This window comes from Ornithorhynchus anatinus, chromosome 15 (assembly GCF_004115215.2).
Source record: "Ornithorhynchus anatinus isolate Pmale09 chromosome 15, mOrnAna1.pri.v4, whole genome shotgun sequence".
NCBI lineage: Eukaryota > Metazoa > Chordata > Mammalia > Monotremata > Ornithorhynchidae > Ornithorhynchus > Ornithorhynchus anatinus.
This window is the reverse complement of record NC_041742.1, coordinates 11,837-289,806: the sequence shown is the minus strand read 5'-3', so window position 1 is coordinate 289,806 and position 277,970 is coordinate 11,837. Positions and strand designations below refer to the sequence as shown.

The 277,970-nt window shown below is 57.7% G+C and overlaps 6 protein-coding genes across 11 annotated transcripts in view; 5 read left to right on the top strand and 1 right to left on the bottom strand.

Annotated features, from left to right (window-relative positions):
* The window catches only part of PIGU (phosphatidylinositol glycan anchor biosynthesis class U), a 21,776-nt gene extending 7,292 nt beyond the window's left edge, over positions 1-14,484 (top strand). The window contains exons 5-12 of one of the 2 annotated variants that reach the window (XM_029080098.2): positions 1,758-1,867; positions 2,540-2,640; positions 4,338-4,435; positions 6,786-6,940; positions 8,638-8,781; positions 11,258-11,382; positions 13,145-13,287; positions 13,755-14,484. In XM_029080098.2, the coding sequence (XP_028935931.1) occupies positions 1,758-1,867; positions 2,540-2,640; positions 4,338-4,435; positions 6,786-6,940; positions 8,638-8,781; positions 11,258-11,382; positions 13,145-13,287; positions 13,755-13,868 (990 nt within the window). In that variant the 3' untranslated portion in view covers positions 13,869-14,484. The remainder of the gene's footprint in view (positions 1-1,757; positions 1,868-2,539; positions 2,641-4,337; positions 4,436-6,785; positions 6,941-8,637; positions 8,782-11,257; positions 11,383-13,144; positions 13,288-13,754) is intronic. The other variant, XM_029080099.2, reaches the window with a different exon arrangement.
* A 1,222-nt stretch (positions 14,485-15,706) lies between these two features.
* Positions 15,707-18,772, bottom strand: MAP1LC3A (microtubule associated protein 1 light chain 3 alpha). The gene is made up of 4 exons (XM_029079607.1): positions 18,642-18,772; positions 17,123-17,178; positions 16,928-17,034; positions 15,707-16,429 (listed from the first exon to the last, which is right to left on the bottom strand). Exons 1-4 carry the CDS (start codon positions 18,679-18,681, stop codon positions 16,267-16,269), a joined length of 366 nt encoding a protein of 121 aa, XP_028935440.1. The 5' UTR covers positions 18,682-18,772; the 3' UTR covers positions 15,707-16,266.
* Positions 18,773-18,942: 170 nt separating this feature from the next.
* On the top strand, positions 18,943-34,271 carry PROCR (protein C receptor). 5 transcript variants are annotated; one of them, XM_029079601.1, is made up of 6 exons: positions 18,943-19,011; positions 23,347-23,614; positions 31,823-32,074; positions 32,385-32,648; positions 33,474-33,557; positions 33,756-34,271. In XM_029079601.1, exons 2-6 carry the CDS (start codon positions 23,530-23,532, stop codon positions 33,872-33,874), a joined length of 804 nt encoding a protein of 267 aa, XP_028935434.1. In that variant the 5' UTR covers positions 18,943-19,011; positions 23,347-23,529; the 3' UTR covers positions 33,875-34,271. The 5 variants fall into 5 exon arrangements, with proteins under 5 accessions (XP_028935434.1, XP_028935433.1, XP_028935435.1 ...); XM_029079600.1 differs by lacking the exon at positions 18,943-19,011 and adding an exon at positions 20,038-20,400; XM_029079602.1 differs by lacking the exons at positions 18,943-19,011; positions 33,474-33,557 and adding an exon at positions 20,038-20,400.
* Positions 34,272-37,550: 3,279 nt separating this feature from the next.
* Positions 37,551-86,304, top strand: MMP24 (matrix metallopeptidase 24). Its single transcript, XM_029080151.1, is given in 11 exon segments — positions 37,551-37,702; positions 41,700-41,733; positions 65,817-65,965; positions 71,159-71,275; positions 71,915-72,219; positions 74,010-74,171; positions 75,100-75,200; positions 75,202-75,315; positions 77,724-77,862; positions 82,053-82,319; positions 82,821-86,304. Coding segments are annotated over 11 exon segments (1,878 nt in total). The 3' UTR covers positions 83,159-86,304.
* A 35,719-nt stretch (positions 86,305-122,023) lies between these two features.
* On the top strand, positions 122,024-179,160 carry SHISA6 (shisa family member 6). Its single transcript, XM_029080150.2, has 6 exons — positions 122,024-122,664; positions 131,278-131,438; positions 152,137-152,232; positions 169,810-169,872; positions 173,611-173,760; positions 175,341-179,160. The coding sequence occupies exons 1-6, from the start codon at positions 122,024-122,026 to the stop codon at positions 175,913-175,915; spliced, it is 1,686 nt and encodes a 561-aa protein (XP_028935983.1). The 3' UTR covers positions 175,916-179,160.
* Positions 179,161-187,587: 8,427 nt separating this feature from the next.
* On the top strand, positions 187,588-275,334 carry LOC100089249 (dynein heavy chain 9, axonemal-like). The gene is given in 68 exon segments (XM_029079882.1): positions 187,588-187,664; positions 188,016-188,146; positions 189,131-189,342; positions 190,530-190,763; positions 194,014-194,181; positions 194,924-195,040; positions 195,461-195,611; positions 196,926-197,040; positions 197,733-197,801; positions 198,496-198,622; positions 199,550-199,805; positions 200,900-201,141; positions 201,759-201,894; positions 202,201-202,397; positions 202,490-202,896; positions 204,006-204,228; positions 206,339-206,505; positions 207,759-208,629; positions 209,321-209,451; positions 212,229-212,355; positions 213,267-213,419; positions 214,127-214,252; positions 216,164-216,403; positions 216,616-216,776; positions 217,182-217,338; positions 218,462-218,566; positions 219,048-219,205; positions 219,661-219,799; positions 220,265-220,552; positions 220,684-220,894; positions 222,446-222,573; positions 223,560-223,668; positions 224,365-224,512; positions 226,578-226,653; positions 226,655-226,753; positions 228,091-228,264; positions 228,811-229,018; positions 231,473-231,638; positions 232,362-232,464; positions 233,392-233,631; positions 234,807-234,968; positions 235,640-235,836; positions 237,900-238,062; positions 238,364-238,487; positions 238,882-239,024; positions 241,590-241,751; positions 241,906-242,139; positions 242,526-242,786; positions 244,225-244,650; positions 245,774-245,893; positions 246,833-247,021; positions 247,312-247,547; positions 248,692-248,814; positions 249,164-249,368; positions 250,867-251,031; positions 251,653-251,793; positions 252,591-252,761; positions 254,169-254,291; positions 259,739-259,932; positions 260,767-260,915; positions 262,132-262,259; positions 263,340-263,567; positions 263,914-264,105; positions 266,169-266,360; positions 267,356-267,526; positions 268,696-268,878; positions 269,590-269,979; positions 274,709-275,334. Coding segments are annotated over 67 exon segments (12,615 nt in total). The 5' UTR covers positions 187,588-187,664; positions 188,016-188,070; the 3' UTR covers positions 274,937-275,334.
* The last annotated feature ends 2,636 nt before the right edge of the window (positions 275,335-277,970 follow it).

Genomic DNA, 277,970 nt, shown 5'->3' with positions numbered 1-277,970 from the left:
AGCCGTGGAGCCTCGGTAGCTGAGCGCTCAGGAAGCCCATCCACAGAGAAGCGACGGGGGTCCCCACCCTTGAGGCGTTTCCGCTCCGACCTGCCTCCCTTCTCTCACGGTTCCACATTCTCCACTCCCGGGAGTCCGACAGTAAGGTGGTGCCCGGGCATCCCGGCCGGTGTTGTGCCCCCTGGCCTTGGAGGTCAGGGACCGTGTCCTGGGACTTTCTAGCCCTCTCCCAGGTGCCTAGCGCGGTGCTCTGCACACAGGAGGTGCCCAGAAGACACCGACCGTTGATGGGTTCCCCGGGCAGTCACCCCCATCCTGCTGGGATGGGTTTTGAGTTAGAGATGGCGCCGCATCCAGCTAGAGCGGGCTGTGGCCCGTTGGGGGTGTCTCCGAGGACGCCCGGCCGCGAACGTGGCCGTGCCGGTTTCGCCCATATGCTGGTGCGGGGGAACGACTGTCGTTTGGCCTCCCCAGCCCGGAAGCGGTTTGCTCGTCCCCTTGCGGAGGTCGGTCCTTTGGAATGGCAGAAACAGAGTAGACTCAGCCGTAGGGAGGGTGGTCTGGGAGGGAGAGCAGGAGTCCTATGCCCATTTCACGAAGGAGGCAGTTGAGGACCAGAGAGGTTTGGTGATTTGCCCCGACTGACAGGGCGGCGGGCCGAAGGCAGGGCCGAGCCTAGAAACTGGGTCTCCCGACTCCCGGGTCCATTCGCTATCCACCGGCCCAGCTGCCTCCCCGAAGGAATGGGTGGATTTCTCGTTGGCCAGAGTGAACTGACCTGAAAGGCCGTTTGACCGGTCGTCGCTGATGACCCCAGTGCCGTGAAATCAGTCGATCGGCAGTCAGTGGTATTTCTTGAGTGCTTACTGCGTGCGGAGCACTGCGTTAAGTGCTTGGGCGAGTACAGTACAGCAGAGTTGGAAGACACGTTCCCTGCCCATAACTAGCTTACAGTCAGCTCAGTGGTGTGCTGTGGTGGTGGATCTTTTCCGTTAGCTCCCCGGTGGCCTGGGCCCGAGAAGTGATCTGCCGCACCTGGCAGGCAAGGAGGGGTGTCCGTCCGTCAGATGCCCTCGGGACCGGAGACTGTCCAGGTTGGCCCGTCGGGTCCTGGGGCATCTGGGGTCGGATTCTTTCCAAGCGTGGTCCCGGAGCCGGTTGGACGGTGGGGCCCCGTGAGCTCTGGGGTGCCCGGCGTTCCACAGGTAGGACTGAGGCTCGCTCCCATCCGCGGCTGCTGACGGACCTGAGCCCGGCGGGCCTTGGTGTGGAAACCCCAGATGGGCCATCTGGTGAAGGGAGGGGCCGCAGCCGTGTCCCTGCCTTTCCCCGTGGAACGATTCCCAGGATGGCATCGGCCCGGATGTTGGGACCACTCCTGGGAATTTGACGCGTGGGCGCCCTGGAACGGGTAGTCGCGGGGAGGTGGGGCGGGCGGCACTGGGGGTCGACCCGCCTGCCGTCACCCGGGGAGATGATCATCTTCTCGGCTGGAGGATTCCCAGCTCCCGACGTGCGGCTCGACTCTGAGCCGGCACCTTGCCCGGCTGCCCAGCGGTCCCGGGCGGGGCTGGGACACCTCCCCGGCCTTTGTCTCCTCCCCCCCGCTTGCTCTCCCCACCCCCCGACCGCCCACGTGAACCCGGGACCCTGCGTCCCCTGGCTGTGGATGGGCCTCGAACGGGAGGCCCAGGGCAGCTCGGCGGACCCCGCTCGCCCGTCCTGATGGTTCATGACCCGTTTGGTCCCTTGACCAGTTTAAGAAACAGAAGCTTCTCCTGGAGCTGGACCAGTTTGCCCCAGATGTGGCGGAGCTCATCCGGACCCCCTTGGAGATGCGCTACATCCCCCTCAAGGTGGCCCTGTTGTGAGTACCCCCGGGGGCATGGGGGTGCGGGGGCTGGAGAAGAGGGGCGCGGGGGTGGCCCCGGCTAGAGGGAGACTCGATCCTCGTGTCTCCGCCGGCCCACCTGGACAGGCCCCTTCTCCCGGTTAAATCCCGCTTCAACCGCGAAGCAGCGTGTCTTAGGGGAAAGAGCGTGGGCTTGGGAGAGGTCGTGGGTTCTAATCCCGGCTCCGCCACTCGTCTGCCGCGTGACCTTGGGCAAGCCACTTGCCTTCTCTGGACCTCAGTTACCTCATCTGTAAAATGGGGATTAAGACTGCTTATCTCGTATCTATCCAGCGCTTAGGACAGTGCCTGGCACGTAATAAGCACTTAAAAAATGCTATCATTATTATTAACGCTTCTCCCGGTCCTGCGCTTCAGTTGTATCGCCCAGTCCTGCTCCCCTTGTGGGAAAGGGCCAGTCGCAGGATCTTGTTTCTGCTACTAAGCCGGCGTCCGTGCACCGGAACGCGGTCAGTAGCCCCCTCTTTTCCTTGGTGTGAGCAGGAGAGCTGAGCGGGGTGAAGGTGGGTGAACCTCCGGGCCGGGCAGCGTCGGGGCTGGCTCCCTGGTCCCCCGGCCCCCCGACCCTTGGCTCCGGTGTTAAGAGTGGTGTGTGGAGTTCGTCTCTCCCTCTCTCTTCCCCTACAGCTATCTCTTCAACCCATACACCGTGCTGTCTTGTGTGGCCAAGTCCACGTGTGCCCTCAACAACACCCTGATCGCGTTCTTCATCTTAGCCACCGTGAAGGGTGAGCCCCCGGGGAGGGTCTGGTCCGGCTCCGCCAAGCTTCGTGCCCGACCGGATTCGAGCTGGATGCTTTCTGGCCAGTGCGCTTCTGGGTCACAGGGCGGCTTCGGTACACACGGTTGTCGGAGCTGCGCGGCACGTCCCGGAGTTTGGGTGGCCGGGAAGGCCACCGATGGCTTCGCTGGACGGGATCCTGCGGCAGAGGGAGATGGGCATTGGAAATCCAGTAGAAATTCAGCTGTGGTCATAATAGTAGCGCGTTAGGAATGCCCGCTACATTTATCGGGTCACTGAGGGAGAGTCACAGATGGAGAGAGAAGAGTCAGAAGTGTTGGATAGTTCCTTCATGCGCTCATTCAGGCGTATTTATTGAGTGCTCGCTGTGTGCAGAGTACTAAGTGCTTGGGAGAGTACAACAATAAACAGACGTATTCCCTGCCCGGAATAAGCCTACGATCTGGGACGGGGAGACGGACATCAAGACAAATAAATAAAATTACAGACGTGCACATAAGTGGTGTGGGGCTGGGAGGGGGAAGAACAAAGGGAGCAAGTGAGGGTAACACAGAAGGGAGTGGGAGACGAGGAAAGGTGTGGCTTAGTCTGGGAAGGCCTGTGGGAGACGCGCCTTCAATAGGCTCTGAAGGGGGCTAGAGGAATTGTCTGTCGGGTTTGAGGAGGAAGAGCTTTCAAGGCCAGAGGCAAGACGCGGGCTAGGGGTTGGTCGCGAGATAGGTGAGATCAAGGGCCAGCGAGAAGGATAGCACTAGAGGAGCGAAGTGTGTGGGCTGGGTCGTAGAAGGAGAGAAGCGAGGTGAGGTGGGAGGGGGCGAGGTGGTGGAGGGCTTTAAAGCCAATGGTGAGGAGTTTTTGTCGGATAGGGATGTGGATGGGCAACCACTGGAGTTCTTTGAGGAGCGGGGTGACACGTCCAGAACATTTTTGTAGAGAAACAAACCGGGCAGCAGCGTGAAGTCTGGACCGGAGTGGGGAGAGACGGGAAACTGGGATGTCAGCAAGGAGGCCGATGCCGTGATCCAGGAGGGACAGGATGAGTGATCGTATTAACGTGCTAGCGGTTTGGTTGGAGAGGAAAGGGTGGATCTTAGCGATGTTGTGAAGGTGGGACTGACAGGAGTTAATGATGGAATGAATATGTGGGTGGAGCGACAGAGAGGAGTCAAGGGTGACGCCAGGGTTACGGGTTTTACGAGACAGGAAGGATAGTGGTGCCGTCTACAGTGATGGGAAAGTTGGGCGGACAGGTTTTGGGTGGGAAGATAAGGGGCTCTGTTTTGGATGTGTTAAATTTGAGGTGGAGGGATGACCTCCAAGTAGAGAGGCCCGGAAGGCAGGAGGAGATGCGAGACTTCGGAGAAGGAGAGAGTGCCGGGACCTGGCAGGGCATAATCCGTGATGGAGAGGGAAGAGTCGGGGGTGTCGGGTAGTCCGTGCTGGGGCGTGAGGGGAGAATTGGGGGTTTGGGACGAGCCGTGCTGGATCACTCAGGGCGAGATGGGGATGTCGGTTGATCTGAAGAGGATCAGGCGGTTGATCGGAGAATCGCTGTCCCTGTGGGAGCCGGCCGGCTGGCCCGGAGGGAGCGTCGGCGCCGATGCTTCTGGACGGGTGTAGGGTGTCCACGCTCTCTGTCTCCGGGCCGGCCCGCTCAACGACGGTGTTGTTTCCGTTCCACAGGAAGCGCCTTTCTCAGTGCCGTCTTCCTGGCCCTGGCCACCTACCAGTCCTTGTACCCGCTGACGCTGTTCGCACCCGGACTACTCTACCTTCTCCAGGTAGCCTTCCCTGGCTAGCAGGCCATGGCGGGGCTGGGCGGGGGGCTGCGGGGAGGGGTGAAGGAGGACGGCGGACATCTGGGGGCCCAGCGGATGGGGGGAGAGGGACACTGTACGAGCTGCATCTGCAGGCAGTGGACTGCTTGAACCGTGGGGAAAGGGAGCGGAAGGGAACATCTGGCGAGCATCTAGCTGGTAGTGAAGGAAGGTTTCCCAGCCTCGCCTGAGGTCTCCCCCCCCCCCCCCCCCCGGGGAACAGGACCGGCCGGCCGCTGCGGACTGGGCCCGGGGGGAGCCCCTTTCCTTCCCCCCGGCTCTGTCTGTGGTTGTGGCGTCGGCCGGCGTGGGAGATGCTGAAGGGACCCCCGGCTGTGGGCTTCCGAGCCGGGGAGGGTGCGGGCGATGTCACGGACCGCTCTGGGAAGACCAGGAGGAGGAAGAGGAGCGGGTTTAGGGGAGGCAGTAAGAGGAACGGGATGGCCTAGTGGAATGACTCGAGTCCGGGAGTCAGAGGCCCCGGGTTCTAGACCCTGCTCCGTCACTCGTCTACCGTGTGATCTTGGGTAAGTCACTTAACCTCTCTGTGCCTCGGTTCCCTCATCTGCAAAAATGGGGATTAAGACCGTGGGGCAGAGATTGGGTCCAACCCGATTATCTTGTATCTGGTCCAGTGCTTAGTACAGTGCCCGGCACGTAGTAAGGGCTTAACAGAAACCATTAAAAAAAAAAATCAAATTGGCCCGGTCCCTATCTTGAGGGCGCCCAGGCTCGTGAAGGGAAGGGAACGGATAGACGTAAAGGGCCAAGTGCTGCGTGAGGGAAAGGAGCTCCAGCACGGCAGACCCGCGAGTACGTGAAGGCAGAAGGAGCCAACGTCTTGCTTATGGTCCACATCTCCTGGTTCCAGCAGAGGCTGCTCTCCCAGTTTGTGGATCCGCAGCTACTCGTGGACGATCGGGCTGGCAGCAAAACTGGGAAACACGGGGGGTCGGGGTGCCAGCGAGGCGGGGGCAGGGCTGGAGGTCCGGCCCTTTGTACCAGGCGGGCACCCGAGCCCGGGCAGCAGGCAGCCTCTAGGAAACGGAACTGAACCGGCCCCTCTTCCCGAAGGGAAGAGTCGGGCGAAGAGGGAGGTTGGGTAGTCTCCAGCCAGACGATCAGGAGCCGTTTGGTGGGTCCCGACGGGGTCCGTGACGGGTTCCAGTACGGTGGGCGGCCCTGTCCGTTGACCTCTTCTGGTCTGCTTGCGTCCCGGGCTGCCCTACTGGGCTGACCCTTGGCCCTTGCCCCTAAGTGTGGGCTCCCGCCCTTCCCTCCCTCGGAAGGCTCTTCGGAAAAATGCTGAGGGATGACCTCCCTCCCCTGTCGCTGGTTGGCAGAGTTTTCCAGGGCATTCCTGGGGTCCCTGATACCTGAAAGCTCAGGGTACCGCTGCTGGTTAATGCCAAAAGTAGGAAGTAGTTTCTGGAGTGTGCTGATTTGGGGCTAGGAGGATGGAAGTCTAGGGAGGTGCGGGGGAACCTACAGCCTGGAGATGGCACGATCATGGGAGTCAGAAGGTCGTGGTTTCTAATCCCGGCTCTGCTACTTGTCCCATGTGTGACTTTGGGCAAGTCACTTCACTTCTCCGTGCTCAAGTTACCCCCTCTGTCAAATGGGGATTGAGACTGGGACCCCCATGTGGGACAGGGACTGTGTCCAAAGCGATTTGCTTGTGGCCACCCCGGCGCTTAATTCAGTGTCTGGCACATAGTAAACACTTCATAGATACCGTAATGGTTATTATTATTATCAGTGAGCGTGTAACTGCTTTTGCACCACCCGGGGACCCAAGGGCACCATCATCAGCAACGATTGTATTTCTTGACACTGTACTGAGCACTTGGGAGAGTTGGTAGACGCACCAGGAGCTCAGCTTGCCCGGGTCAGCCCCCAAGCTGCGGTCTTGGGGTGAGATTCGTTTTCAAAGTAGAATCTCTGGCCCCGCTCCAGAAGCCCTTGGCCTCGGGCTGGCTGGATGGAGGAGAAGCAGGTCTCCCCGCTCAGCTCCGCGGAGAGGCAGGGGATAAGACGCCCTGCGCTGTCGGGGCAGCGGCTCGTTTTTATTTTTGTTGGGTTTGGATTTTTAATGAAATGAGTTAAGCACTTCCTACGTGCCATGTCTTCCCGGGGCACCCGGCGGGGCCGGAATTGTTCCGAGTCCTCGGAGTCAGCTTCCCCGGTGGGAAGACCATCCAACCCCTCCGCCTCCGCCGCCTGTGAGGGAGGGGGTCGGGGTGCCGCCCTGTCGCCGTTGTGGGGTGCCGTGGGGCCCCCCTCCCTCTCTGACCTGGTTTATGTTTTCCTCCAGCGACAGTACATCCCCGTGAAATTGCAAAGCAAAGCGTTGTGGCTCTTCACGGGCCAGTACGCGGTGATGTACGTGGGGAGTCTCCTGGTGATCATCTGCCTGTCCTTCTTCCTCCTCAACTCCTGGGATTTCATCCCAGCCGTGTACGGTTTTATGTGAGTAGTTCCGGCTCGCCGTGGCGATGGGCGGGACACCGGCCGGTCTGCCCCACCGTGTGCAGCGGAGCGCTGAATTGAGAGCTCCGGGGAGCGCAGTAGAACCGAAAGATCCACCCCCGTCCTCGGGAAGCCTAACGTGTGGCCAGACTAGCTTAGGAAAAATCGTTCGGGGATGGGGACGGCGTCTGATTGGCAGGAGGCCCTGAAAGACCCTCCGCTCTCTCTTCGCGCGGCGCTCGGGTACCAGTTGCTCGATTGAAGCGGAGGTGAAGGGGAGCTTCCCGGTTGCCAGCTAGCCGGCCTCTTTATGAAATCCCCCTGGGACCAGCCCTTTCGGCAGCCCCCGTCAGCCCTGAACCCCTGCTGAGACAGCATCAGCTAGGCCTGCTGCAACCATCAGAGCCAGAAACTGAAGGGGAGTGAAAGTCCCACCCCCCTGGGAGGAGGGATTTCCGTCGCCCCTCGCCTGTGGGCCCCGAGTCTGGAAAATCCCAGGCCTTTTAGGAGGAGTCGAGGCGGAGTCCGCACTTGTGCCCCCCAAATCTGGAGCCAAAACTGTTGGCCTCGCCTAAACTAAATCCAAAAGAGAGGAAGCTGCCTTTTGGCCTGGAAGCAGCATGGCTCTGCGGAAAGCGCGTGGGCCTGGGAGTCAGGACCTGGCTTCTAATCCTGGCTGTGCTAAAAGCTTGCTGGGCGACCTGGGGCAAGTCCCTTCTCCGTTCCTCAGTTTTCCCGTTCTCCCTCCTACTTAGACTGTGAGCCCCGTGCGGGGCAGGGACTGCGTCCAACCTAATGGACTTTTATCTACCCCAGTGCATAGAAGAGTGTTGACACCTGGTAAACGCTTATCAAATGCCATTTAAAAAAACCCAAAACGCATACATTAAAAAAACCCTCGGGGACGGCCCCTTTTGGTCGTCAGGAGCTCGGTGAAGGTGGCTGCGAGTTGGGTGGGTTTTGATTCTTCCCATTTCCTGGGAGAGGAGGGAGTGGGGCAGAGTGGGACTGAGCAAGACGGGGTTCCCTGCAGGGGGACTGCCATGCCTCCCTACCTCCCTCATCTTTTGTCCATCACTAATTGCCAGTGGGAGCCACTGGAATTCCTTAGCTATGACCAAAAACATCATTCCAGGTTGATGTGTGTTCTTTCTTTGATTTTTCCCCGAAATGACTTGGAGGAGAGGGATGAAAGGTTTCCCATCTGCCTGACCTCCTTTGACATCTCCCCCGGAGCATCGGGCTGCCCCGCCCCACCCACCCCTCCCCCGGCCTGGTTTCAAGACCCGGAGGCCCTCTCTCCAAGTAGCCAAGACCGGCGCGAAGCTCCTTGGCCCCGACCCTTCTTTGTTTCCAACCTTCCGATCTCTAGTCGGTCAGGAGTTGGGGGCTGGTGGCTTGCTGTCCGAAAGCTGAGCCTCCCCCAGAGAGCGCGTTCTGGGGCGGTCCTCGGCCCGGTTTCTGGGTCAGTAGACAGTCCTGGTGGAGGCGCCGCTCCTCTGACCCCCGGAGCCCGCGTCCTTCTCACCGGCCCGCGCTGCCCTCCGACCTCTGCGGGAGAGGGGCCGCGGGCCTCTCGTGGGACTCGGGCTCCTCTCCGGGGGCCACCGCGGCTCTGCCGGGGATGACCGGGCCCTGGCCGAGCAACCTCACCGGTGCCGACGACCTCTGACTCCCGCCTGTGCTTTCGGTTCCAGCCTCTCCGTCCCGGACCTGACCCCAAACGTCGGCCTCTTCTGGTACTTCTTCGCGGAGATGTTTGAGCACTTCAGCCTCTTCTTTGTGTGCGTGTTCCAGATCAACGTCTTTTTCTACACCATCCCCTTGGCGGTAAAACTCAAGTGAGTCAGTCGGCAGACCTGCTGCCCTGTTTTCGCAGAAACCCTCTGGGGTCGGGCGGTCAGGGGCCCCGGCAGCCGAGCCCTTCCAAACTCCTTCCCTTCTCCCTGCTTGAGCATTGGGCCTTAACGGCCGTGGGGAGAGAGGCCTTCAGGGGAGGCCAGGGGTCATCCCGAGTCGTACATCTGGTCCCTCACCCCAGGAATCAATTCTGTGTACTGAGCACTCAATGCGTGCTCAGTAAACACTGTACTAAGCGCTTTGGAGAGTACAGTATAACAGTGTCGGTAGGCACGTGCCTTGTACACTGCGAGCTGACAGTCTAGGAGGGAAGACGGACATTACGATAAACAATTTTAGGAAACGGTCTCCGGGGCCCAGCCGAGGCTGCTATTTTCATCTCTGTCTTCTCGTTCCCTCCAAGCGTTTCTGGTTTCGAAGCTCGGAGGCTGACGTAATTAACCCCATTTTCCAGAGGAGGAAACTGAGACCGGAAGCCACCGAGCGAGACAAAACACATGGCCGCTTACAGAACCGATAGAGGGAGAAACGGCCTGGCCTTATGGAAAATGCACAGGCTTGGGAGCGAGAGGACCAGGGTTCTAATCCTGGCTCTGTCCTTGCCTACCGTGTGACCTCGAGCAAGTCACTTCACTTCTCTGTGCCTCAGTTTTTTCATCTGTACAGTAGGGATTCAGGATCTGTTTTCCCTCTTAGGCGGTGAGCCCCATGTCGGGGTCTGGGTCTCATCCGATTATCTTGGATCTTCCCCAGCACCTAGTATAGGCCTTGACACACAGTGAGCACTTAACAGACCCCACAGTCGTCATTATTAATAAGCGGTCTCTCCTGTGGGGCTCAGGCCGGGCTACGCCGACCCCCGGTCCCCACCTCGGGAACCGTTTCCCGGGTCGTAGACGGGCACCACGGACCTCTCTTGCTGGGGCATCCACCCATTTCCCTACTCCGCTCTCGGGCCGCGGACCTCCGGGAGGGCCGAGGTCCGCGTCTGCCTTACCCGGAGGGATGGGGGCCGGTGCGTCTCCGGAGATTTGGAGATGAGCGGTCTCGGAGGCCTCCTTTCCCGGCCCCCGCTCTGGCCACCGACACCCCCTTCTCATCGTCCTCCTCCAGTTCCTCTCTCTCCTCTTGCAACCCGAGGAGGCAGAGCGCAGGGCGACACTTGTATGATTTCCCTTGAGCCCCAGCTCCAGGCAGTCATTCGGTCCTATTAACTGAGCGCCTGCTGTGTGCAGACCTCTGACAGAGCCCAGTAGATACGATCCCTACCCTCAAGGAGGTGACAGTCTTAAGTGGGGAGGCAGACCCAAGCAGGAGCGAGAAAGAGAGTGTAAAGATAGGGACGTAAGTGTTCCAGGTTGAGCGGCGAGGATTACGTGGCGGTGAGAGAGGTGGCACGGAAGTGCTGAGAAAGCAGTTGGGGATGTACAGGAGGATGAGAAATGAATCGGGGAAGGCAACCTGGGGGCGATTCGATTTCCCAACATTTCCCAGCGCTCTGCTCCAGGCCGAATGTGCCCAGGGCCTCCTTGCGCCACCCCACATCCCTCCGTCCCACCCCGTTCATCCTCTGGGTGGAAGAGGTAGCAAATAACCTGAAGGAGAGAGGGCAGGGGATGGAGGGGGCGGGAAAGGACCCGGGAGGAAGAAGAGGGGAAGGGGAAAGGGAGGGGCACATAGTTGCCCCGTGACTGGTCCTGCCATTTGAATTCCAGAGGACACTTAGGAGTCACCTGATCCCCTGACCTCACTGCTCCCTGGTTCTTGCCAGCCAGGCTGCCCAGCGGGGCCGGAGAGGCCAAAATGTCCTTCCAGCCTGCAGCACCGTGACTCCACAGACCCTCTCTTACTTCCCACCCTGCTCACCCGGCCCGCCAACCCCAGTGGGGCCCTTCTCGGGTGAGGGCCGGGGCCGGCTGCGTGCCTCCCTGCCTCTAGACCGTAAACTCGTTCTGGGCAGGGAATGTCACCGTTTATTGTTGTACTTCCCCAAGCACTCTACACACAGTAAGCGCTCAATAAATGCGATTGAATGAATGATTGAATGCTGCGCCCAGGGTGGGGAGAAGCTGGGGGTCCCGGTCCCCTTCGGGTCCACGCTCCTCAGCGGGGCCGTGAATCCGTTCTCCCCCTGCAAGGAAGAGATGTGGGAACCTAGGACGGTTCCAGCTGGTCCCGGCCCCGAGTGGGCCCAGTGGTTCAGAGGGTCGCAGGAGCCGCCGCCGGGGCGGAGGCGGGGGCTGGGCCTCCGCGGGGCGTGTTGTCCGTAGAGCCGGGTGACGGCTTCGTCTTCAGTGCCCAGGGGTTGGGGCACTGGGTGGGGTTTCCCATCCTTGAAGGAGTCGCCCCGGTGGTGGGGGCCCATGGAAGGGCCCGAGAAGTAGGGCCCTGGAGCCTCGGGGCTTCTCGGAGGCCAGCCGAGCTCGGTCCCTGACGCCTCTTTTCCCTCTGCCCCAGGGAGCATCCCCTCTTCTTCATGTTCATGCAGATTGCTGTCATCTCCATCTTCAAATCGTACCCGACCGTGGGGGACGCCGCCCTCTACCTGGCCTTTCTCCCCGTGTGGAGCCACCTGTGCAGATGTAAGTCCCACCCCCCCGGCCTGGGTCCCGCCAGGGTGGAGTTGGCCGCCGGCTGGGGGTGGGGGAGGGCAGGTGGAGACGAGGGGATGCCGCGGGCGCCGCGGGTCCCGCTGCCCGGAGCCTGTGGGCGCCCGCACCCCCCGGGACTCTCGGAGGCCGGGGATCCCGGTCAGCTTCACGGGGACCCCTCCCCGTTGGGCCCCCGCGTGTGAGGGGTGAGGCCGGCCTCCCCACCCTCCGATCAGGCGTCAGCCTCGTGGCTCCGAGCGTCCCACTTTGCCAAATGAAAACAAGCCACTCCCGGGGAGGAAGTGAGGCTTGTTGTTTGGGGCCCGGCGTGCTCGGGCTTGCCTTCAACCTGCAATGCAGGAAGTGAAACCGTCTCGACTCGGAGCCCGGCTAGACCGGTGATTCCCCCACCTGTGGAGGGCAGGGCAGGCGGGTGGGTGGGCGCGCCGGTCGGCAACCGGCGGGGGGAAAGGCGCCGCGCCCGCCGCCCCGTTTCCGACCGGCCCCCCGGAGCAGAATATCCAGGAGGAGCCGCCCTTTCCCCCAGCCGCCGTCCCCGAAGTGGGCATCGGCCACCTGACCCCCGGTCTGACCTCAGGGGGATGGTTCCTGCCCATCCAACTCGTGCCGCCCGGAGCCGCCCGGTACCCCGCGAGTGGGCGGGCCGGGGGCCCGGCCTAGGCCGGCCCGCCGGCGGAGGCTTGGGGACGGACGCCTTCGAGTGTCGGAAAAACAAAGTGATTAAGCCCCGGCTCTTCCCACCCGCTCCCTATCCCCACCCCACCCCTCGGCGATGAGCCAATGGGGCGGGGTTTACGGCCACCGGACTGACGGCCGTTCTGACCTCCTGAACCTTGTCGCCCCTGTCCAGCTGTCCCTGGGAGAGCCGGGTCACACGGTCCCGCACCCGGCGGGGAATCTGGGCGGGACGCACACGGGTCGGGAGTGTGTGCGCGTGTGCGTACACGCGCACGTGTGTACTCGTGCGCCCACGTGTCTGAGGGTGAGGTCACTCGTCCGAGCGCGCCGGGGGCCGCAGCTCAGAGCGGGCTCCGGCCCGGCAGGTGCGGTCGGAGGGGCGGTCGCCACCGGGACCGCCAGCACCCCGGCCGTTGTTCTCCTCCGCCCAGCCCGCCGGGGGCTGCTCGTCCCCTCTGACAGCCGGATCCCATTCCCAGAGCAGCACGGGCAGCCGCGGGGACATCGGGCGGGAGAGGGGGAGGAGGATCCCAAAGATCACCGTCGCGGGGGTGGGAAGCCGTCAACGCACCCAGGTGCCCGTTCCACTGGGGCTTCCCCTGGTCACCCCGAGGGCCGTGGCCCTGCCGCCCGCCTCTGCCTCCTGGATGCAGACCGAGGGGCTTGGGGCGATTCCCCCCCTCTCCCCAGACCTCTGTGGTGGAGACGTGGCTGCGTTTCATTCTTGGGAACTTTCTGTCGCAGAGGCGGAGCTGGGTCTCTCTGCTGGGGTCACAGCCGGGTCCCCTCCCGGCAGAGAGGCTGCTGGCCCAACTGGACGCCGGGGTCGCAGTCAGGTCCCCTCCTGGCCGGGGGGCCGGCCGGACCGGGCACCGGGGCGGCCGGCGGGTGCCCTCCTGGCGGGGAGGCCGACCGGACCCGGCACCGGGGCGGCGACCGGGGCCCTCCCGGTCAGGAGACCGGCCGCCGGGGCCAGAGTCACGTCCCTCCCCGCCAGGGAGCGTGGTGGGCAAGTGGAGGGGTGCTAAATCCTTGGGTTTTCTTCTCGGCCCAGTTTTGCGGAACGTCTTCGTCCTCTCCTGTGTCATCGTCGTGTGCTCCCTGCTCTTCCCTGTTCTGTGGCACCTCTGGATTTACGCGGGAAGCGCCAACTCTAACTTCTATTACGCCATCACGCTGACGTTCAACGTCGGGCAGGTGAGTGACCCGGGCGGGGGTCAGGCATCGGGGTGGCCGGGTCCCCCCCGGGCGGAAGCGGTTCTCTCACGGATCCCCCCCCCCCTCGCCTGCTGATCGCCGGAGGGACTGACCCGCACCGGTCCCGGGGCGGACACCGGGCTCGTGTCGGGGGCCGAGGGAGGTCACGGAGCCCGGGAGAATGCTGACGGAGCCGGTCGGGCTGGGCCGAGACCCCCTCTCTGGAGGATTGGTGCCCGCCCGGGGCCACTGGTCTGGGAATCCTCTTCCGGTTCCGGATGCCCCGAGTCAGGAGACCCATCCGGGCCCTCGAGTTCTCCCGGGGTGTCGTGGCGGTTCGTTGGCTCGGGGCCGGGCCGTCCCCGGAGATCACTCACGGGCAGGGAGCGCCGGGATGGGGAGAAACGGCCGTGGGCCGAGAGGGCGGGGGGGCGCGTCCCCTCGCCGACCGCCTGCTGTCCACACAGATCCTGCTCGTGTCGGATTACTTCTATGCCTTCCTGCGACGGGAGTACTACCTGACTCACGGCCTGAACCTGCCCCGCAAGGACGGCGCCGAGGCCATGCTGGTGCTCAAGTAGCTCCGCCCGCTCGCCCGCCCGCCGGGATTCCGGCCAGGACCCCGGCAGGGTCGGGAGAGGAGGAGGAGGAGGAGGAGGAGGAGGAGGGGTGCCAGGCCTAGCCCTGCCCACCCATCTGTCCGGACCCTGGCCTGGTCCCCGACAGGGCTGGGGCCGGAGGAGGGGAGCCTGGCCACACGGGGCCCCTTGGACACGGTGCGGGAGGAGCCGGAGGCGGCGTGGAGGGAGGGGGCGGCGAGGCCCTCCCGCCTTGGACTGGACTGGAGTTGCGGGGGCCGGGGCTCCGCCCCCCCCGCCCCCGAGAGCTCTCTGGACCAGGCGGCCCCGCTGGGTGGGAGCCGGGCCGCCCCGGGGCCCGGCTTGGAGGGGCAGGCGGTCGAGGTCCCACCTGCAGTCCGCTCACCGGGGGCCGGCGGCTCTACTGTCTTCCCCACGTTCCCCGGCTGGGGTCCCGGCGTCCCCGTCCCTCGCGCTCCCCCCCGACCGGCATCGCCACCGTTACCCTGCCTTGAATCCTGGCAGCTGGCCTGCCCACCCTGACCCCCTGTGGGGGCGTGGCGCCCGGCCCCCCCCCTCGTCGGGGGCTGAATAAACATCCTTTCCTACTTAACGGCAACTGCAGAGCCCTCAGCGAGGCCCAGCTGGGCTGTCCTCCCCCTCCCGCCCACCGCCCCCACCCCCATCCCTCCCTTTTCCTCCCAGCGCTTCCCCTGATCTCCCAGGCCTCTGGGTGTGGGCTCCCGTCTCCGTTTTCAGCCTCTTCAGGCCTGTCTGGCAGGGTTCTCGGTGAAGCGGCGGTGTGTGCGAGTTAGCGGGGGGCGGGCCTGCGGGCTGGGGCTTTTGGGCTTTTCCCTCGGGCGGAGCCGGCTCCGTAGCGGCCCCCGCAGCTGGCCGGGCCTCGGGGACCCTCCCCGAGCACGGACCGGCAACTCTTGCCTCCTCCCCGGCTTCCTCATCCAGGCTGCGAGCGTCCCCCCGGATCGGGGGCCCGTGAGTTAGCCCCCTGCAGTTTCCCCCGCTTCATCCCCGAGAGGAAAGTCAGGAGCTGGGCCCCGTCTCATTTGGTAGCCTCTGCGGGCCCGGACCAGCCGGCTCCGGTCTCCCATCCTTCCGGCCCCCACCTCCCTCGCAGATTTCCATGGACCTCTCGGGGTGTTCGTGGGCGAACGGGACACGGGCCGCCTCGGCAGCCAGCCTCTGGCGTGGGGGTCCTGCGGTGGCAGCCGACGGTACGTATCGAGGGCCTACTCCCCGCCCTGCCCCGTACTGAGCATTTACAAGGGGTGGTCGGGTGGGTAGGGCGCGGCCCCGGTGCCGGGAGCCCTAGTGATATAGTAAAGTTGGTATTTGTTAAGCGCTTACTATGTGCAGAGCACTGTTCTAAGCGCTGGGGGAGATACAGGGTCATCAGGTTCTCCCACGGGAAGCTCCCAGTCTTAAACCCCATTTTGCAGATGAGGTAACTGAGGCGCAGAGAGGTTAAGTGACTTGCCCACAGTCACCCAGCCGACTAGTGGCAGAGCCGGGATTCGAACCCATGGCCTCCGACTCCCACGCCCGGGCTCCTTCCACCGAGCCGCGCTGCTTCTCCGAGAGGCTGGCAATCAGCAGGTCCTCTTCCTCCAGGGCTCCCTCCGGGCCGCACCTCGCTCCGTCACGGGGCCGGGCGAGGGATGGGGTCTCCGCAGTCACAGGCCCGGTGGGGCGAGCGGGACCGGCCGCCTCTTGCCTGGCACGACCCCGCCACCCGCCTGCTGGCCTCGACGGGTCGGGGGGAGCCGCACAAAACCCCCCCTGGCCTCGGTTTTGCCTGCCCTGAGCCGCAACGGGAGTCTCTCTTGAATTCATGTAGTCGTCAGAGCTTTATCGACGGTTCACGTACACATGGTGGGTGGGTTCGGGAGGAGGGCGGGGGTGAGGGGGTGTGGAGAAGCAGGCACATGCCACCCGAGGCAGCTCCCACCTGTGGACAACGGAGGCCGGCCCCGCCCCCCCCCCCCCTCCGTCGAGCTGCCCGAAGCGGAGGGGCAGAGCTGAGGACGGAGAAAATACCAGCCGCCTCCTCCCCCGTCACCTCTCCCAGAGGGCCGGGGGCACGGGCTCCTCCGTCCACCGCCTAGCACCGAGAGTCGGAGCGCCCAAAGTGGATGGAGACACCCCGGGGACGGGCAGGTACGTCGCGGGGCCCTCCCGCCCCCGCCACAGACGGTCCGGCGTCGGGCCGGAACCGGGGGAGGGGCGGTGGCGGGGCAGAGCCCGACGTCCCGGGAGCGGGGCGGCCGGGCGGCCCGGGGGGAGGATGGCGTGAGGAGGAGAGGGGCCGGGCGGCAGCCCCCTAGGCTGAGCCGGGAGGGAGATGGGGCGCGCAGCCTGGCCCCCGGGCCCCCTCCCCCCCCGTTCAGTAGCCGAAGGTCTCTTGGCTAGCGTAGACCATGTAGAGAAAGCCATCTTCGTCCTTCTCCTGCTCGTAGATCTCGGAGATGGGGGTGGCCACGCTCACCATGCTGTGCTGGTTGACCAGCAGGAAGAAGGCCTGGGTGGGGTTCAGCTGGAGCCGGCGGCTGGGGAGAAGGGGGCACCGCGGCGGTGGGGACCGGGCTGGGGCCTGCCCGTCTCCCCGCGTCCCCCCCCAGCCGGGAGAGTGAGCCACAGGAGCTCGGCAGGGACCGCCCCGGCGAGGGCCGCGCACCCTAACGCTGGTCGCTGCCCTGTGTTTTGCGTTTGTTTATCTCATATGGCGTTTAAGTGTTTACCCTGAGGCGGTCGCCATATTAAAAGGCCGGGGTAGACGATCACCGGGTCGGACACGGTCCGCGTCCCGCACGGGGCTCGCGGTCAATCCCCGTTTTACAGACGGGGTAACTGAGGCCCCGAGCCGTGACGTGACCCGCCCAAGGTCACGCAGCGGGCAAGGGGCGGAGCCGGAATGGAAACCCACGTCCTTCCGACGCCCCGGCCCACGCTCCGCCCGGCGGGCCGTACCGCCGAGCCCCGCCCCGGCCGAAAGATAGGACCCCGGAGGACCCCCACAACTCCCACCCTGGGGAGGGGACACATACCGGATGATCTTCACCAGCTCGCTCATGTTGACGTGGTCGGGGACCAGGAACTTGGTCTTGTCCAGCACGGGCAGCTGCTTCTCCCCCTTGTAGCGCTCGATGATCACCTGTGGGCCGGTCAGGGACACCCCGGCCCCCTCAGTGGGGCAGCAGGGTGCGGGCCAGGGAGGGGAGAGGGGAGACGGGGCCACTCACCGGGATCTTGTTGGGGTGCTGCTCCCGGATCTGCCGCACTTCCTTACAGCGCTCAGCTGCGGGGCGAGAGAGACCGCGTGAGGTCCCCGCGCCCCACCGCCCTCGGTCGGGGCAGAGCGGAGCGAGACGCCGTGCCGGGCAGGCGGCGCCCGTGGCCACCAGAAACGGCGCAGGCACGGCGAGGCCTAGCGGAAAGAGCAGGGGCCGGAGAGGGGACCCGGGTTCCGAGCCCGGCCCTCCCCCCCACCCCGCCGGGTGACCCTGGGCAGGTTCGTCCACCTCCTCTGCGGCTCCGTGGGGTCATCTGTAAAACGGGGATTCAGTGGCCACCCTCCCTCCCTCGTAGACCCTGCGTGACCGGATGAAGGGTAGGGACCGGGCCCGACCTGTCTGTCTCAGCCGATCACCCGTGCACGAGCGGGCGCTTCGCGAACGCCGCCACCGTCGTCATTTTTTATGGCCACGCCGCGGGGCGACGCCGTCCGCTCGGCCGGGACCAGGCAGGCCGACCCAGAGGCCGTCTCTCCCCCCTTTCCGGGCATCCGGGAGCTGCTCTCCCGTGGCCCCCGGTCCGGGGCCCGCCCGCCTGGAGGTCCGGCCCAGGCCTCTCGCTGCTCTCCCGTCACCGAATGAAGCTCGGGGCGGCTGCCCGGGCGGGGAACGACGGGTCTCTTCCCACTGATGCCCGCCAGGGAGTTGGGATGGGGGAGGCGCCTTCTCCACGCGGGGCCACGTGCCACGGAGAGGGCGTCGACACCCCGGGACGCGTCCGCTCCATCGGGTGGCCCCTTCGCCCCGGTCCCGCCGCACAACTTGGGGTGGGGGCCGCCTGGACGTGTCCCGGGGACTGAGCCGGGGCGGGGGGTGCGATCAAAGGAGGGGATGACGAGGGTCCCGGAGGGCGGTGTGGGGAGCCGGGGGGGGGGGCACCTGGGTCCCGAATCCCCCCTTGATCCCGCCCTTCACCCTTCTCCTTCAGCCCGGGCCCGGGCCTCCCTGGGTGACGGGCCCGGCCGACGCGGGAGGTGAGGAGGGGGGATGCCCTGCCCACCCTCCCTCACCGGTCCCGCCTTCTCCGGACCCCCTGCCCCGTCCCCTCCGCTTCCCGCAAAGTCCGGCCTGACCCCGTCGGTGGGGCCGGGTGAAGGGAAATGGCGAAGCCGGGGGCGGGGGGCGAGGGATGCCAGGCCCCGGGGCCAGAGAGGCGGGCGGAGGGGCGGGTGGTCGCTGTCGGTGGTCCGGGCGAAGGGAACCGGTGAGGTTGGGGGGGGTCGGGGGGGGGGCCACAGAGGCGGGCGGTGGTGGAGGGGCGGGTGGTCCCTCTCGGTGGTCCGGGCGAAGGGAAAGGGTGAGGATGGGGGGCGCCGAGGGGTGCAGGGCCCCGGGGGCGGGGAGGTGGACGGTGGGGGCGACCGTCGGGGGTCCGGGCGAGGGGAACGGGTGAGGATGGGGGCGCCGAGGGGTGCGGGGCCGGAGGGGGGGACGGTGGGGACCCCTCCCGCGGACGGACGCCCCTTACCGAAGCTGCGGCGCTGCTTGAAGGGCCGGTCGGAGGGCATGGCGTCCGGCCGGCGGGGCTCCCCTGGGCTCGGGCCCGGCTGCGGCGGGGACGGAGGGGGGGAGAAGAAGAAGAAGAGGAGGAGGAGGAGGAGGAGGCCGCCCTGTCGTCCCCCCCCCCCCCCGCCCCGCCGATGTCACCCGCGGCCCGCCTTAAAGGGGAGGCCCCATCCCGCCCCCGCCCCGCCCTCCCTTTGGGCCGACGCAAAGCCCCCCCCACCACCGGGAGGGGATCCCCCTCCCCCCGACCCCTTCCTCCCCACCCCGTCCCGCCCTCAAACGGGCCTTGGGGAAGCGCTTACTACGTGCCCGCCACCGGCCTCGGCGCGGGGGTAGGTACGGGAAGGGAGGTGGAGAAACACCGGGCCTCAGCGGCAAGAGCCCGGCCTTGGGAGTCGGAGGTCGTGGGTTCGAATAATAATGCATCCGTTAAGCGCTCACTACGGCCAGGGCGCCTTTCTAAGCGCTGGGGGAGATCCAGGGTCATCAGATTGTCCGTCCCCCCCCCCCGTGAGGCCCACGGTCTTAATCCCCATCTGACAGTTGAGGGAACCGAGGCCCGGAGAAGTGAAGCGGCGTGGCTCAGTGGAAAGGGCAGGGGCTTTGGAGTCAGAGGTCGTGAGTTCGAATCCCAGCTCCGCCACTTGTCAGCTGGGTGACTGGGGGGGAGTCACTTCACTTCTCTGGGCCTCAGTTCCCTCATCTGTAAAACGGGGATGAAGACAGCGAGCCCCACGTGGGACAACCTGATTTCCCTGTGTCTACCCCAGCGCTTAGAAGAGTGCTTTGCACCTAGTAAGCGCTTAACAGATACCAACATTATTATTATTGAAGTGACTCGCCCACAGTCACACAGGTGACGAGTGGCAGGGTGGGGATTCGGACCCATGACCCCTGACTCCCGAGCCGTGCTCTTTCCACTGAGCCCCGCTGGAAAGACTGTAAGTTTGTTGTGGGTAGGGACTAGTTCGGGTATCGTTCTGCTGTCCTCTCCCAAGTGCTCGGGAAAGCGCTCTGCGCACGGTTGAGCGCTCGGTAAATACGACCGAACGGCACGGCCTGCGGGATGGTACCCGGCGGGCGTCCGGGGTGGGCTCGGCCGAGGGAGCCCGGTCCGCGGAGTCTCCTGTCGAGAACGACGGATGAGCCTCGGCCCGACACTCCAAGGTAGAGCGGCATGCTGTAGTGGATAGAGCCCGGCCCTGGGAGTCAGGAGGTCATGGGTTCCAATCCTGACTTTGCCACTTGTCTGCCCTGGGGCGAGCGACTTGACTTCTCTCTGCCTCAGTTAACCTTATCTGGAAAACGGGGATTGAGTCCGGGAGCCCCTTGTGGGACAGGGACCGTGTCCAACCCGATTCGCTCGCGTCTACCCCGGCGCTTAGTCCAGTGCTTGGTACACAGGAAGCGCTTAATAAGTACCATTCTTATTGTGATTTGAATTGAATCCAGGGTAGAACGCGGCACGGGTAGGTGGCAGGTGGGAATTGGGGCTGGGAGCTCTTCGTAGGCGGCGGCGGCGGCGGCGGCCTGGGCCTCTGCTGTGGTCTTCGCTGCCCTCCCCGGCCAGCTGATTTTCAGGCTCTCGAGCCGACGCTCTGCACCGGCGATGATGACGGAGAGGAGGAAGGGCACAGGGACGACCGAAGACAAGACGAAGGGAAGGAGGGTGCAGGAGCCTTACCTGGAGGAGCGCGTCGGGGTGCCGGACCGGGAGTTCAGTAAGCGCCCACGTGGTACCCTGGGTTGAAAGGCGAGGAAGCAGATGTGTTTCCTTTTTAATAATAATCACTATAAGTGTGGTATTTGTTAACCACTTATTGTGTGCCAGGCACTGTACTGAGCCCTGCGGTTGATCTGAGAGCTCCCCTCCTCCAAAAGGCCTTCCCAGACTGAGCCCCCCCCTTTCCCTCTGCTCCCCTTCCCCTTCCTTCCCCCCCACCCTCTGCTCCTCCCCCTCGGCACTATTATTATACTATTTATTACCCTATTTATTTTCTTAAGGAGGTGTACATCCTCTTGATTCCATCTATCTTGATGATGATGTCTTGTTTTTGTTTTGTTCTGTTTTGCGGTCCGTCTCCCCCGTTTCGACCGTGAGCTCGTCACTGGGCAGGGACGGCCTCTCTCTGTTTGCCCGAATGTCCGTTCCCGGCGCTTAGTCCAGCGCTCTGGACATAGTAAGCGCTCAATAAATACTACTGAACGAATGAATGCGAGCAAATCAGATGGTACACAGCCTATCCCGACGTGAGCCTCGCAGTCCCACCCCCCCTTTTACGGATGAGGTAAATGAGGCACAAAGAAATGGAGAGACTTGCCCCACGTCACACAGCAGGCAAGGGGCAGGGCCGGGATTAGAACCCGTGATCTTCTGACTCCCAGGCCGACGCTCTCTCCACCACGCCGTGCTGCTTCTCTTAGCTTCGGCCTGGAGCCCCTCTCCCGTCCCACACCCCACCCCACGACGCCAACGGGAGGGAGCTCTCCTCGGCTGGTAGCGGGAGTTTAGGATCGGGGCCTGCGGGCAGGGGGTCCCAAGGCAGAACGCGACCGGGCTGCCCTTTTTTTCTGGGATTTGTGGCCTTTTTCAGGTTCGCCACCACTAAACCCCCCTTTCCCCTTACTCCCACTCCCCTGTGCGTCACCCTGACTTCCTCCCTTTATTCGTCCCCCCCCCCCCCCCCCCCCCCCCCCCCCCGTGTACACATCTCTAATGGATACGTTACACCTTTATTCATTTATTTATATTCACCTCCGTCTCCCCCTTTAGACTGTGAGCTCCCTGTGGGCAGGGAATGTGTCTGTAAATTGTTGTTTTGCACTCTCCCAAGTGCCAAGCACAGTGCTTTGCACACAGTAAACACTCACTTAAATGCAAGTGAATGAATGAATGAAATGGGCCCAACCTGACAGCTTTGGGAAGAGGAAAATAAGGTTAGACAACACGGTCCTAAAGCCCAAGGCCCTGCTGAAGCCCCACCTCCTCCAAAAGGCCTTCCGTGACTCTTTTCCTTTTCTTCACCTCCCTTCTGTGGCACCCTGACTTGCTCCCTTTATTTATCCCCCCTCCCAGCCCCACATATGGACTCGGGTCCGTATCTGGAATTTATTTATTTATTTATTTATATTGGTGTCTGTCCCCTCCTCTAGACCGTAACCTCACTGTAGGCCAGGAAGGCGTCTGTTGTATTGGCAAGCAGCGTGACTCAGCGGAAAGAACATGGACCGGGAGAGTCCTAGGACCCGGGTTCTAATCCCGCCGTGCCACTTGGCAGTGTGATCTGGGGCAAATCACTGGGCCTCAGCTCCCTTACCTGTAAAATGGGGATGTAGACGGTGAGGCCTGTGTGGGACAGGGACTCTACCTGATAGTATCTGATGATTTGTATCTATCCCACTGCTTAGTACAGTGCCTGGCACATAGTAAGCGCCTATCAAACACCGTAATTATTGCTATTATTATTGTTGTTGGATTGTACTCTCCCAAGTGCTTAACGTAGTACTCCGCAAACGGTAAGTGCTCGATAAATATGACCGATCGATTGGTGGAACTTGTCTCTTCACGTGGCTCGGTGGAAAGAGCCCGGGCTTGGGAGTCAGAGGTCATGGGTTCAAATCCCGGCTCTGCCACTTGTCAGCTGGGTGACTGTGGGCAAGTCACTTCACTTCTCTGGGCCTCAGTTACCTCATCTGTAAAATGGGGATAAACTGTGAGCCTCACGTGGGACAACCTGATGACCCTGAATCTACCTCAGCGCTTAGAACGGTGCCCTGCACATAGTAAGCGCTTAACAAATACCAACGCTATTATTATTCACCCCGCCAGCCCCCTCCTCCCCAACCGCATCCTGTGCCTGGGTAACCTCATTTCCACGGAGTGCCGGTGGAGGAGTGGGTAAAAGTATGTCTTAAGCGCTCACTGTGTGCTAAGCACTGGGCAGTCACGGGACAGGGAAGGTGTGAGGATTCAGCCTCTGCGGTTTCCCCGAGGACTTCCCCTCCCCCGCCGCCTCCCCGCTACCCCGCTGGGGAAGCCGGTGGGGATGCGGGTGGCGGGACCCCCGAGCAGAAGTAGGAGAAGTGCCCGGGAGCGGATCGGTTCCTTTGCGGCCTCCCTGCTCCTTCGGCCCCGGAGGATGGAAGCCCCACCTCCACCCCCTCACCCCTCGGCACCCAGACCCAGGGAGACCCTTTGCAGGCGGGCCTGGGCCGCGGGAACGGACGAGGATGGCCGTAGAGGGGAGAGGGCCCTTCCCTCTGCTCGCTCACCCCCTAACCCGCAGGTGTGGAGTCTCACGGTCTGGGGAGAGGAGCGGGGAGCCCCCCCAACGGCCCCCGGGAGGCCCCAGGGCTGGCTCGGGTACCACCGGCGACGCCCCTCCCGCCCTCCTCCCGGGTGTGGACACGGGGGTCTCTCGGAGGCCATCCGGGAAGTCTGAGCCTGAGGGACGGTGGGGGCGGACACAGAGGCCTCCTCCAGGGCAGCCGGGGACTCTCAGCCTAGACAGGAACATTTGGTGGGAAGGAGAAAGGGGAGGCCCCGGGCGGGAGGACTGGTCACTGGGTGGGAAATGAGGTAAAGTCAGACTAACAGTCCCCACCCTCCCTCTGCCTTCTCCTCCCCTTTCTGGGATCTGTCCTCTCCTTCTTCCTCCCCTCCACAGTCCCGCTGCGGGACAACAAGCTGCTCTCCTCTCCGTCTCTGTCTCGGACGCTCTGCTTCCACCCGGGGACCCGAGCCCATCGTCACCGACAGATCCGGACCGTCGGCCACCGCCGTCCCCTCCCGGCCTGGCCCGGTGGTCGCTGACCCCCGGCCGTGACCCCTCCTCTCCGGCCCGCTGACCATGCTGTGCCTTCCTCTCCGTCTCCCCCCGATCCTCCTCGTCCTCCTCCTTGGCCGGGCCCTCTGCAGCCGGGAACCTAGAGCAGGTAAGTGGGGGTTCCCCTTAACCCCTGCGATCCCGGGTCCCTGTGTGGGGAAGTCCTCGGAGGAGGGGGGATTGCTTCGATCCGCTCTGCCCGACGGGCTTAATCTCCTCTCTGGGGGGCTCGGGACCCCGGCCTCAGCTCAGTCTGCCTTGAGGGTGGCTCTTGGGGTGCGGGGCAAGAGGGTGGAAGGGGAGACCCTGAGGAGTGAGGGGGCTGGGATGGGGAGTTCTGTGTGGCCAAAGGGATGGGATTGGGAAAGGTCCTTGGGGTCGGGGGGAAGGACTGATTTTAGGAGTCCTCTTCCTCGGCCCCTCCCTGGCCCACAGTGAGGAAAGACTGGCGTTTCTAAGCGGGGTGGCCCATCCCGGTCGACCGGGGAAGGGATCTCCTCCCCTGCCAGGCCAAAACGAGTGTGGGGCCAAGGATCCGAGGGAGGAACGAGGGGGCAGGCCCGGGTGGAGAGCGTCGGGGACGCCCGGCGCATGGCTGACCACTAGCGGGGTCGGGTTAATAGTAATAATGTTGGTATTTGTTAAGCGCTTACTATGTGCAGAGCACTGTTCTAAGCGCTGGGGTAAACACAGGGGAATCAGGTCGTCCCACGTGGGGCTCACAGTCTCAATCCCCATTTTACAGATGAGGGATCTGAGGCACAGAGAAGTGAAGTGACTCGCCCACAGTCACCCAGCCGACAAGTGGCAGAGCTGGGATTCGAACTCATGAGCCCTGACTCCAAAGCCCGTGCTCTTTCCACTGCGCCACGCTGGTTCCCTCAGACCTCCGGCCGGGCACTAGCATGCTGCCCGTTGGCACCTCCGCCCCACGCCCCGTCCTCACAGTCCTCAGCCACTGTAACCTCTGCCCCTCTGCTTCTCCGCTCCCTCCCTGCCCCTTCCCACCTTCCAGGAAAAACGGGAAGCTCTACGCTGACGCCTGTTCACTCACCCAGACCCAAAGCCTCAAACCAGACTGACACATACCGTCTCCGACACAACCCCCACACCGGTACGCGTTCACTGATCCAGACGCCCACCACGCACACTCACTGACCCACTCTGACACGCACACAGAGTCACTAAGCCCTCCTTTCCTCTCCCACTCCCTGACCCGCATCCCCCGTCCCAGCGTCCCAGCGCTTCGTCTACAGGTCCCTCATTTATTTCTGTTCATGTCTGTCTCCCCCTCTAGACCGTGAGCTCGTTGTGGGCAGGGAACGTACCCGTTTATTTTGTAGAGAAGCGGCGTGGCTCAGTGGAAAGAGCCCGGGCTTGGGAGTCAGAGGTCAGGAGTTCGAATCCCGGCTCTGGCACTTGTCAGCGGGGTGACCGTGGGCGAGTCACTTCACTTCTCTGGGCCTCAGTTCCCTCATCTGGAAAATGGGGATGAAGACTGGAAGCCTCGGGGGGGGGGGCAACCTGATGACCCTGTATCTCCCCCAGCGCTTAGAACAGTGCTCTGCACATAGTGCTCTCTGATCTCCCTTCCTCCTCTCTCACCCCGCTCCAGTCTATTCTTCACTCCGCTGCCCGGCTCATCTTCCCGCAGAAACGCTCTGGGCCTGTCACTCCCTTTCTTAAACACCTCCAGTGGTTGCCTATCGACCTCCGCTCCAAACAAAAACTCCTCACTCTAGGCTTCGAGGCTCTCCGTCACCTTGCCCCTTCCTACCTCTCCTCCCTTCTCTCTTACCACCGCCCACCCCGCACGCTCCGCTCCTCCGCCGCCCGCCTCCTCGCCGTCCCCCGGTCTCGCCCGTCCCGCCGTCGACCCCCGGGCCGCGTCCTCCCGCGGTCCCGGAACGCCCTCCCTCCTCACCTCCGCCAAACCCGTTCTCTTCCCCTCTTCAAAACCCTACTTAAAACTCACCTCCTCCGAGAGGCCTTCCCAGACTGAGCTCCCCTTCTCCCTCTGCTCCCTCGACCACCCCCCCTTTACCTCTCCGCAGCTAAACCCTCTTTTTCCCCTTTTCCCTCTGCTCCTCCACCTCTCCCTTCCCATCCCCACGGCACTGTACTCGTCCGCTCGACTGTATATATTTTCGTTACCCTATTTATTTTGTTAATGAAATGTACATCGCCTCGATTCTATCAAGTCGCCGTTGTTTTTACGAGATGTCCTTCCCCTCGACTCTATTTATCGCCATCGTTCTCATCCGTCCGTCTCCCCCGATCGGACCGTGAGCCCGTCAGACGGCAGGGACCGTCTCTATCTGTTGCCGACTTGTTCATTCCAAGCGCTTAGTACAGTGCTCTGCACATAGTAAGCGCTCCATAAATACTATTGGATGAATGAATGAATAGTAAGCGCTTAACAAATACCAACGTTATTATTATTATTAGGGATTGTTTCTCTCTCTCTCTCTCTGTTGCCAAATTGTATCTTCCGAGCGCTTAGTACGGTGCCCCGCTCGGAGTAAGCGTCCAATAAATCCGATTGAACGGATGAATGAGAGGCGCGCACAGGCACACACACTCTCTCAACTTCGTTCTTGAGAAGCAGCGTGACTCGGTGGAAAGAGCCCGGGCTTGGGAGTCAGAGGTCATGGGTTCGAATCCCGGATCTGCCACTCGTCAGCTGGGTGACTGTGGGCAGGTCGCTTCACTTCTCTGGGCCTCAGTGACCTCATCTGGAAAACGGGGATGAAGACCGTGAGCCTCACGTGGGACAACCTGATTACCCTGTGTCTACCCCAGCGCTTAGAACGGTGCTCTGCACATAGTAAGCGCTTAACAAATACCAACATTATTATTATTATTATTATTCTTCCCTTCACGGGGAGCAGAGGAGAGGAAACCCCCTCTTCCCTTCCTTCCTCTCTTTTCCCTGCAGATTCCTTCCGGCCGGGCGGGAGACACAGCCGGGCCGGCGGCCCGGCCCCATCCCTCCGGCCGCCGGGCGTTCATTCAGTCGTATTTATTGAGCGCTTCCTCTGTGCAGAGCACTGCACTAAGCGCTCGGAATGGACAACTGGGCAACGGAGAGAGACCGTCCCTGCCCGACGACGGGCTCACAGCAGGACCCGGCCACATCGCCACACGTGTTAATATGTCACATTATTACATAGTAAGCGCTTAAATACCAACATTATTATCAGGTCCCGGCCACATCGCCCGCCCCGCCCCCGCCAGCCCCCGCCCCCATCAGGCTGTGTGACTGTGGGTCGGTCACTTCACGTCTCTGGGCCTCGGTTCCCTCCTCTGGAAAATGGGGATGAAGAGTGGGAGCCCGACGTAGGGACCGCCTCATTACCTTGTATCCACCCCAGAGCTTAGAAAGTTGCTTTTGCACATAATAATAATAATGTTGGTATTTGTTAAGTGCTTACTCTTTGCAGAGCACTGTTCTAAGCTCTGGGGGAGATACAGGGTCATCAGGTTGTCCCACGTGAGGCTCACAGTCTTCATCCCCATTTGACAGATGAGGGAACTGAGGCACAGAGAAATTAAGTGACTTGCCCACAGACACCCAGCTGACAAGCGGCAGAACAGGGATTCGGACCCATGACCTCTGACTCCCAAGCCCGGGCTCTTTCCACTGAGCCACGCTGTTTCTCTGCACTTATCAAATACGATAATAATTAACGAGAAGCAGCGTGGCTCACTAGAAAGAGCCCGGGCTTGGGAGTCAGAGGGCATGGGTTCGAGTCCCAGCTCTGCCACTTGTCAGCTGTGTGCCTGTGGGCAAATCACTTCACTTCTCTGTGCCTCAGTTCCCTCATCTGTAAAATGGGGATGAAGACTGTGAGCCTCACGTGGGACAACCTGATGACCCTGTATCTCCCCCAGTGCTTAGGACAGTGCTCTGCACATAGTAAGTGCTTAACAAATACCAACATTATTAGTATTATTATTATTATTCCCTGGGCCTCAGTGACCTCATCTGGAAAATGGGGATGAAGACTGAGAGTCCCACGCGGGACAACCTGATGACCCTGGATCTCCCCCAGAGCTTAGAACAGCGCTCTGCACATAGTAAGCGCTTAGCAAATACCAACATTATTATGATTATTATTATTCTCTGGGCCTCAGTGACCTCATCTGAAAAATGGGGATGAAGACTGGGAGTCCCACGTGGGACCACCTGATGACCCTGGATCTCCCCCAGGGCTTAGAACAGCGCTCTGCACATAGTAAGCGCTTAGCAAATACCAATATTATTATGATTATTATTATTCTCTGGGCCTCAGTGACCTCATCTGGAAAATGGGGATGAAGACTGGGAGTCCCACGCGGGACAATCTGATGACCCTGGATCTCCCCCAGCGCTTAGAACAGTGCCCGGCACAGAGTAAGCGCTTAACAAATACCATCATCATCACCACCATCATCATCATCACCACCATCATCTTCATCGTCATCATCGTCATTATGATTATTATTATTACTGAGCAGCGTGGCTCAGTGGAAAGAGCACGGGCTTTGGAGTCAGAGGTCCTGGGTTCGAATCCCGGCTCGGCCACCTGACAGCTGCGTGACTGTGGGCAAGTCACTTCACTTCTCGGTGGTGCCTCAGTGACCTCATCTGTCAAATGGGGATGAAGACTGGGAGCCCCACGTGGGACAACCTGATCCCCCTCTGTCTCCCCCAGCGCTTAGAACAGTGCTCTGGGGAGGAGCAGGCCCAGAGGAGAGGCGTGGCTCAGTGGAAAGAGCCCGGGCTTTGGAGTCAGAGGTCATGAGTTCGAATCCCAGCTCTGCCACCTGTCGGCTGTGTGACTGGGGGCGAGTCACTTCACTTCTCTGGGCCTCAGTTCCCTCATCTGTAAAAGGGGGATGAAGACTGTGAGCCCCACGTGGGACATCCTGATTCCCCTGTGTCTCCCCCAGCGCTTAGAACAGTGCTCTGCACATAGTAAGCGCTTAACAAATACCAACATTAGTATTATTATTATTATTGCTCGGCACCTAGTAAGCGCTTAACAAATACCGACATTATGATGATTCTTAATAATGACGTAAGCGGGCCCCGCCCATCACGAGGCCCCGCCCACCGCCAGGCCCCGCCCACCCCGGGGTCTCTCTCGCGCGGCAGCGGGGCGACCCCTAGTGGCCGCCGCCGATAGAACCACGGAGGTGCCTGGCCCCGCCCCCTGACGTCATCACGTACGCGCGCCCGTACGTCCCCTCTTGCTTCGGCCTCCCCTCCCGAGCAGCGGCCTGGGCCCCTATGTATTGAGCGCTTCCTATGTGCAAAGCGCTGTTCTAAGCGCTGGGAACGGATAACAGGGACAATCCTTGCTCAGCAATGCGCTCGCAGCCTCAAAGGGGGAGACAGCAAAAGTGGGGGACGCCCGACGTCCCAAATTATAACGATAATGGTATTTGTTAAGCGCTTGCTATGTGCAAAGCACTGTTCTGAGCGCTGGGAACGGACAACAGAAAGGGACAGTCCTTGCCCAGCAATGGGCTCGCAGCCTAAAAGGGGGAGACAACAAAACAAAACAAATTTGGGACGCCCGACCTCCCAAATTATAATAATAATGGTATTTGTTAAACGCTTGCTATGTGCACAGCACTGGTCTGAGCGCTGGGAACGGACAACAGAAAGGGACAGTCCTTGCCCAGCAATGGGCTCGCAGCCTAAAAGGGGGAGACAACAAAACAAATTTGGGACGCCCGACGTCCCAAATTATAATAATAATGGTATTTGTTAAGCGCTTGCTATGTGCAAAGCACTCTTCTAAGCGCTGGGAATGGACAACAGATAGGGACAATCCTGGCCCAGCAATGGGCTCGCAGCCTCAAAGGGGGAGACGACAAAACAAATTTGGGACGCCCGATGTCCCAAATAATAATAATGGTATTTGTTAAGCGCTTGCTTTGTGCAAAGCACTGGTCTGAGCGCTGGGAACGGACAACAGGAAGGGACAGTCTTTGCCCAACAATGCGCTTGCAGCCTAAAAGGGGGAGACAACAAAAGTTGGGGACGCCCGACCCCCAATTTATAATGATAATGGTATTGGTTAAGCGCTTGCTATGTGCAAAGCACTGGTCTGAGCGCTGGGAATGGACAACAGATAGGGACAATCCTTGCCCAACAATGGGCTTTCAGCCTAAAAGGGGAAGACAACAAAACAAAACAAATTTGGGATGCCCCAAATTATAATAATAATGGTATTTGTTAAGCGCTTGCTATGTGCAAAGCACTGTTCTATATGCTGGGAATGGACATCAGATAGGGGCAAGCCCGGCCCAACAGAGGGCTCGCAGTCTAAAAGCGGGAGACAGCAAAACAAAACAATTTTGGGATGCCCGACGAACCAAATCATTCATTCATTCAATAGTATTTATTGAGTGCTTACTCTGTGCAGAGCACTGTACTAAGCGCTTGGAATGGACAAATCGGTAACAGAGACAGTCCCTGCCCTTTGACGGGCTTACAGTCTAATCGGGGGAGGAATAATAAGAAGAAAATAAGAAGAAGAAGAATGGCATTTATCAAGCGCTTACTAGGTGCCAAGCACTGTTCTAAGCGCTGGGCGGATACGAGGTAATCAGGTGGTCCCACGTGGGGCGCACAGTCTTCATCCCCATATACAGATGAGGTCACTGAGGCCCAGTGAAGTGATTTGCCCAAAGTCACACTGCTGTCAAGCGGCGGAGCCAGGATTAGAACCCGTGACCTCTGACACCCAAGCCAGGGCTCTTTCAACTGAGCCACGCTGTTTAATCAGTCAGTGGTGTTTATGAAGCACTTACTGTGGTTAGAGCAGTGTACCAAGTACTTAATAATAATGATGATGGCATCTGTTAAGTGCTTACTATGTGCCAAGCACTGTTCTTGAGCGCTGGGGTAGATACAGGGTCATCAGGTGGGGCTCACGGTCTTCATCCCCATTTACAGATGAGGGAACTGAGGCACAGAGAAATGAAGCGACTCGCCCAAAGTCACACAGCTGATACGTGGCGGAGCGGGGATCAGAACCCACGACCTCCGACTCCCAAGCCGGGCTCTGATACGGCAGCGGTGGCAGACTCGTCCCTCGCCCACGAGGAGCTGACGGTGGAGAGGGGGAGACGCAGATTAAAATGAATTATGGCTAGGGACACCAGTGCTGCGGGGCCGTGGCTTTGGTGGAGAGAGAGTGCAAATATAAAGGGGCACCAGGAGAGGACGGCGGCAGGGAACGCGAGGTTAGATAACGTTCCCGGGCGACGGGAAGGCTCCGGATCAGCTCCGACCGCCTCATTTTGGGTAAGAGGAGCCACCGTGGACCTTCCCCCGAGTCTCCTCAGCTCTTCCACGTGCCCTACAACTGACTGACCCCCGGGTGAGGGGTTGAAAGAGTATCCGTGTTTGTGTGCGTCTGTGTGGAGGGGGGCGAGGGGGTAGGGAATCTCCAGTACGGAGAGAAACTGGTTTGATCCAGAGCCCCCAGGCTCCGGTGAGGCCATCCCGAGCGGACCGGACCCAGCCACGAAGCCGGCCGCGCTCTCCCGAGCCCTTAGTACGGTGCTCCGCACAAAGTAAGCGCTCAGTAAGTACCATTGATAATAATGATGACGATGTTGGCATTTGTTAAGCACTTACTACGTGCAGAGCACTGTTCTAAGCGCTGGGGTAGATACAGGGGAATGAGGTGGTCCCACGTGAGGCTCACAGTCTTCATCTCCATTTTACAGACGGGGGAACTGAGGCCCAGGGAAGTGACTTGCCCACAGTCACACAGCTGACAAGGGGCAGAGTGGGGATTCGAACCCATGACCTCTGACTCCCAAGCCCGGGCTCTTTCCACTGAGCCACGCTGCCTCTCTGATGATGATAGTGATGGAGGTGGACAGACGGTTTGATTCCGTGGGGTTCCTTTCGCTTCCTGTGTCTGTCTCTCCCGCGCGGCTGTCCGTCCATCGGGGTCTACCCGCCTCCCCCGTTAGATTGTTGGCCGGTCGAGGCCGAGGACCGTCTTCTTCTTCCTCTGTAACCTTCTTCACGCCGTTCTACGGCTCTTGGGCCCTCGGGGCCGACTGGCGGGCGGGCCGAATCCAGTTCCCCTCTCCTGCTCTTGAAATTTTCCTCCATTTGTCCCCTGCCGTGGGACGGCGGACTCCTGGATCCGACCCCCGCCCCTTCCGGGCCCCATCTTCCCACGGATGAGCCCGGCGCCGGACGTCAAGCCCGACCCCCCACCTCCTCGGGTCTGGCCCCGGCTCTGGCTCCCGGCTTAACCCTCCCCTCTCGCATCTGACCTTTAATCTCCCCGCTCCCCAGGGCCTCATCGCTTTGCCATGTTCCACGTGTCCCATTTCCTCAATGCTTCCGTGGTGCGGTTCTGGGGCAACGCCACGCTCGGGGACACGGTCACTCACGAGATGGAGGAGGGCGGCCTCCCTCCCACCGTCCGGCAGCTGGAGTCCCCGGAGCCACCCGAGATCTGGGCTGAGACCCTGAAGGACCTGAAAGCCTACCTGGAGGACTTCAAGCATCTGGTAGAGCTCATCAGCCGAGAGAGGGGCCTGTCCTGTGAGTCCGTGGGTGGGGAGTCTGCCAGAGGGGCGAGGGGGTCGGGGTCACGGGATGGGGGGGCGAGGGGCAGTCGGGCCTGCAGGGGTGGGCTCGAGGTCGGTGGGGGAGGAGCAGGATGCCCGGGGAGGGAGCCCCCTGAGGCAGGAGCAGTTCGGAGACCCCCATGTCGGGGCTGCCAGCGGGCCGGGGCCGAAGGCGGCCGCACGAGGAGTCCCCCCGGGGACCCCGGGTGGGCCCGGGACCCCCTCCGCGCTGCCCGTCGGCCCCTGGCTGGGAGCGCCCTAACCACCGGCCCTCTCGCCCCCAGTCCCGTTGACGCTGACCACCTCCCTGGGCTGCGAGCTGCCGGGCAGGGGCTCTGCGGCCCACACCTACTACGAGGTGTCCCTGAACGCAAGCGCCTCGTTCCGCTTCCGCCCAACCCCGGCCCTCTGGGACAGCGAGTGGCGGGGCGACCTGGCCGCCTTCACCCTCAGACAGCTCAACGGCTACAACCGAACTCGGTACGAACTGCAGCACTTCCTCCGGGTCACCTGCGTCAACTACTTGAAGCGGAAAGCGCCCCATCTCGGTATGAGCGGGGCAAGGATCCCGCATCCGGGGGTGGGGTTGGAGCCCGGCGGGACCCGGCGGCCCGGGGTGGGGTCGGGCCAGAGGGGGGGAAGGCGGTTTTTCCCGATCCAGTCGGACCGGGCGGGAGGAGGGGGCCTGTCCTGGCTGGGTCACACTCAGGTCTGGCCGATTCTCATCCTGGCAGATGGGCTCGTCCCTCACCTGAGGATCTGAGCCCCGAGCCCGGGCGACCGATCAATTAATGGTGTTTATTGAGCGCCTGCTGTGTGCGGAGCACTGCACTAAGCGCTTTAGAGATTACAGTATAACAGAGTTGGTAGACACGTTCTCTGCCCACAAGAGGCTTGCAAGCCAGAGGGGGAGACCGGCGTCGATGTAAATAATTAAATTACGGGTGTGAACGTAAGTGTTGGGGGACTGAGGATGAGGTGAATAGGGCAGGCTGCCTACCTCACGTCTTCTCTCCCCTGGACCGACCCCCTGGCCCTTCTGCTCCAGCTGGACCCTTCTCTCCCTGCCTCCACCTCCAACCGGCTGACTCCCAGACCGCCGCCCTCAGCTTCGGCCTCTCCCCCCGACCCTGACCTCCGCACATCCGCCTCCCGCGCCGCCTCCCTCAGCTTCGGCCTCCCCGCTGCCCCCCCCCCCCCCCCCCACCGGCAACCATCTGACTCCCCAAAACTACCTCCCTCAGCTTCGGCTTCCCCTCTCGCCTACTTTGGTCTGACCCCCTAGACCGCCTCCTTCGGCGTCGGGTTCCCCCTCCGACCATCTGACCCCCCCAGACCGCTTCCCTCAGCTTTGTCTTCCCTCCCCGCCACAGCCTCTGAACATCAGACTTCCCCACCGCCTCGCTCAGCTTCGGACTCCACCTCCGACCGACCGACTCTCAGCCCGCATCCCTCAGGTTCGGCGTCCCCCGTCCCCACCTCCAACCGTCCGACCCCCAAATCTCCTCCCTCAGGTTTGGGCTCCCCAAGAGGGTCTCCTCTGGGCTGGCCCCGTCGCCCCGCCTTCCCCAGACTTACTTCTCTCTCTCTCTCTCTCTCTCTCTCTCTCTCTCTCTCCCCTGGACCCCCCCCACTCCTCCCGCCGTGCCGTATAGAGAGGGAGGGCGCACGTTCCTTTACGCCGCTGGTCATGGGCATCGTGGTGGGTATCTTCATTGTCTCCGGCGTGGCCGTGGGAATCTTCTTGTGCACCGGAGGAGGAAGGAGAAGTTAGTCCCCTCTGCCTCCGAGCTCACTCCTCACCCCTGCCCAGGCCAGGGCAGATCGGGTGAGCCAAGAGATCCCCTCCCTGCTCACGAAATCACCTTCTATGCGTTCAGAGGCCCAGGCGGGTTCGGGCCGGGGATCGGCCCTTCCAGCCAGGAGGCCCCCGCCGCCCCTCGGCCCCGGGCTCCGAACGGCAGCAGGAGCAGCAGCGGCAGCAGCGAAGAGGCGGCTCCGCCGAGCCCCCATCGTGACCGCTCCAGTCGCGGGCCCAGGCCTCACTGTCCAGCACCGGAATTCCCACCTCCTCCTAGGGTTGAAGGCGTCTCCTACCAATGCCGGGAAAGGCCTGGGCGGGAGGAGGAGGCGGAGGAGACGTTAAAATAAACGGAGAGACTTGCACTGTGCATCTGTCGCCGTGTCCGCGCCGGGAAAGGGAGGCGCGGTGGGCGGGGAGAGAGCACCTCCCCAACCTGCTCCTCTCTTCCACCCTCTCTGCTTCCTAAGAAGACCGGCGGTCCGACCTTGGGCGCGTTCGGGAGTCGGTGCGGCCCGGGATTCTGTCTCCGACAGTAGCGGCAGGATGCGTGCGGGTCAGGGTGCCGGCCGCCCTCCTCGTCAGCCCTCCTGCCGGGCGGGGAACCCCCGTGGGACGCGGCTCTACCTCACCCTCTAACCCGCGATGGCTCGCGAGTTCTTGAATGTATCCAGACCCTTTGGTAGTGACAGGGTTCCCGTCTCGTGATCTCCCGCGGTGCCGACTTGCATATGTTTGCCACCTGTTGTGTAAGAAATATTTCCTTTTGTTTGGAGTCTATCACCTTTACATTTTAATTGGGTGGGGGGGAGCAGCGGGGGAGAGGTGGGAGCCCCCAGCCCCAGGGGTACGGCAGCGGGGCCCGTCACTCGGCCCGTGGCCTAATCGCTATACCTGGACCGCTCTTGGTTGGCCCATGCATCTCTCCCGCTGCGCTTCACTGCCGCTCCTTCACCCCTACTTCTCACGTCTTGAGGGAAGCAGACACACCTCCCTAGATGACGCTTCCCAGAAAGGGGAAAATTCCGCGACTGGTCAGCGCCAGCAAGGGGGAGTCAGAGCTGCTCTGTCCCTTAGAGCACCCTCCCCCCAAATGGCATCCACTCACCTCTCCGCTCTTACCTCGGGTTGTATGTCCCCGGAGGGTTGGTGGGACCCTCCGTCCTCTGTCCTTGGAGGGGGTGGCGGGAGCCTCCATTCTCCGTCCGTGGAGGGGTGGTGGGAGCCTTTGTCCGTGGAGGCGTGGCCGGAGCCTTGGGGCTCCGTCTGTGGAGGCACGGTGGGAGCTTTCGTCCTTTGTCAGTGGGGGAGTGGTGGGAGCCTCTGTCTTGGGTCCGTGGAGGAGCGATGGAGCCTCCATTCTCTGTCCAGAGAGGTGTGCAGGGAGCCTTCGTCCTCTGTCCGTGGAGGAGCGGCGGGAGCCTCCGTCCTCTGTCCGTGGAGGAGCGGCGGGAGCCTCCGTCTTCCGTCCGTGACGGAGCGGTGGGAGCCTCCGCCCTCCGTCCAGGGAGGGGAGTTAGGTTCTTCTGTTCTTTGCTGATAAGTTTTTGTTCCTTTTCGCCAAAGCAGGGCTGTGCCAGGCTCCTAGACTTGAAGGGAAGCTTTCAAAATTCAGTGTAAGCCCCAGCCCCAGATTTCACTGATGAATGCCCGGGCTCTGGCCGACCGCAGCACTGGCTGCCAGCAGTCAGAAAGATCTGGAAGGAATCAGTCGATCGGTCGGTAGGATGGTCTAATGGAAAGAACATGGGCCCAGGAGTCAGACGGACCTGGGTTCCTATCCTGACTGTCACCTGTCTGCCGTGTGACCTTGGACAAGTCACTTCCCTCCTTTGTAAAATGGGGACTGAAGCCCCATTGTCCCAAGAACCGTGTCTGACCTGATTATCTCGCATCGACCATAGCGCTTACTACAGTGCTTGGCACGGAATACGTACGTCAGAAATACCCCTATTATTATTGATGTTGCAAGCGCTCCCCAGGGCCCACTCCATTTCCTGAAAAGGGGGCAGACCCCGGGGAGGCCAAGGGAGAGAGGGGCCAGTGTGGAGGTGTTGGTGAATACACAAGCATCTTTCCTTCTCCCGCAGTCTTTATCAGTCTCATCTCTCTCCATGTCTCGGGAAGCAGCTTGGCTCAGTGCAAAGAGCCCGGGCTTGGGAGTCAGAGGTCATGGGTTCGACTCCCGGCTCTGCCACTTGTCAGCTGTGTGACTGTGGGCGAGTCACTTCACTTCTCTGTGCCTCAGTGACCTCCTCTGTAAAATGGGGATTAACTGGGAGCCTCACGTGGGACAATCTGATTACCCTCTATCTACCCCGGCGCTTAGAACAGCGCTCTGCCCATAGTAAGCGCTTAACAAATACCAACATTATGTCTCTTTGTCAGTCTCTTTCTCTGATTCTCTTTTTCCGTCCCTGCCTCTCCTTTTTCGCCCTGCATCTCTGTCTCTCTGTATATCGGTGTCTGTCTCTCTCCTCTCTTTTCCGAGGTTGGGGGCTTATCCTCGTTTACATGATCACCATTGGCAGCTAAGCATTTTGCGCTGTATTTTTCATTTTCGCTTTCCTTGGCTTGTGCCAGATGGTGATAGCCCAGATCTTCCTGGATCTCTCTCCTCTTCAAGGCTACGTTTCCTTTTTGGTCTCAAACGAAGGCATCTCTCTTCGGCCCAGCTTTCTCAAATCTGTGTTTTTCTTTTATTGTCCTTATCGCAGTTGTTATGTCCTTACTAGGGGTCAGGCACCGTTCAAAGCTCAGGAGTAGATGCAAGTCGATCGGTTACAGTCCCAGTGCCACTGGGGCTCACGGCCCAAGTAGGGGGGGGCGACGGGTGTTTAATCTCCATTTCGCAGACGACGAAAAGGAGGCCCGGAGAAGTTCATCCCCATTTTGCAGACATCTGGGATCACAAAGTTCCCTTTTTCGGGCGTGGAAAATGTGCAGTTGCAGGAAGGGCTGGTGGCCCTGACTTGAAGCAGGAAGGCAGAGCGCTAGGAGCTATCCAGCAGTCGGAGCTGGGCTCGAATCCAGTGCCCCGCTCTAGAAACGGCAAGGACTGCGATCAATCAGTCCGTCAACTGTATTTCTTGAGTGCCTACCGTGTGCAGGGCACCGTCCTAAGCGTTTGGGAAAGTACAATATAACAGAATTGGTAGATGTTCCCTGGCCCCAACGAGCTCGTAAGCTAAAGGGGAAGATGGAAATCAATATCAGTAAGTAAGTTACGGCTCTTCACATAAAAGTTATGGGGCTGAGGGAGGGGGGAATAAAAGGAGCAAATCAGAGAGACGCAGAAGGGTGTGGGGGGAACAAAAGGAAATGGGGGCTTGGTCAGGGAGGGCCTCTTGGAGGAGATGTGCCTTCACTAAGGCTTTGAAGGTGGAGCGGGCAATTGCCGGATACGAAAGGGGGCGAGGAGGCCTTCTAGGCCAGAGGCAGAACGTGGGCGAGAGGTCAGCACTGCGATGGGCGAGTTTGAGGTACGGTGAGTAAATCAGCTTTAGAGGAGCAAAGTGCGCGAGCAAAGTGCAGTAGGACAAAGGAGGAGGTTGAGGGGGACAAGATGATTGAGTGCTTTAAAGCCACTTGCAGCCCTTCCCTCAACTGCGCATTTTCCACGCCTGAAAAGGGAACTTTGTGATCCGAGATGTCCGCAAAACGGGGACGAACCTCTGTGGGCCTCCGTTTCGTCGACTGTGAAAGACGCGGGACCAGGGCCCAGCCGATGGTGCAGGTCACTCGGCCCGAGGGAGCCGCCGTTGCCAACGAGCGGGCCCCGAGTTGCGTCGGGAACAACGGGTGGGTCTCGGGGGGACTTTTCCCTTTAGTTTTGTCTTTGTAGGGAAACCTCCTTCCCCCGAACTCAAAGCGCTTTCTCGTTTATTGTATCGTGTGTCCTCCCAGCACCTCTGGGAGCTGAGGAGGGACGGGAACCGGCCCTGTGTGACACAGGTAAACTGAGAGCTGGAGAGGTTATCATCATTTTACCGCTGAGAAATCAGAGGTGAGAGCAGCCAAGTCATTGGGCCCAAGGTTCCCCAGGAAGCCACCACTGGCAGAAGTGATGACGCGGGGACCCAGCGCCCCCGAGGCTCGGCCTGCCATCGGGCCGCTCGACGGTGATGCTTCGGAGGGGGACAGGGGCCCTATTTCTTGCCGAGTCGCCTGTTGCCCGAACCTAGCTCTCTCACGGCCCGGCCCGCATCTCCCTCTCCACCCAAGCGCCATTTATTTGGCACCGCTTACTTTGCTCCGCCCCCTTCCAGAAGGGTTTTTCCATGCAGGACGTAGTCCTCTCCCTCCCTAGGGACAGTCTTTCTGCCCGAGGACTGGAGGGAGAGACCATCTGCACAGGGGTGATGTGTGAAGGGGCCCGCTCTTCCTCCTCCTCCTCTCTCCCAGGCCGCAGCCAGAGCCGAACCACTGCGGGCGGAGACTCTCCCACTCGCAGGTCCATCGCGGTGGGGTGGGGGGTGGGGAGGGAGGTGCGGAGTGCTGGCCGGAGCCCCAAATCTCACCCCACATCCCTCAAACCTGCCCAAAATGATCGCCTTAGCCCCGCTCCCATTGTCAGCTGGGCAGGCCCTGTTCCGAGGGCGGAAGAAGGAAACTCTGCTGGTCCAGAACCGCCCCCCGTCCCTCCCTCTGCAGGTTAGGCCCGTTGAGGTCCCTAGAACAATAATACAATAATAATAATAATAATAATAATAATAATAATGCTGGTTGGTGTTAAGCGCTGACTGGGTGCCGAGCACCGTTCTAAGCGCTGGGGGAGATCCAGGGTCATCAGGTGGTCCCACGTGAGGCTCCCAGGCTTCATCCCCATTTGACAGATGAGGGAACTGAGGCACAGAGAAAGGGCCCGGGCTTGGGAGTCAGAGGTCCTGGGTTCTAATCTCCGCTCCGCCCCTTGCCAGCTGGGTGACCTTGGGCAAGTCACTTCACTTCTCGGTGCCTCCGGCACCTCACCTGTCGAATGGGGATGAAGACTGGGAGCCCCACGGGGGACCACCTGGTGACCTTGTAGCCCCCCAGCGCTTGGAACGGTGCTTGGCACAGAGTAAGCGCTTAACCAATGTCATAATTATTATTATTTTAGGACTGCCGACTTTCTCCGGTGACCTAGAAACCCACGTCCCCCTCACGGTCTCTGTTCTCCTTTTAAGCGTCCGTGCCCAGCGCTCGCTCCCTTTCTCTCATTTAACACCCTGCCTCAGTGACCTCATCTGTAAAATGGGGACTAGCTGTGAGCCTCACGGGGGACCCCCCGATGACCCTGTAAAATAAAAAATAAAATTATCGTGTCGGTGTTAGTTAAGCGCTTACTAGGTGCCGAGCACCGTTCTAAGCGCTGGGGGAGATCCAGGGTCATCAGGTGGTCCCCCGTGGGGCTCCCACGCTTTCAATCCCCATTTTCCAGAGGAGGGAACTGAGGCACAGAGAAGTGACTTGCCCAGTCACACAGCTGCCAGGTGGCGGAGCCGGGAGTCGAACTCGTGACCTCTGACTCCGAAGCCCGGGCTCTTTCCACTGAGCCACGCTGCTGTATCTCCCCCGGCGCTTAGAACAGCGCTCGGCGCATAGTAAGCGCTTAACGAACACCAACACGATTATCATTATCCCGGGGCCTCAGCCGGGGCCTGGACGCCCGGCGCTCAGCAGAGCGTCTTCCCTCAGTGCCAAGGAAAGCGCCATCCTTTCCCTTCACTCTCTGGACGTGGACTTTTTACCCGATTCCCATCCCTCGCCGGATGGGACAAGGACAAGGACCGGCCCCACGTTCGACAAGGACCGGCCCCACGTTCGAAGCGGGCCCGGAGGAAGATTTGCCGACTTGCGGGCTCTGGGGCGTGAAGGCGGGGACGGCGGGCCCCGAGGCCCGCTGCCTCCATCCCCGCCTGGACGAGGCGGGGAACCGCGGCCTCAGCCTTCGTTCATTCCCTCCTATTTACTGAGCGCTTCCGGGGCGGCCGGCACCAAGCCGAGCGCCGGGCTAGCGGGGCGTAGCAATCAACGGAGACGATCCCGGGCCGCCGGTGGCCTCTGCGCGCGTGCCGGGTCGGCGGGAAGGGGGCTCGCCCGGGATCTGACCCCCCCAAACTGGGTCCTGAGGGGTCCGGCCGGTCCTGGGCCTCGCCCCTCTTCCCCCTCGTGATGCCCCTCGTGATGCCCCGGGATTCCCAGGCCCCTCGGAATCCCGGCCCCGCCCTACAGCCTTTCCTCACCTCCACCGGCCCCCACCCACCCTGGCTCCTCAGACGCCTCCCCTTGAGGGGCTTCCCCGGGTGTCCCCTCAGCCAAACCCTCCCTGAGTGTCTCCCCAGCCAACCCCGGCTCCCCCCGAGTGTCTCCTCGACCGCCCCCGCTCCCCTTGAGTGTGTCCTCATCCGCCCCCTCTTCCCCCCGAGTGTCTCCTCAGCCAACCCCGCTCCCTCTGAGTGTCTCCTCATCCGCCCCCTCTTCTCCCCGAGTGTCCCCTCATCCACCCCCTCTTCTTCCCCGAGTGTCCCCTCAGCCAAACCCTCTTCCCCGTGAGTGTGTCCTCATCCGCCCCCTCTTCTCCCCGAGTGTCCCCTCATCCACCCCCTCTTCTTCCCCGAGTGTCCCCTCAGCCAAACCCTCTTCCCCGTGAGTGTCTCCTCATCCGCCCCCTCTTCTCCCCGAGTGTCCCCTCATCCGCCCCCTCTTCTCCCCTGTCTCCTCATCCGCCCCCTCTTCTTCCCCCCGAGTGTCTCCTCATGTGCCCCCTCTTCTCCCCGAGTGTCCCCTCATCCGCCCCCTCTTCTTCCCCGAGTGTCCCCTCAGCCAAACCCTCTTCCCCGTGAGTGTGTCCTCATCCGCCCCCTCTTCTTCCCCCCGAGTGTCTCCTCAGCCAACCCCGCTCCCTCTGAGTGTCCCCTCAGCCGCCCCCTCTTCTCCCCGAGTGTCCCCTCATCTGCCCCCTCTTCTTCCCCCCCGAGTGTCTCCTCAGCCAACCCCGCCCCCCCCGAGTGTCCCCTCATCCGCCCCCTCTTCTTCCCCCCCGAGTGTCTCCTCAGCCAACCCCGCCCCCTCTGAGTGTCCCCTCATCCGCCCCCTCTTCTTCCCCCCCGAGTGTCCCCTCAGCCAAACCCTCTTCCCCATGAATGTCCCCTCAGCCGCCTTTTCTTCCCCCCCGAGTGTCTCCTCAGCCAACCCCGCTCCCTCTGAGTGTCCCCTCATCCGCCCCCTCTTCTTCCCCCCTCGTGTCTCCTCATGTGCCCCCGTTTCCCCCCGAGTGTCCCCTCATCCATCCCTCCCGGGTCCCCCCGCGTGTCTCCTCAGGCGCCCCCGAGTGTGTCCCCTCCTCCTCCTCCTCCTCCTCCTCCTCCTCCTCCCCCTCCCTCCTCTCCCCGCCCCGCGCGCCCCCGCGCGCTCCCCTCCCCCCCGCCCCCCCCGCGCGCGCGAGGCCCTCGCGGGCCGAGGCGGGTCGGGCGCGGGGGGCGGGGGGTCGGGGGGGGGGAGGGGCGGCCGTGGCGCGGGGGCGCGCCGGCGTCGGGGGCGCGCGCGCGCGGGCGGAGCGCGCGTCCGCGGCGCCGTGACTTGGCGGGTCCGCAGCGGCTGCAGCGGGAGGAGCCGGAGTCGGAGCCGGAGGAGGAGGAGGAGGAGGAGGAGGAGGCAACGCTCCCCGGCCCGGCCCCGCCGCCGCCGCCGCCGCCATGCGGAGGGCCCGGGCTCGGGGCGGGGGCCGCCGGCTGCCGGCGCTCTGCCGGCTGCCGGCGCTCTGCTGCCTCCTCGGCGCCGTGCGGGCGGCGGCGGCGGCGGCGGAGGAGGAGAAGGACGGGGCGGGGGCGGCGGCCTTCGCCGGACAGGTGAGTCCCGCCCGGCCCAGGACGCGCGGGAGGAAGGCGGGGGGCGGGGGGCGGGGGGCGCCAGGGGCCGCGGGGGAGGGGGGGGCCCGCACGCGGGCGGGGCGGGGCCCGGCCGCCAGGGGGCGGAGTCAGAGGCACGCGGGCGGGGCCCGTGCGGAAGGGGCGTGGCCGGGGTCACGCGGGCGGGGTCTGAGTCGAAGGGGGCGGGGCAGAGTCACGTGGGCGGGCCCCGATTAAAAAAGGGGGCGGGGTCTGGGCGCGAGGGGCGGGGTCAGAGTCACGCGAGGGGGCGGGGTCTGAGCGGAAGGGGCGGGGCCCGGGTCGAAGGGGGCGGGGACTGGGCGCGAGGGGCGGGGCCCACTTGGGGTGGGGGAGTCTGATCAGAAGGGGCGGGGCCTGGACGCGAGGAGGCGGGACCAGGGTCACGTGGTATGGGCCCGATTAGGAAGGGGCGGGGCCGAGACCCAAAGGGGCGGGGTCTGATCCGGAAGGGTGGGGTCGGGGTCACGTGGGGGCAGGAGGCACGAGGCGGGGGTGGGGGGGGGGGGCCTGGGCAGGTGGGAGCAGGTGGGGGCGGGAGGCACGAGGCCGGGGACCGGGGCAGGTGAGGACGGGGCGGGAGACACGAGACCTGGTCCCCGGCGCAGGGCGGGGCACCCCCTCGAGGCCGGTGTCCGGCCACTGACCGTCGGGAAAGTGACCGGTGTTCGGAGCGGCCGGCGGGGACTCTTTCTGCGGGGTGTGAGTGGCGGCGCCGGGGCCTCTTGTGGAGAAGAGGAAATGAACCCCGCATTTGGCCTGGGGCCGGCGGTTTCGTCGGTGGGGGGGGGGGGGGCCGTGCCCCAGATTTTATTTCGGTCCCCACAGAGGGGGTTTCTCATTCCGTGAGGTCGGAGATGGGTGTCCGGCCTACCGTCCGCGCCCCCTCGGCGCCTTCCTCCCACCCCGGTTCCTCCCCCGGCCCTTCCATCTCCCTCCCCAGATCTTCCGGACACCTTAATCTCCCCCGCCCCCCTTTTCCTCGAATCTCCCCCGAGGTCCGTCGTCCCAGGGGAGGGGCTCCCAGATGAAGAGTCGGTCCAGGTCGACGTTCTCCCGGTCAGATAAATGAAAGCCGAGTTGCGGGCCTCTGAATCGTGCCGTCCGCCTTCCTGCCTCGCCCTGGCTTCTCTCGACCCGAACCGTTACGATTCTTCCCTCTCGAACGGTTTCCAGATTTTCCCTGCCTCCCAGACTGAGGGACCTAAACTGGGAAAACAGTCTTAGCCCGGGTTCGAGCCAAGCAGAAGAGGCGACGCTGATTTTCCGACGTTTCCGCCTCGCGTCTGCGCCGTCTCTCCCCTTTCTCTTCTCTTCTCCTCCGTCGCCCCATTCGCCGGGCCCTAGATCCCTGAAGGAAGCCGCACGGAGGTCCGGGGGAGTGGAGGCAACCCCTCTGGAGCGGAGGGGCGGAGAAGGGGGCTCTGAAGAAAGCAGACAGCCATCTGGGAGAAGCTGAGCAGATGGAAAACCGAAGGGGGGCAAACGGTCGGCTAGAGAGGAGAGAAACCGAAACCTTAAATTCCCTGCAGATTCCTTGTGTCTTTCAGCTAGTTCAGTTGGTAACGGGAAAAGAGAGCCTTTGGTTCAGACCCCGCTCCACAGAGTTGCTTGGTTTAGGTCCCGAGCGCCAGAAAGGATTCTTTTAGAGACCATCATTTTGGGTCTCCTCAGAACACGGGCAAGAACGGGAACCACAGACAGCCGAGGAGTCCGAACCTCGTTAAAGCTAGAGCCGGATTCCTACCCTGGAGGGAGTTCACTTAGCTCGAGGTTTAGAGGTGGACACGGAGATGCTTTCCAGAGATAGTAAGCAGGGGCAGACTTGGAGGCCGGTCATCTTTGCGGGATACAAAAGAAGATGTACTCCTTTCCCGCCTTATGCACACCCGTGTACACACAGTCCCAACCTTCTCCGACCCCCTCCCCCCCAAACTTCTGGAAACCTCTGGCTCAAACTCCCTGTGAGAATTGTGAGAATGGGGGTGGGGGCGGGGGGGGATGGGGACGGGCCAGCATGAGGCTGACCCGCCGCCTGCCCACCCACTCTACAGACTGCCTCGTAGCTGATCCTAGTTGAAGTCTCCGGTGCCCCCCGTCCCGTGCGGCCGCCATCTCCGTTCCGGCTCAACCCACGGGGAACTTCGAAGGCTGTCCGCTCCACCTCCTGTCTCTCCCCTCCACACGCAGTAGCCTTTACTCCCGGCAAAGGGCCGGAGGAGAACAGAGAGGGTCGGGGGAGGCGGGGGAGCCTCCTGCCCCAAACCTAAGGGTTGGCCGTCCCGCGCGGACCTCCTGCGTTGAACCGACCCACTGTCTCCGGCCATTCCCGTGGACCCCTCTCTCCAAGGGGCGCTGAGTCATTTTTCTGTCCGTTTCTTTTCTCCCACTGAGCCTGCGCCACTCCTCTCTTATCCCCCCCCCCCCCCCCCAGCAATGTTTTGAATTAGAAGTTGTGTTAGGTTCCGGGACGGATACGAGGCGGGAAATGCATTTCTGAAGTACCAGCTGATTTTCTCTCCGGAGGAGAGAGTGAAAAGCTTAAAGCTGCGGGCAGGGCCCCTCGGGGAGGAGCCAGAGGGCCTCGCTAGCTGGATCCCGGCAAGGCGGGCCTCTTTAGCTGGAACCTGCAGGGCGGGCCTTGCTGGCTTGAGCCCCGGCAGGACGGGCCTTGCTGGCTGGACCCCGGCAGGTCAGGCCTCGCTAGCTCGACCCTGGCAGGATGGCCTCTCTAGCCAAACTCCGGCAGGGCGGGCTTCTCTAGCTGGACCCCCGGCGGGGCAGGCCTAGCCCTCGATTCAACGGGCTAACAGTAAGAGTGCGAGTGCTTAGGAGGGAATAATAGAAGAGAACCGGCAGAACAGTTAAAAATACATCTCCTCCATGAGACCTTCCACAACGAAGCCCTCTTTTCCCCGGCCCCCCACCCCCCCACCCCGCCGCGTACCCTATGCCCTTGGATCCTCAGCACTTGGGGCAGCGCTCTGCACATCGTGAGCACTGAGTCGATACCGTTGATTAATTGATCGATTAATAGGCCTTTGAAGGAGGGGAGAGTGGCGGAATGTCAGATATGAAGGGGAAGGGAGTTCCAGGCCAGAGGGAGGACGTGGGCGAGGGCTTTGTGGTGAAGGAGACGAGATGGAGGTACAGAGAGTAGGTTGGCGTCAGAGGACCGAATTGGGCGGGCTACGCTGTAATAGGAAATCAGCGAGGTAAGGTAGGAGGGAGTGCACTGATTGAGTGCTTTAAACCCACGATAAGGAGTTTCTGTTTGGTACAGAGGTGGATGGGCAGCCACTGGAGGTCCTTGAGGAGTGGTGAGACGTGGACTGAAATTTCTTTAGAGAAATGATCTGGGCAGCAGAGTGAAGTAAGGCCGGAATTGGGGAGAGGCGGGAGGGACGGAGGTCAGCAAGGATGCTGATACGGTAGTCAAGGCAGGCGGTGACAGGGGCTTGGATCTGTGAGGTGGCGATTTGAATGGACCGCCATTCTCCTCACCTTCAAAGCCTCATCGAAATCACCTATCCTCCAAAGGGCCCTTCTTGACTAGACCCTCATTAACCTTATCCCCTCTCCCTTCTGCATCATCCTTGCACTAGGATTTGTACCCTTTATTCAACCCACCCTCGGCCCCACGGCACTAATGTCCTAAATTTATTTTAATCCCCGTCTCCCCCTCTAAACTAAAAGCCGCTCGGGGCCGGGGAATGTGTCTACCTCTTCTTTTAAACCGTGGCCTTCGAAACGCGGTGCCGTGTTCATTCAATACGAGTGATCGATCGAGTCATCGATGGAGTGGGGGAGGCGGATTTTAGCGGTTGGGAAGGTAGGTCCAGCGGGATCTGGTGACAGACCGAATACGTGGGTTGAGTGGGAGAGGTGAGTCGAGGGCACTGCCGAGGCCCTGGGCTCGTGAAACAGGGAGAAGAGTGGTGTGGTCTACAGTGATGGTAAAGAGCGGGGAGAAACATGATTTGGGTGGGAAGCTGAGTTCTGTTTTGGACATATTTAGTTTGAGGAGTGGGCGGGACATCCAAGTAGAGATATCCTGAAGGCAGAAGGAAATGTGAGGCTGCAGAGATGGTGAGAGGTCAGAGCTGGAGAGGGAGATTGGGGAATTATCTTCATAGGGATGGTAGTTGAAACCGTGGGAGCGGATGAATTCTCCGAGGGAGTGGGTGTAGGCGGAGAACAGAAGGGGACTCAGAATTGAACCTTGAGGGACGCCCACGGTTGTAGGGGGGTGGGAGGCAGAGGAGGAGCCTGCAAAAGAGATGGAGAAGGAGCAGTCAGAGAGATGGGAGGAGGTGGCCTAAAGGGGGGCTGGGGCGGGAGGGGGTTGAAGAGCGGCGCCGGGAAAGAAAGACGGGGGAGGGGGCCGGGCGACGGGTGGAGAGGAGTTCGACAGAGGGGGCTGCTGAGAGGGGCTGCTGGGCAGGAAGGACAAGGGTGGGCCGATGAGCGGGAGGCGATCGAGGTCAGAGCAGTTTAAGGGTTAGGAGAGGCCGTCAGCACCGCTAACCGCTTCATCCCGGCTTCCTCCGGTGATTCCGTCGGCCCACCCGCTGACCTGAATGTAGGTCCCCGCGGCCCCCGGGGCCACCAGCCGACGGTCCAGGGAGGTCCCGGACCAAGCAGGCGGCTAGGCCGATGTGAGGGCTGATGTGCCTAAAGATGGGCCTCGGTCAGCGGGGCATCGGACCCCCGCAACGCTCCGTGTTCCCGTCCACTGTGCTTCCAGGCCCGGACCCGCCGGCAGGGTGGGAGCGGGGAGCGGGAAGAGGAAGGAAGCGCCCCTTCTCGGATGCGGCAGTTCGAGGGTGGGTTCAGGGGAAGCAGCGGGGCCTAGTGGATAGAGCCCGGGACTGGGAGTCAGAAGGACCTGGTTCTGCTCCCGGTCTGCCACTTGCCTGCTGTGTGACCTGGGGCAAGTCACTTAACTTCTCTGTGCCTCAATTACCTCAGCTGCAAAATGAGGATTAAGACCGTGAGCCTCATTTGGGGCGGGGACTGTGTCTACCCTGATTTGCCTGCGTCTACCCCAGTGCTTAATACAGTGCCTGGAACACAGTAAGCGCTTAACAGAGGCCACCGATATTATCATCTGTGTCCTGGTGGGGATCAGCGGTGGTTCCGCTGTTAGGGGTGACTGATTTGGAAACAACCCATCCATCTCCCAGCTGGGTTATCTCTATCTGAGTCTTGGTACGCTGGGCGTGTTGGTGCTGTTGCTGTGTTTGTTCTGGTGTGGCTTTCCGTGTCTGCCCATCCTTCCTCGGCCTGGAGGTTATCGGGGCCCGCGCAACCCGGCGCAGCAATTACTTATGTGCCAGGGAAGGTCGCGGGGACCATCGAAAATCCCGTCCTGTGGCCCAGCCACGATACTGAATTCCTGCAGCTTCGTGGCTTCTGTCCTAAAACGCTCACAACGAGGGCCCGCAAACCCCTCCCGGTCCTTCCCACCCCTTCTGGAACCGATTTGTTTTCCAGCGTCTCCACCGTGGCTCAAGAAAGATGCCGAGGACCTGAAATGGGAACACCGTCATGTAGGATGCGTTTTTTTTTGGCGGGGGGGGGGGGCGGTTTCATACTAAATGGAACAGAAGGAAGAAGGAGGTCGAGGGAGATAGGCAGGAGAAGAGAGGGGGTAGATCTTCTGGGACGTGAGAATGGTCACGGCTGCTGCGGTGAGTTTGGTGACTGTCCTACCTGTCCGGCAGTGAACGGTGAGCACCCCCAGGCTGCACACGCCCCGGACGCGCTTTAGAGCGGCCGTTTGTCCAGTGCCGTCAGGCTACTTCTCTGTTGGGTCGCGACGAGCTAGTTGGGCACCCAGAAGGCCGTGGCCACTTGCGTTTGACACGGGGAAACGGGCTGGCACTGCCTTCCGTGCGGCCCCGTAGGAATAACCCTTGACTGGTACGTCTTTAGGTGGGCCCCTCTAGAGGCTCCTGTACAGCAGACCGAGATCCGTTCCGGAGGTGACGCACGTGACAGAGGCCGAATCGTCACGGCTGCTCGTTCTAGGAGCTGCAAGTGCCCGTGAAGATGCCAGCCCCAACCCCTTAGTGGAGGCCCGCTAACCTCGGGGAATCCCGAGCCTCTCTCCCCTCCCTCCCCTCCCGGCCCCCGCGGGGTCAGCTGCTCTCCGGGCGGGACACGCCACTTGGATGGACTTATTTCCTCCTCAGGAAGGAGGTGTTGCTATGGCGTCTGGTGTTTGTGGAACAGATGTGATTTCTAGCGTCAGTCCTGAAAGCTGTTGTGCCTGAAACTTGGAGCCGGCGCAGAACCCTGCCATGGTTTTGTTGTGTGGAACAAACCATTATGGAAACATGACCTTGGTTTCTTCGCCTTTCAGAAGTTGGCAGCTGAAATTTAGTATCCAACTCTGGGTTTGGGCCCCCAACGAAGGGGATTAGCGAGCTGGGGAGTCGGTCTTCTCTCCCAACCTGCATTCTCCCCTCTGGGCCGTGAGCTCGGGGGACCTCTCTGTTTCCCTGCGTCAGGGACAGGCGACCTGACATCGTTTCTGGAGCCTCCCTCTGTGGAATCCCCCTCCTCATTGAGATTCATTAGTTCTGAGCGGGACATGTCACTCCCCCCAAAAAGGGAGAACTTCTCTTTTTGCCAAGTTTTCCTCTTGGCATCTTCCCTGCAGGGGGAACTTTCCATTTCTCCCCTCTCATCGACTCGATTCGAAGAGAGCTTGCCGTCGAAAGAAATAACCCCCACTGACCCGAGGGCATGTTACCATTGGTCTGGAAGAATGCCCCTCCCCACCCCGTCCAACCCCTTCCTATCCCTGGTATGCCCAGTTTTCCACAGGGCTCTCAGGTCATGAGTGTTTTAAGGGCAGCATCATCTGGGGCATAGACGAAAGCCCAGCCGAACCCTCCCCGTGCCCAAGGATGCATTCGGCAGAAGAGAAACGGCGTGGCTTAGCGGAAAGAGCACGGGCTTGGGAGTCAGAGGACGTGGGTTTTAATCCCGGCTCCGCCACCTGTCAGCTTTGTGACTTTGGACATGTCACTTCTCCGTGCCTCAGTTACCTCATCTGTAAAATGGAGATGAAGACCGTGAGCCGCACGTGGACCACCTGGCTACCTTGTATCTACCCCAGCTCTTAGAACGGTGCTTGGCACGTAGTAAGTGCTTAATAAATAACCAAGCGTTTGGCATTTGGGTTGAAATCAAACTTGGATCTTGCCTTTAGCTGGAACCCTGATCTTTCCGTGTGTAGCTCTCTGGACTTTGCCCAGCAACAGGAGTCGGGGAGGGGTCTTCTGGGCCCTTTTCCCAACCCGACCTGACTTGGGGGGAGACCCAGTAGAAATGTGAGGTGGGAAGAGACTTGTCTCCCACCTGGCCTGCCTCAGCCTCCCCGGGGTAGGTCCTGCCCCCGCAGCCCCAGAAACCAATTCTCTTGTCCCGCCAGCCTCCCCCTGGGGGCTTGGCTAGGGGCTCCCCTGGTAAGAAGAGGGAAATGGATCTAGAGGAAAGGAGGAGATGGGGAGAGGGAGGCCTAGAGAAGGGGTGGGAAAGACAGATTTCTCCGCCCGGTGGGTCGCTGGCCGCCGCTGTCTGAGAGACTTTGGGTTTTAATCGTGTCATTTTCTTCTGCCTTAGTTTTTCCATCTGTAAACTGGAGACCGTCGGTCCCTCTGTGCTTCAGAGGATGGTCTCAGGGTCCCGGCCACGGGCTTTGCACCTGTCCTTGAGGTTGGAGGGCGCCGTTCTTGTGAGTCTCCACCTGTTCTGTCATTTCAAGAGGGCAAACTGTGAGATGACAGTGGCTGTTGGAATAGAGTCGTGGCACACCCCCGACGGGCACCCGGTGGGTGGCCTCGGAGATGCTGCGGTGGTTCCACAGTGCTTAAGAGAAGCAGCGTGGCTCAGTGGAAAGAGCACGGGCTTGGGAGTCAGGGGTCATGGGTTCTATTCCCGGCTCAGGCACTTGTCAGCGTGGCTCAGTGGAAATTGCACGGGTTTAGGAGTCAGAGGTCATGGGTTCTAATCCCGGCTCCACCACCTGTCAGCTGTGTGACTTTGGGCAAGTCACTTAACTTCTCGGTGCCTCAGTTACCTCATCTGGAAAATGGGGATTAAGACCGTGAGCCCCATGTGGGACAACCTGATCCCCTTGTATCCTCTCCAGCGCTTAAAACAGTGCTTCGCACAGAGTAAGTGCATAACAAATGCCATCATTATTATTATTGTGTGCATTTGGCTCGTGAACTCATTTACATGCTTTGCAGGTTTGCATAAACCCTGGGCTTGCCTGAGCAGTCTCTTGCAGGGCACCCGGTATGGGAGGGTGGCTTATTTTCTGGGGGTGTCTGTGCGGTTTGCTCCCAGAGGGTTCAATTCAGTTCAGTTCGGTTGTATTTACTGAACGCTTACTCTTTGCAAAGCACTGTGCCAAGTGCTGGGGAGAGCACAATGCGACTAGACATTCCCTGCCCATAGAGACCTTCCAGTCTAGAGGGGGAGATGGACAACATGACTAAATCTATCAATCAATAAATTTACAGCTGGGTACTCAAGTGCAGTGGGGTTGTTCCTACGCAACTGGTGACTCAGTCGGTCCTTGGATCTCCCCGGCGGTGTCGGTCTCGCCTTGAGGCGCAGACGCCCGGAGCTCGGAGTTTGTCCTCCGGCTCGAGTTCGGCGTTTCCCCTTCTTCCTCCGAACCTTGATTCCAGAGACGCTAAACTGACCCTGGCAAGTTTCCTTCCCACCCTGCCTCCCTGCTATCCTCTGGTGGAGAGCTCGATGACGACGACGGTGGCGTTTCTTAAGCACTTACTGTGTGCCGAGCACTGTTCCGAGGGCTGGGGTAGATCCGTGATATTCAGCTCGGACAGTCTCTGTCCCAAACGGGGCTCACAGTCCAAGCAGGAGGGAGAACAGCTATCAAGTCCCCGTGAGGAAACTGAGACCTAGAGAAGCCAAGTGACTCGCTCAAGGTCATACAGCGGACAGGTGGCAGATCGGGAATTAGAATCCAGGTCTTCTGACTCTCGGGGCCGTGCTTTTTCCACTAGGCCACTCCGCCTCCCACGCTGCTTGATGGTGGAAGTGAAGTGGCCAGAATCCAGGCAAAGAGAAGGGAAATGCGGAGATGGAGGGAGAGAGTCATCAGATCCTTCTGAGCAGTGTGAATCAACTGATGTGGTTTCCTGAGGCAAAAAGCAGAGATGCATCATGCCATAGTGGCTAGAGCCCTGGCCTGGGAATCAGAAGATCATGGGTTCTTATCCCGGCTCCGCCACGCTCTGCTGTGTGACCTTGAGCAAGTCATTTTACTTCTCTGTGCCTCGGTTACCTCGTTTGTAAAATGGGGATTGAGACTGTGAGCCCCACGTGGGACAGGAACTGTGTCCAACCCAATTTGCTTGTGTTTACCCCAGTGATTAGTACTGTGCCTGGCGCATAGAGCTTAACAAATGCCATTATTGATATTATTATGAGATGGGGTGCAGGAGAGTTGGTTTACCACTATGTGAGTGTGTGTGTTTTAGACAGGGGCGTGGGCAGTTCTTGTCCACTCTCCAGTGCCCCGGCCCGATCTTCCGCTCCTGTTCGCTGCTTCGGCTGGGGTCCTCGAGGTCCTCTTCGTCTCCTCTCTGCCGCACCCTCCCGCGGTTATCCCGTCTCTACATCCCTCCCGATCTTCCCGTCGAGGACTTCGCGGATCTGCCCCTTTCTCTCCAGCCTTACTACCACGGGCGCGATTTAGGCCCCCTTCACTTCCTGCCGTGATTTCTGCCGCGGTGGCCGGACTGGCGTGCCGGCCTCCCGCCTCTCCCTCTCAGGCTGTCGACACACAGCTGTGCAGATCATCTCTTCGGGCTCTGTTGCGAGCACATCTCTCCATTCCTCAACCTTCGGGGGCTTCCTGTTCTTCTTGCATCACCACTGCTCGCTTCAAAGATGTCTCTCAGCTGTCTCCTCTTACCTTGAGCTCTCCCCGCCCAGGGGCAGAAAGTAGGTCCCAGGCTTCTCTCTCCTCCATGCAGAGAGCGGCAGAAGCAGCAGATTGGGACCCTGGGGAAGCCCCCTTCCATCCGGAAGTCTCGGAGTAAACTGTGCTGACCTTGGGCGGGAGTGATTAATTCGCATCACCTTGCCCCCCTTCTCCCTCACCTTGCTTCTCTCTTACTACGACCCAGCCCTCACGCTTCGCTCCTCTAATGCCAGCCTACTCACTGCACCTCGATCTCATCTATCCCGCCACCGACCCCTCGCCCACGTCCTGCCTCTGGCCTGGATCGCCCTCTCTCTTCATGTCTGACAGACAATTATTCTTCCCACCTTCAAAGCCTTATTGAGGGCACAGCTCCTCCAGGAGGCCTTCCCTGAATAAGCCCTCGTTTCCTCTTTTTCCCCCTCCCTTCTGCCTCGCCCTGATCTGCTCCCTTTATTCATCCCTTCCTCAGCCCCACAGTACTTATGTACATATCCATAATTTCTCATATTATAGTCTCCTAAGTGCTGAGTACCGTGCTCTGCTCAGAATAAGCGCTCCATAAATTTGATTGATTGCTCGATTCATTGACATAGAAGAAAGTTGACCCCCCCCCCCCCGGGACCTAGCTGCTCCCAACCTGCTGCTACTTGTGGGGGTGGGAGTACTGGGGGCGGGAGAAGCAGGTTGGCCTAGTGGAAAGAGCACGGGCTTGGGAGTCAGAGGTCGTGGGTTCTAATCCCGGCTCCGCCACTCGTCGACTGCGTGACTTGGGGTAAGTCACTTAACTTCTCTGTGCCTCAGTTACCTCCTTTGTAAAATGGGGCCACCTGATTACCCTGTATCTACCCAAGCCCTTAGAACAGTGCTTGGCACATAGTAAGCGCTTAACAAATACCATCATCAGCATTATTATTATTATTATTACCGGGAGGGGCGTAGTGCCCCTCTGCTTTTTCTCCCCCCTGCCAAGTCCTGCCTGCCGTTGCCGCTGCTGACTAGGCAGAGAAGTCAGGGTTTGGCAAGTGGTGCGGGCGGAGAGAGGACCCAAATCACGAGAGGCTTGTGAGGGGTGTGTAAATCACTAGAGGCTTGTGAGGGGTGTGTGTGTGTGTGTGTGTGTGTTGTGGGTGGGGACATGTGCTTTTAGACTGGAAGCAGAGGCACAGGCCCCTTACCCTCTATCTGCACCTTCTCCATCTTCCCTTGAACACACACATGAGGACCCGCTTGACTTATTTCCTCACAGGCCGAGCCATGGACACGTGGCCCAGAAGCCGGGGACCCCACTGGCGCCTGAGCCATCTGGGCAGTCACCAGTGCCCGGCATGGAACCGGGCAGTCGTCGTGGGAGCAAGAACATGTCCATCCCATGAACTGATAGTCATCGTGGACCAAACCCCGAGGGGTGTGTGTGGGTCTGTGAGCCGTATGGGTCTTTCCAAGAACTGCAGCTCATTGAGGTGTGATTTCTCTGTTCGGAAACCTGATTCTCTCCTTCCCCGCGGGCTTCCTCCGACTAAATGCCATCCCAGACTGTACTTACTTGCCAGCCCTAGGAAAGAGGCTCTCTAGCCAGTCAGGGCCGGGGTCACTTCTGGAACCTCCCCTTGGGTTCAGCTGGGGCCCGGGCCGGTCCCGTGGCCCAGGTGCCGTTGGGAAGTGATGCCATCTCGCTTCCCCGCTGAGTTCCTTCAGAACATCTGGGCGGGTGCCAACTGGTCATCGCAGTGATTTATTCACATCTGGCTTCTTACTTGGGCCTCAGATACGGCCTGTGGGTTCACCACAGTTCGATCCACTCTCAGACCTGTCAGCCGCTACTTGGGTGTGGAACCTCCCCTCCCCCACCCTGTTCCCCTCCTTCCCCTCGTCTCCCTCCTTCTCCCCCTCTTTCCTTTTTCCTCCTTTCTCTTTCCTCCTGCAGACATTTGTAGCCACGATCATCTCGCAGACCCCCGCTGCTGGTCCCTTTACGGGATCCTGGTCACCGCCAGACCCCAGTTAGGCCCTCCCAGTGTCCCAGGTACACTGACCTGCCAGCAGCAGTGAGCCGTGGGTGGGAGCAGGGCAGTGTAGCGCTTCTTTGATTCAAGTGGAGAGATAGTGTTATCTTGGACGCCCCACCCGACGAAACCCCTGGCAATGGCGGTTCAGAGTAGAAAGATCCAGGACTTGAAGATCGGGCTCAGGAAGGCTGAGTCTCCCTCTGCTTTCTTCCTTCACGAGGACCACGGCTTCCTTTCAGCTTCCTAGATCCCCTTCCTGCCAGACCCCAGCCAGTGACCGCCACCTCCCCGGCCTCTCCTGGGGGCGGTAAACACTGCCTAGCTGGAGTTGCTGTTTCTTGGAACCGGAGAAGGACCGGGAGGAGGAGGAGTTAGAGAGCTCTTCTGACCCACGGGGGAGGGAGACTGAGCTCCTTGGACAATGAGGCCAGCAGAAACTGAGCCACCCCTCAGGATTTGACCTGGATAATAAGCCCGGGGAAGGGGCAGATGAGCTGCGAGGCCTTGGCGGAACCAGGGCTGGGCCCGGGCCTGCGCTCCCGGGCAGGTTGGAGCCAGTTCTCTAGGCCCCAGGGAGGCCCGTCTGTCACTTTCAGCTGGGGAACAGCAGAGCTGTGACGGTTTGGAAGGAGTGGGTGGGCTTTCCCCAGCACAGCCCCGTCTTCATGTGGGAAGAAAGGGGCTTTCTCCTCTCCTCTTCTTTTTCCTCACTGCTTTCTCATGGAGGTGGGCCATGAACAGGGCTCCTGCCACGCCCTTCCTCCCCAGCCCACCACAACAGCTAGCACAGAGCTGACCCAACCCGTCAGAGTGTGAGGACTGTGGCTGCCAGCCCCATCTTCTTGGGCCACTGCATGACCAAGATTTCTCTCCGGGGACAATCCATAAAGTCCCCGCACTTTTTTTTTTCCTGTTTTGATTTTTTTTTTTCATGTCCTTCACTTGGGGCAACCTTGTGGGATCTTTCTCTCAGGTTGAGACCCCTCAGGAAGAGAGACTGACACGGACCGGTCAAGTTCTTGCCTTTTGAGATTTCCAAGTGCTGGAGCCGGGGCCTCCCTGGTCGGCTCCTGCCCCGGTCAGAGAAGGAGCTACGATCTAGCCAGGTGATGTTTTCAGTGAGGCAGAAGGAAGAAGCTCGTAAGCCAGGGGACCAGGGTCCGCGGCTGGCACGGAGATCCGCTTCTCTCTTCCCTTCCATCCCCTGCGCCCGTAAGGCTGACGGTTGGAGCCGTGGCACCGGGGACTCCACCCGCCGCTCCCCTACCCCCCCCCGTTTCCACGGCACAGTAAAGTGGTGAGCCGGACCTGGGATTCGGAGGTGTCCTCCTACATCGAGGCAAAGCTCATGCCAGTGTCGCCAGTGCACCGATGGATAAACCAAAACGAAGCACACAGTCATGAAGTGGCCGATGCCCGGTCACCTGAACGGAAGCCGTAGCCGAGACCCCTGCTGTGACCGTCCACCTTTAAGATCTCTTCAGCGGTGCCACCCTGGTGGGCCCGTGGAAGGACAGAGGCAATGCCCTTTTGCACCAGACCGGTCCTCCCTGCCCACGGCTCTGTCTCTCACAACGGCACCAGAGGATGCTTGGAGGGAGAGAGCGAGGGATGCCTTCCTGGATCGATCGATCAGTCGTATTTATTGAGTGCTGACCGTGTGCCCTTTCCCTCGAACGATCGGCTACGGTTTCCCGTCGAAGACCCACCCGACCCCTTCTTGACCCCGTGGATGGTTTCCGACAGGACACTTTTCTGTGTGAGCCTATTCTGGGCTCTCCCCACCCACTGGATGGAACATTTCCTCAAGCTTGCTGCGAACCTCCAACCCGCACACTCTGGGGAGGGCTGCCGGTGAGCATAAAAAGGCTTGTCCCATCCACGTCTCGCTTCTTTTTTTGATTTTAATGGTATTTGTTAAGCGCCTACTTTGTGCCAGGTGCTGTCTAGGCGCTGGGGTAGATAGAAGCTAATCAGATTGGACCCAATCCATGTGAGCCCACATGGGGCTCACAGTCTTAATCCCCATTTTCAGATGAGGTAACTGAAGCACAGAGAAGTGAGGTGACTTGCACAAGATTATACAGCAGACAAGTGGCGGGACTGGGATTAGAACTCAGATCCTTCTGACTCCCAGGCCCAAGCTCTATTGATTAGACCACACTGCTTTTCTGAGCCTATTGTCACCTCCAGTTATTGTCACCGTGCCACACAGGCGTCCTGATTTTCTCGGGCTCCCTCTCCCCCGGGATGCTGCTCCACCCACCCATCGTCCCGGCGGGCTCTTCCCCTTCTTGGCCGTGTCCTTCCTTCTTTGTTGTCCTTCCTGAGATACGCTGCATAGAATGGCATGCTCTGGACCAAGAACTCCGCTTCTGGGTTTGGTTCGGACCTCGTTTCTTTGGAGTGAACCTCAACTGGTGCCCTGGTAGCGTAGATGGTGTGGAGATTATCTCTGCAGACTCAATGGGACGTTAGTCAACCCTAAATCATAATGAGGCAGCATCGGGGGAGGACATCCGTTGTGTGTCCTCGGTGCCTGTTGTGTGCACAGCGCCGTACCTCGGCTCTTGGGAGAGGACAGTAGAAATACTAGATGTGTTTTTTGCACTCAAGGAGTTTACCCTCTAGTTGGGAAAGCAGACGGAAAGACAAATCAGGATGGGAGAAAGGAATGGAAGGTGCCTAGGTGCTCTGGGGGCTATGGGGAAGGGGGTGGGTGCACAAACACTTAAATAATGCAGAAATGCTCAAGTGGCAGTTTGGGGAATAGATCTTGAGGTGATTGGCGATGAATCAGGGCAGGCTTTCTGAGGACGTGTGATGTCTTGAGGATTTGGAAGAGGGGAGCACCCTGGCCGGCCAGCTTTGAAGGGAGAGGGTGGGTAGAGGCCCGTGATAAAAATGAGGATGTTTGGCATTGTAATTCCGGAGGGGTTAGGGCACTATGCTGGTCTATCAAGAGGCCCAAATTGCTCACAAAGCTGTGCTGCGTGTCATAATTTCCATAAACTGGTGAATCCCATCGTGTCTTCTAATGAATACCTGTGGCTACAGGATCTCCTCACCTGCAGGGGCTCTGAGTCCCCACACTTATTGCTGACCTGCCATCTCGCCCTGGGCTCTCTGACTGCCCTGCTTCACTCTTTGGTGAGTCTCGCCCCACCCAGAGCCCCAGGAGCTGGTGGGCCCAGCTGGAACACGCTGTAACAGCGGCACCGTCGTGGTTGTCATTTTTTCTGAAACTGAGCGGCATAAGTTCAGCGGTTAAGAGTATATCAATCACTCTCTCCACCTCCAAAGCCTTATTGAAGGCACCTCTCCTTCAAGAGGCCTTCTCTGACTAAGCCCTCATTCCCTTCTCTCCCACTCCCTTCTGCATCGCCCTTACATTTGGGTTTTCTCCCTTTATCCACACCCCCCTCAGCCCCACAGCACTTTTGTACAGATCCGGAATTTATTTGTATCAATGTCAATCTCCCCCTAGACTGCAGGCTCCATGTGGGCAGGGAACGTGTTACCAGCTCTTAGAGTGTACTCTCCCAAGCACCTAGCATCGTGCTTCGCACAAAGTGCTCAGTAAATATGATTGATTGATTGATTGATTGAAGAGTTCAGGTCTTCCAAGGTAAGGCAGTAGTGGTTTCCTCGCCCGGCCCACTCCGTCAGGAACCCGTGGGTTGTTCCGCTACTGCCTTAGAAGGCTTATGCCAAAATCGTAGCTCCCCTGCCCCTCTTTACCAGCTGTGGATGTCTTTGGGCCCTGGGACCTCTGGGACGGGGGTGGGGGGTGGGGGGGGTGGGAAAGCTGTAGGTGAGGCTCTGTATTCATGGCCGGATTCAGTAAGTGACAGCCGTAATAACTGCCTTTTGTAGTCTGTGACACCGCGTCTTTCATCTTAAGGTCTGTGTTGATTTCAAAAGTACCTTGGTTACTTTAGATTGCTTTTGTAGGGTCAGTGGCCTGGTTCCACGGGAAAGACAAACAGGTGGGTCTGCGCGGTCAAGGTTAAAAAATGGGGGAGGTAGCACATGATCCTCTAATCTTTCATCCAGAAGAGAAGTAGGAAGTGAGGACCTCCATCTCTCCTGGAGGGAACTGGGGGCACAAGGGAAGCAGAACTATGAAGCGGCCACACCAGCCCCTGGCCCCCGTGCCTGCACGGGGGGTGGGGGCGGGCAGCAAGGCACTTGTCCTGACTCCCCCTTCCCCCTTCTCTCACTGCCCAGGACCCAGCCACAGCCTGGGAGAATATCCTGCCCCGTGGGGTTCTGCCCGCATCGCTCGTTGTCCCTCGGGCCGCCTTCTGGCCCCTGCCCCTTTCCTGTCTCCCCACCAGCCTTCTCCCGAACCCGACCTGCCCGGGAGCTGGGTCCTGGGGCATGAGCATCTGCATTGGCCAAGTCAGGGGTACAGTTCCTCCCTGGAAGGAGGCAGCATGGCCTAATGGATAGAACATGGGCCTGGGAGTTAGGACGACCTGGATTCTAATTCCCGCACTACCGCTTGTCTGCGGTCTGACCTTGGACAAGTCACTTCACTCCTCTCTGCCTCAGTTACCTCATTTATAAAATGGGGATTAAGACTGTGAGCCATATATGGGCTGGGTACAATCTAACTAGCTTGTATCTACCCCAGCGCTTAGAACAGTGCTGGACAGACAGCGAGCGTTTAACAAACGGCGTCATCGTCCCCGTCGTAAGCCCAACAGATGTCGAGCGGGTTAGGACCTTGACTTTGCCCGGAGTTTGCCTGCATCATTCAGTGCCCAACATTTCCAGGCTGTATGGCCAGGCTAAGTCTTCTGCGGGGCTTGTACTGACTCTCTTTTGGTTTTTCAAAATCTGGCCGATTCCCTGGAAGCCCTCTGCACGCAGGACCCTGTCCTAGCCCAATTTTGGCTGATTTGGGGCTTATGTGAAACGCCAGCCCCAAAACGCCAGGGTGAGAACTGGGGCCTTTAGGGGCGAGGCACCGGGAGAAGGGCCGGCTCCAGCCACGGTTGGGGTCAGCAAGGCCGGGGCGGTCGTATTTGCCTCCGGGGGCAGCCCAGACGGACCCCAAGATACACACCCCTCTACTAGGGAACCTGGTGTGGCACAAGCAAGGTCAGTGATAGAGAGATATAATAATAAGTCCTCATCCAAAAAGCCAAGAGGAAGCCAGAAAAGGCACGTGGGGTGAGTAGAGTGCTCTTGATTGAGAGGGAGCGTGTATGTGAGTGCCTCTGTGTGTGTGTTTGTGCGCGCGCACCTGCGCGGTTGTTGGCCTGGGGAATGAAGCCTGGCGAGGCCTGGTAGAGCGGGGTGAAGTGCCAGGCATTGGCCAGCCATCCGGGTTCTAGTCTCTTCCTGTAGCTTGGTGACCCTTCATCCCCACCCCCCACCCCCTCAACCCCCAGTGGGGCTGCGGGAAAATCCGAAGTGAGAAGAATGCAGATCTGTTGTGCTGGCTCGCTCAGGGTGCGGACGGACGCCTTTGAAGCCAACCGAAAAGCCCCCTGCCCTGCCTGAGGTGGGCAGAGCCGCCTCGGGGCCGAGCGGGGCCGGCCTCCCGGGTGCTCCGCGGCGCTGGGCCGGGGAAGGAGCCCGCTGGGCCCATCTGCCCCGAGTCAGGAGGCTGCCGGTCTTGGCTTCACGCCGGGGCTCCAGTCCCCCTGCCAACTCGTGACTCCTTGGGCACCAGAGGTTTATTTGAGGAAATTAGAACTCTGCTTCCTCTTTCACTGAGGTCTTCCAAGAGTCCTCCTGACTTCTGAATAACCCTTCTCTGCCTGATTAGTTTCTCTTGGTTTAATTTTCCACATTTGGAGTTCTCCAACTCGATGCCAGAATCCTCTCCATCCGTCTTTCCCTCCCTCAGTCCTCCCACCAGGGCAGGATCCCCTCCTCCCGCCCTTCCCCCACCTCCAGGTTTTGTCCCCGGATCCCCCCGGCCAGGTGAAGGGCCGACGGGACTTCTTGGATTTGGGCTTTGGGTTCCAGCGGCGATGGCCGGGAGTCCAGAGCAGTGCGGCGGCCGCGGAGGGGATAAGGGAAACGTAGCGGAGAGGTGCCCTCTCGTTGTCTGCCTGGCATTCCCACCGCCCACTGTGTGTACGGCACTGTACTAAGCGCTTGGGAAAGTACAATATAGCAGTAAGCAGGCACATTCCCTGCCCGCAACAAGCTTACAATCTAGAGGGGGAGACTAGACCTTAATATAAATAAATAAGTTACAAATATAGAACAGATGTATGTGCATATAAATATACAGATGCGTATTTGAGCTGTTGCTGCTAGATTCAGCCCTGCCCCATTTTTTCTTCTTGGCTAAAACTGGGTGGAACTCCTCTTCCATCTGTCCGTCAGTGGTATGTCCGAACTGCCTGACCTGTGTAGAGCACTGTATGAAGCGCTCTGCATTTAAACACAGTCCCTGCCCTCAAGTTGTTTACAGTCTAGCAGCCCAAGACGGTTGGTTTTGTGAATAAGTTTTCCAAGTAGGGCAGTCGGAAAATGAGGCCTTGGAATGCTCACCCCCTTCCCCTCCTCCAACCTTCCCCTCCCATCCCCCCCCTTTCCTGTATAGTGTTTAACCCCCAGTCTGCTCTTGTCCAGGTGGTTGGTATTTTGGTGGGGATATTTGGAAAATGGCTAACATTTCCATCTCTGAGAGCCTTTGTGGTGTAGATGATCTTGCTTGGGGCAGAGCAGTCTTGGCATTTAAATGATTCAATCAGTAGTACTTGCCGAGCACCGCTCCGCAGCACTGAGCGCTTGGGAGAATCCAATGAGCTAGTAAACTTGATCCCTGCCCCAAAGGAGCTGACAGTCTAGCTGGGGAGGCGGGATTGAAAACAAATGAGAGGAAGGGGAGGATGATGTCTGGGGGGGGGGCGGGGCAGGGCAGTCCTAGAGCCAGGCAGGTCTAGACATTTTGGGGCCTACAACATGGGCCTGAATGAGGTTTTCCTGGTTTTACTATCTCCAGGACACTTCCTGGAACCAGGACAGCAAATGTAGCCAGGGCGATGGGGAACTGTGTCGTGGCTAGCATTTCACACCGGTCTTCTACACACAAGCACACACGCACACCATCCTCTGAGATGGGGAAGAGCAGTGGGAAAGAGGAGAGAGTCCTTCTTATTTTGGTCCCCAGCCAAGAAGTGGGGCACCCATGACCCCTACCCGAGACCTGCTCGGTCGACACATTCTGGTAAACTGCTGAAAACGGGGAGCCGGCTGCTACTGACGGAGCGGCACAATGGCCGTGCCAGAGTGTCAAAGGAGAGGCTCTTTTTGAGCAAAATCTTTGCCATAATCCAGGGACATAAGAGGCAAAAGTGGATATGGCACGATGAACGTAGCAGCCTAGCCTTTCTTATAAGATCACCCAACTTCTCCATCCCGGTCATGGAACTTTGAAGTATTAGAATACTTTTTGGAACTTCTACCGGGCTGACCCATTCACGGATTTTCATGATGTTGGGGTAGTTTATGACTGGGGAATGGAGAATTGGTTGATCAAACGCAGCAGCCGCAGGACCGGGCACTCCCAAGTCCTCTTGCCCAAGCGAGGGCTGCCTGCCTGAAAAGTCAGTCGGCTGGGCGACCTGGTCCATTTTATTTTTTTTAAATGACATCTGTTTTGTGCCAGGTGCTGTTCTAAGCGCTGGGGTAATTACAAGGTAATCAGGTCGGTCCCCGTCCCACATGGGGCTCACAGTCATAATCTCCATTTTACAGATGAGACACAGAGAACCTAAGCGACTTGCCCCAAATCACGCATCAGACAAGCGGTGGAGCCAAAACTAGAACCCAGATCTTATTAACTCCCAGGTCCGTGCTCTGCATCTGCTGCACGGGTGGGGTCATGGGAAGCCCAGCAGCTCAGGCTTTTAGGCACAGAGTGGGTTGTCCCAGCTGAACCAGCCACAGGGGCTTGCAGAACAGTAGAGAAGTTTCCACGGCATTGGCAACTGAGGCCGCCCGAGTCGGAGGGTTGCGGCAGAGGGCAGGGGGTCGCGCAGGGCCCCGCCGGAGTCGGGGAAGGGCAGGGCTGGGACAGGCGAGCCGGTTGGCGGAGCATTGGCCGCAGCTCCTTCCCGGTAATTCCACGGGGCCCAACAGCCATGTGGTTTAACCTCTGGGACCACCCCGTCCTCCCAGGTCACCCCAATGCCCCTCCTCCACCGTTGGCCCCTTTGGTCTTTCCCGGTCCCTCAGTCCCAGTGGTGTGCCCCGGAGCTCTTCTGCCCCCGCCCCGAGGAGGCATCTACGCCTGGCTCACCCTCACTGTCCCGTCCCCCGACTCTCTGCAGCCCAGCGCTTCTGGTGTGAAGCCCAGCCGCACACCCATATCCCTCAACAAGGTCTATCCAGAAGTTTCCCCTTCCTCCTCTCTCTCCCTCTTCCCGTCCCCCCTTCCCCATTCCTCTCTTTCTCCTCCTCCCTTTTCCCCTTCCCATTCCCCTCCCCATTCCCCTCTTTCTCCTCCTCCCTCTCCCCGCTTCCATGCCCACCCTCTGGTCCACACCTGTGGCCCTACTCGGCTGCCAGGCCAGGCCTCGGGGCTCCTGCAGCTCAGAATGGGCTTTCATAACCCGGCGTTTCTTTGATAGTGCCGTCAGTCGATCGGTGGTATATAATGAGCGCCTCTTGCACACGGAATGTAGTATTGAGCTCTTGGGAGAGTCCAGTAAAAGTAAAAGATGTGTTTTCTGCCCTCAAAGAGTTTATCGTTTAATGATTGGTGGGGGCTGTGGGAGCAGGAAGGGAGGCAGGGAAGCATATATTGTTTTCAGACAGTGGGATACAGGGAAAGACCTAGATATTTTGACTTTTCTCTAACTTTTTCTTCTTTGCACCTCTGAAGCCCGTCTTTGATTCCTACAGTTCTTCCCCTCAAATGCATCCTGATAATCAAAGAACTTTTCTCCTTCTCATCCCATTTGGCCCTGCCCCTGCCTCCAGGGTTAGGGACAGTCCCCTCCTCCGAGCACTCACCCACCGGGCTTCTCACAGCTGCTCCTGTGGCAGGTCTTGCCCGGTGAGATCCCGGGACTCACCACCCTGCTGCCCGAGTCGGTGCTCCTGACCCCCACACCGGCACCCGCTGGTCGGGGGGCCCCTCTGGCAGCACCCACCCCCCCGTGTGGGCGTGTTCGATTCAGAACACCCTGGGTCTGCTAACGGCCCTTGGCATCCCCGTCGCTCCGCCCGGCGAGGGCGAGTGAGGCACCTCCTTCATTCAGTTTCTGAGTTCTTAAGGGGAAGCTCCGAGGGTCACGGGGGTTGGTCACCTGTCCTACGAGGAAGGGTCCGAGGATTGGCGTGGCGAGAGGGAGAGACCGGAGTCAGAAGGACTGAGCCGTGCAAGATTTATGCTGTGTGGCGAATTGAACTTCCCTTTTGGGAGGAATATACTTATTTTTAGTTATTCACATGCGACAGATTGAACTTCCCTCTCGGGAGGAATACACTTACCAGTTATTCGCACGTGGCGAAGCGCCTACCTCCTGACCACAGATGCTTCCCACTCAGGGGGACTTGGCTTATTCGTGACTCGCACGTGGCGAAGCACCTAGTTCCCATCCACGAACGCTTCCCACTCGGGAGGAATTCACTTATGCGTTACAAGGATGTGGCAGAGTGCCCCAGCTCCCAGGCCCAAGGGCGTTCATTGGGACACTGACCTGTCCCCAGGCTCCTCACTTGGTGCTGGCAGAGCGGGCATCCCACATCTGGGCAGAGGTGACGCACAGCCGGCTGCTGCGAGCCTCGATCCGCTGCACAGTACGTCAGAGGTGGCAGGTATTTATCACCCGTCCTTCTGGCCAGGTCGAGCTCCCGGTTTCCTTTTGTCCAATCTCCATTCCTGCCCCCACTCCATACCTTATTTGGTTGGCACGGGGGCGAGGGACACCTTCTGTATTCCTGGCCCGGGATGTCCAGCAGTTTCAGTTGTAGGAACCACCTGTGCTTCCATGTTCCGCTTTGCTAGCTGGCTAGCGTTTGGCCGCGAGATGGTGGGTGCCCCGGTTCGCCTTAAAACAGTTGTATCGTACTCTCCCAAGCACCTACTACAGTGCTCCGCACTCAGTAAGAGCTCAATAAATGCGATTGAACGAATGCCCAGCAATCGGTCAATCAGTGATATTTTTTGAGCACTGTGTGTGGAGTACTGTAGTAAGCACTTGGGAGAGTAAAATACAGTTGTATTGGTAGACCCAGACACCGAACAGGGCCGAAAGGACCATTTAAAAAATAATCACCAATCTCACAAGCCGAAACGGGAGGCCACGGACCGACGTCATTTGTCTACAGAAGGTAGGAAGGATGAAAGGGGGTTCGACCTGGTGATCCCCTGAGGAGCTGGAGAACTGGCGGAGTCAATCAGGAGGAAGTGGAGCTGGGGTTGTGATTTGAGACTCAGGAGGCTGCTAGAGCAAGGAGACCTTGAAACCCCAAGAACAGAAGATGCTCTTGTCTCCCTTCATTCGGGTGCACCTTTTCTTGGGACTCTGTATGTATCTATCATTCGATCAGCGGTATTTATTCATTGCTACGTGCAGAGCAGTCAGTCGGTCAGTAGTATCTATCGAGCGCTTACTGTTTTCGAAGTTCTGGTTTAAACCTGTTAAGTATGAGGTGACGGAAGGACGTTCAAGTAGAGGACTGTACCCAGAATTAGCAGACGTTCATTTATTCCACTGTATTTATTGAGCACTTACTGTGTGCAGAGCACGGTCCTGAGAGCTTGGGAGAATACAAGACCAAAGAGATGCATTCCCTGCCCAGAGGAGATATGTGTGTATATATGTGTGTGCCTGTCTCTGTCCTCTCATCTGTCCATCTCATGAATGGCTTCCCTTCCTGGCCCAGTGAGGTGAATTTTTTTTATTTATAATAGTATTCGTGAAGCACTTACTATATGCCAGGCACAGCAGTAATCGCTGAAGTAGATACAAGCTAATCGGGTTGGACACAGTTCCTGTCCCACATGGGGCTCCCAGTCTTAATCCCCATTTTACAGATGAGTTAACTGGGGTACAGAAAAGTTAAGTGATTTGCCCAAGGCCACACAGCAGACAAGCGGCAGAGCAGGGATTAGAACCCAGGTTCCTCTGACTCCCAGGCCCCTGCTCTATCCACTAGGCTTCTCAGTGGCAATGTCTACACATCACCTCCAATATCTGTGGGCAGAGGAAGAGAGCGAGAGGGAGAAAATGGGGAGCGACCGCCTTTGCGGTCTCAGCTCATCCCTGCTCCTCCAACAGGCTGAAGTGGACGCTTGCTGCTCAGCTCGAGTGGACTTGGGATTTCATGGCACTCAGCTCCCACAACATGAATTTCTCCATCCTGGAGTGATGCTCTAACGGTGCGACTGCCAAATTGCCTTCATGGATTGGTCCCTGGAGGCAGAAATGCTCGATTAGCCCTCAGCTTTCTTTCACCCTCACCTCCCCACCTGCGAATCCACCCGTGCAGGCATGAAACAAAGTGTAGCCACCACCGAGATGCCCTTCTCTGGACCCTGCTCTTCTCTCCCTCCTGTCGCTGAAGCGCTCTTGGATTTGGCCAGCTCACCAGGCACGTCGTGCTCCGTCTGACCCCTGTGGGTCTGGAGCCCCGGAGTTTTGCGGTGTTTACTGGGAAGCCCCTTGGCCTTGGCAAGCTTCCCGTTCCCTCTGCCCAGGTGGAGTTGGCACCGGCCTGCTAAGAGAGTTCTGCGGAGCCTCTGCCCCATCTCCGGATTCCTTGGCCCAATAGTTCAGTCCCTGATCTTCAACGCCTGCCTGTCCTGTAGTCGCCACCTTAGGTGCTGGGCCCCTGGCCGTGGCCTGCCTGGTTGTGCTCTGCGATGAGCCAGTTCATCTGGTGGGGGCCGATTTTTTTCCTTTCAGAAATAGGGCGGTGTGAGTGATGGAAAGCAGATCGAATTATGGGCGAGGGATAATCGAGAGTTTTGATTCAGGTCCGAGAGAGGATGCAAGCTTTGAAGGAAGAAGATACTCTTTCTGTATTTCCGACGATACCCCGCTGTACTGATACCTTCTCTTTCTCCTATTTTTCAGAATTGGCTAAAATCTTATGGCTATTTACTTCCCAATGACACCCGAATGTCTGCTCTGCACTCAGGAAAAGCTTTGCAGTCTGCAGTTGCCACTATGCAGCAGTTTTATGGGATCCCAGTAACAGGAGTATTGGATCAGACAACAATTGAGTAAGATTTGCAGAGGTTTTCCTACCTTTTGAACTTTCTAGACTTATTTTTCATCTAACTGCTCCGGCACAGGGCAGGGCTCCTCCGTGGGCTTGGAACCGTCTGAAGCGGGTGATGAGTCGAGTCTCCCGATAGGTCCCCGAGACTCGAGAAAGTTCCCGTCTTCCCGCTGGCATCGGTTCGACGGGCCGGAGGGATCGGGGCTGCTCAGAGAGCCACCGTAGTCGGCCGGCAGGGAGCCCAAGGGTGGTTTCTCCTCGGAAATGTTTGTCCCCGGGGTGACCCTGGCTTGTGCCGGGACAGTCGTCTCAAAGGGGAACCCCTGGGCTAAAGGCTCTGACCCGGGGAATGACAGAGGAACCCTGCGGGCAGCGATACCATCCGCCGTTCCACCAGAGGAAATGAACCCATTTGGCACGAGGCGGCCCTTAGTCCCATGGAGGGAGGGAGGGAGGGAGGAAGGAAGATGGGGAGGGAGGGAAGGAGTTGGGGAGGTACCCTGGGGGCCAAAAGCACTGTGCCCTCTGGGCGGGCACCAAGTCTGGGCTGTGAAGGCCAACGCTGCCCCTGCTCTGGGAATTTGGCATCTCAAAGTTTGAGGTCAGGTGGTTCTTGGAGTTTTAGCATTCCTGGGTTAGGACCCCCTCCAGCTGAGCCCCATCCCACACCCTCCCTCTCCTCCCACTCTTGACCTAGTTATGCCAACGGTTCACTGGGCTATCTTAGAGGCAAATACTGCTCTTCTCCATGGTTTTCCCAGCTCTAGATGGCTCTACTTAGATATTCCCAAGTCTGGGGGAATGGGGTGGGGGAGAGAGAGAGAGAGAGAGAGAGAGAGCGTGTGCGTGCATGTGTGCGTGCTCACGTGCATATGCAAGGTTGATCCTGTGGGTCTTTTCCCGAAGCATTTTTGGAGTTCATTCCAACCAACCCAGACTAAGACCAGAGAGGCTCTTCTTAAAGCACGAGTTGAGCAAAAGGCAGGGGGACTGTGCCTGGAGAGTGTTGGCTCAGGAAGGATTTATTTGAACAAACATTATCCCGGAAAGGGCAAGGTGCCTAGTTTGCTCTCTTTAGAGTTATTGCTGGATGAGGGAGAATTCTGATTTTTAGCACAGTTGGACCGACTCTCAGGTTGTTTTTCTCGTGCGTTGCGATTTAAAAGTAAGTTTGGCCCCTGGCGTCATCAACCCGGATATTTATGAAGCCCCTGCTCCGGGCAGAGGTTCCGCAGTCACAGGGCGTCTCCTGGGTCAGCACCCCCGGGTGGGGCTGTGGGGAGAGAACCGGTGCCAATGGAAAAGTGGATGAACCCAAGCTAATCAGGAGAATCCAGACGAAGGAAATGACGGCCGGGCAAGCGTTTTTCCTGAAGAGAACCGACAAGAACGTAGTGCCTCTGGCACCGGGCAGCCCAGAAATGACAACAGAAGATGCCGAAATAGGTTTCCTTGTCCTTCGTGTGTGAAGGGGACGGCTTGTGGTGAGTGTGTGTGCGTGTGTGTCTCCGTGTGCGCCTGTCGTGTATGCACACGTGCAGGAGTGGCTTAAAAGGCTGATGTGTGACCACCGGTCCCTTCCGCTCCGCCCGCAAACCCTCCCAGCCCTTCGTCTGCCGCCCGGCTGCTTCTGAGAGCCTGGGGCTGCTGGCGCCCATCTCTGCCCCAATCCCCTAGCCCAGCCCCCCTGCCCAGAAAGTGCCACCCATCTCTGACCATGGTGTGCCAGGTTGAGGTGCGAACCGTTCCTTCCCTGGAGTCCACGATGCCACTCCACTTGAAGCTGTGCCTTGGAGGGACCTTAAAGCCGTGTTTCTGCCCCGGGGGCGGGGCGCTCACTCGACTGCAGCTCCTCGCCCAGCGGCCGTTCTCGCCCGATGCCAGCGCTCCATCTAGCCGCTCTGGGCTCCGGTCACATGCCCCCGCTTAGGCAGTACATTCGCACCGGGCCACCCAACCGGTGCTGGAGGACCGAGGGTGGGCAGAGGGAAGAGGCTAAGGCAAACAGGTTGGGGCACCTCCACAGTCCTGTAGGTTTGTCCCAGCCAGAAGCCCCCATATCTCTCTCTCCCCCTCACCCCAACACCTCTACCCTCTATCCGCATACTCCTGCAGCCAGTCAGCTGGACAATTGCATTTTGAGGTCAAGGCGGTGATGGCAGAGGGCACCCCTATCGCCCACCGGCTTGGGTTGCTGGGGCCGGGCCCGCACCCCTCCTAGGCAGGGCGGCCGAAGCATTTCCCGCACGCTGGCCCGGCCCTGCAGAGTTGCGCTGAGACTGCATATCCCTTCAAGGCCGGGAGACTGGCCCGGTTCCAGTTCCTCATGATTGGATCCAGGTCCATCTTGTCATTTCACGGATTAGAGATGACCTTGATAGGCACAGCACCATTTTGCCTGCAAAGCTCCAGTTAGCAGTGGGCTCTGAGGCCACTGGGCTCCTCTGGCCTGCGTAGCTTTCCCCCAGAACACTTTGGCCCCCTCAGTGGAGTTTGACCTCTCTGTATCTTGATTTCCTGCTGTCTGGAAGCCAGCCCTCCTTCTACGTCAATGGGTTTTGGTTCACCCAGGCCTGCCTCAGGGCGTCCTACAGGGTAAAGACAAGGGCAGCTTCTCTGTCCATCCCAGCGGGCTCAGGGGACGGTGCGGCCTAGCTGGTGGACCCTTGGGACCGGAGCTCACGGCTCCATTCTGCTGAAGAGAGCGGCCGAGGTGGGAGAAGCTCCTTCCTGGCCTGAAGCGTTCTCGGCCAGGGTCCCCGCGTAGGCGAAATCACCCGTCCGTAACTCCGCACCGATTCTGCCACGAGCCTCGTAACCATCTGCTGTCTTTTTGCCCGGGCTCTTGAAGAACGCCGTCACCATCAAGCATACGGAGACCCCGGATGGGCAGACGGACCGACGGACCCCAGGCCTCCCAACGGCTGTCGTGGCCCGTCGACTTCGAAGAGCTCCCAGAGGCGAACTGCATTCTGTTGAGACCTTACGGTGTCCTCAAGTCCGGTGGACCGCGGCGACCGGTCCCACTCGGCGCCTCCGCCCACGGGCGATTGAGCCCCATCCGACACTTCCTCACCTGCCAGCATGCAATCAGGTCTCCTGGTGCTCAGGTGGCTGAGGCTCGTGTCCACCCCCTGCCTTGGCCTTGGGGGACCCAGGCCGTGCGATCAGGGGCAGGGCTGGAGTCGGAGGATGATGGCGGGTTGCAGAGCGCAAGGCCCTGGGCTAGTGCAGTGAGGTGGGTGGAAGGGACTCCAGTGTGGACGGATTTGTAACGGAGGTTGGTGGGCAGAGGTGACGGGAATAAATTAAAAATAACATTTTACAGTGATGTAGCCGTAAAGCAGGGCAGTGAGCTTTCCATGGTGCGGGCCGGTGGCCGCAACGATCGTTCCGGACGCCGTGGTCTCCCCGGTGGATTCACACCCATTGGAGAGAAGCTGGCTTCTCAAGGAGGAATCGGAGATTCTTGGTGTTTCCTCCGAGTGGCCCATATGGCTTCGGACCGGCCGGCGCCCGGGCCTACTTACGGAGTCCCCCGCCTCTGGGAGAAATGCCCCGACTTTCCACTGCCTTTCGTCGTTCTGTCCTAAGCAGCGATCCCCACAGGACATGAAAGAAGTCACTGTTTGGGATCAGGGAAGAGCTGGGCTCTTCCCCCGGGATCAGCGGGATCCCCCCTGTGACACAGAGACAGAACTTGCAGATGAAGAGGGGTGACGTGGTTTCCCCAGGCTCCCACAGAAGACTGTGTAAATCGACTGAAGAACTGTGAGCCTCTGCCTCGACGTGTCTCCTAACCAGTAATATTTTTATCCACTATACGAATGAGAAGAAAGTACAAGGAGATGGAAAAACAGATTCTCAGGCTGAGATTTTCAAGTGGAGGCCCCGGGGCTTGGCGGCAAACCTCAGAGAGCCACAGTCTGTGGCCTGGTCAAGACCTGAGATGCTCAGGGACCTCTCTCCCCTCAGGAACTGAGTTTAGGGGGAAAATGGGGAGTCTTGCCACTGTGCTCCGGCTCCAGCCCCCGGCCCCAGTCCCATGGCCTGCCTCCCCCGAGGCTTAAGGCAGGGTTTGGGCATGTCCTTAGCCACCAAAGTGCCAGTGAACCCATTTGGTTGGGCAAGCTGGCAGGTGAGGAAATGTCAGATGGGGCTCAATCACCTGTGGGTGGAGGCACAGAGAGAGACCCATCACCCCAGTTCACCGGACCCGAGGGCACTATAGGGCCCAGGTGACGCCAGCAGCACAAAACCTTTCTGGCTCTGGCTCACTGTACTGTGGGGTTTGATTAAGCGGAGAAAGAGAGAGCTCCCCAGCTTCTGGCTGGTTCTCAGGCTGGCAGGAGTGGATGGTGGAGAGCAGTGAGCGGAGAAGAGAGCAGCAAGCAGAGAGCAGCCTTTCCTCTGGGAGGGGCCTCAGAAAACCTCAGCTCCACATCAGGGGCGGTCGTAGCTGTCCACTTCTGGCAGAGCCGTGCCGAGGTCCCCGAGAGTGCCCCAGAGGCCTCTGGGAAGTGTCAATCGGCCAGCCCCCCGGCTTCACTGGGTCCTGTGGTTTCTCCCTTTCTTCCCCTGCCATCCCTTGCCAGACCTAGTTAGAGTGTTTGAAAGCACCCGGTGCCGACACAACAGCCCGACTCTGGTCTAGCTGTCGAAAATGTCTCGCAGTCAGGTTGGTCACGTCACTTCACTCTCCTCCGAACGACAGCCTGTACCTACTCAGTCTCCCAGCTTCCCCAGAATAGGAGACCCAAGGCGATAGCCACCGACTCCGTTGGCCAGGTCCGACGTTGACGGAGCGCTCTCTCTACTAGCCTCCCCTGAGCCTGGGAGAGGTTAGGTGGCTTGCCCGAGGTCAGATGGTGGCAGGAAGAGAGGGGACTGGGCTCGAGTATCTTGGCTCCCGGCCCCGTGCCCTCTCCACTAGTCCCCCCTACCTCCCTTGAAGCGGTCCCGTGAATGATTCACAGCGATCACAGAAATGACTCCTTTATGAGAGTCTGCCACTCCCTAAGGAAGAACCGGAGCACGCAAACGAGACCGTTCCGTAGCCGGCCTCCTTGGCCCAGGACGGTTTGTTTTTAGTCGCCGGGATTCTCAGCCACGGTCCGGGGTGTCTGTGGCCCCGGGGAAGGTCGGCCCCCTCCCGGCCGTCTCGCTCAGGGTGACGTGTGCTCTCTCTCCTCAGGTGGATGAAGAAGCCCCGGTGCGGCGTCCCGGACCACCCGCACCTGAGCCGCAGGCGGAGGAACAAGCGTTACGCCCTGACTGGTCAGAAGTGGCGGCAGAAGCATATCACATACAGGTGCCTGTTGTCCCGGGCCGGGTTCGTCCAGCTCCCCCGTCCCATCCGGTTTGGAAGGGTCTGGGCGTGTAGGGAGTCCAGGTGCATGGGGTGGAGTGGGCAGGTGTCCCGGGCTCTCGGGAAGAGCCAGGAGAGCCGCCTTTGCTATTGGGTAGCGAACGTGTGTATGTGTTTGTGCACAGCACTGGCCAACCGGCATGATCTTTTCTTCCCCAACGGCCCCACTGGTTAATCGCCATGGAGTTGAAGGGTGTCTCCCCCAGGCTAGCATGCAGCCCGAGAGATTGGCCCGGTCCCTGCCCTGTCCTGGAACTCGGGCTGGGCACTCCTGGACCTCGAGGCCAGTGTGCGCTCGCTCTCAAGAGCTCGCTTCAAGGAACTTGAAGGGCGGCAGCTACCGTTCCGGTTAAGCGGGACCGGGGCAGCGCAGAACCGCTGCCCTGCCCCCCGCTTCCCGTCCCTCCGCTGTCCTGATCCTCTGCCTCCCTATTCCTCGGTCCCTCGGCTCCCCTGGCACCCCAGCGCCCCTCCTCCACCCGTGTGGTTGCCGCCGGGTCCCGCAGCCCCCCAGCCGGCCCGTCTCGTCTCGCGGCCTGACCGTCCGGCCCTAACGCGCCCGCCCTCCCCGCCTCTCGGCAGCATACACAACTACACCCCAAAGGTGGGCGAGCTGGACACCCGGAAAGCCATCCGCCGGGCTTTTGACGTGTGGCAGAAAGTGACGCCGCTCACGTTCGAAGAAGTCCCTTACCATGAAATCAAAAGTGACCGGAAGGAGGCGGACATCATGATTTTCTTTGCCTCGGGCTTCCACGGCGACAGTTCCCCGTTTGACGGGGAAGGCGGGTTCCTGGCCCATGCCTACTTCCCCGGCCCTGGGATCGGCGGAGACACCCACTTTGACTCGGATGAACCGTGGACTCTGGGAAATGCGAATCATGACGGTGAGTCCTCCGCCCCCAGAGAGGGAGCGCCCTCGCCGTGTGGGCAAGAGCTGCTTACCGTGGGAGGAAAGAGGTTCGGCCGCCCGTCTCCTTGCCCCCCGACCCATCCCTTGCCGCGCAGGAAGGGAGGGTGAGTGCAAAAGTGGGCCGGGAGCCAAAGAGCTGCAGGACCCGCTAGGGATATTTACAGGTTGAGCACTTGTGCATTCATCACAAGCTCGTCCTGTGGTCTGCAGGTGGAGAGTCTCTTGCCCGAGGTCTCTTGGAGAGTCTCTTGGCTGGAACTGCAGTCACACGAGCTCAGGATCCAGGCCAGACTGGCCCACTGGCCCAAACATTTTCTCAGAGTGGAGATGGAGGAAGCAGCGTAGCCTAGTGGAAAGAGCCTGGGCCTGGGAGTCAGAGGACCTGAGTTCTAATCCCGGCTCTGCCACCCCTCAGCCGTGTGACCCTGGGCAAGTCACTTCACTTCTCTAAGCCTCAATCTCTTCATCCGTAAAATGGGGATTAAATCCTTTTCTCTCCGATTTAGACCCTGAGCCCCTTGTGGGACAGCCGGATTATCTTTTATCTACCGGCACATCTTCCCGCAGAAACGCTCTGGACGTGTCACTCCCCTTCTTAAACACCTCCAGTGGTTGCCTATCGACCTCCGCTCCGAACAAAAACTCCTCACTCTAGGCTTCGAGGCTCTCCGTCACCTGGCCCCTTCCTACCTCTTCTCCCTTCTCTCTTTCTACCGCCCACCCCGCACGCTCCGCTCCTCCGCCGCCCACCTCCTCGCCGTCCCTCGGTCTCACCCATGCCGCCATCGACCCCCGGGCCGCGTCCTCCCGCGGTCCCGGAACGCCCTCCCTCCTCACCTCCGCCAAACTCATTCTCTTCCCCTCTTCAAAACCCTACTTAAAGCTCACCTCCTCCAAGAGGCCTTCCCAGCCTGAGCTCCCCTTCTCCCTCTACTCCCTCTACCGCCCCCCCCCACCTCTCCGCAGCTTAACCCTCTTTTCCCCCCATCTCCCTCTGCTCCTCCCCGCTACCTTCCCATCCCCTCAACACCGTACTCGTCTGCTCGACTGTATATATTTTCATCACCCTATTTATTTTGTTAATGAAATGTACATCGCCTCGATTCTATTTAGTCGCCATTGTTTTTACGAGATGTCCTTCCCCTCGACTCTATTTATCGCCATCGTTCTCATCCGTCCGTCTCCCCCGATCGGACCGTCAGCCCGTCAGACGGCAGGGGCCGTCTCTATCTGTTGCCGACTTGTTCATTCCAAGCGCTTAGTGGAGTGCTCTGCACATAGTAAGCGCTCAATAAATACTATTGAATGAATAAATGAATACTCCCAGCGCTTAGTACAGTACCTGACGCACAGTAAATGCTTAACAAGTACCATACAACAATAGAAAGGACAAGAGTTCGGTGGAGAGCGGCAACCCTGGGCCGGGATGGGAAGGAGAGTGATAATGCCTGTGCAGTTGACCAGGTCCCTTTGCTAAAATGCTGAGGAAGGGAAGAAACCAGTACGTGAGGGCCAGGGGCGGCTGCTGGGTAGGTGTGGCTTGGATTGGTGAGAGGCAAGGTGGACCCCAGCAGGACCAAATCCAGCTAGGCGGGACTGAACCAGGATAAATGTTACTCTCTTGGGGCTGGGGCTGGAGGACAGGGTCTCCTTCTCCCCCTCCACCAGAGGAGAGGCTGAACAAGGCTTCTGGGGCTTCCCGGGGTTTAGGGGAACTCCCGGCAGGGCGCGGGTGCTCAACGCTGCGACGCCTCGTCCCCGCAGGGAACGACCTGTTCCTGGTGGCTGTGCACGAGCTGGGCCACGCGCTGGGGCTGGAGCACTCCAATGACCCCAGTGCTATCATGGCCCCCTTCTACCAGTACATGGACACGCACAACTTCAAACTGCCCCAGGATGACCTCCAAGGAATTCAGAAGATCTACGGTGAGTGGCGCGGCTCGGCTCCGCGCTCCGTCCAGCGGGGAAGCTCGGAGAATCTGTCGCGGGCCCCGGGCCAGCGGCCCCCACTCCACACCACCACAGTGACCACGGGGCTCCCAGGAGAAGCTTCCCGCTCGTGCTCGTTGCCTGTTGGTTTGCTCACGCGGGTGGCCGGCACCCCGCCTGAGGACAGGGGAGACAGGGGCGGCTCCCACCTCTCTGGATGAGACCCCCCCCCAACACACGCACTTGCACAAGTACACACACTCACACTTAATTCATTTCAGTAGTATTTATTGAGCACTTACTGTGTGCAAAACACTGTACCAAGCCCTTGGGAGAATCCAATATAATAATTAACAGACACATTCCCCGCCCACAGGGAGCACACAGACACTTTTAGTACCAAAATTACTAAAGGTAAGAATAACCCACCATCTAGGGGAGCGGTTACTTTGGCTGCTAGAGGATGGGCTGGATGCCCATCCACAGCCCGGAAAGCCCCCCCGGCTCTGAGCAGGGGACCCTGCCCAGAGAAGAGATGACCCCTCTTTTTTGTCGCTCTTGGTTTTTATAAGATTGGAGTCACCAGGTCCACCAGGGAGTTGCTGAGGCTGGCGGGGAGGGCGCTTCATGGAGCCGCATCACAGGATAAGGTGGACTGTGGAGCTTCTGCCTCCTGGCATTTCCCGGACTCCCAGTTGTGGTCCAGGGACTCTACCCTGGGAGAGCTTGTCTTAACATGTCCGGTTTCACCTCAGTAACCTTTTCACGAGTGCGTGACAACCATTTGGACACCTGCAGCTGACCAAGGAGGCGTGGGGGAGGAGGTGGGGGCGGGGACCTCACCCCCTGGGGCCCATCAGGCTTTCAGGGGCAGTAGGAGGAGGCCCCGGAACCTCCTCCTGAGTGGCAATCCCTCTTTTCCCAGGGCCACCGGCGGAGCCCCTGGAGCCCACGCGACCGTTACCCACCCTCCCGGCTCGCAGGATCCACTCCACTTCGGAGCGAAAACACGAGCGGCAGCCGAGGCCCCCCCCGGCCTCCCCTGGGAGACCGGCCGTCCACCCCGGGCTCCAAGCCCAACATCTGCGATGGCAACTTCAACACGGTCGCCCTTCTGCGTGGGGAGATGTTTGTATTCAAGGTACCGGGATTCTCTTCGATGCTGCTGCTTTCCCCCTCCCCCCTCCCCCCTCCCCCCTAGAAGAGGCACCTGGTATTAGAGGCTGAGGCTCCCCGCCTCTTCTCTGTCTTTTCCCTGCTCCTTTCCTAGTCCCTTCGTTAGCCCCATCGCTGCCCTGCCTCATCCCTGTCCCTTCCTTGGCCCTGTCCCTCCCCCATCCCTGAAATCCAGAGCTGAGGGGATGCAGAGGCTCAGTCCCTTGGCAGTAAAAAGGGGTCACTTTTTCCAACCCTCCTAAACGAATGAGTATTTCCCATCTCAGAGGAAACTTGGCAGCCGGGCAGTCAGCCACGATGGGTACTGTCAACTTTAAGATGTCCTTGGGGCAGGGAAGGTGAGCTCGACCACCCTCCGCCCCGTCCCCACCCAGCCAGTAGGGCTTCTTCCCCCCGCCCCTCACCCCACTTCTAGACTTGAGGCCGCTGTGGGGGTCGGGCACACCCTCGGTTCTTCCCCCAGGTACCGTGGGGCCCGGTTCTTCTGCCTGGCCTGATTCCGTGTGTCTGTCTCCCTCCACCCGTGCTCGAACCCCTCTGGGGGCTGGCTCGGATGCCAGTCCCCGACCTGAGCTCCATCTGCCTTGACTGGAGGCCAGACCCCTTTTCCCTCCTCTCAGTCTCTCCTCCTGCTCCTCACCCCCCCGATCTTCCAAAGTTCTGGGACAGGGCACCCCTTTTCAGGGCACAGTTGACGTCCCTTCATCGGTTGCTCTTTCTTCGGCCCCGAGTTGTGACTGTTCCTTGTTTTGTGCCTCTGCGGGTGGGCTTGGGCCCAGGTGTCTGCGGAGTGGGCGGTGGCCTTCCCGACTGGGAAGGCAGACTCTTCTCTGGCCCTCGCCTCACGGTTGGCCCCCTCCGGCCTGGACGGTGCGCAATTAGGCCAGGCGCTTGTGGGAAGCCTGTCCTTTTTTAAGGTTCTGAGGTAACCCAGTGTGGCTCCGGTTGCCCAGCCCTAGTGACCTCCCCACTCCCCGCAGCGTACTCTCCCTTCCTCCTCCTTGGCCCTACCTTCCTGCCCTCCCCTCTGTCCCCTGACCACTGCCCCCGCCAGCCTCGCCCCCGCCGCCCTGTCTCAACCCCATCCCCCTTCTTTCCCCAAGCTCCGGCACGGGCTTCCCGACTCCCACCATCCCTTTGCGCACACTGCCCCGGAGCCCATGGGGCTGGACTGACCCCGGCTTCAGCTCGACCCCATCGGGCCCGGGGCGAGCAGAGCCCCAGGCCCGGAGAGCCGGGGCTGGGCTGGCAATCAAGCAGGGAGGGACCTGAGTTCCTTCGGGGTGCTTCGGATGGGTGAGGTCTGGGCCCAGACTTCCCGCAGGGCCCAGGCAGCCGTACAGGCACGAGGACCACGTGCTCCTCCAGGGCTCAGCCAGCAATCCCCTTGAGAGCTTGGCTTCAAGCCAGCCCCTGCACAGCTGTCTCCCCACCTGCCTCTCCACCCCCAACCCCCGAGGGGAGGGCTGTGGGTGCCAGTGGGGCATCCAGAGCAGGCAACTGCCCACAGTCACCATCTCGCCCGTCCTCTCGGGCTCCCCACCTCTGTTTCCTCCCTCTCCTGTGTGCACCCGTCCTCCTCATCCGCCGCCACCTGGCCCGTGGCTTCCCCTGCCCGAGGTGCAGGCTGAGCCACCTGGTCTGCCCGTCGCTCAGGGCTGTGGGTCGACAGGCACAGCCGATTCGTCCAATGTCCCAGCCTGTCCTGGCCTGCCCCAGCCTCGGGGACCACCGGGCAGGTCAGATCCACAACCTGCCCTGCCTCCCTTCAGAGAGGACCATCAGGAAGAGGCAGAGGGGACCAGTCGCTCTGTGATGGGCTGATTGGGAAGAAGTTCTTAAATGGGTGAAACTCTCCCCAGCCAGAGCCTCTCCCTTCCGCCTGCCTCAGAGTCTCATCTAGCACACTCTGTCCCAGTCCTCCCTCCTCCAGTCCTCTTTCCCAGCGGCTGATAGGGCCTGGAACCCCGCTGGGGTCTCGATGAATGGCCGGGAAAGGGGGGAAACTCTCATCTTCCGGGGCCCCGCCCTGCAGGCTTTACAAGATCTGCTGCTCTTTCCAGGCGTCTAGGGAGCTCCCGGACACCAGGCGCAAGGCTTCGCCGCAAAGGTGTGCGGCTACCAGATTGTGCTGGGACAGAGCCCCCCGGTCCGTATCGGGAAGAGCTGTCGTGAGCCGTGATCCTGGCGTGTGGTCCCTTGGGTAATGGTTTCCTAGTGGGATAGTTTTGTCACTTGAGCAGGTCAGCGGTAACAGCTGCTGCCATCCTCCCTGCACCCCTGCCCTCTGGCCCCGCCTAGACATTCCACCGCCTTCCTGTCTTGCCCCCTCCTACCCCCAGCTATGCCCTCAGGCATTTCTCCTCTTCCTAGGAACGTTGGTTCTGGCGTCTGCGCAACAACCGGGTGCAAGAGGGCTACCCCATGCAGATCGAGCAGTTCTGGAAGGGCCTGTCCACACGCATCGACGCTGCTTACGAGAGGTCTGATGGGAAATTTGTCTTCTTTAAAGGTACAGAGCCCCGGGCTGCTCTCCCTTCTTCCCTCCTCTCCTGCCGGAGCAGTGACACCTGGGTGGTACAGTGCAGCGGGGAGGGGGGAGGCGGGAGGGCGCAATACAGCTGTGACCCAAAGGCTTCTTCTCAGTTGGAATCCTGTCCTCTGTCATGACAGTAATAATAATATAATTATGTATTATTGTATTTGTTCAGTGCTTAACGTGTTGCCAAGCACTGTACTGAGCACAGGCGTAGATGCATGATAATGAGGTCAGACCCAGTCAGTCTCTGTCTCACATGGGGCTCACAGTCTAAGCACCACCCACTCCTGAGGCTAGTAATGGTCATCTACCACCCCACAGACCCCACCTCCAAGTTTGAACCGTTTTGATCCCTTTTTCACCTGCCTTCTCTCTTTCTTCATCCCTACGTTGATCCTCGAGGACTTCGGTGTCCACGTGGATGTTCCTGACGATCCTTCTGCTGCCTGCTTTCTATCGCTCCTCCACTCCACTCACCTCCTGCTCCACCCCACCTCGCCCAGTCACCAATTATACACACACTCGATCTCATCATCTCTAGCCGCGGCATAATCTCTACCCTCATCAACTCTGAAATCTGCCTATCTGCCCTCAACCTCCTCACCCATCTTTATTGACACCCATGCCAGCTGTCCTCGCCAGCTTTTCCAGATGCTTAACTTCCTCCCCGCAAACTCTGTCCCCCTGCATCCCCCATCCCTTGCCCCCAATTGCTTTGCCACCTACTTTATTAAGAAAATTGACACTATCAGGTGTGATCTCCCTCAAATTCATTCATGCATTCAGTTGTATTTATTGAGCGCTTACTGTATGCAGAGCACTGTCTTAAGCATTTGGGAAGTACAATTCAGGAAAATCTCCCTTGCTTCTCCCCTGTCCTTCCTCATTCCTGTCCCTCTCTTCAATTTCTCCCATCTTTCCCAGGAGTATCTCTAGAGGAGATCTCCTGCCTTCACTCAAAATCCAACTCTTCCACCTCCACCTCCGACCCCATCCCTTCGCACCTTATGAAAATACTCTCCAGTGGCTTCTTCCCCACTGCGTTCAAACGTGCCCATGTCTCTTTTATCTTGTAGCACCCTCCCTGGACCCCGTGGCTCCCTCCAGTTATCTCCCCATCTCCCTCTTACCATTCCTTCCCAAACTCCTTGAGTGAGTTTTCTACACCCATTGTCTCAAGTTCTTCTTCAATTCTCTCCTTGATCCCCTCCAATCTGGCTTCCGTCCCTTTCACTCCACAGAAACTACCCTCTCAAAGGTCACCAGTGATCTCCTTCTTGCTAAATCCAGTGACCTCTACTCCATCCTAATTTTCCTCAGCCTCTCAGCTACCTTCGACACTGTCGACCGCCCTTCTCTTGGAAACATTTTCCAACCATGGCTTCGCTGACACTGTCTTCTCCTGGTTCTCCTCCTATCCCTCTGGCCGCTCATTCTCAATCTCTTTCATAGGCTCCTCCTCAGCCTCCCAACCCCTAACTGTGAGTGTCCCTCAAGGTTCACTTCTGGATCCCCTTCTATTCTCCATCTACACCCACTCCTTCGGAGAACTCATTTGCTCAAAGGGCTTCGACTACCACCTCTGTGCAGACGGTTCTCAAATCTCTATCTCCATCTCTGATCTCTCTCCCTCTCAGCAGTCTCACATTTCCTCCTGCCTTCAAGAGACTCTCTACTTGGATGTCCCACCATCATTTCAAACTTAACAAGTTTAAAACAGAACTCCTTATCTTCCCACCCAAACTCTGTCCTTCCCCTGACTTTCCCATCACAGTAAACAGCACCATTCATTCATTCCATCATATTTATTGAGCACTTACAGTGTGCAGAGCACTGTACTAAGTGCTTGGGAAAGTACAATACAACAATGAAGAGAGAAAATCGCTGCCCACAACAAGCTCACAGTCTTCGGGGTGGGGAGGGGGAGGTAGACATCCATACAAGAAAACAGACACCAGTAAAAAAAACCACAAAATGACAGATATATGATAATAATAATAATGATGGTATTTGTTAAGTGCTTACTATGTGCAAAGCACTGTTCTAAGCGCTGGGGGCGGATACAAGGCGATCAGGTTGTCCCACGTGGGGCTCACAGTTTTAATCTCCATTTTACAGATGAGGTAACTCAGGCACAGAAAAGTTAAGTGACTTGCCTGAAGTCACACAGCTGACAAGCGGCGGAGCTGGGATTCGAACCCATGATCTCTGACTCCCAAGCCCGGGCTCTCTCCACTGAGCCACGCTGCTTCAAGTGTTGTGGGGTAGGGAGATGGGGGAAGAGCAAAGAAAGCGAGTCAGGGTGACGCGGAAGGGAGTGGGAGATGAGGAAAAGTGGGGCTTAGTCTGGGAAGGCCTCTTGGAGGAGATGGTCCTTCAGTAAGGCTTTGAAGCTGGGGACAGTAATTGGCGGATTTGAGGAGGGAGGGCGTTCCAGGCCAGAGGTAGGACGTGGGCCAGGGGTTGGCGGCGAGACAGGTGAGATCGGGGCCCAGTGAGAAGGTTAGCACCAGAGGAGCAAAGTGCGTGCACTGGGTTGTAGGAGGAGAGAAACAAGGTGAGGTAGGAGGGGGCAAGGTGATGGAGAGCTTTAAAGCCAATGAGGAGCAGGTTTTGTTTGATATGGAGGTGGATAGGCCACCACTGGAGATTTTTGAAGAGCAGAGGTGACGTGCACTGAACATTTCTGTAGAAAGATAATCTGGACAACGGAGTGAAGTATGGACTAGAGTGGGGTCAGGCAGGAAGTTGGGAGGTCAGGAAAGAGGCCGATGCAGTAATCTAGGTGGGATAGGATGAGTGATCACTTCTCCACTTCAAAGCTCTACTGAAAAAGCTCACCTCCTCCAGAAGGACTTCCCAGATTGAGCCCCCTTTTCTTCTATTCCTCCTTCCATCCCCATCGCCCCAACTCCTTCCCTCTGCTCTACCCCCCACCCTGCAGCACTTATGTATATATATATTTATTATTCTATTTATTTTATTAATGATATGAATATATCTATATTTCAATTTATTTATATCGATGCTATTGATGTCTACTTGTTTTGTTTTGTTTTCTCTCCCCCCCACTTCTAAACTCCGAGCCCCTTGTTGGGTAGGGATTGTCTCTATCTGTTGCCGAATCATACCTTCCAAGCGCTTAGTGCAGTGCTCTGCACAGAGTAAACGCTCAATAAGTACGATTGAATGAACGTGAATTGGATAGAGTGGAAAGGGTGGATTTTAGCGATGTTATGAACGTGAGACTGACAGGGTTTGGTGACGGATTGAATACGTGGGTTGAATGAGAGAACGGAGTCAAGGATAACACCAGGGTTATGGGGTTGTGAGAAAGGAAGCTATCCTTCCTATCTCACAAGCCCCTAACCTTGACTCCTCTCTTTCATTCAAGGCACATAATCAGTCCATCATTAGATCCCATCAATTCAACCTTCACAACATGGCGAAAATCCCCCCTTTCCTCTCCATTCAAACTGCTATCACAGTAGTCCCAAGCGCTTATCCTATCCTGCCTTGATTATTCTATCAGCCTCCGGGCTAACCTCCCTGCTTCCTGTCTCTCCCTGCTCCAGGGCATACTTCCCACTGCTACCCGGATCATTTTTCTACAGAAATGTTCAGACCATGTTTCTCCTCTCCTCAAGCAACTCCAGTGGTTGCCCATCCACCTCATTAACTAGAAACTCCTTCCCGTTGGCTTGAAAGCACTCAATCCCTTTGCCTCCTCCTACCTCACTTGGCTACTCTCCTATTACACTCTGCCTGGCTGTCTGGATCTCTTCACGAATTACCCTCGAGTAGGGAGGACGTGCACTGGAGGTGTTTGCTCCGTGGTGGTGAAGGGTTGGGCTGCGTCATACCCACCCTCTTGCCCAGCCCCCTCGGGCCAAGGGCACACCGGATGGGGAAGTGGGCGCAGTCCGTAGGCGAGGGGCCCGTGGTGAATTTTTAATGGGAAGGGGTGTCGTGAGCTGGAGGCAAGGAGGAGGTGGGGAGGGCGGGGTCTTCACCCCCAAGATCCTCCGAGAGCCCCGTGGCCACATCGAAGCCAGAGTCCAGGCTCTGGGCGGCTCGGCGGCTGGCCGAGGAGGCTCCGCGAGGTGCCGAACGGCCAGCCGATTGGTCGGCCGGTTCGTGACCCCCCCCCCCCGTCTCTCCAGGGGACAAATACTGGGTCTTCAAGGAAGTGACGGCTGAGCCTGGGTACCCGCACAGCTTGGTGGAGCTGGGCAGCTGCCTGCCCCGCGAGGGCATCGACACGGCGCTGCGCTGGGAGCCGGTGGGCAAGACCTACTTCTTCAAAGGGGACCGGTACTGGCGCTACAATGAGGAGAAGCGGGCGACCGACCCTGGCTATCCCAAGCCCATCACCGTCTGGAAGGGAATCCCCCAGGCCCCCCAGGGAGCGTTCATCAGCAAGGAAGGCTGTACGTATGCTCGACTCGGGCTGACTTTCTGCGGCCCCGGCCCCCACCCCATCAGGCCCAGTGTCCTCGGGGCTTTGGGTCAGCCTCCCCTGGGATGGCCCTGTCATCCCGGGGCCAGGGACCCCCTTTCTGAATCACCCAGACCCTCTGTTCCTTCCGTTCACTTGGTCTCCCTTTGACCCGCTCCCCTCGGACTCTTGTACTGCTCTCTAGCACCTCCACCCTCTAGAGGGGTCATCAGGAGGGCTTCAGGGTGTGGGGCCGGGGGGCCAGAGGAAATGAAATGATGTGGAATTGGGCATCTGGCCTGGATGAGAGCAGCAGCAAAGTGAGCATTGACAGTGGGGCCAGCTGAATGCACAACATCCTCCTCCTCTCCCTTCCCCTCCCACCCCCGGTAGCATTCCCTGAGTACCTATGGGGTGCAGGGTCCTGTACTAACCCCTGGAAGAATCTGGTCCCCGCTCACCGCCTTGCCCCCCTTTGCCTTGTCTCCCCCAGACTACACGTATTTTTATAAGGGCCGAGAATACTGGAAGTTTGATAATCAGAAACTGAGCGTGGAGCCCGGCTACCCGCGGTCCATTCTCAGGGACTGGATGGGCTGCAACCAGAAGGAGGTGGAGCGGAGGAAAGAGAGGCGCCGGCCCCACGACGACGTTGACATCATGGTGACCATCAACGACGTGCCCGGGACGGTCAACGCTGTGGCCGTGGTGATCCCCTGCACCCTGTCCCTCTGCATCCTGGTGCTGGTCTACACCATCTTCCAGTTCAAAAACAAGGGGGAGCAGCAAACTGTGACCTACTACAAACGCCCGGTCCAGGAGTGGGTATGACAGGGCGGCAGGAAGCGCCCCCAGCCTCACCGCCCGGGACAGGGCTCGCGGCCAAGCGGGCCCCTGGTCTGCGCCGTGGGCTCGGGATCGAGGAAGTCGCTCGGGTGCCGGGAGTGAGGAGTACGGCGAGACCCCCCTGGGGAGAGACCCCGGGGGGAGAGGCCCCGGGCGAGAGGCCCCCGGGGACACACCCGGAAGGGACCTGGGAGAAGCCCTGAGAGAGAGAGAGAGAGAGACCCTGGGAGAGCTCTGGGGGAGGGATCAGGGAGAGATCCTGGGAGAGACGTGGGGGAGGGACACGGAAGGGACCCCGGAAAGCTGTGGGGAAGGGGAGCCTCCGGCCCTGCTGTCTCTGTTTCCCAGCTCTCCTCCCAGGGGCACTAAAAGTGCCAGGGCCACGGCCCCTCCCAGGGGAATCGTCGTCCATCTCCCCTAGGGCCCTTAGTGTCCTCCTCCTCCTCCTCCTCCTCCTCCTCTTCCTGATTCTCCTCCTCCTGTCAGAAACCAGCATCGCCAACCCTCCCTGACCCGTCTCGCACCCCGCTCCTCCTGTCCCCTTCCACCTCTCCCCGCCCCACCCCACTGCTCCGTCCAGGCTCTCTCGCTGGTTGTGTGCACCCGGAAAAAGAAGCGGCCGGAGCCGTCGAAGGGACAGCTGACGGTGGACTCTTCCCGTAGGACCTCAGCGTGTTCCCATCGTGGCGACCGGTCCGGCCGCTGGGGCCGAACACCTGCTGGTCAGATGTTTCGTTTGCCGCCGTCGGGGCGGTCGGGGAACTCAGCGCTGCCCGTGGGGAGACCTAGAAACACGTTCCACACCGTCAACCAAACCGACCTGGGTCGGGCCCCCGAGGTTACTAGTGATAGCCACTCTGCCCTCGCGAAGCCCCCGGGCCAGAATGCTGGCTGACCGCAGAGACTCCAGATCTAACTCCGCCTGTTTCAGGAGCCAGGTAACCTGTCATGAATATTTAAGTGTCCCATTACTACTATTTTAAGTCCTGTCCGTTGGAATTAATATAGGATTTTCAAAACCTTCTCACCCCTCAGAAGATCTGACTCAAATCTGTGTCGGTGTGAGGACCGAATAAGGACTGGATCCAGCTCGCACCTGTCCACAGCGCCCAGGATGTGAAGTTGTGTCTCAGAGCTTGTGGAGCCACATTGGTGCCGTTTAGCGAGGGCGTGTCACAGGGGGTGGGAAAACCTGGGAAAAAGCACCGAGGCCACCAGTTCTTAGCTCCGGAGGACCGGTGAGGTTCCGTATCACCTCCCTCCCTCCGGCCTGGCCAAGCCTCGTCCTGTCGGTCGGGCTTGGACGGGCCCCTCTTATTGCCCTTTGGCCCGTGGAGGGACTTGCCGGGTCAGAGTCAGGGCTGGCAGCTCCTGCGCGGCAGAGCGGGTCCACGGGAGGCGTGCCCGGCCAGCCGCCTCCGGGGGCCGATCCCACCCTGCGCTGGGCCATACTGGGCTCTTTGCTCCGGCTGCAGCGGTCCCTGCATGGGCAAGTGCAGCCAATCACCAGGGAGAAGCAGAGACAGCGGGGGTGAAACGGGGAGCGCGGAGGCGGGAGGTGGGCGGTGGCTGGGGGGGCCCTCCCAGAAAGCTTTTGGATGGGGGGGAATCCAGAAAATGGGTGAGCATCATTGATCCACCTCGGCCGGGTTTGGCTTTCTCCTTTCTCTCCCGTTGGGGCGGAGGTGCGAGCGGTCTCCGCTGCTCTTCACGGCCGGCACCCGGCCTCGTGCAGCCTCACGCCGGAGCATCTTGGAAGGTCGACGCTCCCCAGTCACCTGGCCTTAGCGGGGCTGCGAGGGAAGAATCTCGGAGTCAGCCCAGGCCCCTCCTGCAGATCACCGCAGCCAGGCCAGGTCAGGCCAGAACGGGCTCAGCCAATTCGGGTGGGGTGGGGTGGGTGTCCAGCCTGGCTGAGGGGCTTTGGTTTCGGGGCTGGAGCAGCAGGCGTCCACGGCCTCTGTTTTGATTTCTTCCTCTTCTCTTGTGACCCCTCACCCGCTTCCTCTGACCTCCCGGGGTCCCCTCTCAAGGTCTCCGAGGAGGGGCGCGAGCCGGCTGGTCGTTTGCCCCCGCTCTCCCCTCGCCCGGTGGTCAGCAACCCCGTTGCCCCCGCCCCGGGGGACAACATGGCCATTAGGTCTGGGCCTTCAGAAAACAATGACTACGTATCCAGGATGTTCCTCCCCGCAGCCCACTCCGGCCAGGGCTGGGGCCAGCCCAGGATAGGAACCGGTTGACGCCCCGGGGTCAAGCCTCGCTGGTCGGCCGGAGATGGTTGTTCAGAACCCGGGAGCTCCACTTCCACTTTCTAAGGTGGCCTCAGGCCTCCAGGCCTGGTCCGGAGTGAGGTTTCAGGGCATCCCCCACCGCTGGTTCGGCCCCCCACAACCCCGGCTCAGCCCCGCCCCCCAGCACGGTAGGTTGCATTTCCAAGAAGAGAACGAGGCCAAGATTCTCGAAAGCCGGACACATTTGCTGGTCCGGTCATTCCTTATGATCAGTTAGTGGTTCTTCCAGGCCCAGTGCAAGCGGTCAAAGCTCCTCCGCGGGTTCTTGGGGCCCGGGGTTCTCTTAGCCTGGGTTCTGGTGGCCAGAGTTCTCGTGGCTCACCCCGCCCCTTCCGCTCTGAGCTGTGCTGCCTGCTTGCTGAAGCTCACCTTGAAAGATCCTTGTCCTCTTGTTTTGGAGAAATTCAGAAATGGCAGCATCACTCCCTCAGTCCCTTTCCTCCTTTTCCTCCCCTCTTCCCTCCTTCTTCTCCTTTTCTTCTCTTCCCCTGGCCAAAGAGCCCAGAACAGGTGGCTCCCTCTTTCCTCCTTCCAGACAATCCAGGGCGTGGGCTCTGAAGGAGATCCCAAGCCGGGTTCCTACCCCCTTGGCCACAGTTCCTACGCCAACCATCGTAGCAGACTTAGTGCCTCGTAGTCCTCCCCGCCTCCAGCCTCTCCCCTCTCCAGTCCATACTTCACTCTGCCGCCCGGTTCGTTTCTCTACACCGTCGTTCTGCCCACGTCTCCCCACTCCTCAGAAACCTCTCCTCGTGGCCCATAGGAAGCAGAACCTGACCATCGGCTTCAGGACCTTCAATCGTCTCTCCCCGCTTCTTACTCTCGCTCCTGCCCGCTTCATTCTTGGTTCCTCTCAAGCTAACCCACTCACTGGGCCTCATTCTCATCTCTCCCGACGCCGACCCCTCCCTTCTCCCCTTCTCTCTGCCTGGCACTCCTTCCCCCTTCACAGCTGACAGACCATCACTCCTCTCCCCACTTTCCAAACTCTGAAACACTGAAATCACAGGTGCTCCAGGAAACCTTCCTTGATTCATCTGTCATCTCTACGGCATATTTCCGACGCTTCGGCGCTTCCTTGCCACCTAAGCACCCGAGTTACACGGCCCCCGAAGCCTTTACGTACGGATCTTTAGACTCTCTCGCTTCCTCCCGGCTGTAATTTATTCGGGGTCTGTCTCTTCCCTTAGATTGTCAGCTCCTCGAGGAGAGGGATCGTGTCGACTAGCTCTTCTGTTCTCTCCCAGGCAGTTAGTACGGGGCCGTGAACATAGTTTGGTGCTCAGTAAATACTCTCTGTTGATTAATCGTCATTTTCCTCCGGGAGCGCGGAACTCCTTTCCCACATCCATCCTTTTTTGAGCTGAGCCCCGCCCCGGCCACCTAGGAAGGGCGTTGTGTTCCAGTGGGAAGAGCGCGGGGGCCGGGAATCCACAGATCAGGGTTCTGATCCCAGCTCGGCCTCTGGTCTGCTGTGTGACCTTGGACAAGTCACTTCACTTCTCTGGTCCTCAGTTCCTCACTCTCCCTTCCTCTTAGACTGTGAGTCCTTGGCGGGACAGGGACTGACCTGATCATCCTGTACCTACCCCAGTGCTTAGCACAGTGCTTGGCACATAGTAAGTGCTTAATAAATACCATCATTAATTTTAAGGGCTTACTGTGTGTGGATCTCTGTACTAGGTGCTTGGGAGAGTACAAGAGAGACATGATCCCTGCCCTCGAAGAGCTTACAGTTCAATGGGGGAGGCAGAAGCAAAATCATTTACAGACAGGAAGAAGGGGAAGAGACCTGAATGCGAGTAAGTGTGTAAGTAGCGGGTGTGAGGGCAGCAGTGCTCTGTGGGAGTTGGGGGGGGGGGGGCAGAGAATAATGATGGTATTTGTCAAGCGCTTACTCTGCGCCCAACACTGTTCTAAGCGCTGGGGTAGATACAAGATCATCGGGTTAGAAGCGCGTCCTCACCAGCGCCCTAGGCCATGGGGACCAGCGCTAGTTACTCCTCCTCGGCCCAGGTGAGAGAGGCTGATACCTCGAGAGGAAAGTGATTTTCTGAGGCCACAGAGTAAAACTGTCGGGGGAAATCAAAATCAGGGATCGCCTTCTGACTGCCAATCCGAAACGAGAGCCCCGGGAGCGTCACCGTCTCCTCTTCTCTCGTTCTCCGTCCCTCGCTCCTTGCCTCTAGTCCCCCGGATCCTCCTCTCCACCTCTCATGGGACCAGGGGCCCGGCCCGCTTCCGAAATTCCCCACCGCCTGGAGTGGTTTCTGGGTTCTCCGTACCAGAGGAGGTAGGAAACGGATCCTGGAGGGGATCCCGGGGGGAAGGAGGGCAGCGGAAAGGGAAGGGATGAAGAGGAAAACGGTCGGGGGGGGAAGGGGGCTCTTCCGAATGAGGAAATGTTTTACAAAGTAGTTTGCTTCTGCTTCCCGAGCCGGCTGCCGGGTGAGGCCAAGAGGCCGCAGGCGGTTGGGGAGGGGGCCCACCGGGACGGCGGCCTCTGACCCCATCCTGCCCCGTGTCCCCCGCCCCCCGCCATCCCTCCCACGTGTCACCGGGCTGGCTGGGCGGGTTCTCAGTGCCAGGCGTTATCTCCAGAGTCAGTCGGCCATCTCTCTAGACAGCATCTACATTTCAGTGTTTGTCACATTTTAAAACTGATCAACCTTTGTAAAATGTTTTTTAAGTCATTTTTAAATAAAATGAAAATTCAAGAATAAGTTGGTTTCCTTGGGGAGGCAGAGGAAGGGGCACCGAAGGACAGCGTTCCCCTGTGTATAGAGGAGGGTGGGGTCCTAGGCCGGAGAACGAGTGGGCAGAGAGGAGGAGGAGGAGGAGGAAGATGGGAATCGTGAGATGCGTTCAGGGACTGATCCGGTGCCAGGGAGGTTCTGGTCCCAGCGTGAATGCCATTTTTTAGGGCGAGGAGCCTGGCTCAGGCCCCCCGGCTGCAGGGAGGGGAAAGAGTGAGCCGGTGTGTTGACCGAGTAGTTTTTGAAACCTAGATTCCTGGAGCGAGTGGCAGCCGTGGGACTCCGGCGGGGACCCTCCCGCGAGAGGAAAGCTATGAGGGAGAGGATGAGAGGGTGAAATGTTAGCGGATTCACTGCTCTTCCCAGAAGGCGTGGGGAAGCTAGGGAGAAGTTACGGGGGTGGGAGGAGGCTCAGCAAGTCCCAAAAGTTTTGTCTTGACTTCTGCTGAAGTCTGCTGCTACGCAGGGGGGAAAGAAGCAGAGCCAGAGCCAGTGTTTGGATCGCTGTATTTTCCTCGTGCCCAGGACACTCCGCGGCCAGCCTGCGGACGATCCCCTGGCCACGAGCGCCGGGCCGGCCCCGGGCCTTCATGCTGACCCGCCGGGCGGGGTGGGGGTGCGAGCTGCAGGAGGGAACGCGGGCTCGGGCTCCGAGGGGGCCGAGGCTCCGAGTTAACGGGGAGCCGCCGGCTCCTGCTTGGGGGTCCCGCGGCCCGGGCGGCAGCCCCGCCCCCGGCCTCCGAGGGCTTGGGGTACGCTGCTCCCTTGAGCCGAGCCCACGTAAAGGAAACGGGGCGGGCAGAGCCGCCAGACCGCGCCTCATCGGGCCGGGTGCCAGTCCTGGCGGGACGGGGGTATACGGGCCCCGGACCGGGCCCTAGTACCAACTGGTGCAGACGATGAGGAAACGGACGTCCTCCAATGGTCCCCAAGCGTCGGGGTCTGGGGCGGGCTCAGGGGGCCGGGGCTCTTCGTCGCCTTCGGGGCCTTCGGGGGCGCTTGGCTCCCCCACTGGGGCATCTTGCCCACTGCTCAGGTGCCCTCCCATGAACTGCAGAGAAAACAAAGGGGACGGTGAACCACCTCGGGCATGGGCCCCCCCCCCCCAACCCCATTTCCCTCCTAGGCAGACACCCACTCCTTGGAGATAGTTCAATCCCAGCGTCTCCCTCTGCGCCCTTGGAAATGGTTCCATCCCTATGTTTCCCTCCTAAGTACGTCTATGGGAATGGCAAGGCTCCTGTTTCATTTCCCCCCCACCCCGAGGAACCTCCAGTCTCGGGAAATGGGTTGGTCTCTATTCTCACACCACCTGGCCCTGGGAATGCTTCAGTCTGGAAAATTAAGCTCCTTCTCTTCCCCTTTGTTTTATAGTCTATCGTGGCCTGGGGAAGGGTTAAATCTTTTTTCCCCCCTCTGTCTTGGGAAAACGATGCAGTTCCTACATTTTACCCCATCTTCACATCCCCGCGCCTGGTTTCAGTATGGTTTAGTGGCAAGAGCCTGGGCTTGGGAGTCAGAAGTACGGGTTTGAATCCCAGCTCTGCGGCCTGTCAGCTCTTTGACCATGGGCAAGTCCCTAAACTTCTCTGGGCCTCATTCATTCAAGAGTATTTATTGAGTGTTTACTATGTGCAGAGCACTGCACTAAGCGCTTGGAATGTCAATGAGGTGTCCATCCCCTTGATTCTATTTATTGTGATTTAGTTGTCTTGTTTCTGTCCGTCTGTCTGACCCGATAGGAATGTAAGCCCATCAATGGGCAGGGATTGTCTCTGTTGCCAAATTGTACATTCCAAGCGCTTAGTACAGTGCTCTGCACGTAGTAAGCGCTCAATAAATACTATTGAATGAGTGAGTGAGTGAGTGAGTGAATGAATGAATGAATGAATGAATGAATGAATGTCCTATTCGGCAACAGAGACGGTCCCTGCCCAATGACGGGCTCACAGTGACCTCATCTGTAAAACGGGGATGAAGACCCCCTAAGCGGGACAACCTGCTCACCTTGGATCTACCCCTGCGCTTGGAACAGTGCTGGGCACGTAGTAAGCGCTTAACAAATAGCAACAGTATTAGTATTATTATTCTCAGTTTCGCCCCCCCCCCCGCGACCTCAAAAATGGTTGAGTCCATTCCCCTCCGAGGAATGGTTTAGGCTGCGCTCCCCCATCCGTAAAAATGGTTCAGTCCATTCCCCTCCGAGGAATGGTTTATGCCGCCCTTCACCTCCCCATCCTTGAAAATGGTTCAGTCCATTCCCCTCCTTCGAGGAATGGTTTAGGCCGCCCTTCACCTCCCCATCCTTTAAAATGGTTCAGTCCATTCCCCTCCTCCCAGGAATGGTTCAGGCCGCCCTTCACCCCCCCATCCACAAAAATGGTTCCATCCATTCCCCTCCTCTGAGGAATGTTTTAGCCATGGAGAAGCAGCGTGGCTCAGTGGAAATAATAATAATAATAATAATAATAATAATGTTGGTATTTGTTAAGCGCTTACTATGTGCAGAGCACTGTTCTAAGCGCTGGAGTAGACACAGGGGAGTCAGGTTGTCCCACGTGGGGCTCACAGTCTCAATCCCCATTTTACAGATGAGGGAACTGAGGCACAGAGAAGTTAAGTGACTTGCCCACAGTCACACAGCTGACAAGTGGCAGAGCTGGGATTCGAACTCATGAGCCCTGACTCCAAAGCCCGTGCTCTTTCCACTGCGCCACGCTGCTTCTCTAATAATAATATTAGATTAATATTAGAATATTAATATTAGAATAATATTAATAATAATAATATAATAATAATAATGTTGATAGTCGTTAAGCGCTTACTATGTACAGAGCACTGTTTTTAGCGCTGGGGGAGATACAGGGTCATCAGGTTGACCCACATGAGGCTCACAGTTAATCCCCATTTTACAGATGAAATAACTGAGGCCCAGAGAAGTGAAGTGACTGGTACAAGTAATGGTGTTTGTCAAGTCCTTTTTATGTGCCAGCCACTGTTCTAAGTGCTGGGGTCCATACAGGATAATCAGGTTGGACGTAGTCCCTGTCCCACATAGGGCTCACATTCCTAATCCTATTTTACAGATGAGGTAATTGAGGCACAGAGAAGTGAAGTGACTTGCCCAGGGTAACACAGCAGACAAGTGGAGAAGCGGGGATTAGAACCCAGGTCTTTCTGACTCCCAGCCCCGTGTGCTTTCCAGTAGTCCAGGCTCTTTTACTGGAAAGTTTTGAGCCATTTTTAATCCTGAAGGAGACTGACCAGTTCTGTGGAGTTGAGCTGACTGGCCCCGAGCTGGGGGTAAGGTAAAGAAACTGCCAAGTGGCAGAGTGGGGATTCGAACCCATGATCTCTGACTCCCAAACCGGGGCTCTTTCCACTGAGTTATGCTGCTTCTCAGGGAAAGAGCCCGGGCTTGGGAGTCAAAGGTCATGGGTTCGAATCCCCTCTCGGCCACTTGTCAGTTGTGTGACTGTGGGCAAGTCACTTGACTGCTCTGTGCCTCAGTTATCTCATCTGTAAAATGGGGATGAAGACTGTGAGCCTCAGGAGGGACAAGCTGATGACCCTGTATCTCCCCCAGTGCTTAGAACAGGGCTCTGCACATAGTAAGCGCTTAACAAATACCAACATTATTATTATTTTTAGAGAAGCAGCGTAGCTCAGTGGAAAGAGCCCGGGCTTGGGAGTCAGAGGTCATGGGTTCAAATCCCAGCTCTGCCACTTGTCAGCTGTGTGACTGTGGGCGAGTCACTTTAACTTCTCTGTGCCTCAGTTCCCTCATCTGTAAAATGGGGATGAAGACCGTGAGCCCCACGTGGGACAACCTGATTCCCCTGTGCCTACCCCAGCGCTTAGAACAGTGCTCTGCACCTAGTAAGCGCTTAACACCAACATTATTATTATTAACCTCCTCTGTAAAATGGGGAGTAACTGTGAGCCTCACGTGGGACAACCTGATGACCCTGTCTCTCCCCCAGCGCTTAGAACAGTGCTCTGCACATAGTAAGCGTTTAACAAATACCAACATTATTAGGTTCTTCCCCTTGACTCTAAATATTGCCATTGTTCTTGTCTGTCTCCCCCGATCAGACCGTCAGCCCTTCAAACGGCAGGAACCGTCTCTATCTGTTGCCGACTTGTTCATTCCAAGCGCTTAGTCCAGTGCTCTGCACAGAGTAAGCGCTCAATAAATACTATTGAATGAATAGGCCTCCCTCCGTCACACACGCCCATCCATAAAAGTGGTTCGGTCCCCTATCCCGGGTTCCCCCCCTCCACACCGGAATGGTTCAGTCCGTATAGTGATTTTATTTATTTTTTTTTTTTTTGCCTTTTTTTCCCCGCCTCCACTTCGTGTCCCGGGGATTGGTTTAATTCCGATTTTTTCCCCCTCCTACCGTGCCTGGCCGAAAGGTGCGGGCCCGACCCCGCGTCCCTCCCCGCAGTCCTCCGCTTGCAGCGTCGGTGCTCCCGGCCGGTGGGTGGGACCCTTGATTGCGTCCCCTGTCCATCAAAAACCTCCAGGACCAATGGTCGCCTAGAGCCTCGCCCCCCCCTCCAACGGCCGGTGCAGAGCCCCGCGGACCGTAATAATAATAATGTTGGTATTTGTTAAGCTCTTATTAGGTGCAAGAGCACTGTTCTAAGCGCTGGGGGAGATCCAGGATCATCAGGTTGTCCCTCGTGGGGCTCCCAGTCTTCATCCCCATTTGACAGATGAGGGAACTGAGGCCCAGAGAAGTGAAGTGACTTGCCCACAGTCGCCCAGCTGACAAGTGGCCGAGAGGGGATTCGAACCCATGACCTCTGACTCCAAAGCCCGGGCTCTTTCCACTGAGCCACGCCGCCTCTCTAAGCCGGAGGGTCCGGCTCCAGCGGGACCAGACTGACCGTTGGCCGCGGGGCCGTCCGTTTGCTTCTTTTATTTCCTGTCTCCCCTCCTTCTCATAATGATAATAATGTTGGTATTTATTAAGCACTTACTATGTGCAGAGCCCTGTTCTAAGCGCTGGGGGAGATCCAGGGTCATCAGGTGGTCCCACGTGAGGCTCACAGTCAATCCCTATTTTACAGACGAGATAACTGAGGCCCGGAGAAGTGAAGTGACTTGCCCACAGTCCCACGGCTGAGAAGCAGCGTGGCTCAGTGGAAAGAGGCCGGGCTCGGGAGTCAGAAGTCATGGGTTCAAATCCCCGGGGCCGCCGGTTGTCAGCTGGGTGACTGTGGGCGAGTCACTTCACTTCTCTGGGCCTCAGCTCATCTGTAAAATGGGAATTAACAGTGAGCCTCACATGGGGCAACCTGATGACCCTGGATCTCCCCCAGCACTTAGAACAGTGCTCTGCACCTAGTAAGCGCTTAACAAATACCAACATTATTATTATTAAGTGGCAGAGCTGGGATTCGAACCCATGACCTCTGACTCCCCAGCCTGGGCTCTTTCCACTGAACCGTGCTGCTTCTGGGTGCACACAGCTTCTCAGGCCTGGCATTTGTTAATAATAATAACAACCATGTTGGTAGTTGTTAAGCCCTTACCATGTGCCGAGCACTGTTCTAAGCCCTGGAGTAGACACAGGACAATCAGGCTGTCCCACCTGAGGCTCCCAGTCTTCATCCCCATTTTCCAGGTGAGGTCACTGAGGTAACGATTAGTCAAGTGACTTGCCCTAAGTCACCCAGATGACAGGTGGTGGGACAGGGATTAGAACCCGTGACCCCCGACTGCTAAGCCCAGGCTCTTTCCTCTCTGGGCAAAGCACCGCTCTGTCTGGGGTCGGGGGCTGGAGTCAGATTTCCGGACTACAGGAGCGTCCCTAGGCTCCATCCAGGCCCCGCCGGCCCTCCGGCCTTGACCTGTTCATTCCTTCAGTCGTGTTTATTCATTAAAAAGCACTTATTGAGCGCTTACTATGGGCAGAGCACCGTACTAAGCACTTGGAAAGTTCAATTCCACAACAGAGACAGTTCTGGCCGTGGAGGATTGCCAGGTCATCGGGTCGTCCCACGTGGGGCGGACAGGCTTGATGCCCATTTGACGGATGACGTCGCTGAGGCCTGGAGAAGTGAAGTGACTTTCATTCATTCATTCAATAGAATTTATTGAGCGCTTACTACGTGCAGAGCACTGTAGTAAGCGCTTGGAATGGACAAATCGGGAACAGATACAGTCCCTGCTCTTTGACGGACTTAGTCGCCTGGCTGACAAGCGATTTGAACCCATAACCTCTGACTCCCCAGCCCGTGCTCTTTCCACCGAGTCACACTGCTTCTCTAGACTATGAGCCCCTTGTGGGGTAGAGATGGTCTCTCTCTGTTGGCGGAATTGAACTTTCCAAGCGCTTAGTACGGTGCTCTGCCCAGAGTTAAGCGCTCAATAAATACCGTTGAATGAATGAATAAATACGATTGAATGAATGGGTCAAGGTCAGAGGGCCCGGTGGGCCTGGATGGAGCCCAGGGATGCTCCTGTAATCCGGAATCTGACTCCAGCCCCCGACCCCCGAGGCCGTTAATCATAATAATGTTGGTATTTGTTAAGCGCTTACTACGTGCAGAGCACTGTTCTAAGCTCTGGGGGAGATACAGGGTCATCAGGTTGTCCCACGTGAGGCTCACAGTCTTCATCCCCGTTTGACAGATGAGATAACTGAGGCACGGAGAAGTGAAGTGACTTGCCCACAGTCCCACGGCTGCCAAGTGGCAGAGCGGGGATTCGAACCCACGACCTCCGACTCCCAAGCCTGTGCTCTTCCCACTGAGCTACGCGGCTTCTCGGTTCAGCTTGCGGGGGGCAACCCCAACCTCCCAGGCCGGGCCGATTCCAACCTACCCCGGCTTCCTGGAGATCTGGGCCTGCGCATCGCTTGGGGGAAGGTGGCGGACACACGGACCCTTCCCCCCGGGGTGCGGTCCAAGTCACTGTCTGCCGGGGAACTTGGTAGACACGACCCCTGCCCTCAAGGAGTTCACGGTCCAGCGTGGGACGGACAGATAATTTACAGACGAGAGGAAGAAGGAGGAAAAGGGAAGATGTCGACGGTACGTGGGTTAATGTTGAACCGAAAGGGTCTGTGTGGGAACGATGGTAATAATAATCAATGCCTATTAAGCGTTTGCATTTATGGCTCACCGTACCCTAGGCCGTGAAATAAATGCTGGGGCAGATGCAAGTTAATGAGATCGGAGACCCGGCCAAGTCCCACCTGGGGCTCGCAGTGGTCCAGGTAGTTATAAATGCACAATAATAATAATTAAATGCGGTACGGGTTAGGAGCTACGGGCCCTGCACGGTCCTAAGCCCCGGAGATGATACAGTGTAAGCAAACGATGCTATTGTTGCCGAATTGTAATAACAATGTTGGTATTTGTTAAGCGCTTACTATGTGCAGAGCACTGTTCTAAGCGCTGGGGGAGATACAGGGTCATCAGGTTGTCCCACGGGAGGCTCACAGTTAATCCCCCTTTTCCAGATGAGGTAATCGAGGCACAGAGAAGTGAAGTGACTTGCCCACAGTCACCCGGCTGACAAGTGGCAGAGCCGGAAGTCGAACCCATGACCTCTGACTCCGAAGCCCAGGCTCCTTCTAACACTCCAAGCGCTTAGTAATTAATTTGGTATTTGTTAAGCGCTTACTATATGCAGAGCACTGTTCTAAGCGCTGGGGTAGATACAGGGTCATCAGGTTGTCCCACGTGAGGTTCACAGTCTTCATCCCCATTTTCCAGATGAGGTAACTGAGGCCCAGAGAAGTGAAGTGACTTGCCCACAGTGCTCTGCATTATTGCTATTGTTCTTGTCTGTCCGTCTCCCCCCATTAGACCGTAAACCCGTCAAATGGCAGGGACTGTCTCTATCTGTTGCCGACTTGTTCATTCCAAGCGCTTAGTACAGTGCTCTGCACATAGTAAGCACTCAATAAATACTACTGAATAAATACTATTGAATGAATTCGACCGTAAGCCCGTCAGAGGGCAGGGACTGTCTCTGTTACCGATTTGTTCATTCCAAGCGCTTACTGCAGTGGTCTGCACATAGTAAGCGCCCAATAAATACTATTGAATAAGCACTATTGAATGAATTCGACCGTAAGCCCGTCAGAGGGCAGGGACTGTCTCTATCTGTTACCGATATATACTCTCCAAGCGCTTAGTACAGTGCTCTGCACATAGTAAGCGCTCAGTAAATACTACTGAATAAATACTATTGAATGGATTCGACTGTAAGCCCGTCAGAGGGCAGGGACTGTATCTGTTACCGATTTGTACACTCCAAGCGTTTAGTACGGTGCTCTGCACATAGTAAGCGCCCAATAAATACTATTGAATAAATACTATTGAATGGATTCGACTGTAAGCCCGTCAGAGGGCAGGGACTTGTCTCTATCTGTTACTGATTTGTACACTCTAAGCGCTTAGTACAGTGCTCTGCACATAGTAAGCGCCCAATAAATACTATTGAATAAATACTATTGAATGGATTCGACTGTAAGCCCGTCAGAGGGCAGGGACTGTCTCTATCTGTTACCGATTTGTACACTCCAAGCGCTTAGTACGGTGCTCTGCACATAGTAAGCGCTCAATAAATACGAACGAATGAATGAATAGTCGTGTCCGTCGGTTCCGAGCGTCTCCACTAGGTGTCGTTCATTCTCCAAGAAGCAGCTATAACCCGGCAGAGGTCACTTGGCAAGGTCACTGGGGGAAATAGACGGGTTTTTTACTCTTCAGAGATTATTTTCCTGCCTCACCCCACTCCCCACACCCTCTCCTGCCCCTCCAATGAAAATGAATCTACGTACACCAATAATAACAACAATAATAGGTTTGTGTGCACTTATTTCCTACTAAGCCTTGGGGTAATAATAATAATAACCCCGGCAGAGGTCACTTGGCAAGGTCACTGGGGGAAATCGACGGGTTTTTTACTCTTCAGAGATTATTTTCCTGCCTCACGCCACTCCCCACACCCTCTCCTGCCCCTCCAATGAAAATGAATCTACGTACACCAATAATAACAACAATTATAGGTTTGTGTGCACTTATTTCCTTCTAAGCCTTGGGGTAATAATAATAATAACCCCGGCAGAGGTCACCTGGCAAGGTCACTTGGGGAAATCGATGGGTTTTTTACTCTTCAAAGATTATTTTCCTGCCTCACCCCACTCCCCACACCCTCTCCTGCCCTTCCAATGAAAATGAATCTACGTACACCAATAATAACAACAATTATAGGTTTGTGTGCACTTATTTCCTACTGAGCCTTGGGTAATAATAATAATAATAACCCCGGCAGAGGTCACCTGGCAAGGTCGCTTGGGGAAATCGAAGGGTTTTTTATTCTTCAAAGATTATTTTCCTGCCTCACCCCACTCCCCACACCCTCTCCTGCCCCTACAATGAAAATGAATCTACGTACACCAGTAATAACAACAATTATAGGTTTGTGTGCACTTATATCCTACTAAGCCTTGGGTAGTAATAATAATAACCCCGGTAGAGGTCACCTGGCAAGGTCACTTGGGGAAATAGACGGGCTTTTTACCCAAGGGTAAGAGACTCTTGAAAGATTATTTTCCTGCCTCACCCCACTCCCCGCACCCTTTCCTGCCCCTGTAATGAAAATGAATCTATGTACAGCAGGAGAAGCAGCGTGGCTCAGTGGAAAAAGCACGGGCTTTGGAGTCAGAGGTCATGGGTTCGAATCCCGGCTCGGCCACTTGTCAGCTGTGCGACTGTGGGCAAGTCACTTCACTTCTCTGTGCCTCAGTTACCTCCTCTGTAAAATGGGGATTAAGACTGTGAGCCCCAAATGGGACAACCTGATTCCCCTGTGTCTACCCCAGCGCTTACAACAGTGCTCTGCACATAGTAAGTGCTTAACAAATACCAACATTATTACAGCAATAACAACAATAATTATAATAATGATGATATTTGTTAAGTGCTTACTGTGTGCAGAGCACTGTTCTAAGCGCTGGGGTAGATACAGGATAAGCAGAGTGTCCCAAGTGGGGCTCACATTTTTTTTTATCCCCATTTTTGCAGATGAGGGAACTGAGGCACAGAGAAATGAAGTGATTTGCCCAAGGTCACCCAGCAGACAAGTGGCTGAGCCGGAATTAGAACCCTCGACCTCTGACTCCCAAGCCCGGGCTCTTTCCGCTGAGCCACGCTGCTCCTCTATAGGTTTGTATGCACTTACTTCCTACTAAGCCTTGGGGTAATGCGCCATTGTTTTTATGAGATGTTCTTCCCCTTGACGCTGTTTAGTGCCATTGTTCTTGTCTGTCCGTCTCCCCCGGACTGTAAGCCCGTCAAACGGCAGGGACTGTCTCTATCTGTTGCCGACTTGTTCATCCCAAGCGCTTAGTACAGTGCTCTGCACATAGTAAGCGCTCAATAAATACTATTGAATGAATAATACCTCATCAGAGGTCACCTGGCAAGGTCACTTGGGGAATCGACGGGTTTTTTACCCAAAGGTAAGCGACACTTGAAAGATTATTTTCCTGCCTCATCCCACACCCTTTCCTGCCCCATGAAAATGAACCTTTGTACAGCAGTAATAATATTAATTATAGGTTCATGTGCACTTACTTCCTACTAAGCCTTGGGGTAATAATAATAATAATGGTATTTGTTAAGCGCTTACTATGTGCACAGCATTGTTCTAAGTGCTGGAGGGAGGATACAAGGTGATCAGGCTATCCCACATGGGGCTCATAGTTTTAACCCCCATTTTCCAGATGAGGTCACTGAGGCACAGAGAAGTTAAGTGACTTGCCCCAAGTCGCACAGCTGACAAGCGGCCGAGCTGGGATTAGAACCCATGACCTCTGACTCCGAAGCCCCTGCTCTTTCCACTGAGCCACACTGCTTCTCAGTCTAATCCGCTCAGACATTGGGCTCAGAGTCTAAGGAGGGAGAAAAGGTATTTCACCCCCATATTACAGATGAAACTGAGATACAGAGAAGTTACATTCCATAAAGCAGCATGGCTTAGTGGAAAGAGCACGGGCTTGGGAGTCAGAGGTCCATGAGTTTGAATCCCAGTTCTGCCACTTGTCCGCTGTGTGACTGTGGGCAAGTCACTTAACTTCTCTGTGTCTCAGTTACCTCATCTGTCAAAGGGGGATGAAGATTGTGAGCCCCATGGGGGATAGCCTGATTACCTTATATCCACCCTAGCGCTTAGAATAGTGCTTGGCACATAGTAAGCGCTTAACAAATGCCATCATCATAAATCGTGTATGTACTGGGCCCCTACCCTTTGCATAATAATAACAATGTTGGTATTTGTTAAACACTTACTATGTGCAGAGCACTGCTCTAAGCACTTGGGTAGACATAGGGTAATCAGGTTGTCCCACGTGAGGCTCACAGTCTTAATCCCCATTTTACAGATGAGGGAACTGAGGCCCAGAGAAGTTAAGTGACTTGCCCACAGTCACACAGCGGACAAGTGGCAGAGGCGGGATTCGAACCCATGACCTCTGACTCCCAAACCCGGGCTCTTTCCCCTGAACCACACCGCTTGCTATTGCCCTGGAGAGTCCATTAGAGGTAGATGACACAATCCCCGCCTGCAGGCAGGCAGAAATGATTTACCGACAGGAGGAAAAGAGGCTGGAAAGCTGAATAAGTGGAAAAGCAGGTGCTTAGACAGTAGAGACCGCAAATCAGTGTGGCCACAAGTCTGTGTGGTCTTGAATGCTTAAGAGGTGGTAGATGGGAGCGTGTGAACTGGGAAGAAGAAAAATTCAGTGGCAAAAACTTTCTGGAGTAGAGACCAGACTCTCCAGGGTCAACAGCCATCTCCTCTTTGCCCCATCCAATGGACTCTACTCTGTCTTAACCTTTTTTGACCTCTTGGCTACCTTTGGCACCACTGGACCTCCTCCTTCCTTTGAAAATGAGCTAGGAACTTGGTTTCACTGACCTAGTTTTCTCCCGACTCCTCTCCTACCTCTGTGGCTGCCCTGTTTTCCTTCACTTTGCCGGCTCCTTTTGTACCTGTCATCTCCTCATGTGGATGCCCTGCAGGACTCTCTGCCCCTGTGCTCATTCATTCTGGGAGCTCATCTGCCACCTGAATGGCTGGGTCCCAAATCTGCATTTCTGACCCGACCCTTACACTGCCCGTCTACCAGACCCCTCCGCTGCCCGCTGACCTGACCCCTCCGCCGCCCGCCGACCCGACCCTTCTGCTCCCTGCCGACCCACCCCGCCACTCGCAGACCCCGACCCTGCCATCTGACCCCGACTGTTCCACTGCCCGCCGCCCCTCCCCACTGACCCCGATTCTTCTCTTTTATTCATTCAGTCAGTCGTATTTATTGAGCACTTACTGTGTGTAGAGCACTGGACTAAGCGCTTGGAAAGTACAATTCAGCAACAATAGAGAATCCCTGCCCACAGTGGGCTTAGAGTCAAGAAGGGGAGAGACAGACATCAAAACAAGTAAGCAGGTTTCAATAGCATCAATATAAATGAATAGAATTATAGATATATACACATCGTTCATAAAATAAATAGAATTATAAATATATACAAATATACACAAGTGCCGTGGGGCGGGGAAGGAGGTAGAGCAGAGGGAGGGAGGAGGGGCGATGGGGAGGGGAGGAGGAGCAGAGGAAAAGGGGGACTCATTCTGGGAAGGCCTCCTGGAGGAGGTGAGCTCTCAGTAGGGCTTCGAAAGGGAGAAGAGAGGTAGTTCGGCGGATGTGAGGAGGGAGGGCGTTCCAGGCCAGAGGTAGGACGTGGGCCAGGGGTCGAAGGTGTGGGACAGGTGAAAACGAGGCGGTTAGAGGCGGCAGAGGAGCGGAGTGCACGGGCTGGAGATGATGAGACGGGAGATGAGGTAGGAGGAGGTAAGGTGAGGGAGGGCTTTGAAACCAATAGTGAGGAGTTTTTGTTCTTGCCTCCAGGACTTGGAGGCCCATGGATGTGGAGGCAGCATGGTCTGTTGGAAAGACCACGGGCCTGGGAGCCGGAGGACCTGGGTTCCAATTTCGGCTCTGTCACTTGCCTGCTGTATGACCTTGGATGAGTCACTTCACTTCTCTGGGCCTCTTTCCTCAACAGTAAAATGGGGATTCAAAAGCTCCCTCTTACTCAGACTGTGAGCCCCGTGTGGGACAGGGACTGTAGCCAACCCTATTATCATGTATCTCATCCCAGTCCATAGAATAGTGCTTGAGACATCTTAAGCGCTTAATACCATATTATTCAGTATTATTATTATGTCTCTCTAGCACTCAAACTATGTCTAAAATGGAATTCATCTCCCCTCCCAAAACCTCTCCTCCTCCTCCTCCTCTTCCTAACTTTCTCATCACAGTCAACAACACCACCATCCTCCCTGTCCCAGAAGCACACAAATTTGGCGTCATCTTTGACTGTTCGCTGTCTTTCGCCTCTCACATTGTCTGTCACTAAATTGTCAGTTTTTCCACTGCATTTCCCAGATCTGTTTCCTCCTTCCCACCCGAATGGACACCACTCTAGTCTGAGCCCCCACCACCTCCCAGCCGGGTCTCTGTATCCGTTTCCTCCCTGGTCTCTCCATCTCCAGCTTCTCCCCCTCCAGCCTGTCCTACATTCTGCTTCCTAAAATGCCATTCGGAACCCGTCATGTTCCTCTTCAGCACCCAGTAGGTGCCCGCTAAAGCACTCGCTGAATACTGATGATGATGGGGTGGGCGGAGGCGGGGGAATGAGGCTGGGTGTCTGGGGGTGGGCGCCCGGGGATGGGAGGCCCCGGGCTGGTCGAGGGAAGGGTGGCCGAAGGGTTGCCCCGCGATGGTTTTCCCGATTCTGCCGATCACAGAGGGGCTTTCTGTTCCTTCTCCCTACACTGTCTAGTGTTTGGGTCCCCGGGGGTCCAATTCGGAGCAGAAGCCACAGGACCGAGGGTGCAGGTTCTGGGGAAGGACCCCAGGGTCCGGCCTGACTGACGGTTCAAGTGTGGCCCTGGCTGCCTGCCTGGTCTCTAGTCGTGGCATCAGTGATGCAGCTTGGATTTTCGTCCCCGCTCCCCAGAGCCCAGCTGACCACCCAGTGGCCTAGTGTTTCGATCAAGGGTATTTATTAAGCGGAGCAGTACTAAGCGCTTGGGAGAGTGGAGTACAACAGCGTTGGTAGTCACGTTCCCTGTCCACAAGGAGTTCACCATCTCCAGAGGGAGACAGACATTAAAGTCAATTTCAGATATGGACATAAGGCCTGTGGGCCCGAGGGTGGGGCGAATATCAGGTGCTTAAAGGGTACAGACCAAAGTCTGAAAGCGATGCAGAAGGGAGAGGGAGGAGGGGAAATGAGGGCTTAGTCAGGGAAGGCCTCTTGGAGGAGTCAGGATTTTAGTAGGGTTTTGAAGGAGGGGAGAGTGGGGCGGTGGTATCTGTCAGATACGAAGAGGGGCGGGCTTGGCAGGCCTGAGAGTGAACGTGGGCGAGGGGGCGTCCAGTGATAGTGTTACGCCCTCCCCTTCCCCCGGCTCTGTTCCTCGCTCAGGACTCCGGGGCGGCATAACAGAGAAGGAGGGGAGTCGGGGACCCAGCCGGAGTCACGAGCGGCTCTGGGGCCACAGGCTCGGGCCAGGAGGAGAAGGAGCGTCCAGGCCGGGTGGGCTCGCTGGTCTACCTTTGGCACCGCTGCCCCGTGCCCAGGGTGGGCCCGGGCTCAGAAGGGCGAGAGGGGCCGTTGGCACGTCCCCGTGGGCCTGTGATCTGGGAGGAACGGAGGGCGCGCGTGGCAGATGGGCTCGGGCAGGACGCTAATTACTCAGTTCCCTGCGCAGCTGCTACCGGCACATGCCGCCCACGGCTTCCCAAGCCAGCGAGAAGCTGCTCGTGCCCCGGGGCTCGTGCCCGCGGCTCCCGCCCCGACAGGCGACGGAGCAGCGGTGCCTACTGAGCACCTACTACGTGCAGAGCACTGGGCTAAAGCACCGGGGAGAGTACGGTAGGGGAAGGAGACCTGATCCCTGCTCTTGCGGAACTGACAGTGCCGTGGGGGAGGCGGAATCCAAATCCTTTACCTGCAGGAGTAAGAACTGAACATGAGTTGGGGTATAAGTGATGGGATATTTAAATCGATGTGCAGAAATGCTAGCGGTGGGGGAGTGGGCGGTGAGTACCCAAGTGCTTAGGTGATGTGGGCACGGTGAAGTGGAAGTAGGGAGAAATAGGGTGGGAAAAGGAGAGGTTAGTCACGGAAGCTTCCTGAAGGGGATGTGGTTTTAGGAGTGTTTTGCTCTTTCGTCTGCTCCAAGAGGCCTTCCCCCACTAAGCCCTCATCCCTTCTACTCCCTCTCCCTTCTGCATCGCCTTGGACTTGAATCTGTATCCTTTAAACACTTGAAAGTCACCCCACCCTCTCCACTGGAGCACTTACGTCCATAGCTGTAATTTATTTTAAGGTCTGTCTCCCCCTCTTGTGGGCAGGACACATGCCTGCTGACTCTGTTATACTGTACTCTCTCAAGCGCTTGGCCCAGTGCTCAACATAAAGTAAATGTTCCATAAATATCACTGATCGGTCGATTGATCGATTTGAAGCTGGGGAGAGCAGCGGTCTGCCGGATCTGAAAGAGGAGAGATTTCCAGGACGGGGTGGGAGGGCGTGAGCAGGGCGTCCCTTGCGAGAGGGAGTCAAGGGCGAGGCACGTTGAGTAGGTGGGTGAGCTCGAAGAGTTGTGGGCCAGAGGGTCGGGGGAGAGGAGTGATGATAGGTTGAGGGCGACCTTGACAGATTCATTCATTCAGTCGGATGTATTGAGCACCTACTGTGTGCGGACCACTGTACTAAGCGCTTGGAAAGTACAATTCGGCAACAGAGAGAGACAATCCCTACCCAACCACGGGCTCACAGTCTAGAAGGGGGACACAGACAGCAAAACAAAACAAGTAGACAGGCATCAACAGCATCAAAATAAATAAAATTATAGATATAGGCACATCATTAATAAAATAAATGGAATAATAAATATATACAAATATATCCAAATGCTGTGGGGCGGGGAAGGAGGTAGAGCAGAGGGAGGAAGGGCGATGAGGAAGGAAGGAGGAGCAGAGGAAAGGGGGGGCTCAGTCTGGGAAGGCCTCCTGGAGGAAGTGAGCTCTCAGTAGGGCTTTGAAGAGGGGAAGAGAGGTAGTTCGGCGGATGTGAGGAGGGAGGGCATTCCAGGCCAGAGGTAGGACGTGGGCCAGGGGTCGGCGGCGGGACTGGCGTGAACGGGGGACAGTGAGGAGGTGAGCGGCGGCAGAGGAGCGGAGTGTGTGCGGGCTGGGCCGGAGAAGGAGAGAAGGGAGGTGAGGTAGGAGGAGGCAAGGGGATGGAGAGCTTTGAAGCCAATAGTGAGGAGTTTTTGCTTCGTGCGAAGGTTGATAGGCAACCACTGGAGATTTTTGAGGAGGGAGGTGACATGCCCAGAGCGTTTCTGTAGATCTGAGGACTGACTGCTTTCAAGCGGATAGGAGTTTCTGCTTGAGGCAGAAGAGGAAGGGAGACCATTGAGGTTGTGGAGGAGGGTGCAGAGCGAGGTTTTAGAACAAGGCCAGGCCTCGGTCAGAGCGGGAGCAGGACGGCTGCCAGCTTGGGGAATTAGTCCAGAGGCCTCAGCTACCTCCTCCGGTCTCACTCCCTTCCCGGAGCCCCTGGGCAGGGAGTTGAAGACGGAGGCTGAGGGAGACAGATGAAACGCCGGGAGGGTAGAGGAAGGAGGAGAAGGGCAAGGGGAAGGAAGGGGAGGGGGCGGCATCTGCTCTGTGTGTGTCTGCACCCCCGGTAGCGGGGGGGAGGGACACGCTGGAGGGTCCACCCATCTGCCGTGCTGCTCGCCGAGTTCCCGGCGCAACGGCGGAGAGGCTCGGCCCGGGTCGGTGGGAGGGGGAGGCAGCCGGCGAGTGGGTGGGGCTGGGGGAGCGGGCTGGGATGACCGGTGGAAGGGGGAGTCCGGCGGGACAGGGCTCTTCGGCTGAACAGGTGGACGGCTCGGTCCTGCTCCCGCAACTCCCGGCGTGGGGTTCCAGCCGCCCCCATCTTTACCGGCGAGATTGGCCAAGCGTCGCCTGCTTGTATCCGGGGCCCTGAGGTATCCAGGCGAGCCAGCGTTGGGGAGGAGGCTTCCGCAGTCTTCCTTTGGTTCTCTCCAGAGTTGGCTGAGGGGAACACGTGCTCTCACAGAAATGACTGTGCCTGGACAATGTCAGCAAGGGGGAGAAAAAAATAGAGCTGGTAGCGACAAAAGTAAGAAAAAATAATCAACTATTGAATAAACAAGTGGAATAAACCGACTACTAGTAGTAAGAGTATTAAGCACTTAGTGTGCAGAGCACTGGAAGAGAAGAAAGAGGTGGGAGTTTGACCTTTTTATGGTATTTATCAAGCACTGTATTAAGCGCTGAGGAAGATATTAGCTAGTCAAGTTGGATGCAGTCCATGTCCCACACAGGGCTCCCAGTCTAAATCACCATTGTACACCTGAGGTAACTGAGGCACAGAGACGTGAAGTGACTGGCCCCAAGTTACCCAGCAGCCCCTCAAAAAGCATCAGAGCTGGAATTAGAACCCGGGTTTTTCTGAAGCCTAGGTCCAGCCTCTATCCACTAGGCCACGCTGCTTCTCTGATGTGGTCCCTGTCCCTTGGAGGCTCACAGTCTTAAAAACCTATAACCCTTGAGTACTGAGGTGGCTGGTGGGATAAGACGGTGAGAAAAGAGGGCCTAATCGGGGAAGGTGTTTTGGAGGAGGTGACTCTTTCAGGGGGGGCAGGAATGCCAAGTGGTGGAATTAAGCAGGGAATGCCAGGCCAGGGGAATGGCATGAGCAAGGGGCTGGAATGAAGAGCGAGGAATGGCCCGGTGTAAGCTTGGGAGGATCAAAGAGTGTGAGCTGAGGCATAACGATAGAAGAGAGTGGAAAGGTGAGGTGGAGAGCCTATAAGTTGTCTGTCAGGAGTTTGTCCTGTTTGGAGGAAAACAGGCCAGAAGAGGTGTTTGGGAAGCGGAGAGATGGTTTAGAAAGGCTCTCGGAAGATGATCCGGGTAGTGGTTTGTAGGATGGACTGGAGAGGGAAGAGGCTGGAGGTCACGTGGTCAGCGAGGAGACAGAGTATCTAGCTGGGACATGGCAACTTCCTGGACTAGGAGGCGCATCTCAGAGTGGTGGAGGACTAGCAGTAATAGTAGGTGAAGTGATAATAGTAACAGCATCTGTCGAGCTCCCACTTAGCAGGTGCCGGAGGGAGTCTTCCCCTTCACCGATGAGTACCGCAGGTGAAGCCCACTCTGCTTCTTTGTCTCCCCGCCTCCACCAAACCACTGCCCGAGGCCAACGGCCCCCATCTTGACTGCTGCCTGCCAGACGGGTCTGCACGTGGCAGCGGCCTCCCGGCGGCCCTCTGCTCCGTCACATCACCCGAGACCGTGCTCGATCGGTTCATCGTATGTTTACTCCCCCTTCCAGCTCCCCAGGCAGCAGCTGTTCGGGTATCCCGACATCATCCTTCCTTCTCACAAGTCTCATCCGGAGGCACTGTGGTGAGTGTGCAACACCTGGACGTGGGTGAGCTGGCTGCATCCCGGGCCCTCACCGATCCCGAGTCTCTCTGGGTGCTGAGAGTGGCTTGGAAGTGGCCCCGGGGAAGCCATTTTGGGAGTTGGATGGGCCGTCTGAAGCTGGTCCAGGCTACCGGCCACACAGGAGATTGGGCGCCACAGCTTGAGGCTGGATCCCCTATTACAACTTCAGTCCACCAATGCCCCCGTCCCTCTCCTCCCACCAACTGATTCGGGGCCCAGCAACAGGCCAGAGGTGCCGTAGGCGAGGAGCAGCGTGGCCTAGTGGGAAAAGTACAGGCCTGGGAGTCAGAGAATTTGGGTTCTAATCCCGGCAATCCCAGCTCTGTCACTTGCCTGCTGTGTGACCTTGGGCAGATCACTTCACTTCTCTGGGCCTCAGTTTTGTCATCTGTAAAATGGAGACTCAGTACCTGTTCTCCCTCCTACAGACTGTGTGAACATTCTGTGGGATAGAGAGTGTATCCAACCTGATAAGCTTGTAGTATTGTATTCTACCAAATGCTTAGAACAGTGCTCTGCACATAGTAAGTGCTCATTAAATACCATTGATTGATTTACCCCAGTGCTTAGAATGGTGTTGGATAGTAGGTGCTTAACAAATAATAATAATAAGCACTGGGGAAGTCCAGTGAGGAGTAGCAGGTCTGGTCCCTGCCCTAAGGAAGCTCCCAGTCTAAACTGGACGTTATCCCCGGCACGCTAGGCTTTAAAATGGACAGAAGCCCAAGAGTCTGGCCACGTGGATTGGGGATGTAGTGACCAGCCTCTCCCTGGCCATCTACCAGCCCATTCCCTGGGTTGGGTCCCCAGAAACTACTGGTATACCCTGTCATATGGCGGCTCAGTGCTCTCTCCTTGCAGCCGTGGAAGGCGCCACTCCTTCCCTCCAAATGGTTGGGCCCTACCCCCCCAGTCCTGGGGAGACCCCAGCCTGCAGATCCTCCACACTCAGTTGTCAATCATCTCTTTCCCCTCCCCATCAATCCAGGGGAGACGGCAGCCTGCAGGTCCTTGTTGCTTAGCTGTCAATCATCCTCCTGCCTAAGCCCCGCTGGGCTTTTCACTTCCTCTGACTACATCTCGTCCATCCTCGCTGGGTGGTTTGCTGCCTGCCGAGGTAGGTGAATTCAGAGATTTTTCAGCTCAAACAAATCTATTTTTAAGGAAAAAATAGTGGCATTTGGAGATCTAATTGCCCGGAATGCCTGTCTACAGTGATGATAATGACATTTAAGTGCTAGTTAAGTTACTGTGTGCCAGAAACTGTACTAAACACTGGGGTAGATGCGGGATAATCAGGTTGGGCATAGTTCCCGCCCCACTTGGGCCTCACATTCTTAATCCTATTTTAAAGATGAGGGAACTGAGGCACAGAGAAGTTAAGTGACTTGCCCATGGTCACCCAGCAGACAAGTGGCAGAGCTGGGATTAGAGCCCAGGTCCTCTGACGTCCAGGTCCGGGCTCTTTCCACTAGCCCACACTGCTTCTCCAGTGTTCAGATTCCTCAGTCTCAGATTCGTCATGTAGGTTCCCCCGGCCCGGCCCTTTCTGCATCCCGAGGGGCTCCGAGCTGGGGAGCCTCCTCACCCCTTTTCAGCCCCCGGGAGTCCAAGTCCGAGTCCGGGGAGGCCAGAGCTCCAAGCCTGAGCAGCCTTGAGCTTTTCAAGGTGACCGGCTGGAGTGGCTAGGTCAGTCAGGACCCAAACTGGACCATCGCATGCACAGTCAGGGCGGAGGCAGGACGGAGCATGGTGCCCATTAGAGACCCGCCTGTGCCCATGCAGACTTCAGGCCGGCAGGAATTGCCCCTGCCCCTGCCCTGGATCTTTCCTGGCTGGGATGTTCCCTGGGGTGGGACAGAGAAGGCCCAGAACAGCCAAAGGCTCTGCAGAAAGGGCCAAGTGAGAGGCTGACCCCAGACAGCTTGAACTTGAAGGGGCAGTGATGATATTTTAATCTCAACAAACTCTTTGCCCGAGGAAAAGTGAGGGGAAAAGAGGTGTTTGGTCTAAACAAAGGCCTGGGAAGCAGCTTGGCTGGGCCAGTTCTCTGACCTCTGGGGGGGGCTTCTGCCCAGCTGATGTCAGCAATTACCTGGGGAAGGGGGAGCTTGCCGGCCTGTTCTGGCCAGGTCCAGAACGGTTGTGGAAATAATAATAATGGTATTTGTCAAGTGCTTATTATGTGCCAGGCACTGTTCTAAGCACTGGGGTAGATACAGGATAATAATAATAATGTTGGTATTTGTTAAGTGCTTACTATGTGCAGAGCACTGTTGTAAGCGCTGGGGTAGATACAGGGTAATCGGGTTGTCCCACATGAGGCTCACAGTTAATCCCCATTTTACAGATGAGGTAACTGAGGCACAGAGAAGTTAAGTGACTTGCCCACAGTCACACAGCTGACAAGTGGCAGAGCCGGGAGTCGAACCCATGACTCTGACTCCGAAGCCCAGGCTCTTTCCACTGAGCCACGCTGCTTCAGGTTGGATGTAGTCCCTGTCCCACACAGGGCTCACATTCCTCATCCTATTTTACAGATGAGGTAATTGAGGCACAGAGAAGTGAAGTGACTTGCCCAGGATCACACAGCAGACAAGTGGAGAAGCCGGAATTAGAACCCAGGTCTTTCTGACTCCCAGCCCCGTGTGCTTTCCAGTAGTCCAGCCTCTTTTTCTGGAAAGCTTTGAGCCATTTTTAACCCTGGAGGAGACTGACCAGTTCTGCGGAGATGAGCTGGCTGGCCCCGAGCTGGGGGCAAGGTAAAGAAACTGGTGGCACTTCTGCCCCTCTAACTCCACTCTCGTTGTCTTGGACTACGGTCCCTCAGGCCGGGCGGTACCAGCCCGGACTGTACTTGTGCAGGGCGTCCCAGGATGTACGCAGCTCTTTTGCACTGCCTTTCTAAACTGCTCTTTGCCAGGCCCGTATCGTGTCGTACTGAATTGTGCCTTATTGTGCAGCAATATTTCGGGCCTCGTTGTGTTGTCCCAGATTGTTGTACGGTGGTATGCTGGACGTTTCGAAGGTGTGCCTGGCCGAGGGGTGGCCTACTGTGCCGTGCTGTGCTGCGGTGGGCCGTGCCGGGTCTTTTCACATCGCGCCCTATCACGCACGTCAGGCCGGGGAGTTGAGGACAGAAATCGGCCCAGGATTTGCAGCCCCACCCGCTCCAGCTAGGTTGACATCTGGGGTCAAACTGACCCCCTCGGGCTGCCTCTCTCCCTATGATGAGCTCCACTTGGCCCAAGGGGCTTCTGCCGGGGCCAGGCCTCTGCTTCCCAAAGTCAGAGGTACATCGGTCCCCACACGGCTCCTCTTTCTTTTATGCTATCTGATAGGCGTTCGCTATGTGTCTGTCCTCAGAGGTAAGGAACAAAGGTGAAGTGGGGCTTGTAGTGGGTGGGCCTTGGCTGAGAGTTCAGCAGACGTTCCGGCTTTGGAGTATGGAGTAGACTCGAGCCTGTCCTATGAGCCTTTAAGAAAAGGGCCGGTAGTTATCAAAGAGCAGCCCAGAGGCAGGAGGATGGCCTCAATGACCTCCGAGGCCCGTCCAACCAGGAAGCGGCCCTTAGGGAAGGACCTTGATCTGGGATGAGGGCGGCGGAGGGCAGGGCGGCTTTTTCCGACCGCTGAGCCTCCTCGCCCCCACCTGCCCCCTCCCACCCCCCGCCCCGGCAAACTCCACTGCTGCCCCGGCCCCACCCGCGATTCCAGACCCCCTTCTCCATGCCCTGTCCCCAGTCCAGTGCCTGGGCCTTTCCTCCGGCCCCGCCCCCGGCCCTGCCAACGCCCCTCTTCCCCCCGCACCCCCGCCCCCTGCCCAGGCTCAGAGCATTCAGTGGCTCCCGGCCGCCGTTGGCGGATGCCGGATAATTAGCAATGTGCACAAGAAGCAAGAAAGCCCCGCATGGCATTTAGGGACAATTATCCCGCCCCGCCGTAGCTCACTATTATAAATGGAGCTTATTAGCACCAAATTGTTTCGATAGGAAGCAGCATCAGCAATAAAAATAATGGCTGCAGCCTCCTTTGCATTCCTCCCGTCAGCAGAACGCGGCTGGAATCTTTGCCTGGTTTTTCAGAAATCCCTTGGAGGCTGGCGACCTCGCCGGGGGTCAGCCCCAGCCATGCTTTGCCCCCCGTCCCAACCGACCCCACCCCTGGGCTCCCGGGCCACTGCTCCCGCGGGGCGCTACCCCAACCCGGGACCTAGCCGGGCAGTGCCCCCTTAGACCGAGGGTCCCCAATCCATCGGAGAGGGAGCTGGGAGCCACAGCCGGCCGGCCCCGGCCCAACCCGCCCGGGCAAGCCCGACCGCGACCATCACCCACTCCGTGTGGCCCTCGGGGGGCCCGGAGGGCCACGGTATCCCCGGCCTCGCCCCCCAACATGATGTGGTTTGGGGGTTCTCCAAGGCTTGTCTTCTCCTTTCCTTGAGCTCTGGCCCAGAAGAGGCTCCAGTCAATTATTAATGAAATAAAGGCACCTAGTGCTCAGCGGGCCTGGGCTCAGGGGGAGGGGGGCCGGAGGTTGGGACTTTTTGCAGATTTCAGTTATCCACAGGGTCCCGGTAGTGGAGGGAGGGAGGGGAGGCAGCTGGGGCCCCTGAAGTCTACCCCAAGCACAGGGAGCCAGAGTGGGTCAGGGAAGAAAGGCACTTAGACCACCCCCCATCACCACCATCATCACCACACTGACACACACACATTCCCCCGTGTCACTGAAAGTGGGGAGGGGGGACCGGGTGCTGGGTAGTGGAAGGGGAAGGTGGGTCGGGGAGGGAGAGACCCGGAGGGAGGGGGAACGGGCTGCGATGATATCCCGCCTCCTCCCGGGCCTCCCCGCCCCCAGCCCCGGGTCCCCTAGGGAGCCAGCCGCGCCCCCGCACCTTCCCCGCTCAGCCTCGAAGCACAAACCGCTCGCTCGGCCTACAGACGAGGGGGGCTCCCCGTGTGGGGGAGGGGAGGGAAGGGGGGGGTGCCTGGGAGCCTCTGTTGCCATGGCAACCCCGGAGGAGCCATTTCCGGGGGATTATCCAGCCTATGCCGGCAAAGTTGTTTCTCACTTCATCCCCGAAGAGGTCGGGTTCGCGCCGCCGAGAAAGGTTAATTCATTCCCCGTCCCCGGATCCCCGTGCTCGGATCCCCAGCGCACTCGGAGAAACGCTCGGCCCACGCTGCCGACGCTCCCAACCCCCCACCCTATTGTCCTTCGCTCTGCCCTCGCCGCATCGGGTGGCACAGATGGGCGAGAGGACAGAGCGTTCCGTTGGAAACGCCCAGGGCCTCCCAGGAGCGGGCCGGCCTCCTGGGACCGGTGTGGCCTCCCGGGACCCGGCTGGCCTCCCCGGACCCTGCTGGCCTCCCGGGACCGGCGTGGCCTCCCCGGACCCGGCTGACGTCGGGCCCGGAGAGGCATTTCTGCTTTGGGCCCGGGCTCCCCGCCGTCCCGCACCCAACCCCTCGAGGCTCTGCCTGGCCTGCCTGGCACTTTATTATACAGAAGCGGCGTGGCATAGTGGAAAGAGCACGGGCCTGGCGGTCAGAGGACGTGGGTTCTAATCCCGGCTCCGCCACTTGTCTGCCGTGTGACCTTGGGCAAGCCAGTTTACTTCTCTGGGCCTCGGTTACCTCATCTGGAAAATGGGGATTAAGACTGTGAGCCCCACGTGGGACAACTTGATTTCCTTATAACTACCCCAGTGCTTAGAACAGGCTTGGTACATAACAATTACCATCATCATTATTATTGTTTCCTGCCTGCGCCAGTTGAGCGTGCCTTTGCAGGCCTGGGTCGGTGTGTGTAGTGGTGGGTGTATCGGGGTCGGGACAGTCATCTCTGTAAGTGCAGAGGTGCTGCCCACCCCACCCCAAGGACCTTAGGATCTCCCTGCCCAGGGGGCACCGCCCTGTGCAGATCTTGCACCCGACCCCCACCCAGATTCTGCCTGGTGGGTGTTACCCTATGTGGGTCTTGGGTCCTGGATCCTGCTCCAGGGACCCCTGCCTGCCCTGAAGGGCTGAAGGCAGAGCTGCCTCCTGACTCAGAGTGCCCCCCCAACCCAGAGAGAATTGAACTCGGGTGTGAGTTGGGGGGGTTTGCAGGGCCCAAGCAGAGTCCATGTCCCTGCCCCCCCCCCCCAACCACAATATTTTCTCGTGGGTGGGGAGAAAGCGCAGATTTAAACAAAATACCCACCCCCCTTCCATCCACCGATTTCTCCAAAGAGCCTCCATCGATTGTCTCGTTTCATCCTTACAACATCCCTGTAAGAGAGGCAGGGGCAGACAAGGTATTGTTAGCCCCATTTTACAGATGAGGAAATTGAAGCCCAGAGAGTTGAAGTGACCTGCCTACAATCCCAGAGCAGGTTGGGGGCAGAGAGGGTCTCCCAGTCCTGTGTTCTTCACAGCAGTCCTGCTGCCTCTGAAGGGGCTCCTGAGGGGAGGGAAACCCGTTGTCTTCCTGGGCCAGGGAGAGTTGTAGAGTTGTTGAGAGTGTGCTGGAGAGAAGCGTTGTGGCTTAGTGGAAGGAGCATAGGCCTGGGACCTGGGTTCTAATCACAGATCTGCCACTTTCCTGCTTTGTGACCTTGGGCCAGTGACTTTACTTCTCTGTGCCTCAGTTTACAGATTCCTCGCCTGTAAAAGGGGGATTCGACACATCTTCTCCTTTAGGTGGGGAGCCCCCATGTTGATCAGAGACTGTGTCTGACCTGATTATCTTGTCTCTCCCCCAGCATGTAGTATAGTGCTTGGTACATTAGAAAAGGGCTTAACAATGCCATGATCTTTATGACTGCAGGGAAGCACCCATCCCTGCCCCTCAACTCGGTCCACCGCCCCACAGGCAGGCTTACAGCAGGCCCCAAGGCTATATCACTATAAGGTTGAAAGAGCAAAAATCCCAAACTTCTGTCACTCCCCAAGCTTGAAACTGGGGGCACAAAGCGCTCTGCATCACCGATCTATCCCTGGATTGCAGCGGGTCTTCCTTTCTTCACCACACATTTCTTCTCCATGAGGCCTCCCTAGGTTCTTTATTCATTCATTCAACAGTATTGAGCACTTACTATGTGCAGAGCACTATACTAAGCACTTGGAGTGTACAATTTGGCAACAGAGACAATCCCTGCCCAATAACGGTCTTTTAAGAGCCCGTATTCAGCTCTGGGCTCTCTATCATTCCCCCTTACAAATTGTGGTCCAGTGATGGTGCCATCCCCTCCCGCCCCGGCCATTTCTCCATTCCACTGCCTGTTCGGGTCTGGAGGGGCTGGGGCAGTCAGCAAGCCCACGGCCTCCGTCTGCTGCTCGGCTGGTCAGCGTCCTTGCCAGACTGGGGCCCTGCGGTCCACGCAGGCAGGGGAAGCAAAGTTTAGACCCGATGGTTTCATATTCTGAAAGCCCAAGCCCAGAGTGAGACTTCACACTCCTGTATTTCGTTTTATTTCCCACCCATCCCGCCCTCCCATAAATATGCATATTTTATTTGGATTTCCATTTGTATATTCAATTATTTTGCTACTTCATCCCAAAGCACTTCCTGTTTATCCTCCTACTCCCACAGTTTGTAAATAGTTTGTCTGTCTGTCTCTATCTTTAGAAGGGGAGCTCCTTGACAGCAGGATGCCTCTATCTCATGCACCTGGCGAATGCTCAGCACAGGGTTTCGCCTGCTGTAGGTAAAGCCCATCGACTGCCTGAATGACTGACTGAAAGACAGGCCAGAGTTTCAGCCCTCGGCTGCTTGGCCAGGATCAGTGGATTTTCTGAAACTGTGGCTTGATGCGGGAAGTGAATCCTCAATCAATCAATTGTTTTTATTTAATTTTTTTTAATGGTGTTTAAGCACTTACCAGATGTCAAGCACCGATCGAAGCAGGCCACATCAAAGTCCCTGTCCCCCAAGGGGCTCACAATCTTGAGTAGGAGGGAGTACAAGTAGTGCAGTCCCATTTGGCAGTTGAAGAAACTGAAGCACAGAGAAGTTAAGTGACTTGCTCAAGGTCACACAGCAGTTAAGTGGCACTGCTGGGATTAGAACCCAGATCCCCTGGTGCCCAGGCCCATGGTCTATCTAGCCTATGCCGTTTATCTTTATTGAGTGTTTAATGTGTGCAGAGCACTACCCTACGTGCTTGGGAGAGTACAATATAAGAGAGTTGGTTGACAGGTTCCCCGCCCCAAATGAGTTGATAGCCCTCCTCCCAGCTCAGCTTCCTTCCTGGGCTAGGGGGAAGGTGAGGTTTCCAAGTCGTCCTTTTGCAGGGGTCATGACCCTAGCTGGCCACCCTGATACGTAGATAAGGCGGAGCCTAGCGACTTTCCAGACTCAGTTCTTCAGGTGTGCCCCATTCCACCCTTGATAAAGTGGTTTTCTATAGGCAGTTGAGCGCTGACCTGGGGATACCCGCTGGAGTCTGGCCAATCCCAGGGGAGGGTGGGCACGGAGGAGGAGGAGGGCTAGGAGCCAGGAGGAGAGGCAGTCCCTGCCAGGGTTGTGAAGGAGAGGGCGGGCACGGAGTAGGAGGGCTAGGAGCCAGGAGGAGAGTCAGTCCCTGCCAGGGTTGTGAAGAGGAGGGTGAGTGGAGCTGGGGTTGGGTCAGTAGGGGGAGGGACCAGGGCAGGACTGGGGGATGGTGTATCTACAAGGAAGGCACGGACAGAAGAGCAGAGGGTCGGGATAGGGGGATCCCGCGACCAAGTTAGGAATGAGGACCGACCAGGGAGAAGAGGTGGGTATTCCTGCTTCTATTTCAGCCTCCCATTGTGCTGATAACTGGTGCTGTTCTTGGGGTGCCCTCATTCAGACAGACTTGCTATCACCTGGGGGGCAAGGTGGGGCAGCTGGTTTTTCTGCAAGCCTCAGCAGCCATCCATTCTCATCATTCGAATCCTTACTGTGTGCAGAGCACTGAACTAAGTGGTTGGCGGAGTCCAAATATAACAATCTTACAGCTGCAATCGTCCCAGTTCCTTCTGGTATTAGATGAAGCACTTACTATTGGTCAGGTACTGTTCTAAGTGCTGTGGGGAGGACCAAAAAGGGTAGTTGAGGCACAGTCTCTGATCCATCCAGCGAGGGTAGACAAAGACACAAGAAATGGGGGGGAACGACAGTAAGCAAAGAGTCCCCAAGTGAGGGAGCCGCCACGCCCACATCAAGACTAGTGAAAGACTGGATTTGGAGGTGAGAGCCCCTCAGACTCAACAGGGGTCCTTAGCCCCCAAGTATTGCAACCTCCCCAGGCTTTTAAAAGGCTGCCAGGAGGGAATATGGGCCCTGGGCAAAGCTGGTCTAGACTCCAAGCCAGAGGGATTTAGTCCTCGCTCCTCCGGGGCCATGCAGGGACTCTGGTCCATCCCTCCAATGCAGGTCCAGGGACCAACATGCTAAACCCCGCTCTAGGCAGGTCTTTTTGGGCAATGCTTCCCAAGTCCCCTCTCCTTCCCCATGTGGGGTGTTCGAGGGGTGAGGTCCAGTGGAGTCAGCATCTCCTGGACCCAAGGTAACAGTCAGGCACTAGGGTTGTGGGGTGGTGGGAGGGGGGCTTGGTCACCTGGGTCTTCAGCTCTCTGGGACAGAGGTTGTACTTGGGACCGCTGAACAGTCCCCCGGCCATTTCATCCTCCTTGCGGAAGCAGCATGGTGTAGTGGATAGAGCTCTCTTCCATTATGCCCGGGGCCTGGGAGTCAAGAAGGTTATGGATTCTATTTCTGGCTCTGCCATATGTCTGCTGTGTGACCTTGGGCAAGTCAACTGTACTGTCTCGTGCCTCTGTTACTTCATCTGTAAAATGGGGCTTAGAGACTGTGAAGCCCCATGTGGGGTAGGGACTGTGTCCCACCGCCGATTTGCTTGTATCCACCCCAGTGCTAGTACAAGTGGCTTTAGCACATAGTAATGCTTAACAAATACCAGAATTATTATTATTATTATAGAAACAGATTGACTCAACTCCACTTGGGGGGCCTGGAGGTAGAGAGACTGGGAGGAGGACTGGGGTCAGAGGTGGGAGGGGGAGAAGTTGGAGGGAAAAGGGGTCTGGGCAGAGGGCCACTAAGTACTGAGGTAAGGAAAGAGCATCTATTCAGAGGAAACAAATGTGAGGGGCAAAAACCTCTTCCGTGGGCAGCCTGAGGAAGGCGAGAGGGCAGCTTCTTGTCAGGGCTGGAGGGAGTGGGATTCTAGCTCACTACAAGGTACGCAGATCTGCCACGTCTGCTGTGTGACCTTGGAACAAATCACTTCACTTCTCCCGTGCCTCAGTTACCTCATTTGTAAATCGTGGATTGAGACTGTGAGTCCCCACATGGTACTGGGACTGCATCCAACTAGAATTTGCCTTCTATTCATCCCAGCACTTAGCACGGTGCCTTGGCACGTAGTAAGCGCAACAAAATATCATTATTGTTATTATTATTATGATGATTTTTGTGAAAGGAAGATCACAGTCCCCCGCCTCCACTCCCTGTGCCTGGGGCTGGGCCAGGCCTCCTCCTCTCACCCCCCAAGTTCAGATCCCCCTCCGCCCCTCCCTGCCTCTTTCGGGGCCGTTCCAATTTGCCAAGTGAAAATTGGGTGTGGAGCGATGGTGTCCCTGGGGCCGGGGTGCTGCAGCCCGACTGTCGAGCCACCAAGCAGACCGTGAATAGCAAGTCTGGGGGTTGGGAGAGAAACTGTAAATGAAAACCCCTACTTTAGCCTAAGCCCCGTGGGTTGGGGCTGTCTGCCAGCAGGCTGGCGGCGGCCAAGACAGGCCGCCACCTTGACCTTTCTAATAATAATAATAGTGGTATTTGTTAAGCGCTTACTCTGTGCCACGCACTGTACTAAATGCTGGGGTGGATATAAGCTAATCAGGGTGGACACAGTCTCTGTCCCACATTGGGCTCACGGTCTCCCCGTTTTACAGATGAGGTAACTGAGGCACAGAGAAGTAAACTGACTTGCCCAGGGTCACACAGCAGACATGTGGCGGAGCTGGGATTAGAATTTACGACCTCCTGACTCCCAGGCCCCTGCTCTATCCGCTACGCCATGCTGCTTTTCCTTCCCCGGCCCCCTCTTTTGCACTTATCCCTTGTAGTTGCTGAGGCTTGGAGCTCCCCAACCCTAACTCTAGCCCGACCCTCCCCTTCCCCAGAAATTTGTGCTTCAAAACTTCCCGGAGGCGTCCTCTGGCACCTTTCGCCCTCAGCCCTGCATAAGGGACTCTGAAGTTTCTGGCTCCACATCTAGGCAAGGAGCGAGTGGTGAGGGTGGGGGTCGAGGCCGGGGTGGCCCTTTCTCCTGGGTCACCGGGCAGATCCTGGCCAGGGCAGAGCAGCCATGGAAGTGCGGTTCTGCTGGGGAGATGGCTCCTTGGGGTTTGGGGCTGCTAACAACCACCCGGCGACCCCTGAAAGCTCAGCACCCCTCAGTCCTTCTCAGAAGGAAAAGGAATCCCATCTGAGTGGTCAACAGGCTAAGCGGAGTAGAGTTGTCAAGGCAATCAGTTTGGGAGCAGTCCTTTGTTATGCGTGGAAGGGGCAAGCTGTGTGTACGCATACGAATATGTGTGTGAGAGACAGAGAGATCTGCCGGACGAACGGTTGTCCCTTGCTTCCCTGGGGCAAAGGCTGGGGTTCCAGAAAACAGGGCCTGAGGCTCAATCCTGCTGCAGTCAACTGTATTTATTGGGCGGTGTGTGCGAGCACTGGAACTAAGTGCTGGGGTGAGAGCAAACCATTCATTCAGTCGTATTTACTGAGGCGTTACGTGTGCAGAGCATTGTACAAGTGATTAGAAAGTACAATACAACAATAAACAGTGACATAAACTAGGGACATTCCTAGCCACAAGGAGCTTTATCGGTCTTCTCCTGGAGTCAAGTGGGGAAAAGGAAGCAGAGACAGAAATCTTGCTCCGTGTGGTTCTTCGACAGGGTCGCCCGCCTCCCTACCGCGCTCACACCAGCAGGGAACACAGCGTTCCTCCTTTCTGCTGGGTGCATCTGGTGGCTGGTTGAAGCTTGAGCAGGGGCCACCCCTGCCTGCCAATCCCACGGTGGGTTGTTGCCCCCGTGGGAAAGGAGGAGGAGGAGGAGAAAGAGGGGGCCCTGTGGGGGGAACTGATTCCCGGTGCGCTGGACTAGGTGAGATTGTGTGCCTGAGTGCTCCCTGGATGATTTGCGTACCTTCCCAAGACTACCCCCTACCCTTCTGCCAGCCCCAGTCTAGGGTGGCCCAGATCCAGCAGCCCCCAAACCCCGTCCGTTTTGAGCGTGCTCAGTGGTGGCACGGACCAAACCCTTGTGGGTTTAGGGCTGGGGAGTGTGGGATGGGACCGGCAAAGAGGAGATGCCGCTAGCCCAAAGCCAGATAATAATAATAACGTTGGTAATTTGTTAAGCGCTTACTACGTGCAGAGCACTGTTCTAAGCGCTGGGGTAGATACAGGCTAGTCAGGTTGACCCACGTGAGGCTCACAGTTAATCCCCATTTTACAGATGAGGTAACTGAGGCACAGAGAAGTTAAGTGACTTGTCCACAGTCCACAGCTGACAAGTGGGCAGAACCAGGAGTCGAACCCGTGACCTCTGACTCCGAAGCCCAGGCTCTTTCCACTGAGCCACGCTGCTTCCAGATCTTTCCACTGTTCTGTTCTTACACTGTCACCGGCACTGAGGAGCGGCGAGGAGGAGCGGAGAGCTCCCCAGAAGCAGGGAGTGAAGGAGGAGGGATGGGACACTGGGAAAGATAGAGTGGTAACAGTTGGGAATGTCTTCCTTTTGGCGCCTTGATTCTATTTAGTTGCCATTGTTTTTACGAGGTGTTTCTTCCCCTTGACTCTATTTATTGCCATTGTTCTTGTCTGTCCATCTCCCCCGATTAGACTGTAAGCCCGTCAAAACGGCAGGGACTGTCTCTATCTGTTGCCGACTTGTTCATCCCAAGCGCTCAGTACAGTGCTCTGCACATAGTAAGCGCTCAATAAATACTACTGAATGAATGACCTCCCATGGGGAAAGTGTAGAGGGCAGGGCAACCCACAGACCCTGGAACGGCAGGGTCCTGGGGGTCGGAGGGCAGTGGCAACCCACAGCGGGGGGTTCTGGCTCTTCGTCTGCCAGGCCGCATCGGAGCCTAGGACGCTGTCTCCACGGGAGCATCGGGATTCTTGGAGGGACCATAAACTCATGGTAAGGGATGGTTCCTTCAACACCCCTGACTCTCCCCCTCCAGTGACCCAGAGTGGACTGCCCCAAACTCCCCTCTCCATCCCTACTTCTCCATCCAGTGACCGGGCACGGACCACCCGACGCCCCTGACTCTCCCCAGTGATGGAGCGCGGTCCACCCAGTGCCTCGACCCTCCCCAGGTGACCCAGCGTGGATGGACCCAAAGAGCACAGGTGGGTTAATATCCAGGAAGAATTCCGAGGGTCAAATTAAGGCGATGGATCTCAGCTCTCTCCCTTTGGCTTTCCTAGCCTGTTGTCAGAGGTCAAGTGATGATCCAGGAATTCCCTTCCTGGCCTTCCTCATTGGGAACTCGTGAACGTCCCCTCTCTGCCTTCTTAACTCTTGATGCGCCCGCTTGGCCTTAACCCGATCTGGGATGAAGGGGTCAGTGGTGGGAGGGGAAAGCAGATCCTGGAGCTTCTCCTGCCCGTCAGGCTGGCCCCTATCCAGGGTCCGATTTTCTCGGGGCCACTGGTTAGGGCCGGGGAGGGACCACTGCCCCCCCTTCTCGATTTACCTACTGGAAAAATGGATGTGACCTAGGCCGGAGGGGGTGGCGAGATGGGGACTGGCCCTCTCCGGGCTTCACACCCGCCCCCCCCCCCCCGCCCCGGGGCAAAAGAGATCTCTCCTCGGCGAGGTGATGCAAGGGGGACAAACTGGGGAGAGATCTCTGCCCCCCTTCTCCATTTACCTACAGGTAAAATGGTTGTGACCTAGGCGCGGGTGGGTGGCGAGGTCTGGCCTGGCCCCCTCTGTCCTTCACCCCCCCGGGGCAGAAGAGATCTCTCCTCGGCAAGGTGATGCAAGGGGGACAAATGAGGGAGAGACCACTGCCCCCCCCACCTCAATTTACCTACAGGTAAAATGGATGTGACCTAGGCCCGGGTGGGTGGCAGAGATCGGGACTGGCCCCCTCCTGGGCTTCACCCCCCGGTGCCCAAGAGATCTCTCCTCGGCGAGGTGATGCAAGGGGGACAAACGGGGGAGAGACCACTGCCCCCCCTCCTCCATTTACCTACAGGTAAAATGGATGTGACCTAGGCCCGGGTGGGTGGCAGAGATCGGGACTGGCCCCCTCCTGGGCTTCACCCCCCCGGGGCCGAAGAGATCTCTCCTCGGCGAGGTGATGCAAGGGGGACAAACGGGGGAGGGGCGGCGGGTGCCTTCGCTCCCACCTCCCCCTCCCCCACCGAGTGTCAGTTGGCACAGGGAGTAGCCCTCTCCCACCTCGCTCGGCGGCGCGCTTGTGTGTGTGTGTGTGTGTGTGTGTCTGTGTGAGAGGGAGAGAAGGAAAGAGAGGGAGAGGGAGCGTGTCACCCACTCAGGCTCCGGTGCAGCGGCTCCTCGTTGCCTTGGGCCCCGGGTTGTGCAGTGGCCGGCGGGGATGGTGAGTGGGGCCTTGCCTCGGTCCCTCCTCCTCCTCCTCCTCCTCCTCGTCGCCGGTTCCCGGGGTGGAGGTTTTGGGGCGGGGGGCGGGGCTGCCCTGGCCGCCCGCCCCCTTCCCTCCCTCCCTCCCCGGCCATCCTCCTCCTTCTCCTCCTCCCTTCCTCCCGGCCCCGGTTGGCCCCGCCCCCGGGTGGCCTCCCGCCGCCTCCCCCAGCCCGTCCGGGCCGGCTGCCCTCCCCCTGCTCCCCGCAGGCCCGCGCCCACCGCTTCCCTCCCCTTGTCGCCTCGCAGGACCTGTCCGGGAGCGGCCCCGGGGGCGGCCGCCGGCCCGCTCGTGGCTCCTCGTCCCGAGCGGAGGCGGCCGGACGGACGGACGGACGGACGGCCGGACGGACGGACAGCAGCGGCCGGACCCCGCCGCCGGGGATGGGGCTGCCGGGGAGCCGCGCGGCGAGCACCGGGCGGGAGGGGAGCCGGGGCGCCGCCTGAGCCGGCCCCGCCGTCGCCGCCTTCCCGGGCCCGTGGGGGCGGAGGCCCGATGGGGCGGCCGCCGCTCGTCCGCTCGTCCGGCCGGTCCCCGTCGCTCGCCATGGCCCTGCGGCCTCTCCTGCTGCTGCTGCTGCTGCTGGCCCTGGAGCCCCTGCACCGGCCGCCGCCCGCCGCCGCCTCGGCGGGGTCCCGGGCCCGCGGGAACCGCACCTCCGACGGCCCCGTCGGCGTCCGGAGGCCCGGGCCCGGCCGGGGCGGCCGCGAGGCCAACGGGACGGCCCGGCCGCCGGGGCCGGAGCCGGCGGGGTCGAGGCGCGGGGGGCGGCCGGGGGTCGGGCCCGGTCCTGGTCCCGGTCCCGGTCCCGCCGTCAGCTTCGAGACCTGCTGGGGCTACTACGACGTGAGCGGCCAGTACGACAAGGAGTTCGTCTGCAACAACAGCGACAGCGGCTACCTGTACTGCTGCGGCACCTGCTACTATCGCTTCTGCTGCAAGAAGCGGCACGAGAAGCTGGACCAGCGGCAGTGCCGCAACTACGTGAGCCCCGTCTGGGTGCAGACGCCCAGCACCCGCCTCGTGTCCCCGGGGCCCGAGGACCGCTACGACCCCGACCAGGACCGCACCAACTTCACCGTCTACATCACCTGCGGGGTCATCGCCGTCGTCATCGTGGCCGGGGTCTTCGCCAAGGTCTCCTACGACAAGGCCCGCCGGCCCCCGCGGGAGATGAACATCCACAGGTGAGGACCCGGCCCCGGAGACGGGGCCCCGTTCACCCTCCCTCCCCCGACTCCCCGCCTTGGAAACTTTTCTCCCACCCACCGGGTCGGTTGGTGTTTCTGCCTCGACGCGGCCATTCCGGCCTCCCCGCTCCCTGACCGTCTCCGTCGGTGTCTGACCGTCTCCGACCGTCTCTGACGGCCTCGTCCCTCTCTGACCGTCTCCGACCACCTCTGACCGCCTCCGTCCCTCTCTGACCGCCTCCGTCCCTCTCTGACCGTCTCCGTCGGTCTCTGACCGTCTCTGACCGCCTCCGACCATCTCTGACCGCCTCATCCCTCTCTGACCGTCTCCGACCGTCTCTGACCGCCTCCGACCATCTCTGACCGCCTCATCCCTCTCTGACCGTCTCCGACCGTCTCGGACCGCCTCCGTCCCTCTCTGACCGTCTCCGTCGGTCTCTGACCGTCTCCGACCGTCTCTGACCGTCTCCGACCATCTCTGACTGCCTCGTCCTTCTCCGACTGCCTCCATCCCTCTGACCGTCTCCATCCCTCTGTCTCCGCTGGTCTCTGACAGTCTCCGTCTTCGATTCCCGGTCTCTGAGAGCCTCCATCTCAGACCGTCCGTTTGGGTCTGACCTCTCTGACCACCGCCCTGCCTCACTTTCCGACCGTCTCCGATTCATCGTCCCTGGCTCTGCCTTCCCTGTTGAGGTTGCCTCCCATTCCCCATCTTTGACCAACTCTGTCTCTGACTGATTATCTCTGACTCTCATTCTCCCATCGTCCGAGCCTTCCCGTCTCCGACTGTCTCTGACCCCTCAGCTCTGAGGGCCTCAGCCTCCCTACCATCTGCCCGCAGCTCAGGGGGAGCCCCCACCACCAAGATCTCGCCTCCCTCCTAAGATTCCCCGACTTTCTGGTGGCTGGTAAACCTCAAGCAAAGTTAGCCATGGCCACCTCCCGTCTGCCCCTCCCAAGCCCGACTGGACGGGAACCTCCTGTTAGGGAAATGGAGACACTGGGGAGACAGGTGTGGAGGTCGCTGAGGGGTTTTGTCCACCATGGTGAGGGACATTTTGCTGAGCGCCCCCTTGGAGGGAAGCTGCTCGGGGAGCAAAGGTTGAGAAAAAGGCAAGGATGGATACTGCTAGCAGCAAAGCCAGCTTTGGGGGTGTGTGTGTGTGTGTGTGTGTGTGTGTGTGTGGTGTGTGTGTACACGCGCATGCGCGCCTGCCTGCGGGGGTGGGGGTGGGGTGGGAGTATATGAGGGAAGTGTGTGTGCAGGTCGGGGGAGGGTAAGGTGTCGGTGTGAGTCCGCTGGGGGTGTGTGGGGGGGATGGCTGGCAATTCCAGATTGTGCTGTTGGTCATTCTTTCTGTCCAAAATGGCAGCTCTGGTCTCCCCATGATCCCAGCTCCTGGTGAGTTGTTGCTCCAGTGGCCGCCAAGCTCTGGACTGATTGATTGTCCCTAGGAGACCCCAAAGGGGGGTTTCCCCTTGGGAGCGGAGCAGGTGACATTCCTCCTTGCCTGTCATCAGCCCCCTGCACTCTGCCTCCCCCCCCAACCCCATCTCCCGCTCCAAGCCAGACTCCCTTCCTCAGCCCCATCCTCATGCCAGAGAGATGTGGGGCTCCCCCACCAGGGGACATTTCCCAGGCTGGGCTAGTGCATCCTATTGACATCTTGTCCAGGTGGGCATCAGGGGTGGTCAGGGCTAGTCCGACTGTGACTCCTAAGTACTTTTATTCTCCTGCCCCCTGGTCCCTGTCCCTATCCCACTGGCAGATAGCTCCATTCCCACCCCTGTCCCAGGTTTCCCCAGCCACCCCCCTACCTTGGGCTTCCCCCAGCCCCTGCCCACACAAACTACCGGGTCCCTGGAGGGACAGTGTGGACTGGTGGCCAGACCCCCTGCAGCGAAGCTGAACAGCTGTTCTCCTGCCTGCGGCCCAACCGGGCCAGGTCAGCCATTCTTTGGGGTTCTGTGCTCTGTGACCTTGAGCCAGAGATTAATCCCTCCGATCCTTAATTTCCCTCCCCTCCGGTGATGGGTCAGAATCAGGGTCGTTGAGACTTGGAGGTTTTGGGGAAAGAGAGGGGCTCTCAGGCCTTTGTTCGATCTGAAGGCTTGCGGAGGAGTGGCACGGAGGTTTCTCATGGACTTTCTCGAGGGAACGAGAGAGGAGGGAAGGAGTTGGAAATCTGTGCCGATGTGCCCACTAGCTGCAGAGCGTGGCACTGAGCGTTTTGATCAAGTATCACAGGCCCACGAGACACGGTCCTCCGTGAAGGCTCTGATCATCCCGAGGAAGAGAGGATTCATGTTGACTCGGGGACAGAGTCACCTCTCCGGGCTCCTGCGACCGACGGAGACCTCCGCGGTCGCGGAAGGTGGCTAGATCCGGGCCGCCTTGGTGTAGGCTCCGGGATGGGAGAGATTAGAACGGGGCACAGTGAGTAGGTTAGCGTGTAGGCAACCAAGTGCAGGCTGGGGTGTAATGAGAGTAGAGTGTGGGTGAGTAGGGAGTGGGGAGAGAGCTGATAAAGCCCTCCAAGCTATCGCTGAGGAGTTTTGGCTTGATGCGGAAATGGATGCGCAACCACTGGAGGTTACGGAGGTACGGTGAGGTGCGTAGAGCAGCGTTTTAGAGAAATGATCTAGGCAGCAGAGTGAAGTGTGGACTGGAGGCAGGGAGATCAGCGAGGAGTCTGATGCAGTAGTCAACATGTGATGTGCTGAGCGTCTGGCCTGGCATCAGTGCCTGTTTGGTTGGAGGGGAAGGGGTGGTAGCCCAGCTGCGCAGTTCGAGATCACTGAGAGGGCCTGGTCGTGGGTCAGAGTAGCTTCAAAAGACAGAAACTCACTGTGTTGGAAGGTAGGTTCAAGCTCTGGAATGGCCTGGAATTTAGCAGCTTAGAGAAATGCCATAGGTCTCCCCTCTTCCGCCCTCAGCACAGATAATAATAATAATAATAATAATGTTGGTATTTGTTAAGCGCTTACTATGTGCCGAGCACTGTTCTAAGCGCTGGGGAGACACAGGGGAATCAGGTTGTCCCATGTGGGGCTCACAGTCTTCATCCCCATTTTACAGATGAGGGAACTGAGGCCCAGAGAAGTGAAGTGACTCGCCCACAGTCACACAGCTGACAAGTGGCAGAGCTGGGATTCGAACTCATGAGCCCTGACTCCAAAGCCCGTGCTCTTTCCACTGAGCCACGCTGCTTCTCCACAGATCTCCTCCTCTGCCCCTCTCCTCTCCATCCCCCACTGGGAAAGCTGGGGACCCCAGAGAACCAACCCAAACCCACATCCTGAGCAGCCTCGCAGCTCACAGCTTGGCCTCAGCGACGTGGCCGAGTGCAGGGCTGAGCGGATCCATTTTGGGAAGGAACAGGTGGTTGAAGGAGGGGGCTAGTGGGGTGGGTGCTGGGAGGTGGGACCCCAGGGTGGAGAAACCCTGAAGGAGGGAGCGAAGGGACCTCCCGGATGGTCAGGAGGAGGAGGAGGAGGAGCACCTGGTTGGTGCGCTGCATGGTACTGGGAGCCTGAGAAGAACAGAATAATAATTTTTTTTAATGATATTTAAGCACTTGCTATGTGTCAAGCACTGTTCTAGGTGCCAGAGTAGACAGAAGTTAATCAGATCAGTCACAGTCCCTGTCCAATGTGGGATTCACAGCTTAAGTGGGAGGAAAACAAGTATCGCATCCCCATTTTACAATTGAGAAAACTGAGGCGCAGCTAAGTAAGGTGACTTAGTCAAGGTCACACGGCAGGCAAGTGGCAGAACCAGGATTAGAGCACAGCTTCTCTGATCGACAGGCCAGGGTTCTTTCCTTGGGTCCTCTCTCTTCCTCCCACGGATGCAGCACATTCCTTGCCCTCAGTGAGTTAATTTATTTGCTTATTCATTCAATCATATTTACTGAGCGCTTACTGTGTGCAGAGCACTGGTAATGAGGAGGCAGACATCAGAGGGGGATGGAACCCTCTGAGTCTATGGTCTGAATATGCAGAAGAGGAGATTTTCATCTGATGAAAGGAGGACCTTGCTGAGGCCCTGGGAAAATGCCCTCAGGTGGCCCCAGTGTCCCAGGCTGGCTGAGCCCTGCCTCTCCCCCTCCTCCTCCAGGAAGTCCTCCCACCCCCACCTCTCTCCAGGCTCTCTCCTTCCCGACTCGAGCATCTCTTGGGAGCCTTCGCTCCATCCCTTGGCACAGCAGCCCCCAACCCGGGCTAGAGGAACAGGGCAACACGAAGCCACAGTTGTTACCGAGACACAGAGGAAAAGTGGGCCAGGAGAATCTGAGAGGAATCTCGAGGTCCAGGCCTGTCGAGACCAAAGAGACTGGGTAGGGAAAGCATGACGTCAGAGGCTGGGAGCCGCTGGCCCGTCGGGACCGTCCGTCTGGGCCTGCGGTGTGTGACCTGGGCTGGGCCGAGTGCGATGATCCAGCGCCCCCTTCCCTCCCAGACTTTTCCCCCTCCTCTCCCAGAGCATCGGTTGACCCTCCCTGGGCCAGGAGCAAGGTGGGGATTCCTAGTTTATCCTTTTGGTTTTTTTTCTTTAGTCTCTGGCTGCCGGTCTCTCTGGATGCTTTTATGCCTGTGGCAGAAGGCCCCGGCCTGGGCAGTGAGCCTAGTTCCGCCCTCTGAACCCTACATGGATCTGGGTGGGCCCTGGTCGTGTAAACCCCCCAATCCAGGCTCTGCACCCAAATCTTGGGTTTCCCCCCTGCCCCGGACACCATAACCCTTCCCTCCCCCTTCCTCCTTGCTCCTCTCACTTGGCTTTGCACCCGAACCCCAGGCACCCCCCACCCCTTCCCAGTTTCTTGCCTTCCCCTTTAGGGGCCTGAGGCCACTATATCTGGCCCCCTAAGGTTTTCCGTGTTTCAGCCCCTGGGGTCGGCTCTAGGCTGAGGGGCCTGCGGGTGCCACAGGCTTGTCCTACTGACCTCTGCTATTGGCCCGTTTTATGGAGGTGGAAGCTGAGGCTGGACAGCCGGCCCCTCCCCTGTCCCAGCTCCCAGCAGGGTGACAAAGGGGTACCGGTCAGTGGGGAGGGACACAGCTATGTGGGGATCTCCATGGGTGGAAGACTCCATCCGGGTGGCTCAGAACCCTGCACCCACGAGGGCTTCAAGGCTTCGATAAACCGCGGTGACTAGGGTCGGGGGATGGGTAGCCTGGAGGAAAGACTCTGTCTTCTCCCCCTCCCTTCTCCACTCCTCTTCTCCTTCCATCCAATTCCATTCCTCTGCACACAGTAAGCGCTCAATAAATACATTGATTCCCCCTCCGCTCTCCTTCGCCGTCCCCTCACCCTCCCCTTGCCTCTCTCCTCCCTTCTCTTCTCCATCTCCTCCTCCCTTCTCTTCTCCATCTCCTCCTCCCTTCTCTTCTCATCTCCTCCTCCCTTCTCTCCTCCATCTCCTCCTCCCTCCCTTCTTCCCCCCTTCTCCTTCACATCCTTCTCCATCCCCTCTTCTCATCTGAAGCCCCGTGGCTGGGGCCCACGATGGGGGCCACAAGCTCACAGCCCCAAGAGGTAGCAGCGGGGCTTGCCCAGCCCCTGTCACGCTCTGCAGCCCGCTGCTCCGGGATCCCTGCCGGCCAGCCGCTCCCTCTGAGAATCTCGTTGCCTGTGGGTTGCTGTTGGTTGGGTCTGACAGGGAAACCTGGATTCTGGCCTCCTCCCATGCCTGTCTTCACCTCAGCCTGCCTTCACTCCCACCGCTCCAAACCCCGCCGCCCCAGAGCAGTCAGGAAGCAAAGGGATCTGTGTGGTGGGATCCACTGTACAATAGTGCTACATATGGTTGGGGAGAATGGGAGCGGATCACTGTTGGCTTAGCTTCTGGGAGTGAGAGAACTTGGAGATGGGTCCAGGGGGCAGGGTGGGGCATATGGGGTGACTGAGTCGGGTCAGGAGGAGCCCTATCCTGTTCCTTCAGCAACTGAATCCTGAGGAGTTGGCTTTGGTGCCTTGGCCTGGTCCGATGTAGTCAGAATCCACTTCTCCCCAACAGTCTGCCTTTCGATGGGATCTGCCCCTGGGTGACACCGGAGCCCCTGGGGGGTGAGCTGGAGCCCTTGGGTGAGGTGGGATCTGCCACCAAGTCTGGGGGACGGATGAGGGTTGTGTTGGCCAAGGGCAGGTGGCTGTCTGCTGGTTTGGTGGCGCCCCAGCAAATTGAGCTGCTTGTCCTGGGAGGCTGGGGCTCCGCTTGGAACAGCTGTGCCATTTGGGCGTCAGTTTCAAGTGCTAAATTCTCCTGTTTTAGAGCTATCTGAAGAGCAGGAGCTGTCAAGTCAGACCCTTGGCACGGCATCCCGCGGCCTCCTTCCCAACCCATCCTGCCCTGAGGGGCTTCCTCCCTGGCCCGCCCCGCCCCGGGAGGCCTCTCCCCCGCCCTTCAGGCCACCGTTCCATTTTCTCAGAGGATCCAGATAGATCAAGTGATCCTAGAAAGAAGGAGTTTGATGTTGCAACACAACCCCGAGGTGGGGGCAGAGTGAGGAAGAAGGATGCGGTTGGAGAGATGGGAAGCCTGGTGACAGATGGTAATCCATTCTTTAATTCATTGAAACTTATTTACTGAGTGCTAACTGTGTGCAGGACACCATTCTAAGTGCTTGGAAGGCTGCAATATTCATTCAGTAGTATTTATTGAGCGCTTACTATGTGCAGAGCACTGTACTAAAGCGCTTGGAATGTACAAATCGGCAACAGATACAGTCCCTGCCCTTTGACGGGTTTACAGTCTGCAATATCAGAGGGATGGGGACCTTCAGTGGTGCCCCAACCTTGGAGACCTCAATTCCCTGCAGCAAGAGCAGGTGTCCCCTGTCTGGTCAATGATGTCCCCGCCTCTGAAAAGTGTCCGCGTTTGGAATTGGACCAAGGGTGGGAGGACGGAGGGCGGATCACTTTGCTGGGCGCGGTGGAGGCTAAGCTCTCCCGCCCCTAGGACCTACACTGCGTTGGAAACTACCACTGCTTTGGGCTCCTTTGGGGTAGATTGGACTCCAGCCGGACCCACGGGCTGCTCCACCGGCCCCTGGGGCAGGGGCCTGGGCCTTGTTCGGGGGCCAAAGAATTGATGGGGGCTGCAGGGCTAGTGAGCTTGTCCAGGATTGACTCCAGACCCAGCTCCAGTGATGGCTGCATGGTCATGCCGGGTGGTGGGGTGGTGAAGCCTGGTTCAGTCTCTCCCCCAAGGAATGCCACAGAATGTCACAGTCCCCATCGCTGTCATTGTCAGCAGTACAAGGTGTCTGCAGGGTGCAGACTGTTGGACTGGGTGTCCGCAGGGTGCAGGCTGTTGAATGGAGTGTCCGCGGGGTGCAGGCTGTTGAATGGAGTGTCCGCGGGGTGCAGGCTGTTGAATGGAGTGTCCGCGGGGTGCAGGCTGTTGGATGGGGTATCTGCAGGGTGCAGGCTGTTGGACGGGGTGTGCGCAGGGTGCCGGCGGTTGGGCAGGGTGCCTCCTGGGTACCGAGTACTCCACTAGGTACCTGTAGAATGCCGGGGACTGTACTGAACTCCCACTAGGTGCAGCACGCTGTAATGGGCAGTTGGCAAGGTGGAATAAAAACAGAAGATCCAGGCTGTACTTTTGAGAACCTTCAGCCTGAGGGAGGCTCGTGAACCCAAATGGAAAAATTGCCATAGAGACTCTTAAAAGCATAGATCGGTGAGTAGTAGCTGCAACAACTATAATGGATAATAATCACAACAACAATACTACTAATTATGGTGTTAGTTAAGCACCTGTTATGTGCCAGGCACTGTACTAAGCGCTGGGGTGGTTTCAAACAAATCGGGTGGATATAGTAAGCCCGCTGTGGGCAGGCATCATCTCTTTTTATTGCTGAATTATACTTTCCAAGCGCTTAGTACAGTGCTCTGCACACAGTAAGCGCTCAATAAATACGGTCGAATGAGTGAATGAATGGATGAATGGGGCCCACAGTCTCCATCCCCATTTTATAGATGAGGTAACCGAAGCAACGAGAAGTGAAGTGACTTGCCCAAGCTCACACAGCAGACGGGTGGCGGAGCCGGGATTAGAACCCGGGGTCTTTTGATTCCCGGGCCTGGGCTTTATCCACTACACCACGCTGCTTCGGAGGCACCCGTGGGGATCGGGGGATGGGATGGGGGACCATTGGGAAGGGTAAGGAGGGATCCCCGCTTAGCTGCAAGGGGGAGGAGAATGACCCACTGGACTTGGCGTGTGGGTCCTCTCGTCCATTTCAGCTGCCCCATCATGCCTGCACAGACCTGGGGGACGGAGGAAGGGAGGGAGTAATTGAGCAAAGATGTTGCGTCTCCCCCCGGCCCCCAGCCCCCACTGCCTGTCTCCCATCCACTCCGTGTTCTGTCCCATGCCCATCCCACGCCCGTCCCCTCGGCGGGAAGCACTCAACCTGGTTCGTTATCACGGGAGACGTATCTCTGGAGCGGGAAGCGTTGGGTCATAAGTTGCCCGAGCGACAAGGTGAGTGTCGAGCAGAGTGGGCTGACCTGCTATCTGGGGAGAGCTGCCCGTCTTGCCCACTGATGGGTTTCTGTGTCTCTGTCTGTCTCTCTGTCTCTGCCCGTCTCTCGCCCAGGGCCCTGGCCGACATCCTCAGGCAGCAGGGACCGATCCCGATAGCACACTGTGAGCGAGAGACCATCTCCGCCCTCGCCTCCTCGCCAAAAGAGAACACGCCCGTCAGATCCACCGCCAAGACCCAGTTCACCCCGGTGCGCACCGCCAAGCCCGCCCCAGGTCAGTGTCTCCACCCCCACCTGGAACTGGGCCGAGACCTTGGGCGCCGCTTCCGGGGCTGCTCGCGAGGGGCTGCCGGGGTGGCCGGAGGGAGCCTGTCGGGCCAACTTGGAGGCAGGGCCCGGCCAATACGACTCCAGCCGCTCTCCCCGAGGAGGAGGGGTATGATCTCCGGGTTGCCGCCGCTCCTTGGCTCCATCTCCAGGGAAGCTGTCGGGGGCAGCTGAGCATCACCGCTTCGGGAAGCAGTTGGAGTAACAGTTCCATTTTGGGTTTGAAATGTTTACGCTGAGGAGGCGTTGCTAGGAGTGAGGAAGGCGGGCTGGGCCAGTGGCAGCCTGGATGGGGCTGGGGGTGCCAGCGGGCGGGAGTACTGGGGGAAGGCTCCAGGACCTTTCTCTCTGGCCCCGGGAGACCCCACGGGGGGCGTCTCCTCCGCAGGGCTGGTCTCCGTAGCAGTGAGCGAGGACTCCCTCCTCCCGCTCCCTCCAGGCGGCCCACCCTTCCCGGAGTGGCATTCCTAGCCCGGAGATTGGGACTGGATCGTCTTCCCAGCTCCGCACGAGCAGCTGCAGTCTCGTGTCCTACCCCCGGTTCTCATATGAGGAAACTGAGGTACCGGAGGTTGGCCCCGGTCCATTATCCAGGGCTCCATCAGTCAGGGGTCTCCACCGGGGTTCACCGGGCAGGGTCGGGGTGACAAACGGGGCGGGAACAGGGCCTCAAAGGGCCCGGTCCACACCGCAACCTCAGACTCTCCTGCCCCAGCTTCACACCTTTTCCTCCGCAACAGGGTGTGAGGGGACCCCAGGGTGGGCGGGCAGTCGGGCCCCGGCAAGAGGGCAGAGAGCAGTGGGGGCAGGATGGTCAAGGACACGGCGGCGGTAAAAGCTGCTTGGGCTGACCCGTCCTAATTGGGACCGGTCGGGAGCCTTCCGGGGTGATTTCTGACCTCCGCTCTCCCCGCTGCCCAGTGGACCGTCTCTAGTCGGGCCGGCGGCCATGGCGACGGTGGGCTCGGTTCAGCTTTTGGCCTCGCTCCCCTCGCTTCAGGTGAAAACAGAGAATTGCCTTCCCTCAAAAGAGTCGGCAAATGGGGCCAATTCAGAAAAGGGCAGCGGAATTAGCTGGCCAGAGTGAGTGACTCAAGGAGGATGATTCGCACTGAAGGGTGGGCACAGTGCCAGGGGCTGGAGGGGCAGCGTGGGCACAGTGCAGGAGTGCAGTGTGAGGAAGAGGGTGGGGGAGTATGGAGGTGCAGGTTAGGGGGCAGCATGGGGAAAGGTGGGGGACAGTGCAGAGATGCAGTGTAGGGTCAGCGTGAGGGGGACAGTGTGGGTTAAGTGCAGGGAGCAGCATGGAGAGAGGGTGGGGTCAGTGCAGGGATGCAGTGTGGAGTCAGGATGAGGGCCTTGCGGGCTTAACGCAGGAGTGCAGTGTGGGGAGAGGGTAGTGACAGTGCAGAGGAGCAGTACGGAGGCAACGTTGAAGGGCAACATGGGTTTCCTGCAGAGGGCAGCGCTGGGAGAGGATGGGCACAGTGCAGGGCGACATGGTACATTGTGCGTGTTGATGGGCTAGCCTCAGTGCTCAGTTGGGGACTATTTAGGAGAGAATGCAGGGAGTCGGGGTAATTAGTGGTTTTTCATCCAACAGAAGAAAGCTGGGACTGGGCATCGGGGTGTTTTCTAAGAGAGATTTCTTCATTACCCTGCTGGGCTAGATCACAGTGATTGTGAGGAGCCCTTCCTCCTCCTCCTTCCTCCCCTTCCCCCCACGCCCCCCGTTTTGGGACTTCTAAGGGCGAGGCGAAGTGGTGCTTGGTGGGCAGAGAACTGTGGTCCTGATCCCAATTCCTGCGGTTCAGTGTTGTGGTTTTCGCCGCGGGCTCCGGTTCTGGCACCGGCCTCGGGCTCTGGGCTCCGGCCCCAGGCTCTGGCTCCTGGCCCCGGGCTCTAGATTTTGGTTCTAGCTCCAGCCCAGGACTCCAATTCTGGCCTGAGGCTCCTGCTCTGGGCTCCAGTTCAGAGATCTCATTCTGGTCTGCGGCTCTTAGGCCAGGGCTCCGGGCCATTGCTGTAGCTCAGGGTTCTGCCTCGGGACTCGAGCTCTTGCCTGGGGTTCCAGATCTTGTCTGCGATCCCTGGTTCTTTTCCACACCTGATTCCGGGAGCTCTGGTTCAGGGGTCTAGTCTTGCGTGCTGCTGGGGTCAGGACTGAGTGACCTGGTAAAAGCTGGCAACTCCCACCATCCCCGCCCCCCCGGGGTGTATGAGGACTGAACCTCCCTTCCCCACATAATGACCAATCCAGCTTACAAGGGGAGGAGCTGGGGGATCTGGCAGGATCCACCCCCCAGGGCAGCGAAGCGACGGCCGCTGCCTGGACCTCCAGAAGGGGAAGGGTTGAGCTGGAGGTGTCTGCACTGGAACCAGTCAGGGTGGACTGGGTCCTGTCCTGGGCCCCGAACGCAAAGCCAGAACAGGTAGAAGATGAGAGCTAGCTTGGAATAATAGTAATAATAATGATGGCATGTATTAAGCGCTTACTATGTGCAAAGCACTGTCCTAAGCACTGCGGGGGGTAAATACAAGGTGATCAGGTTGTCCCACGTGGGGCTCACAGTCTTAATCCCCATTTTACAGATGAGGTAACCGAGGCACGGAGAAGTGAAGTGACTTGCCCAAAGTTACACAGCTGACAAGCGGCGGAGCCCGGATTAGAACCCATGACCTCTGACTCCCAAGCCCGTGGTCTTTCCACTGAGCCACACTTGTAGTAGACTACTTGTAGTAGTGTTCACCTTGGGAGGTGGGGGTCAGTCCTGGAAGATCTCATGGAGGAGGTGGGATTCAGGAGGGTTTGAGGAGGATGGGGCAGGGAGAGCTGCAGTCTGGCAGATGCCCCGGGGGACTTTGGGGCAGGGGGAACGGGTGAGTGAGGGGCTGCAGGTGTGAGAATGGAGAGTGAGGGATAGGTAGGAGCGATGAGTGTGAGCTGGGGGGTGGTGGGAGTAGAGAGCGGAAAGTTAGGAATTGACAGCTGGTGGAGCCTGGAAGCAGTCACAGACTCGTGGCGAGCTGGCAGAACTCCCTGTGCCCGGGTGGGTTAGACAGCACCTCCCGCTGCTCTCTCTCTCTGCCTCCGGGGGTTCTGGCCACACCGGCCTGCCGCCCCCCCTCCCCGGGTCCCTCCCTGTCCCCCTGAGCTGCTCTATTTCTCCTGGCCACACCTGTTCTGCTCCTCCTTGCCTCCCCCTCTCGCTGCCCGTTGTGCTCTCTACTCCCTAGCCTGTCTCAGTCCCTTTGGCAGCCAGCACTTCCCTTTCTCTCCTCTTTGAACCCTGGCAATTTCCTCTTGCCCCTTTACCTTCCCCTCCCTGACCTGGAGAGATCCTTGTGGTCCTCATATCTGTCATCTCCTCACTAAGCATCCATCCTCTTCGACCTCTCTTCCTCCCACCTCTCCTCCCCTCCTCCCCCTGTCCTCCCTTCCTCGCCATCCATTTCTCCTTGTCTTCCCTCCCCCAATCAATCAATCCGATTTATTGAAAACTTACTTTGTGCAGAGCACTGAACTGAACACGTGAAACAGTACAACACGACGAAATAACAGACACATTCCCTGCCCATGATGAGCTTACAGTCTAGAGGAGTTTACACTAGCCTCCCTCCCTCCCACTCCCCTTTCTTCCTCTCCCTGCTTTCCCTTCTTCCCACTCTTTTCTTCTCCTTGGTCCCACTCCCCCGATCTCCCTTCCTCCCGCTCCCCTTCTCTCCTTGTGCCCCTCCACCAAGCTCTTGACCTACCTTTCTCCCACTTTATTGGGCATCTCCTGCGTGCAGAGCACTGTACTCAGTGCTTAGGAGAGTACCGTTGAGTTAGTTGACACGATTCCTACCCCCGGGGAGCTGACGGGGAGGCAGATGTGAAACAGTTTACAAATGGGAGGAAGAATTGCTCCAACAGTAGAATACGGAAGTCACCGTGTACAATAGTGCTAAGGTGGGGTGCCCAAATGCTGACTGAGATGATAGTAGGGAGGTTGCGGCCTGGGAAGAGTAAAAAATTAATCGGGGAAAGTCTCTTGGAAGGATATGTGATTTTCGAAGGGCTTTGAAGATGAGAACAGTGGTCTGGTGGATTTGAAGTCAAGCAGAGGAGGTTCCAGGCAAGGGGGAAAGGAGCAAGCCGGGGCAATCACAGTGGAACAGTGAGAAGGTGAAGCTCGGCAGGCAGACCTCTGAAGTGGTGCGGCCTAGCTGGAAGGGCTCGGGTCGGCGATCCAGCGGAGCTGGGTTCTCATCCCCATTCTGCCACTCATTAGCTGTGTGACCTTAGGCAAGTCACTTCACTTTTCTGGGCCCCAGTTATCTCAACTGTAAAATGGGGAAGGAACCCTACTTTCTCCGACTCAGGGACAGGGACTGTGCCCAAACTGGCTATCTTGTATCCACCTCAACTCTTAGTTCAGTGCTTGACGCATAGTGACTGCTTAATAAGTGCCAATAAAAAGGAAAAAAAAGCAATCTGAGTAATAGCGGATGGAGAGAGCAGATAAATGAAGAGGTAACTGGAGTGGAGCGTTCTGAAGCCGATCGTGAGATGTCTACTTGATGCAGAGGAAACCGGGAGGTTGGGGGAGAGGCAGGAGGCAAGGAGGATCCCGATGCCGTCTAGTCACTAGAGGACAGAGCTCAGCCAAGGGTCTTGGCAGCTTGGATGGAGAGGAATGGTGGATCTGGAAATTGCTATGCTCTGCAAATGAGCAGGATTTAGCAATCGATTGAATGTGAGAGGTGAAAGACAGCAAGGAGTCAAGGATGAGCCAAGGTTGTGGAGTTCTGGGTCAGGGAGGATGCAGGTGGCATCGCCTGTCAGTCAGTCAGTTGTATTTATTGAGTGCTGTCTGTGTGCAGAGCACTGTGCGAAGCACTGGGAGTACAGTATAGCAATATAACAGACACATTTCCCGCCCACAGTGAGCTTAGACTCTAGAGGGGGAGACGGACATAAATATAAACGTTACAGATATTTAAATAGAATTGGGAAAGTTAGGAGGAGGGGGGCGTTTAAGAGGGAAGATGAAAAGTTCAGTTTTAGTCATGTGGATGGTGAGGGGCCAGTGGGACATCCAGAAGGCATTGTCCCGGGGGAAAGAGGAAATGCAGGAGGTAGGCCAGGTGAGCCTTCGGAGCTGGAGAGGTAGGTTGGGAGTCGCCGGTGAAGAAGTAGAGTCTTTTTCCACTAGAGGCCCTCGAGAGAGCAAGCACAGAGCGAGAAACCCCAGGGACCCAGAACAGAAACCCGAGGGATGCCGCTAGCGAGGGCCGAGAGAGGCCGAACGGGAGCCGGCCAACTAAACCTGAGGCTAAGCGGTCACGGGTAGGAGGAGAAACAGACTAGTGCTGTGTCAGCAAAGCCCAGGCCCGACAGTGTTTGAAGGAGGAGGGAGCCCTCCGCGGTGTCCAAGGGAGCTGAGTGGTCGAGGAGGATGAGGTTGCAGGAGGAAGCCCATGGGGCTCCGTGCCCTGGAGAGTGAGGACCCGGTGGGGTGAGTCAGTCCGTCAGAACCGTGGTTGTAGAGGATCAAGATGACAGTCAGTGGAGAGGAATTGACAACAGAGGATGTATACGGAAGTGAGGACCCCGAGTGAGGGGCAGCAGGATGTCCAGGATTTTCTGCAACATTCGAACAAACGTCCTAGGGAATCTGCCTCTCCCAACCCCCAGCGTCACGGGGTGGAGCTTCTCCCTCCCCCGTCCTCCCCCTGGAGGCAGGGCTTCTCCCTGAAATAGAGGGCAAGAAGGAGGGGATGGAGCCGGCCCTGACCCCAAGCCCCCTTCGATCACGGGGCCACTGGACCGCCTAGGCTCCGGATCCCGGGACCTCAGCCTCACACCTTTCCGTGAAAGGAAATAAAGTGGTCCAACGGGTGAGGAGCGGAGTAGAGAGGCCGGTCCAGCCGGGGGTAGCTCCTCCCCTCCCCTCCTCTCCCTGGATGTTGTTTGCCCCTTGAGGGAGGGGCGACAGTGGAGACGTCCCACGGGTCTGGGAGCAGATGGGTTTGAACCTCACCTCACTGCCCAACTGCCTGCTGCCAATTCTCTTCCTCACCCCTTTGCTGGGAAGCGTGGTGTAGTGGACAGAGCATGGGCCTGGGAGTCAGCAGGATCTGAGTTCTAATCCCGGCTCCGACGCTCGTCTGCCGTGGGACCTTGGGCAAGTCACTTCTTCACTTCTCTGTGCCTCAGTTACCTCATTGGTAAAATGGGGATTAAGAGTGTGAACCCCACGTAGGACAGGGACTGTGTCCAACCTAATTAACTTGTATTTACTCCAGACCTTAGAATGGTGTTTGGCACAGTAAGTGCTTAGCAAGTACCATTATTATTATCATTATTAGTAAGTATAATAGCTGAAGGGCCCCTGGCCTGGGCCCTGATCAAAACCTCTTCCCTCTTTTCGTTCGTTTGTTTTCATTAAACACTGGCATTTGTTAAACACTTCCTATGTGCCAGGTAGTGTTATAAGCTCTGGAGTAGATAGAAGATAAGCAGGTTAGACACAGTCCTTGTCCCACATGGGGCTCACAGTCTTCATCCCCATTTAACAGGTGAGGTAACGGAGGCACAGATAGGTTAAGTGATTTGCCCAAGGTCGCACGGCAGACAAGTGGCATTAGAACTGAAGTCCTTCTGACTCTCTGGCCTGTGCTCTGTCCACTAAGCCACACTTCTGTCCAGTGCTTCTCCTTTTTGCACCCACTCCATCTGTCTGGGAACTACACTGTCCTTGAAGGACCACTTCTCTGGGAGAGCGAGGTAGCTCTGTTTCCCCTCCCCTGGCCCCGCCTTTTCCCCAGTGGTTACTGCCCCCTCCAGTCATTTCCTCCCCCATCACGGCCCTCGAGGGTCACTGTTCCCTCTCCCTCTGAAGGTCACTCTCCTGCCTCCTTCCAGTCACGGCCAGCACTGTGATGTGTTGGCCAGCTCTATCCAGGCCCACGGCCTCTGCAACGGGGGCGTCCCGGCCCTCTTGTCTGGTCGGGGGGCGCGGAGGAGCCGAAGGCTGAGTACATTTGGAGACCCTGGCAGGTCCCAGGAGGTCAGCGGTGCCTCACTTCTGCCCTGCCTACCCTAGATCCCACTCCTGACACCGCCCTGGGTCTACTCAGCAGTGGGGTGGGCTGGCAGGGAAAGGGGGTGTTGTGGGGCTAGAACGTTTAGACCTTCACGCCGGTGAGGGGTTCAAGCTCAGGTCTGCCAGGCACGCGGCCAGGGATGGAGGGTTACTATAGCAACCAAAATTTTTTTTTTTTTAAAAGAGAAGATTAATAAGAGAAACACCCAGGGAAGTTGAAGGTCGGAGACTGACTTTGAAACAAAGCAACCCAGGAAAATTCCTGCCTCTAGGATACCTCGAAATCGAACATCCAGGAAAGTCGGAGGGTGGAGGTTTCAGAGCCAGAGACTGGCTTCAGAGCCGCACCGGGGGAGGGGGAATCCTCCGGGAAGCCCCCCCATCACCCGTGGAGGGCAGCTGAGAAGTGACGGCGGGCCCTTTCCCCCCCTTATTCTCTCAGAACAGCCTGGAGGCCCCCCCGCCTCCCAGGCTCCCAGCCCCGAGCCTGGAACCTCCTCTCTGCAAGACGGTATGAACGCTGAGCCTGACCCTCCCCTGCAAGACTCCCAGCACTGAGCCTGGAACTCCCAACCCCCAGCAGCCTTTCTGAGTTTTGAGCCTGTACCCTTGCCCCCGACCCAGGTTCTTAGTCCTGAGTCTGGAGCCCCCGACCTGACTGTCCCTGGTTTCAGCCTTGTTCCCCTCCACCTGACACCAGATAGTCTCAACTCTCATCCTGGAGCCCTTGCCTCCCACCCGCTGCCGCCCCGGTCCCAGCACTCAGCTTGGAACCCCTACGGCCTCCACAGTCCCAGGGTTTAGCCTGGAGTCCCCAGCTTGTAGGGTTTACTTTGGTCTCGCCTTCACTGAGGGAGAGGCCCGTTCTTGGCAGACGTTTCTAGGCTTTCCGCCCAGTTACCTTTGCTTCAGACTTTCAGTCCAAAGGGAGCAATTATCTAGGAACTTTATTAGCACATTCTCTCTGCTGTTTGCATGTCGGATCAGCCTTCCCAGCTGTTTCTGTCCTTCCTCACGGTCGGTTCTGATGGTCTTGTGGGCTCTGGCAGAGTCGTGGGCCTGTGACTGGTTTGTGTTTTTCGACCTAACCCCGCTGCGTGGAGCCGGGCCGAGGCGTCATTGAATTCCCAAGGAAAACAGCTCTTTGGGAAGCTTTTGCCGTGTGATCTTGGAGCTCCGTGACGCGTCGGCTCAGAAGGCCCAGATCCATTCGGTCGAGTCGGCGCCGGCCTGCCGCTCTATTCTCGGGCCGACGCAGCCCGTCGGCCCTTGCTCCATTCTCGGCGGTGAATCGACGACCCCGGGTCCTGGTGACCACTGCTTTGGGGCGGGGCGCTCCTCCCTCTGAGGGTTTCTTCTTGCCGTCTCTGACACTTCCCTCTGCTGGTTCTGATTCTAGTTTTCCATTGGTGAGTTTCCTACTCTGACAGCCGGACTCTCGCCTGCTGCATCTTGCTGCATTAACAATGCAGGCTGAGGATCCGTATCTTGACTTTTCCTCCAGCCAGTGCTTTCTGCTCTCACCATCGCCGAACACGTCTCTGGCGGCATAGCTCAGGCACCTGTTGCGTCCAAGGTGCTCTGCCAGGGGACTACCGCACGCCGATGGGGCCCCAAGTTAGACTTCTACTCTTTGTAGGACACTGTACCAAGGTCCTGCTCTGTGCGGATGCCTAACTTAGGTGCTTGGGAACAAAGAATAAAAGTCAAAAATTGAATCCCCGACTTTTGAGGAGCTAAAAATTTTTTGGCAGGCAGGCACGTACAAATGACTAATTAACCCATTTCTTCTAGAAGGTGGAAGATTTCTGGACTCTGAACTCATTGCGGGTAGGGAACATTTCTCTCAAATCTGTTGTTGTGCTCTCTGAGTGCTTAGTACAGTGCTCTCCACACAGTAAGTGATCCATAGATGCAATTGATTGGTCAAGATGAGTGTCCTCATTTGCCTTCTGTTGAACTCCTGCTCCTTATTGTAACTACTGGAAAACCTGAAGAGTAATAGTAATAATAATAATGAAATTATAAATAAATTATTATTGAGGTATTTAAGTGCTTACTATAATAATAATAATACTTAATACTATCTGTGGTACTTGTTAAGCGCTTACTATGTGCTGAGCACTGTTCTAAGAGTTGGGATAGTTACAGGTTAATCAGATTGGACACAGTCCCTGTCCCAAGTAGGCTCACATTCTTAATCCCCATTTTACAGAAGAGGTAACCGAGGCCCGGAGAAGTGAAGTGACTCACCCAAGGCCACATAGCAGAAAAGTGATGGAGCTGGGATTAAAACCCAGGTCCTACTGACTCCCAGGCACGTAACGCAGAGCGCAACCAGAGTTGGACGCCTAAGCTTCACACCATCCGCCAGCCAGCCTGGCCCCACCTTTGAATGATCCCTATTGGTTCCTGAAAACTCATCCCTGAGGGCCCATCCACTTGATAATTGCCATTTCCAAGATGGCAGAGTTTTCTCTTTGTTAACTTGTTGCCAACATGGGGCATCGCTCACTCTTTTCTCACATCTCTCCGTATTCAAGGGGTTCTTGCCTGCTCCAGGTGGTCAACGCCCCTGTCTGGCTGCTTCCAAAAGGCATACCGTTCATTCAGTTTCATTCATGACCAAGTCTCTGCTGGGAACAGGGTTCTATTTGTGACTCATCCCTCCGCTTTGTTCAATGTGTTATCTTGCTGCGTAGCAGCTGCGAAAATCTGCCACATTTCATTTGCCATCCCAATGTTTTTCCAATCCATTTACAGGCCCAATATCCAATCGAAACACCACGTTTGCAGAGTGTCATCAGATGCCGTAGATCAGGGTGGGGAAATTAGGTCTGGGTCCCGTGTCCAGTTGATAATTGGGCTGCTCAGAACTGCAAATGAAAAACCACCCAGTTTGGTAATAATAACAAAAGTAATAATAATAATCATTGTGGTATTTGTTAGGTGCTTGCTATGTGCCAGGTACTGTACTAAGTGCTGGGGTAGATAGAAGCAAGTAGGGTTCTACAAAATCTCAGTCCCACTTGGGGCTCACAGTCTTAATCCACATTTTACAAATGAGGTCACTGAGGTTCAGAAAAGTTAGGTGACTTGCCCAGGTCACATGGGAGACAAGTGGCAGAACCAGGATTAGAACCCAGGTCCTTTTGATTCTCAGGCCTGGGCTCTTTTCCAGTAGGCCGCACTGCTTCTCTTGGCCCTCCTTGGGGCCTGGGTGGGAAGGGTTCCTTAGCCGATCGATCCCTGGGATCTGTGGAGCGCTTAATGTGTGCAGACCACTGTACTAAGGTCTTGGCCAATCGATGCCCCAGCAATTTTCCGGGTGGGTTTTGCCAACCCCAGATTTTCCGTGCGTGCAGCCCTCCACGGTGTAGTTAAACCGTCTGGGGGTTTCTCCGTCCCAAATCTTTGCCCACCCCTGCTCCAGATAACGTCTGCAATAATTAATGATCTCTCTGGAGCATAACACAACCGCCTATTATATAACCGGAGATGGAAAAAATAGCCTCGGTTGCTGGATAGTTTTAATCAGTTTGTGCGGGGAATGACCTTCGGTACGAAAGGACCTTGCCATCCAAGGCAGGTCGGCAAGCCCCCATCATTCCGCCCGTCGGTCCGTCTATCCGCCTTCTGTCAACAGGCTGGACCAGCAGGACCCCAGCTTTGTCTGGCTTCAGCCACTGCCCCAGGTCACGGTTTCTGTCCTGGTGCCACTGGCCTTCCGTTTGCCCCGTTCAACCGCCTGAAGCTGCCGTGCTCTTCCCGCTGAGGTTCCTCCCACTGCCGCTTCACATTTTGTCTCTCCGCAAAAACCTTAACAGCTCCTTTCCCAGTCCAGACCCAGAATGCGATTTCCCACCCAGCCCCTCCCCCCGGATGCCTCCCAGAACCCATCCTCGTCTTTGGAAGCAGCTATCTTGGAGCCACCTGGACCCCGTTCTGGGTGATCGCTGTGTTCCCTGCCCAGATTTTCCCCCTAAAACACAAAGTCTCGTTCGCTTAAATTTGCATTCCTTTTATCCGGCCCCGAGCCTGTTTGGCGTATTTTAATCAGAGCCCGTTCAGATCTCCTGACCTATTCTTCCAGCCATGCGTCCCTGTCGGTTTGTCTTGGGCGATCACCTGCCGCCGTCTCCATCTCCCAGCTGAATTCTTTTTGGGGAAAAACCTCTAGGGGCAGAAATGGCCTCTCCCAAAGCCCTTGGATACAGTACCCCGGAGAGAGGTTTGCTGAACCCCCTCAGGAGCCTCCTGGTGACTCCTTGCTGGGTTTCCAAGGTGCCTGATCTCCTGGATCTTTTACCAGAGATTAGACCTCTGAAACGGGACCCAGCCCCCTCGGGTGGTCCAATTCAGCCCAGGGTAGTGGGGGGGGGGGTCCCGGCCCATCCTCTAGGACCTCCTGTGGTCCTCACTGAGGAGGCTCATCCTCTGGCCACTCGGGCCGTTTCCAAGTTGTCCACCTCTCTGGCTCCCTTCAACGCTAACTCTCTAAGTCTTGGGGCGGTCACTGATGGGAATGGCCTTCGGGCTCGGTTTTGGACCAAGGCTCCCTCTCTTCCAGGCCTACGGATGCCGTCGGATCTCTCTCTAGAAACACTTACCTTCCCCCTCACCCCCACCACTTAGACTGTGAGTACCCCACCTCAAGGGCCAAGGAGTTGGGTATCCTTTCCTACTGCCTAATTGTGCACTCTGTACACAGCCAGTGCTTCATAAATACTACTGCTATGATTTTCTCTGGTGACTTGCACACATTTTATTAGCCCAGGCACAAAGCACGCTTAATAATCCCTAAATTGCTACACTTCCTCCCTTAACAAATTCACTGTTTTTCTACACCACGATTCATCTGTGGCCAATTTATACCACGTCTTGCTCTTCTCTTACTTTATTCCATTTTCAAGGAGCCCTCATGTATTGGTGCCAACCGGTGTAATCTGAAGTAGAAGTAATAGTGTTTATTTGGCAGCAACTCTGTGTTTAGCCCTGGGAAAGGGCATACAGGTGGTCTCCAGGGGGCTTCCAAGTAAATTAAGAGGCACTGCGATGGAATGGTATCATTCATTGTCATATTTGTTGAGCGTTTACTGTGTGCAGAGCATTGTACTAAGCGCTTGGGCTTTTCCATCTCATCCCTAAATTGGGCTCACCTGGGATAAAAATAGTGTCACCGGTGTATGATCTGAGAAGCAACAGGGCCTGATGGAAAATACTTAGCGCCGGTAAAGTGCTTACTACAGTGCTCTGCACACGGTACGCGCTCAATAAATACGATTGACTGACTGATGGAAAGAGCCTTGGACTGGAGGTCAGGAGACCCCCATTCTACTCCCACCTCCACCCCACCCTCCTGCTCTGTGATTTTGGGCAACTTAACTTCTCTGTGCCTCCATTTCCTCATAGGTGAAATGGGGAATCAGTACCGCTTTCCTTCTTTCTTAAATGGTGAGCCCTCTGTCTGAACCACTTATCTTGTACCTCCCTCAGCACTTAGCATGGGGCTTGGCACAGAGCAAGCTCTCTGGATACCACTGTTAAGGTTGTTATTATTATTAATAATAGCAATAATTAGCATTATTAATATCTGAGCAATTCCTGCTGAACATTAGTGCCATTCTGGTCCCTTACCAGCCGTTTTCAATCTGCTACACTAGTCTCACTTAACCTTATACTCCTATTTCCATTCATTTCGGTCCTTCCTGTCCTGATGTCTGTCTCCAGAAGTCTGCAGTAGTCCACTGACAATTGCTCAAGTGTGCTGCTGCCAGTTTTAATTGGGCGAGCTTGCTGTTTTTCACTTGCTGAAGTCCTTTAGCTACAGAAAAGATCGCAGGATGTAACAGATTGTTCCAAAGCAGGACGTCTTTGTGAGTGATGACTCCTACCTCGTTTTTTGCAATCTGATGACGTGCCCACTCTCACTCCCCATTTATTATCATCCGATCCACCTCAAGCCACTTGTGGTCCTCTCCCACCACCCTCGCCCCGTCGTTTGCTGCTGTTCTCCCGCAGTTGAGGGTGGAAATAAGTAGCCTCACGTTCTGTTTGGTTTGGTTTCGATCGAGTCGGTTCGCTTCCCTCAGCCGTCTCGGGAGCCTCGGCTTCTTCTTCCGATAGGTGTTGATCGGCTCACGAAGGGATATGCTGGCATTCCCAAACTGCAGCTTGGTCTTAAATTCTTTGGCGTTGTTAGGCAGCAAAAGTTTCAAGACCCACCTGTCTGATAACAAACACGAAATTGCCATCTTTCCACGGTGTCTCGTCGTCCTCCTTGTGAACCGCAGGCCCCAGACCTGGGTTTGAGCAGGTTACGGCTTCCCTTCCAGGTGGGGACCGATGCCATTACCCAGTGAAACCGCTTCTTCCTCTGCTTTACGAGGGGCCCTGCGGCCTGCTGGGCGCAATTAACATGATAGATCTAACGAATGATTGATTGACTGATTGATTTCTGGGAATCATTCTTTTGTAGATTTAGTCCCTGCTCTGACCCGCAGCTCTTCCAAGCTTTCAACTCTCTTCCGGGAGCCCCTGGGAGATCTCACTAACTGCCTCATCCATCTTTAGACTTGAACTTCCTCAGATCTCCCATTATCCCCTCTTCCTGCTCCTCCTCCTCCTCCTTCATCTTTTACCTGCTTCTCAGCTGTCTCCCAAGAGACCATCTCCTGCCTGCTCTTGTCTATGTGTGCCCCTGTCCCTATCCCCTCTCACCCCCAACATCCCTTGAGTCTTCACTCCTCCCCCCACCTCCACCCCGCCATCTTCAACTTCTCCGTCTGCAGTGACTCCCCTCCCTCGGCTTTCCGACTCGTGGAAGGGCCCCCCGCCAATGCTACGCAAGCCCCATCTCAACCCCCTTGGTCCCCTGGAGCTCCATCCCCATCTCCCTGCTCTCGTTGCTCTTGGAACAGGTCGTGCACACCTGCTGCTTGAATTTCCTCTCCATCAACGGTCTTCCCTGTCCTCTGCAGACTAGCATTCGACCCCTTCCGGCCACTGAGACTGTTTTCTCCAAGGTCCCCAGTGACCTCCATCCTGATCGTCCTCCCTCTCTCAGCTGCTTTTGACCCTGTGGTCCCCTGTGGACCACTCCCCACTGTCATGACAGAGTTGTGTTGAAACAAAGTCACTATCCTGATTCTCCTCCTACTTCTCTGACCACTCCTCAATCTCATTTACTGGCTCCTCCTCTCTCTGTGGGCATCTCCCAAGGCTTTATTCTGGGTCCCCTACTCTTCTTGCTTCTCTTTCTCTCTCTCTCTCCCCGCCCTCCCCTGCACCAGAGCTCATTCTCCACATGGCTTCAGCTACCTCCTCTTTGTGGATGACTTCCAAATCTACCTCTCCAGCCCTGAACTCTTTTCTGACCTGCAATCCCACTTCTCCTGCTTCCGGGACATCTCCCCTTCGGAGTCCTCTCAGCACTTAGAGCTCAATGTGCCTAAAGTAGAACTCCTCATTCCTCTCTCCCATCACTTGGTCATTTGGTACTTCCCACACGTCTAGTACAGAGCACCACCCCAAGTGTGGATGCTGAGTGCCTGTTGCTGCCCCTGCTTCCACCACCATGACTGCAAGGGCTGTGGATTTTCCTCTGGTTCCTTCCCTCGGACCCTGGTAAACCAGCACCCCGTGGGGCTTGGACCGTGGATCCGGGTTGCTTTACAGGATCAAGAATCCACTGACAGGTTGGTCTTCTCACCCCCGGGAGCCAGCAGCCAGGGTCGGTAGGAGGCGAGGAGTGGTGGGAAATATATCTGGATTTACGTCCACTGACTCTCCCTCTGTGTCTCTCCGGGGCAGAGCCCTTGGTGCTTAGGATTCCTGTGGGGAAAGGGGAAGAAACCTTTTGGCCCCAGGAATATGGGGTAGTGCCAGAAGACCTCACATGCAGACAGAATGACAGGACTAGACTGGGTGTGTGGAGCGCTGTTCCGAGCGCCTGCTGTGTGGCGAGGCACTGTATTGGGTGCCTGCCATGTGACCGATGGCTGTACTGGAGCCTGCTGTCTGATGGGGAGCTGTACTGGATGTCTGCTGGGGGTAGGTCACTGTACTGGGTTTCTGTTTTATGACGGAGTGCTAAATTGGGTTACTGCAATACGGTGGGACAGTGTGCTCGGCTCCTGCTCTGTGGAGGGGCAGTGTGCTGTGGGGTTTTCTGTTGCTCCCTGTCCCCCGAAGAGGCTAGTGTATGTTTCTCTTCAAGGGCACAGAGGTCGAGCTCAATATAGGGCACTGCAACCATCAGGCAATCAATCCGTGATCACTTCCCCTCAGTCACCGTGGAAGGTCTGGCATTAGCAAGCGTCCGGGGTCGCGGGGCAGCACTCAGTTAACTATCTGTGCTGATGTCTGGGGTCCTAGGGTAGAGCTCAGTTCAGTGCCTGTGCTAATGTCTGGGGTCCCAAGGCAGAGCTCAGTCCAGCAAATTGTCCCTGGGGAAGGGGCTGGGGTAGGATGGGGGGAACAAGGCTTGGGGAGAGGGCCACAGAGAAAAGGAAGAGCGGAATCAGGGACGAGGGTGAATAGCAGCCTAACTGAGCTGGGACCTACTTGGCTCTGGCACCCTTCCTAGCTCTGACTCCAGTCCACCCCTCCCCATCATCCTATGTTCCTTCCGCCCCTCCCCACCCCCCCTCACCCCCCACCCCGGCCTCCCCTTCCCTTCCTCCCTCCACTCCTCCTCAGCCCCACTAGTCCTTAGCCGCCGGTCTTGGCGACATCCCCCAAGACAGATTGGAGCAGGGAATCTGGCTTGGCACCGGCCTGGCATCCGGTTGGAACTGCCGGTCCGGCCCGGGGAGACGCAGCTGGAGTTTATGTCAGGGAGAGAGACAGAAACTCCAGCCAATTAGGGAACTTGGACAGCGGCCGGAAGGGAGGTCCCGGGAACAGCGCCCGACTCATTACCCACCCTGAGACTTGGAGAGGCCCAGTGCCATCGTGTCTGTTCACCTGACAGCCTGATGGGTAGGCAGAATTTATTGAGAACCTGCTGGGCTCCAAGGCCCTCAGTTGGATGCTTGCTGGGCATCAAGGTGCTGAACTGAGAGCTGCACAGGACACTCTACTGGGTGTCTGCTGGTTGCAGGGTGTTCAAGGTGCAAGGGCACTGTATTTGGCATCTTCTGGGGGCAGAGCATTGTACCAGGTACCAGGACACCGTACAGAGCACCCACTGGATGCCAGGGGACTGGATTGGGATTAGAAGACGTGGCCCCCCCCCATCCTTGACCAAGTGGATCATCTTGGAATCCGATTGCCTGCCTTCAGTTAAATCAACTCAGTGTCAGTGCTGGTTCTGCTCACTTCCTTTCCCGTGCTCCTCCCCAGGGGCTCCCAGCCCTCCCTTGCTCCTCCCTGGTGGCTCCCACACTTCCGGTGCTCCTTCCTAGTGGCTCCCAACCCTCCAGTGCTCCTCCCAAACTCATCTTGTAGCTGTACCTCTCTCGGGACTCTCCTCCCTCCAGCCCTTCACATTTGCCATTCCTCCGGCCAGGAACACCCTCCTTAAATAGGCCAGGTGGCGGCTCTACCCATTTACTGAGCCTCCTAAAATCTCATCTCCATCCACACATCTCCCTCAGATAATGCACAGCACCCTTGTCCTATCAACCCAATGGCCACCCAAGACCCTTGGAGATTTTGCTCTTATTCTCAGCACTTACTTACATATGTCCATTTTTTTTGTTTGTATATTCAACTTTTTTCTGTCTATCCCATTCAAGTGTAAGCTTCTTGAGGGTAGGAAATCTGTGCCTTGCTTCTGATGTTTTGTCCACAGTGCTCAGTACAGCACCTCTTGCTCAGTACAGCCTCCCAGCCGAGGACAGTGGCCAGGGATCTGGAGGGTGCCCCGCTCCCAGTGGGTCTTCATTGCATCCTTGATGATGATTGACTAGAAAGGAGGTCCTCTTAGAGAAAAGTGATGTTAAGGTGAAAAGCAGTTCCTGTTCCCCCATTGATAACCTCGCTAGACATATACACAGCCTCTCCTTTATTTTGTTTTTTAGTTGTGTTTGCAGCCCCTGGTGCTGTTTTACCTTGACTTGTTTGTCTCAACGTCCTCTTGAAGACCCCTTTCACCAGGAACTGCCCCTTTTGGGGTTGTAGGGCACCACGTTAGCCGGCACGTGCAATGGACTCGCAGTTTTCAGTGGGATGGGTGCGACATTGTCTGAAGCCTGGCTTTCCCATGTCCTTCAAGTGTTTCCTCAGCCTTCCCAACTTCTGGTTCTCCAGTTGCAGCAGCCGTCTGGGACTCCTGCTCTCGCTACCGGTCCACTGGTTGGACTCGCAGCAAAGCTGTGGTGCGGTGAGCCTGACTTCAGTGCCGGGGGACTGGTATCGTTCTAGACTTGCGGTCTGTCACCCCATCTTGCCCTTGGAGGTTGAGCGTGACCAGGAGTGGCGTCGACAGAAGCCCTCGATGAGCCGGATGTGGCGTCTGCCTTCCGGCCATAACGATGATAGGGCTGGGCAGCCCATCACCTGTGTAACCCTTAAGGTGGGCCTCGAGCTGATGGTGGAGAGGAGGCGGATGTGCCGACAGCCACCGGAGAACTGGTGGGAGAGTGCCGACTTGGGCCTGGGGGAAACTGGGAATCTAGCCTGACCCCTTCCTGCCTGTCCAGTGGGAATGACAGGAGTATCGGGCTTCAGAGTTGGAAAGGAGCTTAGTTGGTGGGCAGGAGGCTTGTCTCTGCCCTGCCAGGGTGATGAGACTTGGTTCCCGTGGCTTTTATCCCCGATTTCTCTGACCCCACTGTCCCTGGTCCAGACCGTCAGAACTTCTCCGGAGGAATTTCCATTTGACTTTTTCAAGGCGGATTAAGGAGAATTTGCTAACAGTTCTGCTTGGTTGCCCCTTTTCTCCATCTACTTCCAATTTCGGAGCCCTGAGGAAACCGTGATTCTCCCAGCCCCCAGCCTCTTCTCCTGGTTCCCCGGCTCCCACCCAACTGTTCTCTAACAACCTCCCTGCTCCCCCTACCAGCGGGATCCCCCTGTGGCGGTGCTTCGCGAGGAAGAGAGAGGCAGTGCTTTAGTTCAGCTCCAATAAGCCTTTTCTGCGGGACGCGGTGCAGAGGCCGCATTGGAAGGAAGCAAGAGAGCGAGCGAGGACGGCCGCCTGGACAGAACCGCTTTGCCGGTGGCCGGGCCCTCCGGGGCTCGCTGTACTCCCAGCTGGAAGGTGTTCTTGAAGCACACACGTGTCACACTCCCCCATCCCTACACACCGCTGAACGAGCAGGGACAGAGGGTCAGAGGATTGCTGGGGGCAGGGAGCAGCCAGGAGGGGTGGGAAGGGATGGAGCCAGGACCCGGCTTTGGGACTGCGGCTTGAATGCTGCAGCGATCAGGTGGTCCTGGCCTGGGTCCTGCCCCGAAGCTGACAGGGAGAGGGTGGGAATGGGCCGGTGCCCCGCAGGATGGTGGTATTGGCTGGGAGATGAACAGGCTTGTGCCACAGTCCCCGGCTAGTGCACATTCCCAATCAGAATGGCAGGTACCGGTGCTCTGTGCCCCCTTTTGCCCCCAAGGGTACCAGGCCATGTACCCACCATGGGGTTTGAGGAGCAAAGAGGTAGCTTGGAAGGCATTTCAGGAAGCTCACCTAGGGCAGAGGCATTATGTAGGACAGGTGGGTTTCTGACCCCATCCTCTCTCACTGGTCACATCCCCTCCAGACTGTAAGCTCTTTGAGGGCAGGGATCCTGTCTACCAACTATATTGTATTGTACTCTCTTGAGTTCTTAGTACAGAGCTCTGCATGCAGTAAGAGCTTCATTGATACCATTGATTGACTGTTTCTTACTCACACTTGCTCACACTCCCCTCCCTTGCATTCCTGCTCTGTACAACCTCTCCCTCTTGGGAAGTTCCTTCCCCACCGCTTCCCCAAATACTCACGTCTCCCCCAGGCTAAAACCAGGCCGTTCTGGACCCGCTGGTCCCTCCAGGGAGTGTTCCACCTCCCTGTTCCCTCTCAGGTCCTAGCTCCAGGAACAGTCGCGTCCAAAACTGCTGCCCCAGCTTCCTCCCTTACAACTTCCTTTGTTGAGCCCCTCCACTCCAGGGAGACCATGCTCTCTGAGGTCACCAGCAACTTTATCCCTTTCACGTTTCATGGTCGCCACTCCACTTTAACTCTCCTTGGCCCCTCAACCGCCTTCACTGTTGACCATTTCCCAGCATGTAATGCCATCGGCCCTTGATTTTGTTGCCAAGGTCTTCACCTGCTTTCCCTTCTACCTCTGACCTCTCCTTCCTTGGCGGGCTTTCCTTCAGCTTCTCTCTCGGCCCTCACTGGTGGTGTCCCTCTGGATTCTGTTCTGGGTCTCCGGGGTTTCTTGCTCTGCACTCGCTCTCCCGACGCAACAGACGCAACCCCTTCGCCGGCAACTCCCAAATCTACCTCTCCAGCTCCGACTGCTCATCTGACCTACCTTCTGCATTTCCTCTTGCCTCCGGGACATTCCCTCCTGGATGTCCCACTGGCCTTTCACCCTCAACCTGACAAAAACTGAACTTTTCGTCTTCACTTCTCACCTCCTCCCCTTCCTCTTTCTTCTCTTCTTTGAATTCCTCCTCCTACCTTTCCCCTCTCTGGTGATGTCCCAGAAGCCTGCAACCTTGCCATCATCCTGGATGCCTCGCTGTCTTCCAGCTCTCACATTGAGTCGAGCGCTCAAATCTTCCCTGCCCTTCCTTCAACCGATCATTGCATTGTTCCAGCCCAATCTTTGCATTCACCTGCTCAGTGGTCTCTCTGCCTCCAGTCGGTCCCCACTTGAGTCTTTTTTCACTCTGCTGCCACCCAGATCATCTTCTTGGAGCGTCTCTGAACACTCGCCTCTCCACCCCTAAAAACTGCTAATGAGTGCCCATTGTCCCTAGACCCACATCAGACTGAACCTCCTTAGTGTTGACTTCAAGACTCCCTGGCAGTTCTCTTCTTCCACCCTCCCCTCAACAGGCACCCCTCATTCCTCACAAGCTCACCTAGCCTACCCTCGTGTTCTCCCCTCCCAACTCCACCCCCTTCGGCCAGAGTGGTGATGGTGTTGGGGAATGGATGACTGGGGGCTCGAGGACTCAGGCCTGCTCACCCACCAGGAGCACCCCCTGGCTTTGAATACCCAAGTGTTCCCCCTCCTGGCCCACCTCCATGGATAATTTGGCCGAGGCTGGGGCAGGGGTTGAGGTTTCACACGCCGGGGGGATTTTGGGTGCTAGGTTGTTTCCGGATGGGGGTAGGGTGAGGGTAAGGGTCCATGTCACTGATTAGAAGTACGTCACTACTTGCATTTGAAAGCTCGCTCGATGGTATGCCCCTGGAGGGCAGGAGCTGCCTCCAGCGGCCTGTCCTGCTCTGTTTCCGGGCGCCCGGCACGGGGAGCTGCACAGAGCGGAAGCTCAGCCTGTAAGGGCGTTTCCTTCGGATGGGATCTCTGCTGACTCCACATATCTCTGGAGTGGGCAAAGGGCGGACTGTGTAACCGGAAGCCTTGTGTCCCATTTGTGCGCGCGCGTGTACAGGGCTCTACAGCAAGGACAGCCATCGTGGCGGGGGCCCGGACCTCCACAGCTTCATCTCGTCCGGCTTCGTCACCCTGGGGAGAGGACACACCAAGGGTATGGTGGAAACCATTTTTTACTAAATGCATCCGCCGGGTCAATGGTGTGGAGAGCGGCCTCGGCCGGGGTGGAGCGGGGAGCTCATCTGGCCTCGGACCGTCCAGGCCGGGGGTGGAGCAGGGAGTTGGTCTGGCCTTGGACCATCCGGCCGGGAGCGGAGCGGGGAGCTCATCTGGTCTTGGGCCATCTGGGCCGGGGGCAGAGCGGGGAGCTTTTCTGGTGTTGGGCCATCCGGGCCAGGGGCGGAGCGGGGAGCCTGTCTGGTCCCGATCCCTCCTGGAGCCACGCAGTCCCCGGTGGAGCGGCCGGCGGGGGCGGAGGTGGTCACTGCCCCTTTCCTGTGGGGAGGGAAGGCCTGAAAACCCTGGTTGACGACAGAGGTGGCCAGGCCAGGTGCCCAGTCCCTTCTACTCCCTTATCTCTTTGTCCCCCTCAGATATTCCTAACCCGGGTCCCTGACCCCAAAGCTGTCACATTCGACATGTGTCCATGGGCTGCCCGCCTGCCCCACATGTGTGTTTCCATGTGTATATACTGTACATTCCGTGTGTGTCCTTGTGTATATACTGTACATTCCGTGCGTGTTTCTGTGTATATACTGTACATTCTATGGATGTACGTGTGTGTGTGTGTGTGCGTGCGTGCGTGCACACGCACAGGCCTTGGGGGAATATGCCAAAAATCACATTCCCCGGGCTGCGGACAGTCTGAGGGCCAGTGTGGTCCATGGAAGCCCGAAGCAGCTACGCCCCGAGCCCACGCGTTTCCGGGGCCGCCGTCCTGCTGAAGCCCAGGTCCGGCGCCCACCGCCTTCCGGTTGACGCTTCCCGTTGAAACAGTCGTGCTCGTCTTGTGAGAGTCGTGTCCCACGGGCATGCGGGAACCGGGTGTCACTACACTTCACCACCACCCCGTTGGTCACCGCAGATCGGTGCGAGGTGCCCGTGGGCTTGAGTCCCACCCTCCCTGGGGCCCTCCGGGGCCAGCAGTGGGAGAAGTCCCAAAGACCCGGCCTCGCCGCCCCCGGGGTCCGCCTGGCCACATTCCATCCCAGCTGCGGACCCAGCGCACCCGACCTGCAGCCTGTACCTCCCTGTTATGTATTGTTGCTGTTGTGTGTCTGTGTGTGTGTTTCCAATAAAGTTTCTGAGGCTGCAGGTAGCACCTGTGAACCCAGACCGTTGTGGTGAGATGCGTTTGGAGTCCAGTCTGCAATGGCTGCCCGGGGTCCAGCCGATGGACTCGGGCAGAAGCCCGTCCCCAAGTCGAGCTTACCGGCCACGGCCGCCGGGCCTGCCCCGGGGCCCTGATCCGCCTCTTGCCCTCGCCTTCCTCCTCCCCACCTTCCTCGCCGGGGGGCCGGCTCCGCCGGGCCGAGGCTCTGCTCTCTACAGAGCTCAGCAGTGAGAGTCACCCACGTCGAGCCGAGAAGAGGAAGGATGCCCGAGATGGTGAAGGCGGTGGCAGGAGCCCAGAGCCCCAGATAGCGTGGGCCCATCTTCCTGGTCTCTGACCCCCGGCTTCCCAGTGCCTAAACCCATCGGACTCATGAGGCAGCGCAGGACCAGCTGGGTGAGACCTCTCCGGCCAGGACTCAAGACCCTGGGACCCCGTGTGCAAGTACAGACCCCACGGCCCGGGACGGCCGGAGAGGGACTACCGTCATTCTTGGGGATGGAGCGGCTCTCGCCTGAGGATATTCCATAAAGGGTCAGGACTCTACGCTCCAGAAAGGTGCAGGGGCAGGGGGTGGAGAGGATTGAGTTAAAGGACCAGAAAGAGTGGACGGGAAATTACTGTTTCCCCAAATCCCAACCCCCGGGTGAGGAAACATCCCCTGAAACTCACAGGGGCAAATGAAATCAAAGGAAACGATTTCTTCCCCCATTGTGGGAAATCTGCCATGTGGCTGGAAACATCAGCAGATCCAGAGGGTGTGTGGGCAGACCCTTGGACGAGTTGTCCATGCTGGAGTACTGGGGGAAAATTAGGGTTGGAGAAGGGAAGTATCAGGAGTGTTACGTGGTCATTATAGAGAGTGTCAGGGTTGGAGAGGGGAAAGCTTAAGTCCGTTGGATGGTCTGTGCTGGGCCGCTAGGGGAGAGTCGGGTATTGGCTGCTGCTTGCTGGAACAGAGGAGGAGAGTCAGGGGTGTTGGATGGTCCGTGCTGGGTCACTGTAGAGAGAGTCAGGGCTGGAGAGGGGAGAGGTAAGGGTCTTCGCATGTTCTGTGCTGAGTCACTCGGGAGTGACGGATGGAGAAGGGAGAGTCAGAGGGTTTGGATGGACCGGATCGCTGAGGGAGAGTCAGGGCTGGAGAGGGGAGAATCGGGGGTCTTGGGTAAGTCCACCCATAACCATGAGGGTGGGTGTCCAGTTGAGCGCCCAGGATCTGATTCCCCCCCAACCGTTTTGATGTCGCTTTCAAACAATGATAGGATGGAGTGTCCAGTGAAGGCTGAAGCAAGACTCAAGTACCCTGCTTCAGAGAATGTAGACTCTAATGGGGAAGTCAGGCAGAGGTGGAGACAGTGTCTGGCCTGGGTGGAATTTTGGTCTGAGCAATAATAGCATCAGGACAGTCACAGGGAACCGGGACTTGCCTGATTCCTGGCCTGGGCCCCAGCCGGTCATCGGTGTCCTCCCTACCCCTTCTCTGGTCCAGACTATTCGCCGCTCATATCAGGTCCCACCCTGGCTTCCCTTCCTCCCGTTCCCCGACCCCCAGCCCCCCACCCTGGAGCTGACCTGTCACAGGCTCACCGAGCTCCGCTCTCTCACGCTCATTGCCCAAATAGCGTAATGTGAACCTTAAAATGGCGATCCTGTCCGACAGCCAGGGACGAGGATTCAAAACCACAGCCAGTCTTCATTACCACGGCTTGTCCTGGCGGCCTTAATTACACCGTAAACTAATTAGCACCATGAGGGGGAGCTCCTGATTGGGTGTCCCCTTTTACAAATTACTGGCTTAGGAATGAGGCATTGCCTTGCTGGGGCTGGGACTCTCGCCAGCTGGAGCCGGGGCCTTCAGCACTGCACTGAGCCAGCAGCTGCCTCCCCTGCCTAGGCCTTTGAGCGAGGTAGTGGGAGTGGGGGTGGGGGCGGCGGGTCGGAGCGGGAGCGGGTCAGCAGCGGGAGCGGGACGGTGAGTCGGCGGGACGGAGGGAGCAGCATGGCAGGGTGATGAAATGGTGAGACGATCCGGCGGTGGGATGGTGGAACAGAGGGAGAACAGACCGGGGACGGGACAGTGAGACAGCAGGGGAGCGGGACCGTGAGATGGTGAGATGATTGGGAGAGCGGGATGGCGCAGGGGGTGGCAGGATGGGGTGGTGGGGCAGAAGGGGAGCGGGACTGTCACGGGACAGTCAGACTGCAGGGGAGCAGGATTGTGAGCTGGTGAGATGATTGGGGGAGCAGGATCTTGTAGGGGGTGGGATGGAAAGGGAATGGGGTAATGTCGGGCCTGCTCAGAAAACGGCTCTTTCCACCCTTGTTCCCCAATCTTGTAGCAGAGCAGCAGGGCCACTAGAGAGCAGTAACTCAGAGGGCTGCGCGTTCTGGGATCTCTCCTGTGAGCATAGTCAAAAGAGGGTGGGGATTGGTAAAATGGAGCCTGGGGGCTTCGCTCATGGGTGACCCCCCTCCTGGGCGGAGCCCACCCCTGCCTGTTCCATTCAGGATCCTCTGTTGGCCTGGAGGACCAGGGCCTATTGGGAGCCTGAAAAGCAAAAGGAGAATTCGTGGAGGAACTGCAGACTGGCAACCTCATATACCCTAGCACCCGTTTGACCTCGTAATCTCTTGACTGTACCCCCGCTCGCCCGCACATACCCATGTACCTGCTCTCCTGTGTACGCGCTCGCCTGCGTAGTTACTCACCCACATACTGGTCAGGAAAGATTGAAGGCAGCCCCTCCCAAATCAGTCACTTTGGCCAGGAACCAAACCAGGGATAACTGTCCTCTAGGAAGGGCCTTCGGCCTCTAGTGCCCTCTCCCCCCCCAGTTGTGGGGTCAAGACCTCTCTGTACTCCTCGTCATGGAGACTCTGTGGGTCAGATTCCCACATCCTACCGGTCAGTACAGCCCATCGTTGGCCTGCTGTCCTCTAGGAGACAAAAGCCACGCGGCCCGGTCATCTCTTCTGGGGTTGGGACTTCCCTTTGCCCAGGCTGGTGGTCCACGGAGGTGACCTCATCTGAGGGGAACAGGGCCAGAGTCCAGGCAGGGTCCCGTGGAGAAAAGGATTTGAAAGGAAACCTCGTCTACAGCACCGGCGACCCTGGTCAGGGAGCCCCAGAGTGGTCAGGGAAAGCTCTCGGGTCTTCCTCGCAGGCCAGGCAGATACGTTATCATCTTAGAGGCCTTCGGAGGATGACGGAGGCCTGTGCCCAACCCGAGCCAGCCGACGGCCGGATCGGTGACCGTCCCAGCCTGGGTCCACAGCCCGAGAGGTTCCGCTGGGCTCAGCCGACCTGGAAATGGTCTCCTCGAGCGGGGCCGGAGCCGGGGGTGGCTGGCGGTCAAGAGTCCGAGAGCCTGACTGACTGTTCCTCCAGGCGTAGGGTGGTCAGTCGGACCCCGAACGGCCCCACCTCATCTGCATTTACGAGGCCATCCAGTCCGCCGCCCAATTCCGCCGATTCTTCCTGCACGACCTGGCCTGGATCTGCCCCTTCCTCTTCACCCAACACCCACCGCCCTCTCAGCGACTCGACCTTGCTACCAGCACTGGCCTTGTCATGGCTAGTTTATTGTAGGAGCCTCCTCGCCGGCCTCCCAGCCTTCGGCCTTCCTCCCTCCAAATCTGGAATCCATGCCGCTGCCACGCAGATCATCTTCATGAAGCGTCGCTGGTCCCACGTCTCTCCCCTCTCCTCCAAACCCTCCGCTGGCTCCTCGTGTCTCTTCGCATCATCCACAGACTCCTGACTGTCGGCTTCGAGGCTCTCCACCATCTGGTCCCATCTCACCTATCTCCGTTCTCTTTATCTGCTATTCCCCAACTTCCTCTCTTTGTTCCACTCAAGTCATCCTGCCCCATCCTCTCACTCATTCTTTCCCCCCAGATTGGAACGTCCCCCCTTCTCCCAGATGTGACTGATCCCAGCTCTCCCCATATTCAGAGCCTGCCTAAAATCCCACCTCCCTCAGAAGCCCTTCCCCGGTTCATTTCTCGGCACCCCGAGCCAGATGGTTTTGCAGCTGACTCTAGCGTTCGTTGTGAACTCCTTTACCTCTGTAGTGCTTGTGGATCTGTTTGCTTTATTTTATTTTTGACCTCGCTAATTGTAAATATTTGTATGTTTGTCTCCTCTGTTATTCTTTGTGGGCAGGGAACGTGCCAGGTTGGTATTCTGTAATTCCCAAGTGCGTGGTGCACAGCACTGTACCGTGTGGGTGCTCCGTAATGCTGCTGCTGCTTCCACCACTCACCCGGGCCCGAGTCATCCTCTCCTTTGTACCTACTGCCCTTTCCCTCCTTTCTCCCTGAGAAAATCCTGAGGTTCGCACCGGCCCTGGGCCTGCTGACCTGGAGTCGGACTGGGCCCGGGCGGGTCAGTGCGGAGCTGATCCGTCCCCGGCCCCTGCCCTACCCTACCCTCTCGGGGTCTGGTTAGATGCGACAGGGTAGGAGTTGGGACGCTCATTAACTCCCGTGATCGGTCCCGGCGTCGCCTGACCTGTGACCACTCCCGTGCGTGGCTGCTGGAGGAGGCAGGCCTGGAGGAAGGGGGGCAAGTAGACAGGGGATCTGTTGCCAGGTGAGCCCTGGGGGGTCAGTCAGCCTGCAGCCTATCTGTCCGACCTCTCCTCCCATCCTGTCTGTCCAGTCCTGACCTGCCTGCCTGCCTAGACCCATCCTAACCATCTGTCTCTCTGACCACTTCCAGCTCTGTCTACTGTTCCATCTGACCAGTTCTTTCTATCTGCCTGTCTCACCAGTCAGGTCCTGTCCACCTGTCTGTCCTATCAGTCCTGTTCTGACCAGTCCTAATTTCTCCGCCCGTCTGTCTGATAGCCCTATCCTGACTGATCCTGTTCCTTTTGCCCGTCTGCCTGAACATTCCTGGGAATCAGAGCACCTGGTTCTAATTCTAGCTGCTACTTGTTGATTGACTGACCTTGAGCAAGTCATTTAACTTCTCTGTGCCTCAGTTTCCTCATTTCTAAAATGGGAACTAAATACTTTTCTCCCTCCTACTTAGTCTGGGAGCCCCATGTGGGACAGTAAGTGTATCTGACCTGTATATACTGTACCTACCCCAGCGCTTCATATAGTACTTGGCACCTACTTAGCATTTAAAAAGTGCCATTATTATTATTATTATTGTTGTTGTTATTTCTGCTGTCTCTGTTTCTGTCTTTCTCCTTGTCCCTTTGTCTCTCTGTATCTTGGTCTCTCCATGCTTCAGTCTTGGTCTCTCTTTCTCCCTCAATCTCTCTCTGTGTTTCTGTTCCTATCTCTGTCTCCATTCTGAATCCATCAGCCCGATGTGGTGTTGGCTCTAAGCCAGCCTTGACGGTGAATTTAGAACAGGACTCGGGGGGTGTTTGGGCAGCTGGATCAGGCAAAGCTGGTTTGCAGTGGGACTATGGGACTGAGACTCAGTAGAAAGGGGTACAGGAGGAGTAACGAACCTATCAAAATGGCTGCAGCTGTGTTCACACAGGTAATGGGCTAAACTCGTCCTCTGACCACCCTGGGTGCACAGTGCCGGCCAGCTGGCTGCCCACATTCCGAATCCACTGGGACCTGAAGCAGGGCGAAGCATTCAGGACAGTGGAGAAAGAGCAGGAAGGGGCTGCCTTAACAATGGGACCAGGAACAGGGTGAAGCTTTAGGGGAAGTGGAGAAAGAGCAGCAAAGTACTGCCTTAATATTGAACAGACGCCCGACGAGATGGACTATTGTCTCCTTCTGAGGAATCCGGCCCGGCTGTGCCGGTTGGAGGCAGGGGATCCACTCCGATTACCTTCCCGAGGAGCCTGCCGGCCCAGCAATTCCAGCCTGGGTCGGGGGCGGTGGGGAAGGAGGAAGACGATGGATAGAAGCACGTCCATCTGCTAGGTCAGGGTAAGTCCAGCTCAGAGCTGAAACCGGCCGCTACCCGCCCTCCCCTGGCAGGGAGAGCCGCTGCCCAGGCTGAGGGATCTGGGCTGGTAGGGCTGACCCAGTTCCCCTAACTGGGTTAAAACTCGCTTCAAATGGCCAGGCCAAGGGCACCTGCCTCCCTCCCCCCAACTTCCCCCGCCAGAGCAAATGGAACAGAGACAGAGCCAAATCCTCCAGGGCTGGAACCTGCTTTCAGAAGCAGTACAACTCGGGGATTGTGACCGGCAGGTGTGGGGGAGGTGGGAAGTATCCGGCGGGCATCGAGGGTCGTGTCCGGCGGGCACGGAGGAGGTGGGGAGTATCTGGTGGGAGCTGGGGCTTGGGTTTGGCAGGAGAGGGGCCTTTTGTCCATCGGGCATGCGGGGAGGTGGGGGGTATCTGGTGGGAGTCGGGGGCCGTGTCCGGTGAGAGTCGGGGTCATATCCAGTGGTAGTTGAGAATCGTATCTGGTGGGAGTTATATCTGGATGGAGCGATGGGGGCCATAGCTGGTGGGAATGGGGGTTGTATCTGGCGGTCTTTTCCATGGGAGAAAAGGTTCAGGAGCTGATACTGAGCAAGGGGACTGGGTGAGGCTCCTGTTCATGATAGGATTAATTTCCGAGAGCAGACTTTTTTGGATGATGTTGATGCCTGAGTGGAGCTGGATTCATAGACTGGAGCAGCACAACAGAGCCCTTCCTCCCTTCTTCCCTCCTTTCCTAGCCTGGAAGCTTGTCCTCTAGAATGTGCCCGTTCCCCTACCCCGCCCCGCTCCATCTTGGATTTGTCCTTGATTCCTGGAGTGGGGGTGATATTTAAGGGGTGGGATGCAGGAAGATGTCATTCATTACTTAGCTTCCTGTCCAGATGTGGGGGTCCAGCTCCACTCCCCCACCCCCACCCAACAATAGTGTGTACTGAGCGTCCAGTGAGGGCAGAATGCTGGGGGAGAGCACGAGAGAATTGAGGGCAGAGGTCACATCCTGTCCTCACGGAGCTTACAATCTAGGTGAGGAGACAGAGACAAAGTTGGGAATAGAAAGAGGTGGAAGGAAAAGGGGATAAGTACACACTTCAGTGATTAAGTTGGTAAAGAAGTGCTTGAGAGAGAGTTGGAGAGCTATGACCTGGGGAAAACAGAAATTGATTATTCAGGGCTGTCAGATGGGGCACCAGAATGCTCCGAGAAACCATGTGCTAGTTGCCCTTCAGGACTTTACCGTCATAGTTAAGGAGGGACCTTCAACCTCCCTGACTCTCCCCCAGTGATCCAGCACAGCCCATCCAACCCCAGCGCCGCCGACTCTTCCCCTCTCGGTCCCTGCCTCTCCCCACTGACCCAAAATGGATCCACGCATGGTTCCGGGGTGAGTCTCTCTGCACCTGTTGTTTTCCCAGCAGCACAACTTCCTGCTGGAACGGATTGCGTGTGCTACCTCCTGCTGGGAAGTGAACCGTTTCCTTGTTTATTTTCAACCTGCCGCTGTAAACCGCATTGGGTGCCCTCGACCTAGTGCCATGGGACTTGGGGAACAGCAGTTCCTCATGGCTTTGCCCACCTTTCTCTGATTCGGTAAACTTGGGCCCTGCCCCACCCCCTCCTCGCCCCATCCAAATCTGCACCCGTCCGGACTGCAGAGTCCTGACCCTCGTAGCTTCTCGACGGGCAGGAGTGGCCCTACTTCTCTGGGCCATCCCGGGGACCCTTCTCTGTCCATCCTGGGCCATAAGGTCCAGAACTCGACTCAGTCAACAGGCTTGGTCGAGACAGGCTGCTCGAGAGGGCCAAAGTTGGGTCTCTTATCTTATTCCCTGCTGGCCGTTCTCTGGACCAGTGTTTAAAAGAGCAGTCTGCAGTGCTCGCCTCTCCTGGAGAGGGCTGCGGCGTAGCTTTGAGTCTGTCTGTGTGGAGTTGGAGGTGGGCTGTTTCTCTGGGTGTTGCCTCTCTTGTGCTGACCTCACTGGCTACCTTTGGTCCCTTGGCTCAGCTTCTGAGGCCTGGAAGTTTGCCTGTATCTGCCCAGTAGCGGTGACCTGCAAGAGCTAAGTGTCAGTGGCCAAGTTGGAGATTCCTCTGCGCATGCCTTTGGCGTGGCATCACTGCGTACCCTTACTACACTTACTACACGGCACACCATTGCGTCATGGTTTAGGAGTGCACAGTGATGTAGGAAACAGGCTAACTCCCTTTGTTGAGTTTACAGGGAGAGTGAGGACCAAATGAATGCTGTTGCCGTCTTCACGAGCTGCTAGGATAAAGCTCGCCATTCCCAGCACCACCCCCTGACCCTCACAGACCCCTGCTCCCATCTCGCCCCTCCTCTTCTGCCCAGGATCCTGCTCCCAGCTCCCTCCCCACCCCCCACGGACCCCACTCCCATCTCACCTCTCCCCCGCCCCATCCCCTCCCTGACAGACCCTGCCCCACTTCTGCTCCCCCTGGGCAGTTCCCAGAGCTGGAACAGTGCCACCCTCACAGCCTCCCTGCTGCCCTCAGGCTCCTCATCCCATTTTCCCAGAAAGTGGGTGCCGGGGCTGGTCCTCACACCTCTCCCTCTCCGCGCCCGCGTAGGGCAGCCCAGGTAGCTTTCCTTTTGGACAGTGGAATTTGGGGGCTACTTCACTGCCTCTCCCCTTCCTTCCCATCTCATCTGGTCTCTCTTTGTCTCTTCCGTCAATCCTTGTCTCTCTCATCTCCTCTCGTCTCTCCTTATCTCTTCTCATCTCTTCCTGTCGGGGTCTAAAGGAGGTCTGGGGGTAAACTTTTAGGGGGGCTGTCGGCAGGCAGTCCAGAAGGTTACACTGTGGTGTCAGTTTCCCGACCAGCGGCTGCTCTGGACGTGACGCTCCCCAGTGTCCCCGATCCCCGTCGCCTCAGTGGCCCTTCTCCCCGACTCCCCCGAGAGGCCGTGCTGTCCCTGCCCACCTTTCTCTTGGCGGATATGTGTGGAAGGGGGTCTTGGCCCCAAATGGATCTGGATGGATGCTGGGCCGTGCAGGAATCTCCTTTGAGTGTGTGGAGCTCCTGAACGTACAGGGGCCCAGGCCCCTAGGACTTGTGCGCCAGACTTCCCTACCCCCAACCCTCCCCAATTCCCTCCTCCTCCCACTGTCCTCCCCCCGGCCCCATCTCTGATCACCCCCTCCTCCCCACAACACACACCAACCCCGGGGACGTGGGAAGGGGGCCATAAGGGGCGAAGCCGAGGGCAGGGTTCAGCTGGCCGGTCCAGTGGCATCTCTAAACCCCAGCTGGAGGGAGAAGCCCATCAACCTCAGTGGATTGACTTAACTTCCGGAGACCAGAAGTGCAGGTAAGGCTTTGGCTAAGGTAATGGCCGGTGCCTGGCCCAGGAGGCCGGGAATGGCAGAGAGCAGGGAGCTTTTTGGGGAGCCGGCCTGATCAGCTGCCACAGTACCTCTCTGCGGGAAACACCGTCAGATGTTCTGACCCTGAGATCCTACTCAGGAGTGGGAAGACTCAATCAATCAGTCAGTCGTATTTACTGAGCTCTTACCGTGCGTGGAGCACTGTAGTTAGCTCTTTGAAGAACACAATAGAGTAGATGTGATCTACTCTAGAGACACAGCATGGCTCAGTGGAAAGAAGCCGGGCTTGGGAGTCAGAGGTCATGGGTTCTAATCCCAGCTCCGCCACTTGTCAGCTGTGTGACTTTGTGCAAGTCACTTAACTTCTCTGTGGCTCAGTTCTCTCATCTGTAAAATGGGGATTAAGACTGTGAGCCCCACGTGAGACAACCCAATTACCTTGTATCTCCCCTAGTGCTTAGAACAGTGCTTGGCACATAGTAAGCGCTTAAGAGATACCATTATCATTATTATTATTATTTCTGCCTTCAAGGAGATGACAATCTAGGAGGGGAAACAGACATTAAAATAAACAACAGGGAAAGCAACCAAGTTTAAAGATGGCTACACAAGGGTCCCTCCCCTCACCCAGTTTGGGATAGGGTTAGGGAGGGCACCTATGTGCTGAGGGGGTATGTACTCGAGCACACGGGTGATGCAATAGGGTGAGGAAATGGGAGGTTAGTCAGGGAAGGCTTCCTGGAGAGGATGTAATTTTAGTAGGGCTCTGAAGGTGAGGAGAGTGATGGCCTCTATGTGGCCACCTTTGAACTCAGCACTACGACGGAAAGATTGTCCATTGCTGTGTTAAATGTGTCGGTCATTTGTGAGGCGTGCGTCTGTTTCCCCTGCTCTAAGGAACAGCCTTTCTCTGTCTCATCCTCTGGGCGGTCACTCTCCAGGCTGGCCTGTTGGCTGAAGTTTCTTTCTTCTTGGCCAATGCTGCCCTGCTCTGCTTGACACCATACTTGATTCACTCTTCAGTGTTCGGTCTGTGCTTCCTGCTTGAATACGCCCCCGATGGGTGAAAGACCAGTGATAGTGCTCGAGTAGCCTGCTTTCAGCCATTCCCCACATCTGGCCCATCCGGTGCAGATGTCTCGAGGGAGTCTTGACTCTGTGAAGGTGAGCTGGCTCTGGTCTTGGTCCTCTCTGGGAGGATGGAGCGTAGGGGTCTCGGGGGGACTGTGTGAAGAAGCAAATATGCCTCTGAGGGGAAGCACTCAGGAGGCAGTGGGACTGGCCCAGTCACCCCAGAACTCTCAACAATTCTGTTTGTGTGCTGTTTGGTAATGGTATTTGTTAAGCGCTTGCCAAGTACCAGGCACTGTACTAAGCACTGGGGTAGATACAAGCTAATTGGGTTGGACACAGTCCATGGCCCACTTGGAACTCAGTCTTAACCTCCATTTTACAGATGAGGGAACTGAGGCCCAGAGAAGTTATGTAGCATCAGAACCCAGGTCTTGTGGCTCCCAGGTCCATGTTCTTTCCACTAAGCCGCACTGCTTTTCTGAGATCTGGAGGCTTAGAGGTCTCTTGTGGCATTTTTAGTTGTGGCCTAGAATAAACGGTTTGGACAAGACTCAGCTTCCCCTCCACCCGTAGCCCCGGTGGTAAAAATTAGGGAAGGAGTCAGACGGCACCCTTTCAACTCACTTTGCATTGCACTTATCCCCAGGTTCAGCCCTTGGGTTGTCTATGTCAGTGTGGAACTTGAAGCGTCTGTCATGGTGCCCACGCTACATATTAACTTCCTTGTCCCTTCGTCCGTTCCACTTTCCACCCTCCCTCTGCCATCAGTCCTGTCCTTGTACTTATTCCTGCTCTTCTGCTGGGAATAATTTGTGTCTGTCCATCTCTCTCCCCCACTAGATTATAAACTCCTTGTGGGCAAAGTCCTGCCTCTTTCATTTATTGTGCCCTTCCGAGTTCTTAGTACAGTGCTCCTTACACAGTCGGCTCTCAATAAATAGTGACCATGCTGTTCGGTAAGCTCTCAGTTCGTGCTGAGCAGTGGAGTTTTAAGTGGCCGATGATTAGCATCCTCAAATGGAGAATTCATTCATTCAATTCAGTCGTATTTACTGAGTGCTTACTGTGTGCAGAACACTGTACTAAGTGCTTGGGAAAGTACCTTACAACTATAAACAGGCACATTATCCGCCCACAACGAGCTTACAGTCTAGAGGGGGGATCAGGAAGAGGAATTATAGAGAAGGAAAAGGGGTGGCAGAAACTAGAGTTCTCTCTTCTCCTGCCACAGCTGGGCGTTTGGAACTCATGGAGGCAAGGGAAGATCCTCTCTTGGGTGGAGGGCCTGGCTGGGGTCCATCCAGTCCAAGTGGGTCCTCCTTCTCAGACTGACCGAAATCCCAAACTCACACTTAATAATAATAATAATAATGTTGGTATTTGTTAAGCGCTTACTATGTGCAGAGCACTGTTCTAAGCGCTGGGGTAGACATAGGGGAATCAGGTTGTCCCACGTGGGGCTCACAGTCTTTATCCCCATTTTACAGATGAGGTAACTGAGGCACAGAGAAGTGAAGTGACTTGCCCAAGGTCACACAGCAGACAAGTGGCAGAGCTGGGATTCGAACTCATGACCTCTGACTCCAAAGCCCATGCTCTTTCCACTGAGCCACGCTGCTTCTCGCTTCAGTTCGCTTGAGAAATTTCCACTCTCTCTTCCTGTTTCAGGTTTCCTTTTGCAGTCTGTTTCCATCTCACTTGATGGCAAGTGCTTAGTCCAGGTCACTGCTCTCAGTAGATGCTCAATAAATACCACTACTATTGCTGTTGGCTTCAAGCCAAGGACTGAAAAGTCCAGTTCAGCCAAGTTGACTGTTTGGGTGCCAGCTTCGACCAAGGCCACTAGCTGCTCCCCTCCGTCCCCTGCGTGGCGCGTGGCCCCCGAGAGAGGAGGGTGAGATTCGAACTGCCATGGCTGCCTGTTGTAGCAGCCCCTGCCAGCTGGGTTTTGGGAGCCCAAGCCCGGTCCCCGGAGGGCAAAGGGCACCTCTTTCCATGCTGCTTCTGGGAAACTCCCACGAAGCACGGCTGGCCGACGGCTCGCCCCCGATCGATGGCTCGCTCCCGGCTGAGCACGACAGCCCATCGGTTCTGCTAGAATTCCCTTCCTGGTCCTTCGGGGGAGTGAGGGAAGAGAGACTGGGAGGGGTAGAGCTGGTGGCCCAGGGCCTACCGCACGCTGACTACCCCTTGCCGCGAGGGAATCCTGGTGGCAGTTGGAGGCTGACAGGGTGCCCATTTTCACTCTGGTTGCAGCACAGAGTTCCCTGCAATTTGTCACGGTTCTGATCTTAAGCTTAGTCGGGGACCCCCACCCTGCCCCCGTGCTGTCGGCTAGAGTTCCGCTCGATCCCGGTCCTTGTCGCCCCAGGCGTCTCCTTCGGTGGGTGCCTGGACCCCTCCTTCCTTGTCGTGTATCAGCCATCGGGGTTTGCAAGATGCCTGGTGGCCTCCAGATCTCTGCAGCCTTTCTGTTACCCCCCCAACACTTCTGCCTTCCTTTCCTCTCTCACCACAGTGCCTTTTGGGTTGTCTTCTCTCGTCTGTCAGGCCTGTTCCTTTCTGCCCAGGCTGGGTCTCTCTGAGCACCGCTCAGTGCCCAGGGGGCCACTTCCTGGGCTGACCACTTCCTGCTGTTCCCTGGCTCATGCGAACAGTGCAGGGGGCAGAAGCGGGGGCCTCGTCTTGGTTGGCATTCACTTCTGACCTGCACCTGAGGCTTTGCCTCCCCCTGGGTCTGTGGAGATGGCTGCCTGGCACTGCCCCTTTCGAGTCCCAGGGCCTCGAGGGCAGCCCGACAGGCGAGTGAGCGGCCGCTTCCGTCCCAGCCTGTTCCGGGGGTACCGCTGCACCTCTTGGGGGAGAAGAAGCCGGAGGAAGCGTAGAACACTCTATTTATGTAACTGGGAGAGACCTGGGAGACAAGGGCAGGAGGGGCAGCCTCTTGCAACGGCTGGAGCAACAAAGGCTGAGAAGGGTGGGATTGCGGACGTGATTGAGAGTGAGGGCAGGACGGACACGCAGTGGCGGTTCTCCAAACCCCAAGGCACCAGGGAACGGGGGTCCCCACTGGGACTACAGCACCACAGGTTCGGAACAAACTGCAGGAAGAAGTGTTTCCTTCCCCGTGTGTGTGCGCGTGTGTCAGTCCAGGGAATCCGTTGCCACAGGGAGCGTTGGAGCCAGAAACAAAGGCAGGTCTAGACAGGTTTGGTCAGATCTGTGGAAGAGGGTCAGTGCTGGGTCACTGGGGGAGAGTCAAGGTTGCTGTTGGCTCATTCACAACCGAGGAGACAATTTGATGCTCACCCCGGCCCCACAGCACTTATATACATAGGCTCATCTTCTGCCGCTTCCCTTATAGGTAGTTCATTTTGATATCTGTTTCCCCCACTAGATTTTTTTTATTATGATACTTGCTAGTCCGGTGCTCCGCACAAAGTAAGAGCTCAGTAAATTCCATCGACTAAGGGCTTACATTGTGCCCTGCAGAGTATTAAGTCTTGTGGTAGGTACTAGGTAATCAGGTTGGGCCCGGTGGATGTCCCTCATGAGGCTCACAGTCTAAGAAGAGGCTTAAAGTCCAAGATGCTAAGTTCCTTGAGGGCTAGGATCGTGTCTATCAACTCTTTTGTATTGTACTCTCCCAAGTACTTAGTACAATACTCTGTACACAGTAAGTGCTCGATAGATATTGATGGATTGATGGATGATCAACTGATGAGAGACCATCTCCAGGAGAACAAGCAGCACAAGGTCCTTCCGAGTGTCGGGGTGTTAGCGGTGCTGGGTCTGTCATCCATCCAGTCCCCCCGCCCCACCCCTGCTTCACTTTAGGACTTGAATTGGGCTGAGTTCACCTGTAGGGACCCCGAGGGCCGTGTTGATTGATGTGGAATCCCATGTGGCAGCTCAGATAGGTCTCCTGGTCCCCTGCCATTCCTGATCAGAACTTGTTCATGCATCTGGGCCATGCACCTCTTCGATGGCATGTGGGAAATAGGACCTCCCCTTGCCTTGCATCAATCCTCTCTCAGTCTGCTCTCCGCCCTTCCCTATCACCCTTGCTTTGTGCCCACCCTCCCTAACTCCTCTCCCCACTCCTCTCTACCTGAGCCTAGCACCTTGATTCCTCCCTCCACCCTGATCTTGTTTCTTCCCTCTACCTCTCTACCTCCCCCATCTCCCCAGCCTTGCTTCCACCAGCCCTCAGTCTTCCCCACTGCTCTGCCTCCTCAAACCCTCTCTCTTTGTCCTCCCTCAGTCGTCCCCCCCATCCCTCCCCTTGCCTCCCCAGCTTTGCTCCCGACCATGAACCTGTTGGTGATCAGAAGGTCACAACACTTTTCACACAGCTCTGATTTAATTTTTTATCTTTTGCCTATTAAGTGTGGTGTGAAATTTCCTTGACTTCACTTCTATTTAGTAAAGCTGTGTACTCCAGTCTGGATTAATTCCATTTAGTTGTAAATTTCCCATCATCAGCCTGCTTTATAGATGATAGATGCTTCCCTCTTGAGCACAGAAAATCGTTCAGGTGTGCGCGGCTATTTTTTTGCCGGTTGTATCCACTGCTTCGTCTTCATTCTCTGACACCTTCTCAAAGGAAGTGGGGCCTGATGATCAAGGGACCTGTCCAGGGCTGAGTCCACACCCCTCCCAGAAGTCTGGGGTGTTGATTGATGTTGGGAGCCCTGGCATACAAACCCACACTCAGATATGGGATTCCAGGTGTGTGAGGCAGCTAGGGAACAATCCCAGAAGAGACCAGCCTCATCTCCAGGTGACTCCAAGCTCTGAGAAAGGTCCAAGGGTCCCTAGTAGCTGATGTGCCCAAGCCTGCTGGCTTACCCATCTCTAGAGCCACAGTGATCCCTTCTGTGGAAGGGGACACCTCAGGTGAGTCCAGCTGCCTGAGCTGGTCTGACCACCCAAGCCCGAACTGTCCCGGCCACCCGAGCCCCCCGGTCTTCAGTCAGCGTCTCAGCCAATGGGTCATTAAGGACTTGGAGGCCGCAATGCCTGGGAGGGCAATCTGCAAGTGGGTCTGGGCTCGTCACCCCGGTCGGGCCTGCCCCAGGCTTTCCCCAGACCAGTTTCTGCACCCAGCTCCGGGCAGCTCAAACCACTAGGCCCAGACTGTTCCCATCCACTCCAGCTGGGGCAAGACTCCAAAGGGAGAGGCAGAGTGGGGACCAAGGAGCCAGGAGGCTCTTCAGAGGCCATTTATAGTGACTGTTTTTACTAAATGTTTACTACGTGCCAAGCACTGGGCTACGTGCTGTGTTGGAAACGGATGGAGTCCCGATGCCACACAGGGCTCACAGTCTGAGGGAGAACAGATATTTTATCCTCTTTTGTTCCTGATGAGGAAACTGAAGCACCAAAACATGAGGGATTTGCCCGAGGTCACCCAGCAGACCAGGGGTAAGATAGGGATTCTAGGACTTGGGTCTCCTGGGTCCTTTCCACCGGGCTCAGCTCACCGGCCCCACGCGCTGCCCCTCCTCAATTCCTGGTTCCTCCAAATCCAAAGTCCCAGGGGTCCTGAACTAAGCACCCTCCCCCACCGCTATGGTGGTCTCCTACATAAAAACACCCACTTCTGGGTGGCCTTTGATCACATGGCTCTCCCCTTGGATGCCCCCGGAATGATGAAAATCTTTTTGGGGTGTTCAGTTCAAGGGCTTTGCGGTAAGCTTTGGACATGACCGATTCCACCCCAGTTTGCCGCCCTGATGCCCTGTCTTGGCTCTCCACCCTGTCCCCCGCCCTGGCTACCCTCTCCATCCCCCGCCCCAGCTCCTCACCTCATTCCCCGACTACGGCTCCCCATCCTGTCCCCGGCCCTGCCCCCCGCCCCGGATCCCCACTCTGTCCCCAACCCTGTCCCCTGCTCCTTCCTCCGCCCTGGCTCCCCATTACGTCCCCAGCCCCAGCTCCCCCAGATGTCACCGGCCGGGGTCAAAGGGCCGTGTGGACTGCCGGGAGCACAAGCGGTCTTGGGGTTCAGATGTCGCAGGGTGGCCGAGCTCCTTTGAAGGTAACTTTTCTCCGTGAATTACAGGCGATCTGCAGCAAAGTTATAACCACCTGATCCTAAACAGCGGCACCCAGACCCCTACGAATGGTAAGAGTCGTAGCAGCCCATCACCACGCTGCCCCCCGCCCCGCTCCATTCCGTCCCTCCCCGTCAATCTCCCCTCCCTCCATTGCTCCCCGTGTACCCTCAACCCCACTTCCGGCCCCGCCGTCCATCACCCCTTGCAGGCCCGGGCCCCGCCTCGGCCTACTTGGAGTCGCTTTTTAGGCCTCCAGCAGAAATGAACCACGAGGAGGAACCGAGTAGCATTTCCCTGCCCCCTGCCCTCTTTCTGAGCCAACTCAGCCCCCTGGGAGCCCAGGACTGCCTCGGCCTCGGAGCCGAGCGGAACTTTTGAGGGACCTTCAGCGGGCCAGAGGCGCGGGAGGCTGTCCTCTCCATCCAGACTCTATGGGAACTGTGGCAGGGGAAGTGGAAGTGATGATGACATTTATTGAGTGCCCTGTGAGGCAGCACACTCAACTAATAATATTGATTGTAATATTTAAGTTATTATCATTCACCAAGCATCTGGGGGGTAGATTAAAGATGGTCGTATCAGAAACGGTCACTTTCCCGCAAGGGTTCACAGTCTAAGGGGGGTGTTGATTGATTGAGGGAGGGTAGAGAGAACAGGTATTGTATACCCTTTTTAAAGATGAGGAAATGAGCACAGAGAAGGTAAGTGATTTATCTAAGGGCACACAGCAGTTGTGGCCGTCAGGATTAGAACTCAAGTCTCCCGACTCTGAAGCAAGAAATCACATGGTGATGCCTTCCAATCAGCCAGTAGTATTTGAGTGCTTACTCTGGCTAAACACTTTACGTTGCTCGGGAGATTAGATCGTGTTAGTAAACACGATCTCTGCCTTCAAGAACTTTACAGTGTAACAGGGGAGACAGAGTCTAGAATTACAAGTAGGGGGAAGCCACAGACTTTAAAGATATGGACATAAATGCTATAGTTTGGGGTGTGGGTAGGAGGCTTCTCAGCTACATCGGTGACACGGTAGTGCTATAGGCGCAGTTGAGGGGAAATAGGGTAGGGAGACGAGAGATTAATCGGGAAAACCTTCCCAGAGGAGATATCGAAGGGCCTTGAAGAGAGCAGGGGTCTGCTGGATGTGAAAGTGGAGAGAGTTCCAGGAAGGAGAGAGGGAATGGGTGAAAGACCAGTGAGGAGGTTGGTGTCAGAGGAGCAAAGAGTGGAGCCTGGGTTGTAGTGAGAGAGGAGCAAGGATAAGAAGGTGAGGGAAGCTGATTATCATTACTATTATTATTATTATGGTATTTGTTATAAGCTCTTACTAAGTGCCAGGCACTGTACTAAGCACTGGCACTGTACTAAGCTGATGGCAAACCGACCGCCTTATAGCCGAAGGTCAGGCGTTGCTGCTTGACACATAGAGGAATGGGCAACCTCCGGAGGCTATTGAGGAGTGAGGAGATGTACGCAGAACGATTTTTTAGAAGAATGATCTGGGCGTCATGGACTGGAGAGAGCCGAGGCAGGAGGTAGGGAAGCCAGTGAGGAAGCTGATAGTGTAGTCAAGATGGGATATGACAAGAGCTTGGATCAGAATGGTGGAAGTCTGAATTCTGGAGCTGTTAGGAAGAAAGAAGTGACAGGATTTGGTGACAGATTGAATATGGGGGCTGAAAGAGAGAGAAGTCACTGAGAATGCCAAGGTTCTGGGCTTGAGGGATGGGAGGATGGTGGTGTTGTCAACACTGATGGGGAACTTGGAGGAGGGGAGATGAGGTTTGGACATACTGAGCTGGGGGGTGATGTGGATCACCTAAGAGGAGATGTCCTGGAGGCAGGAGCCCCAAGGAGCTTACACTATAATGAGGGAGGCAGGGGAGGTCAGGGGTCAGCGGGGCACCTGGCCTCAGGTCCTGGACAGGCTGGGCCACCTCTCAGCCACGTGTCCCAAGTCACAGTTTTCCTCGGACCCCGGAGTGATCACTGGGCTGCTGCCAATCAGGCACTACCGCGACAAGTGCCGGCCAAGGCCTGGCTCGGGAAAGCCAGGCGTATTCAACTATCGGATCCAGGTTTGGGCGTGTGCCCGCGAGTGGGAGTCCCCGGAGAGACTAAAGTGAGGGTGGGCAATCTGGGAAGGCTTCTAGGAAGAGGTGAGTTTTTATGGGGGTTTTGAAGGAGGGGCAGAGCTTGGCGGAGGGAGGGGGCACCTGATGAAAAGGCTTGAAGCTCAATGTCCGGGGGACCAATTGGAAACAAGGGGCAATTGGGAGTCTCTGCAGTGATTTTTAGGCGTTTGTTTCATCAAGAGCCTGGGTCATCACCTGACATAACTGGGTATTTACTCTGTACCGAGTGCGGTGTCGGGCATCTTCCACGTGTTGGGGAGTGTGCTGGGCACCTGCCGTGTGCGGGGTTCTTGGGAACATACAGTAGAAGTAACGACGTGGTCCCTGCCCTTGAAGAGCTTAAAGTCTCCTGAGGGAGCCAGCAGCCTTTTGGATTTGGGAAACTTTGGGGTTTGGTGTTATTTCTCAGTGGGGGCCTTGTCTTGCTGCCCCCGGCATGGCCTGCGGGTTGAGGAAGCTTGAACCAGAGTCCAAGTGAACAGAAAGCCATCCCACACTTAATGTCCAGCCACACACAGGCTCTGGGAGGTGACAGTCCTTAGCCGGGGAGAGAAAGGAAATGCTGGTCTCCCCAGCATCCTGCCTCTCCACTGTCCCCCCACCCCCGGTGCCGAGACCTGCATTGGAGGGGAGGGGAAGGGATGAGAGGGGGCTCATAGTTGTCTGGGTTCTGGGCTGGCCAGTGGATCCTGGTTGGGTTTCTGCCCTGGGACCGGTCTAGAGGCTGGGCCAGATTCGGCGTTCTCCTCCTGGGATTCTCGGCAGAGGAGGAGAAGGGCATTGATCGAAGCCCGTGACAGAATTTCCCAGCTCAGGCCGTCCACCCCCATGGAGGTGGGGCCTGGACACAAAGTGCTCTCCTTGGGTGGCTCTGGTGAGCTCAGAGCCCGGTCCTGAGAGGAGGACAGTCCCCATGCCAGAAGAGTGGCTGAGATCCCCGGTTCAGAATGTGGCTTGGGCTTTTTAGGGACTGTAACCCACTTTCTGGATCAGTGTCTCTGCCTGTCTGGCGGCAGTGCTTTCTTATCAAACAGAAACTCTCCACCCCTGGCTTTAAAGCACTCCATCGCCTTGCCCCCTCCTACTTCACCTCGCTTGACTCCTTCTACAACCCAGCCCACACACTTTGCTGCTCTAGTGCTAACCTCATTGTGCCCCGATCTCGCCTGTCTTGCCGCCGACCCCTAGTCCATGTCCTGCTTGGAACACCCTCTGTCCTCAAATCTGACAATTACTCACCCCCACCCCCCAAAGTCTTATTGGAGGCACTTCTCCAAGAGGCCTTCCCAGACTAAGCCCCACTTTTCCTCATCTCCCACCCCCTTCTGCGTCGCCTCGACTTGCTCCCTTTGCTCTTTCCCCCTCCCAGCCCCACAGCACTTATATACATATCTGTAATGTTATGTATTTTTATTGATGACTGTCTCTCCCCCTCTAGACTGTAAGCTCGTTGTGAGCAGGGAATGCCACTGTTTATTGTTGTGCTTTCCCAAGTGCTTAGTAAAGTGCTCTATATACGGTAAGTGCTCAATAAATACAATTGAATGAATGAATGAGTGAACGGTGCCATGGAGCCCCCGCTCCCACTGTGGCTGCCGTGGCTGAGAGGACAGACATTCCCCCCAAGCCCTCGCTTCTGCCCCTGAAGATTGTTTTCTCTTTTTCTCATAGAAAAACCCCGAATGAGCATCCTCACGTCGGCCACGGAGCCCTATGACCTCTCCTTCTCCAGGTCCTTCCAGAATCTGGCTCACCTGCCCCCGTCTTATGAGTCCACCGTGAAGACCAACCCGAGCAAATACTCATCCCTGAAGAGGCTAAGTAGGTGCACGTATTCCTTTCTCTGCATGGGGCCTCCACCGTCCACGTCAGCAACCCCCTGCTGGGGGGCTTCTCTGTTGTGTTCTTCCCCTTGGTCTCCAAAGAAGGGTTGTGTTGTGGCCGGTGGAGACTAGTGAAGCATGACTCTCAGGTTGAGAGGGAGGGCCCAGTGGATTGGAGGGGGATTGGACTCCAGGTCTAGGCTGGTCAGTCTTTTCTGGAGCAGCTGATCCACTCAGCCCATTTGCTATTTCCACCTGAACCTCAGGTCTGCTCCTTTCCCAGCAGAATGCCCTGGAAATATGGCAGGGCAGGCCAGGGCAGCTTGAGTCTCAGAGAGGTGGGCCCCCAAGGTCATTTTTGGTGTTGGCCCACCTGCTCATTTTGGGGAGCAGCATTGCGTAGTGGCGTGTCGATGGATGTAGAGGGGCGTGGATAAGATAAGGGGGGTGCAGAGGGGTGTGGATGGATGAAATCTCCTTCCCAGGACTCTGGTAATGGTAATAATAATAATTGTGGCATTTGTTAAGCACTTAATATGGGCCAGGCACTGTTCTAAGCTCACAATCTGAACCCCCATTTTACAGCTGAGGTAACTGAGACACAGTGAAGTGATTTGCCCAAGGTCACACAGCAGACAAGTGGCAGAACAGGGATTGGAGCCCAGGTCCTTCTGACTCCCAGGCCCGTACTCTATCCACTAGGCCATGCTCTTGCTGCGGCCACCGGGCGGTGGCAGGGCAGGGACCTCGTGGCTACAGACTACAGCGTTGTGGGCTCCGGTGCCAGGGAGGGAGTTTGGCAGGGAGAGGAACAGGCCCTGGGAAGGGTCTGGGCTCAGCCTCTATAGGGAAGGAAAGAGAAATGGCCGGGGCCAACGCAGGCTTGGTGGGAGTGTGGCGTCCGCCGGTCCCGGGGGCTTCGGGACCCAAACGAAGAGAATGCTCTCCTACACATCTCCCTCACTTTGGCTGGATAAGTTCAGTCCACGAGACCCTCGCGGTAGCAGCTTGTTCGGCTCCCTTTCCTTTTGGCCCATTCTGGGGGCCTCTTTTGGGCTGTGAAGACCAACCACCTAGAAATTGGTAGCGCGACATCTTTCGCTAGGAGTGCCAGGGCTGCCGCAGGGACTCGCAGACCAGAGGGTGAGGCTGTTGAGAATTAGTCTCTTGGTAAAGTCAGTGGGGGAAAACTAGACCCAAGTAAACAGGCTGCTGGGAAGTCAGTTAAGGGGCCTTCCTTTCGGTCACATGCTCAGTCGCTCACGGAGCATAGGAGAATCGTCAGGGCATTGCTTGAATCCAACTAGTTATTGTCCCCAGGTTTGGAAGCGGCCAGAGTCAGAGCAGGGTCAGAATCCCAGCTGGGCTGGGGTCACAGTGGGGTCAGGTTTGGGGACCCCCAGGGAAGGAGAGGGAGGCCAATGAGTAAACCCTTCCAGGACAGATGTCGCCTAGTGCGGGAGTAATGAGCTCTCTTCCCTTCCCCCCTTCCCCTTCCCTCCACTTTTCCTCCTCATCCCCCCCCCCCCCCACCTCCTTCCTCCCCTCCGGCCACTCCACTCTCCCCACCTCCCGCAGCCGACAAGGAGGCGGACGAGTACTACATGAGGCGGCGACACCTGCCGGATCTGGCGGCCCGCGGCACGCTCCCGCTCAGCGTCATCCACATGTCGCAGAAGCAGCCGACCCCGCGTGAGCGGCCCCGCCGGCCCATGCGGGCCATGTCCCAGGACCGGGTCCTCTCCCCAGAGCGGGGTCGGGCCGACCCGTTCGCCCCGTCCCCGGAGAGGATCCTGTCGGATGAGCGGCTGCTGTCGGCCGAGCTCCTGCGCTCCCAAGACCCGCTGCTGTCACCAGAGCGGGCCGCCTTCGCCGAGCCGGGCCCCCCGTCCGGGCTCCCGTCCGGCCTCCAGCGGGCCCTGTCGCACACCGACGTCTTCGTGTCCACCCCGGTCCTGGACCGCTACCGCATGACCAAGATGCACTCCCACCCCAGCGCCTCCAGCGACTCGTACCACACGCTGGGCCAGAGCCGGAGCGCCGCCAAGCGCCAGGCCTTTGCGTCGCGGAGGCACAACACTGTGGAGCAGCTGCACTACATCCCCGGCCCCCAGCACTACCACACTGCCAGCAAGACCGAGGTCACTGTGTGACGCGGGCCGGTCGGGGCCAGGGTCCTTCCCTGCCTTGGGGCCGCAACGCCCCAGGCCCGCGCCCCCTTCCTTGGCACCACTTCCATTTCCCGTCCTCTGGCTTTGGCGGGCTTGCGAGGGGCCGGGGGGGACGGGGACGGGCGGCGTGCTGGGGGACGGCCCCTCCCACGACCTTCCCCTGCTCCGGTCCCCGTGCCTCCACTCTCTGCCCCAGCCCGGCGGTCAGCGCCAGTCCAACTGAGAGCCACACCTCTCCCTCCCCACCACCTTCTGGGACGACCTCGAGAGCTAGAGGAAAGGGCTGGGTCTGCCCCAGCCCCTCCCCGAGCTGGGTGGCCGGGGATGCCGGTAGGGTCACTGACCGGGCCCCCGAGTCCGCGAGAGCCGTCCAGCTCCCGTGGGTCAGCACAGCCCCGGGGTGGCCGAGTCCAGCCCAGTCTGTCACGCCCTCCACCTGCATCTCAGAATTCTTCTAGTGCCTCAACCGCCTGCGTGCCGCCTCCCCGAGCTGGGCCGCCGCCGCCGCCCCAAAGCACAAGTCCCCTCCCTGCTCATCCCCCGGCCGCTCCCAGGCTGCATCCACCACCCACCCCCACCCCCGTGGACTCCGGCCCCACCGCTGCTCTCACACCAGCACCCTCTCCCGGCCGGGACCCCCACCCGACCCTCGGGTCCCGGTTCGCAGCTGCGCCCCTCTGCCCCGCGCCCTACCCGGACCGACGTTTCCGCGGGCGTCAGCCGGTCCCGAGAGGAGCGGCGGGACCGAGGGGGCCTGGGCGGGCGGGGCCGGTCACGACCCTCTTCGGCCCAGGATCCCGAACTCTGCCCCGGATCGGGCGTCGCCGGCCGTCCGACGGAGTCACCGCATTCATCCGCCATCCCACTCCCTTGGGATCGGACTCTGACCCAGAGGGGCAGTGATGCTATCGCTGTACGTGCCTGCCCCGCTGCCCTGTCGCCTCCCTGCCCTGCCACGGCCCCTTCCCCTGCCCCTCCCCGGCAGTCCCGTCTCCTCCACACAAGCTACTCACAGGCCCCTGTTGACAGTCTGAACCCAAAGGGAAAGGAACACAAATTAGAACAAGCAAACAGGAATTCCTATCTTCACCCACTGACCCAACCCCAGGTCCCCAAGTTTCCCTCTTCTCCTCCCTTTCTGCTCCCCGTCTCTGCTCAGGCCACTCCCTGCCCCTGGCAGAGATTCAGCTAGAGTGAGAAGTTCCTGAGCCCCTGCGGTCCCGCAGTGGCCACGGGGTGAGGTCACCTGCTCAGCCCCCATTTCCACCTCTTCCCTTCTCGGCGGTCACTTCTCCCCGGGGGGTGCCAGATGAGAGGAGTGTTGTGGAGCACCCCCCCGGGGTGCGGGGGGGGGGGGGGGAGGGTTGTTGCTGACCTCTGGCCTGGGCTCCCCGACCCCCTGTGGCCTCACTGACTGGAGGCCACTCCAACCGGATGAACTCACCTTGAACCATCATCTGGTCAGGGTGGACGGGGAGACTGTTGGTTGGATGCCAGCCCCGGATGGCTGGGAGGCCAGAGGACAGCCAGGTGCTCCTGACAACTCCCAGTAGCCTTTGCAGCCCGATCCCAGGGCCAACCCCTCAGCCCAGCTACCCAGAGCAGATCGGGCTATTTCCTGGCAAATCTGCTTGGCCCAGCCCGGGCCTCAGCAGGGGGTGCCTTAGCCCCAACCTCCAGAAGGGCAAGCCGAGGAGCCGGAGAGGGTCCCTCCGTGTCAGGTGGTGAGGATGAACGACACCGGAGCCTCCCAGGTTCCAGCCCAAGCTCTGCCCCCCTCACAGTCCTGCCCTCAGCCCGGTGGGCTCAGCCTTCACCTCCTCCACTCTTCTCTGGTCTTGTCTATCTTCCTTAAGCTAGGACAGGAATGGCAGAGGATGGACGCTAGAATGGGGCAGTTCCCGGCTCAGGGGCGCCTGCGGTGGATGGGGCAATGATTGGGTCTGAGGTTTCCGGGTTATGGAGTAGTCTGCAGCTGCCGGGCCCTAACGGGTCAAACCTGCAGGGCATGCCGGCTTGGGGTGGCCCTTGCTCCTCCCCTCCTGGGCTAGGCTGAGCTGGAACCCTTGCCCGCCCTTTCTCTGCTGGTGAGTTTTGGCCTGTCTTCCTTCTCCTCCTTCTCAGGCAGATTCCCCCAGCTGCTGCCTCCTTGTATTTCCCCCGGGGGAACCGTGCCCAGGGGCGGGGACACGCCTCTTATCACATCTCTTGCCCCCACAAAAACCCACCCCCCACAACCCCGAGGACTGGTCTCCCCCCATGGGCAGAAAAGGGCATACAGCCGGACAGGTGGACGCTGCCGCGCCGGGGGACACCGAGAAGCTTGGGGTATCATCATGCGGTCGGAGGTGGGTGGCGGGGAGGCCCGGCTGGGACCGCGAACCCTTTCTCCCACCTCACCACCCATTCACCCCTACTTGAGACACAGGCTCCTTCGGCCCAAGCGACCGGCCTTGACCCCGCGTGGGCTCCCCGGGCCTTGGGTCACGTCAGGCGATTTCTACCTTCACGGGGGCGACTCGCCCTCCCCAGACAGAGCGTCCGGGGTCCCAGCCCCCTTCTCGGCTCCCTCCCTGAAGGCCGAATCTGGTCCCGGGGTGGGGGCGACCCAGGGAACGCTGGGAGCGGCCGGCTGTACGACTAACACCTTGTGAGAATTTCTCCTTTCATTCAACCGCATTTATTGAGCGCTTACTATGTGCAGAGCACTGTACTAAGCACTCGGGAGAGTACGCTATAATTCTAAAGAGACACATTCCCTGTCGACAACGAGCTTTCATTCAAGAGAGGAGTAATCTGGAAGACAGGTACCAATCTCGGTCCCGGGGATGGTGGTGGGGGCAAGCCTCTCGCCCCGGAGACGCCATCCCTCTGCTCCCGGGGGGGTGGGGCCATTAACCCGACTCATAACTGAGCGTCAGCCCCCGCCCCCTCACCTCCCCTGGGGGTCTCCCCGGCCCTAGGTGCGGAAGGCCCCCACCTTCACCCATCCACTTCTGGTGTCCCGGCGGCCGGGCCCCGGCGGGGGGCGCCGTCCAAGTGGATTTGGGTTCTCGGTCGCGACTGTTTCCCGACCCCGTTGTTAGATTTCCCTGTAAAAGCACATTCGGGTGTACTGTAGGCAAGTGTCCGTTTAGTAAGGTTTAGAGTCTTAAGGATTTTTCCACTTTTGTCAGTAACAGATATTTACGGAAGCAAAAATAAAGCAATTTCAAAATACGCCTCCCGCCGGGCCTGACGGCAGCTCAATTAAGCGCCGGGTCACCCGTCCCCCATCTCTTCCAGGCCCCCTGACATCGGCCCTTGGACTCGGCTGCTCCCCTAGGCCTCGGACCCGCCCCCGGCCTCAGACTCTTTCTGTTCACGCACCGGTCCCGCCCAACAGTCGGCTAGGCTCCGCTTCCGCTTAACACCTGAGCGGGCCCCGATCCGCTCCCACACCACCCCTGGACAGGCCGGCCCACCTCCTCCCCAAGGGGATGGGCATGCCTCGCTTCCTTCCCGTTCTGCCGACCCCTTGCCGAGATTCCTTGGGGCGTGGGGAATGGGGGCAAGCAGAGGTGCGGGGCTCTCTCTTCCTCTCCCCCTCCTCATCCCTCTCTCTCTCTCTTTCCCTCTCCCCCCCACCCCTCTTAATGATAATAATAATGGTATTTGTTAAGCGCTTACTAAGTGCCAGGCACTGTACTCAGCACTGGGGTGGATACAAGCAAATCAGATTGGACACAGTCCTTGTCCCATGTGGGGCTCTCAGTCTCAATCCCCTTATTACAGATGAGGGAACCGAGGCACAGAGAAGTGAAGTGACTTGCTTACGGTCACACAGCTGACAAGTGGCCGAGTCGGGTGCTTGGTCCTCTTCTCCCCTCCTTCTCCTTTCCTCCTTCTTCCTCTCTCTCTTCCTTTTTCCCTCTCCCCCTCCTCCCTCTCTCTGTCTTTCCCACTCTCTCTTTCCCCATCGAGGAATCAGGTGGGCACCTTGGCAGAGGAAGGCCGGGATTCTGGATGATGGGCTCAGGTTCCGAGTTCAGGTTCCCCGACCCATCGATGCCCCGCTGGGCTCCCCGTCCGGTGCCCTATGGGGCCGAGACACGAGCTTCCTGCTCCCGCTCTCCCTGAGGACTAGCAGAGCCCGAGCGTTTCCGAAGCGGCGGAGGCGGCGGCCGTAAGAGCGGGAGAATCATTTAATCAATGGTATTTATTGAGTGCTTACTATGCGCTTGGGAGAGTACACCACCACAGAATTAGCAGACACGTTCCCTGCTTACAAAGTGGGGCGAGTCGAATGACGGGCTCCTGGGCAGAGGGCCTAAGCCTCCGTTCTAGAGCGGCTCCTTTAGTGAGATGGGGCGGGAAGGTCAAAGGTCTAGGAGAGTGGGAAGGTGGCCACTGACTTCTTTTGAGATTTTCGGGCTCCGCTTTGGGCATCTTCCCCACAGCCACGGTGCCGGACAGCGGAGAGGCCAGCGGCGGCAGGCCAGCTGGGGCCTCTCCTTTTGCCGGAGACCACATCTCCACTCCTCGCTTGCCTGATCTGTAAAATCATTTCTGTTTGAGCCGGAGCTTCATGAGACTGCACCCGGGGCGGTCCTGAATCAGCGGCCAAGGAGCTCGAACGATACACGACGGCTCCGGTGGCTTCACGGTCCCGGTTTGGGGTAAGATCTCCAGCTCTTGGGTCAGGTCCCGCTCTGGGCAGCCTCTCTGTTTGGTCCAGCCCAGAAAGGTCTTCGACGGTGCACCCAGACGCAGGGAGGAACCTGGTACTGTTGGGCCTCCTGAATATTCACCCCACGGTTAGGCATGAGCTAACCACCCCTCCTGACTCACCCCGGTGACCAGCACGGACCACCCAAATACCACCCCGACTCCCCCAGTCACCCAACATGGCCCATCCCGACATTCTTGAGGCAAGTCGGTGTCCTCCATCTCCTACTTTCCTTGATCACTCCCCATCCCCCTCCTTGTGATCCTGGCATAATCGGATAGAGCACGGGCCTGGGAGTCAGAAGGTCATGGGTTCTAATCCCCGCTCCGCCACTTGTCTGCTGTGTGACCTGGGCAGGTCACGTCACCTCTCTTCGTTTCGGTTTGCTCATCTGTAAAATGGGCATTGAGACTGTGAGCCCCATGTGGGACAGCGACTGTGTCCAACACGGTTTGCTTCCATCTTGGGCAAGTCACTTCCCTTCTCGCTCCTCAGTTACCTCATCTGTAAAATGAGGATTAAGACTATGCACCCAACTGGGGACAACCTCATTACCTTGTATCTCTCCCCCGCAGCCCCCCGTGCTTAGAATGTGGGCAGAGATTGTCTTTCTTTATTGCTGTTTTGTGGTTTCCAAGCTCTGTGCACATGAAGCACATCAGAGAAGCAGTTTTGCGCACATGAAGCACATTAGAGAAGCAATGTGGGTCAGCGGAAAGAGTCCGGGCTTAGGAGTCAGAGGTCATGGGTTCTACTCCCGGCTCTGCCACCTGTCAGCCGTGTGACTTTGGGTAAGTCTCTTCATTTCTAGGTGCCTCGGTGCCCTCACCTGTCAAATGGGGATGAAGATTGTGAGCCTGAAGTGGGACAACCTGATTACCCTGTATCTACCCCGGTGCTTAGAAGAGTGCTCGGCACATAGTAAGTGCTTAACAGATACCAACATCATTATTCTTAAGGGCTCAGTAAGTACGGATGAATGAACAGTGCTTGGCCCATAGTATGGGCTTACGAATACCATAGTTATTATTATCATGATGCACCCCAGCTCTCAGTACGGTGCCTGGCACATAGTAAGCTCTTAAGAAATACCAACATCATTATTCTTAAGGGCTCAGTGAGTACGAATGAACAGTGATCGGCCCATAGCGTGGGCTTACAATACTACAGTTATTATTATGTTGATGATGCACCCCAGCTCTCAGTACGGTGCCCGGCACATAGTAAACTCTTAAGAAATACCAACATCATCATTACTAAGGGCTCAGTGAGTACGAAAGAACGAGTAGTGCTCGGCCCATAGTGTGGGTTTAGGAATACCACAGTTATTATGATGATGATGATGATGCACCCCGGCTCTCAGTACGGTGCCTGGAACATAGTAAGTGCTTAGGAAACACCAACATCATCATTAAGGGCTCAGTAAGTAGGAATGAACGAACAGTGCTCGGCCCATAGCGTGGGCTTAGGACCAACACAGGTATTATGATGATGATGCGCCCCAGCTCTCAGTACGGTGCCCGGCACATAGTAAGCGCTTAAGAAATACCAACATCATCATTACTAAGGGCTCAGTGAGTACGAATGAACGAGCAGTGCTCGGCCCATAGCGTGGGCTTAGGAATACCACAGTTACTATGACGACGATGATGATGCACTCCGGCTCGCAATACGGTGCCCGGCACATAGTAAGCGCTTAAGAGGAGCAGCGTGGCTCGGTGTAAAGAGCACGGGCTTCGGAGCCAGAGGTCATGGGTTTGAATCCCTGCTCTGCTACCCGTCAGCTGTGTGACCGTGGGCAAGTCACTTCACTTCTCTGCGCCTCAGTTACCTCATCTGTAAAATGGGGATGAAGACTGTGAGCCTCACGTGGTACAACCTGATGACCCTGTATCTCCCTCAGCGCTTAGAACAGTGCTCTGCACATAGTAAGCGCTTAACAAATAGCAACATTATTATTAAGAAATACCAAGATCATCATTATTAAGGGCTCCGTAAGTACGAATGCACCAACAGCGCTCGGCCCATAGCGTGGGCTTAGGAATACCACAGTTATGAGGATGATGCACCCCGGCTCTCGGTACGGTGAGAAGCAGCGTGGCTCAGTGGAAAGAGCCTGGCCTTCGGAGTCAGAGGTCATGAGTTCGACTCTCCCCTCTGCCACTTGTCAGCTGTGTGACCGTGGGCGAGTCACTTGACTTCTCTGTGCCTCAGTTCCCTCATCTCTAAAATAGGGATTAAGAGTGTGTGAGCCCCACGTGGGACAACCTGATGACCCTGGATCTCCCCCAGCGCTTAGACCAGTGCTCGGCACCTAGTAAGCGCTTAACCAACACCGACATTATTACTGCGGGGCCTGGCACATAGGAAGCGCTTCACAGGTGCCATCATCATCATCATTATTATTCTTTCCTCCCGTGGCGATGCCTGCCCCGCGGGCTCCTGCCCCTCCCTCCGGGGCGCGGTCGCCGGGGCAACCGAAAGGGCAACAGAGGCGGGATGCGGAGGAGCGAGGAGGAGGAGGATGGAGGCGGGGAGGCGGTCGGGCCGTTGTTGGAGCTGCTGGGCAGCCGTGTGAAACGGAGCCTGCGGCCGGCGGCGGGGGCCTGGGAGCGCTGCGCGGCGGCGGACGAGGCCCAGCCCCTGGTCCGGGCCTTCGGGGCGCCCCTCCCCGCCGCCCCGCTCCTCCTCCTCGTACGGCCCGGCCCGGCCGGCCTGGTCCTGGCCGGGACCCCCGGGGGTCCCCCCGCCTCCAAGGGCCTCTACTTTCTGCGCACCGGACCCCAGCCCCCCGGGCCCGCCGGCCTCCGCCCCGCCGTGCTGTGGGGGGACCTGCCCGCCGCGCCCCTCCACCACCTGGACGCCCTCCTCGGCCAGGTGAGCCCGGAGGGGGTGGGGGGACTAAAGGGCCCGGGCCGGCCGCTCACACGTCCCGGGTTCGAATCCCGGCTCCTCGGCCGGGCGGCTTTGGGCCGGTCGCTTCACTTCCCGGGGCCTCAGTTCTCTCGGCTGGCTGGAAAATGGGGATGAAGACCGGGAGCCCCAGGGGGGACAAGCCCATGAGCCCGTATCCCCTCCGGCGCTTAGAACAGTGCTCGGCCCAGAGTAAGCGCTTCGCAAATACCACCGTTGTTAATATTCTATGAGCCTCAGTTCCCTCAGCTGTAAACTGGGGAGGAAGACTGGGAGCCCCACGTGGGACAAGCTGATGACCTTGTTTTCCCCCCCCCCCCCCACCTCCCCCGGCCCCCCAGTGCTTAGAATAGTGCTTGGCACAGAATAAGCGCTTCACAAATACCACCATTATTATTCTTCCCTGGGCCTCAGTTCCCTCATCTGGAAAATGGGGATGAAGACTAGGAACCCCACGTGGGGCAAGCTGATGACCTTGTATCCCCCCATCCCCCACTGCTTAGAACAGTGCTTGGCACAGAATAAGCACTTCGCCAATACCACCATTATTATTGTTCTCTGGGCCTCAGTTCCCTCATCTGTAAACTGGGAATGAAGACTGGGAGCCCCATGGGGGACAACTTGATGACCTTGTACCCCCCCGCCCCCCCCGGTGCTTAGAATAGTGTTTGGCACAGGGTAAGCGCTTAACAAATACCAACGTCATTATTATTATTAGAAGGGCGGCCCCGGGGGCGGGGCAGGCCGGCAGTGGGCAGGGTTGGGGGACCGGACTGGGCCCGGAGGTGGGACTAGACTGGGCAGGGCCGCGGTGGAGCATGGGGCCCAGGTGGAGGATTCATTCAGCCCTATTTATTCATCATGATGATGATGATGATGGTATTTGTGACTTTGGCCAAGTCACTTCTCGGTGCCTCAGTGACTTCATCTGCAAAATGGGGATGAAGACTATGAGCCCCAAGTGGGACAACCCGATTACCCTGTATCTACCCCGGGGCTTAGAACAGTCAAGCGCTTAGTACAGTGCTCCGCGCATAGCGCTCAATAAATACTATTGAATGAAGGAATGTTCGGCACAGAGTAAGCGCTTAACAAATACCGACGTCATTATTATTATCATTATTTGTTAAGCGCTCACTATGTGCCAAGCGCTTTTCTAAGCTCTGGGAGGAGACACGAGGTCATCAGGTTGTCCCACGTGGGGCTGCCAGTCTGCTATGTGACCTTGGGCAAGTCGCTCAACTTCTCCCTGCTTCAGTGACCTCATCTGTAAAATGGGGATTAAAACTGTGAGCCCCGCGTGGGACAACCCGATTACCTTGTATCCACCCCGGCGCTTAGAATGGTGCTTGATGTGTAGAAAGCGCTTAATAAATACCATAATAACTATTAATTATTATTCGGCCCCAATTTCCAGATGAGGTAACAGGCTCAGACAAGTTAACGGACTTGCCCAGAGTCACGCAGCTGACAAGTGGCAGAGTCGGGATTAGAACCCATGACCTCCGACTCCTAAGTCCGTGCTCTTTCCACTAAGCCCGCTGCTTCTATTGAGCGCTTACCATGTGCAGAGCACTGTACCGATGGCTCGGAAAGTACAATACAGCAATAAAGACAGTCCCTGCCCATAACGGGCTCACAGTCTAGAGGTGGGGAGGCGGGTACCGATGCAAGTAAACCGGAATCGATATGTTGGGGAGAGTCGGTTTAGGCGAAACGCCAGGCTGAGGATGGGGCCGGCCCCCGGGGGAACCACTAGATTGGGTGGGGTGAGGTCTGGGGGTGCGTTTGGGGCGCAGCGATGGTGCGCGGTCGATCAAGTCTGAGGCGGAGCCAGGGTTGGGGCTGGGGCCGTGGCTAGTTGGGCCAGGGCGTGGGCTGCAGATCCTCGCTACCAACTCTACTGAACTCTCCCAACTGCTCGGTGCAGTCCTCTGGGCACAGTAGGTGCTCAATGAAGCCTATTGATTAATTGTCATCAAGTACTGGCAAGTGAAAGCAAAGCTGTGGGGAGTTTTGCCAAACATAAGGGCAGGGGCCAGCGTCAGTCACATTATCGGGGATTCCCACAGAGCCGGCTCCGAGCAGCGCCAGGGAGCTGCTTCTATGGCAGGAGGCGAATCAGGCGAGTGTGAGGAGGAGGTGACGGCGGTGAGGGGGGCCCTGGTTGGAGGGGCTCCAGGGCCTCACGTCATAATGCTGTTACAGAAGCAAGGCGTAGGGGCCACCCAGGGCCTCAGTCCCTTCCCCTGGCCTCGGCCCTGGCTCCGAGTCTCCGCTCCACCCCAGCCCGCCTCACGAGGCCCTGTGAAAGAGCAGATCCTGACCGGGCCTGAGCCTCATCCGTCCGTCTGTCCGTCCGGGGCCCAAGGACGGAAAAGGACGGGGGCATTCGGACCTGTACCGAGTCAGACTCTGCCGCTCTGTGATTGCGTCGCCCAGCCCAGGGCGGCCTCCTGGGGCCTGTCCAGCCTCTCTCCTCCCGCACCCTGGCCAGCCCCTGCCCTTGCCTGGCGAAAAATCTTGCGTTTCAGGTGGTGGTCCCCATCTTGGCCAACAAGGAGAACCACCGGCACTGGCCTCACGTGCTGTCCCAGGATGTCTTGCGGCATGCACAGGGCCTGCAGAGCGACTTGCTCGTGGTCCTGGGGCAGGTGAGAGGGAAAACCCTGCTGCCCCTTCCCGCGGGCTCCGAGAAGGTGGCACGTGTGGACTTGGAGCAGGAGAAAGTGTAAGTGCCCTCTCTAGACTGTCAGCTCGTCTTGGACAGGGAATGTCTCTGTTTATTGTTATATTTTAGCTGCTCAATAAATATGGTTGACTGACTCACGGGAGGTGGGCTCCTCCCTAGAGCCCCTACACAGTGTTTCTCAGGATGGAGTGCTTGACTTTGCCCCGCCCTCAGCTGCCAGGATCCCCTAGATCTTGGGGCCAGTCAGTCAACTGTATTTATTGAGCAGTTACTGTGTGCAGAACACTGTCCTAAGCACTTGTGAGAGTACTATATAACAATAAGAGATCTGCGAATCTTCCCTGGACAGTTCCATGGAGTGCTTTGCCCTCAGGGAACTTGCACCTTAATGTCTTTCCAAGAGCACTGGTCGCTGGGGATCCAATCCCATCATCAGCGACCTCATCGATAACATAATCCGAGGACAAGTTCCGTCCTCTTTTGGGGGTGAGGTTCCTCCTGCTGGCTGTGCCTGCGTGGAGAGCTGCTTGGGGCTCGGGAACCGATGTGGGAATGGAGCGGTCCCGCTCAAGTTCCCTTGTGCCAGGCTGGACTGGATGACGGATTGTTCCCTTGGGTCCAGACCGTGCTGGCTCCAGGCTCAGTGTTCAGCAAAGACTTTGGGAACCAATTTTAATTATTGTAATTCATTCTTCTGATTGTCAGCAGTTCAGTGCTTGACATTGATCTGACAAATGGCCTGGGTTGGGTGTGGGGCCGATGCCGAGAAGTCTGAGGCCCAGCCCTGCTCCTCGGGGTCCCAGTCAACGTGGGGGAGGTGGGCTGCTGTAGCAACTGGCACAGGGAAACGGAAGCGCAGAGTTTAAAACTCAGTGAAAATATTGGGAGGAGGAGTTGCAGCAGCCAAACAGTCCTTGAAGGGGGCTTTCCCCCGTGCTCCTCACAGCCCCTGGCAACAGTCGCAGTTGTCAAGTGTCGCAGCCTTCCCACCTCTGGGACCTTGGGCGTTCTGGCCCGGCCCCCGCAGGCTCAAGGGTGATGTTGCCTCGAGCAGCTGGGCTTCCCACGCTCCCAGGCCGCAGAAGTCCTGAAGGAGTGAGGATGTGGGGGTAGGTAAGAAATGCTGTCCTTCCGATCGTCTGTCAGTCTGTCTGGGTTGTCTGTGGTCTCCTCTCTGGAGCCAGGGCCCTGGGGCAGCGGAGATGCTCTCTCTTGGCCTGCCCTTGACTTCCCTCACCCCCGCCAATGTTCTCTTGCAGGTTGGATTCCGTAGATAAGTCAGTCATCTACGCCGTTGAGTCGGCGGTGATCCGATGGTGCCACCAGGTCCAAGAGGTACTCAAGAGGGAATCCTCGGCACCCCTCCTGCAGGGAGAACACCCTTGCCCCCGGGCGGAGCTGGCCTTCTGGCGGAGCAGGTGAGTGGACGCCCGGAGCTTCCTGGAGGGCCGGGGGGGGGATGATGGGGGGACCCCAGGGCCCTCGGGGAAGTGACCCAAAGGGAGGGGATGGGGAGCTGGAGGAGACTTACCCCAGGTGGGAGGGGTAGTGCTGGGCCCGGGTGATCCCGAGAGCCGGGCAGCGTTCGGTCCGTGGCCGGGGGATGGCAGGTGGCTCAGTTCATTTCTGTAGGGTGTTCTCTTCTGGTGGGGGCGGTCTGGCGCAGAAACGGAGAAACAAGGGGGTGGGATGCGTCTCCCCAGCCCTAGCATTCCTTGCTTGGCGTATAGCCCCTGCTCTTCCTGATGGGGCTGTGTTCCGGCGTGCAGGGCAGAGGACCTGGAGTGCATTTATAACCAGCTCAGGAGCAGCAGAGTGCGGCGCATGGCCCTGCTCCTGGACCGCCTCCAGAGCAGCTATTTCCCAGCCTTCCGGGCCCTGTTCCGAGACGTCGTGGCAGGTGGGCAGAGGAGTGAGTGTGTGTGTGTGTGTTTGGGGGGGCGGGGTCAGGAGGAACCCCTTGACGGGCAGAGAGCTTGCTCATTGCAGCAACAGCACCGATCCCATTGGATTCTCACAACCACCCTGGGCACAAGAAAAAGTAGGGATCCTTCTCCCCATTTGATGGAGGAGCAAAACAAGGCCCAGAGCTCAGCAGCATAGTGCATAGGGCCCGGGCTTGTGAATCAGGACCTGGGTTGCATTTCTGGATCCTTCACTTGTCTGCTTTGTCACCTTGGGCAAGTCACTTCACTTCTCTGTGGCTCAGTTACCTCATCTTTAAAATGGGTATTAGGACTGTGGGCCCGTGGTTGGGTAGGGACTGTCTCTATCTGTTGCCGGATTGTACCTTTCAAGCGCATAATACAGTGCCCTGCACACGGTAAGCGCTCAATAAATACGATCGAATGAACGAATGAATGACTGTGAGCCCCATGTGGGACATGGACTGTACGTGTCCAACCGGATTAGCTTGTATCTACTCCAGTGATGGTGATGAGGTTGGGGTGTCTCCCTGGTAGCCAGTGACATTTTCTCAACAGAAACGGTATGTACCCAGTGACTCCCCAGTGTGGTGCTCGCCTGAGTGCCTGAGAGAAAGAACAGTGGTTCAAGACATGTTCCCTACTCACAGGAAGGGGGTGTCCTGATTACACTCTAACAGGGGTCAACCCTCTGCCCCTCACAGCTATTTCCAGGCAACCCGAACACCCACCATCTTGCTGTTGAACAGCCTGCTCTATCTCCTCGGCCCCCCCAGCAGGGGCCGGCTTGTTCCGCCCATCCCCATCCCCACTCCCCTGTTGGATCTGAGCTGTTCTGCCCAGCGAGCCCCTTCCCCTGATGGGGGGTGGCCTGTTCCCGTTCCCCACCTGCGGGGCCTAGGTAGCAGGGGCTGGGGGTCGGGGCAGGGAAGAGCAACCACAGGGATGTCTCCTCCCAGCACTGACCGAGGCCCGAGACGTGCACCTGCACCTGCAGCCCCTCGAGCGCCACGTGGCCGCCGTGGAAGGGGCTGAGTTTCCCCAGGTGAAGCGGCTGCTGGGGCCCCTGCTGCACGTGGTCTGTCTCACCTGGGCCACGTGCGAGCACTACCGGTGTCCGGCTCGGATGGTCGTGCTGCTGCAGGAGATGAGCAACCTCCTCATCCGCCAGGTCAGAGAGGCGCCTCGCTGCTGCTCTCACCGGGCCGGTTGGACCGGGGGTGGGGGTGGGGACAGCGGGTGGCGCTGGGAGTCGGGTTGGGGGACGGGCAGCCCGAGGGCTCTGCCTGGGCCTGGGCGGACAGAAGGAGCCGGCGAGCGTGAGCCGGGGCAGGCCAGAGTGCACGGTGCGGCTGCCGGGGGGGCGAGGGGTTCCGGGGCTGTCGGAAGCTGTCGGCGAGGCTGAGTCCTTCGATCGGTCGGTCAATCCGTCGATGGTGTTTATCGAGCGCTTATGTGCAGAGCGCTGTTCTAAGCGCTCGGACGAGTACAGTACGATAGAATTAGCGGACTCGTTTCCTGCCCATAACGAGCTTACAGTCTAAGGGGACTATTGCAGTCTGTTGCAGCCTCCCTGGAGCCCGACGGCCCCAAGTGGCCCCGTTGTGCCTCCTTGGGCGGATGGGAGAGGGACCCCCCTGGACGCCACTGCTCCCGCAGGCCCCTGGTCCCCGCTGTGGTGGTGTGGGCGGGTGCTGACTCAGCAGAGGCAGCCCGGGCTGAGGTCGGGAACCCCAGCAGGGCAGGGGATGGGATTCCCTTGGGGCAGGAGGCGGGTAGGCAGAGGTCCTACCCCGGGCCAGAGAGGGACAGCGACGGGGAGAAGCAGAGATGGGACTGGGAGGTTGGGAAACTGAGGAGGCGGCTCGGAGGAGACGTGTGTTGTGGGATTTGAGAGAGCGGCCAGGCGAGGGACGGAGTCACCGAGGGAGGCCGGGATAGACCCTAGCGACGAGGCCAAGGAGAGGAGGGAGCGGTTGGGGTTAGCCTTAGGCCGAGAGTGACGGGGAAGAAGTAACACAGATGGGAGTGAGAGGAAAGCACCATGTCCCCCATTGCAAATGATGAGGCTCTAACTGGACCGACCCCCAAGTGGACCCTCGAAGGCGGCGAGCCGGGGCAAGATTACGGCCGGAAAAGGAGGATGTGGGAGAAGGAGGGACGGGGTGGAAGGTGGTCCAGGCCGTTTAACGCAGGAGGGGAGGGGATTCTGGGTTGGTGCTGGAACTCGAGGCCTGCGGGGAAACGTTTCCTCAGGCAGTTGGGTCAGTGTGGACGATCCCCTCTCGTGGTCCAGAACCGTGGTGGACGGCGGGGACCAAGATTGGTGTGGGATGCCTCACACCGTCCTTTTTCCAGGCCTCTGCTTACCTCGGCCCGGAAGACATCCTGAAGGGGGAGACGGAGGAGAGTCTGAGCAAAGTGCAGGTGGTCGTGGGGACCCTGAACTTCTTCAAGCAGTCGTTTGAGGACCGGAGGGCGAAGCTTGGGACGTACTTCCCGCGTGACCGAGGGACCGTGGAGTGGGATTTCCAGTCGACCATGGTCTTCGGGAGACTGGACGGCTTCCTGCGGAGGCTCGAGATGGTGGAAGTGAGTACTTGATGCCTAGAGTGGGCTCGGGGAGGCTACTGACAGAGAGGGAGAGAGTGGCAGAGGGGTCTCTCCTGGAAATGGATCCCCCCTCCCTTGGTGGTCCCTGGCCCTGGAAAAATCTCCCCGACCGGTTTCCTGGCCCTCCCGCATCCCCAGTCAGTCAATGTGAGACTGCCACAATTTCTTCCTCTGCAGTTTTATCCAGCCACCTCTTCTGCACCCATGCCATCACTCCTTTCTTCCTGCCTTCTCCCTTCTTCTCCTTCCTTCTCTCCCCTCCCCTTTGCTTCACTCCCATCCTGTCCCCTGTCAGTCCTTCCCCAAGCCCCTTTCGAAGCTGTTCCTCACTTTTGACATGAGCAGACAAGGACAGAATGTATCTGCCTTTGAAAGCAGTTGTTTTTAGGATATTTGTTAAGAACTCGCTCTTTGTTCTCCTCAGCCCTGTCCTTATCCTCACCTTCTCCCTTGTCTTTCTCTGCCTGTTTCTCCCCCTTCCTCCTTTTCCAATAGTTGGTAGTATCTGAGCACCTACAACTATGTGCTGAATACGGGACTGCACGCTTGGGAGAGTGTGATAAAGTAGGTAGACACAATCCCTGCCCTCAAGGAGCTAATAATCTGTTGGGGAGACAGATATGAAACTAGCTACAAATCAGAGGAAGAATCGCTCAAATCATAGAGTGCCAAAATCGGTTGCCACAAAAGTGCTGAGATGACAGAGAGACTGGGACCCAGGGAGAAGAAAAGATCTTTGGAGAAAATCTGCTGGAGGAGAGAGGATGTCAGAAGTGCTGAAGGCAGGGAGAACTGTAGTCTGGTGGATTTGGTTGGGGAGGGAGCCCCAGTCAGTCGATCAATAGCATTTATTGAGCACCTGCAGTTTGCAGAACACTGTGTGAACCCTCTTGCCTTCAAGGAGCTGACGGTCTTGTTCCAGGCTGAAAGAAGGGCCTGAGCCAGGGGTCAGAGTTGGGAGAGTCAAGAGGGTGAGCTTGGGGCGAGTGGATGGGGTGGGAGAGCTAGGGTGCAGTGGGAGAAGAGTGGCTAGGTAAGAGGAAGAGAGTTGACGGAGTATCTTAAAGCCAGTGGTCAGGAGTCTCTTTTGGATACTGAGAAGATTGGGAAACTACAGGAAGCTTCTGATGAGTGGGGAGGTGGGTGTTGAAGGGTGTTTTAGAAGGATGATCCAGACAGCAGAGTGAAGTGTGAACTGGAGTGGGAGAGACTGGAGACAGGGAGGCCGGTGCAGAAGCTGATTGGAGTAATCCAGCTGGGATATGACCAGGGCCCAGGCGAGGGTGGGGGCCGTGAGGTGAAGCGGACCCGGCGGATCCGTAAACCGCTGTGGAGGGAAACCCGGCAGGACGCAGCAATGGACCGGGAGTGGGAGTTGAAAGGGAGCCGTCGGCAGGGCCCTGGTCTTGGGTGCGGGAAATCGGGAGGATGGCGGTGTTGGCAGCTGGGATGGGCAAGGTGGTGGGAGGAGAGGTTTTGGGAGGGAAGATGAGGAGTTCAATTTTGGACCCGGTGAGGCTGAGGTGCATCTAGGTGGAAAGGTCTTGGAGGCCGGACGAGATGCGAGGGTGCAGACGTGAGAAGAGTTGCGACTGGTGAGGTTGAGCTGGGAATCATCTGCGCAGCGGTTGCGGCTGAAACCGTGGGAGCTCTTCCCCAGCCCCAGCGAGGGAGGGTAGAGCCCTGAAGGTCCTCCACAGGTAGGGAGCGTTGGCCTGGAGATCAAGAAGGATTAGGGTGGGGTAACTAACCACAGTTAGATTTGGCAAGAAGGAGGCTATCGGTGACCTGGAAGAGGGTGGTCTCAGCAGAGTGAAGGGGAGAGAAACTAGATATTAGTGGCTGGAGAAGGGAGTTAGAGGGGAGGAAGTGCAGATGGCTTTAGTGCTCACTTCCCCTCTTTCTTGCTTTGCCCTCCATTCCCCTCCCTCTTTCCTTCCACCACCCCCTCCACCCTGAGTCTCTCCATCTCTCTCCCTCCCTCCTCTCTTGCCCTCTCCTGCCTTGTCGCCCTAGCCCCATTCTACGGTCAGTTGTCCTCGACCTCCTCTCTGGGGACGGTGCCTCTGTGAAATGGTCTCACGTAATTTGTTTCAGCCAACATTAGCATGGATTTAGCCCAATTTTCCCCGATGGCCCGTGTGGCTGTGAGGGCTGCAGTTAATTAGGACAACAGTAATGAATCAGTAATGAGGGGACGGTGCCGGGCCTGCCAGCCAGGACTGCCTCTGGTGCGAGCGTGACGCCCCGGACCCCCACCCTCCCGGTCTCCCCACGGCCCGTCCAGCCCAGGACTTGCTCTCAGACAGGGGCACTTGGGTATTGGGAGGAACCAGGTGCTGGCACCCACCCACCCTCACGGTTGACAGCCCTGATTCTCCCTTTTCCACCCCTGGCCTTTGTCCTCCCCCTCACCACTCCTACCCAGCATGGAATTCTGGGAACTTGCCTGAGTTTCTGGCAAGAATTCTCACGGGAACAGATTCCCTGTCCTCACTCTGAGTGGGAGAAGCGTTTCCACGGTTTTGAACTCGAACGGCCTCCGTGCCACACCTGACCTTCATGTCCGCATCATCCTGTCTGCTCTTTGCCCCGTCTGAGGCCTTTCCTAGGGGTTCTGGTGTCTCTGAGTGTGCTAGGGAAGATGGGGGCTGGAGTGAAAGAGCTGGTGCTATGCCCACAGTGCAGTGGCTCCCTGCCTGGTGAGGCTGCAGATGGGCAGCCATTCAGGAGCTGTAGACTACCCTCCCATCTTTGGCACTGGGCCTAGGGAGGGATTGTAAAGGGACGATCACCGCCACCCCCTCCCCCCCGCCCATTTCCCTCCCACTCCCCATCTCTTTCACTTTCTCCTGATTCTTTCTCATTGTGGGCAGGGAATGTGTCTGATCATTGTTATATTGTACTCTCCCAAGAGCTTACTACAGTGCTTTGCACACAGTAAGCGCTCAATAAGCATGATTGAGTGAATGAATGAACACCAGAGTTGGGGAAGGTCAGCTCGGCTGTCCGTCCTACCTGAAAAATGTGGGGGTGGAGCCAGTGGCGTCCCACCCACCGTGCCAAGCGCAAGGCCCCCGTGCCCCCCACGTAAATGTTAGGAGCAGGTGGGAGGCACTGCTGACCAAGGTGAGGCCTGGCCCCGTTTGCCGGGATCTGGCCAACGGAGCTAGGGTGTGCCGTCTTCACCCTCACGGGTTCTCTGACCGGTCGGATGCTGTACGGCCAGGCGCTCCTCCGGACGGCCCTGGACATCCCGAAGATGGAAAAGCTGGAGTTGGGCGGGGCCCGTGGCCAGGCGCTCACTGAGCAGGCCCAGGACGTGTTTGCGCTCTTCCAAGACGCCTTCAGAAGCTTCTCTGAGAGCAGCTACGACTGCCTGGATCCCGAGCGCATGGTACGGGGCCGGTGGGAGGGAGGGAGCGAGGAAGAGAGAGGGTGGCAGGTCTGCAGAGGCTGGGTGGCCCAAGGGGCAGGGCGGTGGGCAAATGGGTCCAGCATCAGGGGTGGGGAAGTGGGCGGGACGTTCTATGATGACAGGTCTGGGAGTCAGGTGACCTGGTTTCTAATTCAGGATATGTCACTTGCCAGCAGTGTGTCCTCGGGCAAGTCTCTCAACTTTTCTGTGCCTCTGTTTCCTCATATGGACAATGGGGGTTAAATACCTATCCCATGAACGATGTGAGCCCCCTGTGCCTGATCTGATTGTTTTGTATCTAACCCAGCATTTAGCCCAGCGTTCGGGACATAGTGAGTAGTCAACAAATACCACTGTTATTCTAGTTTTTACTGCTGCCGTTATGACTTCCTGTGGGTCCCGAGTCCCGGGTAGGAGCCGGTGGCGAGTGGAGGGTCAATCCAACGGCACGTCCGCCCGCTCCTCCTCCCAGCGACGGCTTGGTTGGAGCCCAGAGCGGAGCCTTGCCGTTCTCCGGCCGGTGTGTGTGGCCCGCTTGGGGGAAGGTCTGTCTCCCAGTGGCAGCTCAGCCTCTCGGAGGATCCACCGAGTGTTCCTGGGAGCGCCTTCCGGTCAGCTGGATTTCCAGGTCCAGTCTGACATCCCGGTCCGCCCCAGTGGACCCATGGCCCCGGGCCTGTCCGAACAGCTTTGTTCCTGCCTGTAGTCGGTGTTTCCGCAGGAGTTTGAGAGAGACATCATGGAGTTCCAGCAGAAGGCGGAAGATCTGGACCGAAGGCTGGGAACCATCTTCACCAGAGCTCTGAATGATGTGTCTAGTTTGGAGCACGCCTTGAAGGTGTGTGTGAGTCGCCCAGCGGGCTGACGCCGCGTTGCGCGGCTATCGCCGCTGCGATCGGTCCCTCGTCCGAGCTGCCCTGTCACCCCCAGGCCTCGTCCCCAAGATCTCAGAGCCGGTGGCGGGGTGGGGGCTGAGTGCAGGCGGTGCAGTGATTCCGCCCTCAGGAAGGGGGCAAGCTCTCGGCCACCCCCCTCGCGCTCCATGATGTCCCGCGCCTCTCGGTCCGGTCCGCGAGTCCTCGACTGGGATCTGGAAGTGTCTGCCTGGCCTGCCGGGGGCAACTGACCGGAGGGAGAGAGGGAGGAGAGGTTGGGGCTTAGGGACTTCAGGGCTCTGCCAGAGCATCGCATCACCTCCAGTTCTAGAGGGAGGGCGAACCACCTTGGGGGACGAATGCCCTTTCTTCATCCCCCCCAGCTGCTGGACATCTTTGGGAGCCTCCTCGAGAGGCCAATGCTGGTGGCCAGTGCAGCTGCCCTGTATCCTACCCTCATCGCGATGGTCGACAGAGAGCTGGATGCAGCGGGACTCCTCTACTGCCGGCGCCTCCGGGAGGAGGCCGAGCTCGGTACGGGCCCAGTCGCTGTCCCGGCCCTAGCCCGGTCACTGTCTTTGCCCTGTCCCTGCCCGTGGCTGAGCCCTCGTTCTGTGCCTGCTTAGGGATAACCCCATCCCTGCCAGCAGAGTCTTCCTGGAAGAGCCTGGCACCTGGCCTGTGGGAACTGCTGCTTGGGTGAGGCAAGGTGTGGATGGCCAAGGCCCTCGCCTGGGCTGTTGGTGGCTCGGGCTCCCCTTTGTCTGCCGGTACCCAGCCGGACCAATGCTCAGGGGAGCGTGAGCCCATTATCCGTGATGCCAGCTTTCCATTGGGGCAAACTGAGGGTGGGACGTGGAAGGGGGTGGTGGGGTTTTAGGAAGATAGGGAATGAAAGAGGGAAAAAGGGAGAAAGAAGAGGAAGTACGAGGTGTAAAAGGGGCGTATCCTTCTGCACTGCGTCCACCCCAGTCCTCACTGGGGCTAGGTGCGGATGATGTTCTCGCCCTCCTGCCTGCCGGCCTCTCCCCTGACAGACCCCTTCACTCTTTTTCGACACTAAGGGTGGGACAGGATAGCTCTCCTAACCTTCCTCCCCGAAAGATGCCAAGTCCACGGTCCCCACAGAGTGGGCATCCTTCTGCCGCAGCTGTAGAATAGGCAGCTCTAGATCCATACTGGGAGTGGGTATGGAGTCGTTAGCGACCTCCCGAGGGCAGGGTCGGGCGCCCCTGCCCCTGAGAGACCCGGGCAGGCTGCCGGGGAGGGGTGGAGGTGGGCGAGCCCCACAGTTAACCGGCCAAGATCTTGAGAGGGGGAGGCCGTGGCGAGAGCCGGCGTGGGGGCTTTTGCTGCACCACCCACGATTCACAGGGTGGGCGGTGTTTGATAGATGAGTAGGCAGAGTGGCCCGGTGGAGAGAGCACGGGGTTATCGGTCGGGAGCTCTGCCCCGGCCTACTGTGTGACCTTGGGCAAGGTAAGTCAAGTCACTTGACTACTATGAACCTCTGCCTCCTCACCTGTAAAATGGGTTTGAGTTTGCCGGTCTCCCTCTCTCGGACCGGGAGCCTCGTGTGAGGCAGGGACAGTGTCCAGTCTGATTATCCTGGGTCCACCCAGGCGCTCAGCACAGAGTAGGGGCTGTTTAATCCATCCCAATCGTTCTCCTGGTCTTCTGCCCCATCTCACTGACGGGTCGTGGATCCCGGACTGTTGGCAGCCGATGCTGGCTAGCTGCCCGGCCAAAGGGAGCACCCAGAGGGGGAGCGGTTCGGGTCTCGGCGGCTACTCTGCCCATGGCTTCAGTGCTGCGTATGAGACTTCCCTCACCCTGTCCGTGTCTTAGGATTCGCCCCGACACACCGGAACATGTCAGCCATGGTCGGGGGGCTGCGCTGGGCCCAGGAGCTACGAGAACGCATCCAGGGTCCATTCAGGAGCTTCGGGCAGATCCCGCTCCCGTGAGTTACGTCACAGTCCCCCCGACAACTCCCCCTCTGCCCCCATGGAGCCCCCAAGGCGGCCGCTCTGCCGTGTATCCGCTCGGGACGTTGGGGAGTGGCTCTGGGGGCTCTTGCGCCTGCCAGTCCCTCTGCCTGTACCTTGAATGGGGTGTTACCCCGTCTGGGCCAGGCAGAGTGGGGCCCTATGGGGACAGTCCCCAGCCCTGGGTGTTGGGACCCCTGCCCTCAGCGTGGGCTATGTGGACCAAGAGGGGTTGAAGAAGCTGGCACACCAGTGCCCAGGGTGGTGTGGGGGGTTGACCCAGGGACTCACTGTCTTCCCTGCCACCATCTAAGATGGACCAAAGTGAAGCTGAGGCAGCGGGTAGAGCCCAGCTGCTTCTGCGCCGGCAGAGGCAGCAGATGATTGGCAACTGCTCCTACGGAGCCCAAGGTTCCCCTGCACGGAGGGCCCCGGGTGCTTCCAGGAACCCTGAGATTCTCCAGGGCCTTTGCCGATAACCGCTTCGTCGGCCCCTCGACCTGGGACCGCGGCCTGGGGATGGGGAGAGGGATGGGGAGATGGGTGTCAAGGAGGGCTTCCCAGCTTTCCCGGCTGCTGTCCAGAGCTTCCCCATTCCCCGTTCCCAGAGTCCCCTCGCTTTCCACTCCCACTGACAAACTGATCCAGGGCAGACCATACCCTACAGGTGCCTGGAGTCAGAAGCCGGGAAGAGAGTGATCCAGAAATATGAAGATCTACTTATGTCGCTGGAGAGGTCAGCAGCGTTCCCCTCTTCCCCCTGCCCCTGCACCTCCCCGTTCCTCGGCACCTCTCCCCCTCGGCCCTCCAGCTCCTGACTCTGGCCTGTCGGACGTCTCTTTGGGCCCAGGCTGACCTCCTGTGGCGGTTGACCCTGGCCAACGTGAGGGGAACGGAAGTCTCTCCCTCAAGGTTCAGGAACCCCTTCTCCCTTCCCCAAGCCCTGCACTCTGTAGACCCCTCTCCCCGTGTTCAGAGTGCCCTGGGGTCCAACGTCTTCCCGCCCAACTCTGATTCGCTCCCAGCTCAGGGTGCGTTCCAGCCACCTCGTTCCCCCGTTCCCCTGCCTTCTGGAAATGGGATCGGCCTGGAGGGCACTGAGCCTCCCCGTACTTGACCCATGACCACCGCTTGTTGTGTGGAGTCGATGCTGGGGGATCCAGGTTCCCCAGTTCAGGAGAGGGGAGGACTTTGAATCTGGTGGTCCCCCACCCTATGAGCTCTTCTGCCTTTTCCCGACCTTCCCCGGCCCCCCTCGCCCCGCAACCCGTGGCTCCTCCTACCCGCCCCCCCGCCCTATATGGTGACCAAGGGCGTGGTTCTGTGGGTCGGGAGACTGGGAATTTTGCACTCGGTGTCGGGCACAGGGTGAGGCTGGGGCTTTGGGAAGGAGGGACATCCTCAGCCGAAGGCTCTCCTGGTCCTCCTAGGTATGAGAAGAAGCTGTATGAGGGTTGGTGCCGGACCGTGTCAGAGACGTCTCAGTGCAACCTCAGCCAGCCGCTCCTCCTGCGAGATCCGGACACCTGCCAGATCACAGTCAACTTCGATCCCCAGGTAAGGTGTCGAAACCTACTCAGGCGGATCCCTTCCGGCCTCTGACTCAGTGAAACGATCATATGTATTGAGTACTGTGTGCAGGGCACTGTCCCGAGTGCTCAGGTGAGTACAGTGTAACAGAGTTGGTAGACATGTTCCCTGTTATAACAAATTTACAGTCTGGAGTTAAACCCTGTTTAACTCTTACTTCTCCAGAAAGGGGGGTGGGGGGAGATCATTTCAAAGGCATTTTAGGAAGGCTCCCCTGGCAGCAAGGCGTAGGAAGGCCTGGAAGGCAGAGCCCGGAAGCCGGGAGGCCAGCGAGGAAGCTGATGAGGGGGTAGAGCTGGGATCCGAAGGGCGTCGGGCTCGAGGTCCTGGCCCAAGGGATGGGTCGGGAAACAAGTTAGGGGAAGAATCGAGCAGGACAGCTCGTACTGGGATAAACCCAAGGTGCAACCGTTTGTGCTCCAAGTCCCTCCCTCCCTCAGCCAGCCACCGTGAGCGGGGCCGCACTGAATGTCCGTGAGCTTCCGCACTGGATGCCGTTGGCGGCGGACACCATCTGCAGTGATGGCAGATGCATCTGTTGAGGGGAGGGGGTAGACTGGGCAGCTTTCTCTCCTTCTTCCCCTTGTCCTACTTGCACGTCCCCCTCTCCCCTGCCCCCCCACCCCGCACTCCCTCCAAACCCCCTACTCTCCTGCCATCCAGCCAGCTGCTGGGGGGCCGGGATGCCCGGCCACCCCCTGTGTTTCCCAGTCTCTCTCTCCCGGTGTGGTCCCTCATTCCCAGATGATCTGGGGAAGCCTAGGTCCTTGAAGACAACGGTGAGTTAGAATTTGAACCCAGTACTCCTCCGGGGCTCCACCAGCCGCTCCCCCCAGCTCTGTGGCCTCTGTGGAGAACTGGCTGCTGGTGGCCCACGCGAGTCCTTGTCCCCAGCTGGTGTCGGTGCTGCGGGAGGTCAGGTACCTGGAGACCCAGCGGGCTTGGCCCATACCCGCGTTGGCGCTGGAAATGGCCTGTGCCAAAGAAGCGAGCCGGCGGCTAGTGGCCCTCCTGGAGCTGTTGGCCGACGGTTACAACGAGGTGCGGCGGGCCGTGCTGCCGGTGGAGCTCCCTCTCGTGGGCCAGCGCCTGCACGAGCTGGATCTCGGGCTGCGGGCGGCCGAGGAGACGCTCAACTGGAAAACTGAAGGTAACTGGAGGTGGGGGCTGGCAAGATCCGCTGCAATAATAATAATAACGATAATAATGTCGGTATCTGTTAAGCGCCTACTCCGTGCCGAGCACCCTTCTAAGCCCTGGGGTAGCTACAAGGTCCTCGGGTTGTCCCACGTGGGGATCGCGGTCTCAATTCCCCTTTTCCAGATAAGGTCACTGAGGCACCGGGAGGCGAAGTGACTTGCCCAAAGTCACACAGCTGACAGGTGGCGGAGCCGGGATTAGAACCCATGACCCCTGACTCCTAAACCCATGTTCTTTCCACTGAGCCACGCTGTTTTTCTAATAATTATGGTACTCGTTAAGGACTTACTTTGTGCCATACACTGTTCTAAGCACTGGGGTAAATACCCGTTTGGTTGGACACGGTTCCCACCCCTTGTGGCTCAGTGGAAAGAGCACGGGCTTTGGAGTCAGAGGTCATGGGTTCGAATCCCGACTCGGCCACTGGTCAGCCGTGTGACTTTGGGCAAGTCACTTAACTTCTCGGTGCCTCAGTTACCTCATCTGTAAAATGGGGATTAAGACTGTGAGCCCCACTGGGACAACCTGATTCCCCTGTGTCTACCCCAGCGCTTAGAACAGTGCTCGGCACAGAGTAAGCGCTTAACAAATACCAACATTACTATACTCAGACTTCCGTGGCCCACTCCCAGCCCTCCATCCCCAGATCCCAGAGCTGCCCTAACCACTGCCTCCCGGGAGGGGCCGGTGACTAGGGTCATTGGCCGGGGGCACGCAGCAGACAAGTGGCGGAGCCGGGATTAGAACCCAGGTCCTGACTCTCAGGCCAGTGCTCTATCCTCTAGGCCACGCTGTTTCTGTTGCTTGACGGAGCCAAGGGCACCTGAGCCGGTGACTCCGGGACAGCCCTGGAGAGTCGGTCTCTCTTGCAGGGCCCCGCTTCCTGCTCCCTGGGTGAGGGTCCAGTCTCTTAGGCCTGGAAAGGCCGGCTGGAGCACCGTAATCCTCACACTGCTCAGTTCGTTACGAACCGAGCGGAGCACGGCAGCTTCGAGAGCCTCTCCTCCTGCTAACTCCCTGTGCTGTCTGTCCATCTCTCTCAAGGCGCTTGGGACTACGTCCGGAGCGTCACTGACGGAGTCTGCGATCTCAAGCAGAGGCTTCGGCAGACCAAGGACAACATGGAGGAGATCCGGAACATCTTGAAAACGTGGCTGCTGCCGATTTTCGAGAGAAAAGATGGGAAAAAGGAATCTCTCCTGAGCCTGGATGATTGGCCAGAACACCTGGCCAAGCGCTACCGTCTGATCCGGGAGTCCGGACGGCGAATCCACTCCCTCGTGGGGGTACTGGCTCATCCCGCGGATCGGGAGACGGGCTAAGGCTATGGAGAGGATGCTGTCTGTGTGCGTGTGTCTGTGTGCATGTGGGTGTTTGTGCACTCGTGTGTGGATGTATTCTTTTGCGTGTCTGTATATGTGGGTGTGTGTTCCTGTCTGTGGGTATGTGTGGGCGTGTAGCCCTCGGGGACTGGGCTGATGCCCAGGCAGGTGGCAGCCACCACCGAGCCTTCCAGCCTCTCTTCCCAGGTTTTAAGGGGGTTGGGGGGCGGTGTCTCGGGAAGGCAGCCCGTAGCCCCAGCGGGAGCCTGTGAGGCAGGGCTGTGGCCAGGGTCTCTGCGGGCTGGCCAGTGGCCCCGGTGGTGGTGAAGGGACCAAGGCTGTCCTAGGTTGGCTGATGCTTGTCGCTGCTGAGGGGACACCCTGAGCCCGCCAGCCACCTTGTCCCCAGTAGGCCGGATGCGGGGTAGGGTCCAGCGCGAGGGAGTCGGTGCCCGGCGGCCCCTTGGGCTTCCTGCTGAGGCTGGGATCTGCCAATCTGTACCCTCCTGTGCCTGCTCTGCCTCACTATGAAAATGCCCTCTCTTCTCTCCCCTCCCCTTGCCTGCCATTCCCCCCTAAAGGAAAACCAGAGACTCTTCTTGGCGGACCCGGCTTCTGGCCCTTGGCTGGCCTATGTCGAGCACATCGACGACATGGTGCTGGAAGGCTTCTTCACGGCCATCGAGTGCTCCCTCAACTTCCTCCTGGAAAACACTGGTAACCGCTCTGGAGAGTGAAACCTGGGATGTGTGTGTGTGTGTGTGTGTGTGTGTGTGTGTGTGTGTCTGTGGTGGGGTGTGCCTAGGGCTTTGTGGTTGGGGGGAGGCAGAGCTTGTCCCTCTGTGGACATTGGAGAATGGGTGGGGAGGATGGGGCGGGCCCAGTTATTTAAATAAATAATACTCTGGGCCAGTGGAGATAGCTCTGCCTCACAGTCCCCAGTTTGCCTGGGAGGGGCAGGGTGGGGTGGCAGATCTGCTAGCGGTCTTGGCCATCCCACCTCCGTGACCCTTGCTTTTCCAGATCCGAAGTCCAGACTGGCCCCCTTGCTGGAAGTCCAGCTGGATCTCGCCCTCCCCGAGCTGGTCTTTCGACCCTCCCTGGACCCCGGAGCCGGTGACGGCCTGTACGATATCATCAAGGGGCTGGTCAGCGATACCTTCAGGATGTCTTCGCTGGTCCCCCGCATCGCCCAGCAGAAGGGCTGCCCTCACTACCAGGTACTCCCCCGTCCGCCCGGCCCCCCTCCCTCCCGGCCAGCGAGCCGTCCTCAAGTGTGTGCAACTGTGCCTCCTCTCTCCGCCCACCTCAGGCTGACCTGGAGGCCGAGGCCACTCTGGTCTCCTCGCGCCTCACGCTGATGGAGAGGACGCAGTGCGCCATGGCTGCCGGCAGCGGCTACCGCGACACCTTTGACCGCTACGTCTGCCTGTTTGTGGACGAGCGCCAGGAGGTGCTGAGGCAGTTTCTGGCCCATGGGCGTGTGCTTGGCCCCGAAGAAAGCGGGGTCCCCGAGGCGCCCCCCACCCTGGAGCAGTTTAAAGAGCAGATCGATTCCTATGAGAAGATCTTCGAGGAGGTGAGCCGCCTGGAGCCCACTCGGTTGTTGACCGGGTGGCTGCGGGTCGACGCTCGCCCCCTGAAGGCGTCCCTGCTGTCGGTCGTCAAGCGCTGGAGCCTCATGTTTAAGCAGCATCTGGTCGACCACGTGACCTGCAGGTAGGTGGGCTCCTCTCCGTGGCTTCTGGTCAGTCGGGTTTGTCGAGCCCCGGGGGGGCGATTGGGTTCCCGATGGCTTCACTTCTTAGGGAACTGGCCTTGAGTGGCCGGGGCCTTCGGCTCAGAGTCCTAGACCAGTTGCTTTCTGGGGCAACCCTCCTGGACGCCTCTCTCAGTGGCCCCCTCGGTTGAGACTGGACCGTGGCCCTCCCGGAGGTCGTGCCCACTGGGATACCTGGGACTACCGCAACTGGGACACTGAGCTCTGCCGAAGACTGGGAAGCTGCCGCTCAGTGGGCCAAATGAAGTTGGTTCCTTGCATTATCCAGCAAGGCAGGGGTGAACAGTGGGGCCCTTCCTGCTCCTGAGAAGCCCCCAGAGGTCCTGGCCAAGTCTGAGTGTGGCACTGGGATGCACTGGTGGTCCCGGGGCTGCTGGGCTTGCTTGTGCTCCAGCGGGGACATTTGAACAGACTGGGGACCACTGGCCCACCAGGACTCCCCGGCTCAGGGTTGTCCCAAACTGTACGGGACCCTGGGGCTGCTCTGGACTCCTGCCAATCCTCCTTCTTGCCCTCAGCCCTGAACCTGTCAGTGGGGTGGATCGTGGTGGGTGGAGCTGGCAATCAGCAGGACTGGCATCCCCTGCAGATACATGCCCACTCACCTCCAAAGCTGACGCTCCGCATTCCTCAAAATCCCAAAGGATTCGAGGACTCTAGTGGGGCCGTTCTCTGCCCCACAGCCGAGGGGACGGTGGCACGGTCACCATGTCTCTTTGGAGGTCACTGGGTCACCTGGGGCAAGCCTGCATCCCATCCTGGGAGTGGGGAATTGTAGTGGGCAACCCATTGACCCTTGGGGGGGTGATAGGGAGGAAGATGTTGGCCCCTGGGCTTTGACCCTAGGGACCACAGAATTGAAATAGTTTTCCCCTCGTCCGCGATCTCTACCTCCTCCTCTGCCTCCGTCTCTGGCTCTGCCGCTTCCTCCTTCATCTCCTCCTCCTTCTCCCCCTGCTCCACTTCCTCTTCCACCCGCCACTTCCTCCTCCTCCTTTTCCTCCCTCATTCTTGTCCTGCCCCCGACCTCACTGGGAGTCTACTACAGCTTGGCTGACCTTGACGCCTTCATAAGGAATAGTGAACAAGGCCTAATCCAGAAGGTGGAAGAAGGGGATTACAGTGGCTTGGTGGAGGTTATGGGACATCTGATGGCTGTTAAGGACCGACAGAGCCGCACCGATGAGATGTTTGAGCCCCTGAGGCAAACCATCGAGCTGCTCAAAGTCTACGATCAAGACCTGCCAGATGCCGTTCTGAAACGGCTTGAGGTCAGTGCCTCTTTCTGAAATTTGAAGGCCTTGCAGAGAGAGAATATGGGATTAGGTTAAAGGGTTGGGCTGGGAAGATGAGGGTCAATTCTTTAAAACTGTTGGTGTTCCTCAGGGGTCAGTTCTTGGTCCCCTTCTGCTTTCTATCTACACTCACTGCCTTGGTGATTCGCTCCCACGGCTTCATCTGTCATCTCTTTGTGGATGACACCCAAATCTATATCTCCTCCCCTGTTCTCTCTCTGTCCCTCCAGGCTCTCATTTCCTCCTGTCTTTAGGACATCTCTGCTTAGATGTCCTCCCGCCACCTAAAACTCAACATGTCCAAGACAGAGCTCCTTATCTTCCCTCCCAAACCCTATCGTCTCCCTGACTTTCCCGTCACCGTGGGCGGCACTTCCGTCCTTCCTGTCTCACAAGCCCGCAACCTTGGTGTCATCCTTGACTCTGCTCTCGCATTCACCCCACATAAACAGTCCATCACCAAAGCCCGCCGGTCTCACATTCACACCGTCACCTAGATCCACCCTTTCCTCTCCGCCCAAACCATTACCACGCTAATACAATCTCTCATCCTATCCTCACTGGATTTACTGCATCAGCCTCCTTTCTGACTTCCCAACCTCCTGTCTCTCCCCGCTTCAGTCCATACTTCACTCCGCTGCCCAGATTATCTCTCTATAGAAACGTTCTAGGCGATCACCCCCCACCCCCCCGCCAAATCTCCAGCGGTTGCCTATCAACCATCATATCACGCAAAAACTCCTCACTATTTGCTTCACAGTTCTCCATCGCCTTGCCCCCTCTTACCTCATCTCCCTTCTCTCCTTCTACATCCCAGCCCGCACGCTCCGCTCCTCTGGTGCTAATCTTTTCACTGTGCCTCGTTCTCACCTGTCCCACCGTTGACCCCTGGCCCACATCCTATCTCTGGACTGGAATGCCCTCCTTCCTCCAATTTGCCAAACAACCACACTTCCCCCCTTCAAAGCCCTACTGAAGGCTCACCTCCTCCAAGAGGCCTTCCTAGTCTAAGCCCCCCATCTCCTCAGCTCCCTTTCCCCTCCCCGTCGCCCTGACTCGCTCCCTTTGCTCTACACCCCGCCCCGTAGCACTTGTGTCTTTATGTACGTATCTATAATTCCATTTACTTATTTTAATGCCTCTGTACTTGTTCTGATGTGTATATAGCTATAATTCTATTTATATATATTTTTATTGCTTATTTACTTGTTTTGATCTCTGTCCCTCCAACCCCCCCCCCCCTTCTAGAATGGGGGCCCGGTGTGGGCAGGGATTGTCTCTCTCTTTTGCTGAATTGTACTTTCCAAGTGCTTAGTACAGTGCTCTGCACATAGTAAGCACTCAATAAATATGATTGAATGAATGAATCATTCAGTTAGTCCAACAGTCAGTAGTATTCGAGTACTTACTGTGTGCAGAGCACTGAACTAATTGCTTAGGAGAGTAGAACTAAGAACAATACAGAGAGTACAACAATAAACAGAAACATTCCCTGCCCACATCCCCTAGAGTTTGCAGTCTAGAAGAGGAGGTAGATATTAGGCAATTAATGGTATTTATTGAGCACTTACTGTGTGCAGAGCACTGTACTAGGTGCTTGGGAGAGACCAATACAGAGAGTTGGTAGACAAGTTCCCTGCCCAAAAGGAGCTTACAGTCTAGAGGTGGTGGAGGTGACTCCAGATTAAAGGATAGATCCCGGCAGGAAATAAGGGGGTGGGTAAGTTGTGGTGCTGAGGGCCAGCGGAGAGTGTGGGTGGGTTCAGGCAAGCAGCAGATGGCCCGGAGGGGTGGGTGGACTGAGGGGTTAAAGGTGAGGGAGGTGGGTGGTGGCATGAGGTTGGAATCTTGGCATTCTTCCAGTCCTGGGACTGTAGGAGAAGAAAAGGTCTGGGCCCGGGGCCAGCCTTCGTCCCCGAACAGCTGCCTGGGGGGAATGGTCATTGGCTAGCCAACCTCAGGCCAACGAGAGCCTGGCCCCAGCTGGACGGGTACCGAGCATACAGGGCCACACCCTCCGTGCTGCCTCTGCCTCTTGGGACAGGCAGGAGGTCCAGCAGCCTGAGAGTTGGGTTATGATCCCCAGGACCTGCCCGAGAAGTGGAGCGGCCTCAAGAAGATGGTGGTCACCGTGAAGCAGCGGGTGGCCCCCTTGCAAGCCAGCGAGGTGGCCGCCCTCCGCCGACAGTGCGCGTCTTTCGACGTGGAGCAGCACGGGTTCAGGGAACGCTTCCGCAGGCACGCCCCGTTCAGGTACTCTGTCGCTTCCCGAGACCACCTCGTGCTGAGGGAGGGGAGGGAGCAGCAAGGGTAGGGTCCGGATCTGGGGAGGGTGGGCCGGCATATGTGCCGGGGACGGAGGGAGAGGACCGAGGCTGATCTGGGGCGGGGAGCAGGGAGAGACAATCTTTTGGGAAAGGGAAAGAAAAAGAGGCATTGGAAATTTGGGGAAATTTCCTGGGAGAAAGCCCAGTAGAAGACTCATTTTGTTTTCCCCTCCCCTGCGACCAGCCTCAGCCAGTGCCCAGTAATATGGGGAGTCCTATCTGTGCCCCAGAGACTGTAAGCCTGTCAAAGGGTGGGGACTGTCTCTATCTGTTACCGATTTGTACATTCCAAGCGCTTAGTACAGTGCTGTGCACATAGTAAGCGCTCAATAAATACTATTGAATGAATGGTGAACAGGTACTATTTTAGGGATCAGGCGGGGCACCTGGGACGGGGGCCACGCCTCAGATTGCCCTTGGCTCTGTCACATGCACTCACCCACCTCCTGCTGCTCCACCCTGAGAGCGGGAGTTGTGCCGGGGCCCAAGTAGGACCGGGCTGATGGTGTCCGGCAAATGGGGGTGAGGCGGACTGATCTGAACCCACCCCCAGTTTGTTGCTACCGAGGCCTCGGACTCGTAAAATCATCGGGAAGGGTGGGCGTCGGGGACCCGGCGTCACTTGGTGCACCGCCGGTGCCTCAGTCGGGAGATGCTACTCTGTCTGGCAGTCATACCGTCTCTGGAACGGGCACCTCGGTATAAATGATGACCAGAAGCCAATGGGAAACTTTGAAACATTGAGACACATGGGCTGCTGGTTCTACCTGCCTGCAAGTTGAAGCTCCTCTCACCTCTCCTTTCTGGAAGAACCTGGTGCCCTCTCCCCGAGCCCCCTCCCTTGCTCCATCCAGTGCCAGAGCAGTGGGGGACTCTGCTCTAATACTTTCCTTCGTTATCCCATTTCCCTATCTTTCAGTGGTATTTACTGAACATTTACTATGTGCAGAGCACTCTACTAAGGATTTGGGAGAGTACCATGCGACAGAAATGGCAGACACATTCCCTGCCCACAATGAACTTACAGTGTAGAGGAACAGCAGCCTCGCCTCTTGCCAGTCTCTTCTGGGAGATGTGGTCACTCCCACCCCAGGGCTAGAGGGAAGCTGCCGGACCTCAGGCTACTGGTGGTCCAGGGTGGCCCTGGGTCCCAGCGATCACCCCGATTTCCGTTCCCAGGTACGACAGCGAGTGTCCTCACGCTATCCTTGACGCCATGCACGTTCAGATCCGGCAGATGGAGTCCACCATGGCCTCCCTTTCTGCTGCCGCGAGCCTGTTTGAAGTGACCCTTCCCGAGTTCAAGCAGCTGAAGCAGTGCCGGAAGGAGGCCCTCCTGCTGAAGACTCTCTGGGACACAGTCGGGGTGGTGACCTCCAGCATCGGTGCCTGGCAGGCCACCAAGTGGAAGGAGATCGATGTGGAAAACATGGACTCGGAGTGCAGGAGGTTTGCTCGGGAGATCCGCGGCCTGGACAAGGAGGTGCGGGCATGGGACGCCTTCCTGGGGCTGGACGAGGCCGTGAAAAACACCCTGACCTCCCTGCGGGCCGTGGCCGAGCTGCAGAACCCGGCCATCCGGGACCGACACTGGCACCAGCTCATGCAGGCCACGGGGGTTGCGTTTGCCCTCGGGGAGGACACCACCCTGGCAGACCTCCTGGGCCTCCAGCTGCACCGCTGTGAGGACCAGGTGCGGGGCATAGTGGACCGGGCCGTGAAGGAGATGGCCATGGAGAAGGTGCTTGAGGGACTGGAGGCCACGTGGGCTGGCATGGAGTTCCAGTACGAGCCCCACCCCCGGCCCGACGTCCCCCTCCTGCGTGCCGACGAGGGCCTCGTGGAGGTCTTGGAGGACCACCAGGTCCAGCTGCAGGGCCTCATCACGTCCAAGCACGTGGGGTTCTTCCGCGCGGAGGTGGCGGCCTGGCAGAAGAAGCTGACCACCGCCGACGCCGTCATCTCCGCCTGGTTCCGAGTGCAGCGCTCCTGGGCCCACCTGGAAAGCATCTTCATCGGATCAGATGACATCCGGGCCCAGCTGCCCCAGGTACCGGCCGCCCCGCCTGCCCCGCCTGCCCACCCAAGACTTCTTTTCTCTGTGCTCTTGGCCTCCTTCCCCGGGGACCATCCAGCCAGGCTCGTACCCTGCCCTCCCCAAGATGACTCCGGGGGCCGGGCGGCAGATGCCCGAGTGTTCAGTGGGGTGGGCTGGCCTACAGATGGAGTGGAAAAAAGGACTCTGTTTGGGGAGCTCAGTTAGTTACGGTATCGGTTAGGTTCTTACTCTGCGTCAAGCACTATGCTTGGCACCCGGGTGGCCACAGGCGGAACGGTTCATGCGCGGTCTCTGCCCCACACGGGGCTCACGATCTAGATGCGGCTCAGCTCCTCCGAGCCTCTGTCTCTGGAGGGGTAGGGTGGCCAGCCCCTCCAACCCACTTCTTCACATGGGCCGAGGAAAAGTCGCGGTGATGTGGAGGACGCAAGGCTTGTCTGGAAATCCCAGGGCCCGGGGAGGCTCCAGGCCCTGAGCTGAGCAGCCTGATGCTCAATCAAGTCCAAGGCAGATTTGTGACCTCTCCTTGGTGCTCCTTGGGAGGGTCACGTGATCACACGGAAAGTCCCTCCCGGCCCTCTCCGGTCACCCTCCCCTTCCCCAGAGGGACACCGGGTGAGGGTCCGGCCCGTGGCGGGATCGCGGCGGGCCGGACGTGGTGCCTTCCCTGTTGCGTCGGCAGGACTCGCAGCGCTTCGAGGCCATCGATGAGGACTTCGTAGCTCTGGCGCGTGGCGTTCGGAAGACCCCCAACGTGGTAGAGGCGACCACCAAGCCTGGCCTCTACGATCATCTAGAAGACATTCAGAGCAGGTGAGGCCCTCCCTTCTCAGCCCAGGTCACTGGAAGGACGGTCATTCCTTCCCTCTGCCTCTTGAGACTCCCCTTCTCCCTGGGCCTCCCTATCATCTGCGCCACCTCCTATCCTTCGCTCACGCTGTTCCCCCTCCCAGGAACCTCCTCTCCCACCAAACCTGCCAGAACACGGTATTCCCTATTTTCACAGCCTTTCAGAAAGCCCACCTCCTTCAGGAATCAATCCATCATAGTGCTTTGTGTGCAGAGCACTGTACTAGGCGCCAAGTACAGGAAGCCTTCTCTGTTGGTCATCTTCTCCCCGTCTCGTCCTCCCAGTACCGCTTCACCCTCGAGCGGTCACTACTATTCGTAGCCCTTCTCAACGCATCAGCATGTGCTTTCCGTTAAAACGGGTTTTCATCTACGGATCCATCTTTTCAGTCTCGTCTTCCTCCTCTCGGAGATCTCATTTCTGTCTCCGCTAGGCTGCGAAGTCCTTGGGAGACAGAGTTGAGCCTTCTAACTCCATTGTTCTCTCTCAGGTGCTCAGTTCGGGGCCCTGCACTAGGTGGGCGCTTAGTCCAGTGCCTCGTATTCAGTAGATGCTCAGGCCAGTGTTCCCTGTACTTGGCAGATTTTCAGTCCGGTACCCAGCTCTTGGCACTTAGCCTGGTGGCCTGTGCTCCGTGGGCACTCAGTCCAGTGCTCTGCATTTGGCTCTCATTCTGGTGCCCTGCACTCAGTGAGTACTCAGTCCGGTGCCCAATCCATCAGTCGTACTTATTGAGGACTTACTGTGGGCAGAACACTTTACTGTGTGCTTGGGGAGTACGGTTTGACACAGTTGGTAAACCCATTCCCTGTCCACAAGGAGCTTAAAGTCTAGAGAGGGAGAAAGATATTAGTATAAGTAAATAAATTATGCATGGGAATATAAGAACTGTGGGACTGAAGATGGAGTGAATAAAGGGTGCAAATTCAAGTGTAAGGGCAACACAGACGGGAGTGGGAGAATAGGAAATGAGGCCTTAGTTGGGGAAGTGGAGAGCGAAGAGTTGAAGATGGGGGTCAGGGAGGGAAGAAGGTAGGGGGCAAGGGTTTTCATTCATTCAGTTGTGTTTATTGGACGCTTACTGTGTGCAGAGCACTGTACTCAGCACTTGGGAGAGTACAATACAACAATAAATAAATTGTCCACAACGAGCTTACAGTCTACAGGCGGGGAGACAGACATTAATATAAATAAATAAATCAATCACAGATATGTACTTCAGTGCTGTGTGGCCGGGAGGGAGGAAGAACGAAGGGAGCAAATCAGGGTGATATAGAAGGGGTTGGGAGAAGAGGAAAGCGGAGGCCTAGTCAGGGAAAGTCTCCTGGAGGAGATGTGCCTTCAATAAGGCGTTAAAGCTGGGGAGCGTTATTGTCTGTCGGCTTTGAAGAGGGAGGGCGTTCCAGCCCAGAGGCAGGGCGTGGGCGAGGGGTCGGTGGCGAGATGGGCGAGATTGAGGCGCAGTGAGAAGCGTGTGGGCTGGTATGTTGGTAGGAGAGTAGCGAGGTGAGGTAGGAGGGGGCAAGGCGATGGAGCGCTTTAAAGCCAACGGTGAGGAATTTTTGTTTGATACACAGGTGAATGGGCAACCCCTGGAATTTTTGGAGTAGTGGGGTAACGTGTCCTGAACATTTTTGTAGAAAAATGATCCAGGCAGGAGACTGAAGTAAGGACTGGAGTGGGGAGAGGCGGCAGGCTTGGGGGTCGGCAAGGAAGTTGATGCGGTAATCCAGGCGGAATAGGATGAGGGACTGTATTGACGTGGTAGAGGTTTGGATGGAGAGGAAAGAGCGGATTTTAGCGATGTTGTGAAGGTAGGACCGACAGGGTTTTGATGAGGGGCGAAGGGATGGAATTAGAGGAGCAGGTTGTGGGGGTGGATTTTGAGAGTAGGTGGGAGATCTCCTCTTGAGAGACTCCTGGGAAAGATGGGAGAGTCAAAATAGGAGCAGGCGGAGGAAGGGGGGGGGAGGGACTGGAGAAGAGCGGGGGAGATTTTAGGGAGATCACCCCTGATGGTTTCAATTTTCTGAATAAATGATGTGGCCAGATCATTAGGGGCAAGAGATGGGGCAGGTGGCATAGTCTAGTGGATAGAGCACGGACCTAGGAGTCAGAAGGTCATGGGTTATAATTCCACCTCCGCCATTGTGTGCCGTGTGACCTTGGCTAAGTCACTTCACTTCTCTGTGCCTCAGTTCCCTCATCTGTAAAGTGGGGATTAAGATTGTGAGCCTGATGTGGGAAAGGGACCACGTCTAACCTGATTTGCTTGTATTCCCCCCAGCACATAGTACAGTGCCTGGCACACAGTAAGTGTTTATCAGATACCACAATTAACATTATTATTGGAATGGCACAAAAGCAGCATTGGGGAATGAGAAGGAAGGCCACCTCTCCCTTTTTTCCAGTGAGTCTTGGGGAGATAGGGCCTCCTCTAGAGAGAGTGGCAGGGGAGACATATGAGGAAAACCAGGTTTCAGTGTTGGCGAGGAGCATCGATTGGGTCAGTAACAGTTTGAGGTTGGAGGGCAGATTTCCCATGATGGAACGGGGGTTTCACTGGCTGCATGTGGCCGAGGCTGTGGGAGAGGGATGGAGGGAGGAAGTCCACGGCCCAGTGCTTGATGGGCACTCAGTCCTCGTCCCGAGGACGTCCCTCTGATCTATTGACTGTTTGGTTTACCCTCAGAGGGTTCAGGCAGCGGGGAACCCCCTTACCAATCCTATATATCCACAGATTGTCCCTGTGCGAGAAAGCCCTGTCTGAATACCTGGACACTAAGAGGGTGGCCTTTCCTCGATTCTACTTCATTTCCTCGGCAGACCTGCTGGACATCCTGTCCTGCGGCACCGACCCACAGCAGGTGAGCCCTCCGACCCCACCCCTCGACCCCACCCCCGGGGGCTCTCCTTTTTCAGCCACTCTACTTCAGGAGATCACTCACTCCCTGGTTTCAGTTACCAGTTTTTTGCAGAGGACTTTCCAAATCTACCTCTCTCCTTCCCTTCATTGTAAACTCTTCCTCTAGGCTTTAAGTTCCTTGAGGGCAGGGAAGCAGCGTGGCTCCGTGGAAAGAGGCTGGGCTTCGGAGTCAGAGGTCATGAGTTCGATTCCCAGCTCTGCCACTTGTCAGCTGTGTGACTGTGGGCAAGTCACTTAACTTCTCTGTGCCTCCGTTACCTCATCTGTAAAATGGGGATTAACTGTGCTCCTCACGTGGGACAACCTGATTCCCCTGTATCTACCCCAGCGCTTAGAACAGTGCTCTGCACATAGTGAGCGCTTAACAAATACCAACATTATTATTATTATCATATATCTACCAGCCCTATTATAGTTTCCCCTAGTGCTTAATAAAGCGTTCTGCACGCAGAAAGCGCTCAATTCATACTATTGGTTGATCTTCCTGCAAACTGCGTCCTCCAGGACATCTCTACTTGGATGGCCCACTGGGAACTCGAGCTCAACATGTCCAAAATTGGACTACTCTTTCCTTTCCTCCTTCACCTAACTTTCCCCTCCCTCCCAGTTGACACCACCACCATCCTCCCTGTCTCTGAGACCCACAACCTCAGTGTCGTCCTGCACTCCTCCCTATCATTTAATGTTCACGCTCAGTCTGTTAATGAGTCCTGCTGGTCCTTCCCCCAGGACGTTTTTCAGATCCGTCCCTTCCTCCCCCCGCAAATGGCCATCACGACATTCTGGATTATTACCCCATAGGAGCTTCTGGCCCCCCGGGGTGACCCCCCCCTCCATCTGAACCCACTGCAGGTTCAGCGGCACCTGTCCAAGCTGTTCGACAACGTGGCCCGGGTGCAGTTCCAGACGGAAGCCGGGCAGGACCCTCCCAGGACCGGCCAGGGAATGTACAGTGGGGAGGGGGAGTATGTGGCCTTCGGTGAGCCCTGTGACTGCAGCGGGCAGGTGAGGACAGGAGTCGGTACGGGGCTGGACACATCCACTCTCTGATCATTACCTGTCCGTCTGTCCATCTGTCAATCAGCCAGTCAGTCAACTGCCATTTGCGCTCGGTTATTTATTTTTGAACCCGTGCTGTCTCCCCCATCGGATGTGCAGCTCCGTCCTCTGCCCCTCCCTCAGTGCCCAGGTGTGTGTGTGTGTCCTGTCTTTCCCCATCGGAGTGGCTGCCTCTTGAGACCAGGGACTGTCTCGTCCTCCCTCTGTTCCTCTGCGAAACCACTGATGGACAGGAGCATTCTTGAGATTACTTGTTTCCTTTAGGTCTGACCTTCAGCCCTGGGTGCAGGGAGCGGGAGGGCGCGTCTGCTGGCCCTGGGCATCTGCTGCCCCGTGGCCCTCGCGTAGCTCCAATAGGGTAGGAGGCCAAAGAGCACCTCCCATCCTACTTGCAGAGGCTGAACTGGGCGGAGTCCAGCCTGGTCTGAATACCTGGAAGCCATATCCCTCCTCCCGCCTTCGACCTTTCTGCCCCCTCTTCCCCTCTCCTCCCTCAACCAATACTGAGAATGATAGAGGGGAGTCGGTGGCAGATCCAGACACGGTGGACCCTACCCCTGCCCTCCTCCAGCACCGCCCCCAACTCTGTTGTCCTGGAGCCTAGCCCGCAGCCTCAGTGGGGTCCAGGGCTCCAGGCTGTACCCATTGTCCAGGTGGAAGTGTGGCTCAACCGTCTTCTGGAGCACATGAAGGCCACGGTGAGGCACGAGTTGGAGGAAGGGGTGACAGCCTACGAAGAAAAGCCCAGAGACCAGTGGCTTTTTGATTACCCGGCCCAGGTACTGAAGCTCCCCCAGCCTCTGACTGTCCTCTGTCCTCGACCCCAGGTAGCTGACGGGGTGGGTGCGTCGCCCTGATATGCTCCCGAAGGTCTAGAGAGAGCCGGGGACCTGATGAAATGTCATTCTGGAGCACCGTAATAATAATAATTGTAGTATTAAGTGCTTACTGTGTGTCAGGCACTGTACTAACTGCTGGGGTGGATACAAAGCAAATCAGGCTGGACGCAGTTTCTGTCCCACATAGGGCTCACTATATCAATCCTTGTTTTACAGATGAGGGAACTGAGGCACAGAGAGGTTAAATGACTTGCCCAAGGTCTCACAAAACAGGCAAGTGGCAGAGCTAGGATTAGAAACCATGATCTGACTTCCAGGCCTATGCTCTATCCATTACACCATGCTGCTTCAGTGACCTGGTGGTAAGAGCCTGGGTCTCGGATTCAGAGGACCTGAGTTCTAATCACCACTCCATCCCTTATTAATAATAATAATAATAATAATGATGGTGTTTGTTAAGCACTTAGTAAGTGCCAAGCACTGTTATACGCAAGGTAATCAGGTTGTCCACGTGGGGCTCACAGTCTTAATCCCCATTTTACAGATGAGGGAACTGAGGCCCCCAGAAGCAGAGTGACTTGCCCAAGGTCACACAGCAGACAAGTGGTGGAGCCGGGAGTAGAGCTCATGACCTTCTGACTTCCAGGCCTGTGTTCTATCCACTGTGTCTTGCCACTTCTCCCAGCAAAACAAAAATCAGTCATCTGTTTCTGGGCCTCCCATCTGACATCCCTCCCCCCCACCCTCCCTCCCCCGACCACCCTTCCGGGTCCCCCGGCTTGTCTGCTGGATGATCTAGCCCACGTCCCCTAACTTCTCCGTGGCTCAGTTACATCACCGTCATCTGGGATTAAGACTGTAAGCGTGATGTGGGACAGGGTCTGTCTCCAACTCGATTATTTTGTATTTATCCCAGCACTTAGTACATTGCCCAGCACAAAGTAAGTGCCTGACAAATACCATAAAAAAACCCAAAATGAATTTTATTCTGCTATCAGATGGGCATTGGATCCTATCGTAATGCTTTCAGCCCTGTATGGGGTAGGGGCTGTATCCTACCTGATTATCTCGTAGCACTGAATAAATAGCACAGGTGTTGTTGCTGTTGTCATCGTTGTCGTCCTCGTTATTATTATTATTGCATCATCTCAGCCAGGACTTTGCAGGAACCGCCGGGGAAGCAGAGGGGCTCCTTCTTCTTCATTCCTGCAGGGGTGTCAGATGTTTGGATTTAGCAGCCTCCCCCTCCCGTTTTCCTGCGTCCTCTCCCACTCCCCTCAGACCCCTGCCAGAGGAGAGCACCCAACACCACCTCTGCCCACCCCTCATGGATCCCCAGAGCTGTGCCAGAGCGTGGCCCAGGGCCCCGAGGCCCCGAGTCTGAGTTCCCTGAGCTGTCGGCTCTGTTCCCAGCTATCACCCGGGCTCAGCTAATTCTGGATCTGTTCCCAAATACTTAGTACAGTGCTTGTCACAGAGTAAGTGCTCAATAAATACCATCGATTTATTGGTTGCCCAACCCTGGGCCTCGCTGGCCCCCCACTCTGCCAGGGTGGCATCGTGATTCTCTTTTCCTGGGGCTGATGGGAGGGACTGAGGTCTGGGCTGAGCCGGGTTCCAGGCTCGGAGTTCGGGGCTGAGCGGCTGAGCTGGGCCGAGGATCTGAGATGAAGTCCAGGGTCAAGAGTCTGGGATGAGATGGGCGTCCAGACTGGGTTGAGGTCTGGACCGGGGGATGAGATGGGGGGTCTAGGGCAGCGCTCTGAGCTGTTGGGAGGAGATGGTGGCTCGATCCCAAGCCAGCACACTGGTCGTGATGTGTCTGGCCCTGATCTGTGTCTCGCCCTGCAGGTGACCCTGACGTGCAGCCAGATCTGGTGGAGCACGGAGGTGGGCATTGCCTTTGCCCGGATGGAGGAGGGCTACGAGAACGCCATGAAGGACTATTGGAGGAAGCAGGTGGCCCAGCTCAACGCTCTGATCGTGCTGCTGCTCAGCCCCCTGTCCCCCGGAGACCGGCAGAAGGTCATGACCTTGTGCACCATTGATGTGCATGCCCGGGACGTGGTGGCCAAGATGGTTGCTCAGAAGGTCGGTCTGAGCCGTGTCTGCCAGCCTGAAGGGGTTCCCTCTCTTCTCCTCCTTGTCCCCTTCCCTCATCCTCCTCCTCTTTTTTCCCTCCTCCTTCTCTTCCTTCCCCTTCTTCACTCCCTCCCTTTCCTTCCCCCACCTCCTCCTTCTCCATCCTTCTCCTCTCCTCCTTTTTCATCTTCCTCCTTGGCACTTTCTGGTTCCCTCTGCAGGTTGACAGCTCCCAATCCTTTCTCTGGCTATCTCAGCTGCGGCACAGGTGGGACGAGGAACAGAAACACTGTTTTGCCAACATCTGTGATGCCCAGTTCCTCTACTCTTACGAATACCTGGGCAACACCCCCCGCCTGGTCATCACCCCCCTGACGGACAGGTAGCCCTCTCGACCTGGGGGTTCCTGGGGGAGGTGGTAATTGGCCGAGAAATGGCCACCGGCTCCATGCCTTCCTGAAGGCCGGGGCCCGGGTCCACCTGCGCCGGTGGAGCCAATCGCCGCCGTCGGCCTCGCCGACTTCCTCCTTGGGAAAAAATGGGGCTGATCCCTGGCCCAGCCTCTCCCGCGAACCCCCCACAAAAAGACAGATTGAGTCAGTGCCTGCAAGGGAGGGAGATGAGCCCCCAGGGCCACTCATGGCCGGTCGAGGTCATGTCCTCCCAGGCACAGGGAGGCCTTGGGCCCAGGTGGGCTGTGGGCAGTTCGTGGCTGCTTGCTATTGGCATCGGTCCGGTGGAGGCGAGGGGCACTGGGGTCTCACTGCACGTCTTGGGCGGGGGACAGGTGCTACATCACTCTCACCCAGTCTCTGCACTTGACCATGAGCGGGGCCCCGGCAGGGCCGGCCGGCACTGGAAAAACTGAGACTACTAAGGACCTGGGCAGAGCTCTTGGCATCATGGTGTACGTGTTTAACTGTTCTGAGCAGATGGACTACAAGGTAGGGCAGTGGGCTGGAAGGGCGGGACTGGGTAGGCCACGTGGGGTTAGGTGGAATGGGAGGGGATAGACTGGATGGAGTGGAGGAAGGAGGGGACTCAATCAGGGTGGACGCGGCTGGATCGGGGGAAGCAAGGCAGGATAGCTATGGCTGGATGGGGTGAGGGTGGCGCAGGCCAGGGTGGACACTGCTGGAAGAGGTGGGGAGGGAAAGGATGGATTTGGTTGGATTAGGTGGGGAGAGACAGGTCAGGGTGGATGTGGCTGGATGTGGTGGAAAGGTCAGATAGTGCTCGTAGCCACAGAGCTGGGTTGGGGATGCTGAGAGCTGCTGAGTGGAGGAAAGGTGGGCCGGGAAGGCAGAGGGAGGGCAGAGGAAACCTTTCCTTTGGCCTTGTGTTCTCTCACATTGATGGAGATGAGGCTGGCTCTAGGGCAGAAGATGGAAACTGTGGCCCCCTGTCAGACTGTGAGGGACCCAAACCCAGAAGCCAGGGTCGCTGGAGTCTTTAATGGCATTTCTTAAGCACTTACTCTGTGCCAGCCACTGTACTAAGCACTGGGGTAGGTATAAGATAATCAAATTGAACATAATCCTTGTCTCACATGGGGCTCACAGTCTTAATCCCCATTTTACAGAAGAAGGAATGGAGGCATAGAGAAGTGAAGTGATTTGCCCAAGGTCAGACAACAGACAAGTAGCGGAGCTGGGATTAGAACTCATGTCCTCTGACTCCTAGGCCTGAGCTTTTCCCACGAGACCATGCTGATTCTTGTAGAGCTACCACTGGCTCTGGGACTTACGGGGTCCGGCCCCCTCCGGCGGCTCGGGGACCTCTATGGTCTGGCCCCTCAGGTTGCTCGGGGGCGGTCCCGAGGACGAGCCTGGCTCCCCTCGTTCTCGGGGGATTTCAGGGCTGTGGGTGGGGACCTGGGCGGGGCTTATGGCCAGAGGCCCCAGGTGGTCCCGCTTAAGCCCGAGACCCTCATTGCCGCCGTGGGGCTGGGGCTGTTGGCGTTCTGGGAAGGGCAGCACGGTTCCTGGTCGGGAGCCTGTCCCGAGAAGGGATTAGGGCCCAGCGGTCGGTCTGTGACCTCATGGTTCCACGCCTCTGTCCTCGCAGTCTTGTGGGGAGATCTACAAGGGCCTCGCGCAGACCGGAGCCTGGGGCTGCTTCGATGAGTTCAACAGGATTTCGGTGGAAGTGCTGTCTGTGGTGGCCGTTCAGGTAGGGGCCGTTGGCTCCCCGGGAGCTGGGATGACAAACCGTGCCAGATGGCCTTCTGGGTGGGCTCTGGGCTCGTTCTCGCCTTGGAGGTGGAGCTGAATCTTGGGGGAGGTCAAGGAGTCTCTCAGTTTCCACACACACACTCTCCCAGATCACCATACTCCCTGGACCCAGCTCCCCCAGCTCCCTACGCCCCCTGCCCCCGGTCCTGGCTCGGGCTGAGGCAGAGGAGGCAGCCGAGGGGTCTCCACTTCAGTTTGCTGTCGGGAGGGTTTGGACACGGAGTCTGGGGGTCTGGGATGCGTTGTCTGGCCCTGGTCTCCCTGCTCTCTGGGGCTGACAGGGTCCCATGGACAAATTGCCTCTTCCTCCTCTCTCCTCTTCCTCTTCCTCATCCGTTCATCTTCACTTCCTCCTCCTCCATCCTGTTCCTCATCCTATTCCTCTTCCACTTCCTCCTCCTCTGCTTCCACCAATGCAGGTGAAGAGCATCCAAGATGCAATCAGAGACAAGAAGCAGCGGTTCAACTTCCTTGGAGAGGAGATCCGCCTGGTACCCTCTGTGGGAATTTTCATCACCATGAACCCAGGCTACGCCGGCCGCACGGAACTGCCGGAGAACCTCAAGGCTCTGTTCAGGTCGGGGCCGGGCGAGCTGGGGCTGGGGTTGGAGTCGTTAATAATAAAAATAATGATATTTGTTAAGCATTTACTATGGGTCAAGCACTGTTCTAAGTGCTGGGGTAGATACAGGTTAATCTGGTTGGACACAGTCCCTGTCCCACATGGGGTTCAGTCTTAAGACTGTCCCATAGTACAGATGAGGTAACTGAGGCACAGAGAAGTGAAGTGACTTCCCCAGGTTACACAGAAGACAAGTGGCGGAACTGGGATTAGAACCCAGGTCCTTTTGACTCCCAGGCCCGTGATTTGTCCACTAGGCCAGGCTGCCTCCCTATAGGAAGCATTTGGGGCTGGAACTGGAACCAGGGTCGGGTGGAGGCCAGGATAAAGATGGGACGAGGCCAGGGTTGAGGCCAGGGCTGGGCCCGGCTCCGGAGTCACCCCGTGTCCTCCTCCTGTGCTCACCCCAGGCCGTGTGCTATGGTCGTGCCCGACTTTGAACTGATCTGTGAGATCATGCTGGTGGCTGAAGGCTTCGTGGGGGCCCGGGCGCTGGCTCGAAAGTTCATATCCCTCTACCAGCTGTGCAAGGAGCTGCTGTCCAAGCAGGTGGATCTCGGCTCTCCTGCGGGCGGGGGTGTTGATCGAGTGCTTACTCTGTGACAGGCCCTGTGCTGAGGGCTGGAGTCGCTTCAGGGCCGTCACGTGGGGCACGGTCCCTTCCCCCAGACTTGTCACTCTCATCTTGCCCTGGAGCTGGGCTTGCTAGGCCATAGTGGGAAGAGGGCAGTGCAGTACAGTGGAGACTGCAGGCTCAGAGTGGGTCAGCCTGGGGCTGGGGAAGGGGTCTGTGGGGGGTCGCGGCTCTGAGGCCGTGGAAGGAGGCGCAGCCCCGGGGACCGCGGTGGGTGCGGCATGGGTCGGGGTCCTGTGGAGGCTCGCGGGGCCGGGGGCCGTGGAGGGAAGCGTGGTGCTGGGGATTGGGGTAGCCATAGTGTGGGGCAGGGGCCTGTGGTGAGGTGAGGCACCGGGGCCCGCAGCACGAAGTCTCTGAGCTCGTGTCGCCTCTTGCAGGACCACTACGACTGGGGCCTGCGGGCCATCAAGTCGGTGTTGGTGGTGGCCGGCTCGTTGAAGAGGGCGGATCCCAGCCGCCCGGAGGAGCAGGTCCTGATGCGTTCCTTGCGGGACTTCAACATCCCCAAGATCGTGACGGATGACCTGCCGGTGTTCCTGGGCCTGGTCGGCGACCTCTTTCCCTCCCTGGACGTGCCCCGCAACAGAGACCTGGACTTCGAGGCCTGCGTGAAGCAAGCCGTTCTGGAGCTGAAGCTCCAGGCGGAGGACAACTTTGTACTGAAGGTGAGTGGACACGTGACTTCTGGATCCTAGTGGGGAGGGTGGGGGAGGGAGGGCCGTAGTCAGCTGGGGTTGGGGGGCTTTCGGGGTTGAGGCGGGGTAGGGGGTGACTGTCCGACCTCGGATCCTGGCAGGCGGTGCAGTTGGAGGAGTTGCTGGCCGTGAGGCACTCGGTGTTCGTGGTGGGCAGTGCGGGCTCTGGCAAGTCCCAGGTGCTGCGCTCCTTGCACAAGGCCTATCACATCACTGGGCGCCGGCCTGTCTGGACCGACCTCAACCCCAAAGCCGTCACCAACGATGAGCTGTTCGGCGTCATCAACCCTGCCACCCGGGAATGGAAGGACGGTGAGCGGCCCCTCCCCGGAATGGGGAAGGATGGCGGGGGCGGGGAGGAGCCGCGGCGTGGCTTAATGGATAGAGTGCGGGCCCGAGAGTCCGAAGGACCTGGGTTCTAATCCCGGCTCCACTACGTAATAATAATAACTGTGGTATTTGTTAAGCGCTGACTTTGTGCCAGGTACTTATATATACAAGTTGATCAGGTGGAAGACAGTCCCTGTTCCATGTGGGGCTCACAGTCTCAATCTCCATTTTATGGATGAGGTAATTGAAGTGATATGCCCAAGGTCGCATGGCAGAGCATAGGAGAAGCAGCATGGCTCAGTGGAAAGAGCACGGGCTTTGGAGTCAGGGCTCATGAGTTCGAATCCCAGCTCTGCCACTTGTCGGCTGTGTGACTGTGGGCGAGTCACTTAACTTCTCTGGGCCTCAGTTCCCTCATCTGTAAAATGGGGATTAAGACTGTGAGCCCCACGTGGGACAACCTGATTCCCCTCTGTCTACCCCAGCGCTTAGAACAGTGCTCGGCACATAGTAAGCGCTTAACAAATACCAACATTATTATTATTATTATTAGATGATTGGCGGAGCTGGGATTAGAAGCCAGGATCTTCTGACTCCCAGGCCCATACTCTATCCGCTATGCCTTGCCGCCTGCCGTGTTGTCTTAGGCAAGTTACTTAACTTCTCTGGGCCTCAGTTACCTTATTTGTAAAATGGAGATTAAGAGTGTAAGCCCCATGTGGGACGGGGACTGAGTCCGACCTGATTAACTTGCTACTCCAGCGCTTAGTACGGTACTTGTCACTTAGTAAGTGCTTATCAAGTACCGTAATTATGATTATTATTATTATTATTCTTAGCTCTGTTGGCCCCCTGACTGGCTGGCTGGAACGAGGGCTGCGGTCTGCTTACCCTCCGATTCTCCCGCCCGGTTCCCCCTCCCTTCCCCGTAACTTCAAGGCAGTACCGCTGCTTCCCAGGTTGCGCTCTGCTCAGGGCCCGGGCCGGCCTCCGGTGAGGGACCGACGGAGAAGCAGCGTGGCTCAGTGGAAAGAGCGCGGGCTTGGGAATCAGAGGTCACAGGTTCTAATCCCGGCTCCACCGCTAGGCAGCTGTGTGACCTTGGGCAAGTCACTTACCTTCTCTGCGCCTCAGTTACCTCATCTGTCAAATGGGGATTAAAACTGTGAGCCCCACGTGGGACAACCTGATCACTTTGTGTCCCCCAGCGCTTAGAACAGTGCTTTGCATAAAGTAAGTGCCTAACAAATACCACAATTTATTTATTTATTTATCCCATCCGCGGTCTCCTCGTCAGCGGCAGTTGAACCTGGGAGACTTTAAGCTCCAAACCCTGCCCTTAGGCCTCCCCCACCCCAGCCCTGGCTGATGGAGGTGAAACTGAGGCAGGGGATGGGAGGGTTCTCCCTTTGGCCCTTGGGCCAGAATGAGGCCTGGGGGGCCGGGGACCAGGATCAGCTCCCACCACCTCCGACGCCCCCTCCCCACGGTGCCGGCGGAGCTCAGGGGAGTTGAGACTAGTGGCCCTTGCAGGTCTGTTCTCATCGGTCATGCGTGAGCTGGCCAACGTCACCCATGAGGGCCCCAAGTGGATCGTGCTGGATGGAGACATCGACCCCATGTGGATCGAGTCTCTGAACACCGTCATGGATGACAACAAGGTAAGAGGCCGGTGCCCCAAAGACATGGGGTCCTGAGCCGCCCTCACCCTGCTGAGCTTCGGGGAGACCTGCTGGGCAGCTCCACTCCACTGAGACCCTGAGACCCTGCCCTGCTCCCCTCTCCCCACACCACATTGCCCCAGTCCCCACTCAATGGCTGCCTGATGGCACCCTCAAATAGCAACTCCTTCCAGGTGCTGTTGGTGGAAATGAGCCGTGATTGGCTCCCTGCTCTGAGGGCGGTGCCGGGGTCAAACTAGCCAGGGCGTGGGGTGCGTAGGTAGACAGGAGTGCCAGAAGGTACCCGTGCAGGAACCATGGCTGCCAAAGTGAGCGCCGCCTGGGATCGATGCTGGGTCCGGCATCGTGATCCAGCAGACGGTGGCCTGGATAGCCGCTGCCCTCTCTGCCATCCACATTGGCCTCCTGTTTTTCATTATTCCTGCTGGACCTGCCCACCTTGTGGTAGATCCTGTGTCGCTCCTTGGCCAGAAATCTTCACTCCTGGTGGCGCAGCCCCAGCAGGCAGAAGTGGGATTAGAACCCGGGTCTCCTGGCTCCCAGAGCTGGGCCCCGTCTCCTGGTCTCCCGGCAATCCATCTGTCGGTGGAATTTACTGAGTGATTACTTTGTGCAGAACACTCTACGAAGTGCTTGGGAAGTTGCAGCGTGACAGAGTTAGTCGACATGATCCCCTGCTTTCAGGGAGCTTATAGTATATTGGGGTTGGGAAGTTGGAGAGAACAGACATTAAAATCCAGGTCTCCTGGCTTCCAGAGTCTGGCTCTTTTCCCTGAATTTTCAGCAGGGCTTGACGGGGAAATGCTGTTAATGCCGATACTTGGGTGATCATAGGGAAACCGAGGCCGTCATCGGGCTACCGCGACCGGGAAGGTCAGAACTTATCGGTGTCCCGTTCCCAGAGTGCCCAGCTCCAGCCCATGGCCTGACTGGGACTTTGTGCCGGCTCTCCCTGCCATCTACAGGTGCTCACTCTGGCCAGCAATGAGCGTGTGCCCCTGAAGGCCTCCATGAGACTGCTCTTTGAGATCAGCCACCTGCGCACAGCCACGCCGGCCACCGTGTCCCGGGCAGGTATGTGTCCCAGGCAGGTCCATCTGGGAAGGGGAGGGGAGGACCGGCTGGAGAAAGGGAAAGGGTTTCGAGACGTGCGGGTCTGGCTTGGCTTTGGTCCCCATTTACACGGGGGGCAAGCAGCAGCTGAGTTGGGGTTTGAGCTTCCTGCTGCCTGGTGTAGGATTCTTGCCAGCTGGGGAGAAGGTTTCAACATTTGAACGTGAGTGTGAGGTAGGGCAATGTACAGTCCCCGAATGGCACACTTATGCCCGAATGTGAACATGGATGTTTGGTAGGATACCATGCGGTCGCCGTATAGTCGACTACTGCGTGTGTTCAGTGTTCTTGGGTGATAGGTGGAGGCTGCCTGCTCCACCTGTGCCCAGGGGAGAAGAGACCATTGGGTTGGCTCTGGTGCCCGGGGCCCTTGGGAGGGCAGCACTGGATCTCGTTAGGATTCTCAGACTCTGCCTCGATTCGGATGGTTTTGGGCCTTCCGGATCCTGCAGGGTGAAGCGAGGGGACTTTCTGGTCTCCCCTGAGGCATGAGGAGCCAGGCACACTCCCAGATCCCCAGCCCGTTTGGGGTAATCAACTCCTGCAGCACAATTTCCCTCCCCGCGGTGAGAATGGATTGTCTGTGCCCTGGCTGAGCCCCCCAGTCCAGCCCCGCTCAGACCACTAACCGCTCACCCGCCTGCTCTGTGTCCTCAGGAATCCTGTACCTCAACCCCACCGACCTGGGCTGGAGCCCCCCTGTCAGCAGCTGGATTGACAGGAGGACAGTCCAGTCAGAGAGAGCGAACCTGACGATTCTTTTTGACAAATACCTACCCACGTGCCTAGACACGCTCAGGACAAGGTAGGGCCGAGATTGGACCCAACACGGTTAGGCAATCAATTAATCAGTGGTATTCATTGAGCACTTGCAGCGTGCAGAGCACTGTACTTAGCCCTTGGGAGGGTACATTAAAACTAAGGTGGCAGGCACGATCCCTGGCCACAAATTACTTAGAGGTTAGAAGGGGAGGCAGACATTAAAATAAATTACAGAAAGGAGAAATGGCAGGTTATAAGGCAATGGACATTAGTGTTGTGAACCACGGGTACAGTGAAAATCAAGTGCTTAAAGGGTATTCATTCAATAGTATTTACTGAGCACTTATTATGTGCAGAGCACTGTACTGAGCGCTTGGTATGGATCGAAGTGCATAGGTAACCCAGAAGGGAGAGGGAGTAGGATAAACCAAGGCATAGTCAGGGAAGGTCATAAGGAGGGGAGAGTGGTGGTCTGTCAGATCGGAGAAGCGGCGTGGCTCAGTGAAAAGAGCCCGGGCTTGGGCGTCAGAGGTCATGGGTTCTAATCCTGGCTCCGCCGCTCGCCAGCTGTGTGACTTTGGGCAAGTCACTTAACTTCTCTGTGTCTCAGTTCCCTCATCTGCAAAATGGGGATTAAAACTGTGAGTCCCACGTGGGACAACCTGATCACCTTGTATCCCCCAGCGCTGAGAACAGTGCTTTGCAAATAGTAAGCGCTTAACAAATGCCATTATTATTATTATTATATGAAGAGGGCAGGGGTCGGCGGCAAGATTGTTGAGGTCGAGTTACTGTGAGTAGGCTGGTGTTATAGAAGTGAAGTGTGCAGGCTGGGTTGCAGTAGGAAATCAGTGAGGTAAGGTAAGAGAGGGAGAGCTGATTTAAAGCTGATGGTAAGGAGTTTCTCTTTGATTTGGAGGTGGATGAATGACCATTGGAGATTTTTGAGGGGTGGGGAGATGTGGACTGTATGTTTTTTTTAGAAAAACGATCTGGGCAGCAGAGTGAAGCATGAATTTAAGCGGGGAGTGGCGGGAGGCAGATAGATCAGTGAGGAGGCTGCTGCTTTAGTGGAGGCAGGATAGGATGAATGATTGGATCAGTGCGGTAGCAGTTTGAATGGAGATGATAGGGCAGATTTTAGCCATACTCTGATGATAGTTCCAGCAGGATCTGGGGACAGATTGCATACGCGGGTTAAAGGAGAGATGGGAGTCAAGGTTACGGGGAATGGGAGAGAAGCCCCTCTGGCTCCTATCACCTCGTCAGCGGCCCCAGGCCCTCGGATTGGCTGTTGGAGAAGGCCATGTGCCAGGGCACCCTCTGCGTGGGCCCTCCGAATCCAGGGTTCGGGCGTGTTCGGGTCAGGCTGTGTCTGGGGAATGGGGCCCCTAGAGGGTCCGGCTGGCGGTCTCCTCCCTTGCATCTGTCCAAGGGATGGTATCTCTCGGGTGTCTGTCTCTTTCTTTTGGGAAGCAGGAAATTGAATGCTCCGGGACTGCTGCTGGGCCGGGGACTGATCTTACAAGGGTCAGTGCCCATGCCCTCCCCCGGTCCTGGGAGTCACTGACACCCACAGGTGACTGTCAGCTTCCCCTCACCTTTAGCCTCCCGAACTGCAACTGAGACCCGGCAGCAAATTCTCTTCTCTCTCTCGTTTCGGTCTCGGTGCCGTCAGTGGGGTTGTCCTGCGGAGGGAGGATGGAGAAGGGAGGCAGCTGAAATAATAATATTAATAGTAATGATACTAATGATGGTATTGGTTAAGCGCTTACTCTGTGCCAAGCACTGTTCTAAGCACTGGGGTAGGTACAAGGTAGATACAAGCTGTATCCTCCCCTCCTCATCTTGGCTCACCTGTGAAGTTGACAACTTCCATCAAATAGCATTTGCTTGCCCCGTTCCCTCCTTGTACCACCCCTGGCATATGCACTGGTGCCCCTTGTGCCAACTCCAGTTATAGGATCCTTTCTTTCTCTTCTCCTTCCTCTTCCTGGCTTCTCTACCTCCCTCCATCCCCTCACCCTCCTCCCGGTGTGGGACAGGACCCCCAGTGATAGGATGCTTGTAAAATGCCACCCCAACTCTGCTCCTACTCCTCCCCGTAGGTTTAAGAAGATCATCCCGGTCCCGGAACAGAGCACGGTTCAGACGCTTTGCTACCTCCTGGAATGCTTGCTGACCCCAGAAAACACCCCCCCCGGACTGTCCCAAGGAGCTCTATGAACTTTATTTTGTGTTTGCTGCTGTCTGGGCTTTTGGTGGAGCCACATTCCAGGATCAGGTAAGCTCGTTGCCTGCCCGCCCAAAGTGACGGGCTTGGGGGCTCCGGCCCTTTCCCTCCTTGCCCTGCTCTTCCCCACCCCGCCTTACCCTTTCCCTTCCTCTCCCACCTCCCTCCCCATTTTCAGAAATGAGTTGGAATGGGGAAATGCAAACAAGGCCAGCAGAGTATCGGAATCAGAAACGGCAAATCTTAAACAAGGTACCCGTGGTGACCGCGGCAGGTGATCTGCCTGTTGGTCTCAAAGGAGCAAAGGGTCACAGAGCCCCGACACACTGGAGGGTGAGAATGGAGGCAGGGGCTGGAATTCTAGGTTCTTCCTGCATCTGGGTTTGGGCAGGGATGAAACAGTGCAATACAGACCCAACCAGGGTCCACCTGCACCACCTCCCCCGCCTACTTCCGAGCACCCTGGGGATGAGGGAAAGATCCGATAAAACTGTGCCTGATTGCTGACTCCCTAGGTGGCTTTTGAGCTTCTGGCACACTATGAGAATATCAATCTAGTTCACTCCTGGGCTTCCAGCTCTTTGTCTGCTAGACTCCCTTGAGGGTTGTGAGGAAAATTTCTCAGATTTTCCATTTCCAAACTCAGTCTTGCAATGCCCCCAAAGTCCAGGCAGCTTGAAAGGCTGCCGCCCAGGGGTCAGGCTGCTGCCCAGGGCCTATTCTGTGATTGGGATGGGATTGGGGGCTGGGGGCAGGGGAGATTCTCATTCCCAGCCGGCAGGACCACGGTTGGAAGTGGAGGAGCAGTTTTTAATCATGGGAGCTTTCTGGATTGCAGGACTAAACATCCAGGGGTGCAGGACTAAGTGTCCAGGCTCACTGACTGTGTCCTCCCTGGTATATAGCACAGAGGGGACGAGGGCACCGATGACCCGGGCTCAGGGTGTTGGGTCGTCAGTGTCCAAATGGCCGCCTACTAGTCACTCCTGTCTCAGGGCAGATTGGGGTTTGGGGATTGTCTGGGGGCAGGTCCGGCACCTATGAGCCTGCAATGGCAGGTGGTCAGGGAACCCAGGGTGGGGTCACCAGCTGCAACAGGCAGGGGTGCGTGAGGACAGGGAATGAGTCGGGGTGGACGTAGAGAGTGGGCGTGGAGAGTGTCGTCGGGGTCCGGGATGGAGTCCGCCTCCGACTGTGTCACCACGGAACGTCCCCATGAGAAGGAGGATTCTGTTCCCCGTGTTCGGGGGGGCGGGCGGGGGGGCGGGATGCCGGCCTCAATGCCGTGGAGCCAGCTGGGGGCACCCGCTACAGCCCAGCGGACTCGGCCTCGAGCCGATCATCTCAGCCGAGACCGGCCCAGCTGACGGAACTCGGTCGTATTACAGCTCGTGGACCACCGGGCCGAGTTCAGCAAATGGTGGGTGTCGGAGTTCAAGACTGTCAAGTTTCCCTCCCAAGGAACCGTCTTTGACTTCTACGTCGACCCAGAGACTAAGAAGTTTGAGCCTTGGTCCAGGCTTGTTCCCAAGTTTGAGTTTGACCCCGACACACCCCTGCAGGTGGGTGGGGCGCTGAGGGAGGGGAGCAGATCGAGGTTCTGGGCTTGATGCGTAGGATCGCCTCAGGCCGAGGAACGGGCGTGAGGGGAGCTGGGCCTCTACACTCTTGGCAGAGCTCTTGGGTGTGACTGAGGTGATCGGGTCCTTCTTTAAGCGCCGGCCCCCCGCCCCAGTGAAGTCCAAGCTGGGCTCAGGATCCTGCCTCGTCCCCCAGCACATTGCCCCAAGAGATATCTTGGGGTGCAGGATGGAGAGGCCCGGATGGAGGGGGGTGCAGGGTGGAGAGGCCCGGATGGAGGGTGGGGTTTCATAGGAGCGGCAAAGGGAAAGTTGACCGGGGACTCCTGCGGCCTGGCCCTGACCTCGGGTCCAGACCTGAGACGGCCCTCCACTCCCCTGTCCGTCTTTCTGTCATCTCATCTGGTGTCTAGCCAGTGGGGGAGAAGGGCAGTCTGCCTGTCAGCTGCCCAGTGTCTTCCTCCCTGGAGGTTGGGGAGGGGCCCGGGCCCCAGCTCTGCCCCCGACCCAGCCGCCTCTCTCTCTCAGGCCTGCCTGGTCCACACCAGTGAGACCGTCCGTGTGTGCTACCTGATGGGGCAGCTCCTGGCCCGCGGGCGGCCCGTCATGCTGGTGGGAGGCGCCGGGACAGGGAAGTCGGTGCTGGTGGGGGCCAAGCTGTCTTCTCTGGACGCAGATGAGTTCATGGTGAAGAACGTCCCCTTTAACTATTACACCACATCTGCCATGCTGCAAGGTGAGGGCGCCGAGGGGATAGAGAGCCTTGGGTGGCCGAGAGTGGCGAATGGAAGCCGAGGATGGCAAAGGAGGCTAGGCCGCTGAGGGCAGCTGAGAACTGGCAGAGATTTGCTGCTGTTCCGAGGAATCACTCGATCGGTGATAACTATCGAGCGCTTACTGTGTGCAGAGCACTGGATTAAGTGTTTGCGAGAGTTCTATTCAACAGAGTTGGTAGACGTGATTTATACCCTCATAGAGTTTACAGACTAGGGTGGAAAAAGTTGGTTTGGTGGAAAGAGCACGGGTCTGGGAGTCAAAGGACCTGAGTTCTAATCCTGATCATCACATTTCTCCTGTATGACCTTGGGCATACGGCACCTTAGTTCTCTCATCCATAAAATGGAATCAAGACTGTGAGCCTTTCTCTTGTGCAACCGCTTCCGCACCGCCCTCCCGCCCCTCAGCCTGCAACCCCTCTACTGAGCAGGTGTCACCCAGGGCGGTGGAGGACCAGAGTGGGGGATGGCTGAGTGGAGCTGGAGGGTCCTTATCCTCCTGGCTCTGGGCACGGGGAGGTCAGCTGCCTTCCCTGTGGGCCCCTGGGCCCGCGCAGCATTGTCTTTTGCACTCCGTCTCTCTCTTTCCCTGTCAGGTCCCCGCAGCGATCCTGGAGCCAATGAGGGCGAGATTCGAGAATCACTGAATTACAAATTTCGACCTTTCTGGATCAGTCGATAGACTTTTCCCTTGCCCTCCCGACCACCCCCACCTCACTGTCTTCACCGAGGCTACTAGGTCATGTGACCCACAGCTTCTTGGGCTGAAAGGGATCTTGAGAAGTTACCCCATTGTCCTCTGGCTCCCGCCCCATCCCCCAGCTGCCACCCTGTTCCTGCCCGCATTGCCCAGCTGCTTTGTATTCCCTTCCCCGCCCGCTGTCTCGCAGAAGAGATATGGCTGGTGCTTTCCCTGGCTTCAAGCAATAGCGGAGCAGCTGTTCCCGATACGGTCTGGATTTCCACAGCCATAACCTGGGGTACCCCATGATACGGGGTACGCCTATCCCCTCGCTGCGCCAGGGAGGGAGACCGAGTTTACCCTGCCGATCCCAGACAGTGCCCAGCCGGCCCTTTGCCTCCGTCTCTCTAAAGGAAGGGACTCAGCCAGCCTCAACACACATCAGAAATTCACAATTCCCCCAGCCAGGAATTTCTGCCCAGTCTCCTGCCCACGCCGGCTCCCCTCTGTCGGCCCTCCACGCCCCCCCCCTCCACGCCCTTCCCTGGGTCCACTGACAGCATTCTGGTTGACAGGGTCTTGGAGAATTGTCGCTGCTGTAGGGGGAAAAGGCATCGTGTGATTAATTGGATGACACTGTGTTAATTGGAGTCTAATTAAATGCATATTAGATACACTAAGTTGTACAGACATCCAGAAGATGAGAATGCCTACCGACACCTTTTCTTGTGTTGTGGCTTGTGCTTGTCTAAGAGAAGGAATTGTGTGACTTTGGGGCTCCCGGCCTCAACGGAAGTGTTTGGTTTTTCAGCCCGTGAATATTCATTGGCTTCCAGAGGCCCATCCAGGGCTCTGAGTTGTTCTGCATGATTAGACTCTGAGGGAGGCCTGACTTGGGGGCCACCGGATCCCCACGTCACCTCGGAGGGTCCGGCTGCCAATGGAACTGGTCAGGGCTACCTTACTGCTCTTCGGGTCTTCTCCTCGGGGCTGGGGCAAGGGCCTGGCGGTCCTTTCCTCTCCCACCCCCAAATGGGGCAGAGAACCGAACGGGGCTAACCTTGGCCTGTGCTGCCTTGGCCAGTGCTCTGTGCCTGGAGCTAACACCTCCAGTGTTTCCTTGGCCAGTGTTGCCGTGCCTGAGGTTGCCGGGCTTGGGATTGCCATGCGTGGGGTTGCCGTGCCGAGAGCGGCCGGCCATGCTTGGAGCTACCACCTCTGATGTTTCCCTGAACTGTGGTCAGCGCTGTAACACCCGGTGCTTCCTCTGTGGTACCTTTTTCCAGGCAGATGGGTCCAGGGAAGCAGATAGCAGCAACAGCAGCTGCCGCCCCAAGCCCTTTGATTCCTGGATAATGATAATAATAATAATAATGGTATTTATTAAGGGCTTACTATGTGCCAAGCAGTGTTCTAAGTGCCAGGGTAGATAGAAGGTTATCAGGTTGTTCCTCGTGGGGCTCACGGTCTTAATCCCCATTTTGCAGATGCGGTAATGGAGGCACAGAGAATTAAAATGACACGCCCCAAGTCACACATCTGACAAGTGGCAGAGCCGGGATTAGAACCCACGACCTCTGACTCCCAAGCCCGGCCTCTTTCCATTAAGCCTCGCGATGGTGGTTGGGGGCCGTCCATTGCCCCTTCAGCCCCTTGGTGGGTCGGGCAAAAGGTATTTATGTTATTTCATCTGTGTCTGAGGGTCTCCTCTGGCCTGTCGTTCAATCCCCAGCTGTCCTGGAGAAACCTCTGGACAAGAAGGCTGGACGGAACTATGGCCCCCCAGGCACCAAGAAGCTCATCTACTTCATCGATGACCTGAACATGCCCGAAGTGGACGCGTACGGGACAGTGCAGCCTCACACCCTCCTCAGGCAGCACCTGGATTACGGCCACTGGTTTGTCCAGCCCCGTATGCCCCAATCTCAGGACCGCTCCTCGGATACAGATCCCCCTTTCCTTCTCCCGCCGACCGGTCTCATCTGGATTCAGTTTCTGGAGGGCCAGGATTTTGATTACTTACTCTATTGGACTCTTCCATGTGCTCAGTATGGGACTTTGCCTGCACAGTAAATACCACTGATGGATCGACAGGTGGAATACCTGGATATCCTCGGGCCCCGGCACCCTGGGCGCCGCTGCCAGGGTCACGAGGGGCTGCTCAATTGATCAATCTATTCATAATATTTACTGTGCGTTCACTGTGGGTGGAGCCTTTGGTAGAGTACACTAGAGGAAAACGACAAACTCCCTACCCTCCAGTATCTCACAGTCTAGTGGGGGAGATGGACACTAAAATAAATTTGGGGTGGGGGAGCACCAGAGCTTAAACCTATGGATTTAAGTGCTACTGGGAGGGTGGGAAGGAACCGGCTAATTCAAGTGCTTAGTTGGCGCAAAAGTGCTGAAGTGGCAGCAGGGTGGGGAAATAGGGTGGGGAGATGAAGATGTAATCAGGGAAAACCTCCTGGAGGAGATGGACTTGAAAGTCTCTCAAAGTCAAAAAAGGACCAAAGTCAAGTCCGTAGAAAGTCCGTAGAAAGGCTTTGAAGATGGGGAGAGGAGTGGTCAGGCCCCTCCAGACCCCTCATGGCTCCCAGGCCCTCTTTGATCCCTTGCAGGTACGACAGGAGCAAGCTGACCCTCAGAGAGATCTCGAACGTGCAGTTTGTGTCCTGTATGAACCCCACGGCCGGCAGCTTCACCATCAACCCCCGCCTGCAGGTGCACTGCGCCCCGCGGGAGGCTGCAGTGGATGGAGGGGTGGGATGGGTAGGATCCCAGGCTCAGAATCCCAATTTCCGGAATTGAGGTTGGCTGAGAACTGGGCCGGACTGAGCCTGAGGCCTGTCTATGAGGTTGGGATGGCGGAGAGCAGGCTAAGATCCCCCGGTCCAGCCTTCAGTCCTAGCACCAGTGATCCGTATTGCTGGCTCTCACAGGACTCTGAGTTCTCTCAGGAGGGGAGGGGCTCCCTTGGCCCCATGGTCACTGGGTCACTGGACGGGGAAGCCCAGAAGCGGGTGTGGAGAGGTGGTGCCTTTCCTGGGCTTAGAGGCTCTGGCACTTGGGGAATCGAAAGGGTGAGGGGGTGACTCTTTGGCCCACTTTGGGCCTAGCCCATGCCCCTGTCCCTTGAGGTATACTGCCCCGGCCCGTGTCTGGGGTGCAGATGTGCGGTGAGTGGACGACTGTCCAGTTGTTACACAGGCCAGGATGGCCCATAATCCTATGTCTCCAGGAGGATGGAGCTTGGGCAGCAGCTCTTGTTCTCATTATCTCCCTTTCTGGGGAAAGAAGGTTCTTTCTGGATTCATGCAGGAGCGAGGGACAGAGGTTGCGTGACTCTCTCCACCACGGATGGCAGGCAGTTCCGGGTTCAGCCCCGGCAGGGTCTTGGGCCTTGGTTTTGGGGAGCACCGTGCCTCTGGGCAAGTGGACTGGGCCTGCCTCAGTTTATCCCCCTGAGTAGGCAGGCTCAAGCCTGCTCCGCTTTAACCCCCGCCCTTCCGGCCCCGCACCTTGGACCTCCCCACTAACTGTGCTGCTATGCCCTGGGCTGGGCTCAGCCCTGGCCTCGGTGACCTGGAGTCGTGCAGTGATGCCCATGGCCGAGACACAACCCCAACACTTATCCCCACTCTCCCTCAGCGGCACTTCAGCGTGTTTGCCCTGTCGTTCCCGGGGGCGGATGCCCTGGCCGCCATCTACAGTTCCATCCTGACCCAGCACCTTCTTCTTGGGGCCTTCCCGCCGGCCGTGCTCCAGTCCGCCCCCCAGTTGACCAGCGTGGCCCTGGCCCTCCACCACAGGGTCGCTGCTACCTTCCTGCCCACGGCGGTCAAATTCCACTACGTGTTTAACCTGCGGGACTTCTCCCGCGTGTTCCAGGTGAGTGAGACCGGGCACTGGTGGACCAAGCCGGGGCACATGGGTTGCCTGGCGGGTGGCCCGGTGGGGCGGTGGGAAGGAATGCCCGTGGTGGGCTGTGTGCCAGGCCCACTGGCTAACTTTCTGGGACATCTTCCTGCCTCCCTCCCCTTTCCCCTGGGAGTGGGGTGGGGTGGCACCTTTGCCGAGCTTCCAGGCCACTGCTGAATAGGACTGCAGGGTTCAACCCCTGAAAGATGTCTTGTGAAGACATCCCTGCTGTCCTCAGCTCTCCTCCTCTGGTTTCTTCCCTTCCACTTTGAGCTGCACCCAAGTTTCCTGCTGACCTTGACCTTGTTGCACCTCCAGCCTCTGCCCTCTCTCCTCGTCCAAATCTCTCAAGTCCGTAGAAATCCCCCCGCCTTCCCAATCCTCTTTCTGGCTCTCTCTCTGGACTTCACCCTCCACTTCCTCTGCAGCCTCTTCTGGTGAAACCCAGTGGGTCTCTTCACTGCCTTCTTCCTACTTGGGCACTCGCTGCCTTAGATGTGAATGCCTGTCCTCTCTGGCCTTGGTTTAACCGGACCCACTCCCTCCTGGTTCTCACCCTAAACCTCTGACCGCTCCTTCTCCATGTCCAGTGCTGGTTTATCTTCTTCCTGTATTCTGTTCCCTCAGAACCCAGTTCTGGGCCACTGTCAGTAGAGTTTATTGAGTGCCTATTGGGTGCAGAGTGCTCAGAAGAGACCAAGGGCAGTGAAAGGCACAGTCCCTGCCCTTCTGGATATTTGTAGCTTAGTGGACTCTTCCCTCTCCTTTCACTTTCTGGGGAGCTTCTCCTGCTTCTCCACCCCCAACTCTCTGTGCCCGGGTCCCAAGTGTCACCTCTGACACCTCTTGCCCTGGATGCCGTGAAAGTTGATGGGCAGGAGGGCTGGGATGGTGGAGGAGGCCCCAAAGACCGGCCACTAGCCCTTGAGTTTAGCTGTCAAAGGTGACTTGATCGTTGCCATTGCCCCACCGCCGTTCTCCCAACGCTCGCCCTCTTCCCCGGTCCCCCGACCTGTGGGAGTTCTGTCGGGGCTGTCCTCGGTGTGACCTCCGTCCTCTCGACGTCACTTCCCCCAACTCCCTGGCTGTTGGCGATGCCCGTCCAGCATCGGGACAGCCGTGCCGTCCTCTGTCCGTCTGTGCAGGGCATTCTCTTCTCCACGGTCGACTGCGTCACGTCCCCCCAGGACCTGGTGAGGCTCTATCTGCACGAATCCAACAGGGTTTATCGGGATAAGATGGTGGAAGAAGAGGACATTTGCCTGTTTGACAAAATCCAGGTGGAAGCAGTGAAGAAGTTTTATGATGTGAGTTTTGCCACGGGTATGCCCTTGTTTGTGGGGGCGTGTGGGCTTGTGTATGATCTGGCTCCAACACGGGAACTGTTGACACAGCTCTAGAGTCTGCCGGTGGTGCCCCCTCCGGCCCCGGCCCCTGCCTCAGCCCCACCTCAAGCCCACCCTCAGCCCTGGCCCTGCCTCAGCTCTGGCACCACTCCAGGCCCAACCTCAACCCTGGCCCTGTTCCAGCTCAGGAGGTGTATGTAGACCCCTCCTGTGCCTACTCTCTGCCCTTCTGATTCTTTCCTACCGCCGAAGTGCTGAGGGCACTACAGTCGGCCGCAAGTGAGGCGGATAGTTGTCTCCTCCATCCCCCCTTCCCCACTCCCCTGAGCATTCGGTAAGTAAGACAGGTGTCGGGAGCCTGAGCGACAGAGGCGTGACTGCCTCCCTTGGCTGGGGGATTCTGAGATCAAAGCACTGATCACCGTTCCCTCCAGGGTGGACTGCCTAGGATCAGACCTGGGAGTAGAGGAAGGGAAGGAGGGAGGCGGCCTACTGAAGGCTGTTCTTCTGGCTCCTCCTGCCACTTGGGGCGGGGTCCCCCTCCCCAGTCCTCGGGCATCTCAATCCAGGCCCTGGCACGGGCCTTTCCGCTCAGTCGTGCCCGAGGACGAGGGTCCCGTGTGTCCCACCAGGGCGTCGACGAGACCCTGGCACAGGCCCGCAATCTGAACGTGTTCTGCCACTTCGCCGATGGGACGGGGGAGCCCAAGTACATGCCAGTGCCGACGTGGGAACGACTGACCCAGACCCTCACGGAGGCCCTGCAGAGTCACAATGAGGTCAACGCAGCCATGGACCTGGTCCTCTTTGAGGATGCCTTGTGCCACGTGTGAGTCCGTGCCCTCGGTCGCTCTGAAAACCCTGCTTTCCTCCTGGCCCCGGGCCGGTGGGCCCCGACTCAGCAGGCCCATGGGCCGGGCAGGCGTATGCAGTCGTGAGGCGAGGGCGCCCGCCGCACGCCGCCCGTACGAGCCCCCGAGGGGGGTCAGGAGGCTGGGGTGGTGTGGGGCTGCCTCGGCCCTGTCCCTCGGCTTCCCGACCGGCTGCAGCCAGCGTTTCTGCCCTGCTGTCCCAGGGCTTCCGCCGGTCAGAACGGGGCTCTCACCGGTCGGTGCCAGCGGCCTGTAGTCGCTGTGTGGTCAGGGCTGCGTGGAGGATAGGTGGAAGGCAGTTGTGCCCCAGCTTTCGGCACCCCAGTCAGAGATAAGTGGTTTGGCTTGGGGCAAGTGTCTGCGGGGTCTGCTCGGGGCCTGGCTGCGGGGCCTCCTGGCTAGTGGTGCCACGGTCACCGTCCTACTCACGTCGGCAGGAAGCTGAAACTCCAGCTCCCTCAGGGAATCGATAGCTCTTGCAAGTGGCCACCAGAGGCCCGTTTGTGCCTGGTGGCTTCACAGGTGCCCAAGAGCACCCTCATACACCTCCCTTCCCACACTGACCCTCACACGCCGCTAGGAGAAGTAGCGTGGCAAAGTGGATAGAGTCCGGGCCTGGGAGTCAGAAGGACCTGAGTTCTGATCCTTCTCTGCCACATTCATTCATTCAATAGTATTTATTGAGCGCTTACTATGTGCAGAGCACTCTTTTAAGCGCTTGGAATTTACAAATCGGTAACAGATTGAGACAGTTCCCTGCCCTTTGACGGGCTTACAGTCTAATTGACGGGCTTACAGTCTAATCACATGTGTGATCTTGGGCAAGTCACTTGACTTCTCTGTGCCTCAGTTGCTCATCTGTAAAATGGGGATTGATGCTGTGAATCCCATGTGGGATATGGATTATGACTAGTATGATTATCTTATATTTACCCCAGTGCTTAGTACAGTGCTTGATACGTAATAAGCGCTTAACAAATACCCTTGTTTTTACACCATCCACCCCCCTCCCACACACACAATTATTCATTTCTGAAGATGACATCATCTGAGGGTAAAAGTCCTGTCCATTTGGGTGCATGTGGCCAAAAAGACCTTAGTGTACCGGACAGCCCACTCGGTCCTCTGTGCTGTGCTGATGCATGTGACCCATCCAGGGCCTGGCCCTGCTTTCTCAATGACTTCCTGGCATCCCCACCTGTATAAAGGCTCATTCCTGGAGAGGAGAACGGCTATTCCCATTGCGGCCATTCCAGAATGCCAGGGGATCAGGGGACCCGGTTTCTGGGGCTGGCAGGCACAGCACATGGGCACCTCTTCTCGGGCCACATCCATCGCCCAGGGATATTCTCTGCGGAGGGAAGATGAGCTGGTGGGAGGGAGGCAGGCAGGCAGTCTCCTCCCTCAGACTTGCTCATCGCCAACATGAGCGGGCCGGCGCCAGCAGAACTGCCGCACTTCCAGCTGATGCTTGAGATCATCGCTTCGCACCCACTTGTCCCCACTCCGAGGCCAGGCTCGCACCTCGCCATACAGGGTTGCGGTCCTGGGTGCAGCTCGTGTCTTGCACCTCAACTGGATGCTCCCAAGCACTCAGTGCAGGCCTTGAGCCCAGCAGGTGCTTGATCAATGCCATGGAGTACTCGTTTGATCGAGAGTCCAGTGGCCGGTGCAGAGGGTGTGTGTCTGGCATGGTCCCTTCATTCCGAGACCTTTCAAGAGGGGTTTGTCTCCTGGGGGAGATTGTGTTCCCTCACGTATGAGTGTGTGTGTGTTTCTGTGTGTACACGCATGTGGGCTCATCTCTTTCTCCCCCTCCATGTGTGTGTCCTGCCTCCCTCCTCGCATGCCCGGTGAACCCCAGTCGGTCGTGGGGTGCCAGGCCGGTGGCTCAGTGGTTCAGTTTCCTTGCAGCTGTCCCACCCTCCGCCTCAGGGACAGCCCAGGGGGCTGCGGGACGCACTCTGGCCCGGAGGTAACAGGGGACCGGGGTGACCGTCCACCACGCCTGGCCCTCTAGATGCCGGATCAACCGCATCCTGGAGTCGCCGCGGGGCCACGCCCTGCTGGTCGGAGTCGGGGGCAGCGGGAAACAGAGTCTCAGCAGGCTGGCCGCGTTCATCAGCTCCTTGGAGGTATTCCAGATCACCCTGCGGAGAGGCTACGGCATTCCCGACCTCAAGGTGAGAGGAGCCCAAGGGAACTAATGCTCCCTCGTCCGGGATCCCTGGCTGGGAGAGTCGGGTGGGAATCCCGGTGCTTCTGGGACTAAGCTCGGCTGTTCGGACGCATCGCCGTCCGGCCCTGGGCCCTGGTGTCGCCTGACCCCTCGGGTGGACACAGACGGTGACCCGGTCACTTCCATCCTGGCTGCTGCCTCTCAGCGCCCTGATGCTGCCCGATCCCTCGGGTAGACCCGGTCAGCTCCGTCCTGGCCGCTGCCCCTCAGGACTCTGGTGCCATCTGACCCTTATGACATTTCAGGCGGATCTGTCGAGCCAGTGCCTCAAGGCTGGAGTGAAGAACACCGGCGTCATGTTCCTCATGACCGATACGCAGGTGGCCGATGAGCGCTTCTTGGTTCTGGTCAATGATCTCTTGGCAACCGGTAAGAGTCTGGCCACACCTCCCATCCTCCTCACCGCTTTCGGGAACGCCGGTGGCAGGATCCGCTGGTGGGGTTCAAAGCCGGACTCCATCGTGGTGACCAAGCGGAGACGGGGGCCCCGGCAGGGATCGGGCCCCAGCCAGGCTACTCATTCAGTACTGTAGTGTGGGCTACCCTCCCTCTGACCCTCCCATCCCGGTCTCTCCTTGGCCTTGTCCTCTTGTCCTCCCCTTAGGCCCTGCCACATAGCTCTTGCATTCACATCTGTGGGAGATGATGGGTGGCAGGGACAGAGGCTCCAGGTCAGCTGAGCCTCCCCTGTGTCTGGCCCCTGTACGGCAGAGTTGCCAGGGGAAGGCTGCCTAGGAGTGACATGGGCTCCGCTGTCTCCTAGGTGAAATTCCAGACCTCTTCTCCGACGAAGAGGTCGAGAACATCATCGTCGGTGTGAGAACCGAAGCCAGGAACCACGGTCTGGGGGAGAGCCGTGAGGCCTGCTGGGAATTCTTCATCGACCGCATCAGGAGGCAGTTGAAGGTAGAGGCTTGGCGCCCATTTCTCCCACCTTGTCGGCCTGCCCCGGCCACTCGAGTCACAGAGGGGCAGGGGCGGACCTGTCGGCGGCAGGAGCCGACCCTGAGCTGGGCACCTGGCGAGGGAGTTGAACATCTGGACTCTTTTGCCCCTGGGCCTGCAATCTCGGGGGAGTGAGAAGAACCAGAATTAGGTCCCAGGATCCTTGCCTCCCACTTTGAGAACTGTGGCGGGGTGTGGGGCCTTGCTAAGTTTTAGGTAAGATACTGGCCGGTCTCGCCAGGCTTTCTTCTGAGGTGTGCAGTACAACGAAGTACCCGGAACCCCCCACGGGGGTGGGGGATGGGTGGAGGCGGTGGCAGAGCAGGTACCGGAATTCTGGGATACATGGTCTGGCTCCTCCCCAGTGGGTCCTCATGGTCCGCATGGCGTCCGATGGGAATGGAGGTGAGGGGAAGGTGTTGGGGTGGCCTGTCTGTTCCTGGACTGAGAAGGGGTGGGGACTGAGTGTGGTGAGGCCCCTCCTCGGCACCGGCTTCTGGGAGAAGCCATGAGGAGTGGACCTGGAAGACCACCTGTCTGTCGGGAGACAGTCTCCGGCTCTTAACGTCTGTCCAGCTGCCTCCTCTTTGCCCTTTTTCTGACCTCTGTCTTTTCCCCACTTTTGCTCCCCTTTGGACCTCACCTACTCTCAGCTCTCCCAGCCCTCCCTTTTCTGGCGTCCCCAAAAGACCCCTATTCTCTTCATCATCCCTCCTCCTAAATAAATCAGTGGTGTTTACTGACTGCCTACTGTGTGCCGAGCACCATACTAGGCGCTTAGGAAAGAACAATATAGTAGAATTGACAGAAATGTTCCTTGCCCAGACAGAGCACTAAAATAGGTGACATACAGAGGAATGGGAAAGTATAAGGATATGTACACAAGTGCTGTGGGCTGAGAGTGGGGTGAATATCAGGAACTCAAAGGCTCGAGATCCAAGTGCAGAGGGGATGCAGAAAAGAGGGCAGGTAGGAGAAATGAAGGCTCAGTAAGGGAAAGCCTCTTGGAAGGGCTGTGATTTTAGTAGGGTTTTGACGGTGGGGATCAGTCAGTCAGTCAATCACCTGTATCTATTGAGCACTTATTGGGGGCACTACACCATGCTACGCACGTAGGAGAGTAGAATATAAGAGTTGGTAGACGCGGGGAGAATGACATTAATATAAATAAACTAAGCGCTGTGGGGTGGAAGGAGGGGTTCAAATCCAAGTGCAAGGGAGACACAGAAGAGAGTTGGAGAAGAGGAAACGAGGGCTTAGGGAAGGACTCTCAGAGGAGGTGTGCTTTTAATAAGGCTTTGAAAGTGGGGAGAGTGATCCTCTGTCATTTATGAAGAGGCAGGGAGTTCTAGGCCAGAAGCAGGACGTGGGCGACAGGTTGGTAGCGAGATAGACGAGATTGAGGTACAGTGAGTGTGTTGCCATTAGAGGAGCAAAGTGTGAGGGCAGCGCTCTACTAGGAAATCAGGGAGGTAAGGGAGGAGGGAGCAAGCTGATTGAGTGTTTTAAAGTTTGTGGTAAGGAGTTTCTTTTTGAAGCAGAGTTGGATGGGCAATCGCTGGAGGTTCTCAAAGAGTGGAGAGATGTGGCCTGGATGATGGGGAGACACGAGGTCTGTTGGATCTGAGCGGAGAGGGAGTTCCAGGCCGAAGGGTGGATGTGGTCAGAGGGTTGACAACAAGATAGGTGAGATTGAGGCGGAGTGAGTAGGTTGGAGTTCGAGGAACCAAGTGTAGAGGTTGGCTTGAGGTGGGAAAGCAGCAAGGTAAGATTGGAGGGGGCCTTATCGGGAGATTGTCTTAAAGCCGGTGATGAGGAATTTCTGTTTTTGGCAGAGGGGATGGGCGGCCGTTGGAGATTTTTGAGGAGTGTGGAGATGAGGACTGAGCCTTTTAGGAAAATGATCTGGACAGCAGAGTGAAGGACCGGAGAGGGGAGAGACAGGAGGCGAGGAGTTCAGCAAGGAGACTGATAAAGTGGTTGAGGCAGGATATGATAGCTTGGATTAGTGTGATTGCAGTTTGGTTGGTGAGGGAGAGGCTGATTCTCGAGATGTTGTTAAGATAGTATCGACAGGATTTGGCGACAGATTTACTGTGCCGGTTGAATGAGAGATGTGAGTTGGGGATAACGCAAGGGTTGAGGGTGTGTGAGATGGGGAGGATGGTGGTGTTGTCTACTGTGATGAGAAAGTTAGGGGTAGGACTTGCAATTCTCCCATCTCTATCCCCTCTCTCCATCACTTTACCCTGCCTCTGCGCTGCCCTTGCATTCCTCCTTTGCTCATTTGAGCCTAGCCTATCCCCATTTTACAGATGGGGAGACTGAGGCCCCGAGAGGTCCACGGATTTGTGCAAAGTCCCACAGCAGACCAGGGAGTACCTTGGACTGGAATTCAGATCCCCTCACTCCAACCTCATGCTGTGGCCTCTCGAACTCCGCCGTGGGGCCTCGCGGACCCAGTTCTAAGGCCCCGCCGGCCACCCAGCCCCTCCCCCTGTGCCGCAGCGCTCTCGCCCTCTGCAGGTGGTGCTCTGCTTCTCCCCAGTGGGGACCCAGCTGAGAGTTTGCGGCAGAAGATTCCCGGCCATCGTGAACTGCACGGCCATCGACTGGTTTCACGAGTGGCCGCGGGCGGCCCTGGAGTCGGTCAGCCTGCGCTTCCTGCGGGACACGGAGGGCATCGAGGTGCGGGGGCGACCGGTGGGGGGTCGGAGGGCCGGGCCGAGTGAGGGCCTCCTCGAGGCGGAGGGAGCGAGGAGGCCACATCCTTCCGGGGTCGGGCCCCGAGTGTCCCAGGCTTCCCCTCGGGGGTAGACTTCTGGCACCTCTCTCGTTGCAGGCCTCGGCAAAGGAGTCGATCAGCAAGTTCATGGCATTCGTGCACACGAGCGTCAACGCGATGTCGCAGTCCTACCGGAGCGGTGAGCGACGCTACAACTATACCACCCCCAAGTCCTTCCTGGAGCAGATCCGCCTCTACCGGAACCTCCTGCGCAAGAACGGGCGGGAGCTGACCTCCAAGATGGAGAGGCTGGAGAACGGGCTGCAGAAGCTGCACAGCACCTCCGCCCAGGTCGTCCCGGACCGGGGCCTCCACTGTGGGGCAGTCGGTGGGGAGGGGCTGCGTGGGGAGGCGGGGCCGGGGCAGCCTCTCCCTCCACCCGCGTGGCCCACTGCATGCAGTGTTGGAAGCCGCAGGGGTTTTGTTGGGGGCACCGCCATCCGTGGAAGCGTCGTCTCGGGCGCCTGTGTCCTTTTGGGGGCGGTCATGACCTTGGGTCTCGGTTGGGCACTGGGGCTGGGGCGGCGGCCCAGAAGTCGGCCGGATGCTGGGGGTCGTAGGGGGCGTTGGTGGCGGGCGGCGGCGGGGATCGGGCGAAGCGCTGCGGTTTCCGGCGGCCGGGGTTTTTTCATTCCAGCCGGGGAGGTGCCCCCGCTCACCTGTTTCTCACACCACAGGTGAGTGACCTGAAGGCCAAGCTGGCGGCCCAGGAGGTGGAGCTGAGGCAGAAGAACGAGGACGCCGACAAGCTGATCCAGGTGGTGGGCGTAGAAACGGAAAAGGTGAGCCGGGAGAAGGCCGTGGCCGACGGAGAGGAGCAGAAGGTGGCCCTCATCGCCCGGGAAGTCCGGCAGAAGCAGGTGGACTGCGAGGAAGACCTGGCCAGGGCCGAGCCGGCCCTCGCTGCTGCCCAGGCGGCGCTCCACACCCTCAACAAGGTATTGAGCGATGGTATCGACTGAGCGCTTACTGTGTTCTGAGCATTGTACTAAGTGCTTAACATCTGTGATAGGATGGTAGATTTCCTGCCCCCCCGGGGCGGCCACGGTGGCAGTTTGCCCGGCAGTGTGTGTCAAGACAGCGATGGTGTGATGATGGTGTTGGCGGTGGTCCTGGCGTGCCGATGTGGGCGGTGGTCAAGGCGGTGGTGAAGTGGAGAGTGGCGAGCTGGGTGGTGGGGGTGGTGACGGCGATGGGTGCCTCCATCGGGACCCCCCCATGGTGCTGCCAGGGGTGAGGGGACCGGGCCTAAAGTCTTTGGCCAGGCGTTAACTGGAGTTGCCATCAGGGAATCCCTCCGATCCACACCTGCAGCAGGTGTTTTCCCCTGGTCTCCTGCTGATACCCGGCCAAAGCTCACCCAGGCCTGTTCCATCCCAGGCAAGAGGGTCACTCTGGGCAGAGAACTGAGGCAGGAGGTAGCTGGGGAGAACCTTCCTGCCTGCCCACGCGTCCCCTTTCTTAGGTTATTTCCAATACTTCTGGGAGTGGTGACATCTCCCAGGATAGAATATGCCATCGGGAAGGAAGGCGGGCTACTCTCTGCACATCTTTCCTCTGGGAAGTCTGAAGGACGCGATTCCAGTGACCACCCTGGGATCCTGAGGGCTGGATGTTTATTATTATTATTATTATTATTATTATTCAGTTAGTATTATTATGGTACTTTTTAACTGCTCACTGTAGGCCAAGCACGGGCTTGGGAGCCAGAGGTCAAGGGTTTGAATCCTGGCTCTGCCACCTGTCAGCTGTGTGACTGTGGGCAAGTCACTTAACTTCTTTGTGCCTCAGTTACCTCATCTGTAAAATGGGGATTAAGACTGTGAGCCTCATGTGGGACAACCTGATTACCCTGTATCTACCCCAGAAAGGTGCTCTGCACATAGTAAGCGCATAACAAATACCAACATTATTATTATTATTATACAAGTTAAACAGGTTGGACACAGGGACTTTTTAATCCCCATTTTGCAGATTTTTAATGAGTGGCATTAAAATCCCCATTTTTAATCCCACATTTTAATCCTCATTTGACAGCTTAGTTAACTGAGGCCCAGAGCAGTTAAGTGACTTGCCCGAGGTCACGCAGCAGACAAGCGGTGGAGTCGGGATTAGAACCCAAGTCCTCCCGACTCCCGGACCTGTGCCGTATCCATTTTGCCCAGGAGAGTCTTAATTAGGGGCTGGGTGCCGTTCAGCCACCGGAGGGTTTACCACCTGGACACGCCGCAGCCACTCGGGTGCCACGCCGCTCCCGTTCCGGGAGTCCGTGTAGCTGAGCGTTGGGCCCGTCGCCCACCAACCGGGATCCCTGGGGCTGGCTACGGTGGGTCGAGGGCGGGCCGCTTCTGCCGACGCCCGCACCTCCTCTTTCAGAACAACCTGACAGAGCTCAAGTCCTTCGGCACCCCTCCTCTGGTCGTCAGCAACGTCACCGCGGCCGTGATGGTGCTGTTGGCTCCGGGAGGGAAGGTGCCGCGAGACCGCAGCTGGAAGGCCGCCAAGGTGGCCATGGCCCGGGTGGATGGCTTCCTGGATTCGTTGACCGGCTTCGACAAGGAGAACATCCACGAGAACTGCCTCCGAGCCATCCAGCCGTACCTGCGCGACCCGGAGTTCAACCCCGATTTCGTCAGGTCCAAGTCCTCGGCGGCGGCTGGCCTGTGCTCCTGGGTGGTGAACATCGTGCGCTTCCACGAGGTCTTCTGTGACGTGGAGCCCAAGCGCCAGGCACTGAGCAGAGCCAACCTCGACCTGGCCGCGGCCCAGGAGAAGCTCGACGCCATTAAAGGCCGGGTCGCGGTAGGTGACCGGGGCCCTCCAGCTGGCCGCAACCTCCCCGGACCCAGAGTCGCGGAGAGCCTCTTCCTGCCCGACGCACGTGTGCCCCGGTGCAACCACCCACGCTCCCCACTCCTGACACACATGTGCTCCTACCCCACACCCAGTGCGTGTGTGTGCGTGCACACACGCACGCACACACACGTGTGCACTTGCACAGTGGGAGAAAAAGTGTTTGGGGTCCTGGAGTAGCCCTGGGTTGGTTCAGTGCTGTTCTCCAGGCCTGAGGTTTGGTGCCGGGTTTGAAGGGGTGGTAATTCATGCATTCATTCAATAGTATTTATTGAGTGCTTCCTACGTGCAGAGCACTGTACTCAGCGCTTGGAATGTACAAATCGGCAACAGATACTGTCCCTGCCCATTGACGGGCTTGCAGTCTAATCGGGGGAGACGGACGGACAAAAACAATACTAATAGTATTAACACGTGTGGAGCTAATGATAATGATAAGAGTGTTAGCAGCTAATAATGATCATAATAACGATAATAGAATGGTTCCGCGGGGAGCCGTTGAGAAGAAGAAGGTTGGCTATCCGGAGCCAAGAAGACAGATGAGCGTGGCCCACCTGTCGGACGCCTCCTCTCCGCCGAGCCCCGTCCCGAGGGCCGGGCCGGAGCGGGGCCAGACGGTCGGGTCCCCGTCGTACGGAGGAGGGTACTGAGGCACGGGCCCGGAGGCCACCGTGCCCGGGGGCGCCCGTCGGGGCGGTGACGGGATCTGGGCCGAGGGCCGGCCATGGGCCGGGCCCGTCTCTCGTGGCGCCGTCCCCTCCCTGGTGGTCACTATGGCACTCCGCGCGCCGGAAGCACTGACCTCTAATGACCTATAATGTCAGGATTTAGAATCACCTACACCCCAGTGGCTGCTTTTGCTCCAGGCACAGGTTGGAGACATGGATGGCATCCCCCTGCCACCCCACACAGCCTCACTGCCCCTTCCCCAGCTTTGTAGGTCTCCAACCTCTCCCCGGCCGGGGCCCTTGAGTTTGAATCTTAGTACTCTGCGCACAGTAAGCACTGAATAAATACGATTGAATGAATGGAGTTCCGTTCCATGGCTCTGTCCCACGGCTCTGCCTCACAGCTTCTGAATGAGAACCTGGCGAAACTCACAGCCAAGTTTGAAATGGCCACGGCGGAGAAAGTCCGATGTCAGCAAGAAGCGGAGGCAACTGCCTGCACCATTGCCCTTGCAAATCGCCTGGTGAGTCTCTGCCCAGAGCTTCCTTTCCTCCCGTGATTGGATCCGGTCAGGGACCCGGAACGCACTTAGCCCGGGGACCCACCCCCTCCCGCCCCGCCTGCACCAAGCATGTTAGAACGAGCGGCCGCACGGGAAATGTCGTAGGGCAGAGCGTGTGTCTGAGCAGTAAATCCGAGGCGTCTGGGGGTGTGGCAACCTTGTAGCTGGCTGGGAATGTTTACAGACAGACAAACGCACAGCCAGGGGTTCAAGTCGAAGTACACGTGTGTGTGTATATGCCTGTGTGTTTCCCTAGCGAGGGAAGTAAGTTGTTGGAGAGGGCCTCTGTTGTGGGATTTGGCTGGGTTGGGCTGGGACGTGAGCAGTATGATCCCAAACCAGCAAGGCTCTGGGTGTGAGCTCTCTGCCGGTAGGTCTTCTACCTGCCGCTCGCTGCCCTGGAGCTCCTTCCCGCAGCCTGGGGCTCTGGCTGTCATGCCCACCCAGTGGCTGCCGTCCCCACATCCTCCTAACCTGGCTGTCTCTCAGCCCCCCTGCAGGAGACCCAAATGATGGGCTCTGTCAAAGAAGACGAGCTCTTTCACATACACACATGTTTGTGTGCGTGTGCACGCGCACACACACACACACACACACACTGTAGTGTGTGAGCCTGGGCCCACAGGTGGGGCTCTGCAGGGTCAGCAGTGTGAATGGGGCCATCCCCCTGCTTACTGTCCACGCCCCACCCACCCTCCCACCTTCTTCCCCTTGCCTGCTCTCTACCTGGCCGGGGCCATCCCCTGGGGATGTCAGTGGGTGACAGTTCCGCTCCAGGGACTGACTTCCCTCTGGGTCGGGTCGGGTTCTGCAGTTGGTATCCTTGGTTGACAAGCGAATAGGGTCACGGAATGGGGTGAGGGAACCCTGGGACTCAACGTGCTCTCTTGGGAACGTTAGGTCGGAGGGCTGGCCTCAGAGAACGTGCGGTGGGCAGAAGCAGTGGAAGGCTTCAGGCGGCAGGAGCGCACCCTGTGTGGTGACGTCTTACTCGTCACTGCCTTCGTCTCCTACCTGGGCTACTTCACCCGGAAATACCGCCAGAGCCTCCTGGATGGTGCCTGGAGGCCATACCTCAGCCAGCTACAGGTGGGCGCAGACTCGAGGGGACGTCAGCCGACAGCTGGTCGGTCTCTTCGTCCTGTGTGCCGTGCTTTCCCCCATCTGGCGTGCCCTGTGTTCCACCTTTGCTCTGCATGTTGTGAGTTCCCCCTTGTCCCCACATCCCCGCCTGTCCCTCGCGACCTCTCCCATCCGCCGTGTCTCCTTCTGTGCCCCGCATTCCCCCACCCACTCCCTGCCATTCCACACCCCGCATTCCCTCCACTCCTCCTCTATTTTCTCCATATCCCCTCCTCCCTACATCTCCCCTCTTCTAGGTCCCGATCCCCATCAGCCCTGCCCTGGACCCCCTGGAGATGCTAACCGACGGGGCCGACCTCGCCACGTGGCAGAATGAGGGTCTCCCGGCGGACCGCATGTCCGTGGAGAATGCCACCATCCTCACCAGCTGTGAGCGCTGGCCGCTCATGGTGGACCCCCAGCTGCAGGGAGTCAAGTGGATCAAGAACAAGTATGGCGAGTCCCTTCGGGTGACGCAGATTGGCCAGAAAGGGTAGGTGCAGATGGGTGCCCTCCGAGTGGACGGGCGGGCGGGCCACTTCTTGTCCCACTGAATGGTTGCCTGCCTTTCTCTCGGATCGTTCCCCCCTAGCCTTGCCCCTTTGCACCCCTGCCCCATTTCCTGTGGGCACTGCTCTTGGCACCCGAGTGGTATTTCCATTGGCACGGCTGGCACACATCGCAGGAGGTGCCAGAGAACTAGCCAGGGTCAGCCGTGTGCTCTGGGAATTGGTCTTGGCACTGATACTTCACTCGATCAGTCGGTCACATTTTTTGAGTGCTTACTGTGAGGAATACTGTACTGAGCTCTTGGGAGAGTACAGTATGACAGAGTTGGTAGATGTGTTCCTTGCCCACAGAGAGCTCACAGTCTTGACAGGGTGACAGACGTTAATATGTATAAATAAATAACGGGTAAGTACATAAGTGCTGTGGGACTGAGGAAGGGGTGAATAAAGGGTGCAGGTCCAAAGGCAACACAGTAGGGAGGGGGGAAGAGGAAATGAGAACTTATTCGGGCAAGACCTCTCAGAGGAGATGTGCTTTTAATAAATATTTTGAAGGTGGGGAGAGTAATGGTCAGTCGGATATGAAGAGGGAGGGCATTCCAGGCTAGAGGCAAGAAATGGGCGAGTGGTCGGCGGCGGGATAGATGGGATCGAGGTACAGTGAATAGGTTGGCGTTAGAGGAGTCAAGTGGGCAGTCTGGATTGTAGGAGGAAACCAGGGAGGTGAGGGAGGAGGGGCCAAGGTGATCTTAGCACTTGAAAGCTGATGGTAAGGAGTTACTGTTCGATGAGGAGGTGGATGGGCAACCACTGGAGGTTTTTGAGGAGCGGGGACATACGGACTGAACATTTTGTAGAAAAAAGTACTCTGGGCGGCAGAGTGAAGTATGACCTGGAGTGGGGAGAGACAGAAGGCAGGGAGATCAGTGAGGAGGCTGATGCAGTAATCCAGGAGGAGTAGGATATGTGCTTGAATGAATGTGGTAGCCATTTGGATGGATAGAAGAAGGTGGCAAACCCCCCGCCAGGATCGGATCTCTCTTTCCGTGCCTTCTGCTGGGGGGGCGGGCTGCCGCTGGCCTTCGGATAGCTTCTCCAGGACACCCCAACCCCCGGCCCCACACCCAGGTACCTGGACACCATAGAGCAAGCCTTGGCCTCTGGTGATGTGGTGCTTATTGAAAACATGGAGGAGACGGTGGACCCGGTGCTGGCCCCGCTGCTGGGAAGAGAAACTATTAAGAAAGGAAGGTAAAACCTCGCATCCGGGCCCGAGGGGCCAGATGATGGGGAGGGAAGGATTTGGAAGCAAGAACCGGCACCGCCCTGCCTTCTCGGCTTCCCGGGGGGAGGTCGGGGCCCTTGTACCCGCTCCAACCTGGTATTGGGAGTTGAGGGGGAGGGAGGCAACATCCCCAAATCCCCATCCTTGGGCCGGAGGCATCAGCATGGGCTCTCGGTGAGCTGGTTCCCGAGGCTCCGGTCTGGCCACTGAGTATTGTTGCCGTCCAGAAAGGAGGGGCCCCTCTCCCTGACCCTTGCCCCGGCCCCCGGGCTCAACTCTGAGCCTGCCTGGTTCATTTGCCCTGGCCACTTGCAGGTACATTAAGATCGGAGACAAGGAGTGCGAGTATAATCCCCAGTTCCGCCTCATTCTTCACACCAAGCTGGCCAACCCCCACTACCAGCCCGAGCTGCAGGCCCAGGCCACCCTCATCAACTTCACTGTGACCAGGGATGGCCTGGAGGACCAGCTGCTGGCTGCGGTGGTCAGTCTGGAGCGGCCAGACCTGGAGGAGCTCAAAGTAAGTCACTGGGGAAGCTCAGCATCCAGAGCAGGTGCAGTGGTCTCTTGGGTGGTCCCCGCACTTGTCCAGTAAACACCCGGCACTAGTCCAGTAAATACAATTGATTGATTTGTCAGAGCAGGGGGCCATCATCTCTTGCTTTTGGGGACTCTCTGATAGAGAAGGGGCATCTCGTCTTTGCCCATAGGCTGCCCTGGATTTCTCAAGAAAGGTGTCTCTGAGGCAGGGGCCGGACGGGATAGCAGGGGATTGGCAGAGGGAGGTGAAAATCCGGCTTTCTTCCCGGCTCTGTGGCCACACCAGCCTGAGTAATAATGTTGGTATTTGTTAAGCGCTTACTATGTGCAGAGCACTGTTCTAAGCGCTGGGGTAGACAGGGGAATCAGGTTGTCCCATGTGGGACGCACAGTCTTCATCATTTTACAGATGAGGGAACTGAGGCACAGAGAAGTGAAGTGACTTGCCCACAGTCACACAGCTGAGAAGTGGCAGAACTGGGATTCGAACCCATGACCTCTGACTCCAATGCCCGTGCTCTTTCCACTGAGCCACGCTGCCCAGTCACGACCTTCCGTCTCCCCCGACCCCGCCTTCCCTCACACCCCTGACATGCCTAGTAAGAAGCAGCGTAGCCTAGCGTATAGAACACAGACCTGGGAGTCAGAAAGTCCAGGGTTCTAATCCCAGCTCTGCCATTTTTTTTTTGTTAAGCACTTTCGTATTTGTTAAGCACTTACTAGGTGCCAGGCACTGTACTAAGTCCTGGAGTAGATAGAAGCTAATCAGGTTGAACACAGTCCAAGTCCCACTTGGGGCCGAAAGTCTTAATCCCCATTTTACAGATGACGTAACTGAGGCACAGAGAAGTGAAGTGACTTGCCCAAGGTCTGGGAAGAAAAACATCATAGACTCTGCATTGTGCTGGGGAAGTTTATGTCTGAGACAAATTATTTACTCCTAGTGCTCCTTCCAGCACTAGCAGGGAGAGATGGTTGAGTGGCAAAGAGTCCCCTCCAGTCAAAGCCAGCTCAACTCCCAGCAATATAGGGTTTCTTTATATACTGTTGGTATAGCATTCGTAATGATCAGAAGAAAACAATAGAAATCATGTATTGTCTGCTGTGTGACCTTGGGCAAGTCAATTCTCTGTGCCTCAGTTACCTCATCTGTTAAATGGGGACTAAGACCGCGAGCCCCATAAGGGACAGGGCCTGTGTCTACTCTGATTTGCTTGTATTTGCCCCAGCGCTTAATATAGTGCAATGCACATGGTAAGCGCTTAACAAATACCATTAGTATTATTATCTGGTGGTAGATCACCCTCTGCCCAAGGAGGGACCAGGGGTAAATTGAGGCATCGCCTGCTGAGCGAGTAAATGGGATGCGATGAGAAGTCCAAAGTGACCCCGTTGGCGGGGCCTGGAGACTCTGCCTGGAAAAGTTACCCCGCTGGCGGGGCCTGCCCTGACCAGTCTCCCGAAACCGGCTTTGGCAGTTGGAGCTGACCACCCAGCAGAATGGGTTTAAAATCACCTTGAAGACCCTGGAGGATTCCTTGCTGTCCCGACTGTCCTCTGCGTCGGGGAGCTTCCTAGGGGACACGGTTTTGGTGGAGAATCTGGAGGTCACCAAGCAGACGGCTGCAGAAATACAAGCCAAGGTAAAACCCGAGCTAGAACCCGGGATCGGGGGAATGGCCTGAGTGGGTCTTGTCGACCTCAGATCCCAGCTCTCCCTCAGCTTCAGCTCAGAGGTGGTCTGACGAGTTGGGGTTGCGGGGAGGGAGAGGGAGGTGTCCTGAGGGGTAGAAGCCCCCCCTTCCTCCTGCATCTTCCAGGACTAATGAGCATGAACTCCCTCTCAAGGGAGAGGTGCTGCCCATCCTGCACCTAATCTTGGTCTGTCACGGTTGGATGGTTATCCTTCCATCCTAGTGCACAGGGAACTTAGTACACTGCTCTGCACTCGGCAGGAGGCTAGTAAATTCTACTGATGGATCGACGGATGGGCCGCCAGCACTTCCCGTGTTCTTCCTTTGTCTCATTGTCCCAAGAATGCTAAGATCTTCTGGGATTCCCCCTGCAGGGATTCTCCCTGCCAGCTGGGGGGACAGGACTCGGTGGGTGGAGATGGGTGGGCGGGGCAGGATGGGGTTGACCAGCCATGTGGGGTCTGGCTGGGCAGGAGAGTCTGGATTGGGCAGGATGGGCAGGACAGGGCAGGGACAGCAGGAAAAGGCTGGGTTTTCTCCATGAAGCACACACTTCCCCTTATTCACTAGGTCCAGGAGGCCAAAGTGACCGAGGCAAAGATCAATGAAGCCCGAGAAAGTTACCGGCCGGTGGCAGCCCGGGCCTCTCTGCTCTACTTCATTATGAACGACCTCAGCACCATCCATCCCATGTACCAGTTCTCCCTGAAGGTGACGATGTGCGAGTCGGGATCGGAGCGTTTGGGGACGTCAGATCCACCCTAGCAGGAGCGTTTCTACCCCAGATGATGGACAAGGGTCGAGGGCTCGTTGGGAGGTTGGAGATGGGGAGGCGGGGGGCGGCAGCTGGCTGCGTGAGTCGGGGGGTGACTGGGGAGGTGACTGAGTGGTTGAATGGGTGGCTGGCTGGGGAGGTGGCTGACTGGGTGAGTGGGTTGAATAGGTGAATGGGTCGGTATGTGGGGCAGTGGATGGATGCCTGGGGAGGTGTCTGGCCGGGCGGCCACCTGGGTGATTGGGTTGGTGGGTAGATGGGTGGATGGGTGAATCTTTGAGTTGGTGTATGGATGGCTCTGCTGCTGTGATGGTTAAACTTTTCTTTAGCTTGATGGCGGCATCTGTACATATAGAGGTGCCTGCCACTCCTTCCCTGTGCTCCCCCCCTAAGTGCCCAGAGACTGGGAAGCCAGGGGGCAAGCTGGGATCACTCCCACCCTCAGCTCCAAGCACTTATGTACATGTCAAAATTAATTAATTTTAATGTCTGCCTTTCCCTCTAGGCTGTGAGCTCCTTGTGGGCAGGGATTGTGTCTAACAAGTTTGTTATATTGTACCCTCTTAAGCGCTTAGTACAGTGCTCTGCACACAGTAAGCGCTAAGTGAATACCATCGATCGATCGATTCCCGCCAACTACGGGGCTAGGGTACTATTTTGCCCAGTGACCATTTCCCGCCCTCCAAGGGGCAGGGAGCGTATGGCCGACTCACCCCACCACCCGCCGCCACAGGCGTTCAGCGTTGTGTTCCGCAAGGCGGTGGCCCGCGCGCCTCCTGACCAGAGTCTCCAGCAGAGAGTGGCCAATCTGATGGACAGCATCACCTTCTCCGTGTATCAGTACACGGCCCGAGGGCTCTTTGAGTGCGACAAGCTGACCTACACAGCCCAGCTCACTTTCCAGGTGAGCCAAGGGCCGGGACCAAGCCAGCAGTATTTTTTTTGATGGTACTCGTTAAGTGTTTATGTGCCAGACACTATGCTAAACACTGGGGTGGATACACGCTAATCAGGTTGTACCAACAAGGTAGCGGTTTGGATAGAGAGGAAAGGGCGGATCTTGGCGATGTCGTGAAGGTGAGACCGGCGGGTGACGGATTGGATGTGTGGGGTGAATGAGAGAGAGGAGTCAAGGATGACACCACAGTTGCGAGCTTGTGAAGGATGGTAGTGCCATCCAGTGATGGGAAAGTCGGGGAGAGGACAGGGTTTGGGAGGGAAGATAAGGAGCTCAGTCTTGGACAGGTTGAGTTTTAGGTGGCGGGCAGACATGCGGGCGGAGATGTCCTGAAGGCAGGACGAGATAAAAGCCTGGAGGGAGGGAGAGAGAGGGAGAGAGAACAGGGGAGGAGATGTAGATTTGGGTACCCTTCCTGCCTATCCACTCTCTTCTCACTGCATCCCAGCTCTCACTCTCCAGTTCCCACAAATTCATCTTCTCACTGTGCCTCGTTCTTGATTCTTCTGCCGACCAGGCCGTGCCCTCTCTCCAAGTAGCAGCCTCCCTCTTGTCATCTTTTTTTGCCTGTACCACTTTGTTGATAGTGTTTACCCACTAGGTGATGTGAACACTGTAGTAGTATTTATTGAGAGCTTGTTTTGTCTTGCCTGAGCACTGTACTAAGCACTGGCGTTCTTCCTCCGCTCTGTAAATTATGTCTATCTCCCTAGCGAGACTTTAAGTTCCTCAAGGTCAGCCATCATTGCTCCTATTGGTCTCTCCCAAGTGCGTAGCCCAGAGTAAGTGCTTAGTTTGTTGTATTGACTGATTTTCCCAGGGTCGAGCAATGAAATATGAGGAGGGTCAGGGGAAAGGAGAGGAGGCAAGGAGAGGAGTGGAGGAGGGGATGTTTGCTCACCCCTCTCCCGCGGGTCAGGGAGCGGGAAGGGCTTCCCTTCGCAATGGTGGGTTGCATTAGAGAGGCTGCTGCCGGTTCCATCACCCCAGGGAGTGAAGAGTGTTGGGGAGAGGGAGGGGGAAGAAGGGGAGAGGTCTTTTCCTAAAGGAAGAAAGAGGAGAGATGGGGATAGGATCAGGGAAACCAGCAACGGGGAGACCGTGAGCCGGGGGGGCCGGGGGACTAAAACCGTCGGGCGCGCTGGGTTAGCCTGTGACCGTGAAGGGAGCAGAAGCCTCCGGAGGTGGTCTGCCCACCCCCCCCCGGTTCTCCTGTGCCCTCCACCCCAGGGGTTGGGGTGGCATAGTGATCTTGGCAGGGTCCTGGAATGGGCGGGCAGGTCTGAGTATAGGGCATCTGCAGGACCTGCAGGCTACCTGCTCCAGGAATTCAGTGCCTCTTTCCCATTACAGATTCTCCTACAGATCCAGGAAATCAACGCTGTGGAGCTGGACTTCCTCCTCCGGTACCCAGCCCAGCCCGGGGCCACAAGCCCAGTGGACTTCCTGTCCCACCAGTCCTGGGGTGGCATCAAGGTTCGCTCCCGTGGCCCTGGAATAACCTTCTAAGCCTTCAGGGGACTTCCCTCGTGCCAGAAATATAAACAACCAGAACCCTCAGAGAGCAGCAAACTGAACAAGGAGTCCATAGCAGGCAGGCTCAGTGGGTGGGGCCAGGCCTTGAGAGCCACCTGGGCTTTGAGCATCACTCATTCAAATGGTGGTACGTACTGAGTCTCTGCTGTGTGCAGAGTGCTATGGTAAGTGCTTGAGAGAGTCCAGTAGATGCAGATGACACAGTGCCTGCTCTCTAATTTGCAGATGGGAGGAAGGAGTGCTTAAATAGGACATATTCATTCATTCAATAGTATTTATTGAGCGCTTACTATGTGCAGAGCACTGTACTAAGCGCTTGGGATGAACAAGTCGGCAACAGATAGAGACAGTCCCTGCCGTTTGACGGGCTTACAGTCTAATCGGGGGAGACGGACAGACAAGAACAATGGCACTAAACAGCGTCAAGGGGAAGAACATCTCGTAAAAACAATGGCAACTAAATAGAATCAAGGCGATGTACAATTCATTAACAAAATAAATAGGGTAACGAAAATATATACAGTTGAGCGGACGGGTACAGTGCTGTGGGGATGGGAAGGGAGAGGTGGAGGAGCAGAGGGAAAAGGGGAAATGAGGCTTTAGCTGCGGAGAGGTAAAGGGGGGATGGCAGAGGGAGTAGAGGGGGAAGAGGAGCTCAGTCTGGGAAGGCCTCTTGGAGGAGGTGATTTTTAAGTAAGGTTTTGAAGAGGGAAAGAGAATCAGTTTGGCGGAGGTGAGGAGGGAGGGCGTTCCAGGACCGCGGGAGGACGTGTCCCAGGGGTCGACGGCGGGATAGGCGAGACCGAGGGACGGCGAGGAGGTGGGCGGCAGAGGAGCGGAGCGTGCGGGGTGGGCGGTAGAAAGAGAGAAGGGAGGAGAGGTAGGAAGGGGCAAGGTGATGGAGAGCCTTGAAGCCTAGAGTGAGGAGTTTTGTTTGGAGCGGAGGTCGATAGGCAACCACTGGAGTTGTTTAAGAAGGGGAGTGACATGCCCAGATCGTTTCTGCAGGAAGATGAGCCGGGCAGCGGAGTGAAGAATAGACCGGAGTGGGGCGAGAGAGGAGGAAGGGAGGTCAGAGAGAAGGCTGACACAGTAGTCTAGCCGGGATATAACGAGAGCCCGTAATAGTAAGGTAGCCGTTTGGGTGGAGAGGAAAGGGCGGATCTTGGCGATATTGTAGAGGTGAAACCGGCAGGTCTTGGTAACGGATAGGATGTGTGGGGTGAACGAGAGGGACGAGTCAAGGATGACACCGAGATTGCGGGCCTGCGGGACGGGAAGGATGGTCGTGCCATCCACGGTGACGGAGAAGTCTGGGAGCGGACCGGGCTTGGGAGGGAAGATGAGGAGCTCAGTCTTGCTCATGTTGAGTTTTAGGTGGCGGGCAGACATCCAGGTGGAGACGTCCCGGAGGCAGGAGGAGATGCGAGCCTGAAGGGAGGGGGAGAGGACAGGGGCGGAGATGTAGATCTGCGTGTCATCTGCGTAGAGATGGTAGTCAAAGCCGTGAGAGCGAATGAGTTCACCGAGGGAGTGAGTGTAAATGGAGAACAGAAGAGGGCCAAGAACTGACCCTTGAGGAACTCCAACAGTTAAAGGATGGGAGGGGGAGGAGGCTCCAGCGTAGGAGACCGAGAATGATCGGCCAGAGAGGTAAGAGGAGAACCAGGAGAGGACAGAGTCCGTGAAGCCAAGGTGAGATAAGGTACGGAGGAGGAGGGGATGGTCGACAGTGTCAAAGGCAGCAGAGAGGTCAAGGAGGATCAGAATGGAGTAGGAGCCATTGGATTTGGCAAGAAGGAGGTCATGGGTGACCTTAGAGAGAGCAGTCTCGGTAGAGTGGAGGGGACGGAAGCCAGATTGGAGGGGGTCTAGGAGAGAATGGGAGTTAAGGAATTCTAGGCATCGATTGTAGACGACTCGTTCTAAGATTTTGGAAAGGAAGGGTAGTAGGGAGATAGGACGATAACTGGAGGGGGAAGTGGGGTCAAGAGCGGGTTTTTTAGGATGGGGGAGACGTGGGCGTGTTTGAAGGCAGAGGGGAAGGAGCCCTTGGAGATTGAGTGGTTAAAAATAGAAGTTAAGGAAGGGAGGAGGGCAGGGGCGATGGTTTTAAGAAGGTGAGAGGGAATGGGGTCCGAGGCGCAGGTGGAGGGGGTGGCACTTGCGAGGAGGGAGGAGATCTCCTCTGAGGATACTGCAGGGAAGGATGGGAAAGTAGGGGAGGGGGTTGTTGGGGGGGAGGGGAGAGGCGGAGGGGTGACTTTGGGGAGCTCAGACCTGATCGTGTTGATTTTCGTGAGGAAATAGGTGGCCAGATCATTAGGGGTGAGAGATGGGGGAGGGGGAGGAACAGGGGGCCTAAGGAGAGAGTTAAAGGTCCGGAACAATCGGCGGGGGTGACGGGCATGGGTGTCGATGAGGGAGGAGAAGAAGCTTTGCCTGGCGGAGGAGAGGGCAGAGTTAAGGCAGGAAAGGATAAATTTGAAGTGTGTGAGGTCGGCTTGGTGCTTGGACTTTCGCCAGCGGCGCTCAGCAGCTCGAGCATAGGAGCGTAGGAGGCGGACGGAGGAGGTGATCCAGGGCTGTGGGTTAGTGGCGCGAGAGCGGCGGAGGGAAAGGGGGGCGAGAGAGTCGAGATGAGTAGTGAGGGTGGAGTTGAGAGCGGAGACCCGATCGTCGAGAGTGGGAAGAGAGGACAGGGCGGCAAGGTGAGGCGAGATGCTATTGGAAAGACGGATGGGATCGAGAGAGCGGAGGTCTCTGTGGGGCAGTAGCGAAGATCTGCAGGGGGAGGGAGTGTGAGAGATGAGGCAGGTGAGAAGGTTATGGTCCGAGAGAGGGATTTCAGAGTTGGTGAGTGAGGAGATAGTGCAGCGGTAGGAGATGACAAGATCGAGGGTGTGACCGAGTCGGTGAGTGGGCGCGGTATGGTGGAGGAGGAGGTCGGCAGAGTCGAGGAGGGATAGCAGGCGGGCGGCAGAGGAGTCGTCGGGTACATCCGTATGGATGTTGAAGTCTCCAAGGATCAGAGTGGGCAGAGAGAAGGAGAGAAGGAAGGTGAGAAAGGGGTCAAGGTGGTTGAAGAAGTCGGAGGTGGGACCGGGAGGGCGGTAGATGACGGCGACAAGTAACTGGAGTGGGTGGTAGAGGCGAATGATATGGGCTTCGAAGGAGGGGAAGGAGAGGGAGGGGGGAGGAGGGATAGTGCGGAAGCGGCATCGGGGCGAGAGGAGGAAGCCGACGCCTCCTCCCTTACCGGTGAGTCTGGGGGAGTGGGAGAAGGAGAGGCCTCCGCTGGAGAGAGCGGCGGCGGAGACCGTGTCTTCGGGAGAGAGCCACGTTTCCGAAAGGGCGAGGAGGAGGAGAGAGCGGGAGAGGAAAAGGTCATGGATGAAAGGTAGCTTGCCTGTAACAGAGCGGGGGTTCCAGAGGCCACACTTGAAAGTAGCTGTGGGTGCAAGGGGAGGAGGGGGGGAGGGGCGGGGGGAGGGGAGGGTTTGGATGGGAAGGAGGTGGCGGGGCCCTAGACGAGGAGAGGGGGATGAGGGGTGGCGGTGGGACAAGAGGACTGGGATGGGGCGTGGGTGGGGAAGAGAGAAGGGGGGAGGGGGTGAAGAGGGGGTTAGGTGGGGGGAAGAGTAGGGGGAGGGGGAAGAGGGGTAGCGGTGGTAAAGTGGGGTTCTAGGGCGGGAGAGAGGAGGGGGGGAGGAGACAGAGGAGAGAGCGGGAAAGAGCTGAGCGAGAGAGGGGAAGGGGAAGGGGAGGATAGGAAGGGGCGGGAGGGGGGAGGGGGGGAGGAGGGACATGGCGAGGCCAGAGAGGTGGGTGGCAGCACTGACAATAAACAGTAATAAACGAAATCGGTAATATAGCAACATGATACAATATGATACAGTACAGTGGTGCTAATATAGCAACATGATACAGTATGATACAATATCGTCGTGTTAATAAAAGGGGTGATGACCAGGGTCGGGGGTAGACTCGATTAAGGGGCGACCTGATCAAATTCAAAATCTGACGACAATAAACAATAAAAAGCGAGATCGCAAATATAGCAACATGCTACAGTAAGGCACACTACAATAGTGTTAATAAGCAGGCGATGACCAGGGTCGGGGGACGAGCCGACCCTACCCGATCAGACTCAAAGTCGAGCGGCCAGCGGCCGAGAGTGTCCCAGAGCTCATGACCAAATAACCCTGTGGCGGCGGGGGGGCCCTGAGGTTGTCCGGGGTGGGTGGCGGCCGTAGGCGGCGGCTAAGGCAAGGTAACATGGTGAGAACAAGGACGTCGTCGCCCGGGGCGGGGGCGGGAGGGATGACCGGGAGGGATGAATCACCTCAAGAGGGAAGAGGGAGTGAGGCCTTCCCAAAATGGCCGCCTCAGGCAGAGTGGGGGCTTCCTAAAATGGCCGCCTCGGGCGGAGTGGGGGAGCGGTTGGGGAGCACAATGTCCCCGGGCCCGAGCAGGGGGACACAATGTCCCCCGAGGACACAATGTCCTTGGGGCCGAGAAGGGGAGCACAATGTCCCCAGGATCGAGAAGGGGAGCGCAATGTCCCCGGGCCCGAGTGGGGGGGGGGGGTGGACTGGAAGCTGGTGGCTGGGGGTCTGTGGGGGCGAAGAATCATATGAATCAACGTGGTCGAAAGTGCAACAGGAGGTGTGATTGTTAAGGTGCTAAGATGATAGTTGGTAGGCCATAACCTGGGAAAGCTTCCGAGAGGAGGTGGGCTTTCAGAAGGAGGGAGGGTGTGAGCCAGAGGGTCGGAGGTGGGAGACGTGAGAAGAAGGCACAGTGAAAGGGTTGGTTTGTGCGGAACACAGAGTTCCTCAAAGGCAGAAGTCACATCCTTGGCTCTTATTGACTTTCCCAAGCACCCAGGGTACCACTGTGTACCCAGGAGGTGCTTAGTACAGCACTGTGCACTAAGGATGATAACTGTGTTATTTGAGAAGTGTTTACTTTGTGTAGAGCACTGTTCTAAACTCTGGGGAGGATGCAAGATAGATCAGACACAGTCCCTGTCCCACACAGACCTCACAATCTAAGTAGGAGGGAGAACAGACGTTGAACCCCCTTTTTTCAGATAAGGTAATTGAGGCACAGAGAAGTGAAGTGACTTTCCCCAAATCACACAGCAGGTAGGTGGCGGAGCCAGGATCAGAACCCAGGCCTCTGGCTCTCAGGCCTGTGCTCTTTCAACTAGTTCACGCTGTGGCCGGTCAAGGGTCGGTATGGTGTTGTGCTCTGTATGGACATTTGGGAGAACTTCCGGGCTGGCCCCGGAAGACCCTCAGGAAAGAGCAGATAAGAGGGAATTAATGAAATGGATTCCGAGTTGCCTCCATTTCTTACGTGTAATCGGGGCCCATCCCCAGGCTCTTTCAGCGATGGAAGAATTCCGAAATCTGGATCGGGATATCGAGGGCTCTGCCAAGCGCTGGAAAAAGTTCGTTGAATCGGAATGTCCGGAGCGGGAGAAGTTCCCTCAGGAGTGGAAGAACAAGACGGCGCTGCAGCGGATGTGTGTGATGAGAGCCGTCCGGCCAGACCGTATGACCTACGCCGTCCGGTGAGCGGACGGGGCCTGCCCCGCTCCCACCTCGGTCCCGCCTGGCTTTCCTGTTCCTGGATTGGAGCCCCCATTCCTGGGCGCCCACTCCCGTGAGCCTCTGGGAAAGGGCCCGTGCAAATGGCGCGGTGTGGAGGGACCTGGGAGGGCCCAACAGCTCCAGATCCAATGAGGGGCAGCGGGGTCCACGGTGAGTGTGGGTCCTTCCTCCAGATGTTCCATATGACATCATCATTCATGCTCTGTTCCCAGAATCACGCGTGAGACATCTTGGGTCTTGCGTCTCAATGCCCAATTCCCCTGAAGGTCATCATGGCTACCTTAGTCTCCAGGTAGCTGCGGAACACTCCCTTCCCCCCAGCTCCCCACCCTGACCCCTGGTGTCCAGTGTCCTCCCCACTCCAGCCTTTGGTGCTCCTCTGGCTTCTGCTCCTCGAATGGCCGGAGGCCTCGGACCTCTGGCTGGGACTTAACTGACGTACCTGCTTGCCTGGTCCCTCAGAGGGCTCATCGTTGCGGGGGCGGAAAGCCTCCGCTCTCTGAACCGACTGGTTCGGCCTAGAGATCGAGGATCTTGATTTCCCCTCTCAGGGTAGCCGGGCCCCCTCCCTCCGCTGGGCTCCTGGCCGGGGATCCGCTTCGCACCTCGAGGTGGGTCTTGGCCTGGAGAAAAGCGAGAACAGCTTCAGTCGAAGGAGGACGGCCAGTTTGGCGGGCGGGAAAGCGGAGGGGGGCAGAAGAGGCTCTGCTCCTTCCAGGGGCACCTTTGCCGCTCCCGCCGAGAAGAGGGCTCTGCCCCGCACCGGTGGTCGGTGACGGACGGTGTCTCTGCAGGGATTTTGTGGAAGAGAAGCTGGGTAGTAAGTACGTGACGGGCCGGACCTTGGACTTTGCTTCCTCCTTTGAAGAGTGCGGAAGGGCTACGCCCATGTTTTTCATCTTGTCTCCAGGAGTCGACCCCCTGAAGGATGTGGAGAAGCAAGGTACGGAGACTCTCACACGTACCTGCTAAGTGCACACATCCTAGAAAAGACTCTGAGCCAGGCCTGGGTGTGACATGCAGTTAGAGACAGAAGTACAGACAGGATTAGGCAGGTGTGGACCCACATGTGCATACACACACACACACACACACACACACACACTCTCTCTCTCTCTCTCTGGAAGAATGGGGGTTAATGACCATGGAGAGTGGCAGCAAGATGGGGATAGATGAGTTCTGTGGGGAGAATAGAGGGTGGATGCAGGGCAGAGAGTTTGGGGTATTGAACGATGGCGGTGGAAGCAAGAAAGTGACGCCTTCAGCAGTAGATGGGAACCTGCTTGTGCCTGCAAACGTGGATGGACGGACTGAGGTGGGAGGGGTACTTCCTGCCACTCTGCTCACAAGGAAACATCCTTGCTACGCTGATGGGGTCACCTCAGTTGGGCCCATCTCTGTTTCTAAACCTTGGCCTCCTGGTGTTCGTGAACCCTTTTTCTGAGGAGAATGGCTCTCTCCAGCTGGTCACTCCTTTGGCTGACGGTGTGCTCCAGTGGTTACCGATGGGTTCCCGCCGCGTCACAGGATCGGAGACTGCATCACGTCGCATCTTCCCTCCCATCCGTCCCGCCTTCATGGCCCCTCTCGGCCCGCTCTCTGGACCGCTAGGCCGCTATCTGGGTCTTCTGCCCTCATCCGTGCCGAACGGCAGCCGTTTGGGTATTCTGCTGTCACCTGGTCTCGGGTGTCCCACTGAGCTGAGCCGGGCTGCTGAGACCGAGCCTTGGGGGTGACTTGGGTCCCTGTGGTTGCTGATCTTTTCTTGCCGTTGTAGATGACGCTCGTCTGCCTTCTGTAGTAGGTCCAGTTAGCGTAGCCATAAGGAAGGTTGGATTGTGCCCTACCCACGTCAACTTGGAGTCAGTATGGAGTTAGAGACCTTGTTGTTGCTCATCTGGTCTGCAAATCTCCAAAAGTCAAGCTGGGCTTTTTCCCGGCTTTCTGCTTCTACCTCTTTGTCTACCAGGGCGCTGTTGGGCATCAGGCTGTCGAAGTAGCAGAGTTTGATGGCAGCAGTAAGTTCCAGGTTGCCATTGAAAGTTTTTGGATGCCCATGAGGAAGGGGTGATACTAGGTTTCTTGGTACAACTGAGCCTCAGCACCGAGGGGCTCATAAAGGTGTGGAACAGTGATGGAAAATTCCTTCCTCTCTCCAGGGAAAAAGCTCGGTTTCACCTTCAACAACCAGAATTTCCACAACGTGTCCCTGGGACAGGGACAGGAGGTGGTGGCTGAGGCAGCGCTGGATGTAGCTGCCGAGCACGGTCACTGGGTCATCTTGCAGGTACCTGCCCTTTCTGGTCCAGCCCAATCGGCCCTTCCAAGGCCCACTTTCTATCCCTCTTGCCCGACCTGGTCTTCTCTGCCTCTGCCGGTGTGATCTGTCCCTGGGTTCTCACATTCACCTGTTCTCTTTTTCCTTCTTAGCCAGTCTTCCTCGTCTCCCCTTCATCTCCTCCTTCCCCATTTTTACCTCTTCATCCCCTGACTTTCTCCAGCTCTTCCTTCACTTTTTCCTCCCTCGCCCTTGCCCTCCCCAAGATCGCTACTGAGCTCAGAATGAGCAATCTCCCCATTGGTTTTGGGTGCAAAGTGAATCCAAGTAGTAGGAGGTTGCTTGCATTCTTTAAGAGACGATATTCCTGGGATCTTCAGCCTTCACCGTGATGGTTAACCCCCTACCCGCCAAGCCCCCTTCCCTCATTTCAGGATCCTCCCCTATCCTCCCCGTTTCTTTTTCTTTCCTATCACCATCCTTTCCTCTCTCAAACACAGACGCACACCCACCCTGTCCACAGACACACACACATCTGCACTTGTGCTCGCACACAGGCACACACTGCTGAGCTGAGCTGCAGTAGCCTGTCATCCCCTGCTCCTCCAGCCACTGCCCGGCATTTGCAGCTCCGTCCTCATCGACAAAACTCTGCATTGGCCTCAGCTAGAGTGTGCGGACAGCTGACATGAATCTCTGCCTTAATGGAGGCTGCTTAGTGATTGACAGCATCCCTGGATTTTGCTCACAAAGAATCATAGAATCACCCTCTTGGCCTCCCATTCTTCCCTGCCTGGCTTTCTGCCTTCCCGCTCTAGTCCCACAAGCCCATTCCCTGAGGCATCTATGCACCTAGGCACCCATGCACCCAGGTATCCAGGCACTTATGCACCCAGTCACCCATGGACTGACACCCAAAGCCTGTAGCTGAACCTGAGGCTCCATCTTGGGCAGGCTGGCACCCGGCTTCTAAGATGGAGTCCAGCAAGTCAACCTAGGGTGCGGAAGGGGCTGGACCTTTTTCAGGGAGCAATGAGGCTGGCCATAGATTTGAGTAGCCGGGTTTCCCTGACGTTTGGCTCCCCACAGAACATCCACCTGGTGGCCAAGTGGCTTGGCTCCCTGGAGAAGAAGCTGGAGCAGCACAGTGCAGACAGCCACCCGGAGTTCCGGGTGTTTATGAGTGCCGAGCCCGCTCCTTCTCCCAGCAGCCACGTCATTCCCCAGGGCATCCTGGAGAACTCCGTCAAGATCACCAACGAGCCACCCACTGGCATGCATGCCAACCTGCACAAGGCCCTGGACAACTTCTCCCAGGTGTGGCAGGCTGGTGGGGGTGGGCAGAAGGGAGGGCAGGGCTGTGGTGAGGGGCTGGGGCCCAGGGTAGTTTCCATGTAGGGGTGTAGTCGGGGCTGGGGGACCGCTGTAGACCTGGCTGTGTGGAGGTGGAGGAGGGAGGGCTTGGTCTCTGGGAGAGAAGACATCTGGCCACAGAGAAGGGCTTCTCCCTTCCCCCCGGGGCATCTGGCTTCCAGCCCCCTTTTCCTGGGGTCAGCAGAAGGAGGGGCAGTGGTCGGGAAGATCCAGGGCCCACGTCGGGGTTCTCCGAGCTCCTGGAACCGGGCCCTACTCAACTGGTGGCTTCGGGATGATTCCTTTCCAGGACACTCTGGAGAGCTGCACTCGGGAGATGGAGTTCAAGAGCATCCTGTTTGCGCTCTGCTATTTCCATGCGGTGGTGGCAGAACGACGCAAGTTTGGAGCCCAGGGCTGGAACGGCATGTACCCCTTCAGCACAGGCGATCTGACCATCTCAGTGAACGTACTGCACAACTACCTGGAGGCCAATGTCAAGGTGTGGAAGGGGCGGGGCCTAGGGGGCTTGGAGGCGACAGCTAAAGTCGCTCGCTCGGTGCTCTGGGTATCATTTGCAGCGCCAGGTTGCGACGCCAGGCTCGTGCGATGATGGGGTCCGGGCCTTGACCGGCAGGTGGAGGTCTGGCCAGCCCTCCCAGGAAACGGAAGTGAGGGATGACCAGCTATCCGGGCAGGGGTTGGTCAGGGAACGCCAAGGATAGGCAGGGTGTGGTCAACGTAGGCAGGACAGTGGAGTCTGAACTCAGAGCAGTGCGGTCAGTGCTTGGCCCGGGAGGAACACCTTCAAGCCGTTTCAGCCCCAATCAGATACTGAGCTGACTGCAAGTGGACCTTCCCCTCGGGGCTCCGGGACCCGGCTCTGAGGGGATATTCCGGACAGTCGCTTAGAATGAGGGCGAGTTGTCTACATTCACTGCTTTGAATTCCTCTCCTCCAACTTTCTCCCGAACCCGTTCCAATTTGGCTTCTGTCCCTTCCACTCCACCGAAACTGCCCTCTCAAAGGTCACCAATGACCTCCTTCTTGCCAAATCCAAGGGCTCCTACTCTATCCTAATCCTCCTCGACTTCTCAGCTGCCATGAACTCGGTCGACCATCCCCGTCTCCTCAACACGTTATCCAACCTTAGCTTCACAGACTCCGCCCTCTCCTGGTTCTCCTCTTATCTCTCTGGCCGTTCGTTCTCAGTCTCCTTCGCGGGCTCCTCCTCCCCCTCCCATCCCCTAACTGTAGGAGTTCCTCAAGGGTCAGTTCCGGGTCCCCTTCTGTTCATCACCAAATCCAATCCGTCACCAAAACCTGTCGGGCTCACCTTCACGACAGTGCAAAGATCCACCCTTTCCTCTCCATCCAAACCGCTACCTTGTTGGCACAGTCTCTCATCATATTCCGATTAGACCGTAAGCCCGTCAAACGGCAGGGACTGTCTCTATCTGTTGCCGACTTGTTCATTCCAAGCGCTTAGTACAGTGCTCTGCACATAGTAAGCGCTCAATAAATACTATTGAATAAATACTATTGATTATCCCGACTGGATTACTCCATCAGCCTCCTTTCTGATCTCCCATCCTCCTGTCTCTCCCCGCTTCAGTCTATACTTCATTCTGCTGCCCAGATTATCTTTCTGCAGAAACGCTCTGGGCATGTCACTCCCCTCCTCAAAAATCTCCAGTGGTTGCCTATCCACCTTTGCATGAAGCAAAAACTCCTCACTGTTGGCTTCAAAGCTCTCCATCCTCTTGCCTTTTCCTACCCCACCTCCCTTCTCTCCTTCTACAGCCCAGCCCGCACACTCCGCTCCTCTGCCGCTAACCTCTTCACTGGTACTCGCTCTCGCCTGTCCCACCGTCGACCCCTGACCCATGCCCTCCCTCTGGCCTGGAATGCCCTCCCTCCTCACATCCACCAAACTAGCTCTCTTCCCCTCTTCGGAGGCTTACTGAGAGCTCACCTCCTCCAGGAGGCCTTCCCAGACTAAGCCCCCCTTTTCCTCAGCTCCTCCTCTTCGCCCCTACTCCCTCCCTCTGCTCTACCCCCTTCCCTGCCCCACGGCACTTGGGTATGTTTGTACATGTTTATTATTGTATTTATTAATGATGTGTATATATTTATGATTCTATTTGCCTATTTTGATGCTATTGATGCCTATTTTGTTTTGTTGTCTCCCTCTTTTCGACTGTGGGCCTGTTGGGTAGAGATTGTCTCTATCTGTTGCTGAACTGTACTTTCCAAGCGCTTAGTACAGTGCTCTGCACACAGTAAGCCCTCAATAAATACAATTGAATGAATGAATGGCAGAAAGTAGCCACACTGCTCGGCCCACCTTTCAAGCTGAGCAGCTTAACACATCGGGACACCATGCTCTCCTCTACTCCTCCCTCACCCTTCACCTCCTGTGCTCTGAAAGTGTTGCCTTGGGATCTTGGATCAAGGGAGGTCCAGGCAGAACCTCTTCCCCAGCCCCCCAACCCATGCAGCCCCCGCCCGGCCCCCTTCCAGGGACGGTGATCAGCCCGGAATCTCTTTGCCCTCTTCTCCCAGGTTCCCTATGAGGATCTGCGATACCTCTTTGGAGAAATCATGTACGGAGGCCACATCACCGACGGCTGGGACCGGCGCCTCTGCAGAAGCTACCTGGAGGAGTTCATCAGGCCGGAAATGCTAGAGGGAGATGTGGCCCTGGCCCCGGGCTTCCTCCTTCCAGGCAGCATGGACTACAGCGGCTACCATAAGGTGCTCACCCTCATGCTCCTTCCTCATCCGTGACCCACCTCTTCCCGCCCACCCCACCATCCTGGCTTCTCACACCAGACATCCCGGGTTGCCCCATAGCTGCCAAATAGCCAGTCGATGGATCCGGAAGGTCCCGAGTACTGAGCTGGTGTGGGCGAGCCCTGTGTTGAGCTGTGTGGGCAGAACGTGCCCTAATTCCAGATGGTCCCTGGGCTTTGGAAGTCGTGCCTTCCTGTGCAGCAGCAGGAAAGCAGGAGGGAGGAAGAGGACATGGTTTAGCCCACCCCTTCTCCCAACCTCCACATCATCTGAAGGCTCTGAAGGAGCCAAAGGGATGCTGCCTTGGATATCGGAGAGGGCAGCTCCTGGTGGCCATAGAGATGGGAGGCAGCAGGGCAGGGCAAGGATGAGGTGAATTTCTTTCCTCCCGGTCGCCATCTGCCCTTAAAAGTGCCCATCGTTGGAGGGAGGAGGAGGAAGGTGTGTGTGTGTGTGTGTGTGTGCGCGCGCGTGTGTGCGTGTGCATGCGCGCACGTGCATTCATTCATTTGCGTGCATGTGCTGTCTGCAGATGTCCTGTCTGAGGAGTGGTTTTCTTGTTCAAGATGAACAGTTCCAGTAAAGGCAGTTTGCAGAGAGTAGGGCGGGGGCGCAACAGGCTGTTGGTCCCCTTTGGACACAGAGTGTTGTTGGTGAAGGTGGGTGGCTTCTGGGGTATTTCTATGATGGGTACATGGTAGGGAGTGGAAGCATTTCAAGATCCAAGTCCCACATTGAACCCTTCTGCTTCCTGGAAACAGCAAGTCCCCCCACTCATTGGGTGGACAAGTGAATATAGCCAGGGTGACCACACCTCATAGCCCGCGCAAGCCAGCATGAGGGAGAGGGAGGAGCCTGCAGCTCTCCCCGACTCAGGCTTTTGTGGGGGGCGGACTCGGCACCCCATGAGGGAGGGACCATGAGCACGTCCCCGTCAGCTCCCTCCCGCTTTCCAGTACATCGATGAAGTCCTGCCCTCGGAGTCCCCCTATCTCTACGGCCTCCATCCGAATGCCGAGATCGGTTTCCTGGCCCAGACTTCGGAGAAGCTGTTCCGTACAGTGCTCGAGATGCAGCCTCAGGACCGCCAGACTGGGGACGCCACGGCGGCCACCAGGGAGGAGAAGGTTAGCGGGATTCGGGTGTGGGGAAGGGGACAGTCGCTCCTTGCAGGAGGGCAGCTTTGCCGGAGGTGGGATTGGGGCAGCATCCTCCCAGCCATGGGTGCCAGGGCCTCTTTGCTTGAGGGAGGCAAGGGGGCTTAAGAGAAAGGGGCCACGGCTGAGGGAGGCACCATACAGGGAACAGTGGGGACAAGGTGGGAGGAGGTGAGGGGTGGGATAGATTATGACTCTGCTGTGCACCTGGTCTGGGCATTACGGGCTGTGGACTTTAGGAAGCCAGGGCTTTTGGAGCCCTGGTGGGGGACTTAAGAAACAGACATTCCCCTGCATCCCTCAGCCCTGCACTTTCCCTTCTTCCCAGATTTCCCACCATACTCCCACACCTTTCCCCCTCTCCTCCTTCCTCTGCCTTCTCCTCCCCTTCTCCTTCTCCTTTCCTGCCTCCCCCTACTGGCCTCTTCCCTAGCCTGTCACCTGCTTCCCCCACCTCCATGCCTTCCCACCAGCCTCCCAGATTTTTGCCTTTAAGCTCGGGCTCGGGCTTCTACATCTCAGGTGAACGATCACTGGGTCAGTTTACCAGAGCTAATCCATTTCCTCCAGGGCCCTCTCGACTTCAGGGGTATTCCCTGGCCTGGACTCTGCCCCTGGGCTGGAGCTCAGACCTTCACAGTCTGTCTGGACCTCAGACCATTGGACCCATAGTCTGAGGCCAAAGGCAGCACTGAACCTTGAGTTGATGTTGCAGGGTAGCCCCCTGGATGTCATTTAACCTGCCTTCCCCAGCTAAAGAGTCCAGGGAGAGATGCAAGAAGCCCAGGGGTTGGACCTGATCATCTGGTGGGGAGGAGCCTGGGGAGCAGAGGTGGGGCTGGTCAAGGTCCTGGGCCGACCCTCCCCTGCCTGGAGGTCTCAGGGCAGGCTTGCCTCAAGTTCTGGACTCCCGAGGCCTCTCCCTAGGCTACCCCGGGCTGCTACCTCAGCCCTGACAGAGGCGGAAACCCGATGTTGCCGCTGGGCCTTCCTTTCGGACCGTTGAATTGGGGCCTGGCAGTGATGCAGCCACCGGAGCAAGAAAAAATGAGCCCTCCTATCCCCGGGGCATCCCCAGACCCTCAAGCAGGGCCTCTGGGGTCTCAGCCTTCCCCTCTTACCCGACTCCCTGTTGGCAGGTGAAGGCGTTGGTGACGGACATCCTGGAGAGGCTTCCTGAGGAGTTTGACCTCGCTGAGCTGGTGTCCAGGGTGGAGGAGCGCACGCCATTTGTCGTGGTCGCTTTGCAGGAATGTGAGCGCATCAATTTCCTCACTGGCACCATCCGGCACTCCTTGAGAGAGTTAGAGCTGGGCCTCAAGGTGAGACCTCCCCTGCCCCCGCCTCCCCAATGTGGCCATATAACCCCTGGTTGCCCCCTCCCGCTCACAGGGACAGGTCTGGCTAAGGCTCTGGGGTCCCACTTGGGGAAGGCCCACTGGTGCAGGAATCGGGGCCTGTTGGTTGTTCAGTTCTCAATCAGTTATTCACCACACTCTGTCCCGCATCGGGTCCAGGCAGGGCTGGCTAGCGTCCACCACACTGTATCCTGGGCTTGGTGCGGGGCAGGCTGATGTCCTCCAAACTGTGTTCCCGGGCTCTGTCTGGGCAGGACAGACTGGTGTCCACCGTGCAGTGTCCCTGGCTCAGTGCAGGCAGTTTGATGTCCACCAAACTGTATTCCAGGCTCAGTGTAGGCCGGCTGGTGTCTGTCACATTGTGTCCCAGGTTCGGTCCGGGCAGGACAGGCTGGTGTCCCAGGCTTGGTGTAGGCAGTCTGATGTCCAGCATATCACGCCCTGGGCTCAGCGCAGGCAGGCTGGTGTCCAGCATGCCGTGTCCCAGGCTCGGTGCAGGCAGGCTGGTATTGACCATAGTTTATCCTGGGTTCTGCCTGTGCAGGACAGGCCTGTGTCCATCCTGCCACATCCCAGGCTTGGCAGCAGCGGAATATGAGCCCATGTGGTCCAGCCAGGACCTGGCCTGCCCCGCGCCAGCTGGCCGAACTTCCTTTTTGGCTTGTCTTTCCTCAGGGTGAGCTGACCATGACCAGTGCCATGGAAAGTCTGCAGAGCGCTCTGTACCTGGACACCGTGCCGGAGGCCTGGACGAAGCGGGCCTACCCCTCCATGTCCAGCCTGGCCGCCTGGTTTCTGGACCTGCTGAGCCGCATCAAAGAGCTGGAGATGTGGACGGGGGACTTCGGCCTGCCCGCCTCGGTGTGGCTGTCCGGCTTCTTCAACCCCCAGTCCTTCCTGACGGCCGTCATGCAGGCCGCGGCCCGCCGCAACGACTGGCCCCTGGATAAGGTGTCCCTGCAGTGCGACGTCACCAAGAAGAGCCGAGAAGATTTCGGGGCTCCCCCCCGGGAGGGAGCGTATGTTCACGGCCTGTTCATGGAGGGGGCCCGCTGGGACAGCCAGGTAAGGGCCCCGAGGTGGGGGCAAACCTAGAGAAGTCATTTTGGAGGGGCAGGGCAAGGTCAAGAACAGATCACTGCAGTCCTGGGGGAGCCGGTGATGGTAAATGCCATGCTCTCTGACACCCGGCCAAATGGAAGAAAGATCTAGAAAGTGGCCTTTCTCGTGTCCCCCTTCACCCGTGAAACTTCAGGAAGTCAATCTCAAGTAGGAGAGTCCAGGTGGGAGGAGTTTACACGACTGGGATGGATCTGAGCCCATCCGTGGCCTGGAGCAGCCAGTCAGGTCAAACCGTAGGCAGTGCCTCCCCCCGGGCCTCCTCCTCCCGGCCCCCCCTCGGCTCCCCCGGCCCTTCCGCCTCACCCCCGGTCTTCCGCCTCCACACCCTTCTGGGAAAAACTCTTGGCTTTGAGACTCCCTATTGGCCTTCTCCTTTTCCCATCTCCTCTCCCCCCGCCCTGATCCTCCCCAGTTCCCCTTCTCATCAGGCCTCGCCCTCGCTTCACCCTCCTCTAGTCCTTCACTCTCACCCTCTCACCTCCTGGAATCCACTCCCCACTTCAGGCCTGGATTCTCCCCAGCCTCAGTGCTTACCGGAAGCCTTCCCAGGTTGAATCTCACCATTCCCGCCCTCTTGGTCTGCGACGCTGCCCCCGGCACTTTTTTAGACATCCATCTGTCTCCCTCTTCTCCCTGCTCACTCACTTATTCATTCTCTGCTGTGTCTTCCCCAACTCTGACTGTTTCTTAGGTCTCCCTCTGTACCATTTGTGGATAATTTGTATTTTTCCCATGAGACTGTCACGTCCTTGAGGATGGGGACCAAGTCTCTTACCTCTATTGTACTTGCCCAAGTGCCCGATACAATGCTCAGTCAATAAGAATGAGGACCTCTGGGGCTGTCTGGGGCAAGGGGTGAGTGTCTTGCTGACGTGAAGATCCAACAGGGCACTTCTAATGGGATTTCCATCCACTACCTGAACCTGGACCCAGGCAGGATTTAGCCAAAAGCTTCCACGGGGACTTCCTTCCTTACCATGTGGCTGCGCCTGGCTTGTGGGATTACCAGAATAATGCTCCCCCACAGGGACTTTCGATCTTTTGACCCCATCGAAGTTTCTCGCGTCATCATGCCCCATTTAGCTTCCATACCCAAACATCCTTCTCTTGATGACCAGTTTGACGCCCTCAACGCCACCCTCTCTACTGAAATCAACTTGCTCGCTCTCCTACCCCGTCGTCCATCTTGTGCCACTAAACCACAGCCCCGCATCACCTCTATAGTCCGCTTCATTCGCTCTCATGCATGAGCTGTGAGCTGCAGAGCACTGGTGGCAGAAATCTAGATAGAGGCCCGAACTTGCCCACCTCGAGTTCATCCTTGTGTCTTTAACTCTGCCCTCTCCTCTGCTTGGCAAAATGATTTCCCCATTCTTATCGACACGTATGCCCATCACCCTCGCCAGTTGTTCCAGAAATTAAACTCCCTCCTCCAACCCCCCGTCCCACCTCCTTCCCCATCTTTTCCTGCCAATGATCTGGTCAACTACTTTACTGATAAGATTGAAACCATCAGGTGTGATCTCCCTAAAATATCCTCAGTTCCTTTCTTGTCCCTCCTTCCTTCTGCCCTTTCTTCCACTCTTTCATCTTTCCCAGCAGTATCTCAAGAGGAGATTTCCTTCCTGTCTTCTCTCAAAATTCACCCCCTCCACCTGCACGTCCAATCCCATCCCTCTGCACCTTACCAAAGCACTTGACCCACCTTCTTCCCTCCTTGACTGCCATTTTCAAGTCTTGGCTATCCAAAGGCTCTTTCCCTACTGCTTTGCTCACATCCCATATCTCCCCTATCCTAAAAAAAACCTTCCCTTGACCTCATGGCTTCACCTTCAGTTATCGCCCCATCCCCTTCCTACCGTTCTTATCCGAATTCCTTGAATGAGTTGTCTACACCGCCGTCTCAAATTCCTCTCTTTCAATTGTTTTCCTGATCTCCTGCAAGCTGGCTTCCATCTCCTTCGCTCCAGAGAAACCACCCTCTCAGAAGTGACAGATGATCTCCTTCTTGCCAGAGCCAGTGGCCTCTACTCCATCCTAATCCTCCTCAGCTATCTTTGTCACTGTGGATCACCCCCTTCTCCTGAAGACATTATCCCATCTGGGCTTCAGTGTCACTATCCTCCCCCGGTTCTCCTAGCTCCTGGCTGCTCATTCTCAGCCTCTTGGATGGGGTCCTTCTCTGCCTCCCACCCCTAATTGTGGGAGTCCTTCAAATTTCAATTCACGGTCCTCTTCTATTCTCCATCTACACACACTCCCTTGGAGAATTCATTCACTCTCCTGGCTTTAACTATCACTTCTATGTGGAAGATTCTCAAATGTACATATCCAGCCCTGATCTCTCTCTCTCTCTCTCTCTCTCTCTCTCTCTCTGCTGTCTCACATTTCCTTCTGCCTCCAAGACACCTCTACTTCGATGTCCTCCCGTCACCTCACACTAACATGTCCCAAACAGAGTTCCTTATCTTCCCACCCAAACTCTGTCCTCATCTTGATTCTCCCGTCACTGTAGAAAGCACCACCATCCTTCCCGTCTCACAAGCCCATAACCTTGGTGTTATCTTAGACTCGTCTCTCTCATTCGACTCACATATTCAATCACTAAATCCTGTCATTTCAACCTTCACACCATTGCTAAAATTCCCCCGCTCTCTCCATCCAAACTGCTACCATGGTAATCCAAGAATTTATCCTGTCTCACCATGATTACCATATCAGCCTCCTTGTGGACTTCCATGCCTGCTGTCTCTCTCCACTCCAGTCCCTACATCACTATGCTGCCCAGATCATTTTTCTACAAAAAATTCAGTCCATATTTCCCCACTCCTCATGAACCTCTAGTGGTTACCCACCCACCTCCGCCTCAAACAGAAACTCCTCACTCCAGACTTTATAAAGCGGTCAATCACCTCACCCCCTCCTACCCCACCTCACTGCTCTCCTACTACAACCCATCCTGTACACTGCACTCCTCTAATGCCACCCTATCCGCCGTACCTTGATATTGTTTTTTTCACCACCAGCCACTCGTCTACGTCACGTCTCTGGCCTGGAACACCTTCCCTCTTCATATCCAACGGACATTCATCGCCTCCAAGAGGCCTTCCCTGACTAAACCCTCCTTTCTTCTTCTACTCCCTTCTGCGTCACCCTACCAATTGGATTTTCTCCTTTTATTTACCCTTCCCTCAGCCCCACAACACTTATGTCCAAATCTGTAATGTATTTACTTACATCATTGTTTGTCTTCCCCTCTAGACTGTAAGCTTGTCGTGGGTGGGGAACATGTGTACCAACTCTATTATACTGTAATGATAGTAATAATGATGATGCATTTGTTAAGTGTTTATTTTGATCCAAGCACTGTTCTAAGCACTGAGGTACTTACAAGATAATCGGGTTGTCCCACGTGGGGCTAACGGTCCCAATCCCCATTTTAAAGATGAGGTAACCGAGGCACAGAGAAGTTAAGTGATTTGCCCAAAGCTGCACAGCGGACAAGCAGAGGAACCAAGATTAGAACCCGCCGCTTCTGACTCCCAAGCCCGTGCTCTTTTCACTAAGCTACGGTGCTTCTCCCAAGTGCTTAGCACCGTGCTCTGCACATAATAAGCACTCAATAAATACAGTTGATTGATAATGAATTGTCATTATGGTATTCAAAGAATGCATACTTTGGGCTAAGCACTGTGGTAGAATCAGGCTCATTAAATCAAATGCAGTTCCTGCCCTCCATGGAGCTCACTGTCTTGTAGGGAGGGACAGCAGGGCTCTTATCCCAACCGTACAAGTGTCCACCATGGGGCTCAGTGGACTAGGAAGGTGGGAGAGCAGGGATTTTACAAATGGGGAAATAGAGGGCCCGAGAGGCTGGCCTTGGTTAGGGTCACATAACAGACCAGAGGCAGGGCTGGAACTTGAGGCTGGGCCTCCTAGCTCCCAGGTCCTCGATCTTCCCACTGGGCCATGGTCTTCTGCAGAGCCCTCCCTTGGCACTTTGCCCAGGATAGGTAGGACTCTGGCAGGCAGGAATTCGGAAACATTTTAGAAAGCCAGATGATGAAGCTTTGACCACTTTCTAGGGGCCACCGGGGTTCATGACCCTCGAGGTCTCAGTGGCGCAGAGGGTCCCGGGCTGCCGTATGCTATAGGTGGGAGCGGCCGGGGCTGCTGCTCCTGCTACTATTGCTGCTGCTGCTGCTGCTGCATCGCGGGAGCCTCAGCGAGCTCTCCTCTCTTCACATCCGGCTCTAGCCGTGCAAACGCTGCCATTTGGTGGCGAGATGGCGGGAGCTCCCTAGGCTGTCCAGAGTACCGACGTGGCCCGGTTCCTGCCCTCCACAAGAAATGGGTAGTGAAGATACTCCAAGTCCCGTCACCAGGGCACTGGGTCCTCCCACGGAGAGAATCACCCCCAAAGCTGGACGCCCCTTGCCCAGCGTCCAGCAGTGCCATTCCCATACCACGGTCACGTGAAGAAACGCACACGTGTGTGCGGGGGTCTAACTCAGAAGAGCGCTATGCTTGGTCCTGGGATAACGGGGCCGGGGAGGGGCTGGGATCTGAGCCGGGCCCATGAAGAACGGAGGGGCCGATGATTCCGCCGGCGCCTCGACCCGACTCCGTGCACGGGTGGCCGCCCTCATCCGGCTCTCTTCTCTCTTCCCAGGTTGGGGTCATCGCTGAGGCCAGGCTGAAGGACTTGACTCCCCCCATGCCCGTGATTTTCATCAGAGCCGTCCTCGGGGACAAACAGGATTCTCGGGGAACGTACCCCTGTCCCGTCTACAGAACCCGCCAGCGCGGCCCCACCTACGTCTGGACATTTAACCTTAAAACGAAAGAGGTCGCGTCCAAATGGGTGCTGGCCGGGGTGGCCTTACTTATGCAGGTGTAGCCGGGACCCGTGGCTGTTGGGCAGAAGAGGGCTCAGTGGGTGGGAACTTTTCCAGGGGCCTTGGGACTCTAGGTCAGGAGTCGGGCACCCTGCTGGCCACCTGGTATCTGGATGGTGAGGTCTCTGGATCCTCAGGAAGTACCAGAGTCACCCGGGGTCCTGGCGGAGGGGCGTCCCGGAATGGGTCGCGCACGTGCCCTAGCCGGGGAGGGGGGTGAAGGCGGAGGGCTCGTCTTCTCTGTGTTCCAGAGTGAACATCCCTGTGCTCCTCGTCTCTCATGTCACTGGGGAGGCTTAGGGCCTGGCCGGAGTCACCCCGAAGGGTCTTGCCTAATGAGCTAGAGAGCAAAGAACTGAATGATGGGAAGTATTTCCTAATAAAGTGATTCATTCTTTGACACGTTTTGATGGAAATATGTCTTCTTAACCCAGGGACATCTGACCCCATGCCCCAAGTAAGAGAGGCCTTGCCAGTGGGGAGGAGTCCGGGGGAAAGGGGAAATGCAGCTCACTGTTGGGATCCCGGTTTTCCCTCCTGCTGGCTTCAGACTGAGGCCTTTCTTCCTCTGCACCCTCCCCTCTCCCCTCCTCCTCAGCCTGGGCCTCACTCTCCCTGGCTTCCACCCCTGAGCCCATGGGTTCAGTTCCCCTCTGACAGCTCATTTCCAGCCAGGACCGCAGATGGCGGAGCCTCCGTCCCGATGTCGGTCTGCCCCGCCCATGGGGAGGTTTGACCTTGCGTTGTCCATGGCTCACAACTGGGCCTGCTGCTTATTGAATTCCCCGTCATCTGCAAAGTGAAAGACAGGGGCCCGAAACTGCTGGCGGTGAGGACGAGACGAGTGGGCCGAGGGCACGACTCCCCGGGGAGACGGTGTGGTCGGTGTAGACGGGTGGACGGTGTAGAGAAGCAGCATGGCGCAGTGGAAAGAGCACGGGCTTTGGAGTCAGGGCTCATGAGTTCAAATCCCAGCTCTGCCACTTGTCAGCTGTGTGACTGTGGGCGAGTCACTTCACTTCTCTGTGCCTCAGTTCCCTCATCTGTAAAATGGGGATGAAGACTGTGAGCCCCACTTGGGACTACCTGATTCCCCTGTGTTTACCCCAGTGCTTAGAACAGTGCTCTGCACATAGTAAGCGCTTAACAAACAAAATACCAACACCCATGGAGGTCGTAAATCGGAACCGAGCCCCTATTGGAGGCCCGGTGGGGGCTAGAGGGAGGAGAGGAAATTCTGAGGAAAGGTGGCAGCCTGAGGGTGCCGACCGAGTTGTGTCTGTCACTGGAGCGTGACTTCCCCGGGTCCTTGCCGGAGTCTGGCCTCTGAGATTCTCGGAGCGACCCCTGAGATCCTGCCAGAGTGCAGCCCCCAGAACGATCCTCAAGACCGCAGAGTCTGGCCCTTGAGTCTCAGGAGCAACCCCCCTCTTCCCAGAACCTCCTGGTCCCCCAAGATCCCAGATCGACTCCCCTCAAGACCCTACTGGAGCCTGGCCCCCGAGGCCCCTTGATGGACCCCCAAGACCCTGCTGAAGAATGGCTCCTGAGGCTCCCGATGTGATTCTCAATACCTGACCAGAACCTGGCCCCTGAAGTCCCCAGAGCCACCCCCTGAGACTTTGCCAGAGCCTGGCCCCAGAGACCTTGTGACTCCTGAGACCCCAACTGACCCCTGAGATTCCTGTGGTGCCTCCGTAAACACCCAGAGTGATCCCGGAGACATTTGAACGACTCTTAAATCCTTGGGGTGGAGGAAAATGGGTGGAGTCTGTCAGGGCAGGCTTCCTCGAAGAGGTGGGCTTTGAGTGATGCCTTAGTAGCAACAGCAGTAGCAGTAATGGCATTAAGTGCTGATTGGGTGCAGAGCACCGTACTCAGTGATGGGAGAGAAGACACAGGTGGGAATTAGACTCTAAGGGCTCAAAATCTAAGAGCATAAGCAGGGAACAAGAACTTGCGACGCACATATGGGGAATGATGAAACATTAAAACACAACCCACACGTGCAAAATACACTCAGCCCCCAGATCAATCGATCAATTAGTCATGAGTCAGTCATATTTGTTGAACATTTACTATGTGCAGAGTACTTGGGAAATACGATGTAATAGAGTTGGTCGACATAATCTCTGCCCTTAAGGAGTTTACATCTTACAAGAGAAGACAGACATTGAAATAAATAACAGAGGAGAAATGACCGCGTTTGCCCGGCAAGTGCTTAGAGGAGTATCATCCGAGTACAGAGGAAACACGGAAGTGAGAACAAGTAAAGGAAATGAGGTTTTAGTTGGAGACGTCCTCTTGATGGAGATGTTATTTTAGGAGGACTCTGAAGGTGGGGAGAGTGGTGTTTCTAATTGGACTGTCTTACACATCTGTAGCTCCCAGAAGAGGGCCCTTTCCATATCTGTGAGGGGTTGCTCCCAGGGCAGTGAGAGGTCAATGTTTTGACTAAGAGTGAGAGGGAGAGAGAGAGAGAGAGTGTGTGTGTGTGTGTGTGTGTGTGTTCATCTCCACCTCATTTTTTTCTGGAGTCCTGTAACCTTCAATGTGAGTTTTGGTAGGGACCATAGAAAGCAGATACGGTCCTGGGCACTGCAGGCCTTCCCACACCCCTGTTCACTCTGCAGTTGCCCTGGAACCTAGCGACGGCCTTCCTCTTAGCCACTGCTTCTTTGTTCTTCCCTAATTGGCTTGACTCCTGTCTCTGTGGTGGGGGTTTGGCAAGGGGGGACCATTTGGTTTAGGGGTTGCTGCTGTGTTGGTGTTTGTAGTGTTGACCCTGGGTGGGAACATGGGCAATTGCTTGTGGTGTGTAGTTGGGGGGTGGGGGGCTATCTGTGGTTTGGGCTTTGAGGACGGGATCATCTACCTTCTGTATGGCTCAACTGGTTCAGGTCGACTCATTCATTTTCTGTCTTTCTGTTCAGAAGCATCCCTGACCCAGAGTCTTTCGGTGACTTGGCCGTTTCTAACCAACCCCTACAGATGAATAACTGGAATGTTGCCTTTCGTCTTTCTTCTCTCCCCTTC

Excerpts from the sequence above, each read along its gene's own strand:
- MAP1LC3A (XM_029079607.1), bottom strand. The coding sequence starts at position 18,681 with ATGCCCTCCGACCGGCCCTTCAAGCAGCGCCGCAGCTTCG. Across the intron at positions 17,035-17,122 it reads AGCACCCCAACAAGATCCCG|GTGATCATCGAGCGCTACAA; the intron begins GTGAGTGGCCCC and ends ACCGGCCCACAG. Across the intron at positions 16,430-16,927 it reads GAGCTGGTGAAGATCATCCG|CCGCCGGCTCCAGCTGAACC; the intron begins GTATGTGTCCCC and ends CCTTCTCCCCAG.
- PROCR (XM_029079601.1), top strand. The coding sequence starts at position 23,530 with ATGCTGTGCCTTCCTCTCCGTCTCCCCCCGATCCTCCTCGTCCTCCTC. Across the intron at positions 32,075-32,384 it reads CCGAGAGAGGGGCCTGTCCT|TCCCGTTGACGCTGACCACC; the intron begins GTGAGTCCGTGG and ends TCTCGCCCCCAG. Across the intron at positions 32,649-33,473 it reads GCGGAAAGCGCCCCATCTCG|CCTCTGAACATCAGACTTCC; the intron begins GTATGAGCGGGG and ends TCCCCGCCACAG.
- SHISA6 (XM_029080150.2), top strand. The coding sequence starts at position 122,024 with ATGGCCCTGCGGCCTCTCCTGCTGCTGCTGCTGCTGCTGGCCCTGGAG. Across the intron at positions 169,873-173,610 it reads CACCCAGACCCCTACGAATG|AAAAACCCCGAATGAGCATC; the intron begins GTAAGAGTCGTA and ends TTTTTCTCATAG. Across the intron at positions 173,761-175,340 it reads CTCATCCCTGAAGAGGCTAA|CCGACAAGGAGGCGGACGAG; the intron begins GTAGGTGCACGT and ends CACCTCCCGCAG.